This window comes from Archocentrus centrarchus, chromosome 4, assembly GCF_007364275.1.
Source record: "Archocentrus centrarchus isolate MPI-CPG fArcCen1 chromosome 4, fArcCen1, whole genome shotgun sequence".
In the NCBI taxonomy this organism is placed as follows: Eukaryota; Metazoa; Chordata; class Actinopteri; order Cichliformes; family Cichlidae; genus Archocentrus; species Archocentrus centrarchus.
The window spans coordinates 3,349,853-3,605,503 of record NC_044349.1 but is presented as its reverse complement, the minus strand read 5'-3'; the positions used below and the strand labels follow the sequence as shown (position 1 = coordinate 3,605,503).

At 41.7% G+C, this 255,651-nt stretch overlaps 6 protein-coding genes across 10 annotated transcripts; 3 read left to right on the top strand and 3 right to left on the bottom strand.

The window, feature by feature from the left end:
* Window positions 1-17,138: 17,138 nt before the first annotated feature.
* On the top strand, window positions 17,139-31,092 carry hyi (hydroxypyruvate isomerase). Its single transcript, XM_030727687.1, has 8 exons — window positions 17,139-17,435; window positions 19,725-19,836; window positions 26,655-26,769; window positions 28,375-28,453; window positions 28,812-28,861; window positions 28,941-29,010; window positions 30,064-30,198; window positions 30,280-31,092. The coding sequence occupies exons 1-8, from the start codon at window positions 17,237-17,239 to the stop codon at window positions 30,336-30,338; spliced, it is 819 nt and encodes a 272-aa protein (XP_030583547.1). The 5' UTR covers window positions 17,139-17,236; the 3' UTR covers window positions 30,339-31,092.
* A 3,498-nt stretch (window positions 31,093-34,590) lies between these two features.
* On the bottom strand, window positions 34,591-132,980 carry szt2 (SZT2 subunit of KICSTOR complex). Of its 4 annotated transcripts, XM_030726926.1 has the most exons (74): window positions 132,799-132,980; window positions 131,002-131,127; window positions 130,371-130,544; window positions 127,724-127,894; window positions 127,232-127,354; window positions 126,035-126,197; window positions 125,263-125,369; window positions 124,918-125,128; window positions 123,952-124,122; window positions 123,625-123,856; window positions 123,388-123,517; window positions 122,836-122,981; window positions 122,579-122,731; window positions 122,351-122,465; window positions 121,938-122,143; window positions 121,519-121,755; window positions 121,264-121,342; window positions 121,061-121,149; window positions 120,799-120,967; window positions 120,513-120,630; window positions 120,074-120,187; window positions 119,034-119,234; window positions 118,747-118,844; window positions 118,452-118,590; window positions 118,064-118,375; window positions 117,766-117,973; window positions 117,309-117,356; window positions 115,235-115,362; window positions 113,944-114,214; window positions 112,493-112,670; window positions 112,319-112,411; window positions 112,009-112,084; window positions 111,093-111,383; window positions 110,798-110,933; window positions 108,867-109,047; window positions 108,490-108,675; window positions 108,023-108,262; window positions 107,536-107,773; window positions 106,955-107,029; window positions 106,609-106,747; window positions 105,554-105,689; window positions 104,882-105,002; window positions 104,580-104,720; window positions 103,285-103,387; window positions 100,975-101,089; window positions 98,727-98,814; window positions 95,178-95,296; window positions 94,772-94,936; window positions 92,552-92,636; window positions 82,053-82,226; window positions 76,753-76,944; window positions 74,395-74,594; window positions 74,047-74,213; window positions 72,954-73,051; window positions 72,723-72,855; window positions 71,401-71,531; window positions 68,507-68,554; window positions 66,410-66,531; window positions 65,715-65,900; window positions 60,761-61,016; window positions 60,603-60,682; window positions 59,493-59,618; window positions 56,058-56,260; window positions 55,358-55,454; window positions 53,520-53,600; window positions 51,803-51,877; window positions 45,137-45,202; window positions 40,925-41,138; window positions 39,413-39,590; window positions 39,198-39,320; window positions 38,356-38,872; window positions 37,793-37,903; window positions 37,222-37,290; window positions 34,591-37,129 (listed from the first exon to the last, which is right to left on the bottom strand). In XM_030726926.1, the coding sequence occupies exons 1-74, from the start codon at window positions 132,820-132,822 to the stop codon at window positions 36,986-36,988; spliced, it is 11,160 nt and encodes a 3,719-aa protein (XP_030582786.1). In that variant the 5' UTR covers window positions 132,823-132,980; the 3' UTR covers window positions 34,591-36,985. The 4 variants fall into 4 exon arrangements, with proteins under 4 accessions (XP_030582786.1, XP_030582789.1, XP_030582788.1 ...); XM_030726929.1 differs by lacking the exon at window positions 45,137-45,202; XM_030726928.1 differs by lacking the exon at window positions 68,507-68,554.
* A 1,565-nt stretch (window positions 132,981-134,545) lies between these two features.
* ddx10 (DEAD (Asp-Glu-Ala-Asp) box polypeptide 10) lies at window positions 134,546-138,766 on the top strand. The gene is made up of 2 exons (XM_030726577.1): window positions 134,546-135,964; window positions 136,580-138,766. The coding sequence occupies exons 1-2, from the start codon at window positions 134,615-134,617 to the stop codon at window positions 137,765-137,767; spliced, it is 2,538 nt and encodes an 845-aa protein (XP_030582437.1). The 5' UTR covers window positions 134,546-134,614; the 3' UTR covers window positions 137,768-138,766.
* A 1,816-nt stretch (window positions 138,767-140,582) lies between these two features.
* Window positions 140,583-154,212, top strand: LOC115779421 (transcription initiation factor TFIID subunit 4-like). 2 transcript variants are annotated; one of them, XM_030728075.1, is made up of 16 exons: window positions 140,583-140,661; window positions 141,507-141,977; window positions 142,163-142,284; window positions 142,380-142,475; window positions 143,942-144,064; window positions 145,557-145,679; window positions 145,914-146,003; window positions 146,312-146,461; window positions 147,308-147,431; window positions 148,138-148,222; window positions 148,643-148,803; window positions 148,910-149,040; window positions 149,904-150,029; window positions 150,201-150,257; window positions 151,870-151,977; window positions 153,838-154,212. In XM_030728075.1, exons 2-16 carry the CDS (start codon window positions 141,515-141,517, stop codon window positions 153,961-153,963), a joined length of 2,085 nt encoding a protein of 694 aa, XP_030583935.1. In that variant the 5' UTR covers window positions 140,583-140,661; window positions 141,507-141,514; the 3' UTR covers window positions 153,964-154,212. The 2 variants fall into 2 exon arrangements, with proteins under 2 accessions (XP_030583935.1, XP_030583936.1); XM_030728076.1 differs by lacking the exon at window positions 150,201-150,257.
* A 2,702-nt stretch (window positions 154,213-156,914) lies between these two features.
* On the bottom strand, window positions 156,915-171,132 carry LOC115779236 (uncharacterized). Its single transcript, XM_030727781.1, has 5 exons — window positions 169,604-171,132; window positions 163,904-164,100; window positions 163,321-163,465; window positions 162,184-162,489; window positions 156,915-158,758 (listed from the first exon to the last, which is right to left on the bottom strand). The coding sequence occupies exons 1-5, from the start codon at window positions 170,981-170,983 to the stop codon at window positions 158,603-158,605; spliced, it is 2,184 nt and encodes a 727-aa protein (XP_030583641.1). The 5' UTR covers window positions 170,984-171,132; the 3' UTR covers window positions 156,915-158,602.
* Window positions 171,133-190,703: 19,571 nt separating this feature from the next.
* On the bottom strand, window positions 190,704-201,568 carry LOC115778738 (aquaporin-4-like). Its single transcript, XM_030727017.1, has 5 exons — window positions 201,430-201,568; window positions 196,200-196,653; window positions 195,662-195,826; window positions 195,058-195,138; window positions 190,704-191,255 (listed from the first exon to the last, which is right to left on the bottom strand). Exons 1-5 carry the CDS (start codon window positions 201,462-201,464, stop codon window positions 191,013-191,015), a joined length of 978 nt encoding a protein of 325 aa, XP_030582877.1. The 5' UTR covers window positions 201,465-201,568; the 3' UTR covers window positions 190,704-191,012.
* Window positions 201,569-255,651: the final 54,083 nt, after the last annotated feature.

The following is a 255,651-nucleotide window of genomic DNA, read 5'->3' as shown; positions in this document are numbered from 1 at the left end:
TTTATCTTGTCAAAAAGGGCTTTCAGAAGAGATGCATGTCCTGAGATTAAAAAGCTGCCTGGTGTTTTTTTTTTTTTTTAAACTGCATTTGGTATCTGCACATCCGCGGCACATGTGAGCAGAGCAGGCAAACATTTCTGAGCTGGTGTCACAGAGATGACATGAGCAGGAAGTGTGTGACTTTAGGCGTGAGCCCAAGGGAAGCTCAGAGAGGAGTCCTTGAATGCCATCAGCCTTCAGGTGGCAAGAATCTCCTGCAAACAACGATACAGGGTGTCTGCAATGAGAGAAGAAGTTAGAGACATACTCTCCTGGAGTCTGACAGATGATTTCTCTTGAACTTGTAAAAGTTTGATGTGGAAATAAGAAGTGCTTCAACACAGGAATAATAAAAAAATAAAAAAGTCCTCTATCACACTTTTTGCCTTAAAAATATTTTGATTTATTACATCTCTGGTTTTGGCAAAAACCATCAGTTATCATAACTGTCAGTTATGATACTCCAAGTGTCAGATCATAGAAATGGTTTGTACCAGGTGAACAACAAGTGCACAAAAACTGCAGACAGGTTGAGTAACACTGAATAATGAGAACCTGTTTTATTTAGGCCATGTCTTATCCTCTTTAGCAGAGATGAATGAGCAGATCGGAGGAGAATAAGGACAGATAAGCAAATAAAAATGCACCATTTAAAAAAATAACACCAGCAATAATAATGAATGAAGAGAAAATATAGAAGATTTTAAAAAGTTTTGAAGCCATTAATTGAAAAACCATAATCCAGCTAATGTGGCCTAAAGCAAAATCTGACATTGTTTTATTTGGGTCTCAGTTGATCAGATATGAATAAAGCATCCAAAAAAAATATTTTGAAACATGGAGTTATTCAGTTTTTTTTTTTCCTGTGTGTTTCTGTTAAGAGATTCTCTACATCAGACTGGACCATCCAGCCTTCCATCCATTATCTTCTGCTTATCAATGGAGGTTGGAGTAAGTGGCGAGATGTACCCTAGACAGGCCCCCAGTTTATCGCAGACTGGATCCTTGTAGTCAAAAAATTATTATTTTAATCTGAACCTGAACTTGAACTATGCTTGATTTTGTCATTTCTGAAACTAGTATGTAGCTCATACAGGTTCTTTTCACTTTCCCAGTCTATTTGAGGTTTATAGGGACTTTTATTTTTCCAGAGTGTTGCTTTGTTGTTTTTTTGTTTTTTTTTAACTCTCCAGTCACCTTGTGTGCTGCCAACACTTTCCACCAATATTTGCAAGTTGTTCTGTTTTTTGTTTTGTTTTTTGTTTTTGTTTTTTTGTTTTTAATTAAAGTTGCCTTTTGGGTCATCATTCCTGGCTGCCATATTCTGCATCCTGCATTTGGGTTCTTATGTTGACCTTACTATAATGGTTTTGTGTGGACATTTCCCCAGCTTCATAAATAATGAGTATCACAAAGGACTACTAGAGTTATAAATGCACCCAAGGGGGAACTTATAAAGCATTTCAGTGTCAATGATTGTTGGGCAACCTTTATAATGCAATTCTATAAACCAAACCCTGAACAGAAAAACACAGCTGCTTCCCATAGCTCCCAATAATAGGAGTGTGTGGAACTTTAAACTTTATTGTTTTCTTCTGGACACAAACACTCAAATACATCTCTGAGAAACAATAGCTTCCAATGGAAAAGGCTGAATTTGAAGTAAAGAAGCAATTACCAGATATGACCAGGTTCCCTCACTTCTTATCAGAGTTAAAATGAATTGGAGTCCAGTGCTGAAAAAGCATTAAAAACTATTACACTTCTGTGTCTCAGGCACCATGCTGTATTCCAGTCGTGGCAGCCGTCAGTGACCTTTTCACCCAAAATCTGCAAGCTGACAGATACAACAGTGCAGAGGCTGCAGCAGAAACACTGCTGTAAGAACTCTAAGCTGTTGTGCCTCCCTCAAGAACAATAAAAAAGGGTCAGTCCCACTTTGATTACAGTGTGGTTACTTACTCAGTCAGGTAGACGGGTACTCGACAAGTCTGTCAGATACCTTCACACAATCAGTTACAATTCAGGAAGTTCAGCTGAAGGCACAAGCTCATGTGTTTAAAGGTTAAAACACAGCTCAGTGTTTCAGACTCTGATATCCTCATTTTAATTATGTCAAGTAGTTTAAAAAGATACAAATAACCAAGAAAAAAAAGGAAAAGAAAAACCACTGGCTGTAAAGGACAGAGTTCACATACAAGAGGCAAATCAGATACAGGCAGAACCTTAAATGCTTCATCATCATGATTTTAAATTGATCAACAGTTAACTGACAATTCATTTTTTTTGTGTGCATTGTGAAGAAATCCTGAGTAAAAACACTCTTTCAAGCATGAATACAAACTTATGGGACTCGTAGTGACAGTCAGATATGACCGGGAGAACCAGTCTAGTACAGATGTAATGTAGCCACCTAAGACCATCCAACTTTTTCATATTATAATTGTCACAGCAGCATTTTTTTTTTGGTAGAACTCTGTTCATCTATTGCAGCATGAATGTGCACCTGTATATTTGACTGGTCAGCCCCGCCCTTTGCTGCTGATGTCACACCACATTCCTTCTACTTCCCTGTGATTTACAATTGGCTATCGTATGGACAGGCAATGCCCTTTTTCAGAAGACAAGATGGCAACAAATACTCAAATTGAACATTCAAAATGGGACGCCACAAATTAGCAGACGATGTCATCATGGCTACATCCACCTTTGTAATACAGAAAAGGTGCAGATATACAGTAGCTCCACTGAGTGGCCTCCTGTCACCTCTCTGCTGTTACAGCAGATGGGAAGAGTATTATTAAAAGTTGTTTGATACTTTAAGTTTTTGTCTTTGTTTGATCAGAAAAAATGTTTGTACTCTGATTACTTTAATGGGATGCCCCTTTTTTTTTTTTTTTTTTGAACCACCTGGTAAAAACAGTCAGTTCCTTGATTGAGCATAATGTTGGTACTGGAAGGCCACGGTGTGATACTGAGCCCAATCTCAGCACATCAGCTGTTCTCAGTGCCAGCCCACATCAGCTGATGCCTCAGTTGATACCCTTCTCCACATCCTTTTGGCAAATCTCATCCATCTGATCTCAGTTATTTCAGCTACCTATAGTTTTGCTGCCTCTGCAAGCTGCTTTGCAACTCACCTCCTTTTCAAGCTAATACTGCAGTTTTTGACTTAATCGTTGTCGTGTCTGTTGTCAGTGATACCTGCTGTTCTGTGATGGGTGTGTTTTTCCTTCTCTCTTCACCTTTTTTCTGACTAAAATGGATTTGACATTGCTTTCTCATGTATGTTTAATTTTGAAGAACATTTTGAAGAATCATGCTTGTATCTTTGACAATCATTGACAAACACTGGGACAAGGCACAGATTTTTTTATTTGCAGTATACACAATAACACCATGCCTCCGACAGCTCTCTTAATATCAGGCCTTGAACCATTAAACCTACTAAAACAGAGCAGAGGAGATAAGACCCCTAATTCTAGATAACAACATGTCTTTCATGTAGCCTGTCAATAAGTTAGTGTTTGAAGAGTACAGTAAGCAGACATCTTCTAACAGCAGATTATGATAATAAGACAATAACAGATGTTTTGCTTATAGGCTTAGTTCTTTGGTCTTAAAGTTTAAGGCTTAAATCCTTAAAATACTTAAGCTGAAAATAACTAATGAATGATTTCACCTTGCCAATGTATGTTTAGCAGCAAGGGTGCAAGTATTTCATGCAGGGATTATTGCAGTATTCAGGTTTTATAACCACGTTGACACATGTGACAGGCTAATAACACTATTCTAATATCTAGTGCCTGTACCACTGGACAGGGTTGGTGGGGGGTGGGGGTCTCAAATTTGGTGTTGTAGAGACAAACTAATAATAGCTGCAGGTGTGCTGTATGTGCTGTGGATGGAGCACCCCAATGTAGGCTGGAAAGCAAAGATGCACATGTGTACCAAAGCTGGTCAAAATAATTGCTGGTCAAAACAGGTCCACACAGTGGGCACAGGCACTGGCAAAGGCAGACAATATTTTTATTTTTTTAAAGCCTGTCATGTCTGGCAGATTTTGCAACCAGAAATGTGATCTGAATGCACTGCTGTGCCAGACATATTTACTCTTCCAAGATGAGCTCTATAGATTCTCTATAGGCTCCTCTTGTTAATGTTTGTCCTTTTATTTTATTTATTTATTTGTGTTATTTTCCCCACACATATACATGTGTCCTTGTAATCCCAGAGATGACAGGCTGAAAGAGAAGAGAAAAAAAAGAGAAAAAGGAGAAAATAAGAAAAAGGGGATAGTAAATAAACCACAATGGTCCATCAACTGCTACGCTTGTTAAAAAAATAAATAAAAAAATAAAACAACATACAAAAAAAAAAAACCCAATACCTGGAAAAATAAATTTATAAGGAAAAAGCAAAACAGAAATAAAGCATGGCTACACAAACCAACAACCCTGCTATGCCGTGCCTGCAGGAGTAAGTGTGAGTGTCTGTGTCCATGCCATGAAATGTACTCATTAACAAAGGCAGACAATTTTAATAGGAATTAGTCTTTAGCACATTGTGGCCATGGCCACCCCTTGTCTCTGTCACTGAGGTTGTCACATGATTCTTTTGTATAAAAGTTTGATTGTTTAAGGTTTATGCCTCAGTGTTTGCATATTGCCTTCTTTAAATTGAGCCAAATGTCATTTTCAGAGCCAGGTATGACATTATTTAGACCACAGGATACAGATAGACCAGATAATCACTGTCTTCTTTCCATTAGCATGATAGTCACTTTGGCTACATTTTTTCCAGGTTTCATTGTTTTAGGCTTAGCTATGAGATGCACAGAGACAGAGTTACTGTTTGAATAGCATAGGAAGGAGTACATTTCAGCACTGGACAGCTCCCCAGGGCCATGAGGCTGACATATTTGATCTGTTTAAATTAGTACTGAGCTGGGATTCAGAGGCAGGAGGAAACAGCCAGTGTGATTCCTGGAAATAGTCATTGCAGCCCCTGACTAACTTAAACTTAAAATTAAACTTGTATTCTGTTAAAAGTTGACAGAGCATATCAATGTCATGATCCCTGCGTTATCCTTTAGTTTTTATTTAATTTTTATTGTTATTTTTTTTCCTGTGTATTTGTCATATTTTATTTGAAGGTTAGTTTTCTCACGTGTCTCTTTAAGGTTTTGCTTTTGTTTCTTTGCCTCCTTTGTCACATTTGCTCTGTCCGCAGTGTAAATGTATTAGACCACTACCCAACACAAGGTTTATGCCACAGCTGACCTAAATTAACAGTACTGGAAATTAGCAAAATCATTTTTATGCTTTTATAATAGCTAAATCGATCAGTATGTGCAAGCACTTTAATCAAAATTATATTTTTAATGGTAAAATATTGTTATTAGGGCGCCTGGGTGGCTTAGTGGTGAAGCCGCCGACCACATACATATGCCGCGTTGCAGCGTGGGTTTGTGTCCCGACCTATCGCCAATTTGCCCGCGTGTCTTCTTCCCCTGTATCTTTCCCCCATTTCCTGTCTCTCTCCACTGCTAACAAAAGCTGCTGTGGCCAAAAATGCAAAAAATAAAAAATAAAAATTTTATTATCCATGAGGGTTTTTTTTTTTAATTTGTTTTCCAAAAAAGCAGGAAAAATAGTAAAGAACATTAAAATATTTCTTATTTATGTTGCTAAAGTTTCAATCTGTGTGGGGAACTGAGCATTTCTCCTCTCTTCACTCCCTCATGCATTTACTGTATATGCTACTACTGTATGTCAGTAACTACGATTAAACAGCTTGCTTCAGTATAAACTGGGGGCTGCACCAAAGCACAGTAGAAGCTAAATAAGTGTGACTTTTAACAGTGAATCCTGCAAATCTGCTCCAGTAGTTTATTTGAATAATACGGAGCTGGAATGAGCAGACTTTATCCCTTCAAGTTATCCTAGTAGCATGGTTAATATTATTCAGCCTGCAGCTGGGTATACTTGTAAATGTACAGCTTCTAAACTTAGTCCTTGCAAACATAGCTGGCCTCTCTGAAGTTGTCCTTCTCATGCAGGTTCTGTTTTAAAGCAGTTATGTCTCTACAGCGCCTTTGTGTGGGAGTACTTAGAGCCTGTCTGCTGTTTAGGGATCAAAGGCTCTTTGACTCTTAAGAAACTCAGACACAAAGAAAAATGTAGCTTTGCAGCTCATTCCTCAAAATCATGAAGCTTTAAGAATTGGACTGGAACTGATCTGGAGAAAATGTGAGGCTCAGTTCTTGGCTTAAAATACAGAAAATATTCATCACTGTGCTATCAAGCACAAAGGTTCAGAAGACATCATTGCATCATGCACACACGCATGCCATGTACAAGCATAGCAACACACACACACACAAAAATTTAGCAGCCACAGTGGATCATCTGCCTCGATCTCACCCTGTCCTCTTGTGTCACACAAACCCTCTGCCTGTCCTCCACTGCATCCATGAAGCTTCTGTGAGGTCTTCCTCTTTTCCTCCTGCCTGGCAGTTCCATCTTCAACATCCTTTGTCCAGTAAATCCACTATCGCTCCTCTGCAAAAGTCCAAACTATCTCAACCCAACCTCCCTAACTTTGAGTCCAAAGAACCGAGCTGTCCTGATGCACTCATTTCTCATATTGTCCATCCTGGTCACTCCCAGTGAAAAGCTTAACCTCCAGCTCAACTTCCTGTCTTTTTGTCAGTGCCACAGTCTCCAAACGACACATGGTCTCACTACCATCATATAAACCTTCCCTCTCACTCGTGCTGCTTTAATTCTGCCACAAATCACCCCTGACATTCTCTCCAGTGCATACCTCCACCTCTCCAGACTCTCTTCCACCTGCTCCCTCCTCTCACTGCAGCTCACATCTGTAAACATCACAGTCCACAGAGACCCCTGCCTGACCTCATCTATCTGTCCATCACCACTGCAAACAAGGAGCTCAGAGCTGATACCTGATGTAATCTCACCCCCACCTTGAACCCATCTGTCATTCCTATGGCACACTTCACCAGTGGAATGTTGTCCTGATATGTCCAGCCTCACATACTTCTCTGCCACCCCTGAATTTCTCATACAGTACCACAGTTCCTCTCTTGGCACCATGTCATATGCCTTCTCTAGATCCACAAAGACACAGTATAACTTCTGACCTTCTCTGTACTTCTCCATCAACACTGTTAAAGCAAACAGCTGTAGCACTCTAGGCATGAAGCCACACTGCTGCTCACTGATGGTCACCATACCTCCACAGTTATGTCATCTGGGCCAACTGCCTTTCCAGTCTTCACCTTCTTCATAGCGGCCCTGACTTCCTCCTTACTAATTTCCTGATTAATTAACTTTCCTCCATCTGTTCTCTCTCTCTCACTCATTTTCTACATTCATCCTTTATCTCCCTATCTCGTTTTTTTCCTTTGCTAACCTTCCTTTGAATACTTTCCTGTACTTCCTCATTCCACCACCAAGTCTCCTTGTCCTCTTTCCTCTGTCCAGAGGATATACCAAATACCTTCCTAGCAGCTGTACTTTCCCAGTCATCTGGTAACTCTTCCCTACCACCCAGAGCCTGTCTCAACTCCTTTTTGAACTGTGAGCATCATTCATCCTTCATCAACTTCCACCATTTAATCCTTGCCTCTGCCTTGACTCGCTTCCTCTTCTGATGTCCAAACTCATCCTAAAGATTACCATCTGATGCTGCTTAGTTACAGTCTCCTAAAGGTGGTTAGTAAGAGGGTCCTGTTTCCACACAACCTGCACATTGTAATTGATCTCAGAACAGCAAAAGCAGAGCCAGCCACAGCTTGTCTAGCACAAATATCTCTTATAATTTGTCCATCAAAGACCAGAGATTTATCCACAATGCACAAAGAACCAGAAAAAGCTGCTGGACACACACAAACGCCCATAAAATTGAGAGATGCTACATATTTCTGTGGAATCAGAGGCAAGCGAAGTTGAGCCTGCTTCCAGAGACAACAGCCAAACACACCTCCAAGACGGCATTAATTTAAAGTCTGGGTGCAGACAGGCAATGAGAGAAGCTTGTGGGACAGATTGTTCTTTGAGATGAAAGGAGAGGAACTGCCTTCATTTTGTTTTTAATTGACACGTTTTTTCAGATTTGACTGGACAGGCAGTCCTCGTTTGTGGATACAAGCTTGCTAACCAAGCTTGCTTCGATTATCTGGTCTATCTGTATCCTGTGGTCTAAATAATGTCATGCCTGGCTCTGAAAATGACATTTGGCTCAATTTAAAGAAAGCCAATATGCAAATGCTGAGGCAGAAACCTTAAACAATCAAACTTTTATATAAAGTGCATAACTGTAAGGTTGAGAGTTTACAGAAGAAAAGAAGAAAGAAAGAGCTTTATTTGTCACATACATTTACATGCAGTGAAATTCATTCTCTGCATTTAACCCATCACACACATGGAGTATGTAGTACACACAGCACAGCATGGAGCAGGGGGCAGCCAAAGGGCGCCCGGGGAGCAACCTGGGGGGGTGGGCTTGCTCAGGGACCCACAGTGATGCCAGCCCAAGGATTTGAACCAGGGTCCTCTCAGTGACGAACCCTCTTCTTCTCCCCTAGGCCACCACTCCAGAACACTCTACATTGCTAATCTTATTTAATACAAGTTAATTTAATAATTTTTTTAATCCCAGAAAGAGCAACTATATGATAAAGCAAGTTATGCTTTTGGCCACGGTGTTTCAATGAGTGCTCCGAGTCCCTGTAGTTAAAGCCCACTTCCTTTTATTAAAAAGTTTTTGTATTTATACAAAATACCAACTTACTCATAAATTATACTGTACTAAAATATTTACAGCAGGGTTATTCAATTAAAGCTGGTTGAACATAAACAACTGTCATTTTGAGGCACTTGCTGAAAGTATGTGATATTAAAATGACTGACATTTTAAATAGCAGAAGCAGGTGGTTTAAATGGGCCATGCTGAAGACTATATGAATGTGAAACAGGGTAGTGGTTAAAGTGTATACACATGCTGGCAAACACTGCATGAGTAAAAAGATTGTCAGCACTTGAAACCAGCCTCTTGAACAGCATCCTGGGAGCTGATGATAGAGCAATTTTGCTCACATTTTCAAAGACCTTTACTGTGGCAGAAAGCCACATATATACCCTAACAGAGAAATCTTGAAAATAAAACCCCACTGCCACGGACACTCTCACTGTGCAGACCCATAAGAGCTCCTCAATTATCGGCACAAATGATGTCTTATGATCTCAACAAGCAACACTTTGTACTGCAGAGAAAGACTCTCATTCAAGTAAGGTTGTGCTCAGTGCTTTCAAATTCCTCCTCTGCTGTGTGATCCTGCTAGTTTGGAAGAAAAGTCTTTTACAAGAGCATTGTTTCTTTTGACAGACTGGCATTTTCGTTTTTTGCTGTGGGAGTTGTTCACCACAAATGCTTATATCTGTTACTATCTTTGTTTGTAGTGTGTGTGTGTGTGTGTGTGTGTAGGGTGGGGTGGGGGGCTGTTCATGGGATGCTGCATGTGTGCACAGTAACTGTGATTCTTCTGCTTAAATCACACTAACTAGCTTGACATTTAACATAGACTTAAAATTGCCAAACCTTAATATAACAGCTGATCCCCAACTTCTGAAAAATGAAGCCAATGCAGAAGTGCTAAAACCCCCAGAGAAAGTTTAAAGCCTGGTATGAAAAATAGTTTTGGTTTATTTCGCGAATTTTGCACTTTGTTGTGTGAATTTCTAACTCATCTATGTTAAATTGTATGAGGGCTTGAATATGCATAATTAAAGTATGGTCTCCGTGACTGACAGGTGGGCGCTGACAAACGTAGCTCTCTGTGAGGCATCACCTGAGCTAACTGGAGCCAGCCTCCGGAGATTCTTATGTCCAAACAGCAGAAATAAAGTTTACAGCCCAGTTTAAAAAAGAAAAACAGTTTAGGGCTCTGTAGCTAATTTCACTCTGAGGGTAATAATTAACAATTCTGCCTGAAATCAGTCAAAGGTAAATTTTGGTCAGGCAATCTCCTCCTGCACTCTTCATGCACTATTTTGCCAAGAACTCATCCATCTGTGTATTCCTAAGGCTTAAAGCTACTGTATGTGGACTGCTGCCGTAAAGTGTGCCAATACAGGCCACTATAGTCAGTAACGAGGCTACAGTAATTAAAGCCACTGAACTGGTTCTTTCACCCATATTTGTGGTGTTGAAATTAATACGGCATACTGTGTGCAGCCCCTTCAAGATCTCCAACTTTGGCGAGTGAGATTCTAGGGTTTATGATTTTGCTTCTTAACATTAATTAGCAGGTATCTGTGTCTAGCTAGCATTACCCGATAACTAAGCACTCCACTCTGTTGTCCAAATATGGCAGCTTTTGGCTCCAGAAAATCCATTACCGCTTTTTTGGTGGACTTCAAATGATGCACTTAATATATTCCTTAAACAAGCTCTTGACCTTAACCTCAAGGCCCACAGTCTAAATTCAGCATCTTGGAACTTTTAACGCAGCCGACATATTTCTGTAGGTTCTCAACACATTTTGGTCCATGGAGAGCCAACGAGATAGGCACACCTCCATTGCTAACACAGAATGGCACAGCTGAGAAGAGAGGTTGGACACACCTTTTTTTTTTTTTTTTTTTTTACTGGATCTAACAAATAGCCAGAGTATCATTCTATTTTTCACCAACATTACACAGAAAAATCCTCCTAATCACAAGCTAAATATATTCAGAGTCAAAAAAGGGGAGGGAAAAAACTTCACATAAACAAAGAGAAGTGACCTTGACCATTATAAACCATATGTAACCACCCTTTACTTGGCAAACTAGTGTAGAAAGACGTCAGGAAGAGATTATCTGTGACTTGTTACATTCAACTGATTTCAGACTGAAGTATCAATGTGAGTGCTATCTGCACAGGTGTGATATGCAACATTATTGTCATTAATGTTATGATCTTAAGGGGCCATGTGGGGCCCTGGGCGACTCCACATGTAGAGGTTCTGATATTTGTCCTCCACATGCAGCAGCATATCCCTGGTCTTTCATTTAGAGTCTGAACCAGCTGAGGATTCATGTTTTCCAGCACTGGATCTGAAGTCAGACAGATGTTATGCAGCACTGACCAGTGCATTTACTTTTAAATGTCACGGAAAATCAATAAATACAAACTGTGTGCTCAGTTTTGGGTAAACCCATTGACACGATAAAAAAATCTAAAGCTGGAATTAGGATCAATAGCAGCATTAACATTATTAGATACAATGTTTTAGACAAAACATTCTTCAGTAATTGTTCATTAATTGGTTATAAGCTATGCATTGCCCCTGGTCATAAGCACAGTTATTTCTTGCTTTTCAGCTAAAATGAACCACAAATGCTGCTGGCTCCTCCTGGATTCAAGAGCAAGAAAGATGTTTGCAGACAATCACGTTCTTGTTAGAATCTCATCAGATCTGTGGCCGGTCAAAGACACTATTTCACATGCAGTTGTTTCTGAGCTGGTATGAGAAATAATTTCTCACTGTTGCTAACCTCAGTGTGTGACAGAATTTGTGTGTTAGCAGAATATTAATCCTCCTGGGGTGGTATGCTGTTGAGCCTCCAGAGGCACTCAGTGCTTCACCAGCATAACCTGCTTCTGTCAGGATATTTATATTTCAGTTTGGCTTTAGTTACCCTCCTCTAACTAGTGTTTTACATGGATTTGCTGGTACCTGAGAAATAAGTGAAGATTTGCAGCAGGAAAAAAAACTGTATTTCAATGCATATTTTCTTTATCAAGGCTAAATGATGCTCTCTGAGAACATGTTTAATCTTTTAATTCGCATCTTGAATTTGTGCACAAGATTTACCTCAGTGCAAAATCTTATTTATAATTTAAGAAAACATATTAGACAGACTGCATTAAAATTATGAGCCTCAAACTGCAACCTCAGTGCAACAAAACACCTTTCACCAGTGAGCTTTCATTCTTTTATTTCTGATGACAGACTGGACTCTCCTGGGCACCGATGATACCAGTCTCTCACACACGGGGGTTTTGTTGCTCTACTTTCCACTTTGAAAAACACCAAAGGTGTTCCGTCAAACTCAAATCGAATCACGGGTTTCACGTTTCCTTCCTTTAAACAGTCTCGGCTCTTTCAGTGCGTTTATTAAATTATAACGTTCCTCTGCCATCAAGCTCCATGAAGCTAAGAGATCCTTTTTTTTTTTTTTTTTTTATCTATCTATGTTTGGGTCTACAAACTCAAATTTGTACTGCAGCTTTTGCACTCATGCAGCCCCATTCAAGCACATGCTTGTGCTAGTTGTCCATGCTATTTGGTTGTTACATGCTAACGTCATGCAAACTCCACACTATGTGAACATCACTAAAACAGCCACTTCCATGGAAAGTCTGTGTGCCAAGTTTTTAATGTGATGTTATGTACAGGAAGATTCATACGTTTTGGACAGTGACACATTTTTGGAATTTTGCGCCTGTAAACCGCTAAAGTAGATTTTAAAATCAAACAATGGAGATGTGACTGAAGTGCTGACTTTCAGCTTTAATTCAGCTTCAGCAGAAGTATTGCATTAACTGAGCTGTCTCATATGGGGCCACACAGAGTTCCACTGAACAGCTACCAAATGCAAGTTCAACACTTGGAATCAACTCCAGATCTATTCTCTCCTTCATTTGTCATGAAACAACAAGAGAACAGGCCTCACCTGCCCATGAAACTGCTTCTCACTCAGTGGTCCAATTAGTTTTGCATTTCTGAACATCTGGGACTCTGATTGGCTGTAATTCCTGAATAGTTAAAACAGTACTTTTGTTAAACTCCTTGAATTAAAAGGTCAAAGTGGTGAGTAGAGGAAAAATACCAAAAACTGCGACACTGTCCAAAAACCTGTGGACCTAACTGTAAATTGTGCTGGACACCAGTCCATGAAGACAGGCACTGTGCCTTCTGTTATTGGCAGTATGGCTCTTCCATAGACTGTAAATAAAAGATAGACACAGCAACCATGATGTCGCCCACTGGTCAGTGAAGATCCATTCTGAAGCCTCAAGCTGAGCATTTTCATCATTACCTTCGTGGTGTGTTGAAATGGACAAGACAAGCGAGGGTCAGATCTGATTATGAAACAGGGAAACACTACAAACTCATAGCCTACCAAAATTTCCAATCACACAGAAAAACTCCTACGTTACTGTATTTTTTTTTTTTAACTCTAATGGGAACATAATTTACATCATTTACAAAATCCTTTTATATTCAAACTAGCTTGATTTTTTTTTTTATATCTCAGATAACACTGGAAGCTGTTTTCATTTTAAAATTTTGAAGAATTGCTGGTAAACACTGGGAGCATTTAGCAGCTAACAAGAAAAATATTTCCCTGGGGAGCTGGCAGAGACGAGACGAGCTCTAACAAACTAGGACGTGTTGATGTTTTAAAGGATTTGACTTGGCATGGCTGTGATGGGGGAAAAGTATTGATAAAATAAGCAGCCACAGCTCATCGGGAGCTGTACAACAGCCTGGTAGTCATCTGGACTCTCAATGTTTTTCAAGTCAGTTCAAAGCAGTTCTTTCAGTTGCTTGGATTGCTGACATTTGAGAGAATATGAAGTATCTGGTGTTGTATAACAGCGTGCTTTCGTACTTTACCTTCTTTAGTTCGTGACTTGCTTGGTGTAACGGGAAAATTATCCCCTGTGTCAGCGGTGGTTTGTTGGAGTCTTCAGTTGATGCTGGGTCATTAAAATCAAAGCAAGTTGCAACAAAAAAAAAAAAAAAATTGGAATACAGCAGCACAGTTTAAATCATCTGTGCACAAAATATTCTGCCAATAATAAGTATTTGGAAACTCTTTAATACTTTTGATCTAACTAAAATGGGTTTTGCTATGCAGCCTAATAAGAAAGCTAAAATTTTAATACTGCACGCTGTCATTTGCCATCCAGTATTTTGGAGGTGAAAGAATAACATTTTTTTAAGGATGTTTTTGTATAACTATAAATGCAATTTTGCTCCATATTCTTTTAAATCAGAGAATGAGCTTGGTTTGCATTATTGGTAATAAAGTAAATCAGAATCATGTTTCTGCTTCAGAGATAATAAATGACTGAATGATACCTGTAAAGGTAAGCAGCAGAATGAAACAATTCAGGCCTATCAGATATATAAACCATATTTCAAATGGAGATCTGTCTTCAGCAGGATAACCTCCTCTGTCTGTCTCCCCCAAAACCATTTTATGTTCTCTGTTTCTGGTTTGCTCTTTTTTCACGTTTCAGTACAGAGAATGAATGGCAAATGTTTGCAGACAAGTTGGTGTCTTTGACGCAAACTATGAGCAACCGTGGCAGAATGCTAGCAGCCAAAACAATTAGAATTAGGTTTTTGATTTGTAACTCAGGAAACACACATTTTTCCCAGTGACCTGGGGGGGGGTGCCGACCATCTAGGCCTGTGTCACTAAGGAGTAAACAGTCGTGTGGAGACCAGATGAGATATTACATGTGCTAAAATGCAATTTTGAAACCATCAGCTATCATCTGACAACATACATTTTTATTAATTTTTTAAAACGTAACTTCTCACAGAGAAGCCCGTGACCTCTAAACAGTGCGTTTAACCTAGCTGTTGAATGTGTGTTGATACAAAGTCAAACACAAACATTCAAAGATGTGTATTTAATTAATTTGTGTGTTTTCCACCTCTGCTCCAGACTGCTCTTTGCCTCTGTGTGGTTTGGACCAAGGAACTGCAGAAACAGTCCAGGCTCTTTTGGACTCTCTTCCCCTGGAGAATGTGCCAAGTGTGGCATGAAGGAGGGGATTTTGTCTGATGAGTGAAGGATGTGTTTTTTTTAAGCAGTTAGGTAGCAACTACAGTCTCTCAATATAACTACATTTGTTTCCACACTGTTCACTTATTACCATTGGCTAATTTAGTGATGTCAGAAAAGTGGGGTTTTATTTTGGCATCACAAATATTTCTCAGTGCAGACTCAAATATCATGTTTCTGCTTTCTTATCTTGGACATAGCTTGTTCTTCTACCAAGCTCAAATCAGTCAGTTCAGTAATCACAGTTGCAGGCTTGTGCTTATTGCAGCCTATCTATGATTTTTTTTTAAAAAAGTGTAGCATTTAATAGAGCGGGTGTCTGTCTCCTCCACCCAGTCTGGGATCTGGTAGCTGGAGGCTCTGCTTCCTATTCTACATTTAGAAATTCTAGGAACCACAAGTAATTCTGCAAAGTGCTCTGTTGGTTTAATTTGGTACTATGAGGTCTTTAGATGCAATCATTCAGGACCTTGTGGGGAGAGGGGTTTCTGAATTCAATTCTTGATTTACCACATAAAGAAATATGATCTCTCTTTCTAATACTCTCACTGTTGTATTTTGAATCACCTAAGAGGTTTTCAGGGAACTATGAAAAACCTAATATCCACATTATCAAGGACATCTATAATAATAGGGAATTGCAATAATCAAACCTAGAAACACCAAATGCATAGACTAGGTTTTCAGCATCACTCTGACTCAAACTTTGACAGTATTGCACAAGTGAAAGAAGGCAGTCCTATGGACTAATGTTCAAGTTAAAGGACGAGTCCTTGTCAGAACACTATATACTTAAGGTTTGTATCTGTGGCCAGTTATTTACAACTGAGATATCAGATCATGATTGTTTCTGTGCCTTTACAGTCTATTAATATGTTTTTAATGAGAAAGAAAGGTACTGCGAATTGAAGCTAAGATAACCCTAGTTTGTGCCTCTCAGTAGGTGACAGGTCACAGATAAGCACCCGTTCCTCTGAAAGATACTCATCTGCAATGTTTGGAAAACCCAGAAGGTTGATATTGTTACTGGATATCTGGGTTGAGAAAAGAAACATTTTCTGCTCACAGCACAATAAAAAATATATTTGTAACCCCAAAGTGCAACTCTGCTTCAGAACAAAAGCACAGATAACAGCCTGCTGGTATCCTGAGCAGAGATGTAAGTTGAGAATTTAATTTAAAAAGAAATCTTTTGACAATGAAATATTTTCACGTAAGGATAATCTGAATAGCTGTTGTTAGCTAGAAGTTTAAATAAGAGCACAATCTGGGGCTAAACTAGCTGCAAAAGCACAATCTGAAGGTCTCCAATGATACAAACTACAAACACAGCAGCAGGCATCTTTGGATTCATAGCTGATTTGTTAAAGAAATATGCTGGACCAAAACTGCAAAACATAAAGAGGAAAAAAGGACCTAAAAAATAATGCATCATGTATAATTAATAAATAATAATTTGTTATTTCTGTCAGTCTAGCAGTCACTGTGATAGGTAAATCAATGTACAGTTCTGTGATAGATTTTTATGTCAAAGAAATTGCCCAGAAATACATTATGTAGAATTTTATCTGTCTGTTTATAGCTTTTGTTTTCTGATTAGATTTTCAGACTTTTTGGATACCATTAAACAAACAAATAAATAAATGGGTCCACATGGGCCCTGAACCTTAAGATTATGACGTAAGCACATTATTTAAACACATTAGTTAGACAAACACAGTTTTCTTCGAAATATTATTTTGGAGACAGTGTTCATAAAAATAGCTTGGGAAAAAGGATTTTTCCTCTACACACTTAAAATCTTATTCTATAGTTATTGTTTTCTGTATTTTTTCTTTAATTTTTATATTATATTTGTATTACATTTAAAATGTATTATTATAAAAATAAAATAAAATAAAATACTGGATTTTGAAAAGCAAGCCAGGACGCATGCTGCCAGTCACGTGATGACAACAAGTCTTCTCTGAAGTTGTAAGAGGAGCTTCTCCTTTCACATTTTCATAATAAAGCCCTACAAATAATTTTACTAATTTGGTTCGCGTCCAGGTGTTTTTATAAGGTCTAAAAACCTTTTAATATCCATGATTGTGTATTAATATGATGTTATGTATTTCTATTAGACCACTGTAACAGATGTACGTCCTATGTAAATCGCAATTCTTATAACACCGTTTTGTTTTGAAATTTTCACTTTCCTTTTCCGCCATAAATCTGGTGAAATGTAGCTAGCTTAATGTAGCGCTTCACTGTTAGCACGGTGAAAGTTCATCAGGAAGTTTGAACTCACGGTTGTTGGTTTCTGAAGTTTAACCACAATGGCTCCGTTGAAGTTCTGTGCGAATATTTCCTGGCTGTTCACGGAGCTCCCCGACCTCAGCCAGAGAATTTTAGCAGCTGCCGCGGCTGGATTTCGGGCTGTGGAGGCAGCCTGGCCGTACGACTCGGACTTGCAGGAGCTTCAGAGAGTCAGAAAGGCCACAGGGGTGGAAGTCGTCCTCCTCAATACCCCTCCAGGTAGACGCTAGGGTCACACAGCCGGTTTACACTGCAGCTGCTCATTTTAACCACCGATATACTGAAAAGTGGCGTTGAGGGCCAAAGGGGTGTCGCTATTCAATATTCTCAAAGAAATTACTCCAGGGTCGTTCAGAGGAGTGCACAACAAAACCATATCTAATTTGTTTTCTTTTAATGGCAAATGTCCTAAAATAAGAACATCTGAAAAGTAGAAATGCAGATGAAATCCAATACAGGAAGGCCAGTCAAGGATAGTGTAAACTGTTTACCTCTGTCTTTGGAAGTATCACCTGTGTCAGGTAGTTGGCAGCATCGCTGCTCCCCTACCACTGGCAGGTTTTTACAAAACAAAAACCTGCCAGTGGTTTAATAAATCCAGCTAATCAAGGACACAGGTACCATTTATAGTACCACAGTACAGGAAGATGGAGCTTCGATATATTGTAGCTGTTTGTATTGCAGTTTTAGGCTCTGTTTCATTGTTACACCTCTAGTTACTGTATGCTTGCTTTACAGCATCCATCCATCCAGCTTCTTCTGCTTATCCAGTTCAGGGTCCCGGCTGTCATATGACAAGAGGCGGGCTACACCCAGATCGCCAATCTATTGCAACCATCCCTGGCTTTATAGCAGTGAGACATACTGCTTGGCCTTGGGATTTTGTGAACCTTCTGACGAATACAATATTATCCTGTGCAGAAGTTAGATGGTGAGACCGTGCCACACTAAAGGCTGTGTCTGACAGAGAGGTGGTTATCAAAGGGGGAACTGATCACTATCTTGTGTGGAGCAAACCACAATTAACACCAAAAGGAAAAGAAGAGAAGAAAATACTGCCAGTTGATAGTTTGGCATGTGCCACACAGGTCCATAAGTATCCTCTGTACACCACCAATCCTGACTGAAGTGTAGACTTTCAGCTTTAATTTAGTACAAAAGTACTGCATTAACTGGCTTCTGTTGACACGCATGCAGCGGCTCTACTCCGAGGTCCCTCTGGATGTCTTAACTCCTCATCTTATTACTAAGGCTGAGCCTAGCTACAATACAGAGGAAACTCATTTCAGCTGCATGTAATCGCGACTTTTTGGTCATTATTCTGTGATCATAAGGTGAGGCTTGAGATGCAGATAGAATGGTAAATTGAAAGCTTTGCCTTTTGGCTCAGCTCTCTCGTCACCACAACAATCCAGGACATTGCCTGCATTGTCGCTGACGTCACACCAATCTGTGGGTCCAACTCACACTCCACCTTCCTATCACTTGTGAATAGGATTCTTGAACTCGCTTGCTTGACACAGTCTCTCTTCCCCAATCCAGAGGGAGCATTTCACCATTTTTTGGCCTTAGATTTGGAGGCCGCCAGACTTGGAGGTACTGACATTCATGCTGCTGCTGCATATTGAAAGGAGCCAGTTGAGGTGGTTCAGGGATCTGGTTAGGATGCCCTTTGGGTGCCTCCCTTTGGAGGTGTTCCAGGCATGCCCAACTGGGAAGAGACCTTGGGGTAGACCCATAACGCACTGGAGAGAGTATATTTCTCATCTGGCCTGGAAATGCCTCAGGCTCCCCTGGGAGGAACTGGAAAGTGTGGTTGCGGAGAAGGATGTCGGGAAGACCCTGCTTAGTTTGCTGCCACAGCGACCCAACTTTGGATAAGCAGGAGATGATGGATAGACCAATGGGATTGCATTAACTAGAACTATAGTCATTTCTTTTATACATAGCTTGTAAGTCAGTCAAAGGAACTGACATCTGATATGAACAAAGTGTGCAGTTCAATTTTAGTCTGCCATTTGGTGTCCCAGGGAAAACCACTCATTTATAGGAATGTGATTAAATACATGCCATAGCCTGATGTGCATCATCTAAAAATGGTTACTACATTTTGCAGCTACAAAGACCTCAAAAACTCCAAAAGGTCTTTTTGGTAATAATATATGGTGTCAATACAGTATATTGATTAGCATACGGATATATTGGATAGTAATCTGCCAGTGTAAACATATGCAGTTTTTCCTCATTTTCATAGCTCTGACAGTCTGTGGATAGACTCAGGTTTGGTTCTGAAGTCTTCATTTCTTCCTGTGTTTCATTAAAAGTAAATTGTTCAGCATGACCAACATGATCAGCTCAGTTTCACTTGTGAAAGCAGACTAATGAAGACACACCATAAATGCTAACAATGATGTTGCCTTACAGTGGGCATTCAACACAATGCTATAAATTACATTTGAGAGTGATTATGATGGTAGGATTGTGTGTGTTTGTGTGTGCGTGCTGCAGGAGATGTAAAGGCAGGTGATCTTGGTCTTGGAGCAGTTCCTGGAAGAGAATCAGAGTTCAGAGAGGGACTGGATCTAAGTTTGAAGTATGCCAGAGCTTTGGACTGCAAAAGGTGACTCTAAATCTATTTATCCTTAAATCTCCAACCTGAAAATCAAAGAGAAATAAATTATATTATTCATCATGTGTGCAAACTAAAGGAAAAGCAGATACATTTAGATGCACGATACATTTCAGCAACAGTATGTTTAAGCTACAATCCAAGGAGCTACAATAGCCGATGTACCACACTTGGTGCATAAAAACAGCAGCTGCTATGCTCAAAAATAGAGGAAAGACTATGAATCAAAGGTGGCACTGGGACAATGAAAGGCTAAAGTTATGTACACACAGTTTTATAAGAGTAACATAGTGCGGGGCATGTGAGAACGACACCATGTCTTATGTTCCCAAACATGTCTGAGCTAAGCATAGCAAGACAGCAGCAACTCAGCAGTTTTTAGACCCGTGATGTCTAAAAATGAGACTCTTAAACTGTTCTAAAATGAAAAGATGTAAGCCATTTATTAGGTAAAATGAAACAGCTGTTTTGCCATCCAATGGTTAATCAAAGCAGACTCACCCCTATATGTACGAATTACGAGTATCCAGAATTCCTCCCAAATGCAGTTGTTATCAAGGGGAAGAGGACAAAAAAGGTTTTTGTACCATTTTTGGCATTTCAGTGTTAGCTTGAGTTTTCAGACTTGGAGGTTAATGTTTGGTATACTGCTCAAAAACATGAAAGGAACACTTAGAAAACACATCAGACCTCAATGGGGAAAAAATTGTGCTGGATATCGTTTGATGGAAATGAAAATGATCAACCTACAGAGGGCTGAATTCAAAGAAACCCCAAAAATCAAAGTGAGAAATTGATGCGGCAGACTAGTCCATTTTACCAAAATTTTATTGCAGGAGCTCAAAATTTTCCTCAGTAGTTTGTATGTAGTATGTAGTTTCCTGTTCCTCCTTGCACAAAGGAGCAGATCCCAGTCCTGCTGATGGGTTAAGGACCTTCTACGGCCCTGTCCAGTTCTCCTAAAGCAACTGCCTGTCTCCTGGAATCTCCTCCATGATCTGAGACTGTGCTGGGAGACACAGCAAACCTTCTGGCAATGATATGTATTAATGTGCCATCCTGGAGGAGTCTGACTACCCGTGCAGCCTCTGTAGGCTCCAGGTATCACCTCATGCTACCAGTAGTTAGACTGACCCTAGCCAAATGCAAAACTAGTGGGGGGGGGGGCATCAGAAAAGATGGAACGGAAAAAATGTGAGTGGCCTCCACCTGTAAAACCATTCCTGTTTTAAGGGTTGTCTCATTGTTGCACCCTCTAGTTCACCTTGTGAGTTTTTCATGAACACCAAAGCAACTGAAACTGATTAACAACCCCCGCTGCTACTTAACTGACCAGAGCAATATCCCAGAAATGTAACTGACTTGATGCTGTACTCTGATTTCAGTCTTCCTTTATTTCTATGTATTTATTTATTTTTTGAGCAGTGTATTTTGAGACAACCATGTTGCTATTATCATCTCTGGAACTTTATTGATCTTAAATAAATTGTGTCTCAATCTAAATAAAAGCAGTCTTATACATTTTTATTTAGTCACTGCTCAGTTATTGCAAATCTTTATTCCTTTACCTGAGCAAATTATCCCTGGCTTGCCTACAAATGGTCCAGAATGTTGGGTCCCATGTGAATCCAGTTCATTCACTTCCAGAGCTCTCCACAGGGCTTTCAAATTATGCCGGCGCCAGGCGCATTTTCCACCTACTCCACCACTCTGCGCCGTCTACTTTTTATTTTTCCTAAAAAAAAAAATTTGCACCGTCCGCTGTCTCCGTTTCCAGTGCCATGTGGACGCACGTGGCAATATTTACGTTCTTTCAATCTGAGCCATTTGATTGGTTCACTGCTGCCGTCATGGCTTCACTCTCAGTCATAAGGTGCCTGCTACTTTGGCATGCCCCCCTGCTACTCCAAAACAATTTGAAAGCCCTGTCGCCATTAGGGCTGTGCCATGTCATGGCATCCAGGATGTTACTGGTATAAATTTTTTACGTGGTTAAAAAGTGTCATATCGCGATGTTATGGTGACACCATGTCTTATGTTCCCAAACATGTCTGAGAGCGAGAGCAGCACCTCAGCCTCCAATGATGATTTAGTAGCTAAAATTGGAGCCATTTCAACAATGAACAACAAAGCAAAATATGCAAGAAAACGGTTCCTCCTAAAGGTGGAAACAGCAAACGTGTTTCGTCACTTCAGGAAAAAACACACCGAGTACAGCCAAGCTATGAAGACACATGAGGTACGAGGTACTAGCAGTTAAAAAGCTTGACCAAGATGCAACATCTCAGGTAGAAAAAGTATTTTCTACCTGAGATGTTGGTCAAGTTATTTTTGGCTATTTTTACTGTGAAACTGAAGTGTTTTGCAGTTGTACTTGTCACACATAAATGTTTCAGGAAAAACACTACCTAGGCTACTTTTGTGCTTACGTTTGGCTTATGCTGTGTCTCTGTATATGATGCTGTGTCACTACTGTACTGCAATCCTGCTGCTGGCATCTTGAGACAATAGATTCACACTTTGAACTCTGTAGTCTCTCATTGATAAAGGAGGATGGAAAATGTCCTTCATTTTGTTCGCACTAATAAATGCTGCTATCTACAAGCTTTTTTTCCCATCCTTGCATACATATCATTATTGAAAATCTCTTTTTTTGAGACTATGACCCACCCCTACTATCGATGGACAGATGCTTCTCTATTTTAGTGAGCTTTTAAATCCATATGTATCTGGCAGGTCTCTGAGGCTTATGATCCAGTGCTTGTTGGTGGTGCCTCAGTCCAGGCTGAGGACCAGAGGAGACTGTGTGCTTTTGACAGTGTGGCTCTTAAGCTGTAGAACTCGTTTCCATTGGATTTGTGGACCGTGTTACCCACCTGTGCAAGCTTGCTTTTATCTAATTTTATCCATTTATACGCTTTAAGTTGTATGTGTGCATTTTCTTTATATTACATTGTGAAACACTTTGTGTATTTTCATCTTGAAAAGCACTATATAAATAAAATTTACTTTCAGTTCCAAGCCAACCACACTCAAACATTTGTCGGGCCAATATAGTACATAGTGCAGCTAGAGTGAAGTCACTTAGTAAGAGGCATGTCTGCCCACGCAGGGCTACACTATGTCTCATCAACACCAGGCACTATTTATCACATAGTAATACTGTTACATGGAAAAGCGAGTGCTCTTTCGCTTTACAAAGTAGAATATAAAAGCTTGTGTTCTCAGCACCTGAAGAGTATTTACTTTAAATTGCAATATTTGCACAGTAGCTTTCTCCATAAGTCCACAAGACTGTGGAAACTGGAAGATGATGTCCACTCTCATTCTGCCAAAATATCTAAACACTCTGACCACTGTGGTCATCCATCCATCCATCCATCCATCCATCCATCCCTCCACTTATCCAATTCAGGGTTGCAGGGGGGCTGGAGCCTATCCCATCTGCCATAGGGCAAGAGGCAGGGCGCACCCTGTACAGGTCACCAGTCTGTCGCTGGGCTAACACAGACAGACCACCATTCAAACTCACATTCACACCTACGGCCCATTCAGTATCACCAGCTAACCTAACCCCACTCACTCCATGTCTTTTGGTTTTACAAAATATTGAACATTTCATTTTGTTGATCGTTGACACAGACACAAAATTACAGGTACATTTTGCAATTTTAGCAAATCCTTTCACCACCAGGAGCAGAATTTTACCCAGTGGATGTTGGAATATTTTTGGATGTGTCCTGCTTTTGTTTTAGCTTTTATCAAACTTTTTTTTTTTCCTTTGGGCACAGCCCTCATTTCCTCGAGTTCTCCTCGTTTGCCAGGCTGCCACTGTAGATAAAGTGTTTTTAATGGCTTGTGTGATTAAATAAAGATTGCGTTGACTTGTTGCGCCATCTTGCCATACAAATTGGTATTACATGAAAGCAAAACTCAGCCATAGTTCAGCTTCATTTGATATCTCTTCAACACTGTACACAGATGTTTTTGGGCATGGTCACAGCAATTGTTGCTTCGCTTTATGTTGATTTGCTAGTTAATGTTAAAAAGTTGTTAAAATCCTTCTAACAGGAGTTTACAAAATTTTGAAGGTTTAAGTGACTTGCAGCTGTTCAGTCACAGCTTAACTTCTGCTGCTTTTCTGAGCTTTTTCAGAAAATGTGCTGATATGGCTCCTGTAAATGCAGTTATAATTGTTTGTTTTTCTTTTTTCTGTAAGACAGAGATGTCGTTTTGCATGTGTTTATAATGAAGGTAATCACACTTCTTGCATCTGAGGCGACAGATTTACTAACACATGCTTTCTTCAGAAGCCACGAGGATTTAACGAACAGAAGGAGACGCTTTGCATCCAGTGTAAAGCAGCTGTGCACAACAATCACCAAAGTGCAGCGTGTACTCTGTGCTTGGGACTAAAATACCACCAGGAAAAGTGAATTCATTTCATGTAAATGCCAGTGGCGTCAGAGCAATCAATAACTCAGCCTCTCTGCTTTCTCCACTGAGACAAGCTGAGTAATTTACAGGAAATTTCAGCATAACATTCTTGATGACCATTTTGAGCAGGCCGAGCCTCTTAATGGCGGTGCCTACAGCACGAATCTTCTCTGCACAGCAGTGTGTTCATTTCATCACCACCTTTTGGAAAAGCGAGGTTTTATGGAAGTCCACTGAGGTTAGCTGGTGGTCTTCGCGTGTGAAGCAGAGAAGTTAAAGTGGCTTTGTGTTTTTAAGTTTTATTTTTAAATTTTTGATCTCAGTTTAGTTTCCAAAGTTTATTTTTTACTATTTACAGTATTAGTTTTAGTGTTTTTAACAATTATAATATTTTTCTGTCAGTGGTTCATCTGCTTTAACTTGTAAAATCACTAAGTTGTAAAACACAAATAACACCATGTGCTAAAATAAACTAGCAGCTCAAGTTGGGCATAACAATGCTCTATGGTTTTCCTCCAGTGCTGAGTTGCTCCTTTTTTGATGCGTCGAGCTGGAGACAAGAGTTGTACACAAACACTGAGGAGCTTTTTGTCATGTGTGATGAGTGAATGTACTTAAATCAGAGGCCTGTAGTCTGAAGGACAATTTGGGACTTAGCATGTAGTACAAAGGTGATTCACTTCTTACCTTCTTACTTCACTATGATAACTTATACTGCATATCTGAACCAGATCAGAGATCAACATGAATAAAACCACCACCTACTTACTCATAAATCACGTCTCCGAAACATAGCATCACCATTCCAGGACGATAGCTTAGTGGGTGAATGGAGAGCCTGAAATTTCTAGAGGGTGCCTGAAGTCTTTGTTGGATCCTGTTGAGCAAGAAATATAGATCCTCCATTTGTGATTAGTCATATGCTGCAAACTCTGATTCATTAATGTCAATGAGCATGTAACTAACTCGTAATCTACGTCTCTACCCTCACTTATGGTCATGAGCTTTGGGTAGTGACCAAAAGAACAAGATCACGAATACAAGCAGTAGAAATGAGCTTCCTCCAAAGGGTGGCTGGCCTCTCCCTTAGAGATAGGGTGAGGAGTGCAGCCATTCGGGAGGGGGCTCAAAGCAGAGCCGCTGCTCCTCCACATTGAAAGGAGGCAGTTAAGGTGGTTCAGATATCTGATTAGGATGCCTCCTGGGCGCCTCTTGGATGAGGTGTTCCAGGCATGTCCCACTGTGAGGAGGCCCTGGGGCAGACCCAGAACACGCTGGAGAGATTATATCTCTCAGCTGGCCTGGGAGCGCCTTGGGGTCCCCCCGGATGAGCTGGTATAGGTGGCTGGGGAGAGGGAGGTCTGGGCTTCTCTGCTTAGGCTACTGCCCCCGTGACCCAGCCCTGGATAAACGGAAGAAAATAGATGGATGGATGGATGGACGGACAGTATATTATCCCCATTGGTTTGTTGATGCTGAGGATGCTGGGTGGCCTCCTTTGACTGGCTTCATTATTTTGGTTTCAAACTAAACACAACTGGAAAGCTAAACAGGGGAAATACTGGAAATCATTGCTCGTTAGCCTGACGATGGCCAGTTGGGAATATTTTAACACGTTGCCCAATCCTAGTGTAAAGCAATGAGGGTATCTGGGCGCTTAGCCTGTTCACCGTATGGTGCTGGAAAGCAGCTCCAGCTCTACCAGACTCTGCAGCTCCACTTAGTTCTGTGGAGCTTTTCAACGTCTCTCAGCTGGTCTCTTTTTTTTTTTTTTTTTTTAACAGCCAAAATTTTTAATTTCACCCTCACTGATCTTTTGTTTCAAAGCAGCTGGCAACCTATTTGAAAAGCTTGTTTTTCTAGTAATTCTTCTAATTACTATTTTGTTCTCTCACAATATGAGTCAATTGGATTAGATGGTTGTTAAATTAAACAAACTAAACGTGGACCTTTTGGAGATCTTCGTGTGTCACGTTTATTCTCTCAGATGTGCAATCAATCCCCAAAACACTCTGCAGGTAGGGAAGTTTTCTTTTTTTTTTTTACTGAAACCATTTTGATACGGCACAGTGGGGAAGGCACATGTGAATACTAAAATCCATTTAGCCGCTTGAGTTGTAGGGTCCTGGTGGTGTTCATGCAGACTCATTATCACACTGGGAACAGAACAGAGCCATTGTTAGTGACACCTGCTTTGACCAGACAATATGTCTGCTGTGAAAAAAGGTAGATTCAGACCAGTTTAGGACAAGGTCAGTTCCCTTAATATATCTGGCACAAAAGCAGTCTTTATAAATTTATTTTAAAAGCCAGCTTGTAATAGAAGTTCCACTGTGTGCCAGCATGTCACCTTCTCTACATTTCCTTTTCAGGATTCACCTGATGGCTGGGAGGGTTCCTGTGGACTCCGACAGAGCGACGGTTACCAAGGAAATGGAGGCTGTCTTTGTGCAGAACCTGAAATATGCTGCTGATATCCTTTCAAAGGTAAGTGACCTTCTCTGTCTAACATACCCACTACTCTCACATCAGTGCAGTTCATAAATCTTTTATGAATGCAAGGCCCCTTTGGGTATGAAAAAATAATTTAACCCCTCCACTCCAGGAAAGGCAAAGTTTGAGCACAATGAAAGTAAATATGTTTAATTGACTCAGTGGAACCTGCATGGAGGTGGTTTGGTGTCATGGCTGAGGAAGAAGAGCAAAGCACCTCCAACCTAACTGGATCTGCTCCTGTTATTAGTTTCTCCAGAGCTGAAAAGCTACCTCACAGCTAATGTGAGTGGAAAAAGGGTTATTTTTTTTCTTCAGTGCCGTGTCACCCAGTCACTCTGTCCTCTGTAGTCATTTGCTTCTCCACAAACTTCTTCCTGAGAGCCACACCAGCTGCGACATCAATCAGTGACTTTCAAACTCAGCTGCCGTCCCTGTCAACTTCACCGCTTCGCAGCCCTCCACCCTCCTGCATCAGACATCGGCTGCTTTTCGCTGAAATACTCCCGAAAACTGCATGTGCATCCACTTCGATGAGCCCCGACACTGACCTGCAACTCAGCTTCTGACACATTGTGCTCGCTCTAAAAATCATCCAATTATGAAGCATCAAAGGGTTTGAAGCACTTGTGTGCAGTTTCTGGCTGCACTGTGGGTTGCCAGATATGGACAGAAATGGAGCTGAGAGTAATGACCTGTAGACAATGTTTTTAGGCTATACCACAATAGACAGTTTATATCCTATTTCAAAATCTTCATGCTCAATTTATCCCTTTAATACATACAATTGCACCAGTATGAAGATTCTAGCCATTGCAACATGACCTGCAATAAAACATTATTTAATCAATTTTAAGGCTGTCAGCTGCACACAGTGGCTTTTAACAGCTGTTATCTGAATGTAAAGGCACGAGCTGGGGCTGTATGCTGTAATATACATGCTCATATACTGTATACTGTAATTGACTACAGTTTTCTTCTGTTTGTCTACACTGCTAAAATGCTAAATTTTATAGTTTCTGCATTGCCTCATAAAATCATCGTACACATACGGAAAAGACAACAGCTGTGCAGAAATCTTTTTTTTTGGGGGGGGGGGGTATTTTTGCAAACAATGACTCACAAAATGGAATGAAAGGACAGATTATGTTTTTGTTAGCTTGTTCTTCATGTGTTTGCCGGCTGCTGTGCAGTCAGTCGGATCAGCTGCTCCTTTTCCTTTCTGCCACTTACTGAAAGGAGTAAAAGCAAAAATCGGAGCTCCTCTGACAGGAAAGCCAGAACTTGTGCTCGCGGGGCTGTGTTTCAACTCTTCTGTGGAGAGTATTTTAGGTTTTCCCAGAAAGTTGGTAGATTTCTGTGTAACTATTTTTGTTAAGGCTCTAAAAAAGCCTTCTAGCATGTTCTGTATGCCAGTTCTGGGCCGTTTGAGTGGGCCGCAAAAAAAAAAATAATAAATAGGCGCACAACTTGGGTGTGACGAGCCCAGAGGTTTGACCTCCTGACTCTTACCCTGAAGGTTGCTGGTTTGAGTCCCTGTTAAGATACTGGCATCTCTGACAAAAACTAAAGTGGTGCTAATCACAATATTCCTCTTAGGAAGGAATCACTGGATTGATTGAACCGATCAACACTAGGATTACAGACCCCACGTATTTTCTGGAGTCTCCTCATCAGGGTAAGACCACCGACTCCACACAGTCACTCATTAACGACTCTTAGATTAAGACTCTTGAACTGACATCAGGCAACACGGTGATATGTTGCCATTATATTTACAGTACATTTAAGGACGATCATTGAACTTTGTGATTTTTTTTTTTAGATTTTTTTTTTAAACTGTGGCTTCAAATAAGAGTTGAGAGGGAAACTAGAACGACGCAGTTTTGTATCAATGAGTTGACCTGAATGTAGCCAGTGATGTCTTCACAGATACCAGCTAACACTCCTGGTTTCCCCCCAGTTCCTCTCGTATTTGCTTAGACTGCGTAGACTGCTTTGCTTTTTTCTGAGCTGGTCTCTTTTTCTGTCTACAGCATCTGCGATACTGGAGAAGGTTGGAAAGCCAAATCTCAAACTGCAGATGGTGGGTGCCTTGAAAAATTGTTGGGAGGAAAAAAAACAACAACAACAACTCGACTTAACAGCTGTTCAAACTGTTTCAGGACATCTTTCACTGGCAAATAATGGATGGAAACCTGACCCAAAACATTCAGAAGTATATTTCTATCATTGGTGAGTATGCAAATATTCATGCATCTAATAATAATAAAATCAGATCAGTCATACCACTTAAGTACCTCTAATCTGATTCCTTCTAAGGTTAATATCTCCAGAGGCGCCCAGCACGGCTGTCTGTCCTCCTTTTGCCCCTTTTTTAATTTCTGCCTGCCACTCACACTCCTGTCTCCTCTATTGGCCGTATTCTGAAAGTGCTCGAAGTTGTGGGGATGGTGGCGCAGAGTCTGATGTTCCAGGCGATGAAGGGCCATAATGCACAAAAGCTGGATATGTAAGAGGGAACTGACTTGCCCTCCTGATAATATAAAATATGCTGTTCATTCTGCTTTGCTTTTAAAAATCAGCTAGAAAGAAAATGAGGTCCCATCAGGTCGTTTGCTTCATCAGCATCAGATACTGACTGCAGGCTGCTGTAAATGACATTTTAAAACTTGAACCTTGTTATCTGCCGGCGTTCTTCTTTCTTTCTCTCACAGGCGTACTGAAGGTATCCGTGTCTTATCACAGATGCGGCATTAAGAATTTTAATTAAAATCATCTTGTAGACCTAATAATATTGATGAGATATGGACACTGACCTCTGTCAGCTTCGCTCAGGGAGGCTGTGTTACTGGCCATTTTTTTTGGAGATGTCTTTCTAGTCCCTGTTCCCCCTGCAGCATTTTAGATCAACTGATGGCTTTTCAGGAAGCATTTAGGAGAACCGGATAATAAAACCTTACAGTTGTCCAGTGCAGAAGTAACAAATGCACAGACTGTTTGTTTTTTAGCATCACTCTGAAACAGGAGTTTTCTATTTGTGACAATATCACACAGATGAAAGAAGGCGGTCCTATATATTTGTGCCTTTTGAAGGACATATCCTGGCCAAAAAATACTCCTCAGTGTTACTGGAGGTGATTCTGTCCAGAGTAGCTATCTGGTTAGAAACTGGGTTTTACTCTTTATGTTGCCCAGCACAAACTCAGGCTGTTTCACACCACATAAAATTTAGTTTTACGTTTAGTGTGAACGCACCATAAGAGGATGTGCCGTCATGTTTCTCAGGTCACGTTCAGGTTGCTCAGGTTCCCGGCAGAAATGAGCCCGACAGCGACGGGGAGCTCAGTTACAACTACCTGTTCAACACACTGGAAAATCTCGGCTACCAGGGTTATATCGGCTGTGAATACAAGCCGCTGGGTGAGTGTTCTGGTGCTTTCAGGAATGATTGTGAAAATGATTTTGAAAACAGCCTTTATTAATCCTCTCTTTCCACTGCAGGCTCCACAGACGAGGGTCTCGGTTGGATCAAAGAATACTGGACTCGCACAAAGTGCTGAGAGGAGGTGACGGAGCATAAAGCTGTCAGAGTGTTGAGCCTGATGGCACTTACTCTACCTGCAGCAAGCCCCTTTCCATTTAACTTGGGACTTTGCACAGACTCCTGTGTCCTTATATTGCTTTATAAATATGTCGTCCTCTCTAAATCTGCTTCCACACTGTAGAGAGCAGTGAATACAAATTTGTTTTGCCTCATCAGTGCTGGGTTTGTGCCGGTCATGCACATTTTTGTTCCTCGTTCATCAGTGCACTCACTGATTCAGTGTAGCTCTTCTTTAAAATCAAATTCAAGTAATTTTTCCTGCTCTATTTTTCTTGTAACGTCAGGTGGACGGAGCATAAGAGCGGGGAGAGCTGCAAACTGCTTTTTTAAAGCAGTCTGTAAATGATTGTGACCGTTTAGGGAACATCGGTCTGGAGGTGTTTGAGATCAAAAGTGCTTCTTAAGAAAAAAAAAAAATGGAAAAAATAAAGCAGAAGAGCATTGGAGCAAAAAATAAAGAGAATTAACCATTAATATGAATTCAAATAAGGCATTTTTTAAAAATAATTGCAACATAATCTTGATTAATACAGCACCACTTACGAATGCAGGACTTGATGCTTTGGCACTTGAGGATGTGGCCTTCAGGGCTGAGGAATGAAGAAAATACTGAAGTGGATTTTCTTTCTGAGACTTAAAACGGAGAGCTTATAAAAGCAAAAATCAATCTTTCTTCAATGTAAAATAATATTTTCAGAATTTAATAAAATATTTAAACTTTGCAATTTCCCTCAAACTGCAGCAAGTTCCAGGATCTTCTTTTACTTCCAAATAATGAACTGAAAATGAGTTCCTGTATTCCCGCATTTACCTTACCCCACTAAAACAGGTTCATATAGATTTATATCTATATTTTATATATAGAGAGAAAAACAGATTTGTATAACAAGACAAATGTCAGCTACTTGAATCATTTTCCAGTGTTTATAACTTCACCAGCTTATGGGACACCAGCCCATCCCTGTGACTGCTTTGATCATTTGCTCATACCGAGGCTGCTCTGGGTAGCTTTATTTAGCCACTTTGCCTTTGTTAGGTTTTTTTATTTTTTTTTAATGTCCATGTTCAGCTGTGTGAGACTGAGTTAACTATCTGATTGTTACAAACGTCTTTGTGGTGGTCCTCCCCTTAACTGCTTTGAGATGCTAACGTGTAAAAACGCTCTTTCGAGGATGCCGATGTTCACACTTTGGACCGGGAGGACGGATGTTTTGAAAGAGGAATAAGAGAAGCCATCTATGTGCACTGTGGGGGGCCATCATTGAACAGGGTGGCTTATAACACCAGCTGTCAGCCACCTACAAGGTAGTCTTGTGATCTCTTCCCAGCCGCCTCAGCCCCCACTCACACCTTACTTCAGGTGAATAGGTCACATGATAGGGTGGGGCAAGGTCTTACAGTGGTTTCACCCAAAACCCCTGGTGGTAATGACCCACACCTTGCACATGATTAATTGTGGGTCAATGACCACCTCCAAAGGGGACGATCCCCACTCTAGGGTCTGGTCATGTCCAAACCCAGTGGGTGACGTCCCGGTGGTGGTCGTCTCTAATGTGCAGCATACGGATCTGAGTCCGGGGAGTTCTGGGTCTTACGGTTTCTGCTGCACAAACACTTTTAGCCTGGAGTCCTAATTACCTGCAGCACACCAAATCATTTTCTCTTCTGGCTTGCTTCAGCGCCCGGCTCATTAGTGTTCATCTTCCTGACCCTTGTGGTCTGTAGACTTTACACTGAGATGATTTCATCCACAATAGCAGGAGGACTTATGTTGTTGAGGAATACTCATGTAAATTGATCATTCTATTCATTACTGTTTAAAAGTCCATCACACATTTCAGTTATTTATTGATTATTAGCGTAACACATTTATTACTTTCATCTCTTTAAAATCACTGATTTATTCTCCTGCTGTACTGAGGGAGGATTCAACACGTTCACCTGTTACTTTGAATGTGATGTCATCATGTAAACTGAACTGTGGACCTGCTGCTTCGCTCTTCCTGCACTGAAAAGTTGAGGTTTTTTTTTTTCTCACGTGCCAGCCAGTCACATCATGTAGGCTGGCTGCTTGAGCAGTACAGCATCAAAATGAATTAGTAACATGCAGCTAACTCGGCTCAGGCTAAGTGCTAATTGAAGCTCGATCAGGATGCCACGTGAGTGATTTGTTGTCACAATGACAGCTGCACCAGCAGAGACACCCAGCAGTCTTTCTTCACCGGCATTTTTCTGGCAGTTCTCTTCCTGTTTGTTTCACCTCTGAGGAACAAATCTTAGTTTGTTTAGTGGTGTCGTGCTTTTATTTTGTCAGGCTGAATTCAAATCAAACAACAAAAAATATAACCTGCTAAACCACATATATATAAAGCTTTTAAAACTTTTTTTGGGCCTCAGAAAAATATTGACAGGTACCCTGGTCATGGAGCTGGAATAGGTAGGAAACTGAAAAACCATATGTGCAATCTGCACCTCAGTGAAATCATGAAATCATCATTCAGACACCTAAACAAGGATAAAGAGACTAGCAGAAACCAAACCAGGCAGTGTGATGATTTTGATGGCACCCCCGCTCTCAACAAAGTCACCAGAGTCCAAACATAACACAGGATGGTCATAAGAACCCAGGTGGCTGAAATCTACAACAAAGGCCAAGAAGTAGTGGACACCTGCGTGCCAAGGCAGAAACATGCAGGAAGGACTCCAGCGGTGCCTGGGGCCCTCGCCAACACCCAGCAGAGGCAGAGCGCACAACCCGGTCCCTCCCAGGCAGCACAGGCACCCCGCCCGAGAGAGCCAGGCACAGTGCACAGGAAGGGGGGGCCACAAAGCCCAGCCAGCAAGACCCATACGCCCCTTTTTAAATTTATGTATCACAACGAAGGTGCATTTCACACTTAAGCTATGAGATATGGTCAAATGAAAAGCCTCATTCTGTGTCTCGTTCAGGGTTGCCTTCCATGGTGTGCAGAGAACAAACTACTGCTTCTTCTTTCAGCTTCTCACTTTAGGGGGTCTGCCTCCATCTCAACCTCTTCTGTTACACCAACCCTCCGCATGTCTTCCTCCACGAACCTCCTCTGAGATCGTCTCCCCAGCCACAGGGGGGGGGGCACAAGTCAGTGTACTCTTAGCGCTGCCCCAAGCCCTGATGCTTGAGGCTTTTCCCACGTGTACTAATACAGTAACGTCCTGAGACGTCTGAGGGAAAACATCCAGGTGAGTTTGGTTTTGGCTGCACTGATGAAGTCTTTGATAAGTGAGGCAGGTGGCAAACAGATTTTCCTCCCTGTGACTTCATTTCATAAAAATGGAGATCAAGTTAGAGGCTCATATTTTGATACACTGGAGGAGATCCAGTGTTTATCGCAGAGGCTCAAGTGTAAGAGGACAGAACTGCCCAGACTCACATGAGAAGATGGTCCTGAACAGATTGGCCAAATTTAACTCTGGTAAAGTTTTGATTTGCGTTTTCAAACTTTTTTTTTTTAATATAAGCTTTTTCCCCTTTAACCCAGTCTCATTACAAAACCTGAAATAGTCATGAAAAACTGTTTGTGTTCATACATATGCAAATTTGCATTTGTAAGTAATAAAGGTCGCTGGTTTAAATCCAGATGGAGACACAAATCCCCTTTGGGGTTGTGTCAGGAAGGGCGTCCAACGAAAAGAGAGCAGCTGAAAGCAGCTTTGTCTATTTTGCCAGCTGTTGCATTTTAAGCAAATGGAAACCATCTTTTTTCTAAGCCTAACAGCAGCTTTTATTGAGTAAATCTGACCAAGTTGTTAATATCTAACTGTAATCAAGTGACTTTTTTTGGTTTTACTTTGCACATGGACACAAATCAGTTCATAGGGGCGGACGAATGGAAAGTCATGTTTATGGACAAGAATCACTATTTAAAGTTTGTGAATGGCTCCTGCTTAGTTTGGTATTAAATCTTTTACTTCCAGTGTCTCCGGCTCACTCTGCTTCTTTTAAATTGCTCGTTATATTTACATATTGATCATGTGTATGGTCTTTTTTTTTTTGACTGCACATTTAAATGCTCTGGTTCATAAATGACTGATTCACACAATCTAACAAAGGTTGTTAATTTCTGCAGAGTAAATTGTGGAAGATTTCAGCATCTGCAGGTTTGAAGTTTTGGCTGAAGCACGAAGCTGCTCAGTGATGAACAATTCAACACATTCTGACTTATTCGACCGGTTTATTTAACTTTATACATACTGTATAAACTGTTCTGTATATACACAATATACATAATACAGTTAGTGCAGGTTTTATTTTACAGGGCTGACTTGTTACACTTCACATTTTGCATGATGAATAATCCAGTGTTTAATATTCAGTTCTCTGAGTTTCACATCTCTTCAGTTTTTGAGCCTCCAAAAGTTCAAACGTGTTTGGTTTCCTCCTAAGAATGTGTACAACTCCCAGGCTGCTGCGTCTGTGATTAAAGGAGGAGGAACCGCGCTGGCTACAAAGCCTTCTCGCTGTGATGTAACAGTCCCGTGTCAGGGTGGCTTCGTGCCCTCTTTCTAAACTGAGGTATGATTACCAGCCACAGTGTTTGAGACAACACACCACCACCCCGAACATGCTTTGGAAACACTCGGCGCTGATGACATGTGGCATGCTATTATGCAAATCCCCAAAGTTAATATGACCAATTTTCCTGCTTATGAAAGGCAATTTTTGTCACATTTCTCCAAACTGACTCAGGCACTTTCACTGCGTTAACACCAGCCGTGTGTTTCCACACGTCTCCTGATGGAACGATGACGGCGTCACTTCACAGGTTTGGGAATGAAAAAGGGAGAAAATAATAAACAGAGAAAGGCACTTAAGGGCAACGGATGTGGCAGTGGGCTTCAAGTGGAAACAAGTCTGATGCATTTGAAAATTTAACATAAAAGCCTTTCCACTCCACACGCTGACATCTGGACTGTCTCATCTCATTTGATGCAGCATGAAGCTAGCTAAACGCTATCAGAAGGCACGAGATCCAAGACAACTGAGCCGTTAATGAAGCTGCGGTGCTTTCAATTGGTGCAGTGACAGAACCAGAATGCATATCGGTGCTGATTTGAAGATTCTTCTTTGCACACAGCAATGGCGTCCTCACTGTTTCAGACCCATCAGAATGTGTGTCAGAGCACAGGAGCTTCTTCCAGGTCATCCACCTTCAGCCCAGCGCTGTTTGGCTAATGAGAGATCCGAGAGGTGGACGCCTTCTCAGAATTGAGTCCGTAAAATGTTTAGTCCTGGAAGTCATCAGGTACCTCTTTTCTGCTAATGCAGTGGGGTCCATTCTGCCTTTTGAGAACCAAATGAGTAAGGGAACAGCTGAGATCGATGGACGACTCTGGCAGTTTGTCATAGTGAATAGAGAGCTGAGCGGGAAGGTGAAGCAGTCAAACTATGTTCCTACCCTTAATTATGGCCACTAGCTGTGGTTAATGACTAAAAGATCACAAATACACCTCTGCATCAGAAGGAGCCAGTTGGGGTGGTTTGGGTGACCAGGTTGCCTCCTCTTGGTTGAAGTTTTTTGAGCATGTCCAATCAGGAGACCCCACAGCAGATCCAGGACACAGTGAAGCGATTATGACTCTTGGCTGCTTGGGAATGTCTCCTCATCAGCTGTTTTGTGGTGCCGTGCTCACAGGTACCAGTTCTTTTTTAGGGGCTGGAAATACATATAACTGGTTCTAGATTTGGCACCAAGTTGGTTCAGAAAAAAAGGTTAAAGAAACGACATAATCCCTGAAAGCCTCCTGGACTCTGCAGACAGGTGGAGTCCAAATAAGACTGACACAAGGATTTGGACTCAGTAAGTACATCAGTCCAAATCATTTGATGTTAGTTTGATAACACGTGCTGCATATTTAATAAACCAATCAAGCGCTACAAATGACTGGAGGCGTTCATGGTTCCTCCTGGAGCCGGTTAGTGGAAGCAGCCAGTGATGTTGCTCCTGAGTTCCAAGTCTGTGAGCGCTCTCAGATCCAGATGCATCAGTGTCGTTAACCGATGATGCTTAAAGTCATATCCAGTGTCATTAAATACGTAGTGTATAAAGCCACACAGACACTATATGGATTTGGCAACATTTTTTAACCCTCTCTCCTCTGACTGTTTTTGAATCTGGTCAGTTTTCTTTTAGATGACAGTTTGACTTCCCACCTGGCTATGATCGAAGCTCTAAAACGGCCCTTTTTAAATATCATTTTGACCTAAAGAGATAGTTCAACCCAAAAAGTACACCTGGTCTATAACGCTGTTTAGATTATTTTGATTTGAATTTCCCAGCTTTGGCTGTAAAAACGTTTGACTGCTCTTGAAAATAATAGGTTTGATGCTCAAAGCTGTGGTCCTGTTTGCAGGTGAGGCAGCTGACTGTACAGCAGTCACCACACAGACAAAATTGTTCCTTAAATATAAAATATATTTAAATATATGATGCTGCTCTCAGTAAGTAAACTCATCACCACACAGAAAGGTGGAGCAGCCAGAGGGAACTCTTAAACTTAAAAAAAACTTCAAATTTCCCCATTTTTCTCTGTCATTTCCATCAAACATGGATATGAGTTTACGCTCTACAGCAGTCCTGTCCACAGGTTGTAACAGGCGGTGTTGATGACAGACTCCAGGTGATGATACATGGACACCAGCTGAGGCGGAGGGCTGCTGCCAGCCTGCGGCTGCAATGGCAGCGGCTCCCGAAACACGACCTTTAAACTCTGTGGGAGGAAGAAGGGCGGCGGGGGTGTCTGAGTAGTTTGCATGACTTTAATATCGTAATAAAATTATTCAGATGTATGCAATAACTCACTGTTTTTCCAGCTTGGTTGTCCAGAAACACCAGAACGAAGCAGTCGGTAAACTTTTGGTTCAGAACAGCCTGAAGCGTGAAGAAAAACATGGTTGGACATCAGGTTAACTCTCCGGTCAAAACTCCACACGTCTCTTATGAAATGAAACGCTGTGGTAACATGTAAGTACAGTGAGAAACTTTGCACTGATTTTCTTTGTAACGACACAAAAAGGTAAGAAAAGAAAAGGGTTAGAGTCACGTTTTTTTGTGCATTGTTCGATTTTTTTGTTAACATAAAGTGGGGAAAAACTGTAAACAAGAAAAAGAAACTTGACATCTTTATGATCCTAAACGTTAAAGGGAATCCCTTCATTTTGTTGCTGATGTTGGCGGGTCGCGTTTGCTGCTGTTCTGTGAACATTTGTCATGTCAGAACGGAGGGAAACTCTCGGATGCAGTGACCTGCCCAGAGGGGTTTGCAGCTTTGACCTCTTTACCTGTACAATACTGTAACTTTGTGATAATACTTCAGTTACTAAAGTTAAAGCCAGGACAGAAAAAAAAAAACAAAACAAAAGTATTTTCTCACCAAATACTGGATGCCGTTGTCATCGAAGTGTCTGCAGCTCTGAGGGAAGCGACTGAGCAGCACTTTGATCAGACTCTGGTACCAGGCTGGACTCATGGTCAGGAAACAGTCCTGCAGCAACACATTCACACTGCTTTCACAACAATATTCACCAGAAACTTTATCCTGCGTTACCTGCACATTTAATATCAAATATTCCAGCTGCTGATATTTTAAAAGCTGCACCTCCTATTAATGGAATCCTAAAGTCTCCTGATGCAGCGCCGTCTGTTTTCACATTTAATTCCTACCCATTCTCACCTGCTATTAACATGTAATCTGTCTCCAATCATAAAGATGAAACATTACTGTCAACAAAACAAATTTCAAATCCAACAGGAGCCAATTAGGTCGAGGACTTGGTTTTGTATTTACAGGCTGGACATCGTGCTTGTTCATCATCTGTCCTGCTGGCCCTGCCTTGAAACGGTGAATGTCCACTGACTCTTTTAGCACTGATGTTTGCAACAGACAGTCTGGCTTGTAATTTAAACTTGACTTTAAGGTTTAAATTTGAATCTCACCAGCTGTGGGTCGATCTCCCCGACTGATCTGCTCTGCACAGCCTCCAGCAGCTCCTCCAGCTCGCTGAACGACAACTTGGCCAGCTTCAGTTTGTCCAGGGCCACGTGCTCGCCGTGGAACAGCCTCCTCCACAGGTTGTCCCTGCGGCAGTGACCCATGGCCTGTTCCACGCTGGTCTGGATCTGTCTGCGGGCAGCCGCCACCTCATTGTTGAGAAGAGGGAACAGAGGGGAGGCGTAGAGGAGCCCCTGAGCCTCTGGTCCACCCCCTGTCAGAGGGTAAAACTCGTTGACATCGCTTGGGGCCGCGGGTGCTGAAGCTTCAGATGAACTTTCCTCCCAGAGGTCCTGCTCAGAGCCACGTGACCCAGAAGCCTCTGCTCGATCTTGGGAGAGCCGTCCACCCAGCTCACCGGGATCACGGTGGATCTGAGGGAGCTTCTTGAAGCGGCGCATGTCGGCAGTGAGGCGGGGGAATAGCTCTCTCTGACTGGTCATGATCACATAGAAACGCAGCCTATACACAAAGGTTTAAGAAGATTTAGAAAGGACAGTCCCTTCAACAGCAGATGATTCTTAGCTCATCACAGAGACTGTATGCAGGTATCTGATATATTACAGACAGATCTGTGATAAATTGAAGACTGTCTCCAAAACTCAATCCTAACAAAACATAAAAATTTAAGGGTGGCTCAAGAGTTTTGCACTTTCCTGTAAAACACAACAGTTTCTTGTGTGAGAAAGAAAGAGTCTCTTAATTTCCTTTCTATACACAACCTTCTGCAGTCACATGCTTTACTCCAGCCTCACCAAGGACTGCTGATTCTTTTATATCTCCTTACCTCAGCAGATGCCTCTCCCCATCTGACTGCTCCTCAAACGGAGCAGCGTTGTGACACACCACCAGGGACACATCGAAGTCATCATGGTGGGGCAGGCCCTCCAGATCCTTGTAAGAGCCCGAACTGAAGCGAGAGAGAGAAGCCAAAAAAAGGTTGGAGATTATTAGCTTATGTGAGGACAGGCGTTTATCCTGAGGTTAAAGCTGTTGTTTCACCTGTTCCACAGAGCCACCAGGGCGTACTCGTGCAGGTCAGGCATCACCTTCTTGTTGTCAGTGGCAACTGCAGCCTTGGACATGCGAAGCGGCTTCATGCCATACGTGCTGGCGTGGTCAGTGATGTAGTTGTAGAGCTGGTGAGCCGTTATCATCCCCGTGGAGATGGAAAAGCTCCCTGATTTACACAAGGATCACAGACTCTCAGAAAGATAAACACAGTTCTTCCTGTCGACACACACAGCCTGGAAAGCTTTAATGGAAAAAAACAAGGCAAATATCTGTTATCTCGTCAATGATTCAGAGAGGCCCCCTGGCGATGCTCAAACAGAGATGGTACACAGATATTAGAATTGAAGCCCCCGGGATTTAACTCTCCTTCGCTTTCGGTGGCAGCGAAACAATTTCTAACATTTACTCTGAAGATATTTCAAGGACTCTTTTGGCTTGCAGGGACCACCAGAGGGAGCTGGAGAAGATGCTTAACATGAAGTCTCACAAATTCACCTCAGCAGACTCCAGATGAAAGCCTGATGAAGCTTTTGGAGCTGAAGTTGGGATAAATTGGAGGCTTGAGTCAGGAAGGGCATCCAGTGTAAAATCTTTGCCAAATCAACCATGCGGATGTGCATCCGCCACGGCGAGCCGTCGGGTGAAGTTCTGAACCACATTTTACTTCAGAACATGGAAAAAGTTGATTGGGTGCAGCTGTTTTGTCAGCACATCTGCATAGTTTTTGGCCCATGTAAGCTAAGACAGCAGATTTTGTTTGGTTTTCTAATGACCACAATACACATAAAAATTATGCTGCCAAGTCGAAGCGCAAAACTGTTAACGGGAACATTTTCAGATCCAAGTCTTTGTTAACTGAAGCTGGTGGGAAAGACACCGTCCTATGACAGCGTATCGGGGGCCAGAGGGGAAAAATACAAATTAAAATTATAACCTTGCACTTTGTAAGGTTGGATAATCCTAATTATGCCACAAAAATATGGAATACCACACGCACACTAGTGAGGAGGAGCAGCAGTATGGTGATATTATTGTATCCTTGTTTTGCAGTTCCTGATGCACAGAAGCTGTGAGCACGTCCAAATCAGAGTTTGGTTTTGTTTGAATTGGCTCACTGCTCAGTCTGAAATGTTCAAAGTCCCAGATGCTTCTAATAATATGACGACTGTGGACCATTTTCTTATCAAGAGGTAGCAAACAAATACAAAACTGAAGTATGTTTAGCATTTTTTATGACACAGTCGTGTCAGTTTTCCATTTATTTATTTGTTAATTTATTTTCTTTGGTCTGTTTTTGGTGAAATTTACTTATAAAATTGGCGCAGTTTAAAAAATGCTCCTTAAAAATAATGGCAGAAAGAAAAATGTTATCAAATTAGTATCATCATCATTATCACACGGGATTCTGATGTAGTCATCTGATAACAGTTTGCTGCTGATTCTACATGTCCACAACACCTGCAGCCTCATGAAGAAAATAACTCTTTATACCAGAATCACCTTGAAAGACGTGGTTGCGGCCAAACTTGGGAATGTCTGGGTGATGGGAGATGAAGTCGTCCAGGAAGTCGGTGAGCTGGTAGCCTTGCCGCAGAGTCATGTGGCAGCCGACCAGGTACTGGTGAACCACTCGCAGGTGGAAGTCGTAGCTGAAGGAGTGAACGTGCATCGTGTCCCGCACTTTATCACACTCCTCGGTGAAGAGCATGGAGAGCTGCAACAGAAGGTTGGGGAGTCGGTCATCACCAGCACAGAGCGACTCGCTGACACACAGACGGGAAAAAGAAGTCACACCTAGACGATGCAGAGGCTACTCTAACTCCAAACTCAAGTCTGGCCATGTTCATCACATGAATACCTCTGGGAAACCGATAGAATCTGGCAGACAGCACTAACTCTGAATGTCTATCTGTGTGATCTCCATTTATAAAACTGTTTTGCATTTGAAGGGGAATGACCTGCTGTTCCAGCCCCCCACCTCCCTGCTTTGTGCAGTGCACCTTAAGGCCCTCCTGCACTGTGACTCCCATTGCTCCTCGGTAAGAAGCTTTTGTAAGCAACTTTGATATCAATCAGATTCATAATAATATCCTCTTTAATTAAATCCAACATCAAAAGGGAGCTGACAAAAGCAATAATTGCAAATGCAAATGGCTGCAGTGAGAGGCTGTGGTGTGCAGTTAATTACAGCACAATAAGAGTTTACAAGGAGCTCTAATTGCCACTCCTGCTTTTACTTTCATCTGGACCATTTGCCTGGAACGTGTACAAAGAAGCTTCATTATATCAAAGAGGCGAGAAAAAGACTGCACAGCTTTCTGCGGCTAGAGAAGACTTTCATCTCGTGTCACTGTCTGGAACCTTTCCGCACCTTTTCCTGCCTCGACACTTGTCCAGAAACTGGCAAAGGGGGCAGGAGACTTTCATCACCACCCTTCGCCACAGAGATAAGAATGAGGAAGAATATTCTTTTGCACACAGGAATGAAAAGATGAATATTAACTTTTCTCTCCCCGGCGATGTTCCTGCAGTCTGGCAGACAAATTAAGTGTGACCTCCTGGCCTGCTATCTATGGAGCCTGGAAGCCAATGGGACTACACAGCTCTCTTTAGCTCATTGGTAGTATATATCCTCTGTGTGTGTGTGTGTGTGTGTGTGTGTCCTCCTTACTACCACGCTAACATTTATTATTTCCTAACCTGTAATCCCAAATGGTTCGTGTTCTAGTTAATTAAACACCCCGTGTAACTTTGACAAGAACAAATTGCCAGTTTGAGTCGTGGGACTGCAGCTCGTCTCCTGTCAGCGGCACTCGGTGGAAGTGAAATTAATGACGGCGGCTACATTGACGGGAGAAGCTGTAATCACTGAGGTCATACAAGAAGAAGAAAAAGAAGAGAATACAAAGCAAGCTGACTGAAAGAAAGACAAGCAGAGTCACAAGAGGAAAGCTTAAAAATCGTGACGTTCGCTCATATGTCCCTTTGAGGCTGCCCTTCTGCATTTTGTCTCCTGGAGAAAAGACACAGGACATAAAATGTAATTTTGGTAAAAGCATTTTCTGTAGGATTATAATCACAGTATAGTGCAGTGATATGAAACCCAACAGGAGCAAGTAAGCCACAGTTATCCAACTGTGATGCCTATATTAAATCTCGCAAACACGCATACACTCACAGCCACTTTATTAGGTACACCTTGTCCCCTTTTGCTTCTGGCACTCCCTTAATTCTTCATGGCACATTCAACAAAAAGCTGGAAACATTTGTCAGAGATTTTGGTTCATATTGATGTGACAGCATCACACAGGTGCTGCAGATGTGTCGCTGCACATCCATGATATCATTCTGCAGTTAGACCCCGTCCTATTGGATTGGCAGCTGTGGAGAACATGTGATTACAGCAGACTCATCATCATGTTCGAGAAACCAGTTTCAGATGATTTGAGCTTTGCGATATGGCACGTTATCCTGCTGGAGGCCGCCATCAGAAGACGGGTGCATTGTGGTTCTAATGAGATGAACGTGGTCAGCAGCAGTACTCAGGTGGGCTGTGGTATTTAAACGATACTCAAGATGGGCCCAACACGCCGCCAGCACCACGAATGCTGATACGAGGCAGGATGGATCCACGCTTTCACATTGTTTACACCAAATTCTCACCCTATCATCTGAATCTCACAGCAGAAATCGAGACTCATCAGAAAAGGCAATCGGACGACTCTGCCAAGCTTTTATTTTGGTGAGGCTGTCCAAACTGTAGCTTCAGTTTCCTGTTTTTAAGCTGGAAGGAGTAACGCTCACTTTGGTCATCTGCTGCTGCGACCCGTCTGCTTCGAGGTTCGATGTATTGTGCATTCAGAGATGCTCTTCTGCGCACCTTGGCTGTAGTTAGTGGTTATTTGAGTTACTGTTGCCTTCCATCAGAAGCAGTCTGGCCATTCTCCTTCGACTTCTGGCATCAACAAGGCATTTCTGCCCTGAGAGCTGCCGCTCACTGGATATGTTCTCAGGCCATTCTCTGTAAAGTCTAAAGGTGACTGTACACCCAGTAAATTAGCAGCTTCTGAAACACACAAAGCAGCCCATCTGGTGCCAACAGCCATGAATCAAAATCACTTAATTCACCTTTGCTGATACTCAAGACTGAACTTCAGAAGGTCTTCTTGACCATCTCTACATGGCTCAATGTGCTGAGCTGTTGCCATATGACTGACTGATTAGATATTTAGCAAGCAGCCAAATGGGTGTCTCTAATAAAGTGGCTGGTGAGCATATACTTCTGTCCTTATTCCATACTTCCATATTTAAATAAATAAAGTTTTTTTAGTACTGGATTTCTTAACAGAACGGTACACACCAAAATCACATTTACATAGTTTTCTTTGGCTCGTACTGCAGTTTAATCATGAGCATATTTTGGTGTGAGTGTTGCAGTTTTTCTTTACTTGTCATTCATGCTTGCTTTCCCTGGCTGCTCGGTAAGGTTTAGTCACAAAACAATTTGACAAATCATAATATTAATAATGATTAGTAAATATCTTTAACAGCAGCTGTTCCCAAACTTAAGACCGCCACAGCTACAAATTCCAAAAATCTTCTTCAGCTCACCCACAACCTGGATGGCCACACACGCTTTTAAAGAAGCTCCTTTTTTTGGGGTTATTTTCATCTTTTGATTAATAAATCCTGAAGGCTTGTTTTCATTGTTTGTTTCTTTTTTAAATGTAATTATTTAATGATTATTTTAAAAATCTAGATTACAAAACTGAAAATGGAAGAAAAAAATAATTTATTGTAAACAGCTCCTTGTGGCCCCCACCTTAACAGCCCACACTTTGCTACCTACTCTTTTGCTGTAAAATAATAACATTTGTCTAAAAATGTCAGGGAAAAACTATTAAATTACTCACTGATGGTATGTTTTCAACTGTAGATCGTAGCTACCATCACACTGCTAAACTAACATGTAGAGGCCCACGAATTGAGCCCTGGGGGACGCCCGATCATTTCTGTTTACTCAGATATATAGTTATTAACTCAAAGTGGTCACTAACTATTTTAAAGGATTCAAATTAATTAACAGTTGTGAAATTAGACTGAATTTTCTATTTTGATCATCTGTAGCAGCAGAGCAGCAGAAGCAGCAGTTTACATCCCATTTTATTCAATGACTGAGCCTTTACACCCAAACACAGGCCAAGAAAAAAAAGTTCCAACCACCACCCGGCTGCCAAAGGAAGACAGAAGGGAAGAGAAAGGGCAGAAGACAAACAGCGGTTGCACAGAAAATTAGCTACAACACCCACAACACCCAAACCAACAAGCACAAAGACGATAGCCTACTGAAAACCGAGAAGGAAAAGGAAATCATAGAGGTGCTTGGCTCAGACCTGATTCCCAACAAAATCAGGTAGGAATATATCATTTTTATTGCATAATTTAAGTCTTTGAGACCCTGCTTTAAGCTAAAGATGTTTTTTGAAACATTCAAGTTGTAAGTTGCAGCAACAGCAGCTCCCACAGGTATGAAAGTGCACTTCATTTAACACTAAACCCAATCATTCCCACAGAGACAGGTAGATTTGGGGGGGAAAAAAAAAAAAAAAAAAAAGAGAGACCAGGACTGATGATAGCAAGCATAGAGTGGCGAAGAGGGGTGGAGCCTGATTGTAGTGAGACACCCCTCCCTTGAGAATGGCTGGGACATACCGCACAGTCAGATACTGGCGTGGCATCTGGAAACTGCTTGCAACGAAGTTTGGTGAGGAGGCTGCCCTGATGGAGAGATGACATGAGGTGGGACTAGGCAGACACAGAGACACACAGACAGATGGATGGAAAGGAAGACTGAGGATGTACTAAGAGAATAAATAAGACCATTTTCAGACTATAAATATCCACAATGCATACACACTTTAGAACTGAGAGTTTTTTTTCCAATGAGTTTGATGCTCATAGGTCCATGTCAGAAATGCTTGTTGTAGAATGGATACGTTTATAATTTTTAGTGTGGACAGGAACATACAAAATATCTGACTAGCTGGCAGCTTCACTACTAAAGACACGAGGAGGCACCTCGATTAGTCCTCGACTATGGATGATGGGAATTAATAGCAACCCCCCCCCCCCCCCAAAAAAACAGCTCTCATATACATCAATCAGCCACAACATTAAAACCACTAGCCTATGACTGTACAGCTCCAACCATCGCAACATGGAGGCAGCGCAGGACCTTCAGGGACATGCATCTGTGGTCTCTGGGTTCTGTCAGACGCAGATGTCATCTCCATGGATCAGGGTAGTTCCAGCGAATCCCACAGATGCACCGTCAGACTGGGTTAGGGGTGGTTAGAGGCCAGGTCACTGGCTCGTTGTTGTGCACCTCGAGCTGTTCCTGAGGACTTTTAATGATTCAAAAATAATCGAAAATTTCCAAACCCTTTTAATAATATTACCCAATGTGATTACCGTAGCCTGTAAGTGATTTTAATGTTGTGGCTGATCCATTTCTATTTGTACACTTTATGCTTCATTCATTGCGCTAGCTGGTTAGTGAAATGGTGCCATCCTCTATGGCTAAAATTGCCTTATTTATCTACATTTACCCGGGCACTGTCGCAGCAGGAACCCATTAGCTTTCATTTCTGCTGCAGTAAGCTTAATATACTAATGCAACACTTCTTGTTTTATTATAAGTACATTTTATACTGGCAGTGGTAACAAGTGCTAATGAACGAACGAACACTGAAACTTAGCATGTGTGCTGTGTAATTAAACTCGACTGTGTGAGCAGAGGATCACATCATTATGAGAAGTAATATTTGAACAAATTAAAGTGAGACTAACGACGAAAAAAACTACATCCTAAAATGGAAATGATTCCACAATATTGTCTAATATTTCACATTAGACAATTTAATTGATCATGCTAGGGGATAAAGGGGAATTATTATGCTTTTCTTCTTTTCTATGTATATTATTATGATGGTGAACAGGGATTACTGTGAGCCAGAGTTCACAGGGATTGCACACTGGTCCAGATGTTTTTTTTCCTCTTAGATCTGTATAATATTACAGAGAGTGGTCTCCCTAATGCAGTTGTCTCAGGCGCAGAAACCCCACCCACCCGCTGTTCAAATCTTTTTGCGAGCGAGGGGCGTCCAATTAGGAGAAAGATGGCTCAAAGGGAGTGGGACGGGAGCTAAACTGAATTTTTTCAGAAAGAAGATGAACTGAAAGTTTGCACCAAGATTAATGATATTAATAAGGATTATTTTGAACTGCAAATCATGCAAAGCTACACTTATAGAGCCAAAGAACAAAAACATGTAGCTGTTAAAAATGATGTGCTATTCAACAGTGCTTGTAAGCCAAAGCAGTGAGCCAGCATCAACAACCAGTACTCACTCATTCCTTTTATTATCTATATCTGTGCTTTTCCCCTCTCACATGCAACACTGCCATTTATATGCAAATTATATTCTACTGTAAATTGTTTTAAGTTATCAATTAACAAGGATTTAATTACTTTTGTAGCCTATAATGTTTCACCTAGCTTGAAGAGCCACTTCAGTGCGCACTCTTACTAAATACTAACTGCAACTATAACTCCTCTAATATAGAGAATAAACTCAGAGAGATCATTCATTTTAAACACAAAACACAGTGTTTATGCTTAATCTAGTCAATGCTAAGCATTTTTTTTGAGTATTTATGGACATCTATAGCTCACAATAGCTGTAACGAATGCACTCTTTCTTCCTTTCTCGACGCTTAAACCCTTTTGCTTCCCCACTGTGCACAGAGGCACAGTCTCTTTCATCACAGTCAACCTCTCACATCACTTTGTAGACATCCTGACAACACCACCGGGAGGGAAACAAACAGCATGACATCTTTCAAAACATCTTTCTCTGCTTTCGTCACATCAAAGTGCACCGGCCCCCAAAATCTGAAAATGGATCAGTCACAACTGGGAGAGATGTTCACCTAATATAGAACCAGAACAGGGAATGAAGCCGCTGGCACTCGGGATAAGAGTTGAATCTTCAAGGTCTGAAATTCTTCAAAAATCCATAAACACAGACGTGGAAAAAGTGCACCTCCACTTATGCACAGAACAAATAAATCGCAGCTTTATGCACGAGGGAATGTGAGTAAAGTTGTACTTTGCCTGGCAGTACTTCCTGTGAACCATACCATTATCTTTTTCTTGTTACTGGATATGAAATCTGAACACACTGGATGGCCCTGTTTTAGTTGTTCATGGTTTAATAACTTGTCTTTTGTGCAATAAATACTGTGCCGTGGACTTGTTGTGAGTAACAACAAGTACCATGAGATTTATTTTTTTTATAACAGGTGGTCTAATAAACTCTATATGCCAGATTTTCAGCTAATCTCTGGAAATCAGCTTGTTGATGCAAAAATATAATTCTTTGTTTTTGTGACAGGCTGCTAATAAAAAAGTGTTAAACAAAATGTAAAACTGGTTCTTTGCTAAGGTGTCTGTTACATGTAGAAACAATAGGAAGCATCCCTTCAGCTAGATGCCTTTTTTATGTTTGAATGATTCATAGTGTTGAGTGGCTTAACAAAAAAAGACCTTCAGAAAGCCTCCTCGGAAGCAAAATATAAAGAAATGAGGAGAGGGTTAAGATTTTTGCACAGTATTGTATATATTACTTAATGTCTGTTAAAAATCCAGAAATAATGATAAAAGAATGAAATAGCTGCTTAATAATTCAGCTGTTTTCTAAATTTTGTTTCTAAAGCTCGGTAAAGATGCCAGGCTGAATTATTTGTTGAGTACTGTTGCTGTGGTGCTCTGCTTTCTTCTGACTACTGGTGTCTTGGAAGCGTATTACATTGTGCATGACACAATAATATAGTCTATCAATAATCAATCAAACAATGTGGAACTGTTTGTGCTCTAACAGAAGAGGTGAAAGAAACTGGGAGGTGCAACGTAGCAAATAAGCAGCAAAAGTTTTTCTGTTCAGGACTCCACAGATTTTGATTTTTGTCGAGGAAAACGCCGTCAGGAGACCGTGCTGCGGGCGAAAGTCACAAATTCTAAGAAATAGTTCAGCAATGTTGAACCTGCTATAAAATATTTGGCGTACAGATTGATGGCAGTGATTTTGTCCAGCGACTGTTACTCACACATGATCAGAGGAGACCTCCACTGTGAGCGCGGCTGTTTGGACTTATTTTTCCCTTCAGCCAATAAGGGCGAATAAAAAAAAAATCAGCTGGCGTTCTGTAGAGCTGAACAGCGGTTTAATTAACACCCACTTAATTACTAACAGGATTTTAAAAACCTACAATTCACCTTCTCTCTAAAATCAGGCAGCTTTGCATGTGTGTCTCTTCTAAAATCCCTTTTCTCCCTGCAGTAATACATGGCTTGGGTTGCACAGCATGGAACAGTATGGACTGGCAGACCCAATGAAGTCTGAAAAGTGACACAGTGTGAATAACACCCTGGATAGTGAAAGTACTGGAGCAAAGTTATTTTCTTTCCAGATGAACAGTCACTGTTGGACAGTATCAGGATTTCATCTTCACAGGCAGTTACATTCTCAAAGTGTCTGAACGGAAAACAGAGAAAATATACCTATACACCCCGAATGGGTAGAAACAACAAACAAATGTTATATATTTGTTTGGGGATTAAGAAAATGCTAATATATATATATATATATATTTTTTTTAAAAACTCCATTTCTTGTTTGAGTCATTTTCACATTTCCTGGACCTGCTTTTAGTGTCATTCTGTCTGCGTAATATTCATAAATACACACGTTCATATTAAAGATAAGACTACAACTAGGGATTGATTTAACTGATCCTAATGCTGTTATTAGGTCTGATTCTTTATCGATTTCCTCACTGATTACTGATTCACGTTTCATTATCCGAGTCTTAAAAGAAAGAAGAAGAAAAAAACGACTTGCATGTTGCGAGCTCCACTGACAGGAGTTTGATGAGTTATGCAGTCCTTAAATATCAGAAAAATAATATGCCAGCATTGATAAAAGAAATTGATAAGCTTGGAGGAACACATTTGCAGAATTGGAACATTTGGAGCAGTTTCTTGTTTCCTCTCTCTGTGACTGAGCACTTTTTACTTCAGTTTCAGGGTCGAGCATTTCCCAGCCTGAAGGCAGTGTGTCAGCTGAGAAGTGAGTCCAGGAACATGCTTGTCATTTTTTCTCCCCCAAAACCATGGGGTTGGTGCTCCATTATATTGGCCCTCAGGGTGAGACTGAAGTGTCCAGGGGTTAACAATGTCCTTAACTGTTGTGTACCAGTGTGTATTCTGGCACAGAGAGCATTAAAAATGCAGGAATACTTTGGCGAAAGAAACACAATTTTTGCTTACCACTCTGACCACAAAAGTTTACAGATCACTGTTTTTACACACTGGAGGAGATCGAGTACCCGTCACAGAGGCACATGTACAAAAGAACATAATGGGACTTCCACAGAGGGATCTAAAATTAACAGCCAAGTTAAAAATGGTCAGAGGTGCACGAGACGATGATCTTGAGACTGACAAATTAGATATTAGACTATAAAAGTAATTAATTGCTCTACTCTCCTAGAGATACTAGATCACCTTCACTTGGGGTAGCAACTCCTTCCCAGCCCCGAGTGGACACTCCACCCTTTTCCAACTGATGGCTCAACCATGGTTCTGCAGTGGTCCTACACCCAGCCTGCAGACAGCTTTGCAGATTGTTGACTACATGTTGTAGCTGTTTACGGTCACCAGGGGGCAGTGTCACAAACAACCGGTCTGTGGGCTCCCCTTGCTTCTGCTGTTGTTGGTCCTTGGTCCTTTTTGATCTTAGGTGTTTTTCTCCACTTCTCTGGTTGTGGTTCACGCCATAGTTGGCTCGATTTTCTGTTCCAGCCCACTTTCCATCCAATTGGCACACAACCTACAAATAGCATCACCTGCATTATGCAACATGCTGTTGGGTCCTTGGAGGACTGCCAGCAAAAGCAGGCTTGAATTGGTTGCATACCCCTTTTTGTCAGCTCTGCACAGGCAAATACCTACGCAAATGGACACGAACATGGTACCATGAAACACGCATTAAGAGCCACGGCCTCGGACCCTGACACTGGAGCTCATCGCTCAATAAAACCAGCAGAAACACGTCATCTGCAGAAAGCTAAGATATATTCCTGAGACACCCACCAACCCTTAAGTGTGCCTGGAAATTCCATAAAAGTTTTGAAGAGAATCGATGAGGCCTGGCCTGGTGGAGTCCAACAAACCGTGGTTGGGTAGTTGTTCCATGCCTGGTTGCTGCATTGTGGTGTAGTATCTCATACACGATTTCACGCAGGCAGGCGTGTTTAAGTCACACAGTTTCTGATGACATTTCTGACCCAAGAGGACCTTCGCATCTGAGTAGATGCAGAAAATATAACACTGGTGGTTATTCTGACTTAGGCAGAAATTTTAAAATCTGTACCTGCTCCCTATTTATTACTGTGTCTGAAAACCTGCTCACAAGGGATAAACAAACAAAGAAAAGGCAGCAAATTAGATTGAAAGATAAGTCAAGAAATGGGACATTACACACTAGCAATGACCACAGGGCAACAAAGATGTATCCTTGAGAACCATCCCACAGCAATAATATTCAACTGCAGCACCAACAAAAGAAACAAACTAAAACCAAACTTTAGTGAAGAAAAACTAGCATAAAAAACGAGGCGTTTCCAACAGAAAATAATCTCAGTGTAGAAACTGAACACTAAACCTGGTTCACATCTTCACATGAAGCTGCAAATACCATCAGAAGAGTTTATAAGGGACCACATTTTTTAAAAATTATTTTAATTTTATTTTTGCTTTACTGTTAATAGTTGGAAAAATATTTTTATACTCAAACTACAAGGATTTTATTCAGCATTTATCTCAATATTGAAAGACTTTAGATGTAAAGACTTTTAGTAAAAAAAAAAAAAAAAAATCTACATCTTAAAATAGAGTTTCACAAATTGCTTAAAAAAAAAAAAGAAATCAGAAAGATATAAATTTGACTCACCCCAAAACTTCTTCTAAGATCCCAAAAACCAGTGAGCAGCTCAGGAACCCACAGAACAACACGCACAACTCCACAGCCTTCACTAGAGTCCTAAAGTACCCAAACCTTACTGGATCTGCACAGATCCGCACTCCTGCCCTCCCACTTTGAACCTTTAAATGCTTTTGTGTTCTATTTTTGTGTTTCCTTTCCTCCCTTCTCTGTTCTTGTTCACGCTATCTGTCCTTAGAAAACTCCACGAGGAACAGGCAAAGCTCAGCGTTGTGTGTCCACACAGCAGTGCAGATCAGCGTCGAGCATTTACCTGCGAGTTGACTGTCTGGCCCATAGGAATGCGGGAACATTCCAGTGCATACTGCTTCACACAGAAGTAACAGCCCTGGCGGAACAAGACAAAAAAATTGGTTATTTTGTAATAAAGGTAATTAGTTAATAAAGAAATCCATGAGACCGTAAACTGAATTACTGGGAGTACAGTCAGTTTGCCTTTTATCGGGGGAGCTGCAGGCTTGTATGTCAAGACCTTTTCTTTAAAAATAAAATAAAAGACTATTCACACCATCACCTCAAACAACATGCTGAAAGGCCAAAATGATTCATTTCTAATGAAGGATGAAGAAAAAAAAAAGCAAAAGTAAACATATAAGCAAATATTAGAAATAATAATGCTAGCATATCAGACCACACACAGGACAGGGTCAAACCCACAGCACTGTGATAACGACACAGCAAGAGTAATTGCTCTCATTAATAAGTTTTGATAAACACTGTGCCTTACTGCACTTGTCTCAGACCAGCTGTATTCTGTCTTCTAACCTTTGGAAACTACAAAGTAAACTAAAAGCTAAAGTGTGGAAAGCGTGGGATCCACTAGTTACTGAGTTTATCCAACGATGCAGGCAGAGTTTTTTTTCCTTTTCAAGCATGAAAAGATGCCGTGATTTTGTGCTATATAAATAAAACTGAATTGAACTGAACTGACTGTTTGCTCTGCATTTTTACAAGAACATAAAAACAGCTGCTGACTGGCCAGACACTGACTGTCTTTTCACAGCTACAGTTGAACCTTTTTCATCTTCAGGTACAAAACTGAATTCGTCAATGTTGATGTTTTTTGCCCTAAGCACCCAAACACCAGGGGGTATGTAACCAAAGCATTTTTTAGCCAGCTGAAAACACCTAAAACTCAGCTGAGAATGCTTAAGAGCACCCTGGAAGCACAATGTTTTATTATCTGGGACGCTTTGGTTACTATGATACAGGATATCCACAAAAGTAAGGTAATACCTTAGGTATTACCTGACTGACTGCTGCTTAACTGGCAGATGTTTTAGTCTTCATATCAATATTCTAACAGTTTGGGGATTTCATTTGGTACAGGCAGTAAGCAGGTCATTGTTGTTGAACGCATCTACAAGTAGGACGTAGCTGCTGGTCAGGATCATTTGTCCTGGCTCCCTTTCACAGTGATTTGATTGCTGGGTGAAAAGTGACACTAACATATTTTCAGCTTGCTCAGCACCTCTTTTCGCTGCCGCCATTTTTAGCAGGAAACCTGCAGCAAAGGGAAAAAGCCTTTGGTGTGCACGTCCCTTAAATTCTTTTTCATACTTGCAGCGAAGTGCTAGAAATGCTGAGAATATCAGTCAGTCGGTCCACCGCTTTAATCCAACTATGAAAAAATATCTTGAATTTTGCAAACTGCCCCCATCAGCCTTCAATGGGCCTTGTGTTAACAACTAGTTAGACAGTCTGTTTCCACTCATTTCAGTTCAAGATGATCACAGTTTATCTCTTTAAATATTTTATCACTTATCTCTCAGATGGTGGAAAGATTTGTAATCGTTATCTAAGCACATGACCATTCTTAAAAGACAATTTTTCAGATTCCACTTTCATACACATACGCTGATGCCCATCTGCTGTAAAAATCTCTTCAGAGCTGCAAATGTGCTGTAACATGAAAAGAACTGATTCATGCCACCGTGATCACAGCGAATACTGAAGCTGGTGGTTCTTACCTGAAAAGCCAGCTCCATCAACACGATCCCTCCTGGCAGCGCCCTCTGGAGGTGATATGCAGTTGTGGCAGATGCTGCAGTCTGCGAAGGTCAGAACAGTCACGGTTTGCCATTCAGGTGATGGTGTGTACCATATTTCATTGTTTAATCTCTACATAGAGATTTTAGACATCAACCACCTCTTTGAGTAATATACAGAAAATACTACCTTTATCAATACTAAAATTATAATTTATATATTCTTTATTATAACAAAATATTCTTCCTAGAGCAACAACAGCAGAGTTACTATAAAAACTGTAAAATCATATTCCTGATATGATAACAGACTGTTGTTCCTGCTGTGTGGACTGACTGCTGTGCAGGTTTGGAGAGTAAAGGAAGGAACTGGTATAAAAGTGAGGACTGTCATCTCAGCCTAATGGGATTTAGGTCTTATTTATGCACATATGAGCCACTGTGGTGTGGGTCTCCACGCTGTGCACAGAGGCTTTCATGGTCTCTGAAACACCAGGGAGCACACACACAAAGCCGTCTGTGGAGAGGTGGGAAGAACAGCACCAAATGTGGCTGTCTGCTGTGCTGCAGAGCTCCTCAAAGCTGAGGAAGATTATTATTGTGTTTGTGGCTTCTAAATGTGTGGCCACTATTGCTTTCCACAAGTTTGAAGCCATCTGCCCATCTCTCTGATGTTTCACACAAGGCTCATCCAAAGTTTTGTACAGACGTCCATGGGGTGCACGCTTGCACTAGCAGAGCCAACATGCTCGTTGTATCTGATGTCACCTTAAGCACGCCTTCCCTCGTCCCTTCTGGGTTTTTGTTTGATACGACGCACAAGTGTCGGATCAGGTAATTATGAGGTCAGAAGTTCCTGCTGTAGATTACACACTAAATCCTGAACAATAACAGGCTGCCGAGTTTTCATGAACTCCGTGACATCACTGGAGAGGAGGAGCAAGGGGCATAACACATTTTCAATTTTATTCAGTTAGCAGTAGTTCTGTTGAAACAGCAGCGGCATAACGGTGACATAATGAAAAGTTGGCTCGGACAGGATCTGGATAAACGATCCTCAGTGTTACACAGTTTAACTGCATTTAAAATATATTTGCTTATCAAAGGTCACTGTTTTAAAGCACAATATTTACACGCCAGCCATGTGACTTCACTGTTTTCTTACTTTAAAACTAGTCTGATTTTTCACTCCTGTTTAAATTACTAGAAAATGAAGTGCCATACTTCCAGCTATGATACGCTACAATAATAAAACTGTTTTTAGTCTTCATACTAAATCGGATGGCACTCGTGTTTGTTGGGCGCTACTGAGTGAACTTTTTACACGCCACAACTCATTCAAGTTATCAGGAATGAAAAGGTTACCACTGCCTGTATAAACAACAAAAACACTGTTTCTTGACTGCCCTGCAGGAGCACTGCAGTCTTTTTCCATTACTGCATCATTACACACATTCTTTTACCAACACTGGAATCACAGAAAAGAAAAACGAGCAGAAAAATCTAAAATTGTACAACTTTTCACTGCGTGAGGTCTGACCTCAGAAAAGTAAGTCTGCCTTAACATCACTCAGACCATATGATTGTGGAAGGTCTTCAGTCAAATGTGATTTTTGAGAACATGCGCATAAACTGCAACAGTTAATTCAGACGTTACCAAGAAGAGAAAATATATTCCTGTGGGGGTGCTGGACACTTTTAGTTTGTTTTACTGAGCCATTAGAAAGTCATCGGGGGAACTGTTCCAATAACACAGCCTGACTTTATCCCCAAGTTTTGTGTTTGGTGAATAAAAGAGCATTTCCGAGGTGAACACTGACCTTAGGGCTGTCCTCGCTCTTCTGCTTCACATAAGAAAAAGACATCCTGCCTTCCGATGACATCGAGTTCAACATGGCAGCACGAGCACGGGCGATGCTGCAGGACATTGGGGTGGGGGGGTGGAGCGGAGGACAGGGGTCAGTAAAGATCTGATTTAACTTAAAAAAAAAAAAAAAAACCCACAAAGGCTGATGGACTGCCAGCAGCAAATAGCCGAGCCATAAGACACAATTCAAAGTGAGTCATACAGACTGAGCCTAGAAAGTGACAGCAGGCAGGATGGTCAGGCTTCTACCCTGCATACTTCAGACATGGGGCGGTCAAAGGTCAGAGGAGAATTAAAACATATGCAGTGACTAACAGATAAACACCACTCACAACTGAGTGATGTGTACTGCTTTATGGTGAGCTGATTTAAAGTGCACGGGGCTCAGGAACACTTCCAGAATCACTGAGAAGAAGTGTTGAGCTCAGATTAACACATCTGAACTCATTTTAGGTGGCAAGGAGGCACTCAAGACATTCCTGAGGGAACCTTAGCTTGGGAACAGTTGAACAGAAGAGTTTCACACACATTCAGGCTCACACTCAACAGCAAACCACAGAAAAGAGAAAAGAAATTGGCACAGAGAAGCAAAGGAAAGGAAAGGAAAGGAAAGGAAAGGAAAGGAAAGGAAAAGGAAATTGTTGTAGACACACCTGCGAGCTGGAGACTGAGGCCGGACCTGCACCAAAATGAAGCCCATGCTCTGCAGGTATTGGACGTATTGCTGAAGGAAGGTGCTAGAAATCTCCAGCAGCCAGGGTTCTTCCTTCAGTCGGCTGGGCAGCATGTCAGCCGAGTCGGTGCTGTAGCTCCGGTCCCGACCTGATGCCGTGGAATCACTGGAGCGATGCCGTTTCTGACACAGAATTTCAGAAGCATTTATAGTACAGTGCACATCGCTTAAACACACACACCAAAAAGCAGACAGTAGCCACGTTAAAACACAAAACATCAGAAAGATGATTGATAATGAGTGTTTTCATTTTTGAGACTCTACAAAACAGCATCCGTATGTCTGAGGCCTGCTGTGGGAGAATAATCCAAATCCGAATCAATGAAAGCAGCATTTGAACTTTGAGGAAGGCCTTTTTGGCTTGAAAAGCCCATCAACTCCACAGTTAGCAAACACATATTGGCAGGCAGAATGACAGGCTTCACAGGGGGCTGTTGTCAGCTATGACAGGAAGCAGGACCACAGCAGTGTGGCTTAGCTTTGGAAATACTTGTCACGCAGCTTGTTTGGCACAACTCTACAAGAGCAAACTGATCCACGCCCCACTGAAATACCCTTCTGGAGGCTGCTGACAGCAAAAGGATTTACTTCATACGTGCAATATGTCATAATTACCAAAGTATTCTGGGGTTATGATAGGTATCAGATAGTCAACTGGAAGAAGCTCACAACATAAACATAGAAAACTATCAAATGAGACATTTTACAATTTTATGAAAAATATTAGCACCATAAACTCATATTGCAGCAACACAAAAAAAGTTGGGACAGAGGCAACAAAAGTCTAGAAAAGTAAGTAGTGCTGAACAGTTGGAGGAACATTTGAAACTAAATAGGTTAACTGGAAAGAAGTAACATGGCTGGGTATAAAAAGAGCATCTTAGGGAGGCAGAGTTTCTGGGCAGAGGTTCACCAATCTGCATAAACTGCGTCTGACTGTACAGGCCGTTCAGGCAGCACTGCATTAAAAACAGGCATGATGCTGTCATGGAAATCACTGCATGGGCTCAGGAACACTTCCAGAATCTCAGTCTATGGTGCCATCCACAAATGCAGGTTAAAGAAAGAAGCCACATGTGAACATGATCCATAAACACCGCCATCTTCTCTGGACTACAGCTCATTTAAAATGAACTGAGGTGAAATGGAAACCTGTTTTGTGATTAGATAAATCAAAATCTGAAATTCTTGTTCAATATGAATGCTGCCTCCCCCAGACTCAAGAGGAAAAGGCCATCCGGCTTGTTATCAGCTCTCATTCAAAAGCCTGCATCTCTGGTGGTATGGGGGTTGCATCAGTGCATATAGAATTGGCAGCTTGCACATCTGGAAAGGCAACATCAATGCTGAAAGGTATATACAGGTTATAGAGCAACATGTGCTCCCATCCAGACAATATATTTTTTCAGAGAAGGCCTTGAAAATTTTAGCAAGACCAAGTTAAACTACATACTACATCATACATACAACAGCATGGCTTCACTGCAGAAGAATCCAGGTGCTGAACCGGCCAGCCTGCATCTAGACCTTTCACCAATTAAAAACACTTGGCACATGAAACATAAAATACAACAAAGAAGACCCAGAAATCCTAAATCAGACAAAAATAGGACATCATTTATCCTACTATAGATTCCTATATAATAATAGACATCCAAGGTTATTACCTGTCATTGCTATATCTGCCATATGATAGAGGACGGCTTGTATGCCTAAATCTGCTTTGGTATTACCGGGCTGAGAGCACTGATGTATTATTTTGTAGAGAAAGATGCCCTCTAATGGAGAGGAAGGTAAGGCCACACATTATGTTTACCGCTCTCTCCATCTACTTGCATTCAAATAATGTTAAAAATGAAAAAGAATACTAAAAATGCTGTAGTTAAAAACATGATCAGAGTGTGGCACAAAATGATAAAGTACCAGGGGGATACTACTTGTCTTTCACTTTATAATCCAATGAGAAGGAAATGAGTTTAGAGTCGGGCTGCAAAGGGTCTACGGCACGTAGCACGAAAAGTAAGAAAATGTGTGTTTGGTCGATTATTTCTTTGTTGTAACGATGCTTCTTGGCAACAAATTTTACACCGTTGGAAAGCCTGTTTATTTCCCCTTTGATGGCGGCACATTTGTAAGGACAATGCATTTGTGGGTTGAGCAGCAGAGTTGAGTTTGCGGGCTGCACCCATAAAAACTCGGCCAATGCCAAACAGCTTATTCTGGGTTAATAAAAGACTTACTGTTCCAAAACACTGTTACAACAAAGAAATAATCAAACCAAACATAATTTTTGTGCTAAGATTATATAATCATGAATCTAAATTATATCGCGTGTTAGCAAAAGAGTCCTCCAAATCTTCAGGAAAGAAACTGGAAGCACGGAGAGAGGACTCATATGAGAACATCACCAGGAAAGAGTGGAGGAGGGCATGCTCCAAGGCTCATTCAAACACACACCTTTGACTATCACAATCTAACTGTTTGATGCCTACCCATGTACTACCAGAAAATAAAGCCAACAGAGCTTTACCTGATTTGTGCATTAAATGTGGAAATGAAAAGCGTACGCTGTTTCACTGCTTTTGACAGTGTGTTCAAATAAAAACACCGGGAATAAGTGAGAGTTTGCACATAATTTCTATACAAATTCATTCTAACCCTAAACTTTCTATATTAGGTTTGCATCCAGCTAATTATAATATCTCACAGAATCAAAATATGTTTTCAGAAATAAGTTTATTATTTATTTTTATTTTAAATAATTATATTATTTCCAAGAAGTTGCTGCTGTAACGTGGAAAAGCACTACAAGGCCGAATATGAAGGAACGGTTCTCTGCCTTAGTTACCACTGCCAATCAAAAAATAATTACTTATTTTATTATCGAGGGAAACGCTCACTCTGTCGGAGTATTTGGGGCCCTTTCATAATTTATCTACAGAGAATTGATTTGATCTCAGTGTTGGAGATACCTGATAATCTTTGTATAAATGATGCTCCAAAATGTCTTAAGCAACTGTGCACAGTAAATAATACGCTTAAATGGAGAATTTTTAACCCTTTTTTATTCTCTTTTCTTCTTGTTCTCATTATACAGATGTGCAGTGTCATTAGTGGACATTAATTCAATAGAGATTAAATGTAAAGTCAAAAACACAACATTCCTCTCCCCAAAGTCCAGCAACTCATCTCCTCAGTTCCCAGACATTTACGCAGTGCTATTAGAGAAGAGGGGGCGCAACACTATAAACACGACCCTGTCCCAAACCTCTGAGACGTGCTGCTGCCATCAAATTCAAAATGATGATTAGGAATTTTGTAATCTGAACTTTCCTTTTAGTTATGGAAAACATACCTTCACCAGAGGCTGAATAATCTGTTCCTCTTGGATCTGCTTGCGGAAGATGGGGTCAAAGAGGAGAGGGGTGGCACAGTAGTGAACCAGTCTTGACGACTGCTTCAGAGTCTCCAAATCTGCCCCCTGTAGAGTCAACCAAGAGTGAACTTTCAGTACAAGAGATTCACTTTCAAATGATATCCAACAGGTAATTTAGCATTTTTGTAGTGGAGGAAAAATCCACCTAAAACTAAAGGCCAGTGGAAACTGTGCCCAGCCCTGAGAGACCCAGGTCAGGCTCAAGACCTCCTGTTGGATGTGCTTGACTAAGAGTACCGTGTGGGTGACTGCTGAAATATCAAATTTGTGAATTTAATGCCACCATGTAACCTCTCTTGAGATGTCACTGTGAGACGGAAACCTTTTTAATTAGCTCGGATATTCCCCACTTTGAAGCAAGGCGATACAAAATGATTTCCCTGAGGAGCGAGCAGTAATTGAAGCTCCTCAAAGACAGAGCAGTGACACACACACTGCTCCCCCAGGTTTAGTCAAGTGCAATTAGCTTTATCTGAGATTAGGCTGTTTTCACAAGAATTTAATACTCAATTCTGATTTACTGGTGGGATCAAATTTGTTGTTTATGGTTTTAATATGTCCAATATTTAACAGCATTATGAATTTTGTAATTACCCTGTACAAAATTTGGCTTAATACTATAACCACCAGGGGGCAGGTTTTTACCAAAGACTATGATAATATGTGTGCTGCTGTCCTTTAAACTTCTCGTATTTCTTTTTGGCCCAACTCTCATTTTCCTAAGAGATTCTACCTTTTACAGGCTCCCATTGTAGGTTTAAAAAAAAAAAAAAAAGTTAAGGTTACCTTTACTCACTGAACCATCTTGTGGTACAAATTGGTACTACAAGTGCAGCCTGACTCAAGCTCAACTTCACTTGATATCTGGTTAGCACAATACATAGATGTTTTGGACATGGACTCAAAGTTTCTGATATTTTCTTTTAATTATGGAAGATTAACTATTTTAAAACATAGAATGTATAATACGGACTTTTAAACCTTTGTGGACTATGATGAAAAACTGTTGTCTTTAACTTGGACACTTACTGAAATGGGCATGTTGGACTGTGCTGACCTCTGCTGCCAGGTCACAAACAGGTTCTCTATCTTCATCTGTTTCTCCAACTCTGTTAGAATAAACTCAAAGCCATTAATCTTTCAAACTGATGCAGAGTTTAAAAAATAATTTTAGTCAAACTACTCACCTCTCCGCTCAGCAGCTTTGATCTCCAAGAGCTGGCCGCCATGTCGGGCCACCACATCTCCGTCCATCAAGGGTCGAATGGTGCAGACGTCCCTCAGAGCTTCATCAAAGGGAAGCAGTTCAGAGGGGAAGTGGAGGGGAGCCAGACTTCGGCCAGAGCTTCCCAGCCTGCCCTGCTCTTTACTGGCCAGAGGAGGGACTGCGCTACGTAACAACGCATCGGGCTCCATGGCGGGACCAAGGAATGGGTTGGGATCCTGATGAAGGCAGGTGGAAAATATAAGGTAAGTGGGGAAAAAAGGAAAATACTTGACACCATCACCCCACTCATCACTTACATAACCTCTGGATAACCTCAGAAAGCTGCTGCTATTACTGACACCTACAGTGTGTTATGTATTGAGGATTCTCAACACACTTTAACACTCAGATACTACACTTCCCATGTTGAGTCACTGTTGCGATGACTACAGACCAAGAGTGGCCCATCAGAAGCACAGCAGTGGAGACATTTCCATTTTTCTAATCAGATTACACAGTGTATGCAGTCTAATCACTGCACTGTACATTAGTTTTGTCTGGTATTCTTTTTGTTACTGTTGAGAGGAACTTTTGGGTGAGTTTGTTCACCGGAGCAGCTCAGGGCCCAGATGCCCCTAGTGTGGCAGAGCTGGCCGCACCATGCCCACAGGCTGGGGGGGGTCAAACTGTGCACTGGTGCTCCCTCTGCTTCTCATCAGGACCTTGACAGATGAAGTTCTGTTCAGGCAAATTTTCTGCTGCTCTGACTCTGCCTTCTGTCCGCACTCATTAGTAATGCCGCGATGAAGAGCGAGGCCATCGGAGGGAAAGGAAAAGTTTGCTTCTTTCTATTCTTTGAGCTTGTTTTGTTATTGGCCATGGGGAGAAGACTGAAAGGGCATTTGGTGTCATTCTCGGTTGGAAAATGCGGGTCTAATAAGTCCCTACTTCAGTCTGTTTTGCTCACACTGTGCATGACATTTTGCTGTATTTTATTGAACTTCTATTTAAACTCAACAGCAGTACATGATTTATATAAACACCACCGTGACCAGTTTGACCTGCTAGGGGAAGGGAGGCACTCTCTGGTTACTCTACATTATTCTATACTGGAAAAGACATTAGCCAAATGGCTTCTAAATGAGGTTTATGTATTTAAGAAGAAGTACATATACCAATTACACAGCCCTGCTGCTCATATTTGAGCCAAAACAGCAGAACCCCTACAGTCTGTTCACCTGGACGTGTGTTACGGTGCCTGCTGAAAACATGGCTGTGCAAAACAAGCAGATTCGGGTTGGCAACTTTCTCAGGAATCGCTGCTCTGAATAATATGGGTTAATGTGTTAAAGTCGTTTGTCACAAAGAACCCAAAGACAATAAATAAAGCCTGTGGGAATTTTAGGGCACCTTTTTTAGGCCACATTTTTATAAAAGTTAGGACTTCTTGACTGTTGCTCATTTTTCAAGTACCGTCAAAGGCCTATTTAAAGGTAAAGACTTGGTTTTAGAGTTAAAGCTAGAACAAGGTCTTGGCATGGATGTGGCATAGGTGTACATAAATTCCCTGAACAGCTTAAACCCATTAACCTCAGTTTATATATGTTTTTATATATTATATATATATATTATATATATATATATATATATATATATATATATATATATATATATATATATATATATATATATATGGTAGTGCTTGTTAATTTCAACATGTAGATGGGGGAACCCTTAAATTAATGTGATGTCTTTGGTAAGGCGAGTTGGTTTTAATTGATTTTTGGAAATTATTACTTCCGATTAGGAAAAACCTGTGGCTTGATGTCCTTATAATTGGCATCATGTCAACAGGGATGGGAGGGAGAACGCTGCTATTCTAGCAGCAGTCGCTGATGCAGGGAACACTATTACTCTGCTTTCTCTACCTACTTTTTTCCAGATGCTCCAACACAAGCTTTTTCAGTCACAAGCCCAGTTCTCAAGCCATCTGTAGTATACTATCACATATAACACCCCCCCTCCCCCATTTCATCCCACCAGAAAAAAAAAATAGATTGTAAAATCAATCAGTAGCTGTAGAACTGGAGCCTTTTTGCACTGCTGTCCTCAGAGCAGTGAAGCTGATATGACAGCTGATGTGTGATGTGAGAGTGTGAGGGAAGCAGGGATATAAAAAATGCTTTGCAAACAGTTATTTAACAGGCGGCACAGCAGACTGTAGAAACCTACAATCCAAACCCCCTCTATGTGAGAGCTGATCATAAATAATCTAGCAGGATAAATGGAAACTGACAGAGGCTAAATTGCACTGAGGTGGTTAAGTCTTTCATTTTGGAAAACAAGGCCGCTGATGTGACAGGGTTATATTTCCAGGATATGATCCGGACAACATGGGGAGACAGCAAATAGAGAGGGGTAATAATCAAGAAGAATAAAAATGCTTAGTCGTGTGGCTGAGAAATCGTGTTTTGGTTTCTGCTGCCAACACCATCCATTGAATATTGAGCCAAAGCTCCATATTTAATATAGGCTGTCCGGCAGTTTTTGCTGAGACACTCAAAACAGAAAACAAAGCTCAATTGACCAGCAGCAAGCTCTGATAGAGCTGCAAGTGGCATAAATATGGGAGAGAATTCAGTGACAGTGTTCACCTGCCAATATTTATACAGGCTGTCAATTGGAAATCTTTTAAAAATTTATCAATCTGTACAGTACAGCATATCTGCTTACCCACGAGACTCCTACCTAAAAAGCCAATGTGGTAAGATTAACATTTTATGTGCATGCTGCAAAAAGCTTATTTACTGTAATAATCCACAATCCTATGTTAAAATCCCACCTCCTTTTTGTAAGAGGAACCACTTCCTGGTTAGCCAACGAAAAACACCAGCCCCGCAGCGCTTTATAGAATCATATGTATCATAGTACCAGCAGAAAACACTTAAATTACTGTGCAGACAAATCATCGCTGAAACTCAAATACCACGAGAACCACTAACAGCCTGATAGAGGAACAGGTAATGACATCACCAATCATATGGGAGCCACACAAATTCCTCCTCGGGATACAACAGCTGCATGAAGTCTGCTCCGGGATCCGCTGCCTTATGTGGCAGCGTGAATCCAGATGCTACCCTCCCAGGCTGATTCCACCTGAACTAGCAGCCTGTTCTCCTCACCAGCGCCCCACCAGATGCAGGCACAGTGGCAGAAACGGCAGCCATGCTTTTTAGGGACAAGTCTGAGGTGTTACAGCACATCGAAAATAGAGGTCCATGGGGGAGCCTGAAAATGCTGCTAAGGTTTTTCTGATGTGATTTTTATATTTCGCTTCGAAAAAGAAGGAAACTCGTGGTTAGGATTAGTACCCCCAAAACAATTTGTCTGACATTCTTAAGCAGCCTTAGTCTTCCTGGTTTTATAGGAAAAACATCACTGTGTAAAATCCACTGGTGCACACAATAACTGACCAACACAGACCCATCTGTCATTTGAGAACTCTGTTAACACACCGTGTCATTATAGGAAGCACGCAGTGACTGCCAGAGTGCTGATACAACATAAGAACCCTTTGCAGTGATTTCTGACACTCTGGTCATTTGCCGTCACCACATGTGGAGCGATGATAGCTAATGATAGTTAGCTGCCTCCTTTCATTCTGTAATGCAGGACAAGCACAGCACAGAGTCTGAGAGAGCTGCTGGTGACTCAGCAGGTGCTGAAATAGCATGAATAAAAAATGTACCCTGGGTTCCAAATCAAATACTTTCTACTTTCAGCTCATACTGCAGCTTCTCTTAGGAAGTGAGAATTATTGGAGTTGGAACTAATTCCTTTCCCATAATGTTGGGCCTTGAACTTTGACTGCCGTGCTTATATATATGCCACAAAAATGAAGTTAAAATAAAGTATGTGATATGGAACCCAAAAGGAACCTCCAGGGCAGAGGAATTAAGTCAGTGCTTAATGGCCACTTGAGGCTGACTCTGAAAGAGAGTAGGACCCCAAAGCCTTACTTAATAGTAATAAAAAGCATAAGTACAGCATTATACCCCAAACTGTTTTGATCTCTATGCCCTCCTCATGGGACAGAAACTATATTTGGCTTTGACTGACAGATGAGGGCGTACTGAGCTATTAGATAGCTGCTAGGGTAAAACCTTGGCTAGTTTAAGTCACTGAAGGTATGAAGTGATAACATTTAACAGTTTTATGTTGCACTCCAGTCATGTAGTGTGACCTGCCTGCTAAATCATTAATTGCTAATTGTGTGATGGCACACACACACATAGCCGTGAGGCTGCGTTTGTGCACCTCTGAACATTGGTGGAGACAGCATGAAGAGAAAGGAACCTCAGAGACATTATAAGGGAAGGACTTTGGTAACATCTATATACACAAGATGGAGGTCACCAAAATCTATTTGACCTTGTTCACACACACCAAAGAATGATTTAACCTACCTTCATCCATGGGCATGACTGCATGATTGGCAGACCTATAATGCACTCGCAAGGTGATAACTTGCTTCTCTAAATGTGGTAACTTACTATGGTAAAAACCAAGATAGTAATGGACATCTTCTTTTTTAGCGCCATCTCAGCTTCAAAATGTGTGTCCAGCAACCAGCTAAGTCCATCTTTGAAATACAGTTTATGTGTTGAATGGGTGCTTCACTGCTTAAATCCTCTGTGAGTTTCCTGAGATTTACTCTGCATGCAGGCAGGCACCACCTCCTGGTATTTCTGACATCCTACATTTGGTATATTAAATATCTTAAAGAGTTGCAGGGGAAGCCGCTGTGCCTCACAAATAATTAAGAATTAAGTGACCACATGATGCTGATGAGTGATATCACAGTTTTCCTTCCCATACTACTGTTGGCCTGCTTAAAATGCACCACATTAGACACTGTGCCAGAGTGTTTTTACCTGCTTGGAATCCATTTCATGGATGGGTGCATCAGAAAAGCAGTAGTGATGGAAGAGACCCATCTTCTGGTTGAACAGGCAGTGGACGACATGAGCCCTCGCGTTCTGCCACTTTACCAGACGCACCAGCTCGCGGCTCAGGGAGGCGCCCAAGTCCACAGACCAGTTATAGCTGTACAGAGTCACCTGGTGGAGTATTACAAATTTAAACATTCAGAGTATGCTTAATCGATATCACATGCTTTTATTTGTCATCCTGCTTGTCATACACACTAGTAGTTAAAATATTATTAGGATATCTGTGCTACGTTTTTGATGCAGAAATAAACTGTGGTCAGTTTATTTAGCTGAAAAACACTAAATACCTCAACAAGTATAAAGTCTGAAAACTTTTAAAAAAGTTACAAAATTTCTGGGCTAATAACTCGGCTACCATGAGACGTACAAGGAAAACATTTTTCTCCATCTTTTATAAAGTGTTGTTCTAAACACGTCACCATTTATATACATACATGCACTGCTAGAGGTAAACAAGACATTTTTATTTGGTGAAGCACCAACTAATTGGACAGAAATACACTTGAGGAGATGTTCATGTATTTAAAGGCCATTTTAAACGGGAACCTTTGAGTTCTTGCCCTCTGCAGGGGCCTGAGGGATATTTGCAATACAGAGGCTTCCATATGCCAAGTCACCTTTTTGTCCAGGATACCGATGAAGAGGAACCTCTGGCGGGGAGCCAGTCCCGGCCCAACCTGGCTTGGACTGACCGAATCACTCTGCTCCAGAGCATCGAAGCGCTGGAAGCCCTTATGAGCTGGACAGAAAAGAGAGAAACTCAGTGAAACGGCAAAGCAACATGAATCAAAGCCAGACGGCATGCTGTGTTATGTCCTTAACAAAGGCTCCCTACTGACTCTCACGACAATTTCTCTTCTGCTCTTTACTAAACTGTCAGATGGACATAACTGTACTATGACTCCGAGATCAAAATTTCATATACAAATCATTTTACTGGGCAGCAGCTCAGCAGGTTTTTACCAAATTGCCCAGGATGCTTTGAGAGGTTTCCAGGGTTTGGCTGACAAATGGGTAAAAGCTTTACTGTAGTGCTGTTTACTGAAGTCACAGCTTTTGATGGGCAAAAAAAAAAGTGCTGGGCATGATTAGTAGGAGAGAGGAAACGTGGAAAGCGTTTATTTTTTGAAAACGATTTAAAACTTGCTTGTGTTTTTTTGGGGTCATGATATCCTAGTGGAAAGGAAAGAGAAAATGATGAAGTAATCTCATTACCACAGAAAGGTCAAATAAGATTTCTGCTTGAAGATGATTTAAGGTCAACTTACACTCTGAACTAAAAACAAAAACCCATTTTCCTGCAGCTTTATAACTGTTTATAAGTGCAACTACACTGTTTATATATTGTTTAATTTTTTTTTTTTTGGTCAGTGTCTAATACATTAAATTATACTCTATGTATTTTATCCTCCTGGCCACTGTGAAAAAGAAAGTCATCAGGCTGTTTTTGCACTTGACTTTAGCAGGTGGCAGAGGTCCACGCTTAAATGATTTTAGAGGTTTAATTATTTACATGTTAACTCAAAGTATAAATTAGTGATATTCAGGCATTTAGTCTGCAGCTTATTTTTGATTCAGCCCCAAACTTTATTTAACCCAAGGAAATGTGCTGTACACAAAGAAAAATAAAACACATCATAAAATGAACTCATAAAATAACATGAGTGTTATCCTAAATACTGACAAGCTGTGGATTCAATACTGAGCTGATCTGACTGAACTGTAAGCGAGATAGTTTCCAACTCCTGAAGCTGACACGGCACAACCAGCTGATCCTCTCACTACTCTGTAGGTGTTATTACTACACTTAGAAGGTACATTATACGGACAACAGTACTGGTCCACCGACACCTTACACCTACAGGAGCTGCTCAGCCACGGAAACCAATGCCACGAAGCTACCGGCACACAGGTTTTGTGCTGATGTTAATGCCAGCAGAGCTTTGGTGACTGTGCTTCAGCACTCAGTCTGTAACTTTATGCGGTCGGCCACTTTGTGGCTGAGTTGCTGTGGTTCCTAAACCCTTGTAGTCTGCAACAATAGCACTAACAGTTGACTGTGGAATATCTAGGAGAGAAGAAATTTCACAAACTGACTTGCACCGTGCTACAAGCACAACGAGCTCCTCAGAACGACCCATTCTTTCTGCATTGCTAGGCACTGGATTTTATACACCTGTGGCAAAAGACTGGAAACATTTCAATTCAAAGATTAAGAGGTGTGGCCCAATACTTTTGTCCATATAGTGGATATAAAAGCTTCCAATGCAGAAATGTGTTAAGCCTGCATTTTTTTTTTTTAAACAGCTAGCAGGGAGCTACTCCTCGACTCCTTGGGAAAAGAAGTCTGATTGTATAGAAGTTTATAAGTTTATACTTCACCGCTTCATTGATGTACTGACTCAAAAACATGCTTGATGAGTTTTTATGGTTTTAAAACATTTTAAAAGTATTTAAGGATCAGTAAAAATTCAGTTCAACTGCTTTTCATGCCTTGAACATTGATTCACAAAAACTGAGCCCAATGACTTTGTTAAAGCACTGTGAACGGTGTCTGTGTTTAAAAGCTAGTTTTTCACATTTCAGCTACAGTATTTTTAATATAAAACAAAAATAACCAATTAATATATTGACAAAAAGCAGCATTAAAAAAACAAAACAAAAAAAAAAACTATTTGCATCAAAGTTGGTGTTAAGCTGAGAGGCAAACTTACGTGCAAACCTATTTAGCACTGGGGTGTTTTCCTCATCTGAACTGTCTTCTGCAGGTAAACAGAGATGGTACAAACAGCGAGGCAGCATGGACAGTGAAACACAGCTCGACACAAACCGATGTAAGCAAACAAAATAACACGGATATGTTAGAGAGCTGCGAGCATGGACAGAGAAACACAGAATCAAAGAGCAGTGGCAGCAGCGAGGAGAGAGCATGTTCAAAGCGTCAACATAAAAGACTTACACATGGAGCTTTCCCGCTACGCTACTCGTGATGTTAAAACAAGTGTTAGCAACATGCTGTCGACAGGTTTATTCGAGTCTTTACAAACTAATATACAGAACACCTTTATCATCTGCATCAGGGAATCTGGAAACCTTATGATCTGAATATTCTAACTAATGAATTATTTACTATAGTTTATCATTTATTACGCATTTTATTTAATTTTACTAAAAGTAATTATTTTAATCCATCCATCCATCTTCTACTGCTTCTCTGGGACTCTGTGCAGTCCTGTGAAAAACTAAGTACACCCTTACTGCTTCCATATGAATAAGAGTGAGAGTAGCAGTGCTGCTTATGAAATCCACTTAATTGTGAGCACCTCTATAAAAGCAGCAGCTGATCCACAGCATTCAGGTGTGTTAATATAGTGCTATAATCTTCCCAGAAGTAGATGCCCCAACAAACTCATCCCCAGGTCAGATGGTACAATGCTCAGAGAAACGGCAAAAAAACAATGCACTACATTTCAGACTCTACGGGCCTCAGTTAGCATGTTAAATGTTAAAGTTCATGACAGCACAATTAGAAAAAGACTGAACAAGTATGGCTTGACCGAGTAAGGAAGGGCTACCAGGAGACAGCCTATTCTCACTCTGAACAAACCACAAAACCTCTGGAACAAAGTCCTTTGTACCAGTTTTGGTGAAAACAGCACATCAGCACAAACGCCTCATAACAACGGTCAAGCACGGTGGCGGACGGGTGATGATTTTGGGCTTGTTTAGCATCCATAAGTAACTCGAAAATTTCGATTATAAAAAAAATCCTCGACACAAATTTGTTGCTTCGATGCTTCGTTTAAACTCTGCAGCATTCAGGTGTCACCGTGTAAGCAGGGAGTTTCAGCCACATTAGCAGCGTTAAAGTTCTCCGTCAGTGACGGATTTCCACCATTTGGAAAAAACGACCCTTTAACACTGAGTGGCCTCCGCGCCTCCACTGCTCATTATGTGTGTGTGTTGTGGTCCCTACCCCCGTCTGTGTATGTGTGTGTTGTGCTCCCTGGGCTGAGAATTTCAGCCGTTAGCTTCCAGAACAGATCGCTATCACCACAGTTTGCTAGCAGGCATTCAAGTCAGATACCTGAGCTACCTCAAGTGGCTCCTTTCAATATAAAGGAGCAAGTTTTGTCTACTCAGCGCCCCTCCCTGATGGCCGAGCTCCTCACCCCATCTCTAAGAGTGAGACAGGGTGATACTCTCACAGCCACCCTTCAGTGGAAGGTCATTTCCATCACTTGTATTTCCAATCTTACTCTTACCCATAGGTAAGAGTAGAACCGTAGATAGACCAGTAAATTCAGAGGTTCGATTTCACACTCAGCGCTTTCTTACCACTTTGTCCCTCCACTCATGAACACGTCCTCAACATAACTGAACTCATCCACAGAAAGCTCCACAACTCCTCCCCAACTCAGAGCACATGTTCCTTCCTTTTCCTCCTTAGAACCATAACCTCTGATTTGGAGGTGCTCATTGTCATCCCATAATTTTTCAGCTGTTCTAAACTGTGGTGATGTACTCTTTGTGTACTCATATTTGAAAGGCTCTATACGGAATGAAATTTGATTGATTATAATAATGAGAGACAACAGACAAAAGCAGATCAAATGATAATACGTTCATTTGGGCTTTTATTTGGCATGGTTTTACTTCATTGCAGGGTCATTTGTTGCTCATTAGAAGCAGCAAAGCACATAACAGGCTCAGAACCAGGGACTTCTGACAACACGTTTTATGGACTTGCTTTTACGTGATGTCTTTTTCTGTTTCTCATTGTCTTTTATTGTCTGCTTAATGTCTTTCAATTGTTGCTCATCATTTCTTATTATTTGCTTTTATTCTTTTATTGGCATTTATATTGTGTGTTGCATTGTGTAGATTTCTTCTTCTTCTTGGCCACAGCGGCTTTTATCGGTAGTGGAGAGAGACAGGAAATGGGGGAAAGATACAGGGGAAGACACGCGGGCAAATTGGCGACGGGCCGGGAGTCGAACCCGCGCCAACCGCACCGCATACGTATGTGGTTGCCGACTTCACCACTAAGCGTGCCCCCATTGTGTAGATTTCTGTTGTAGCTCTCTCAAAAGACGTGCATATTAGGCTAACTGGTGACTCCAAATTGGCCATAGGTGTGAATATCTCTCTGTGATTGGTGACCTGTCCAGGGTGTACCCTACCTCTCACTTAAAGTCAGCTGGGATGGGATAGGCTATGACCCCAGAATGACCCTAAAGTGGATAAGCAGTTAAGAAAACAGATGGATGAATGGATGACACCAAAATATGTACTATTTTACTTTTACCACTTATGACATTTGTATCAGGGATGCACGAGTCTAAAAATCCTACCCGGTGTTATGTACTCCTGATCAAATATTCTAATTTCCTGTAACAGTATTTTTGAACCCTTCTTAGGACTTTTTATTTTATATATATATAAACTGCAGAAAAAGAAGGAAATAAAAAAGAAGGGCGTTTAAAACACAATCTAGCCGAGGTACTCATGATGCACAGTGTATACTGTATGATTCAGAAGCAGTGCAGAGGGTGAGCACTGAGGCAGTAAGGCGGCTACTGTGAATGAATAGTATTAAAGCAGTTACCTTGCTCAGTGCTGAAGTGCCACTGATGGAAGTTGCGGCCAATGAGAATGAAGCTCCTCACAGCGTCCGGAGGTTGGCTGAGGTTCTGGACAAGAGGAAATGGCACAAAATGGTCTCCAGATGTGGGGCAGCTGCAAAAAGTTTAAGAAACAGAACGGGTTATTGTTACATACAGCATATAATACAACTTCAACACAATACTGCTGAGAGACATTAATGACATGTGATATACGTGTGCACAGTTAGAGGGCTTAAAACGTCTCTGATTTCCCACCAGGAAAGTGCTTAAGTAGATGTATTCTGCTTTTCTTTATTTCCTGTCATATACATCTTGTTACAATAATGAATGGTTATATTAAAAATGACCAAAGTTTTCAAAATTAAGGTCAAGTAATCACGGTGAGCCGAAAGCTCAGGCTTCAGTCCGCTCAAAACACTCAATTTCAGACATTTTTTCCTACTTTTGGATCTTTATGATGTCAATGGGATTGGATATTCCCAATAAGATCATCTTCAGCACATAGATCTGCCTGTGATCACAGAAGCACCACCCACTCCACCTTTAGTTTGTGAGGGGCAACCAATCACAATAAAAGCTGCCTTAAAGGGAGAGGAACTAAAAGGCCTTGTTTCTGACAGAGGATGAAATGGGGGTGGTGAAAAACACCAACTTCAAATCCATGAAGTCAAACTCTGTGTCTCTACAACAGTGTCCATTGATCATATACCTGAAACTTCTAAATTTTGTAGCTGAAATCAAAACAGTTATTTTTGTATCTGTCTGGCATCAATCAGGAGCAAAAAATGACTGAACTGAATTTGTCTGGCTGAGACTGCAGACTTCTTATTCACAGTGTTTTCTAACGAGCAGGCCTCTTGCTAATAAATCTGTGAGAACATTTTGGTCGCTTTCAGGGGTCTGCACTGTCAGAGATGAAAGCAAGTTGAAGTTTGACTTATAACCGATGAAAGTTATTGAAATTTGGGCTGAGTCAAAATCATTTGAAGCATGAGATGGCTGAAAGTAGCTGGAATGCCATTTGATGACTGAGTGGAGAAGGCAGTTGGAATATCAGCTGAAGAGTGAGAGATGAAAGCGAATGAAAGCTGTTGAAATGCCATTTGCATCGGAAGCAACAATCGACATTTGAGCTGAAGCTGAAGAGCCTCAGTTGAGGTATGTTTTTTTTTTTTTTAATGTCAGCGCGCGAACAACAGCAGCTTTTACACAGCTAGGCAAGAAAATAAGCCTTTTATTATTTTTCTCAACAAGAGGAAAATAAAAGTGATGATCACTTATCGAGAAAAACTTGATAACTCACCTCATCTTTCGAAATGTCTTCACTGCTGTATCAGCGGCCAGTGAACTGACCAAATTGACAATCTCTGCCAAGACGGAAGGCAGCAGGAAGTGTGAAGCAATTTTAGTTGTGCACTGCTGAACGGAGGGGCAGCCTGAGAGTAACACACAGAGAGTGAGCGCTCAGAAATATAAACCCACACCTTCTCAAATAACTTTTCACATTCTGGACGCACATAAAGATAAAACTTACCAAGTTTGGCCATGAAAGTCATCCACGCCTGGCAGGTATCTTGGTAGATGGTGTGCAGAGTACCCGCATCTCCCTCCTCAAACTGAGACAGCTGCCTCCTGCACAGTCACAAAACCCCTACACTTCATTAAGGCACATTTTTATAGGTCTCAGAGCAGAGGGAAAAAAACAGCTTTAGTGGTTTACGGCTTGTTGCCTGCCATCAATGATGCAGCGATTTCATGGTCAGGTAAGATTTCGGGCTTTCACAGCTCCAGTTATGATGCTACTAACCGATGGTAACGTAGGGTTTTACACGAGGCATGAGGAGGTTTTCACTTACATTAGAAATATGTTCATATACTGTATATAAAAGATGGGTGGAGTCACCGTGATGCCGCTCATCGGTTAGTGAACTCAAATTGCGATGGGGCACATCTATCTGTGAAACTCACTGGCTAATGACTTGTCAATCACAATTTGTGGATTCAACTTGATAACCAATCTTGCAATTATTAGCTAATATCTGTCTTGTCCAAATATGGTCAGTGTTGGCTCCAATAAAACCAAAAACAACATGGCAGCAGCCAAAAATCTAATAGAGTGGCTTCAAAATGCCAATGAAACCAGTGAGTGATGGCAAGGTGGCTATGTTCATCTTTTATTTGTAATCTATGGCTGTGAATGGCCACTGGACTGCAGCAGCATCCTGTCAGCTCTCCTGCACAGTGCAGACCCAGTTCCTCGAATTTGTACACGGCCATCTTCCAAACCAAACCAGCTGCAAAAGCAGAGAATAATTTAGACTTTTCTTACCTTCCACTCTATATAATGTTTCAGTGCACACGCGTTAGACCAAGGGTTCGCAAAGCATTAATGATCGAGTGCCAATTCAAGGGCCGCACAGGAAAAATGCTGCGTATGTAAATGTGTCATTTCAGAATGGTGACTTTTGTTAATAATAGCCCTCTTGGTGTATCGTGCTATCATATAAAGTGGAAGATGAAATGCACAGCAGTAGTCTACATTCCTTCTTTATTGTCCTGAAGGACTGCATAAGGTTTGAACGTTTTATGATTTCTGCATTATTGTTGCAGTTTGTGTTAAAGCCCACCTCTGGATCTGCTCGAGCTCCACAGCCACAGCCTTGTCCTGGCTCCACTGCTGCTTTACGTTCTCCGTCTTGTGTCTGCGTCGAGCCGCTCGGCCCTCCTCTCCTCTTTCCTGCACAATGTCGTCAGTCGTCTTGGGGCTCCCGAGCTCTGCCGAATCTGGCTTACTCTGATGGTTGGAAAGAAACATGCTTACTTTCATATGTTCTGTGTTGGCTTCAGTCTGATTAAGACATCTGGTCTGTTGCAACTAGATGAAAAGACAGAACGTACTGGGAAATTTACCAAAAAGTAAATGGTTTCATTTTAAAGTATTAAAAAATGGTAAATTAACTTCAGGAGAAACTGACCAGTATGTCCCAGAAGCTGCGGCGAGTGCTTTTGCCAGTAGGTGTGGTGGACTCGGGTGTGCTGGTTTGTGTCATGGGGGTGCCTCCTGCAGCTTGGATTAAGCTGATTGGAGAAGGGTTGGTTTTAAAGGCCCTTGAGCCACTGCGCTGCCTGGGGCTGTCCTTCACTTCTTTCACCTCAGGCAAAGAATTCAGCAGTCCTGAAGGCACATTTTACAATCAAACTTAAAAATTAAAGTCTTACATTTTTCCCAGGGGTCGCTGTCGTGAGTCTCCCCCCGCAAGCATCGTGAAATCCACCATGCTGTTCGCTTTTCTGCCACCAGGTGTCACAAAGGCCACTTCAATTATCCCACATGCAGAGTTGTAGATATTTAGCTAAGGATCTATTATAGCACGTAGTTATCAAAGAGCCTCTGGCTGTGGAGCTTTAAAGCATGAATAATAAATATAATATAAAAAGGATCTGATTTGTTTACTACTGCTCATAAGTCTCAATTAAATCAATTTCCAGACACATTGTTGTCAGTTTTCCCCTTGAAAGAATTTAACTGCTAAATTTACTCCTTTCAAGGGCACCGAATTCATTTGGGTTCTACTACGTTTGATTTCAGCTCAGAACAACAGCCTCATTGTGATTTAGATTGTGATTTAGCCAAGAAGCCCAAAGAACCGTTCTCCTTCTCATCCTTTAGAGTTTTAGCTGCGTTGGGTATAGACTGGCTTAAAGGCTAGCCAGCAGGCTAATAAGCCTAATAAAGGTATACAGCAGCAGAAACACTTTGTTGCACCCTCAGTGAAGTGAGTGATTTCATAATTAACATGATGGGTCATAGTCATAGAGTCTATACTGGCCCAAATATAACATGGACAGAGTAAAGAACACAATACCCTAATTTTATTGGACCTCATCTGTACATACACACTTATTTATTATTAAAGGAGTTACGTAATCCAAACTCAGCAGCAAAAAATGTTAAAATGCTCCAGAAATAGCCCTGCAGCACCAGTTTCAGTGAGTGCTACTGCTTCTCCTCCATATCACCCTCTGATGTTGGGCGAACCAAAAAAAGTGATTATATGCCCGTGGGTTATCTGAAAAACTCTGAAGTGTTGGGTAATTTGTTGTCCTTTGTGACCCAACTGTCTGCGTCTGCTTGTGCCATTATCGACTCAATAGAGGATAACTTGCCAATTTTCTCTCATTATCATCATCAAACCTCTGATCTGTGTCATGATATCAGTGTGGACGGCCACAAACACATGAAGCAGCATGGATATTGGGTTTATCTGGCCAAATACGCCATTACGCAGCAGCAGGTAAACTCCCTTACTGAACATGTACAAAGTCCAACAATACACTCCATGTTTATGACAGCTACAGAAATATCAATTCTGTGACCAAATTTAATTCTTTCCCTCCTCCCTGCAACAGAGAACGTGCCTAATGCAGTCCTCTGCTGCAGGGCCTCTCATCTTAAACCTCACCAAATGTGAATTTGGGAAAGCTACAGTCACTTAGTTGGGTAAGCAGCTGTGACAGACAGTTACTGACTTTCCAGTCTCACATATGAATATACAGCAAAATTAGAGGATCCTCTGGCTATGGGTCAAGGAAGCACGGCTATAGGCTACACCTATACACAAAGTCAGAATCTGTGCAGGGGGAAGAGTAACTCTAAGAGGACTCAACACAATGAAGATATTTTGTCAGCCGAGTCAAACATGCTAAACCTGAAAGCACTGTTTTTGTAAAATATTTATTTCACTGACTTTTCAAGCATAATATTCCATCTGGCTGTAGAACATCTGCTTGTTTTAACAACACTGTTATGAAACGATTATATATTTTTTATAAGTCTAGCACTTAAAGTTTGTGATTTGATTTCATACAGAAAAAAAAAAAAACATTTTGAAAACAGCCTTTATTTATGACTGCACCAATTCAAGGAGGGCCACAGCGCAGCAGGGTTATAAAAAAGTCTTTGGCTGTATTGGATTCATTTGTAAAGCTTGTGCTTCATTTGATTTTTCTGGTGAACAGTGACTGTTTCAGAGCCATTATCACACTCTGAGCTGCAGGAAGTAGACGGAGCCATTTCTCCCTCTTGTTCCTCTTTGCTTTTGTCAAAATAAAACATTAGCAACCATAGCTGTGGGAAAGCAGCGTGTAGTCGGACTGTGTGGGGGCTTTTGTCGATACCATGTCAGAAGTGTGCTGAATTATATTAAACTGTGAAGTGTTTTTTACTGGACTGCTTGGTGCTATATGCTTCATTCCCTTCTACAGCCTGATTGCAAACAGGTACAGACGCAGTAAACAATACGCACAGCATGAAGGTTCAGTAACGAGCTCACCTTTTGCCTCTTCCTTCTGAGCTTTGGTTGCTGGGCAGAGGACCCCGACACAAAGAGGATTTGGCAAGACTCTCAGCTCCATGACAACGTCACACAGCGCGTGACGCAGCGCCCCCTGCAGTTTGTCACTCAACTGTAAGGGACTGATGTTGCCTTGTTCCCAGATGTCAAAGCGCACATATAGCTGTGGTTCTGTTAGAAGACAAGCAGACAGTGAAGTGACTGAAACAGGGAAAAAAGCAGTAAAGAGGAATACCCCACTGACTCAAACCACAACACCCACATTCCTCCACACCAGGCATGACTCAGTCATGCCACTTCCAATATCATTCTTCAATTTATAGGATTAAAAATACATAGGACGTTAAGAAAATGGATGGATGGATAGATATGCCCTTACAGCAGTAAGTATAAGGAAAAGTGGTGCTTAGCTTGTAATGAATGCTAATAAATAAAACTGCAATATTATTTTCCTTTTTCCTTATTTTCCTCATCAGGGGGCAGTGTCAAAAACATATTAAAAAAACTGATAATGAGGGCTACTCTTCATGTTTGTGCTGTGAGTTCTTTAGCTTAACCCTTCTATAAAAGGAGGACATAGCCACTGTGACGTCACCCACTGGTTTACAACTGAGCTCTTTCACCAGTTTATCCTTTTGATACCACGCATGAAGAGCACAGGGCAGCTCTGACTATGAAACTGAGGGACATTGCATACTCAAACTAAAGCATCAGTCACAATGTAGGCCCACCCTAAATCACACCCTTCCTTCTAACCACCAATGAGGACCAGTATTATCAAAATAAACATAATTTTGCATTCAGGAAGACCTGAAAGATCATAAACTAATCAGGAAAGTGTTTACTGAGGTCATGGATCAAGTCAGCAATAGGATTGTTTTCCTGTGGACTTCTATAAAACTGGACCTCTTTTTTTGCAACCAGAGGAGTCATAATATACAACACACATCTTTGTAGTTAAGTGAAATCAAGTGTAAAAACCAATAAAAACTGCAGATGCTCACTGTCCTCTGATTCATGCCACTGTTGTTTCCTCATTTCCTGTTCAAGCCACCTTTTTAACCGTCTGCAGTAATGTGCAAACAGACCAACCTGGGACCATGAGACACATCAAAAACTACAACTTCTCCATTTGTTTCTCTCCAAAACACACAAGTGTTAAGGTCCGGTCTCATTAACGATTACTAACTTTGCACCCTGTGTAGTCTACATTACTGTACCTAATAAGGTGTTGGCTGGAGTGCAAAAAATATGAAGCCTGTTTAGATTATGTAGACACCTACTCTTCCATATGGTACCACAATTTAGAGACACTGTCCCTCATCTTTGAGCCATTTCCTGAAAATAACCAACATTTAAGTTTTCACAGGCAATCAGCCCGTGCTTCTTAGAGATGCGGTCTTAATATCAGGTCAGCTGTCGTAGCACCTCGGACTTGGGTAAAGGCCATTAATCATCTCCACCACAGTGTCAGTTCTCTCACAAGGATCATGATTATTCTGACCATGATATATTGATGTTAAAAACAGCTCATGGGCGTGCACAATTTAAATTACATTGCATTAATGATTAGCCAGTGTGTCCCTCTCTGTCACTCCTACGCAACTCGTCCACTTAATTGCAGAAGGAGATTAAAAAGAAAGGAAGAAACTTGCTCAGCTGGATGATGAACAGTTATATTCATGTTCTTGTTAGAGACATATCATATGAACTCCATGCCCTCTGTTTTCTGCAGCTTCATATATCCATACTGACTAGTTTGTGCAGAATTTACTCAACATGCCATCAAACAATATAGAAAAGCACAGATGGGCATTTGTAACGTAACTGTTGCTGCACAGTTACATTATACATTTAATGAATGAATCCTGCAGCACCGAGGATGACTGTTTTTAATGCCTAAAACCAAACACCTAGATTATTATTTTTTCCCATATTTTCCTTAAACCGACAACATTAACACCAACAACAGAGTGTGACTAACACTTTATATAATAATACGCCCTATGAGATTTTATTTTGATTTATGGCCATGTGCTGCAGTGTCACATTGACAAATTTAGCTTCCAGGAACAGAAATCTCTCCATAATAGTCATATTCATTAACCAGGGAGATTTACTCGTTCCGTTTTAGGGGGATTTCATATTTGGACTCTAAATTTAACGGCTGGACTGTTAACCTCGGCGCAGCTTGACGTTTATGTCTGCAATTAATCCATTTTAAAATTCGTGGTGTTTACACAATTAAATGACTCCTGGGACGTGCTGCAACCTTGTTACATAAACAAATCCAGTGGTGATATGATTCTCAGGAGGGTAAAGAATAATGTGAAAGCCAACGAGCCCAGTCTCTGCTGCAAAATTAATTTGCAAGTCTTAAAGTGAGCTGCACTGATTTCACAGAGCAAATTCAAGTCATGATTAATCTACGCAGCCTATGAAAACGTCTGAGAAGATAACCCTAACCTGAAGATCAGGTCATTATCTCAGTTTGGTTTTGGACAGCAAGATCCCACTGCTACCTAATATTAAAATGTGCACTGAAGCAAATGAAACAGACCACATCTGGAGGTGGTCTGACTCATAAGACGCACTGAGAAAGAAAAAGATCACCCAGTGCCACCTCCTCTTCTGTCTCAAGCTGTAAAGGAAAGTGGAGCTTATATGTACACCAAGATCACTTCAGTACACTTTTGAGAGTTTTATACAATGCTACAAGCAACAAGAGTTTAAACAAACCGCTCACTACCTTCTTTAGTAACATTAGCCTGGCAAGGCTCCCAAAATGCACACCTGAATGAGTCTACATCTTGCACATCAAAGTGGTTCACCATCACTATCAGGCTTATTTACTGTCTGTAGTTCTACTTGCCCAGATTTCCTAGAAAAACAGCATTACAATCTGGAGATGCACACTTTGAGAACTGCGGGCATGGCCCTGGCAAGCAAATAAAAATGAAAGTGAGGATATAACAGTCCCGGCTGCTTGAGCTTTAACCACTTTTCTAATCTGCATCTTTTCACATACAGTATGTACACGGCCGGAGGTTATAACAGCCATTTTACATAACTGAAAGTTTCACAAAGGAGCAAGGTAACTGAATATTTATGCGTTTCTTTTCATCTCTCCTTTGGGTATTTCACTCTGTGGTCAATTTGGGCTTTTTTTTTTTACGAGCAATAAAATTCATTTGTGGGGAACACAAGCAAACACTTTTCACAGCTTTTCATTCTAAATCAGTTCATCTTCCCCAGAGTCCCAGAATCAGCATCACTTTGTTGGTTTTTTTTTTTTTGGTGAACCTTTTTTTTTCTAGCATCAGTTCAATAAAGCTGACATTATGGACCCCACCAAGCACCAAACATCAGTCAGTGTTGTTTTCTGGTGCCTAAATCGTGTTGACCAGCCATAAACCCGTATTTTATTCACAACAGAACATTAAAAGCATATCAAATGCTTGAACAGAGAAAATGTATTATTTTAAGAAAAATATTAGCTCATTTTGAAATTGATGGCAGCAATTCATCTCAAATCTGTTGGGGCAGGGCCATGTGTGCCACTGTGTAGCACACCCTCTTCTTTTAACAACAGTCCATAAACATCTGGGAACTGAGGGGGCCAGCTGATGGACTTTTGGGAGAGGAATGTTGTCCCATTCTTGTCTGATATAGGATTCCAGTTCCTCAACAGTCCTGGGTCTTCTTTGTTGTATTTTTCATTCCATGATGCAAATGTTCTCAGTTGGTCTGGACTGTAGGCAGGCCAGTTCAGCACCCGGACTGATTCCATAAGCCCAAATAGATCCCTGTACTATCAGTGACGTGGGCTTTGAACTGAGCACTGACAACAAGCCAGATGGTTCCTCTCCTCTTTAGAGAGTGCGGTGAGGATGTTTTTCAAAAAGACAGAAATTTGAATTTGTCTGGTCACAGAAGAGTTTTCCACTTTGCCTCAGTTCATTTTAAATGAGCTTTGGCCCAAAGAGGACACCAGTGTTTGTGGATTATGCTCACATATAGTTTCTTTTTTGAATGATAGAGCTTTAACCCACATTTGTGGAGGGCACGGTGTACTGCATTCTCAAACAGTGACTTCTGGGGGTGTTCCTGAGCTCATGGAGGGTTTTCCATGACAGAATCCTGCCTGTTTTTAATGCAGTGCTGCCTGAAGATCACAGGCATCAAGTATTAATGTTCAGCTTTGTCCCTTGCGCACAGAGATTTCTCTTTTGATGACATCGTGTACTGTAGATGATGAGATATTCAAAGTCTTCCCAATTTCATGTTGATAAACATTATTCTGAAACTGTTCTACAATTAGCAGATTGGTGAGCATCTGCCCATCTTTACTTCTGAGAACTCTGCCTCTCTAAGGCTAAGTTCACACTGCAGCCTGAAGTGACCCAAATCCGATTTTTTTCGTCGTCATGCGACCTGTATCCGATCTTTTCATGCCAGTCTGGACAACACAGATCCGATTTTTTTCAAATGCGACCCAGGCCACTTGGATATGTGGTCCCTAAATCCGATACGTATCCGATCTTTTCAAATGCGACCTCTGTGTGTACGGCCAGGTCGCATTTATCCGACCTGCATGTCATTGATACTCGGCAAACGTCACTATTCTGCTTCCCGTTACGCGGATGCGGGAAGGAAAACATGTGACTTCCGCAAACATTGAGCGCGCTCGCTACATGTGATGTTATCGCGTCCTCTACTGCGCATGGGGGACACTTTCAGGTTCGTCTGCTGTTCACACACAGATCACATCCAAGTCGCATATATTTGGAAATGTGAACGACTGCACAAAAAAAAAAAAAAAAAATCAGATTTCACAAAAAAATCGGAATTGGATCACTTCAGGATGCAGTGTGAACGTAGCCTAAGATGCTCTGTTTATACCCAATTGTGTTACTGACCTGTTGCCCATTAACCTAATCAGCTGCAGAATGTTTCTCTAGCTGTTTCTTTCTAGTACCACTTACTTTTACAGCCTTTTGTTGCCCTATCCCAACTTTTTTAAGACGTATTGCTGCTATCACATTCAAAATGAGCTAATATTGGGTTTGTATGACATACCTGGCCATTTTTTAAAAAAATATCTGAATGATATTTTATTTGGTTGTGAAATGTTTGTGATCCAACAGCCATCCAGCATCCACTCTAGGCCCACAGCATAATAAAAACTGAACTGCATTTTTTTTTTAAAAATATAAAAGATATACCTTTAACTAACCCCTGGACCAGAATCAGCCACACCTGCTGAGTGTTGTGCTTACCTGAGCTGCAAATGATGGACTCCACTTTGATGACAGTGGTCAGCTCATTAAAGTGATCTGGGTGAAGGGGGACGGAGCAGTTCTCTGACTTCTGCAGGGCGGGACAGTCCTGAGCTGGAACCTGAAGGGGTCGACCATGAGCATCAACAAAGGAGAGGGCGATGCAGGCGATACCTGAAAAAGCAGAGGAACATGTTCAAATGATCAACAAACTACAGGGCCTTAATCACCAAAGTCTAGATCACTCATTAGTTTTCAATTTATACAGACTCCTCTGTCCATGTTTATTTTAAAGTTTCCTTCATAATTGCACAAAGTTCCTGAATGGAGAAGCAACTTTCACACAGCTTACAGGCTATCAGGCAAACATTTCTGCCTCATTATGGATATTTGAATTCCTTACACGTCACAGTTCTGCACAAGCTTCACCAAAACTATCGCTGCACTAGAGCATCACTTGTGTGAGATGCTGCGTGTCAGATGATCTCAGTGAGCACCACAAGCAGCACCACTCATGTAGTGAGGTTGACATCATGCAACAGGAGTGATGTAGTTGCATTTTAGGCATCAAAATTAGTCTTTCCATTTCAAACGCAAAATGCTTCACAGATTAGTCCATTGTTGATACCATCTTTATCACGTAGATTTCACAAATACAAGTATTTAACAAATAAATACTGTTAAAGTTTATAAAATCTGCTCTACTTTGGGACTGTAGAACCGGAAGAGTATCAGGTCAGAGCAGCTTCTAAAAATACAGGTGGCAAATTAAAGGAAAGATCTGAATCGCTGACCCCAATCTGTCTGTCAATCTCCCGCTCCCTTCTCCTGTCACTCGTGAACAAGACCCCGCAATACTTAAACTCCTCCACCTGGGGCAGCAACTCGTCCCTGAGCCGGAGAGGGCACTCCATCCTTTTCCGGCTGAGAACCATGGCCTCAGACTAAGAGGTGCTGATTCTCATGTCAGCCGTTTCACATTCGGCTGCAAACTGTTCCACCATGAGCTGGAGGCCACCCCCTGATGAAGCCAACAGGACCGCAACATCCACAAAAAGCAGAGATGAGATTCTGAGGCCACCAAGGCAGAAGCCTTCCGCCACTTGGCTACGCCTAGAAATTCTGTCCATAAGGATTATGAACAGAATCAGTGACAAAGGGCAGCCCCGGCAAAGTCCAACAACCACAGGAAGTGAGTCCGACTTATTGCGGGCAATACAGACGAAGCTCTTGCTGTGGATGTACAAGGACTGAATGGCCCGCGACAGTGGGCCAGACACCCCATACTCCCACAGCACCACCCACAGGATATCCCGAGGGATGCGGTCGAATGCCTTCTCCAAGTCCACAAAACAGATGTAGACTGGATGGGCACACTCCCACACACATTCAAATATCCTCGAGAGGTTGAAACGCTGGTCCAGTCTTCCACGACCAGGACAAAACCGTATTGTTACTCTTGAATCTGAGGTTTGACTAACAGACAGACCCTCCTTTCCAGCACCCTGGCATAGACCTTATCGGGGAGGCTGAGGAGTGTGATCCCCCAATAGTGGATAGTGACCACGCTCTCTGGTCCGGTCTTAAAGATGGTGACTGCAACCCCAGGCTGCCAATCCAGCGGCACCGCCCCAGATCTCCATGTGACGTTGCAGAGGCACATCAACCAAGGCAGCCCTACAACATCCAGAGCCTTCAGGAACTCAGGACAAATCTTGTCCACCCCAGGGGCCCTGCCACCAAGGAGTTGTTTAAACACATCAGTGACCTCACCCCCAGTGACGGGTGAGTCGTCCCCAGATTCTGCTTCCGCTACAGAAGGCATGTCAGTCGAATTAAGGAGGTCCTTGAAGTATTCCGGCTATAGCCTGGAGTCAGCAGCGCCTCACCCAGAATATAAACCGTGTGAGTAGAGAACCGCTTTCCTCTCCTGAGTCGCCTGATGGTTTGCCAGAATCACTTCAAGGCCATCCGAAAGTCTTTTTCTATGGCCTCACCGAATTCCTCACCGAGTTTTTGCTTCGGCCATCATCTATAGTACATAATATCATCAAAAGATTCTGAGAATCTGGAGAAATCTCTGTGCAAGGGACAAGGCTGGGCTCATGATTTTTGGGCCCTCGGGCACCACCGCCTTAAAAACAGGCATGATTCTGTCGTTGATATCACTGCGTGGGCTCAGGAACACTTCCAGAAAGCACTGTCTGTGAACACAGTTCACTGTGTTGCCAACAAATGCAGGTTAAAGCTCTGTCATGAAAAGAGAAGCCATATGTGAACATGATCCTGAAAGGCTGCCATCTTCTCTGGCCCAAACTGATTTAAAAGGAACTGAGGCAAAACGGATTATTGTTTTATGATAAATCAAAATCTGAAATTCAGTTCAAAATGGACACTGCCTCCTCTAGACTTAAGAGGAGAGGGACCATCCGGCTTGCACTCATTCAAAAGCCTGCATCTCTGGTGGTATGGGAGTTCATCAGTGCCTATGCACTATCTGGAAAGGCACCATCAATGCTGAAAGGTATATACAGGTTTTAGAGCAACATATGCTCCCATCCAGACAATATCTTTGTCAGGGAAGGCCTTGCATATTTCAGCAAGATGATGCTAAATCGCATAGTGCACCTATTACAACAGCATGGCGTTGTAGTAGAAGAGTCGATGTGCAGAACAGCCCTGCATGCACTCCAGACCTTTTCACTAACTGAAAACATTTGGTGCATTATGAAAGAAAAAATGCAACAAAAACAACCCAGGACTGTTGAGCAGCTAGAATCCTATTATCAGACAAGAACGGGACAATATTCATCTCCCACAAGTCTAGCAACTGGTCTCCTACAGACTGTTGTTAAAAGAAGAGGGCATGCTACACAGTTGTAAACATGGGCATATCCCAACTATTAGGGACACGTTGCTGCCATCAAATTCAAAATGGCCTTAAATTTTTCTTAAAATGGTACATTTCCTCAGTTTAAACATTTTATATGTTTTCTCTTTTGTGAATAAAATATGACTGAGATTTGTAAATTGTTGCATTCTGTTTTTGTTTATATTTTACACAGTGTCCCAACATTTTTGGAATTGGCTATGTAGATACAATACATTTAAATACTTAAGAGCATGTTCTTACATTTCAGGTGCATTTATCGCGGCTATATTGGATTCTTTGGAGCAGATGTCAGTAATCTCAACCAAGAGACATCCTGGCAACACCACATTTCATGCACCTTGAAGGTCCATGCCAAATCAAAAGCCAACTCAAAGATGAATGCAGCATTGTAGTAATAATAATAATAATAATAATAATAATAATAATAATAATAATAATAATAATGTTGCTGAGGGAAGCCTAAATAAAGGCAGGTTGAGCACTACAAAGAAACAACATGGGTGAGCAGAGCAGACAGCAGTGGCAGCAGCACAGGCTTCAGTCAAAACAATCAGCGTGAGTTTTTAAAACAGGTAGGTACCTTTAAACTGAGAAGGTGGGAAGAGTTGCTGAACCAGCTCCAACATGGTACCTGGGTCAACATTAGAAAGACCCAGAGAACAGAGTGCATTAGGGATACAATACAATAACTTTTTAATTCTTATCCAGTTTAACACCAGCAAACTCCATGAGGGGGTAGCAGCTGTTGGGCACCATTTCCTCATACTAATAAACCAGGCCAACTAGGTTTTCCACTTGGATAGGATTTTGCTTGCAGTAATTATAATATTTTCAAGCAAAATACAGTAAGCCAGCTAGCTGTAACTTCACTGCATTAATCTGGTAATGAGTAATTTGCAACAGTGGTTGATAAATTCATTTGAAAATAGCCAGATCAGCCCTGGGAATTAGCCAACTTTATCCACATTATCTTGCGTCATGAAATAGGTTGAAATTCTGCTGTGCTTGTAGCCACACTATCATTAGCTAACATTAGCCTAAAGACAGATGGTTCAGACTCAGATTTGATTCACCAAACCAAACATGCCTGCCCTGAAATGAATGCCATGCTGATCTTGACTGCTCTTTAACGCCAACAGCTAGCTGGCTAAACTTAGCTTGCTTACTTCTGTTGTTACCAATAAAATTCAAAAGTTCAGACTTTGTTTTCTTGTCTTTATGTGAAGTTTGTGATGGAGTCTGTGTTGTTCTCAAAGCTATTTGTTGGCATTGGAGGTTAGTGTCCTCTATTTCTAAGCTACCATTAACTAATATTGCTCACTGCTGGTGCTATTAATGAGTTTCAAAGAAGGTAAAAAGAAGGCAAATGGACTTCTTTAGGTTTGTGACGATGGTTTGCCTCTCATCCAAGAGGCTTCCTCAGTTCTAAAATTTTAGGTTACTTATGCAAGCCCAGTTCTCAGAATAGTATGAGTGAGACGTCACACTATGAGAGGCGACTCCCTGCATAGTCCTCAGGAGCATTTCTCTCATTCTGCCAATCCTGATAGGCAGGTGATTTCAACGACCATGTCGGGCAGAGCAACCCAGCTTGTGCTACTACATAGGCATTATTCAAGATAAGCACCTCTTCTGACTTCGCCCCAGCAAGAAGGGCTGTCTGGTGAGCCATCTCACCCATGCTGCTCTGATAACTGGGGTTATGCAAGTAACCTACAGTTCACATTCCTAGCATTCATTTTGATTTCTCATTATAGGAAATGGAGACTCCTATATTGCCTGACAAGCATATCTCATGCAATCACCAGCAATTGGCAAGTAGCCCTACTATCAAAGTTTAAACTGTTGGGCTACACTTTCCTTATGACTTGGACGACACAGAGCTGCCCGTGTAGGCAAATGTTAGTAATTACAGTGATCTCTTCCCACACATTCAGGTCAGGCCTAGACATCATGACCTCCCATAGCTCTACTTTGTAAGCAGCAAGCATAGAGGAAACATTCAGGGCTCTAACAGCTAAAGCCACCGCTTTGTAGGCCCTTTCAGTTATGGCAGACCATTATCTCCTCCAACAGCTTCAGGAACACTGGGTTAACAGTTTTGCCAACCTGGGGCAATTTCTTCCCCTCATAACGTTATCTGGTGGTCTCCATTACAACACTGGGTACGGAATATTCAGCTTGAACATGACGTTTGCACACATTCTGCATATCCATGCTGGGAGCAGGGAAAGCCAGTCACAGAATTAGGCTTGACAGTCCTCCTCAGCATCAGATATGAGGAGCTCTGAGGTGTTCTCTTCGTCATGTCGTCCTCATAATCCAACTCTAACATCTTCCATTGGCGAACCTGCCATGGCTAGGTCCAGCTGTGAAAAGGAAGTCCGCACACCAAAAGCGCTCCTAAATGGAATTTTAATGCAAAAGCTTTAAGATAAGTCTGAAGAAGGGCAGCTGTGCCTGAACCATCACCTTTTTCAAGGCTTTTGTATTAAAATTCCATTCAGGAGCTCTTTTGGTGTGCGGACTTCCTTTTTGTTTCTGCACCCTTATTGATTTTTTTCAGATGTGTGTCTTCATCGTCTCAGGTCCAGCTGTGAGCCTCAGCTGATGCCAGCATGCAGTTCGGCTTCTGCAATTCCTTCCTTGCTGCTACCATCAATCCCAGCTGTGGGCAAGTAAGGATCTGTTCCTGACAGGCTAGCTTGGCGTGCTAGCCATCGCAGGAGACTCTTCATGGTGAACCGGGCACAGTGCCCACATGAACCAGGGGCTTCGACCACAAACTGGACACGACGGATCAATCTTTGCTAGCTGGAGCGTTAACGATGAGGACAGTGCGTTAGCTGGCTTTCTAGCTTCAGCAGAAAAGGAAAAAGGTGATATAGCTGGTATGCTAAACCACACAAAACAAACCACCTTACCAGAGGGTGGTATAACGCCCTGGTCTTCGGTGAACACTTCAGCTGAGGATGAGACGAGCCCAAAAAAAAAAAAAAAAAGCAGCTTGTGCTCGGGGACGGAGAAGTTGGCTGGCAGGTGCATTCCCACAGTGACGCATCAAAATACATGCTAGTAATAAAAACAACTGTCACAGTCAGGTATTTAACCCCTAGCAGGGGTTGAGGGTCGTTGACCCACTCTTAATCATGTGAGTCATCACATGAGCCAAGGTGTGAAAAAAGGTGTGGGTCATTATCCTGACTGGGAACCAAAGTGTGAAGACATTGTCCCGTTCCACCCTGATGTGAGCTATTGAGGTCACCAGAGGCAGGGGTGTGAGAGGGGACTGGAATGCCTAGGAAGGGATCTCAAGACTACACTGTAGGTAGCTTATGACTGGCAGTTGTTTTAGAACTGGAGAAGGCTCCTGGATAAAAGGGAAAAGGTTTTCATGAACCTACAGAAATCCAGCTGCCTTCTTAAGAGACCATAAACTGGATGACTGAGAACCTACGGAGATATGACCGAAAGAGAAGCAGAGAGGCAAGGCACGAGTAAGCAAAGGAGTGAGCATTCTTTGGATTTTCAAAAAACGATCATGAGTGCCTGCTGGAGGCAATCAAGAATTGTTTGGGAGGTCTAATTTTTAATTTATTTTTTGTATAACTTACTCAAAGATCTGTTTAAATGCCAATACAAAGCATTTAATACATGAAGAAAATTTTATTTAATGTATGTTTGAACTTCACTTTGTGCCAGGCTGAGAATTTCAGCAGTTAGCTACTGTAATGAATCACTATACTAACAGTTACGTGGCCATTAACCCCGTAGGTTCGGTATCTGTTTATCTATCTATAGGCATATATTAAAATAAAAAAGGCCTTTATAAGATGTTTGCTAACATAGTTTGAGTGTTAATAAGACTCCTTAAGTGTTAACTAACTTAGTGACCTTAATAAGACATTATTGATGATTTAGAAGTAGTATAAAAGCAAAGTTAGTTGTTAAACGCAAGAAAAAAATTTTTCTTTAATTTCCCCGATGAGATTTTCCTAAAGGGATTAATAGTTTTATCTAATCTAATCTAAACTAAGTAAAGTGTCAGTCTTAATTAAGCAATCATAAGAGACACAAGGCTCTGATTAGCTTCTTACAGGGTCTATAACATATTAATAGACAGTAAACACATCTGTTATGCTGTCTATGTTACACCTATATACCTGCTAACGCTCATTACAAGCATACCTATGACGTGTTGATAAGGTGAGTGGAATGAAGTTTCACTGAGCTCAACTAAAATCTGAATGCACCTATAGGAGGAGTTTTTCCGTCATAGCTAGTTAGGAAACCGATCCTAATTTAGTCAGTTGGGATTCAGAAGATGAATTACTGAGCAGCTAAGAGTCATTAGAGAACACTTCATGAATTAACAGGCAGGAAATGCAGGTGAGAGCCTGGGTATCTCTCAGTTCGCCACAACACTTTTTAAGCTGTCTAACACTCAGTGGGGATCGAATATCTTCATATAACTTGAGGACCTTGTTCCACGACTGCTAAAACTAATGAGATTCAGTCAGAGCTTCCCTGCACAGCAATTAAAAAGTAGTTAGACAGCAAGTGGAATGAATGTAGGAGCAAAGGACAAACTCTTCACAGCAGCCTTGATGTTTAGATCCGACAGGCGCGCAGAGGTCAATTTAAAGAGAGACTAAAGGAGGCCATCTCCAGAGCTCTCACTGCACTGCAGCTGCAAGCACAGCTGTATTTTAAGCTGGCAGCTGAACTGTTACTTGGTTAAATAAATAAATTTGTCTTATACACAGGCACTGTTTTACCTTTACCAAACTGGTGCATTGTAAATTTATTCCCAAATCAGACTGTCAGCTTCTTGTAGCATCCTGAGGCTTCTGGAGGAGAGCATTCAGCTCAAAAGACCTAGTCGCAATCTACAGGGAAATTTAACACCCTTATCTCACGTTAAATATCTAGTGGAGATAAAACTACAACTAAGTAAAGTCCATTTGATGTACTTCTGCTCTTTAACTTTTGTAACAGAAGGCCTGATTGCATACAATGTATTTGCTTTTGGTTAATATAAGAAATCTACTTTCGCCTGCATGATTCTACAAATGAAAATGAAGCACTGTAACGAAAATCTAAATGTTATCATGACGATGCCAGGGAATGTGTCATAAAAACAGAAATTAGAAATAAGTGCTTTTAATTCAGCAAACTCATCATTTACATTCATAATTAGCTGCCCTTTGGTTGGAGCTGCTGAAGGATAGCAGAGTTATATATCCACTTTCCGCAGCCACATTCTCACAGTGAACCAGGTAACCTTTCAGTTACAAAGCAGCAGCTCTCCCCTTTAACTGACTTCAAATGCCAGTAGGTGACATTAGCATATTGATAAACAAGAAAGTATTGCAATATGAAATGGAACTGATCAGTTCTCGAGGAGAAAGGCATGTAGGGAAAGTTGAAAAACTCTGCCAAACTTCTTCTCAGTCTGAATACAGGAATGCAGCTAAATGAGGCACTGTTAACATGAAGCAGACCAATTTCTACATAAGTGTGAAATTACATTCATGAGTGAATAAACCACACTGTACAAGCTGATAGCTTAGGGCAGCCAGCTGTTAAACGGTACTTGTTTGTGCAGCTCACAACAATCCACACAACGAACAGGACGGCTGAGAAGCTTTCCTGTAACAGGCGGGTCATCGCTGGTTAAAGAGCAAATCAGGTTGCCCATCTTAATGCAAAAGTCTGAAAATAAAAGACACTCTGCAGAAAAAAAACCCCCAAAACAACAAAAACAGCCAGCTGATGGAAGCTGCACCTCAGAAAAATAAATGTGCCGATTCTTATCAAAGAAATTAACAGTGTGTGCACAGTTAAGGGAAGAAGAGTGTGATCGTCTCTGTTATGCCAGAGAGAGAGGAAACTGTCTCCTGAATTTAATGTGGGAGTTATAAATAGGAGAGAAAAAAAAAAGAAAAAAAAAAAAAAAACAGACTGTCAGCAAATTTGATGACATCATACTGGCTCTAAATCAGCAGCTTAACAAAGAAAACTGAGCCAAAAGCTGAGGTTACAGCAAAGTTTCCAAGTCATTATTTTTTTGCAGTAAACAAGGGGAACTTGTCAGAGCTGTGAAGTAGTTTATGAAAATGTATCAGTCTAGAAGAGGTTGAAAGAGGGCATATTCAGCTTGTCTTTATTTTCTCTCACACATACGCTGTCACACGGGTGGATGTCCATATGAAGCATGGATAAAGTTTCAAATAATGAGCACAGTGGGTTGAAAAGTCATCCCTGTGAGCCAAAGCTCAGGCTTCAAATTGCTTTCAGCACTTGGTTTCACACTGCTTTTTCTACTCTTAGACGTCATAAAAGGCTGATATCTGCTGTATAGTCATCTCAGGTAGAGGCCTTACGCTATGAGCACAGAATCCCTACCCACCTGCAGTTCAAACCTTCTGGTTGTAAGGGATAGCCAATCAAAAGACAGGGAAGTTGGCCTTAAAGGGGGAGGAGCTAAAACAGATTGTTTCAGAGAGTGGATGGACCGCACTAAGGCCCAAGAAAGGATGAAGAAGGATTATGTTTAACTGTGAATTATGCAAAGCTGAGTGAGCATGTGTGTGTTTCAGTTCAAGACTAACCTTTTTTGATCCAATAGATTAAACAAAATGTAACGCCTTTTTGTCACAGGTTCGACCAAAGCCTGTATAAGGACAGAGGACATTACAGAAGAATTCTGTAATGTCAAAGCTGGTTTTCCTTAAAGATTCATCATCCGCTTAAAAACAGCTGAACTGGGAAACAAACACCCACAGTTGAGGTTCAAACAGGTTTTAACTTTGTAATAGGCCTATCTTTTCATTATTGCTTTTCTTTGCTTGATATGAATGAGCACAACCTTTCTTCAGTGCTCTGGTGTGAGAAAGCTCATCACTCTGGATTGAACGTTAATAGGGCCATAATGCTGTCAGATTTGGGGCCTGGTAGTAAGGATAACTTCCAGGTTTTTAAACCTTACTTTGAGGCAAAGTCACATTTCTGAAGCGTTTTTTTGTCTCAGTGACAAGTGAAATTAAAATGATGGCTCTCCTCCCATTCTTTTGGACAGGGGCTCAGTCTCACATCTCCTGGAATGAGGTCCCTTTGGTGTTGCCAAGATGACTGCCGGATGCCGAGACTTACTTCCAGAAAAATATTGGCTCCCAGGAATGAACATTAGCAGTGCTTGGGAGGGAACACTGAAAGTGTGTAGATTCCAGGTGCTTTCAGGGTTGGAAAGCAGGTACAACAACCACCTACGTGTAGACTCCTTCATCATTATCAGACAGGACAAGCAAGGTGGCAACAGACAGCCTCAATAAGCTACACAGCTGGCTCTGGTTATGTGTCAAAGATCTTCCCTAACAGTAATGCAGTCCACCTGGATGAGGTTAGGATATAGTTAAGCATTCATAGGTGATAGGTTTGAATTACTATCACTGTGCTGATGACTACCTTTGTAAGATCACACACACACACACACACACACACACACACACACACACACACACACACACACACACACACACACACACACACACACATAACTGAGGCCTGGTGGCATTGGCATGCTGGGCTGGGGAAATGTGATTACCTTTGCCTCCCGTCCCCTGGCCTCCGGGCTTATTGTAGAGGTAGATATCACCGTCAGCCATGTCACTGCTCAAATGAATATAGTGCTGTAGACAGAACAGGGAAGCAAATCAGTCCCTGGAAGCTCAAACCACACAAGTCAGCATTTATTTCATACACCACAATGAGACTTGTCAAAATGATTTTAGTGTCTGCCTCAGTTCTGCAGAGCTAGGAGCCTCCCATATCTAGGATTTATTCATTTTTAATCCCGATCACTTTAAACAGACCTGTTTGTAGTGCACTTGCATGTCAAACTGTCATCTATCAACGCAGGCAGGTATTTCTCAGTTTGCAGGCAGCAGTGACTTATTTACAAGTCAACAAATCATTCAAAGTAGTTGGAGGACACAAAAAAGTCAGACCGGCTGTTTACTCTGGTGTTTAATTAATCATTTTCACCACTGTGGATGCACTGAGCAAGCAGCAGTATTTTATTGGATTATGTGAAGTTAAACTATCAGAAATTATCTCCTGCTGAGTGATTAGAGACTTGCTGAACACGCACACCCCAGATTTTTCTGATTTTTCCTTTACAAAAATCTTGGAAATTAAAACACAGCACACACTGGAGATCACGCCTGAGCAGGTGCACACTATAGGAAGGTTGGCTATTTTACAGTCATTACTGAGCTTTAGATGTTCAGGTAAGCAGTAACAGGACCTGCTTCTCCCTCTTTCTGGTCTCTGAGGCTTCATAAAGAATGTGGTTGTTTTTGCTGAGCTATATATGCTGCTGTATACGTTCCATTTTACACTGAATGTGTTGTATTTTAATGTGTTGTGAGTCTGTTTAGCTGCTGACTTGGGCACAGGTCTCTTATGAAATACATTTTTTAATCTCAATGGGACTTACATTGAGATTAACTATGAATGCAGCTTGGCAGTTACTGTTAGCTGTTAGCCTAGCAGTCTGCCCACTGGACTGAACATGATCACTTCTGGCTCAAAAAAAAAAAAGAACCTAGTAGCAGTTAAACAATTAATGCTTTAAAATCAGTGGGTGATGCTGCAGTGGCTATACCCTTCTTTTACAGTCTAAAATATTATGCCATAATTGTTTGTAATGAAAACACTGTAACCTTAAGCAGTCAAAACGTTCAGTAATACTAAAGAAACAGATGGTGACCACACTTACAAACAAAGTTATTTGGAGGAGAAAGTGAAGTGAAAGGATAAAATACATCAAAACAAGCTTTCTGATGCGACTGCTTCTGTTGTTTTTCACCCCCATCAGACTTTACTGTAGCAATGTCACTGTGTTCCCTGATCTCAGCATTTCATTTGGTGTGTATATACTTATTAAAAGTGACAGAACTGCCAAGAGCCAAAACTACAAAGAAGATCGGTTTCACAGCAGACATCTGACATGTCAGAGGACTTGTGTATTAATGAAGGCTGAATTCCACTTAAGCGACGTTCTGCTTTTGTGCACACTGGTTCACAGTCGTGGCTTACTGAGAAATGTAATGAAAGGAAGCCATCATTAAAAGGTACTTTTTGTAATCACTCTCCACCACGGGGTGGGCGTTTTAACAAAACGCAGTTGCCGACTAAGCAAGAAAATATTTGTGATCCCTGATGAGATCTTCCTAAAGGGATTAATAGTTTTATCTAATCTAATCTAAACTAAGTAAAGTGTCAGTCTTAATTAAGCAGGTGGTCAGCCCTGTGGCCTCACAGAAATTTGATTTTATTTTTTTTCCCCACTTCAGAAATGAATGTGATTTCTTTCTTGGAGTTGGTGGTGATGATAAAGAGCCTGGGTGCTTCAGCCATTCTGTGTGGTCCCATTCATAAGAACACCTGCACTTCCATATTAGTAACAGTGCTTCCTCTGTATCCCATCGGCATTTCCTCTTCATTTCATACTGGATTTCAGGAAAAACTGGTCACTGCACTGACTCACTAAACCATCCTGATGTAGAAATTAGTGTCATAAGAAAGTACAACCTGGCCCTAGCTGAACTTCAGCTGATATCTCTTCGACATGATACACAGATGTTTTGGACAAAAAGTCATAGCAGTTGTTTCTTTACAATTCAAGCACAGGTTAATTTTGGAAGGTTTTTAACTGTTTTTAACATATTCATTTACAATAAGTACCTTAGATTTTCAGGTATGTCTTAAAACATGTGAAGACTAACAAACTGAACACATTCGGTGACATTTTGGATTGTACCTTGAAGTGGTGTGCTGTGTTCATGTCCGTGTACTTGGGCACATGCAGGAAGATGAGGAGGTTCTGCTTGAGGTAGTGAGCAACAGCAGACAGCCAAGGGAGGCAGTACTGGGGGAGGCTGAAGGTCATCACCTCAGTGGCTGGAGATCCTGACGGCTGGATGAACTGACCAGACAACATTTGATGAAGGCTTTTATCTAAAGCAATTTTCAGTAGTCTGAGTGCATACAAGTGCTTTCTGGATTCTCCAGGGAGAACAAAACCCACACGCAGTCAACATTTTACTCATTGCACTGCACAAGTCCATGCACACAGAACTACAGAAGAACAACATGCAAATAAAAAAAATGCATATGGAATAATAAAAGTATTTTTCCCTATAAAAATGAAAAGCAGAGCAGTGTACCTCTACATCAGCTGGGGTCAGCTTACAGTTCCTGACAAGCATGACAGTGATGATGTCCAAGGTGGCTTCATCCAGGCGCTTACGCAGCACCTTCACCAGCTCGTCTGTGATCTCCGGACCTGAACGAGCGGTGAAAAAACAGACCTGTGTCACCCTCAGGCTGCAAACACACACCTTTGGCTGGTGCACTGCACACGGGACTTAAAGTTGGTGATTAAAGTCTTCATAGATCTGTGTGCAGGTGGCAAACCATTCGCCAGGTCCAGAACTTAATAATCCAAAGGATTTGCTTACAAAGAGACTGTCTGGGTGTGCATGAAATTTTCAGACTGCCCTTGTGTGTGTGTGTGTTTTTTTTAAGAGTATATCAAGCTGTGTGAGATTAAATTTGATCTCTGGATATATGCTAATTTTTTGTCTATGCCCTGCTGTAGTTTGTGTTTTATCCTGTTTGCTGTCTGTGGTCTCTCTGTGCTCCTCTGTTACAAACCTAGAAATCCAGTATAAAGGAAGCATGAAGCACTTTGCTTTGAACTGGCTGCATATACACAAATGAAAAAAAGTGAATTAAAAAACGGGGAAAAAATTGTGGTCTTTATTAAAAGATGTTGAGATGGAAAAAAATGCCCACTGTTGTGCTAGAGTGAGGCGTTTTGGATCGATGGGGAGTGGGCTGCTTGTGGTGCCAAGGGCAAAACCAAAGCAAGGGGAAACAGCTTTTAGTTGTAATAAGGCACAATGCCGGAATAATAAACACCATAGTTTTAGGAATGTCTCAACCAAGGAATTTACAAATCCAGACTGAAACATTTTTACTCTTGTGTGCCTTTAGCTAAGTATTTAAAGGGCATCTCTTATTTTCTTTTATATTAATACTTTTCCAATAGTGAATGCTCATATTAAAGATGGCCAAATAATAAGGTCAAATAATACATGTGAACCAAAAGTTCAGGCTTTAGTCTGAACATTCAGTTTCACACATTTTTCTACTCTTGGCTCCGTATGATGTCACAGAGCGAAAACACTCCTAATATGGTCATTTCAGGCGTGTAGCTCGCACATACGATGGCCATGTTTATGATACCATTGTGGCACTCTATATGACAGAAAATACGGAAAGGCATAATATTAGGTCTATTTTAATAAAGCAGCTCTTCTGCTGACAAAAGAAAAATAACAATAACACTTCAAGGAGACTTTAATACAGCGATCCAGTGATACCGCAGAATAAAGATCATTTCAGAGTACGAGTGCAAGAAGCAGAGGAGGATTTTAATGAGTTATGCTTTGAGAACCCACAAAGAGATCCCAGCCTGCCTGCCTGAGACAGCTCAAGATTCCCAGTGCAACAGCCCCATCAACATGTCCACAGGAGCAACAGCAGCTTTCAACAGAAAATCTTTGCACCCAAACTTCTCAGCCTCTTTTCTTGAATATTCTGAGTTTGACTGAAGGCCAGTGGCATCGAAATACAAGAACATACAGAAATTATCTCAAATATAACGATCGCTGGGGGACTGCTTACACAGTGAGACAAAACTAAGATGTACACACAGTAGTAGGTTTTTCTTGCCCTCAACAGTCAATAGTGGCCATGTGTGCAGTGTTATCTCACATCTATGTCAGGAAAAACAAGATTCATCTGTCCCTCTAAATTTGGGAGTCACACTCACCCGGTGCAGAACAGGTAAGTGACAAATGCCCCCGAGTCCCACTCAGTGAGAGGAGAGGAGCAGTGGAGGGTGTTAGCAAAAGTGCAGCTCTGGCAGGTTTCCACCCCCTCATCACCATGCTATCAGTGCAGTGGGGCAGCATCAGTCACCAGCTTGTTCCACTGATGAGCCCCACATGCTGCTGCAGGCCTTCAGTTACATTTACTGCTACACGGCACCAAAAGGCCTCTGCATCTTTGTGCCTGATGATCGTGATGGATAACAACTCATCAGATTTTAGGAGACACGAAAATCTATTAAAAAAAAACATCTGATGCCAATCCATCCAGTTGTCCTTAAGATAATAAAGGGCACTTCATTGTATGTGGGAGTGTTGCGACATATATGCCAAAGCCCTTTATTAGATGGCTCCAGAACAATCTAATACATTGCTGCTAAAATGGAGAGCAAGCACAGTTGACCCTCACGTTGTTCATCGAAACAGTGCAACAATGCAGCCGCCATGTTGTTCAGTAGCTTACTAATGCAGGCCCATCTATGGAGTTAGAGGTCTCTACAACACTGAAAATGATCTTAACTTTTCAGCTAAATTTGTTGTTTTTTTTTTTTACAAATGCTCTGTCTGTATTTATGACACATGATAAGTATACAAGTTTTCAAAGTTGCTTATCTCATATTAACAGTAACTGTGGTAGTTGCATTAAAATAAATAAATTTACTATCACAATTTTGCAGTTGTTTTTTCCCTGTTCTGCTTTAAAAAAAAAATGACTGAAATACATCTTGGGGGGGGGGGGGGGGGCAGAGCAGGCTCACATGTCAAAGTGTCTTTTGGCTAGATACTAAACCCCAAATTGCTCCTGATGCATTTCTCAGTGTGATGGGTAAAAAGCACTTAAAGCACACAAAATAAAGCACTGAATGAGTGTGTGTGTGTGTGTGTGTGTGTGTGTGTGTGTGTGTGTGTGTGTGTGTGTGAGTGTGTGTGAGAGAGAGAGAGAGAGAGAGAGAGAGAGAGAGAGAGAGAGAGAGAGAGAGATGTGAATGTGGTTTGTTGTAAAGAAGTGCTTTAAGTTAATAAAGAGAAAATATTAATACCAGTCCATCCAGCATCTGTGTATCTGTGAGAAGGCCCGAGCTGCAACCAGCTAAACAGGGCAGGCGGGCAGGCAGGGGTTAAACATGGGGGGGGAAATCCCAACCATTGTGATATGATTGGTGTAAGTGCTGAATTGGCAGCGTTACTCATCAGGTGCACTGATTCTGTGGCTTCCTTTGTTTTTGTTTTGTTCATTTTGAATATTGTTGGACTAACACTGTTTGACATTAAACCACATTTTGCAGCCTGCAACAAGAGATACTACTACTACTGCTATGAAAGCCACTTTTAACACACTGCATTCTCTATTATATTGATTGGTTCTGGAATATATATAAAAACCTTTGATGAAACCTACATCTGATTTTTTGGGGTTTTTTTTACTGGCATGTTTTCTGCCCAGTGACCATCAGATAATCTTAGCCCAGCCCAGTCTTAAATCCATCACATGAGCTAAGACTAGCTGATGTGAAAATCAGCTACAGTTGTTACCATTTGGACCTGTTATGCTGCTGCTACCTTTGTTCTTAGGAACAGAGAACAGTTCATCTTACTCCTGGTGTCCAGTGATCTATTATGTGCATAGCTTATCACAAATACACAACAGTGGCATTACATTAAAAGTTTTACAGTTTTACTACTATTTAGGTTTACTGCTGGCAGAATTTCCGAGAACACTCTAAGATGTTCTCGGAAATTCTGACTTCCAACTTCATCTGGAACGCACTATTAAAACTTTAAAATTATTCTCAAGACCCGATATTTCCCAGCTCTTACCTGCACTTCCCACTCCATGAACCAGCAGCAGGATGTGCTTGTCTACTTGTCCAACTGGCCGAGAGCCCTCCAAAGAAGACCTGGAGCCCTGAAAGACACATCAAAGGACTCAAAAACTTGGCAACAGTACTGTGATTTTAAACCTCAATACAGATTACACCGGTATCCTTTAATTCGTGTGTGACAGTGCATCTCTGTGGGAGGTATATGTGCATGAACTTGGCATCAAATGCAATCATGCCTCCTGCCAATGTACCTAAACCCTCCCCCGTGCCTAATATGACTGGTAAACAGTGCGTGTACATGTTCACATTTTGATAGACATCTGTTTTCTCTCTCTGAGCGTGCTGACAAACACTCAGTCCTTCATACTTCACTTCATGTTACCCTTTCTGCCTGCTCCATGGGCACAGGAATATGGTGAGAGGAAGATGAGAATTACTTCTGCCGCGTAATGTAAGTGCATTCCAAAACTGTCCATCAGCCCTTTTTCCAGAGTGAATCTGAGTGAAATATAGCTGGAAACATCTTGCTTTCCTGCCTTATCGACTGCACCCGGTGACTGACAGGCTGTGGTATAATCTCCCATTCAGAACATCAGATAAGCTGCAGAGAACCACCGGACTGAGAATCACAGTCACACAACTAAAACTTTCTGAATCCTCTGACCTTTGGCAACTTTTAGAAGATGTTTGTAAAAAGACTTTTCATGAAAGGCCTTAAATAACCTGTTTTATTAATCCAATTAAGCAACAAACCCTCATATACAGACTATTATTATTTATCTAGAGGAAGTTATTGGAGCTTTTTATGGATGAAGTCTCTTAATTTATTTTGGGCAGCCACCTGACACGCAGTACAGCTTCCGTGGTCCTCCATATTGACTGTCCAAGTCTATGGAAGAGTACAGGAGGGATGAAAACCATTTTACCACATTTGGTGATTTGACACTGAACCTTTCTAGGACTTAATCATCAGAGAGGAAGGTAAGAAGGTCTTTAACCTGCCACCTCCTGGTAAGAAATGAATGAAGTGATACTATTAGCCAGTTTCCCATGCTTGGATTAATGCTACCCCTAAAGTTTGCCATAAAAAGACTTTATCCTAAAAGTAGATTTAATCCATGTTTGGGAAACTAAGCCTGTATCCCTCAGAGAGATTCTGAAACAAATTTCACTAAGAACATCTTAACAGTATGACTGCTGTTATAAAATAGGTCCACTAAACAAACAATAGAAATGTAACATGAAATGACAATCTGATGAAGTTAAAACTAGTAAAAATGTGGAGAAAAAAAAGGGAAAAAACCAAAGAAATAACTGAACTGATGGAGATAAACTGTGCAGCGTGAAAGGTTTGGGACCCCCAGAAAATCTAGCTGAGTTCTTGCAGCAAAAGTCTTGTTTGTTTGATCCGTTTACGGTCCCGGCATGCTTTCAGCACCGGCCCGACACACACTCCACATCTCTCCTGCTGCTGCTTTCTCTCTCCCAAGTTCGTGCCTGTGGGCAAGTTTTGGCACACCTGCCCCTTTAACACCTAATCACCCTGCAGCATTTAAGGACCAGCTCATCCACCCACTCTCTGCTAAAACGTTACAGTAGTCAAAGCAATTCAGGCTCAAACTAGTCACTTATCTGAGGATTTTCCTTGCTAACTAGATTTCCCTCGTGTGCCAGCCAGCAGATTGCCAGCCTCATTCCTGGATCCTTGCCTCTCTCGATACTTACCTACCTGCCCACTCTCCGCCCAACTGTGCAACTCCTCAAACCAACTCAGACTCTGAAGGAACGCCTGAGCACAATCTATTTATTTAAATAACCGTTCTTAATGTTCCAAACTGTACACCTGTATTTGACTTTGCCTATTCTGGTTTAAAATCATAACAGAGTCCTCCCCCTTTTGTAATGAAGTTGTAGTGGAAAGAAATGGTGGAGTAACTGCAGCCATTTGTCACCATCTACAGTTCTGTAGGTATTTTCCAAGTCTTTATAATAGCTCTTTAATCCATCAACAGTCTACAAACATCAAAGCTGATATTGTACTCTAGCTTATGAGTTTCATGTTGCAGGTTGTGACTGTAATAAACTGCTCAAATATCACAGTCTGCAGCTGTGGAAAGAACCACTACAGAGTCTGATCTTCAACAGTGTATGTAGCCATTTGCTTATGAGGCAACAGCATAAATCCCTATGAAAATGTGTTATTGGTTGCAGTCCAATGGGAATAGTCTGATTTGTTCACTTACTATCGGCTCCTCGGACATCAAAGGCTCTTGACTCCTGGCGAGCCCGATGGAGCGATTCATGTGGAGGCCTCCATCCATGTCAGAGTACTTCCCTGTTAGTGACGTTTCACAGAGTCTGGAAAGAGAGCACAAGAAGGCGGCGTGTGAGTTGTTCTTTTTCTGGATGAGCTGGTAATAATCATGCATTTAAGCTGCTTTGAGAACCATCTTTACCTACATGTATATGCTAATACTGTAAGTGTTACACACTCTCTTGTTCCTTCTTGGTCTAATCTATCTGAAAACCACTCTCACTGATGTTAAGCAAGTGCTGGAAATCTGAAACACATTAGAAGTAAATTACAATACTTATTCAGAAAATAAGTCTCCGGGCTCCGTTTCTGGGAAATGTCAATCTGCTGCCACTTTGCTGCTTTAAGTGTAAATAAACTGTTCTAATCAATCACTGTCCAATCAATAAGTACATCTGAATCCTGATCAAAAATAATGTCCAAGCAGGGACTCTGGTGAGGTGTAACATTACATATGGCTGTCCAGTGTATTTATCACAGCACAAATACACATCAGACTTGTTTCCTGTTTTATTCTTAAAATTTAGTATGATGCTTTTTAGCTACATGATTTCTGGGAGATTTCCTGAGCAATAAATGACATCCAACAATTGAGACTCGACTATTTCAAAAAGTGATACCTGTGCTAAGGGCGCACTTGTTAAAACACCACACCCTCCAACCTAAATTCATACTCAGAGACACTGTCGCGGGGTCCATGATAAAGAGACGGCTTGTTTAGGATACATTATTTAAAGCGGGTCCTGAGAAACTGAATACCAAAGATTAAAAGCTAAAGATAGGATAACACAACCAAATTCAATGTGTCATAGTTTCTGAAGGAAACAGTTACTTATGTGCTGATGTTTACAAGCTGATGTTACAATATACTGCAGTATAACAGAGAGGGGGTTTGTAAAGAACCACAGACTGTATATCCATCCATCCATCCTCCCTCTTCCACTTATACTTGTCAGGGTCGCGGGAGTGCTGGAGCCTATCCCAGCTGTCATAGGGCAAGAGGCTGGGTACACCCTGTACAGGTCGCCAGCTTGTCGCAGAGAGGCAGAGCTCACATTCACACATTCACACCGAGGGGCAATTTAGAATCAGCAATTAACCTAACCCCACTAACTGCATGTCTTTGGACTGGGGGAGGAAACCGGAGTACCCGGAAAAACCCCAAGCAAACTCCACACAGAAAGGCCCGGGCCGAGGCGGATTCGAACCCAGACGGACTGTATACACGCCTTTATATAGAGTCTCTGTGTAGACTGTTGAGCCCAATTTAGAAAGTGTTACAATGGATCTTATGCAAATAAAATGAACCTGAGGCCAATCTCAGTAAAGTAAGGTTAAAAGCAGGGCCACAAATATGGATCCTCACACAAAACCATTTTGCAAATGACGTTAAGATGATGTGTTAAATGTAAGTACCAATTGGATGCAATGATTTGTAAGGTAACTATTATATCAAGCAGCAACATGTGGCAAAAAAAGTGGAAGTAGAAGCAAAAACTGTAGTTCCTTAACTGGCCACTCGAGGCTCCCCATAGACGCCTCAGTTAAAGGTGTTTATAGTCTGATACAGAAAATGGTTGGTGGCCAGTAATGCTAATGCCAACAGTGACCTTACTGTATCAAAGGGGATCAAATCTTTTCTTTTCAAATACGTTTAAAAAAAACGTAATTTTAATGACATGTACTCTGTTTTATGAAATATATGGACATGCATAACTCCAAAGTGTTGTGTTTAGCTTTAGCAAATTTTTAGCTAAACACAACAGAGTCAGTAAATTAAGTTTAGTTCACTTACTGACTCTCTGTTTTTACTGTGAAGTGAATGGTGAGCTGGGTAAGCGCTGAGAGGAAATGCTGCCTCCAATCTCACTGCGATGTGGAAGCTCCACCATCTGGCACGAACATCACAAAATTATGTTTACTTGCAATGTCCTGTTTGACAGCAGTTCAATTACCAGGAAGTTTGATTTCTCCTCTACCAGACTGTTGTTGTAAGAACATTTGTGGGTGGATTTTTGCCTCCAGCAGACAAGATGGAAAATGCTCCCCAAATCTCAGGAGTCGAGGAGAGCTGTGTCGCAATAATCCTCACAAAGCCCTTGCATATAAAGGAAAGTTTATATTGCCAACTTTCTTGGAGTATCTGAGGGTGAAATGCTGAAAAATACTTTTCCCCTGTAGAAAAGCAAAGAAGTGACGTAACAGAGAATAACAGAGATTGATTAGGAAGAAGTCTAACCTGAGGTAGAAGACTGATTTCGTGGTACGTTCCTGGTAGACAAACATGTTCTTCCTGTTGACCACACAGAACGCGTTGAGCACAGAGCGCAGCGCCTGGATCGCTGCGACAGGGAGACAAAAATATTGACAAGAATATGATGTTTACAGAATAAATCCATTGATTTTTATGAACATGATGTTCACTCTATCAAAAATAAATGGTCCAACCCTAATAAGCAGATAATTAATCAAAATATGAAAACAAGATCAATGTGACAGCTGTTTTGGAGATTGCTGGAATGTGAACATAAATCAATTACACACTGAGCTACTCTCAAACGCAGCCCACAGCAACAACCAGCAGTGGCTGCTCTGACTCGAGTCACTGTCGGGCAGAGGTCAGTGACCTACTGAGAGGCCACTTGCTTTAACTTCGGTTTCACTGTTATTATTGGCAGGCATTTCATTTTACAGTAAAATAGTTTCTTAACTTCCTACAGTGGATATTTAACTGCAATTATTTTCATTAATAATCAGCAATATCCAGTAATGGCTCACACGGAGCTCAAATGAGCCTAGGGCAGATACGTTGGGTTAATAACAGTCTCTTACTTTTCATTTTGTTTATCTTGGTCCTATTGTCACATGTTATTTTACTATCAAACATATAAAAATGTATTTCCAGCTTCTTCCACATAGTGAGGAATACTCTATTAATTTAACACCGGTATCAGATCAGTGCTCGCTATCAGCAGGTGGGCATCAGTAACATACTGGTACTGGAAAAAGTTGGATCACAACCAAAACATGGCAGTTATCCATGAAACAGAACCGACACCTTATGTAGATATAAAGGACTCAATCAAAAATAATACAGATTCAAAGATTCATAGCTGCAAGTGAACATACAATAATAAAAACGTAAAATATAAAAGACTATCCTACATACTGCTCCCTTGAAGTATATAATTATCTTACGTAGAAGCACTACGGCTGACCTGATGTTTTAAAGTGTCTTGTGTTTTGTCCTTGCTGCCCTACGCTCTCCTTTGGTCTCCATTCTTTCCCCTCACCTCCCAGACGGATGTGGGAGCTTGTTGCCTGTCACTGAGTCTGGTTCTACTGGAGGTCTCTTCCTATTAAACGGGAGTTTTTCATTCCAACTGCTTGCTGATAAGGGATCATTTGATTGTTGGGGTTTACCTTAAAATATCAAGCTCTTGAACTGTGTTGAACTTGCACTGTTGTTGTGAATTGGGGCTATATAAATAAAACTGAACTGAACTGACAGTGTATCTTTAAAGCCACACTCACCCCTGTTGGGTCCCATCTTGAGGCGGGGATGAATGTAGATGATGGTGCTCCAAACCACATCGCAGGCGAAGTGCCCTGGGATGAACTGCATGGTGGCAGCCAGATAATCTCTGGCCTGGTAGCTCTCCTCCGTGCTGTAATCTGTGTGGTTAGAGAAATATGAATATTTACAAATGCAAGTGCAAAGAGCAGACATTACAGTGTGACATCACAGAAGATTTGAAATGATGTATATCCCTAAAAACATTTAAAAAAATAAAAATAAACCACTGTAAAACTATCTGCATCTCTTTCTGACTCACCGTCAGAGGTGTTGAGCCTCGGCCTGTAGTGAGGCTCGCTCTTCCAAATGTCTTCCTCACTCTCAGCCACCAGCAGTTTGTTACAAAGATGGCTGTCGTGCAGGTCCTGGAGCAGCATACGCTGCAAACACAGAGTGGAAACAGTGAAGAGAAAACACAAGCTTCAATCCTCTTAAATGTTATATGCAATCATTTACTAGGAATGAAAATAACATAGCAATTAATATTAAATTTGCTGAGTTTGCTGAAAGAAAAAACTAAGAAAATTACATTCGGACCCATTCGCACTGCCTGCTCTCACCCAAGGCTTGCTGGTTGTGGGAAAGTACATTTAACTGATGCCAATACATGTTTGGTATTTCAAGCCATCAATCAATCAAAACAATCTTTCAAAAACAGCACACGCCTCAGGCTGCAGAAATAATTAATATGGATTGACAGTCAGTTTCTGGGCACAGACAGAAACAGATAAAACTTAAAAAACAAAAAAAACTTTGCAAGACAAACTCAGAAATCGTTGTGTGCGTTATGTTTTTCTAATTCTTTGCCCCATTAATAATGCCATGAAATGATAACGTGCTTTCCTTCCTTCCTGTGACTTTCTCATCAGTATCATGTGCTTTTTGAAAAGAATAATGATGCAGTGTTCTTATCGGGTGCTGTTGTAACTACCTGGTTGACGATTCTGCAGATTTCTCCGATCTTCCTGACCACCATTTGATGCAGCCGTAAGTATTCCGGCAACTCCTGCTCGTCCTCCTTCTTCTCCAGCTCCTCAGCGCTGACTTCTCGTCCCTCACTGAAGCACCTGTTACAAAACAACACATCCAAAGAATGCACAGTCACGATCGAGAGTATGAGAGCGAGCCCGAAACTCTCACTATCGGCAAGGAGAGGTTTCTGCCTGGAAGACGTATAAACTGAAAATAAAGTCTCAAAGAACAGGACACATAATAAAACGAAATTTTACTTTTAACCCTGAAGTATACGCTGCTCTTATGACCAGCCAGAAATGACACCTTCACTGATATCACGAGCCACAAACTCCTATTTAATAGTAATAACTGGAAGTAACCGTACTAAAGTAAATTTATTGGCACTGTGGTGTGAATGTGACCATGTAGGGATAACGGTACATCCAAAATCGTTTCTATTAAGAAGAGAATGCCTGGTTACCAGTCTGGACTTATTAAGGAAGATGATGCAAACCTGTTCACGTGAGTTGCACAGAATTCAAATCTATAAATCACCAAACACAGCAAATATCACATGAATGTGGATTTTCACAGCTCTGGTTCTCAGAGAGTTCTGAAGCAAATCACTGAGAAGCTAATTCTAAAAAATTATTACCATCAGAAAGGAAAAGTGAAGAATGTGTAACTTGTGCAGTGAAAATTGTGTTAGAAATGAATAATACATGTAATATCTGAATACACAAATGTGAAAATGATGCAAAACAGAAACCCGATCTGCCTAATAAGCGTCTCCCTCTGTTCAAGTTTGTTTCATCGTTTCATGTCTAAGAAACCAGGAATAATCGTTAAACCAGGGGCTTCTTTGCTAAAACTTTAAGTTATTTAGATGGATCATTTTTGTTTTCCTCCCTTTCACTCCTGTTACTCGTCTGTACTCCAGATCATGTTTTGTCATTGGTTAATGAAATGAAAAATAGACAGAGCAGTAAATAATTTGAAGATATTAAAAGCCTTTTCGGAGGTTTCTCTGACCTGGAGTGGGAGTAGACAGTCACTCGGTCCTGGTGAATCTTAACAATGAGCCAGAAATCTGGCATAAGTGGTGACTGGCACTCCAGCTCATCCAGGGTGGGGCTCTCGCACTCGGAGTCGCTGCTGCCACCATCATAACCTTTAAATACAGCAAAACAGCATTATGATGTTATCATTTAACATATTTCCACCATTTCTCTGAAGATGCATTGATGTGAATTGTCCATAAGGCAGAGCTGCGAAGCAGAGATTAACCTGAAACTGGAACTGTGTGTTTTGAATGTGGCTGATTTAACACTGCAGGTGTTACCTGCAGAAACAGGCCACAGCTTTGTGCAGCACTTACCCTGCATGTCGGAGTCCAGGCTGCCTTGGCTGGAGACGACGCTCTGCACTCGACTTGGCCTGACTTTGCCGCCAACTGAGGAAAGAAAGTTTTATGACAGTCACAGATCAAAGTCAGAGGAGAAGAGCTACTGTCCAAAGACTACACTACAGTTCTGAAACTAAAACCCTGAAGAGCGCATCGTGCTGCAAAAATCTGTGTTTATGTTTTTATTTATTAAGCTCAATTTTGTATTATATTTAGTTTGTTTTTCTTATTAAGCTTCTTTATTACTTTTTCTACTTAATTGAACTTTTTTCTTTTGTGTAATTTTTTGCCTTACTGAGCTATTTTGTTTTCTCATATTTTATAGAGCTACTCCATCTAATCTATCTTGTTATCAGTTGTGTTTTGGGTGCACATGAATTTCCCTGTGTAAGGTATTTTATAAGTCACTGGACTTGTATGATGATATAAGCCCAATAAAAAATAGTGAATCATTATGTCACAAAACACTGGAGAGCTAAGGATAAGTAAACAGAAATACCTTAATTATATTAGTTACACAGGTAACAGGTACGCAGTGTGACTGTGAGACTCACTGTGGGAGGCTGACTGCACGGACTCAGCCAGGCTGACACTCGATGGTGTCTTCGGGGGTGAGCTGGACTCTGTGCAGCTCTCCGTCTGAAGCTGGGGGGTACCGGGCTGACCTCTGTCCCCCAGCATGCTAACAGCGTCATCTGCTTCCGGCTTCAAGGCTTTGACTGAGTCACCAGCTTCTGCAGTTGTGTCACTGAGAGCGTCAGCAGCAACACTGACGGGCTTCTTGTCCTCGCTCTGCACAGAAGTAAAAACTGGTGTCATTTTGTTTGAAGCGCTGAAAGACAAAGTTCCTGCAGCACTTCGAAGATAAACTCCACTAACAGAAAGTCTTCAAATTTAAAGGGATTTATTTCTGATCACAGATATTTGCTGATGTCAAATAGCTCATAAAAACAAAACTGAATACTTAGAATGGGCAGATAAAGGCTGATGTTAAGTATTTTTCCGCCTCCTCCACACATCACGGTGACAGATGCATCTCACCTCGCCGTCGGCCCAAGCCTCCGCTTCACTCTCACGTGGCGCGGCCTCCACCTGAGCTGCAGCGCGGGGTGTGGTGGTGGTGGTGGTGGTGGTATGGTGTTGTGGGGGAGATGCAGTGCTCTCAGACAGCCTCTTGGTCTCACACATCCTCTGAGGGTGCAGTCTGCTCAGTGACATGTAGTAGAAACCGGCCTGTTCTCCATTCAACACATAGCCAGAGAAAGACATCCTGCGAAACTCCTGCAAGATAAACAGACATCATATTCATATGTCCATTTATACAAAAATAACCAAGAGATAGCTCAGAGTTTTACTTTATACACTTAAATCACGCATGTCTGGTGTGTAGAAGCAGCTCGACTGGAGTGGAGATAAAAAATGACAATGAATGTGTTGGTTGTGGCGTATTCAAAGAAGCATATTATGATCTGATGAATCTGAGTTTTAATTCTGTGTTTTCTTCCTGCCTCTTTGAATTTTTCCAGAGACTGTTCGGGCCCAAAGACAAACTGAAGTGGGACGTCCTCGCAGTGGCAGTGCGGTCGACCGCTGGAGCGTAAAACGTGTTCCGCCACTTTCTGCAGCGTGGCCGAGCTGATGACCCGGGAGTGACGCAGAGCAGAGACGATCTCATCCTCCAGCAGCCAGCGGATCTGAATCACATGGAGAGAAACCATGAAAAAGATCAACGCTGCTGCACGTGTACAGTCGCAGCAAAGCACAAAATATCTGATCAGTGTAGTCTGCAGTGAAAGCAAAGAACTGCTCCTGTGAACTGTGTGACTGCCTTAAAAAACACTGCACATTTGGGAAAAGTGAAGCTGTAACGTGAGTGAAGACTCACCTCATCCATTGTGGCCAGGATTGCTAACTTGTGAGGAAGTGGGAGTTTGGATAAGGGGTCACCAGAGATCCCATTGACACTGCCTCCCCTCAGACCGTCCCAGACGGCCATCAGCTCATCGTCAGAGCGATAGGAGGAGGGCTGTCCAGGTGAACGATTCACACTGCTCTCTGAGGTGTACCTGTACACAGAGAGATCTGATGTGAGGCCGTAATCACGGCGTCATCATTCAGACTAATTCATTTTCTATGTGTCTCATACAAAACACACAAATCCTGCCAAAAGTTTCACTCTGGTGCTGCTATTAATGATCGCTTTCACTCATCTGACTATTATCATCTAAAATAAGCAATTACTGACTGATTACAATGTATTATTTTCTTCAAATTGCTTGTTTTTCCCCACAGAGGGAAGAAACAATGACAACAGGGTGCCAGAATTAATAAAATCTTTTCTGTGAACTTTCAGCTCTTTTTCACTCCGTTCAGCCGACTGACAGTTGTGACTGTAATAAATCAAGAAACAAAACAATGAAATATTACATAGAAAGAAAGATGTTAAAAAACACTAGTTTAAAAATAGTAATAAAAAAATTAATCTAGTGATATTTGAGACAGAAAACATGTCCAGCACATTTGCTCCTGCAGTCCTCAGTGAAATTCAGAGGCAGATAACACAGTTTATGCTTTCCTCAGATTTGTTGGGATCCTTCTACCAGCTGTGAGTTCCAGCTTTTCCATAAATGTTCAATGAGATCCAGACTCACGCTGTGCAGTTTTCTTCTCATGCATTCTTTGTGTTTTTAGATGTGTGTTATGGGTGGTTATACACAGTCACAGGTCAGTAACAGCTCAGGCAGGCAGAACTCTCTGACCCTGCAAAGGATGCTTAGCTGTGTTTTAAAATGAACTTCGATGTCTCACAGATCTGTTCTTTACTTTAAAATGTCACTGTTTCTTTGGTGAATAAAAAGTTAATGATGTACCAAAATGCTAATCCAACCATTCTCTTCCACTTATCCTATTTGGGGTCGGGGGGGGGAGTTTGCTGGAGCCTATCCCAGCTGTCATATGGCAAGACACAGGGCACACCCTGTATAGGTCGCAAGCCCGTCGCAGGGCTAACACAGAACAGACAATCATTCACACTCACACTGATGGGCAATTAAGAATCATCAGTTAACCTAACCCCACTAACTGCATGTCTTTGGACTGTGGGTAGAAACCGGAGAACCCGGAGAAAACCCACACAGACCCGGGGAGAACATGCAAACTCCACACAGAGAGGCCCGGGCCAAAATGGATTCGAACACAGACCTTCTAGCTGTGAGGCAACAGTGCTAACCACCACGCCACCGTGCTGCCCCCAAAACTAACTAATTGACATTCTCCAAGAAGCATTAAATCCATCCATCCATCCATCCATCCATCCATCCATCCATCCATCCATCCATCCATCCATCCATCCATCCATCCTCATGGGATGGCTGGAGCCGATCCCAGCTGTCATAGGCTGCGAGGAGGGGTACATCCTGGACAGGTCACTAGCCTGCAAGGAGGGGTAATGAGCATTTGGACTCATAAAAGTTGACAAACAGCAGTCCACTTTTTCATGTTTGTCTTTCAAAGGTGTGGGCTTATTGGTTCATTTCAGTTGAAGCCACTTTGATTCACGAAAGGAGTGCAGAGTGCAGACAGCCACTTTAACTCTGATTTGAATCAGTCTCTTTAAGGCTGATTTTCCACCAGTTGAACTCTCTTTTCATTCTGTTTCCTGTTTGCAGTCAAATCCAGAGAAGTGAGTGAAATCTGGCCAAAGAGGTTTCAGTAACTGTTTCAAGGCCATTTCAGAAGTTCATTACAGAATAAGCAATAATCTTTCTTTCTTCACCAAACTTGTAAAAATGTGATTGCACTCATGCTTTGACTCACCTGTTATGATGGAAATCAGTCATGGCTTCGATCTCCAGAGGCAGCGTCAGGACAAAAATATCCAGCGTGACTGAAAGTTCGTTCAGATCTACAGACTGAACGGCCTTGGCATTCTCCAGGCAGGAAATGACCTCACCTGCAATCAGAACACTGAAATAAGCTCTGCAACAAACTCAGCAGTCTGAATGATGAAGAGTCGACCCTTTAAAATGTCAACAATGGTGATTTATAGAAGAAATAGAAACACGAGCTGCTGAGACCAACTACATCAACATGGCGTGTCAGCTATACTCACCTAGGCAGGTGGGTAGTGTCTGTATGGGCATGGAGCCATGGCAGCTCTTCATGTTGATGGAGCAGGTAATATGGACAAACAGCGGTGGCATGTCCAGCTGTGGGGCCTCGGTCTCCAGCAGGGAGTCTCCGTCCAGGATGCTGAAGGAGTCCTGGTCCTGGTTTACAGTGTTGGAGTCTGACAGGGACTGGTCTTCACCCTCTCTGTGGGAGCTGGTGCCTGGTTGCTCCTCATACTCCACCACCAAATCTGTGTCGCTCTCCGTCATGATGCAGGAGGCCGGCACATTTTCTGCACAAAGTAGCAAGCAAACTGAAATCCTGACCCTGGTGTTTTGGTGGGACTGGCTTCACTTTAACATCGGCTGAAAACGAACTAATTAAAATAGTCATAAGGATCATAAAATCTTTATGGCTTTAATGACCCACAGGACCCCTGTGTATCTTCCATGCTATGCTTTCTCCCCAGACCACACCCTCGCATCAACCAAGCTGAGTCTTGGTCTTCTCCTGTTGTGCACGGCATTGTCTGCAGCCACAAACAACATCTGGACTTTGTTCTCCCAACTGCACTGCTGAATTCCAGGCAATTAAGGACTCCATAAATGACTCCGTATGAATGGCTGGAATTCCTGAAATTTTTTTTGTTCAACATTTTGAGTTTAAGCCCAAATTCATTACAGAACTATAACTTAAATATGTTTTTGTGTCCGTGTCCAAACATAAAAATGTATATATAAATATAAAAATGTAACGACATCTGTCTGACACCTCAGAAAGAGGTGACATCACTTGCTTGCCCTTCACTGAATAATTCTGACTATCTGTGATCATTTTAAGTGGCTAACAGGTGGCTAACAGGTGTCTATAGCTGCAGAAACCTAACTTAAAGATAAACTTGTCAGAATGGCCTTTACCGTCCTCGGTAGCCGGCTCAGCCTCCGACAGCAGCTCTTCATTTGGCCTTCCTTTGACCTCACCGTCCTCCGACTCCTGTGGAAAAAAAGCACAGTGCCAAGGTTCATGTTCAGACATCATTTATCTCTCTCTTTGGTTTGTGTCTCCACTTTTTAAAAGTTACATATGCATTGTTTTGTTTTTAATCCAAAATGTGATTTATCCAAATCTCTGTGCTGTGTTTAAATAAAACAGCATAATTTCCTTCCCTATTTATGTCTGATATGTTGTGCGATATACAATGATGAAACAAATCGATAGCAAACCCACCTCCTTCTTGGATGATGGTGGAGAGTAGAAGAAGTAGTGCGGATTGGAGGGAACACTTTTGAAATACTGAGACAGGATCTCCATGAATTTATCCTGTTTCAAATGTAAACATCAGTTTAACACTGTTGGCTTACTTTCAGCTTTAAGAGTGTGGGATTAACCTTCAGACACTACCTGTATTATTTTGTGCAGATCTGGGTACACTTCACACTTGGGCTGCGTCTGAAGCAGCGTCAGAGGGAATTCTGGGATCTTTCCCTTCTTAGACTCGTCCTTGATCGGTGGAGATGTAGGCGCAGAGGAATCCAGAATTCCTCTGGGTTCAGCTTCACTGGTGTCCTCCACTTCAATACTGCAGCCCGAAATATCACACAATTAATAATCGTGTCAGATAACAGGAACCTGATTGCAGAATGAGTTTAACACATTAACTGTTATATGGAAGGGAAAGAGGCCAACAGACTGACAGTAATCTAAATTCAAGGGCTGTAAACACAAGCTCACAGTATCAGCTTGCAGGCAAACGTGTTCACAGATTTTATTAATTGAAGGTCAGTCGGCAGCACTGTGTGGTAGCTTTGTTCCTTTGATTTGAATGAGCCATCAGTTACATCACTGCTATCTGTGAATGGTTTACATAAGGTCAAACTTCTTTATTTTTTACTTGCCTTCAGTACTTCAGTAAGGGCAACGTGTCTTGATTGCACAGGACATTTTGCCCATGTCTTGTGCAATCAGCTCCCAGATTGGGTTCAGGAGACACTTTCTCTACTTTTCAGATTACAAACATTTTGGTAAATTAAATTAGGTGACAATAAACCATCTCTTAGTTATGTTGTGTAGCAACATAAATAATAGATGGTTTGCTGGGGGGCTTCCACTGATGCACTGAGCATGGCTTCACCGCTCCCTTCTTTTGCATGTCTTTACCTTTTCCTTACTCTGCCCCGTTGTTTATGTTTTGTCCCATTTGCTGTTCTCTCTTATCCCTCACCCTCCAACCAATTGTTCCTGAAGGCTGCCCCTCCCTGAGTCTGGTTCTACCATCATCCTGTTAAAAGGGAGTTCTTCATCCCCACATTTACCAAGTGCTTGCTCATAGAGGATGGTCTGATTGTTGTTTTTTCCCCCCACAATTTAGTAAAGTCTTTACCTTACAATATAAAGCACCGTGTGAAGTGGCACTAGATAAATACAATTTAAACTGAACTGTAATTATCCGTGTTTTTTTTCCTTTTAATGATCTCTGGATGTTTTATACTTGTTCTATTATTTTCTACATTTTAAATTCTTTTTTAAGACTTTCTCTGAAGAAAAGTGCAAAATAAATAAAGTATGTGTATGTCACACTAACATCAGAACATAAAGAAAAACCCTGTGTTGATGAGTTTCACCCACTCCAACAGCACCATCTGGTGGAAGAAGATGGTCATACCATCATGCCATTATTATTTTCCCTAACACTGCTTGATGGTCTGTTATTCAGACTGTACACTCACACTGAACTTTCTTACACTACACTTTACCATTATAAATGCTGATTATGCCAAATAGAAAATCCTTATGCAGGTTCCTCAAAAACTTTGTAGCATTTAATCTGATTGTGATGACTCCATTAGCTTCACCTGGATGAAGAGGCCACAGCAGCTTTGTCATCTGACTGCTCCTCCTTAGCTTCCCCAATGATGAAGGTGGCAGGGCTCCTCGAAGGTTTCAGATTCCCTCCTCCCCATCCTGGAGCCTTGCCGTGATCTCTGAAGACCCTGATGTGTCCACAAAGCGTTTGCAGGAAGGACGTGATGTCGATCTCCTGCAGCGACTCTTCACAGTAGTCCATCGCCATCAGGATGTCCTGGGAGCTGATGTTGTAGGACTGCTGCAGGCTGCGGTATACACCTGAGGAACATGTGACAAACCAGTCACCGATGGTCATACACATCATAGCCACTGATCTTCAGCTATACTTTAACTGTATTAACTTTGAAGCTGTACACTTTGTTGAAGAGAAATTAATCAGAAACATGTTCCCATGGATCTCAGACTTATTTACAGAGCAAGCATGAACTTCATTTTCAAACTGACAAGACTTTCATGTTGAGGAGCATCACTGGTGCTGGAACCAAGTCTCATCACCAGTGACTATCCAGAGACCAAACAGGAGTCCTCAAAGGAAGACTCGACATCCAAGCCTGAAGGTGGTGCACCAGGTCAAGAGTGCTCAGGGGCACGCCTTTCATTTTTCCCCATCACTCTATGTGAATTCATCCCCTACGGTCAGACTGTCAACACAGAGTTCTACAGAGAAGTCCTGAGGCGTCTGAGAGAGACGATTTATCATTATATCTCACTCCCCAAACTTGCCAGCGCTGACTTTGTGATTCTGTCCTCTCCTGACCTGAAACTAGCTTAACTCTCCCTGTTGGTGTTAGCCACCACTGCTCAGTTGGTGTGTGGGCTGCCCGTGGAGTTTTCCTGTGTGATAACTCATACTATATGGGTTAAAACAGGCTTTTAAAACAGTTTTTTACTTCATTATTGTGAGTTAAGAGCAGACTGAAAAGGGGGGAAAGGGTACCATTAACATACCTGACAAGTGGTGCTGATCATGTTAGTGTTAATATCGCAATATTCCAACCTTGGCTATGACTTTAGATTATTTTTACATAGCCAGGATCAAAATACACATGAAAGTATCTAAATGAAATTATTCAGAAGCCTTGTGTAAGTGCAGTGGGATACTCAGAAGAACACAGCTCTCACAAGTCCTGAATTCTTCCTTCCTTCACCTCATGATGCTTTCCAATAAGGTCAAGGGAAAGTCATTCGGAAAAGTCAGAGGAAGGAAGTTTTTTTGGACCTCTCAATTGTAGCCTAAGTCAACCTTCTTCAGAGTGTGCGCTGATGGAGGCAGGTTACCTTTGACGTAGCTCTGGTGGTAATGCTCCTGCAGCAGGCTGCAGTAGTTGGCCAGCTCCTTGTGTTTGTGAGGCTGAGCCAGGAGGTCGGTCCAAGGGGACGGACTGCTGCGGTCCTGAGACAGAGACCTGCCAAAGGACAACAGCAGGGTAAAAACACTCAGAGGAAGTAAACACACTCCAGTGAGCTACTACAGATGAAGGATCAATTGAACCCACATGGACAAATTTATGTTAATCCATGAAACCACAATTTCACATGTGTAAAAAAACAGTACTGGTTAAAATACAGACGATTAAATTCCTTCTCATATTTCAGAAGCACTTACATTTAAGCTTTAACCCAGATCCACACTACAGTAAAGGCCCAGTCACACAGGCCTAGAGACCAGTTGCCGACACCCTGGCAGCCCCAAATCCTTGCAACCTCCAGCAACCACTAAACAACTGAAATTCAAATTTTCATTCACTACGTGGTTGGCATCAATGAATATGTAATTTTCGCTGGCGATTGGTCGCCAGCTGGTGTCTAGGCCTGTGTGACTGGAGCTCAAGCATCAGTAAAGGAGGCAACAAGCCTGCAAGGGACAGCTGAACCTCCACAGCAAGCATGTGAAGCACTGAATCAGGGGGGTGGATCATTTATTAGGACAAAGGGAGGGAGACATAAAGCAGGGTGAAGAAGAGCCTGATCACCAATGATGTAAGGTGGTTTCGTTCATGTAACAGTGAGAGTTGCTCAAGAAAAGTAAAAGAAAAAAAAAGGTATGAAGCAACAGTTTAACAATATTTAAAGTTATACATTTTAAACAAGATAAGTGACTTTGAATTTAGATTCAAATTACTCATGTAACCATGAAGGATTCAGAACTTAAAAAAGAGGAAAAATAGTCCATATTTCATACACAACAGGCCAGTTCTCCTCTTGCAGTGACACCCAGTGATGTTACATTGTATCCTCTGGATATTAAATTTAGATTGAACAAAAGAGGTCTTTTATTGTTCTTAATAGAGGAAATCTTCCTCTGCATTGACCCCATTCTAAGTGTCTGAAGCAGTGGCCAGCCACTGTGCAATGGCTGGGGATCAACTCCAGAGTCCAAACTTCACCTACTATGTTTTTAATTCTCAACATCATAATAACTTTATGCGTTCCCAAGCATGCCGCTGTCCTGTGATCTCAATTTCATCCTCGGACTCAACAAGAAGCTCCATGCAAACGTCTGTGTACCCTCAGACTGTTCAGAGTGCAGCGTCTGTGTGATACAAGCACCATCAGAGCAGACACTGGAAAACAGAATACCGGTAATTGGAATAATTGCTCATCCTTGTTATGCGCATCTGCAGGCAAACATAATCCCGGCCTAACTGAAGTCTGTTTTAAATATCAGTACAATCCACTATTTTATCAGCACTTCTGAGGGGTATGAATAAACGCTCCCGAGCCATTTTTGACAGCTTCAGGTACACAGATCTTAGTGTTAGGTCAGTGAAATGTGCCATCCAACACTGAATTACTCACACCAGCACAAATGATCTTTTTTTAATAAGAAAAAAAAGCCTATCCCAGCTGTCACAGGCAGGGAACACCCTGTACAGGTCGCCAGCCTGTCGCAGGGTCAACACAGAGAGACAGACAACCATTCACACTCACATTCACACCTATGGGCAATTTATAATTAACCTAAACCCAGTAACTGCATGTCTTTGGACTGTGGCAGGGTATGCGTTAAGGCAGGGCTACAGGTTCAAGATGCTTCCACAACGGCTTCAGACCTGAAAAATGACATTCAACCATTTTAATGCAGAGCTCCAAATAACATGACAGTGACAGATAGAGAAATATGACCCTTTGATCAGTGTCTGTTTGTTTGCAGCAACATGAGCTTGAGGAGGAAGCACAGACAGGCCTGGGGAGGGAGGACGACTTTACGAGCCTACAGTTTTAGAAAAGCCACAATGTCCCGCACTACAGAAGATAAGCGCGTCCCTAAGTTCTCAGAGGCGTCCAGTGCAAGCTGAGCAGCCCCTCGGCAGACAGAGAAGGAGAGCAGACAGACAGGATAGTGTGCTACCTGAACTTCAACTGCTGATACATCTCCCAGGACTCTGCATCTTGAGCTCTATTCTCACCCATGAAGACAACCAGAGACACACATGTTAACAACTGCACTGAAACGTCTGAGAAAAATCCAAGGCTCACAGTGTGTCAGACTGACAAAGCCTAATTACAACATGACTCTTCATTGTGTGATTTTGTCTATCATTTCTACCAGGTACTAAGACCGGTGCATATTCTGCATTGTCTATTCCACACATTTGGCTGACAGTTTCTTGACTGGTTTTTGTATTCTAGGCAAGTACTCTGTGGTCATTAAGCTAGCCAAAGCTACAATAAACAGAATAATTCTATAATAATTATATTTGAACCATTAAATTCTAACTGACAACATGGTAATTTTGCAACAATTTTTTTTAAACAATATTTCAATGCTTGCTTCTTTTTTTCCCCATAGCGAGCGAACTCTGTACCTGAAGAAGATGTCCCTGGGTTGGCGACTAGAGTTTGGGTGAACCAGCTGCTCCTTCAGATTCTCCAGTGAGCAGTTGTAGACGTAAACTGGACACTTCAGCTGGCTGCTGTCACCGGTGCTCTGCTGGGAAAGCTGCCTGCTGAGGCTGATATGGAAGTTTGCCTTGTGTGGTTCAGAGAAGTGGACTCCCTCTTTGTCACCAACATCTGAAAATGTGGGCCAAAAGAAAACTTTGTGTGTAAAATGTTGTAACAGTTAATAAGTGTGATCATACAGCAGTGAGATTTCAGGCTGACCCAAACTTGGTATCCAAGATTCCATGTCCGACCCTCTGCTGTCCCAGCTGTTCTGGTCCAGGGTCTGGGAGTCAGCGGGCCCAGTCTGACCTTCAGATGGAGAAGAGAGCGCAGGGGACCTATTAGTGCTGGAGCTCCGTCGCAGTTTAGAGGACAGACTGAGGCCAGATTCGGACCCCTCAAGGCCACCAGTGGATCCAGACAGGGAGTCTGCCTGAGATTTGTTGCTGGGAGTCAAAGTGTCATCCTCCTGTGTGCTCACATTACTCCGAGGCTCATTCTCCAGCCCCGAGGCCATCAACATCAGAACATCTGCAACAAAAAAAAAAAAAAAAAATCACGAGAATGTGCTAGAACCACATCAGCGCTAACAGAACCGCAGGCTTACCTGTGAAGGTAGCAGGGAGGAAGGTGAGGATTAGGTGCTGGGAGCTGACGTGTTTGGCGTAGCACCTCCACTGTGGCGTAGAGCAGCTCCTCTCCAACAACAGGGGCTCTTCATCCACGAGGTCTGCATTACTGAAACTCTGCCAAACACAGGGAGGAAACACATGTTACAAAAGTAGCACACGACGATGAAGGCCCTGACACAGCTGCCACTGCAGACTTCCACTGTGTAAGTATTTTAATTGTAGCTGTCCTCAGACAGCTGACACAGTTGCTGTTACGATGGATGGGATTACCTGTAAAGTGCTGGTTGACCCCATCACCTCTTTGCTGCTGCCGGTGGTGTAGAATGATGTCATAGTGTCCTGTCTATCTGGAGGCTTCACATACTCCTCTGATAAAGCAGAAGAGACAGAAGCTGATAAATTAGAGGGCACAAAAACTCATCAGGAATCTCCTTTTCATAATTTATTGGATGATTTTTATCCTATATATTTTTTTATAACTGGAAGACAATAACTTGCTTCCACAAAATTCCTTTGGCTAGATTCACCTCTGAAATGAGACAAAGACACACGCTGACCTTTAATAACAGGCAGGGAGAAAGGAGCGACGTGGCCATCTCGTTCTCGCTCCAAGATGTGATGCATGAAGGCCACATGGTCACTTTCAGCTAACAGGATCTCTCTGTCGCTGAGCTCGTTCTCCAGGCTGGTGTGGAAGAGGCTGAGCAGGAGCTCATTGGGCAGGCAGGAGGAGCCATTAATCTCCTCATTCTCCATCGCTGAAAATGCAAAGATACACAAGGGAACATTCTCAGATCACCCCTTTTTTCTTATTTCATTCTAATTCCTGGTAAAAAAAAAGGCACTCTTTTCATGAAAAATATATATGGAGATATGGAGAATGTTATATGGAGAATTTTATGTATCACAACTACTTTCGTACATATTTCAGGGGGTCGGTGCAGTTTGAGCTCGTTAGCAGAGTTGAGACCAGATCCGAGGAGGCAGAGAAATCATTTCATAGAGCGTCTATCTGTGTGTCTGAGGCAAAATAGTTTACCATTTCCACATCACTGTATTTTCACTAACGGTGTGCATTTTGAGCTACGAACATGCTTGTTGCCAAATGCAGTGGTCTGATTGGTCAGATCTGTTTATTTGCATGTGAAAAATCTGAAAAATCAAGCTCGGGAGAAAAAACTCGGTTGGTGTGAACGGCTGCATTAAGAATACACAAGTCCGAAAAATATTTTTAATGGACAAAACATTCGCACAAATTTTAAACACCTGGTGTGAAAAGGCCTTTAGAAGCCATTTCTTTCTTAGTACGCTGTTTCTATAAATCAAAAAAACGTATTGGTGAAGTGGTGCTGTGTCTCTGTGCTGCAGGAGAGGTATGAGAATGAGAAGAGATCAACACACAGAGGGAACGAGATGCAAACTAAGTGACTCGGTACTGACAATCTGGAAGTAATGCTTTATGTAACACATCATCAAGCTCGTCTCATTTGAAAATGCAGTGATACGCAACACGGCATCACCGAACCTTCACAGATATACACTATGCTACTATGTATGAAGTAGTATGAAGGAAACCGTGCAGATGAACCATCTGTACCTGTGCTGAACGTGAGGAAAAAGAGTTCAACCTGCTGGCATTTGGGGAGCAGCTTAATGAGGTTGAACTGGAAAGGAACCATGTGGATGCTCTCCTCAGAGACCAGATGCTCTCCTGCATATGCACATAATGGAAAATCATCCATCATTACACTTTCAAACAGGCAGACAACAGAGAGAAACATTCTTTCATTTAATAGTTAATTTGCTATTTTTCACTCTATAAAACCAGTGAATTACATCCACTGAGCCACTTGAAGACATTAATTGTACAGCATTAGTTTTGTGTTTGACTAAAAGGGCCTCAGCAGCCATCTAAAAATGGAAAACTCAATGGAAATAATCAACAATTTTAAACTGCAGCAGAACAGCAGTGTGACATGACTCCTGCAGTAATTCAAAAAAAAATTAAATGCTAATTTAAAGTTAAATTTAGTTACCTTGTGTATCCTTGAGTCCAGCTGGCAGAGAGCAGACCTGATCCTTATTCTGACAGAGCTGGCTCAAATATTCAAAGGTCATCATGGCAGACATGCAGGCCAAATCCCTTGGGAAGATCTACAGCAACACAGCAGGACCTCTTAAATTAAATCTACTGCTTTTTTATAAGAATTTGTTTTACATATAGACAACAAAAACAGAGCTATTTATGAGCTATTTACACTCTAGCCTCCAGAACCCAGTAAATAAGTGTGTGAAGTAGCCATATAAACCAGTTATTCGTACTGCTTGAGGGATCTCCAGGTACTTAAGGCCCTGAAAGCTGCGGTGCTGGTCTGCGCAGTTCACCACTGTGCCACACTGCGGTTCCACCCAGCATTCAGTCACGAGGTTCAGCTCAGTGTCCAAGTCTACCGCCTCCACCTCGGTGTCATTGTCATCGTCGGTAGAGAAGCTAGAACCCCAAAGAAAATGACGACAAACTGAGCACAAAATATTTCAATTACCAGATCATGTGTTCTATACTGATGGTTACTGCCAGGCTTACCTGTCCTTGGTTGAGGTAGAGTGAGGGGGAAATAGAATATACTGAACAATACAAGAGTGACTCTCTCTGTCCGTGTCTCCTGACATTCCCTGAAGGCACAAATAAAATTCAGTGGAACCCAAAAAAAACAAAAACAAAAAAAAAAAATCAGGATCACAGAGCAAAATCAGGGGGTTGCAGGCGAACACCCTGCTGTTCTTTACCTTCATTGGCAGTTCGATCACCATGTTTATAATGCCCTCGCCACTGGCAGCAAAGTTAAAGCCTTCTGATAGGCGAATCCTGCACAGACATTAGGAGAAATGTTAAAGGGACAGGTCACCCTAAGATCAATGAGCTTTGGCCTTTAGTGCCATTTATTCATCTAGATTTGCGGCTGTGAGTCTCTTAGTTTTAGATAGAGTAGCTGAGATGTGTTCCTTCTCTTAAATATATGCAATTAAATAGAGTGAACTCACTCAGACAGCATGGACAGGATATGAGCAACAGCCTGCATGGCTACAGCTGGTCCCTGGCTGCTCTGCACAGCCCACACCCAGCGCCGGTGCAGGAAGTAACGTGACAGAGAGGCCAGCGTGGAGGAGGCTGTGCGATTGGCTGCCACACTGAGGGGTGCCGCGCTGCTGGAGGGCAGTGGGATGTTCTCCATGTTGAAGATGAAGGGAGTCCTGAAGTCTAGAGGAAGCTTGTCATACCTGCACAGAATCAGGAGTTATTATCCAGGAGGTAATAATCAGGAGTTGTTGGACCGGTTAGTAGCCACAGCAAACTGTGTAACCAGTACTTTTAACTTGTTACACATTTATTAATTAGGGATGTCAAATAAATAAGCGTCAGGTTTATTACACTGTATGACCTTCTTCTGATAAGCGCTAACCTGATAAGCAGCTTTTCCAGAGGCTTACTGAGCACCACCACACAGGGTCTGTCAGAGAGCGCGGGCTTGGGAGCAGGGATGGAGGGGGACTTGGATGGAGAAGGGTGGCCCACAGCCTTCCTCTTGGTCTTGGGTGTCGCCTCTTTGTTCTGAACACGATGAGGGAAGCGAAGCTTCAGGATTTGCTCTCGCAGTTCATCAACGATCTGATTTTTAAAAAAAAAAAGTACAAATGTCACAGAGAGTTACCAAAGTGGTTTTCCTGCATAAATATGGCCTATTACATCCTCATTTTCACACAATTCCTTAAAATAGAAATGGAGAAGGCAATTTATAAAATGAGACAAATATATCATACAAGAGTACTTATTTATGGAGGAAAATAATCCAATACTACATATACGACTCAGTACCTTGTTTCTAACATGGGCTGGTGTACCAATGGGAAAACCCAGACGCAGGACCATGCAGGGTGTCTTTGAGATGACACGGACCAGGTAGAAGGAGGTGGGAGGCTGATCAGAGGAGCTGTTGAGTCAGAGGGAGAAGAAAGAGTGCGCCAGCAGAATCTCACCAGTGTGTGAAAACTTATTTCCAAGTGTAAATAAGCCAATACCAGCCAACGCCTTCTGTCATCTCACCTGTATATGAGTTTTACATATGAGTAACCCTCCACCAGCACAAAGCTGCTGCAGTCCCTGAGCAGGGACGTGAGGGCCGAGTGGGAGATGCGACACTGAATGGTGCTGTAACGTCCGTTGTTTCCAGGCGTGTGCAGATGTTTGGGAACAGGCCTGCGAGGTAGAAATACTGCGGTAACAATGAAAGACTGACAGAGAGAAACAAATATGGCTACTAAGAATTAAGATCAAAAATCATTTAGCTTTATGGTTCTTACATGTCATGCTCGAGGATGATGACGATGCGATGCATGTGTAGCCATCTCTGCCAGAAGTTGGCGTCCATGGAGAGGATGGGCTTCCAGTATGACGCAAACTGGGACTGAGACGAGTCTTTTGATCCACTGTGCTGCAGAGACAGGACCTGGAGAAGGAGAATATAATTTAGTGTTAACTGATAAAGGCAGATTAGCAACGTTTAACTGTTGTTATGGAGCTCTCTGGCACAGAAAAATAACATGTATCAGCATCTGATACACACAATACATGTTAGCAGGTGGCACACAATGACAGTTCATGAGATTCTGCCATCATCTGAATAATAGCTTTCATAATCAGCTGATGTTTCACTGGAATCAATCAGACTTCACTAACACCTCTTCCCACCTAATCTAAAAACAGTTTCAGTCATTTCTGATTCTTCCAGCTTCCACTGTGTAACACTGTAATGTTTCTTTTTTAAACCTAGTACTACCACAGTGTATTAGATTAGAATATCTAAGCCCAAACTTCCCAACTTAGCGGTCAAGCACGATAAAACGAGGACTGACCGGAGTGGTGGAGCCAGGAGGGATGTAAAAGAGGGGAACTCCATTTTTGGTGCTCTCGGGAATCGTGTAATTCTCAGGCACTGAGTTAAATGACTGCAGGTGAACCAACATCTGATCGGTCTGGTTGATGCTGGAAACGACAAACAGCACGTGGAGTTTCGTATCAGCATGTTTACATGGTGGTGGGAATGCACAAAGCCTCTAAATGGAAACCAGACTCCCGTCCTCCTGTCATACCTCTGCAGCGTGTTCCAAAAGCGGCGGATGACGGAGGTGCGGTACGGGCTAGTGATGGGTTTCCTCTGGGTGCAGCTGATATCATGCAGGATGTCATAGCTTCCCTCCATCGTTACCTCCACCCTGGTGGTTCTCTTGGTGGGGTCTAGTGGCCAGGAGGTAGCCGCGAGGTACTCAATGTGCATGTTGTGTTTCCATAAGAGCACCAGCTTCACCTCCAGCTGAGTCCCACCTGATGTAACCAGCAGCTTCAGTCTCAACAAAAAAGCCATTTACTACTTTGCTGAGCTACATCTGAGATGTTTGCAAAGATACACAACTGCTTACCTTTAGTAAGGCTTATCTCTCTAATGGTGTAGCCCTCTCTCAGTCGCACGGACACCACGCTGATTAAATGAGCGTGGACTTCTTTCTCCGTGTGCTTCTTCCTCCTCATAACCAGAGCGGGATTTCCACTGGCCGACACCAGGTGCTCGTTGAATAGTTTGTGCTGGGAAACTACAAAACAGAGAAACAGGTAGTTTGATGACAATTGTGACGATCACAATCATGTTTGAAGCCATTATAGCCTATACTAAATGCTAAAGCACAAGAGGAACAGGAATTAAATGCAGTGGTGCTGGACCCCTTCCAAAATTTCTATATTTATATTTAAATATGACATATAATATAATCAGTTTTCCACATAATGTAGCTAAAGATACCCCAGTTAAGTAAAAGAGACAAAAATATGAGATTAAAAATCATCACAACTGAATTTTTATTGATTTTAAAGTCGTTGTTTGGTTTGTTACAAATGATGGAGTTGTGCTTATGTTAAGTTTAAAATGCAGGAAATCCGAATACATATCTTACAATGTACCCAAAAGAATTCTTTAGTGTAATGTTTAAAATTAATATTATCATTTAGGCGTGCATTCGGTCTGTAAACACGACAGCTCGAAAACTTTTGAATTCATTCTGACAAAAGTTTGTAGGGGTGTAGCTGTTTGTATTGACAGTATATGGGCATATAGGGAATGGTATATGGGGATTCTAAATATGTCACATTTGACCTTTGACCCCACTTTTACATTTCGCCGCTGCCTTTCTTCGACCCCAAAATGCATTATAGCTTTAAAGAAAGTATTGTCAAGAGAAAGAGAATGAGCTGTAGTATAATATTATAAAATATTATAAAATAAGCTCAAGGTATTCAAGGCTTGTCCTGCTGCCTTTGTTCACCTGTTAGAGAAAAAAAAAACAGCTGTACCTCCAAGTACTTCAAAGACTAAGAGTGTGCGCAGCTCTCACCACAGAAATACTCAGAGTTCATGGACTCGGGGGTCTTGAGGAAGGAGTAGGTTAAGAAAGCCTTGTGGTAGGCGTTCATTTCCTGGCTATTTAGGTCCGGTTCAGGACAGCTGGGCAGGTAAGAGCCAAAAGTGGCCAATGAGATGAACTTCATCAGCTCAACGTTGGGGATGTAGCCAAAGCTGCAGTCGTAGGAGTACGCGCCACCAACCTATAAATGCACAAACAGAACTCACATCTCTTCCATTAAGGAGCAAGACTATCGTCACCTCCTCAGATCACAGTTCTTTCATACAAAGCTTGCAGCTTATATTCCGGATATAAAGTTTAGTTTATTGTCTTTACTTGGACAAAGGAGCAGGAGATGGTTCCACTCCTGAGCTGGTTCAGCAGGGTTTCACACATGGCGACATCAGGAACACTCGTCACCCCGTCCGTGATTATAATGATACCTGCAGCACAAAGACAGGTAAGTTCTTAAAGTGAAAACTTCTTCTGAAAAACACTCAACTTTCTATCAGTCTCTATATGACCATCATTAAATTACTGCCATGGTGTAAAAACTTTTCTTTAAAAATCTTTAAAAGTTAGATTCTGGAGAAGAAGGTTGTATATATATATATATGTAAGTATTTTATGTGATTGCATTTACTTGCTGTGCAATTAAATTAAATTAAATTGGAATATCTTGTAAATTAACATGAAGTGCTTCTGTTGTTTAAAAAAAAACAGTAGGCAGAGTTTGCATTTGTATCTCAAGCTCAAGTTTTTATTCTTCACAAAGCTCCACCTGTCACTTTACAGAAGAGGAACTGAGTGCATCAGTGATTTAAACCGCCTCAAAGTGTGAACACTTCCTGTACAAATCATGTCATAAACACTATAAGAAAAAGAAAGATTTTCTTGGTTTGCAGAATAAAGGAAACTACGACATAGTATAAAGTTCCAGATCAGATCAATAAGTTGAGCCATACAGCAGCAAACACCACCAGGTTATGTCTAATGGAGTACTGTCCTGCCAGACGTCAACTGTCATTTCTGAGGACGCTGTTCTCTTGATCTGTGCATCTGTGCATTATAATGGACAGTTAATTAATTAAAGTATAGCTTCACCAACCTGCACTGGAGTTTGGGGGTAGCAGCTGGAGGGCCAGGATGCCCTGGCGTACCATGCTGACGAGCCCCATGTCAGCCGACACCACGGAAATGCCCTGCTTCCTGTGGGGGTGCTCGTCCGAGCTGTTGCTCTGGTCACTTGAGTTTTGTGACGGCTCCAAACACTAAAAAAGCAAAAGAAAAAATAAATACATTTGATGCATAACATAGAAGATCTGATCCCACATTCCTTCCTAAGAAACAGTAAATGGTGACAGCAGGCCGTTATTTAAGAATGTTTTCAGCTTAAAGGTATTTATTGCTTATTCCTGTCTAAAAACAGCTTAAACAGTTTAAAACCTAAAGCTACAGCTATGTTTAAACTCCACTGTGTTGAGAGAGACATCAGCTGAAAAGCTGACCCCGGCCGTGCAAGTTCTTGTTACATTTTGCTGAAGGTAATTACAAAATGTACTCTTCATAGATGGACAAGGAGACAGTAACTGTCTTATCTTAGTGACCCACTGAATGCAGTACAAAGTCTACTCCTGTTTGTTTCCTATCTAATAAGCGTGAACAATGTCAGGAGGGACTGTTGTGTTTGTTAACATGTGAGGAGGGATTATCAGCAGTGTGCAGTGAGGTGGGAGGTGATCGCTTCATTTCATTGACCTGTATAATCACTGGACCCAAGACACCACCAGAAGAGTGAAACATAGCTGCTGCAGGTCTGTTCCTTCTTCCCAGTAAGGCCCATTCACAGAACAGGGTCAAGACGCTTCTATTTGTCTTTACTAACAATGACCTGCTGACACAGCGGTCACGAGTGGATAACATGGGGCTAGTGAACCTGCCAGAGATGGATGAAATATCAGACCTGTGCTCTTGTTTGGAAAAATGGATAATGGAGGTGTTTGTGGTTGAGAGCCAAACTGTTAAGGAAGAGGCGCTCTGAGTCAGACTGAAGAGAGACGCTAATGCCATTAAAGTAAAGCTATTCAGTCTGATAAGGTTCAAGGGTATTCAGTATATTTTTGGGAGGGAAGTTTAGAAAAAGTCTTTGTTTTTACTAGTGAGCAGCAGTGGAACAGTGAAAACTACAGGCATACATACTGATGAGAGGATTCATATTAAAGTGTGTTTACACTTACACTGCATTGCTTTTCTAATCTACAGCATTTTTCCCAGCACAGTGTAATCTCTGCTGGTGTGCACTTGCCTGTTCATGCTGCTGATGCAGGACTTCTGCGATGTTGCTCTCCAAAGCTCTGAGCTGCTGGGAGATTTGTTGCAAGAACTCTTTCAGGTCTGTTTTATCAAGCTGACACCCTTGGACCAAAACCTGCAGGGAATGAGGGGATGAGGACGGTCAGAGAACTGCAGAAACATCTACGGCAGCTTCACATCTCACACAGAAACTAATACAACATGTCTTCAGGTGGTCTGTGGTGGCTGAAATGTGAAGGAGGAGATTAAAGCAGCCCTGTGAAAATCTTGCTATTCCTGACTTTCAGTGGTTTAACTTCTCTGCTTGCTGCAGTGTTGTACAGGTGTACTCCAGGACCCTGTGACATCACTAGTAAGTCTAACATTGTACCCTTCTGACAACAATCCAAACAAATGTGAGGCGGGAAATAAAACACATTCAATCAGAGAGGAACTTTGTTTTGTTTCATTCATTTTTAAGACTGAAGTAAATTACTGTGATCACCTGATGTGAAGTGAGGCCAATAATTGAGGAATACACCAAGATAGTGATGAAGATCTTAGGCTTGAAAAGTTGATCTGTTCCTGGGACTCTGAATGGTTGAGCCAGACCTCTCAGACACAACGACAAGGCACGGAAGACCTCATCAAAAATCATCTCTCCTGTGCTGTCGTCCTGCAGGGCAGAAAACAAAAAACATGTCAAAAATTCTGACATATCATGTACCAGCCGCAGTACCCAGGTGTGAATTGTTCCTTCTCGTGCGCCCCCACTTCAGGCAGCTGTTTCATGCATTTTTCAGAAAGGCTCCCTCTGCAAAAAAAAAAATAATTCATTGACTCAGTGTGGTCTCAGTTCAATGGAATCACTGTTTGAGAGCAAGTCATGCTAAATGTTTTTTTAAGTCCATTAGTAGTGGAGCTGATTGAATCTGCCACGCTTTCTTTACACAGCGTGGCCCCTGAACCTCAGCTGTGCAGGCTGAAGAACCGGCTCAATGGATTTTCACCACATACTGCAAATAAGAGTCCTCCTCTGAAAGTCTCTTAACATTTATGTCAGGGACCAGGCTGATGTAGTGGTTCTCAAGGAGAGCGTGCGGCTTCACAATTAGGCTTTATCCTAACTGTCCTGTCCTGCTGTGAAGACTCAAGCTGAGCTTTTCTGTAGTTGCTGCTTTAGTAGTAACGTTATTGAAAACTGATGTAACAAACACAGGGTTGATGTAACTGTGAAACCAAGGAACATGGCACACTCATGCAGCAGTGACTTCAGACACAAGGCAGGCCCACCCTAAAGCATACAACTGCACCATGTATCCATCCATCCACCCACTTTCTTTCGCTTCAGGGCAGTGGGTGGGCCGGAGTCTATCCTAGCTGTTGTGGGGCGAGAGGCAGGGTACACCATGGATAGGTCATCAATCTGTTGCAGTGATAACACATAGAGATAGACCTCCATTCGCAATCAAATTCACACCTACAGTCAGTTTACCTTAACCCCATGCATGACTTTGGACTGTGGGAGAAAGACATGGAAGCAAAGTTCAAACTCCACACAGGAGTTGGATTTGAAACCAGGAATCTTGCTATGAGACTACAGTGCTAACCACACCATCATAGTGCCCCCCCTCTAACTTGGACCGTCGTCCAAGTACTCCCTCCTGCTCACTGACGGAGACGTCAGAGAGGTTTTTATGCCAGATGTCCTCCCTGAAAACGATCTCTCTCCCCCTCTGGGTCTTGAGTCAGAGCCCTTTCACATGTTAGGCAAATGTGTAAACCACATAAATTCATCAAGAACGTGTTTACTGAGGTTGGAAATCAAGGGAACTATGGTACTACTTTTGGCAACCTAAGGAGTCGCCTCCTGCTGGCCATTTGAATTGTTGCAAGTTTAAGACACTTCCACCAAATTCACTTTTCAGACCCTGAAGAGAAGTCCTCATTTTTTAAATTTTACATATATTTTATATCATATATGGATTTAAGAAATATAAAACAAGTTTAGCAAATGGCAAAAACTCTAAATATCTGCTTAGCCATTTTGCAAACATGGCCTGCATGCTAACAAATAACGAAATAAGGGAAGTCCATCTGTTGATCATCTGTGGTGCCCCACTTGGATGTCTTAACAGAATTGGAAACATGCTGAGAAGTAACTGTATTTGTACTTCTGTTACATAATTACAACAGTACAGTGTGTGGAGGTACAGAATACTCTGTGTAGTCTCATATAAAAAAGGTCAAATGGTCAAGTGAGCACACATTCAGAAGACTGAGGGACTCTGTGACTCACGCTCAGTCAAGCTTCTGTGCTTTCACCAAACTTTAATTGTATCCTTGTGATTGCACCTCATAAAACTTCATTGGATCACTACGGCATGCAGTTTCACATTTTTAGATGACAATCTGTTCAGTCTTCTATGAGACGTTTCAGTCTCCAACACCAACATCCCACTGAGCAACAGTTTAAGTAGGATTTAATTCCAACCATTTTCTAAGCTGAAAGTTGAAGATCCAAAATTTAAATGAGGAGTTTTTTCTATTCCCCATCAAATCAGAGCTGGCAGCAGAAGGAGGACCTTCACAATACTGAGCTTTAATGCAGTGGCAGACTCCTGTAAGTTCATGCTCCTCTGGTCTTTTAATAATCAGAAGCTCTACACTGAGTTTGTCTTTTTTTTTGACTTACCCTGTTACAGCACTGCTGCACTGCACATCAACTATATATGTGTCATAATAAAAAAATGCTTTAATTCCATCTCTAGAGATATTCACATCCAATAACTTGCCCCCAACCCATCCATCAGAGAGAGTGTTAGGTTAAAAAGCGCTTGTGATTTAAATGCTCAAATATATTTACAATTCGAGTTCACAAAAACATAACTGTTCTTTGCTCTTACAACAGCAGATGAATACATTAAAAGCCTTCATGACTACAAATGGACACACAGTGAGACACCAAGGAGCCAAGAAACAGAGGAGATGTACTTGTACTAAGACAAGTAGACGACTGGAGGTAATTGTCCATCATGAATAACTTACAAAGCAAATAAGTGAAACCAACTTAAATAATACATCTAAGCTTGCTCTAAGCACTTTTTAATATTGCTTGAACTTATTCAGGGAGCAGTGTGTTTAAGTCTTACCACAATCCCCGTGGAGGGGCTGAGGTCCAGCTCGATGATGAAGCGGTACCTCCGGGCTAGGAAGGTGGCCCGAGTGGATGGCATCAGTATGCAGGGGTGCGAGGTGGGGGAGAAATCTGGCTGCCATCCTTTAGGTAAAATGCTCAGCAGGTCCAGTTCATTTTCAGAGTGCAGCTATAACAGGAAGTGAAAGTTAAACGTGACTTTCAGCAACCGCATTAAGCGAAGAAATCTCTCACCCCGACACATTTTTAAACCTCAAAGTATTTTTCTTGGCGTGACCCTTTCTGGAATAACTTTGTATTGAACTGCAGTGACTCGTTTCCCTAAAAGGGATGACTGGACAGAAACCATGTCAGTCAAATACCCCCTAAAGTATAACAGAGCAAGAATCATTTCTCATAACTGCACAGGTCAAGGATTCAGGTTTTTGCTTTAATTTGTTGGCTCTCCATCATCCATCTGTGAGTGTCAGCCCACAATTCTTCATTCCCACAGTACAGCAACACACAATCAGCAGTTTAAAAATAACAGGATGCCACTTAGAGCAAGAGTGACAGTCCAAATGTCACTTTTTGATCTTGATGCCGCTGCTGGGCCGAACTACGGACAGAAGAGGGAATTAACTCACCACTTCAGGCTTTGAAGCCGGACAGATGACTTGGTTAAGTTTACCGAGGAACCACGCCAACCGCACATTCCTAGAGATCCGGTAGTCCTCCTTCATGAGCAGGTAGATTTGGTCAGCCTCCTCCACCTTGTGAAACAAAACAAGCACACAGTGCATGAAGTAGGGGGTTGTTCAGTAGTGAGGGGCAGATGAATGAAAAAAAAAGACTTGAATATTATAGTAGTAACACATTTGATTATCTTAGGTATATTATGTGTAACACCTTACTGGGACAGTAAGGTGTTACATGCAGGGAAACCCTTCATCTTTAGCAGCTCCACTGAAACCAGCTCCTCTGATGCAAAACAGCTAAACGTCAACCACAGTAAATATGATCTTTTTGGCCGATTGGCTAATGGGAGTCAACAGGGCCAGCATCAGAGGGTATTAATGTTCAGCCTGTATACTGGTGTATAGATTATGATACTCAGCAGTATATTGATTAAAATTAGCTCCAGTTTCTACATTACTGATATACAAATAGAAGAATGCATGTTGTACATAATTCTAAAAATGACTCATTCTGCAAAATGTAAAGATGCTCTTAATACTTGGCTTCATACTGGGTTATTTGTTTGTTTTTTACTCTTGGCTCTGTATTATGTCATAGTGAGGGCATATCCTAATATGGTCATGTCGAGCACACAGCAGCTGGGAGGAGCTAAATTGACTTATTTCAGATAATGAAAAAAATTGTTGATCTGAACCAAGTATAAGATAAATCACAAAGAAATAAGATAAATAAAGACTATTTTGTACTGTAAATCATGCAAAGCTACACAAGTCTGCTGCTTCTTCAATCCCCCGCCTCCATCTCACCCTGTCCCTAGCACCCTCTTCTGTCACACCAACCCTCTTCATGTCCTCTTTCACTGCATCCATGAATCTTCCCTTTGGGCTTCCTCTTTTCCTCCTGCCCAGCAGCATCTCCAACATCCTTCAAATTCCACTCTCCCTTTTCTCAGCTCTGATTCGCTAACTTTGTCTCCAAACTGCTCAGCCTGAGCTGCTCCTCTGATGTAATCATGCCCATCCTGGTCACTCCCAACAAATATCTTTGCATCTTCAACTCTGCCTCTCCGTCAGTGCTACCGTCTCCGATCCGTCTCACTGCCTTCCTTTTCACTCTTGCTGCTCTCCTTCTGACACTCGTCTCCACCCACTCCTCCCTGCCTGCACTCTCTTCTGTACCTTTCCTCCAGCAGAGTCAAACAATAAAAATATATAGCTGGAAATGAGCAGAATAGATTCCCCATAAGTCACATTAAATATTTTTAAATCTATCTTGTAGCTAGCTGTAATTTTGTCTTTCACGTTAAATTTTCTATGCATTCATTTGTAGGCTAACTATTAAAATCGATATTTGTTTACTGATGAACAAATGCAGATGGGGTTGTTGCTTTTTTTGTTTTGTTTGTTTTAGCATTTAGAGGCTGAAGTAAAGTTTTATTTTATCTGTAATCTGCAGTCATGTAGTCCAGAAAAGTCATCGAAATGAACTTAAATCCCTCTGAATAACGTGACTCGTGTTTACTTCCAGTTTCTCAGTTGCTGCTAGCTTCCTGTGGTCATGTAGCTCTGTAGCTAACACAAGTTTCTGATCGTTTGGAAACGTCACCTCACGGCTCTGACTGTCTGCCGGGGACTTTTTTAAATTCTTGGTTCACTTTAAACCGGACTTTGGTGACTTCTGAGTGTCAGGAGCACGAAGGTAAAATGTGCAGTATTTTTCCCAACCAAAGCTACCCCGAGTGTTACCTCATTGTCCGGTCTCTCTGCCATGCCGTGTTTAGCATAAGAGCTGCAGGGATGTCGGCGAGACTCGGCCGACGAATATCCACTCTGTTTTGTGCAGAATGGTCCGTGTTAATGCTTGTTTATCATCTGCCTTCTCTGCCGATCAGGTGCTCGTAGAGCGGTATCAGCTTCGACATGTTCTTCTTCTTCGTCTTCCTGTTTTCAGGCAGTTGACATCCAAGACTCCCGTCTTACCGCCACCTGCTGGGCTGAAAGTTTCACAAGCTTCGTGAAACGGGACAAACGCCATCACTCTTAAATCTTCTCTGCGGTTTCTCCTGAACATCTCTGCATATCAGAATAGATTTTTGTGATTTTAATAAATGAACAAATTGCAGTGGAATTGCTTCAGCTGCTGTATTTTTTTTGTTGCTTGCTGTCAGTCGGCAGGACCTTATAATTTGATTTAATAATTTGTCTGAGACAAAGAGAGAGGAAAATATCTAATCAGACAGAGGGGAAATTCAAAATCCATCAGAGTGATCAGTTGGTCATCAGCTGTCAGCTGATTTCTGTCAGAATGTCTCTGAAAGAGGCCTAGCACACCTCTCACAAAACTGCTTTTAAAAAGCATTAAAAGCAGGCAAGTCACAAAAGGTTGTTCTATAGACCTGTTTGGTTTTTTGTTCTGTGTTGTTTTGTGTGTGTGTGTGTGTGTGTGTGTGTGTGTGTGTGTGTGTGTGTGTGTGTGTGTGTGTGTGTGTGTGTGTGTGTGTGTGTGTGTGTGTGTGTGTGTGTATGCATGCGTGTCTGTGCGTGTTAAAAATGTTGTCATCGGGGTGAGCAAGGAAAAGAGTTTCTGCTTTTCTGCAAAACCAAAAGTCAAATAATAATAATAACTGTCCATGGGGCAGTCATACGGTGCTCCTCTTACACAAATGTCTACAGATCACAAAGTGTACAACTGCTGGCTTTGAGGGAGGTCTGATTTTGAAAGGATTTGATGGTTAAAAATGATGCATTTAGAAAATTATGGGTCAAAGAAACATCTTTCTGCTTTTCTCATTCTGATAGTTAGTCTCTCAGTTTGTCTGTCTTGAGACAGGCAACCATTCACAGCTACAGTCAGTTTAAACTCACCGGTTAACCTAACCCCATTCATGTCTTTGCACTGTGTGAGGAAGCTGGAGTACCCAGTTGCATGAATGAGGTATTGTTAAGGAATTTGTGGTTGTGCAACAAGAAGAAAATATATTTTACTTCCTCATCCTAAAGTAAAAGAAGTGCACTTCAAAATCTTAAATGAGTTTTACCCAGCAGAAGAAATCTTAACACTGTGGTTTAATTTTGATGTGCATAACTGTGAGAATGACAGCGAAAGCTTGTTCTTCTATCAGTGCACTTTTTCTGGAACAATAAGTGGAGCTGGCTACAGTCCAAGGATGCTGAATTAACACCTTTGATAGTAAAAACAGTCAAGACTGAATTATGCAAAACTCTGAAATTTACACCAAATCGTGTCTTTTTATTCTTCCCTTTTTAACAGAGAACGTTCAGTACAGTCACAATTTCCTTTTATGCTTTATTTTATATTCTTTACGTAAAAATTATTTTAAAAATATTTGTACTTAGACTGCCCCCTAAATAAATTCAAATAAATACATAAACAGTTTGCAGTTCTGCCTGTCAAACTTAGCTCAGGGCAAAGCTTCCCTGCCCCAAAGATTTGGGTCGCGTAATGCCTACGTCATTATACACGCGACGACGGGCTGGCTTCTCCATGCTGTTCAGCGTGTGTGTTTTGAACTCTATCTTGCTGCTCTTTTCGTCTTAAACCATGGAGAAAAAGGGCTCGAATCCCGTTGGAAAGAAACCGAAACCCCCGAAGATGAAAAGCGGCGAAGACCCAGTCAGAAACTTCGAGAAATGGAAGAAAAAATACAACCGGACGAAGAGTCGAGTGAAGCAAGAGAGGGCGCAGAAGAAGAAGCCCGAATGGCAGGTAGAACGGGAGTACATCGACAAGCTGGTGAGCAGGTATGGAGACATCGACGCCAAGGAGGTTGTCAAGTTTTCGGACTTCCCCATATCTAAGAAGACTCTGCTGGGCCTGCAGGAGGCTCAGTACCGGCAGCCTACGGAGATCCAAAGGCAGACCATCGGCTTCGCTCTGCAGGGGAAAGATGTTCTCGGCGCGGCTAAAACTGGCTCCGGTAAGACTTTAGCCTTCCTCATACCGGTCCTGGAGTGTCTGTACCGCCAGCAGTGGAGCGCCATGGACGGCCTCGGTGCCCTCATCATCTCTCCCACCAGAGAGCTCGCCTACCAGACCTTTGAAGTCCTGCGCAAAGTGGGCAAGAACCACGAGTTCTCTGCAGGGCTCATCATCGGCGGGAAAGACCTAAAAATCGAGTCTGAGAGGATCCACCGTACCAACATTGCTATCTGCACCCCGGGCCGGCTGCTTCAGCATATGGATGAAACAGCCACCTTCCACGCCTCCGATCTTCACATGCTGGTCCTGGACGAGGCAGACCGCATCCTGGACATGGGCTTTGCAGACACGCTTAATGCCATTGTGGAGAACCTCCCCAAGTCCCGGCAAACTCTGCTGTTTTCTGCCACGCAGACCAAATCAGTCAAAGACCTGGCCCGGCTCAGTCTCAAAGACCCAGAGTATGTGTGGGTACATGAAAAAGCCAAGTTCAGCACACCAGCCACATTGGAGCAGAGCTACGTTGTGTGTGAGCTCCACCAGAAGGTCAACATGCTCTACTCCTTCATCAGGAGCCATTTGAAGAAGAAGATCATAGTCTTCTTTGCCTGCTGCAAGGAGGTGCAGTACCTGTTCCGAGTTTTCTGCCGCCTCCGGCCTGGCATGCCCATCCTGGCTCTGCATGGCAAACAGCAGCAGATGAAGAGGGTGGAGGTCTACAACGACTTCATCAAGAAGCACAACGCTGTGCTCTTCGCTACCGACATAGCCGCCAGAGGCCTGGACTTCCCTGCCGTCCACTGGGTGCTGCAGTTTGACTGTCCGGAGGATGCTGACACATACATCCACAGGGTGGGCCGGACAGCCAGGTACAAGGAGGGCGGAGAGGCCCTGCTGCTGCTGCTGCCCTCAGAGGAGAAGGGCATGGTGAAGCAGCTGGAGGAGAAGAAGGTTCCCATCAATAAGATCCAAGTGAGACATCATCTACCCACTGCACCCCAATACACACACACACACACACACACACACACACACACACACACACACAATCAGCAGAAAGAACAGAGAGGCAGGACAGTACAAGTAAACACTGACTCATTTTGTATTAAGTAGCTATTTGTTTCAAGTATTTAGACCTTTGTTTAAGTATCCTCTTTGGAGGTGCACCAGGAAGTGCATCCAGTGTAAAATGGATGTGAAAGTACCCATTGTGGTGATCCCTTGTGAACAAGGGAGCAGCTTTAAGTACCTGATTTCTCTATATGCTGCTGAGTAGGTTTGTAGTAATCAGCACTTGGGTGCTTTACTTGTTTACGTCCTATAGAAAGAAATAAGTTACACCTCTCGTTTTATTATTTTGAATTACTCCTAGTAATTGCAAGTTAATGTGGCACTTTTCATATGACCACATATCTGCACAAAACCCTACCAAGTCCTACCAAGGTGTGTATGCATATCAAAGCTCTTTTTTTTGTACTTAGTATTAGTGAAGATCTGACAGGAAAATTGGTGAAACCAACAGATTTAAGTGCGCCATCAAAACATTAGATGACATCTGATTAATTTAATTGTTTTTGCTGATTCCAGGTGAACCCAGACAAACTGCAGAACGTGCAGCAGAAGCTGGAGGCCTTCCTAGCCCAAGAGAAGGAGCAGAAGGAGCGAGCCCAGAGGTGTTTTGTTTCGTACTTGCGCTCCGTGTTTCTGATGAAGAACAAAGAGGTGTTTGACGTCTTTAAGCTCCAGCTTCATGAGTACGCTTTGTCCCTTGGCCTCGCTGTGGCTCCAAGGGTGCGATTCCTAAATAAGGCTCAGGCACAGAAAGTTGAGAAAGAAGTACAAAAAGAAGAGCAGGAAGAAGAATCTGAGGAAGAAGAAGAGCTGAGAAAGTTTAAGGCTCAGCTGAAAGGAGAGGTTCCTCATGAGGAGGGGCAAAGCTCAGAGTCAGATGAGTCCAGTGAGGACGAGGACAGCGGTAATGAAGAAATTATGGATAAGTCCAAGACATTAAACTTAAATGCAGGTGGCAGTGAGGAGGATGATGACCTACGAGACTTGGACCTGCTGACAGTCAAAAGAAAGGATGTTTTTAATCTGACAGCGGACCAGCAGAGTCCAGAAGATCCTGAAAAGGACCCTAAAAAGAAAACCGAAAGGGAGACAAAGTACAAAGAAGCTAAAAAGATCCTCAAAAGAAAATTTCAAGTAAACACCAAAGTGACTTTCAGTGAAGAAGGTGAGGCTGTGCAGCTGTGGCCGCCGGTCCAGCAGGGAGTGACTGCTGAAGAGGAGGGGGAGGATGGGGAGGTTGCGGGAATCGACGTGGAAAAGGCCAAGGAGAGGCTGAAACAAGAGGATCAGTTTGACAAGCAGGAATACAGCCTCAAGGTGAAAGCTAAACACAGAGAGAAGAGGCTGAAGGCGAGGGCCGCCAGGAGGGAGGCAAGCAAGCGGGACAAGAACAAATCCGACGAGGAGGATGAGGTGATGGCGTACCTGGCCAATAGCAGCGAAGACGAGTTTGACCCCAGCACCCTACCAGACCCCGACAAAGTGCACTCTTCGTCTTCATCGTCATCAGAGGACGAGGATGAAACGAGGTCTGCTAAACGGCAGCACAGCAGTGAGGACAGCGAAGTGGAAGAGGAGAAGCATACGACAGGAAAGAGGAAGAAAGTGAGGTGTGAAGATGATGAGCACACAGCTCTGGACACGGGCCTCTCTTTGGCCGAGGATGAGGAGTTAGTCTTACAGCTGCTGGGTGGACGAAGGTAGAGGTGACCATCAGAGGAGAGTTTGGGGACAGAAATGATTAAATCAGTTCTAATAATAAATGAGATGGACTGAAGCTGAGTCCCTGTTTAAGACTCTGTGCTGAATCTAGCCAATGTTTTTCTGTACATTTAAAAAAAAAAAAAAAAAAGTTTGCAAATTAATGTTAAGAACCATAAATTCACATTAACTTCATGAGGACCGATTGAGTTAGATATGACAAGAAAGAACCCACAAAATTGTGTCCATTCCTGACTGGCTTACACATATACATGTCATTTTGTTAAGTCAGCTGTGCACTTCCTTCTGCACAGTTTGGGTATAGTTTGGTAGAAAGAAAGTCGTTCCTACATGAAGGTGCTTCCAAAAAAGGAGTAGCCATGTTATGATTTCTGTAAAGAGGCATCGCTGCAGAGTTTTTAAAATTAATTTTTGACACTTTGAGCACCACAAGTGATATTTAGTTCCATTATTTTCAAGAGAATGTAGCCATCTCCATAGCTGATATCTCCAAAACTGGAGAATTCACACCAAAAATTGTGTAGAAGGCTAAATAACACTCAAGACCAGATGAAAGATATCATAGCAAATCTGATTTCGGGGTGGGCTGCCCCTTTAAAACTTCTCTGGCTGATAAACACCAACATGTTTCAAATCCTGTATTTCCAGTTTGTAATGCAAGCTTTCAGCTCTGTAAGCACACGCGCAGAGAAATGTTCAACTGAGGATTGAAATCAGTGGTTCTGCTGCCCCCTAGGTGGCCTAAATGGTCATTACTGTCCACTGAAGTTAAAACTAGGCACTCGTGTTATTTTGCATTTATAGATAGACTGTGGATAATTTGTAACTTTGCAACGGAAAACCTAACAGGACTGGAGGATGGAAGTAAAGCACATTTTCTGGTGGCACCGGTATGGAAAGTGTGCCCATATTTAGTGCTTCCGCCACATCAGAGGGACTGAATTAATGATCCAACTCTTTCTGACAAAAAATAACTTCATGTCTGAGAACTTTGAAATAAGTGATCATTGAGTTACTCTATTAAAATATTTTATTACTCATTTCTGTTTTGTGTTTATTGGTTTGAACTTAAATTTGAGTAAGGACTTCATGAACACTGTTCTCATGTGTAGAGTAGATTTACAGGATTAGATGCCCAGTAGTTCCTAATGAATTAGACTGATTCACCCGGTCTAAACTCAGCAGTTTCTCTCAGTTCTGACCGGTCACATTGGAAGGGCATGCTCTCCTGATTCTTTCACAAATCGTGCGCATGTGCTTCTTCAAAATATTCAACACTTGACACACTTACAAATTTACCCAAAAGGGGAAAAAACCTATGAGAAAGATTTAGATGACATTTGATTCCATGGCAGTGTATTTCTTTGTGAGCAGAGATTTCCCTGTGATTTTTTTCCTCCACAGCTGCACCCTGCGTGGCAAATCTATGTCCAGTAGGTGGAGCTAGAGTGACTAATTTACTAGCCGAGTAGGCGCTCATCTCATGAATGGTAATGCCATGTTTATACGTGTGTTGGATTGTGAATGAGGGCTGGGTGATGGAGGGCAAGAACGAGAGAGACTTAATTGGAAAAGTGCAAATGCCTTTAAAATAAGTCAGCCTGGTTCAAGTGCATTTCTCACACTAAGCAATTAATGTACTCAAAAACTTTTCATTCTCATTCAAATTTGAAACATTTTCCATTTTTTTACATAGATGAGACAGTTTTCAAATAAACTCTGAGTTTCTACATTTTCAAACATTATTTTTGAACTGCTCTTCTGATGTGGACATGAAACTACACATCTGCGTCATTTTCAAAGAAAAGTGGCACTTAACAGCAAACAAGTATTTGGACTCTTATGTAAAAATCCTATTGAGGTAATAGTGCAAAGGTTTTAACAAAGAAAAGCATCATTATGCCATACTGAGTCTTTAATGTGTGCATCACGTCAATGCTGCAGCTGGAGATGATCTTAATTACATTTATACTGTTCAGTAGCTTTATATGAGTAAATTTACATTTTAAAATGTGCCAAATAGTGACTAGCTTAAGATTTCAAATAAATTATATGGTTACAAAATACAATATTTGCATTCAAAATATAGTGGAGCAGAAAGCAGCGTAACATAGAAATCCTTAAAGTACTGTAATGAGACCAAAGGTTTCCTTTGCCCTTAGCCTATACTTATATTAGTTTGTGAGTGATTGAGACAAGAGGCTTAAGGAGAATTTATCGAGTTCAGTTGCTTTTTGGGGAGTAATATTTAAGTGACACTTTATGGAAGGTGAAGGAACAGAAGGAGACTGGCCATCTTTCCTGTGCTGGATAGAAATCCTTAATCAGAACTGTTTACAACTCATAATTATTTGTCTTGTAAACCTAGATTCTGTTTTGCATGATTTACTAAAAGACTGTACGATAGATGCCTTTTCCTGCTTGTCTCCTCAGCAGGATGTGGGCAAAAAAAGTGAAAGGAGCTCCATCACCTGCTCAAGACCCCCTGAGTGACAGGTGAGCGGAGTATGTAATTGATTTAAAAAATCTGTGTTATTGAATTATTTATAAGAATTTGCATATATATAAATATATGTGCTGGTTTATGTAGATGTTTAGTTTTTCATTTGGTTTTGTTACCCTCAGACTTGGTCCTGACTGAAAACGAGGAGGACAGGCCATGTTATCATGATTATATAATTATGCTTACCACAAAAGATTCAGTGAACGTATGACCTAATACTTTAAAATCATATTTTAATTAAATAAAATTTTTTTTAAATTATCCTGGAGAATTCTCCGGCCCTTGAATGCAACACAGCTATCACAAGTGGGATATCCGGGCTCCGTTTCCCTCCTGAACTTCGCGTGGTGGATGTGACTGATCCTCCGCTCAGGTAACTGTTTTTGCTTTCATTAGCTGTTAGCTGAGTGTAACTTGGATAGGCAAACGTGTAGGATCAAACAAAACTTGTTTTTTTTCCCTTTACTCTTACTTTGGCCCTTTACAGCCGTAGCTTAGCTAGCCTCTGCTGGTACACCGCTGGGAGCCGCTCTAACCTTTTTTTAAAGGGTGTTTTTATGGTTATTTTCATCGACTTTAATGTTTGCGCCTCAAGAAGGAGAGGTGTTTATGACAATAACTTTTAAACCATATGCCCAAATTAAAAAAAACAAAACTTGTATATAGCTGTTTGTCTTGAAGGTGAACATGAGAAAATGGTTTTGTAATTGTTAGCGTCTTAACTTTGCTAGCTGCCACAGCCGCCATCTTCCCCGGGTGGATTTATTGGCTCAAATCAAGTTCAAAGCAGGACGTGGCTCCCAATGAAATGAAAAAATTTTCAGCAAAATTGACTTAAATGATCTTCAGACCAAACCTGTGGAATTAAAATTTTAAGCATTCATCCGTCAGATCCGGCTGAAATATAAAGCCACGGAAATGTCTTAAAATCAAGAGTTTTTACATTTCCGGTGTCCTTGGCTCGGTGTAAATTGTTTTTTGAGTGGGGCTTTGGTTGGGAGACTCAGACATTTTCATATTTGTTCAACATTGTAAAACTGTGCTGGAGAATTATGAAGTTGTGCCTCTAAGTTTCTATATTGGACTCTTTTTTATTTTTAAATCATGATTAAACCAGGGTGACATTTGGTTTAGTTCATACCATGATGTTATTGATTTTTTTTAAAATTCCTGCATTTGTTTTTTGCTATGAAAAAAATAAACTGTTCTTCCATTCAGCTGCAGTTATGGCCACAAATAAAGTGGTTACTGAGGTGGAACCCCGGACAGGAACTGGGGATGGAGACTGTTCTGTTCAAGTCAGGATATTTCAAGTTCCTGCCAAATGTTGTCCCATCACTGCTGTACAGCCTCCGTCAACTGCTGCAGGCATCTCAAATGGTGACTCTGTCTCAGCCCCACCTAAAGTCATCCCCAGTGGCCAGCCTACCACCTCTGCAGTTACAGTGCCAGGGCCTCGTTCCTCATCTCCTTCTGTCATGGTGGTTGCAAACGCAGGAGGAGTTAGTGCCAACACCCAGCAGGTAACAAAACCGGCTCTGAGCCAGGTGGCCTCTGTGAAACAGGTCACAACCAGAGGAAGGACGGTGTTGATAACTGTACCCAGATCAGCAGCTGCACAGCCAGTCACCCCTCGACTGCCACAGGCTGCCTCCCCACAGCTCCCAGCCAATATCCAGATACCTCCAGGTGAGCTGCAGGATCCACTGACTGTAGTCTAGACAGTAATCTGATTACAGATCCTGTTTTTCTATATTCCGAAAGCGCTTTTCCATGATGAAGACAAAAATACACTTTAGCTAGCGCTCTCACCTGGCAAGACAAGTCATCAGTTTATTATGGTAGTAAGTGATTTTGGACTACATTTGTGGCAGGTACGATGCTGATTCGCAGTGACAGCGGGCAGCTGATGCTCGTATCTCACCAAGCTTTGGCTCAGGCTCAGCAGGGACAAAGAAGTGTCAGTGGCCCACCCACCAGGATACTGGCACCACAGGTCTGTGTGTGTGCTGCTAATTTTCATTATATTTTATACAATAATAAATGATGTGTTATTGGTACTGTGGTGTCAGCTGGACGTCTGCTATACAGGTGTCTGCAGCACAAAATAATGAGAATGTAACTGTGATCAAGATGGCAGCCAGTTCCAGCTTTCAGCAAGCGGCACCAGTCCAGAAGACCGCTGTGGTAACGACGCAAGAGTTGGTTTACACCTTATGATCACTGACAGCAGATGATGCAGTGTTACCTGTCATGAGCACAGACTTCATGCACCTCTGCCAGTTACAAATGTAGTTTTATGTATTTTAAATATGCAAGAAAGAAAATACACAAAAATCCATAAAAAAAAAAATTCCTTCTCATTACATGACTTTGACAGAGGCATTTTATTTAATTTCAAGTCAAGCATAAAAAATTTTTTGCTGATGGTGCTTGAACTTATGCAATTGTAATAATAATACTTCATCTTTAATGAATAATGCTAATGAAAGCAGAATAATAACGGAAGGCTTTATTTTGTTCGGATCCCTGTTAGCCGCAGACATCCAGCAGCTATTCTTTATTCATAAACCGTGTAGGGTCAGCTCTGTTACAGTGCACCATTACAGCAGAAATAATAAAACTGCAACATAAGAAATTCCATTGCTAAAGCACACACACTTGAACCCATTTCATTTAATTTATTTATGTATTTTCTGTTTCTGTTAAAACTCTTGGCAGAAAGATATTGTTTTAATAGTTTTACATTTTTTTTTGTTATCTGTCACTCCACTAAATTCCATTCCTTCACATCCCAACACAAAACAGTTCTGTAAATCGATCTAGTTATTTCTACGATAATATAAAATAAGCTCCTGTAGCCTGTCTAGTAGAAAAGTCTCTCTAAAGTGAAAAATACATGTTTATACAATGTAAATAGAATCTTTATTACAGTAATATTTCTGATAAATACAAGCAAAGAATAAAATAATCCATATTTAACAGTTAGCTAGCTGAGACGTTGATGCATCGTTAGCGTTTGCTCTGCATCCAAAACTACACGATAGATAAGCACGATACAAGTGGCTCCACTGTACGCCTTTATTTGAATTCAGTTGTGCCCTTACACCAATAATAAAGATGAAGCAATATCAAAGCATGAATTACCCACCTAAATGATCTTTTTGCTTATTCTTGAGTTAGCATCTTTATATTTTATTGTTATATTTTTCAGTCAAAGATAATTTACTGTATAAGATTATACCCAGGTTGCTTTGATGGACTTGGTCAAAAACTACTCACAATTAATTAAAATGATTTAAACTGGATTATTTTGGAATCTGAGCTGTTTGAACCAAATGTAATGAAATGTATGTGTTCATTATTATGGTTATTTTAAGTCTGGCTGCATCTTTGGATTTCACTCACATTTGGTCATGAACTTTGTTAATTTTGACTACATGTGGATTTATCCAGTTGAAAGTAATGATGGAAAGTTGTTTGACTGCATATTTTTGACATTATGTCACTAAAAGCAGAGCTCACAGCTGAGACACCAGACAGCAAACGGGAGACAGCACAAACTAAAAGACAGACACTTGTTACTGTGATGTTGTTAAGTGTTTTTGCTGTTTGTGGTTTTAATTTTTGGTGATGGTTAACGCTGTGTTCAGGTGATCGGTGTTGCCCCCAAACCAGCTCTAGTCCAGACTGTCAATGTTGTATCTGAGCGAGGCGACCATCCCGACACTCAGGCAGCTGTCATGGAAAAGAAGACAGCACCCATGTTCAGCAAGGTAAATCCAGCCGGGCCCGACTCCGACCTGCACACTCAGTCTGACTCGGCTCAGCAAGAAACCAACAAATAGGCTTTTTTATCCTCCCACGGAAAATAAAGCAGGAGGATCTTGTCATCATACTGTCTGTCCGTCCAGGTGTCTGTCTGAGGTTTTACCTTTCCTCTCTAAACTCCAAAACCACAAGGAGTCGAGCCATGAAATTTGGCATGTGTTGTTTACACTTCAGTGAACAGCTGGCTGTAGCCAGATAGTGAGAAACTGGGGAATCCTGGATTTCTAGGTACAGAGTCAGTCTGTTTACAGTAACATCAGTTCTAGGCTGCAGCCTTATTGATTAGCCTGTGGTGCCAAATTATGATTGGCTGAGCATTGCCTAACATGTTGGTCAGGGATGACTCATGGCCATAAATAGTACAGATTATGACTCATCACTGAGCATTATTAAAGCCATACCCACTGCTCAGCAGGAGTGCTCAAATGTAAACAGCATGGTTGCCTTATGATTGTAGGGAAGTTATATATAATGCTTTGATATCAGTAGATTGTGTAGTATGGGTGGAGTATGTAGTAATATTCCTGTACACATCATGAGTATATGATGCGATACCTTGTAAGTATGCATTAGATCTGGGTTATTGTTATAGATTATATAAACAGAAAGACATTATGTATTATGCACTCTTGTATGAGAGTGCAGTATGTACTTTAACTAATTTGTGCATTGTGGAAATTTTTTGCCTGTTCTAGGATTTGGTTACCAAAAAGTATTTTTAGACATGCCAGAGATAAGCACAGAATATCATTCTCTTATAGCATGCTTAAAATGGTTTTCATTTAATGAGTATTGTTGATATTGAAAACATATTTTTGCTGGAATATGTATTATATCTTTACTAACCCAGGGGTGACTAAAAGTATTTGGGTAAAAGTTCAGGGCAAGGCCTGTAAATTAGGGTAAAGTAGTTTTGCAGAAGGTAATAAGATGCCTGCTGATGGTGTTTCTGTTATGAAATTGGACTGTAATGTTATCCTGACTTCTACATTTATTTTATATTTTCATTAAATGTGGGAGGATATCCGCATCGGTAATGGGACTTATTACTGATACAGTTTAGACTGTTTATAAAATGTAAAGATGAATTTATCGCATCATTAAAGGGGAAATATTCTTGGATGATTCACAGTTTAAAAAAAAAAAATCTTTGTTTATCTTATACCTCTCAGTTCTTCCTCTTTAAATCCTCTAAACAATTTTCTTCTGATTGGCTGCCCTTCGCATAGATTGTTTAAACTAGGAGTGGGAGGGGCTTCATATAAAGGGATATCCCCTCACTAAGGTATTATACAGATCCAAGAGCAGGAAAAAAAATCCTGTCAGCTCATCTTGCAACACCTGATCCAGCAATAACTACTTTTAAATTGTCGGTATCTTTGTGTTGTTTGTGGAAATGTGCAGATGAATTGTGACTGCCTGATATTTCACCAACAGGAGACCCTGGAAAGTGTGAAGAAGTGCAAAAACTTCTTGGTAACACTGATCAAACTGGCCTCCAGTGACTCCAAGTCTGCCAGCATGGCTAACAGCGTTCAAGGACTTATCAGGAGTCTGCTGGTACATCCCTAGAAGACATTTCATTTGTCTTTTTATTTTTAACCTTTTTTAAAACAGTGTTGTTACTAAAGCTAACCAAAAGAGGCTTTGATAAAGCTAGTTAGTAAACCGAGGGTTAAAATTCTCTTATTCTTGTTGTTCTGCACATTTGTAGTTTTGTAATGTCCATTATGTATTTAAATTTTAAATTATCAGCTTATTTATTACTCGAAATCTTTTTTGCTTTACCTGCAGGAAGGGAAACTGGAAGCAAAAGAGTTTACAGAACAGCTCTATGACACGTTGAAGTCGACTCCACAACCCTGCTTAGTGCCTTTTCTCAAGGTACCCCGAAGTTAAACACAGTCCATCAGTTTAATTTAAATAGCGCCAGCTCACAACATTCGCCTCAAAGCGCTTAAACTACTCTTGTTGCTTCCTCATCAAGTCTATGCAAGTCTCCAAATATCTGAAACTGGTTTAAAGATGATATAAAATTTGCATTTCTTCAGGATCTGTTATACCCATTGGTGAAAGGATATGAATCATATTGAGCATAGCTAGACTGCGTTTAGCATGGCCTTCTACTACTTATTGAGCTGATGGGATGGTACATATCTAGTTCTAATGGTCTTTTTTCTCATTGCTATCAGAAAAGTCTTCCTGCAGTGCGTTGCCTCACTGCAGACCCCGAGTTATTCATCCAGCAGGCTTCAGCTTCTACACGCCCCCCCAAATCTCTGTCTCCCAGCGTAAAGCAGTCCAGCACTGAGACAGGAAAAACCCTTCAGAGCAGCCAGCAGGTAAACAAATGCTGTTTGGTTGAATGAAATATTTAAAATTTATTCTGAGACTGTGGTCTTTTTTTTTTTTTATTTTGTGTTTACATGCCCTTAAGTAACTACACACAGCTGGGTGCTATCATTAGGTAAGAATTTGATTTTCCTTGCAGAGTGCTGAATTCTGATTCCTCAATCACACTACGCTTTTTAAAGGAGCGTGCCCCGAGGATCTCATAAAGGCCTCGGGGTCGGTTGCATCAGCCGGTTTTTCTAAGCCTGACTCTGGTTTGACTCACTAGGATTTGTTGGGGAGGGTCACAGAAAACAAAAGTTGTGAAATTCCTTGAAATAAGAAACAAAATCAAGCTGTGCAGTCAGCATAAGAACATACAGTCTATTAAAAAAAAAAAAAAAAGAGTTGCTGAGGAGAAATGGTGCAGTTTTAAAGCCACCAAATATTGACTCGATTTAGGTGTTTTTCTGTTTGCAGGAGTCTGTATGAAATTTATTGACAAAATAAAAGTATTTTTTGTTTACATTAAGCGGCCGAAAGCTTGGCTGTACTGCATAAGTGGATTAACATTAATGAGGTTATTGCACTGCATGTGAACATGTTCTGGTTACTCTGAAGAACTTAAGTACATGTACATTCACAACATGATGCAATCTGAAGTAAGACGCTTGAAACAATAGTAGCTCCACAACATATTAAGGGTTATTTCTATGTTTTTTTTTTTGTTTTTTTTTATTACAAAAATGTGTCTGAGATGTTTGGATGATGTAGAAGCTTAGAGCTGGAGTCATTTTTATTACAGGAGACACATGCAGGATGGAAATGATGACTAATAAGTGCCCTTTAAAATGCAGGTTTTCCAGACTCGAGGAGTGGCTCTGAGATCCGGGATAACGACATTAATTCAGTCCAGAAATTGCATTTCCAAGAAACCCACCATCAAGCACATTTTGGTTCAGTCAGGAAAAAACTTCCCAGGTAAAGTTTGTTAAAAATACAGAGTTGGGATCTGAACCTTGGAGTCAAACTTAAATGTATAATTGATTCCTGATTCAAACCTGCATTAAAACACAATGGAGTCAAAAGTGAAAGCGTAATTCACTGACATGCAGCAGTTTCATTGTAAACAAAGCTTGTCTGCATTTTATGGGGTTCTTTGGGTCCCCCTTTGTTAATACAAATGTTGCAGTGATTCTTACTATTCATAAAATCATAATGCAAATGAAGTGATAAAACAGAGTCACTGTTTTAAAAAAAAAAAAAAAGATCTGCGCTGTTGACTCAGTATTCATGAGTCTTCACGGTAGCTCAGAAGAACTTCAGGAAATGAGGATATCATTCCTTTGGTTGATATCTTGTGTAGAGCCGTGTATGTTTGTTTGTTTCTGCATAATTTTGCCAATGCTGGTCTCTGGGTGGTTAATTCCAAAAATAGCTCCCTTCTTAGCAGGCCAGTTATAAAGTTAGTAAATCCAAACTACCCCCACCCCCCACAGTTGTCACACACCGTCAGTATGCTTCAGTGTGGCCTCATTGTTTCAGCAGACCTAAATGGATTTTTTTAGGCTTTGCACATTCAAACCTGGCATAGTGGAGTTAAATGTACAGACTGTTTTACACCCAGAGACTCGTACACCAACCCCATGCTCCTCTCTCTCTTTATACATTTTGCTTTTTTTTATAGGAGGTTTTTCAGTGAAGCAGTCCTTCACTCACGATCCACCTAATTCTACCAAATTTGCAAGCAGAGACAGTTCTGGCTCTTACAAGTAAGATGGAAAGTTCATGTGTTCAAATGCACATTTGAGACTAGACATTTAGTTGTGGTGGTCAGAATAAGGAGCCAGGGAGTGCCCTATGACAGTAATGACAGAAGGCATATAAAGTAGGGATGTTCCTGGCAACTTTATATCCATCTGTTTATTTTCTGCTTCAAGTGGAACTGTGCTGGTTCACAGGGTTCTCGTTGGTCTTTCTTTCCACCTTTCTTATGTACAAAGTGCCGTCACAGAGAGGGAAAGGGGTGCTGCCCTCTGTGGCAGGTGTCTGCGTAACATCTTGGAGCCACCAATTACCTGGTGTTGCACTTTACTAAAATATTAAGCAACAATTTAACTGCAGCAGGAATGCTTAATCTTCTAGTCGACTAGTCACGCTCATCCCTAGCACAAATATGTGTTGTTTCCTAGAGAAGATGACGACATTAATGATGTCACCTCCATGGCTGGAGTCAACCTGAGAGAGGAGAATGCACAGATCTTGACCACCACAGTTGGCTCTGTGGTGCAGTCATGTCAGGATCAGCTCTTCCTCTCACCTCACCTGGTGCTCAGCAGAATCCTTCACACAGGTACAGGATCCAGGTTAAGACATTATTATGGCATATGGTTTAGGACAAGTCTTTATGACTCCTGTGATGTGATGTTTCTGTCACATTGTCATGCCCCCTCTGTTAGGACAGGCACTGGGAGTAACTGATGTCGGTCCAGAGGTTGTTGCTTTGGTTTCTCATGCTACTCAGGAGTATCTCCGTGGTCTGCTGGAGAAACTCACTGTAATGGCAGAACACCGTAAGGCAACCCTGAAGGTACAGTGAATAAATTAAGATCCAGGTTTGCAAGTACCTGACTGTAACTGACTGCTGGGTTCCTCCATCCATTTCCTACTACTTACATAGATCCCCTGCATACACAATATTGCCACAAGTATTCGTTTGTCTGCCTTCACATCCATATGAACTCGACTAGCATCCATTCTTAATCCAGAGGGTTTAATATGATGTGGGCCCACCCTTTGAAGCTGTAACAGCTTCAACTCTTCTGGGAAGTCTTTCCACAGGTTTAGGAGTGTTTATGGGAATTTCTGACCATTCTTCCAGAAGCACATTTATGAGGTCGGACACTGATGTTGGATGGAGAAGGCCTGGCTCACAGTCTCTGCTCTAATTCATCCCAGTGTTGTTCTGTCGGGTTGAGGTCAGGTCTTTCACTAAGGTTTGTAGAAGCAGTCTGCATGCCGAGGTGCTTGGTTTTAGACACCTGTGGCCATGGAAGTGGTTGGAACACCCGAATTCAATGATTTGGGTGGTTGTGTGAATATTTTTGGCAATATAGTGCATGTGGGGCCAGCACTCTAAACCCCCCCACACCCTGCATGCTATGTACCACATAGCATAGTAAGTCTGAGCCCCTCCCAAATCCCTACGTTAAAAGAACAAAACATTCCTTCAGCTAATCCTGGTGTGAATACGGAGAGAGCAGCAGTAGGAACCTCTCTTCCATTGATACTTAGCACATGCACAAGTAGGATGTGGATGTGTGCTTGGCTAAAATATTATTTTGATTCATTATCATAGACTTTGTGTAAGGAGGAAGCATGACTGACCTGAATTTAAATCTTCTGCAACACGTGGAGGTGTCCTTTGTATTCAACTTGTGTGTTTTTCAACAGCAGGACGTGTGGCACACGCAAGTGAGTGATGTGCGCTCTCAGCTCCGCTTCCTTGAGGAAATCGAGACCTTGCAGAAGAAGAGGAAAGATGAAGAGGAGAGGGAGAGATTACTGCGTTATGCCAAAGTAAGCAAGGCCAGAAAGAGGCTGCACGCTTAAGTGAGACTTAAATGAATGGTTTTCTTTGTTATTAACAAATGCATTTTACAGCTCTACCAAGATTACTGTTTTTATAAAACAATTTAATTTTAATTTCTACATTAAATCCTGGATTACACATCTTTTTTATGATCACAGAGTCGCTCACACACTGAAGATCCAGAGCATCAGCAGCTCAAGCAAAAAGCCAAAGAGGTGCATATGCGTTTCTTCTCTCTCAATCTCAACAGAAGTATTTTCTGGGTCTTAAGCTGCTAAATTTTCTTCAAATTTACTTCATGTGTTTGTGAACAAATGATTTTTGTGAGCTTTTTTTTTTTTTTTTGAAGCCAGAAATGACTTCTTTCTAGATAACATGGAAATGATAAGTTATCAGCTAACACTAGCAAGCTTGGTTAGCTAGCGTCATCCATAGACCGTATATACATATTTGTGGAGCACTTTAGCTTTGCAGAGAGTGGGATTGTTGAATTTTAACCAATGCAGAGGTTGTGGAAATGCCTTGCAGTAGTCAAAAAGTTGACGCATGGTAATGATGCTACACAAAGACAGAATACTGATCAACTGAAAGGGAATGATAGGAGAAGTCACAAAAAACACGATTAAAAATGTACCAATTTGTTGTATATAAAGACGTCTATCTTCGCTGCAGTAATATCTAAGCTAAAGGAATGATGACTGACTTTGAACTAGGTTAGATCTCGATGGTAACCTGGGCTGCAGACCCAACCTGACACGATAACCACAGGGTTAAGCCCAGGAAGTCCTTGCATTCGTGTATCAAACTAATTACGAGCTGCTGTGAAATTAGGGTTTCACTTGTTTTAGTCCATGTTTTGTAAAGCCACTTGATTTTTAGACTTCTTTTTGGACTTTATTCCTGAGTATTAATTTGTGTAACCACAGACATCCAGATGGATCCAACCTGAGCTTTTGTTTATCCAGATTAAGCTCCTAAGATTGTTGTTTGGGAACCCTTCAAGTCCCTGCTACTTTTCCATGCTAATTGTTCATTTAGTAATGTGATAGTGTGTGTAACGTTTCTTGCCGGCAGGGCACGGAGCAGTGCGAGGAAGATGAAAGGCACCGGTAGCACTGTGGCTATTTAAGGAGGCGGAAATGCCACACATGGCTTGTGTAGCTGTGTAGCTCTAAGCCATCACGCCTCCAGAGGCTTCTGCACAGCAATGAAATCTGTTCATTTACATGCCCTGCCTCTGCCACCCCCCCACACACAGACACTCAACCTCTGCACTGCGCACATGCTAGCACTTTGCCAAGTCTGTACCACAGAAGTAGTCAGTAGTATGATGAGTAGGTGCAAATTGGAAAGATTCTCACTCATGAATAAAATGTGTTTATTGACACACGTTTAACAAACTTGGTGGGGATCTGATTATTAAATCTAGATTTTCTACACTGAAATCAGTTAGGCTGGTAATTTCACACAGACAAAATGTCTGGGTCTTGGCAAGCCGTATTATTTTTTGGATATTTCCATTTAAAATGCTCCATTTAAAATACATTGGAAGGATCTGTTTCAGTGACTTGAACTGACGTGAATTAGCAGCTGTGCGACCCGGAGTACGGTGATTAGCTCTGTCGGAGCACCCGTCAAGCAAAGCAACCACGCCTTTAACTTTAATATAATTCAGCTTTTGTGGATATAAATAAGATACTATTGTCATGAAATGAAAACAATAGGATGCCCTTTTAAATTGGAATCAGGAAAATCAATGACATAAACTGAAAGTGTGTGAAAACATAAACGACTCCACTGTTTACGAATCCTTTGTCGTCTTTTCAGTTGAAACAAATAGAGGAAGCTCAGCTGCAGCAAAGAGAGGCCAACCTCACTGCTCTGGCTGCCATCGGGCCTCGCAGGAAGACACCTGTGGATCAGACTGAAAGCCAGGTGGGGTTTTTTTTTTTTTTTTGGTCTGAAGTGACAATTTCAGTTAAATTCTGGATGATCTTTCTCAGGCGATAGCTGAGAAACCTGTGAAACATTACTCACTGCAACTAAAACTATCATATTTTATATGTTAATATACTAGGGGTGGGACTCGATTAAAAAAATTAATCGAGGCTTTGTAATTAATTAATCGAAATTAACGCATTAAAGTCCCGTCCCTATAATATACATAATAATACATAAATAAAAGAGAATGGTGACCTGTTAGCTGTCTCCAAAAAAAAAAACTAAAGAAAAAATATTTTGCACTGATGACAAAGAAAAGACAGAAAAGGCAACACACACTTTTCTTTTTTTTTAGAATTAAGCAGATAAATAAAAATGTAAATCCAAAATTATTTTGCACCTCCGGTGTATAGAAAATAAAGCCTGTTTCATGCTGGATAGAAGGGGTTTGTCTTAAAGATCCTCCTCAGCTGATGAAGACAGGAAATCTGCACCCTACTGCAGTTAGCCTGTGTGAGACTGTTAGTTTAGCTCATTGAGTCTAATTCTTTGTGTGTTTAAGTCGGAGTGCTCCAGGCTGTAGGTTTATAGATGGGGACGCTCTGTTAGCTGCATACTCTTCCCACTGCCTTTGAACTCTGTTACTCAGAGGAGGAAACTGCATGCCGCCTCTGTCTGTTTCCACTCGCTGCTGCAGGGCTTCCTTCACGTCTGTGCAGACTTTACCTCAGCTAGTTCAGCAAACACTGACAGGAAACATGGAGGAGTGATGGTGAGAGCTCTTTGCACAGATGCTCTTTTTCACTCTTTGGCATGCATTAGTGCTCAGATGGCACACAGTAATGTAAGAAACCTTTTCTTCATTTTTAAGTCTTATTTTGACATTGTTTGAAATTATACTGATTTAAGGACCACTGTGATTGCATAAAATGTTTATGTTACAAAAGCAATGAAACATATTAGCTGCCTAATAGGACAGAAACTCTTAAGATCCACTAGCTAAATGTTGTCACAGTTAAAAAATGTGTTTGGGTTTACGTATGTGGTCCTTAGCAGGTTTTAAATTGTCTAAATATAACCCCAGATAAACTATAAAACATATTACTGTGTCATTATTTATTTCACAAAAACTAAGCCAAAAATGCAGAAGTCATGTGAGGGAAAAACTAAGCACAGACGAAACCAAAGTGGAGATGTTTGGCTTTAATCCAGGGAAATGCATAACACAGCATATCAGCACAAACCAAGTGTTAAGCACAGTGGAGGAGTGATTTGGGCTTGTTTTGCAGCCACAGGATCTGGGCACCTTGCAGTTATTAAGTTGACCATAAACTCCTCTGTATAATAGCTGTCCTAGAGTCAAATGTGAGGACATCTGTCTTAGAGCTAAAGCTCGTCCAAAATTGGGTCATAGACCAGGACAATGATCCAAAGCACAGCAGCAAATCTACCCCAGAACAGCTGAAAACAAAAAGAATCAAGGTGTTTCTCTTTACTGTACGCTGTAATCTGAGAAGGATTCAGATTAAACTAAATCAATGGCAGCCAAGTAAACTTTTCACTAAAAAGCAGGAGATACTGTTGGAAGGCCAGAAAACGTAGGAGGTGAACCGTGAGTGACATTATTTGCTCAAACTGCTGCTTTGAAAGTAGAAAATGAACTTTTACTGTCAGAACTTCTGTAGTTTAAGGTGATGTTTGTGTGTTTTGTAACACTAGTTCTGAAACTATCGAATTTGTGTCACAATAAGACGAGCAGGTTCATGTCAGGGTCTTCATTCAGCTGCTGGAAGGGTTACAGAAAAGCATGCTCATATTTAATTTTGTGTGTGTGTGTGTGTGTGCGTGTCTCAGGTGTCTCTGCTGCCCAGACCGGGTGTTCAGAGAGTGACTCGGGTGATCCTGAAGGATCTGCTGCTGTGTATGGAGCAGGATCCCTTCCTGCGTCACTCTCTTAGCCTCTACAAAGCAATGCTCTGATCAGCGTAACTTTGTCCTCCTGCTGGACTTGATCTAAATGAATGTATGTTAGCAAGAGTCCACATTTTGTGATATTCTGTTTGTTGTGCTTTATATCAGGTTAGATATCCTTGTAGTGTTGCTGGATAAGTGATGTTCAGTTTTGGTTTTGCTGTGAACTGATGCTGAAAATTTAAAAAATTTCAGATGCTGAAATATGTAAATGCAAACAGCTGTTTACTGCTGCGTGTTCTGTGAACTGTGAAGTGAGCGTGGAGTTTATCGTTTGTTTCACCATTAAATGGGTTGAATTTGCCGCATCTGTCTTCTTTGTTTTTAGTGTCCTGAGGACTGGACAGGAGAGGTTATGGAGCTTAGCTCAGGAACTTTGTGTTTAATGCTGAGTTTTTAGGGTTATGAAGGCGTTTCACCCACACAATGTCAATCTGTTTCTGGATGATCCCGTGGACCTCAGTGAGTAGTTTGAAGGGGCCGTCTAAAACCTCTTTGAGCACAAATAAGAAATAAGATTCGGACAAACTTTATTCCCTGCTGTTGTTTGGTTGGCTGAAGAATCCACACTGAGGGGCAGGTTAGAATCACCAACAAGCCTAGCAAGATGTTTTCAGACTAGGAGGAAACTGGAGTGTACTGGAACTGCCCGCAAACCTGAGATTTCTAGTTCTGCAAAACTTTAGAAAATTAATGCAACATTAATTTTGTAAAATAGATTCTCCATTAGAATCTGAAAGAAGCATAAACCAGGGTGTGTTCATTAGCTACCCTGTCAGTAAGTCAACAATAGACTCCATATAAAAGATGCATTTTGCCACAGAAGCATCACCCACTGGTTATCTTGTTTTTGAAACCTCCAGCTGAGCATTTTGGCCATTGCCGTTTCCCTTTTGACACTAATGAGGCCATAATTAATAAAATGAACATCATGATATAATAAATAGGACTTGAACCTGGGGACTGAGACCATAAACTCATCAGGATTATTGGATGAAGCAGTAGGGCCATTTTCCCATAGACCTCCATACAATTAAACTTTTTATTGCAACCACAGGAGTCACCCTCTGCTGAATGCAGATTAACGCACTACAGCACTGACTTCACTGTGCAGAAGCTCTTTTTTACATAATCTGTGAAGTCAGCGCGCTGCTATTGTCCAGCACTTAATCCATCCTAGTTTTTTTTTTTTTTTTTTGCATATTCTTACACTGTACAGTCCAGTTCATTGTTTACAGTGTTGGAACTGTGCAGCTGCATGTTTTTGCACATTGAGCAGAGAGGAACACCGTTTTTGATGTTATGATGTGAGGCTATAAATCACAAGATTAAAAAAAAAAAAGATAGATTTCCAGTGTATTTTGGATATAATCTATGTCATGGCCCAATATGAAAATCTTCTGTGGTTCACATAAAGCTTTAATCACAACTCTGATCGAGGGATGTGCTAGACGACTAATCATCGCTATTATCACTAGTCTGTACCAGACGTACTTGTCGGTTAGCCTAATTATTAAGGTTTTAATTGATGCTCAGTGCCGCTAAATGTTTGTACTAAATGTTGTGCAGCCATCTGCCACCAGATGGCGCTGCAGCCCTGACATCGTTATAGAAAAAGGCCATAACACTGTTAATCCTGGCCTGATAGTTTTTTTTTTAGTATTTTTTTTTTTAGGTCTAATATTATTAGTTATTTTTGAAGTTTTACAACGTAACCTGAAGCGCTCCTCCGGAGAAACAGTCATTTCGTTGCGTGCATTTCCGGCTACTCCCCCCAAGTTTGTACAAAGTGAAAAAAATTAGAGGAACAAATGTTTTTAAAAAAATGACCACAGCAAAGACTCGGACCCAAGAGGGAAAAAGTCCCAGCATACGACCGAAAGGTAATTAACACACACAACGCACCTGCACAGGTAGAAACGCGGAAACGACATCGCCCGCTTAGGTAGGTTACGTCATAGCTCTGCAAAGACCCAGCGCTGAAGTCTGAATCAGGGGGAGAGGGAGGTCTGGGCTTCACTGCTCAGGCTGCGGCGCCGCGACCCGGCCCCGGATAAGCGGAAGAAAACGGATCGATGTTTGTACTGTTTTATTATTATTTTAGATTTTAACTTTTGTTGAGATGCTGGCCACGAGCATCGTTCATAATGCGCGGTGCCGCACAGTTAATCAGCATTTAAAGTGCGATTGATTATTGAAGAACGCGATTAATGGTTTCAAATGCCTTTGTTTAGACAGTTTTTGACATTTTCCATCAAACAGTCCTAAAATATAAATTGATATCTGAGTGTTTCTTAGTTTTAAACTAGTTGGTAAGTCTAATTTTCCCCTTGTTTAGTCGACTAAGTAATTAGTCTTCAGGAAACATCCCTACTCTGATCAGGACACTAATATGAAGTTCTTCTCCATTTCCCTGTTGGGGTTGATTATTTATTTATTTTTATTTTTTGACTTCTGGCACCTCCTGCTTCATTTTAGTTTTTTCCTACTACTGAAAAGATAAGACACGGATTTAAAAAAAATAAATAAATAAAAACAGGTCAGAAAATGACGTGTAATTTTAAATCGCATTGCTTTATTTTTATAGTTCTGTTTCAACATTTATTTATAGTATGACTTGATGGCCAACATGTGGCACCATCACAGTCCATGAGGGGCTTGTGGCCCATGCTTTGAGAATCACTGTTCAGGGTCCCCATAAGTCACTTATGGGGACCCTGATTATAGTTGAGGGCAAATGTTTTAGGATATGATTTGGAAGACTATTGCCAACAATAATGTTCATTATAGAAACTAAAAATTCTGGTTTAACTGAACCTGAACTGACATGCAAAACATCCGGCACTGTTATAGCAGGTAATAAAGAGCAACACGTATCCTTGTTAATGTGGCATGTGTCTTTTATTGACTCAGTTACTCTGAAGTATTTGTGTGGTTTCTTACATACTGTAATTGCTGTTTCTTGTAAGTCAGTACTGACTTGAAGCCTCCAGGTACTGCAGAGCAAAGTCATCATAAAAGTGCAAAAAAAACCCTGCAAACCATCTCAATATTTTTACATGATTAGTTCAGCATTTAGGAAACTGTGCTCATTTGCTTTCTTATTGAGATCTGTACATTGATGCCACTCATGTTAATTTTATATTTAACATGTTTGTTCAACATTAAAAGGTTATTTTATACATTAAGACAATATCTTATCTTCTCAGTGTTTCATGAGCACATTTCCCAAAAGTGTGAACTGTCCAATCTGCACAACGTCACATGTGAATGAAGAATCTCACGTTTGCCTCGTCAAAATAAAATTCATGACCGACGTTTGTGCATTCAGCCTTTAAAGATCCTTCAAGTTCATTAATGAAATTATCTTACAGTAATAACGCAAAACAAAAAGTGGCGTATGAATACACAATGCAGGGTTGATTTCTCATCCCACAAAAAACAAATACAAAATACATTCAATTCGTTTGTGTAGATTCTTCTATTTCCTCACAGAATGAAGAGAAATTGTGCTTGTACAGTAAAAATGTTGCATGCTATAAATAAACTTAAAGCTTAAAATTAAATAAAAACCTGGGGTTGTCACAGGGATGCTCTTTTTGCTTTACCAAAAATAAACCTGTCACGTTTGCATCAGGTAGAAGAAACTGATGGTCTCCGCAAGTATTAAATATCAATGCAAAGGTACATGCAAGTAAGATTTACACACTATGTTCAGTGCAACTGTGGATATGTTGCAACATATAGCAACCAGCATCGTCTCCTAGAAAATATTTGATGATTTGTAGCCGCTGATTCATATCTGAAATGCAAACACTGGTTTACAGATTTGATGTGAAGCCTGCATGATTCAGCATCTGTGTTAAAGAAGACGCTGAGCATCCGTTAGCTCTCTGAACGCAGTGGAACCATCTCATATTAAGTTGTTAAACAACAACGACTCCAAACCAAATATGCATGTGTGTCTATAGAGAGAGCCAAAGATGGCATTTAACTGATGCTTTTATCCAATCTAAGCCTGAGATCAGACAGGAAGAATGGGACAAACTTACTCAGAAACCCTGTGGAGACTCACCCAAGAAGACCTGGGGCTGTCTTTGCTACCAAAGGGGAGTTTTTTACAGTCTGTATACCTTTTGTAGACTGGATCCCAGTTTTTGATTCAACAGATCTTCCAAAAATGTCTTACAGCATGTTTTCACCTCATCACTGCAGGTTATTAAAAAATTTCCTCCATTTAAAATGACAATAACATGTAATGAAGGGATTTAAACACTTTCTGAAACCTCTATATACACAGTACTGGTTGGATTTGCCCTACTGTTTATACTCTGGTAGTTTCACCCAGAGTGTTTTTAACCTTAAAGCCAATGAGGACAATTTTGGTAATCACGGAGGGAAAAAAAATTACAGAATCTTGCATCAATGTGATGAAATAAACTGGCGAAAATATGGCCGTGATGCCTTTTAATTCAGGTACTCCCTTCCATTTCACATAAGATCAGACCACGTTTTGCATGATTCACGTCCTGTGATGTCACCTTTTCGCTGCAGAGTGAGGGAGTCTGTATTCATGTTTGCTCACTCTTCTGTTGCCGTTCTCGCGTAACAAAATCTGTCCACATACTTGCACAGAACAAATGTGTATTTAGTGCAGGAGTTCCTGTTTTATTGCTTTGAGGATCAGGGGGTGTCTGCCTCGCACCTCCCTCCGTAGAACGTATTCACTGAATAGGGAGGAATCCACTCCGCCGCCACATGATCCTGTGATAAAGAAACCTTTCTGCTGTAGCCGCTCCAGCACCTGCAGTCACACACAAACCAAATAACAGCAACATGAGTCATGACAAGAAAATCCAGCATTACATTACAGATAATGCCATGCTGGAGTCAAAAATACTGAAGGACAGGACTTGTTCAGCATTTCATGGAGTTTCCACCTTGGCGCTCTTCACTTCACAGGATGCATACCAAAAAAAAGTTATGTGACCTTTATCAAACACTCTGGTATGAGTACTGCACTACCGATGAAAACAAGGTGGCAAGCTGATAGAATACAGATATACCACAGGACAGGGTGGACAGCACACTAGAGCATAAAACCAGCCCCGATACATGATGGAATTTAAATGGAAGGCAGTTATGAAATTTTCCATAGAACACCAGGATTGGCAGGTCCACCAGTGGCACACTGCACATGTGACAGACGTGAAAGGGTCTGGAGCAGCCGTGGAGAACATTATGATGCCTGTAACACTGTTCAGCGTGACCGGCTTTTTGAGCACTGGAGATAATGGTGGTTTTGTCCCCTTAAAACCCCCTTCACACTGTGCTTATTTGATTATTTGGACACAAGTTGACATTTGTGATTCAAGCGATGGCCTTACAAAACTCTGGATTCATGACCAGTTTTAAGCTTTGAGGACCAAAGACAGCCTTGGGAAAAATTATGAAAACTGCAAGAAATTTTCCCAATGAGACTACTGCATTTTTTTTTTTTTAGCCAAATGCACATTAAAACTTGATGTTCATAATGATGGCTAGCTTTATGAACTTCCTAGTAAACACTTGCTATTTGCACTTTTTTTCCTGACTTTACTTTGTCAAACTGATTGTCATGCAGTTAAATCATCGCATTTTTGAGAAGTCAAAGTACTTGACACAAAACAGATGTTTGATTGCTACATGCAGTAAGTATGAATATGAAAGGAGTCATAATAGTGTGTTTTATTTAAAGGTTTTGTCTGTAGTTTTATATTTGTGTTTGTTTTGCAAATAATATCTAAGCTGGTGGCCTCGGGACCCAGGGTCACTCTCCATCTTGTCTCAGAAAAATCCATCAGCCTCTCTGGCCTGAAACAAACTACTTCAGAAGTAGTCCATTAGTTTCCCTCTCTGTGCCTTTCCTCCTGAGGTGAACATGGTGACATTATCTCAGTTTGCCCCTGGGAGTCCTCTGCTCTCTGTTCCGCTGCTCCGTCTTACTGAGAACCCCCCAGAGACAAAGGCAGACAGAAATTCATGTGATGAAATGTGTCACCTGCCTCCACACAGCACAGTTATAAACTGACTGTCAGCATTCACGGAGTGTTGTAATATAAAAACACATTTCCCACCAGCCTTTGATGGATGGTGGAAGGGAGGCATCTGACAAAGAGTCAACAGATAACAGGAGATGGCAAATTTTAGAGTCCCAGATGTCATCTTGACACCTTTAGTTAAACTGCAGTTGGAGATGTGTGCACTGAACACAGCTTTTGGTCACAGTAGAAGTTGTTTGTCTTGGACTCTCCTCCTCAATAAATTTGCTCCAAGAGACAAAACAGATTAGATGGCAGTCAAGGGTGAAGGCCCTGGTGGTCTGACCCCTGGCTATTGGGATATGGAACATCACCTCTCTGGTGGGGAAGGAGCCTGAGCTAGTGTGTGAGGTTGAAAGATGTCGGCTAGATATAGTCGGGCTCACCTCAACCAACGGCCTGAGAACCCGTCTCCTGGAGAGGGGCTGGACTCTGTTCCAGTCTGGAGTTGCCCTCGGTGAGAGGCGGCAGGCTGTGGTGGGTATCCTTGTATCCCCTCGGCTTACTTCCTGTAAGTTGGAGTTTTGACTGGTGGACGATAGGATTGCTTCCCTGCGCCTTCATGCCAGGGAATGGGTCCTGACTGTCATTTGTGCTCATGTGCTGAACAGTTCAGAGTACCCAGCCATCTTGGAGCCGCTGGGTGGGGTGCCCGAGAGTGCTCCATCTGGTGACTCTGTCATCTTAGTGGGAGACTTCATTCACGTGGGCAACGACAGTGAGACCTGGAAGGGTGTAACTGGGAGGAACAGCCGACCTAATCTGAACCAAGTGGTGTTCTGTTATTGGACTTCTGTGCAAACCAGTTTGTCCATAACAAACACAATGTGGGTGGCTGTGGCTCAGGAGGTAGAGCAGATCACCTACTAACTGGAAGGTTGGCAGTTCAATTCCTGGCTGCTCCGTGCTGCATGCCAAAGTATCCTTGAGCAAGATACTGAATGGTAGAATGTGAATGGTATCAGACAGTAAGCACTTAGATACACGTGGAAGTGCTTGTATGAATGGGTGTGAATGGGTATAAGCGCTTTGAGTGCTCAGTTAGAGTAGAAAAGCGCTATATAAGAACTAGTCCATTTACCATGTTTGTCCACAAGATCTTCGACAGAACTTTGACAGCATTCCAAAGGTCGAGGACATTGAGTCCAAATGGACCATACTCCGCACCTCAATTGTTGAGGCTGCTGCTGCTGCTGGAGCTGCAACAAGGTGGTTGATCTCTGTCGTGGTGGTAATCCCTGAACCAGATTGTGGACACCGGAGGTGAAGGGAGCCATCAAGCTGAAGAAGAAGTCCTATCGGACTTGGTCAGGACTTTGGAGGCAACTGACAGGTATTGGCAGGCAAAGTGGAATGTGGCTGGGAGGAGTTCGGTGAGGCAATGGTCTGCCTCAAAGCAATTCTGGCAAACTGTCAGGTGACTCAGGGGGTTAAAAGGTGCTCTATTCACACATATAGTGTGGGTGACTTCAAATAAGGATATAGTTGGGCGGTGGAAGGAATACTTCAAGGACCTCCTTAATACCACTGACACGTCCACTGTAGAGGAAGCAGAGTCTGGGGACGAGGGGGACGACTTGCCCATCACTGGGGGCGAAGTCACAGAGGTAGATAAACAACTTCTTGGTGGCAGGGCCCCTGAGTTCCTTAAGACCCTGGATGTTGTTGGGCTGTCTTGGTTGACGTGCCTCTGGATTGGCAGACTGGGACTCTTCAAGAAGGGAGACTGTAGGGTTTGTGCCAGCTACATGGGGAAATCTTACCCACCTCTTAAGGTTGGCTTTTGACTGAGTATGCTTTATAGACATCAATTTTTATTTACTTTGTTTTAACTAATATTTTTATTGTGTTAATTATAGCTCATGTACCATCTACTAATATTGTCAAATGGAGTTTGCTGAAACGACAGAGCAGTGAGGCTCACAGTCAGCAGCAGCACAGGTCAGCAGATTAAAAATCGACTGGAGCTCACAAAAATTATTTTGTGACTAACCGAGTCATCCGATTATAGAACTCCCCGACCTGCACAATCATCTTTTTAACATCTGAGTCCAAACACACACTGGCAGAAAACATGATCTAGAAAACACACGACAGTGTGATTCTTAATAATCCTGGTGGAAGACTGCACCCAGAGTGTGTTTTGTACCTGAACTGAGGTGAGGTGGCAGTAGCCGTTGAGTGGGAAGCGGAGGACGTGTGTTGGGTCCTGGTTCCAACTGGTGTTCATGGAACTGTAGATGATATCGGTGACCTCAGGGAAAACCTCCTCCATCACTGCCCGGGCGGCGCTCACGCTGATCCTTTCACCGAGCTCCGGGGTCACATGGACCACAACGCACTCACAGTCTCGAGAAACATCCCCGCGCTCCTGCTCAGCCCTCCAGCGCTCAAGCTCGGCCTTTAGAGGAGCCAGCTGGAAGAAAGTGGCCTCTTCATAGAGCAGGGAGTACTCCTGCATACACAGCAGACACAAGACGACATGCTCAGATGCATCAGAACAATCTCAAACAGGCCATAAGAAGCGATCACAGAAATGCACAAATATACACACAGGCAGATGAGCACATAACACCCACCCAAAAATACAATGTTTTTGGCAAGAAAATGTATCAAAGTTTAATGAATGCATTCGCACATAAATGGCTCGTTCAGTAGTTCAGTATTAATAGTGTTCTATAACCTTGGTAGCAGCTGCTCTGCTGCTAACGCACTAATGGAAAGGATTTACTTGAGTGCCTTTCAGTGGAAGGAAGATGCTCATTTTCATTTATTCTACAAACAAATCACATACCTTCTGGTTCATTTGAAAGCTCCTATAAGCAAACAAAAAGTTCATACTCATTGGCTGCAGGCAGTTTTCTGTTTGGGTTGTCATAATTGTGACAAAGAATTAATAAAGAAGAAAGTGAAGAGAATGAATGTCTTTGGCAGCGACTTGCTACCTCCGTCTCGCCTGAAGTCACAGTATGCTGATAACAGGTAATTTCCCTGATGCAAATATTAAGCCACTGTTGCTATAAATTCTGTTTGTTTCCATGCATTAATCAGTTTTGAGATCTTGGAAAACATGCCAAAGACACACATTTGTTTATTTTGCCACACTTTGTTGGTTATTGTTGGAGCTGTTCTCAGAATTTTATGCATATGACAGAAAATATGGAAAAGCAGTAGTCTCAGGACTGTGACAAGCGTTACAGTCTCTGCTCTCATGTTTGTTTTACTGCTTTCACGGTTGAGACGCGCAGCAGCGGTGAACTGTGGAAGTACCTGATCAGGCACTCACTTTGAAGTCATCAGGGAGGAGGAGCTTGGAGGTTCGCAGGAAGTTGAGTATGTACCGGAACATGTCGCCATCCCGATCGATGAAGTAGTGCTGCTTCAGACTGTCCAACACTATGGGCTCCGTTCCATCAAACAGGCGGCCGATTCTGCCCCAAATGAGGAGGAAACAGAGTGTTCTTCATTCAGTATTTATTGTAAAGAGTGGTCAGGAGTGGCCAAAAGATCTTTAAAACAAAATGTATTCCTATATTTTGATTCATTTGTGCCTTTAAGATAGTTTTATACATAACAGACCACCTTTGACCCCTTAAACATAAAGTGTATCACCTCTGCCTCTTAAACTATTCAGATTCAAATTTTATGGACAAATGACTGGCAACCAAAATCTTTTCACAATTCGCCATGCATAGAACCCAGTAAAATTTCCCAAAATTATAGACAAAAATAATCAATTTGTATTTAAATTTATAATTCAATAATAATAATTCAACTAGTAGATATTCAAAAAACAATCAAAAAATAAAGCAGTAGTTTAATTTGTTGATTAAGAGCTTCACAGTTTCTTCACGATGGATGTGTCTCACCTTGACTCGGGGTACCTGGTGAGTGTGGGGAGACTGCTGGTGTACATGTGTCCTCCTACATCAATGTGGACTGGCGCGTTGGTTTTGGTGAGCTGGGCTGGTGCCGGGATGCCGGTGGTGCACAGGGGAGACACTGGAGACCAAGAAGCCAGCTTCTGATTCGACATACTGCTGCTGCTGCCACTGCTATGTCTGTCCTGGGACACAAAGTGCACACTGTGGTGATGGTTACGTGTCTAACAGTATGACACACATAGGTAATTTAACTTTTGTGTGAAAAATACGTTCACATAAAGAGGTTTGACACATTTTATGATTTGTTTCGTAGGTTTGTGTTGGCAGCCTTCCGGCTGGTACTGGTGAGGGTCTGCCTGGGAACAGAAATTCTCATTACTGTGGCAAGTTTGGTTAAGTCAACAAAAAATGTGATGGGACTGCTGTGCCGAGGCTTCGGAGCACGTGTCGAGAAATCCAGGAAGTCTTTTATGAAGCGTGTATTGAGGCTTGCTTCGTTAAGGGCGAGTGACGTCATCGATGACACGTGAAGCCTCGCCCGTTCAGGTAGTGGTTCGAGTGTTGGCGTGATTTATGAAAGCTCAATAGCTCGCTGCAACATTTGTTAGTGTTTGTGTTGGAGGTTCACCAGTTTGCTGTGACACAGAGGAGCTGGTTTCAGTGGAGCGGCAACACGCTGAGCTGATCTTTCCCAGTAAGGTATCACACATAATATGCCTGTTTTTCACCTATATGACAGCTGGGATGGGCTCCAGTACCCGTGACCCTCAACAGGATAAGTGGAAGAGGATGGATGGATGCCTGTAGATAATCAAATGTGTTACTACTATAATATTCACAAGTCTTTTTGTTTTTCATTCCAAGGTGAAGTGTTTGCAACTGGTGTAGCACCTCATCTATGGGTATCATCCAGGCAGAGGTCCAAGCCTATACATACTCACTGTGGGATACTTGTGCACCACTGCTTCCTCAGTATGTGAAAGGATTTTCTCAAACACCAGAGAAGTTATTTCCAAAAAGATTGGATTTGCTGAAACACTGAAATCATGACAAGTTTTTGACATTGATAGACCTCTATTATCATTACCCACAGATTAATCTAAAACAGAGGAATGAATAAATGACACTAAATTAAGTTAAGGTGTTTGTTTCTATTCTCGGCAGAATGGGGAGGAGAACAGATTTTTATCTTAATAAGTAAACATTTGGATTACAAGATTGTTTCTAACCTGCATTTTTTTCCTAAGGAATGTTCCAGCCAAAAGCATCCCCAGGCTTCCTGAGTGCCTTTTAAAGGTTCCAGGTGGGACCAAGTAATTGAAGAGGGGGGCTGAATAGCTATTATCAGTTTTTATTGTAGATTATGGGCGATGGGCCAAGTGGGGAAATATTTTATTTAATAGTTGTTATCTTTGTAGTATTGATGTAATGTTAATAAAGTTGTGGGTTTAGTTTATTAGTTTAGTATGTAACCCCAGAGAATGGTTTGGCTTGGGGGTTCATTAAGATCAGAAACTGTTGGTGGAACCCTGCCCCCCCCACTGCGCTGCATTGTTCTAGTTTGTGTCAATGTTGCTAAATAAACATCTGTTAGGTCGGTATTTTTATCTCCACCTCAAACCTCAGCTGCTGCGGGCCATCCTAACATGGTGCCAGTGTAAAAAAAAAAATGCTCCTCCATGTCCATGTCCATAGGTTATCTTTAAAGTTAATCAATTTTAACATAATTATCACTGCAAATTGCACCAAAATCACGAAGACAATTACAGAACGAAAGCATCGTTCACTGCTTTTGCTTTAGGAAAATCGGCATCATATAGCAATCGACCATATGCCAGGCACAGTTGGGTTGTTGGGGGGGGTATAAGAAACTTGAACACAGATTAAACTGCAGAATTGTATGCATGTTATCATGTGCTCATTTCTTCTCCTTGATATCAAGTTATGTTCAATAATAAATGCATCTATGTGCAGCTCCTGAAAGATGATTTCTGCTTGAAGCTAAACTGGGTCTCACTGATGTTTCTATAACAACCTGCAAACAGGCTGGCAGACCTGACCTGAACAGTTTTGCAGAAGAGCTGATTACTTAGAACAGTGCCTTGCAGGCAGTCTTGGGACTGTCAGGTAACGCCAGGAGCCTGACAGGAAGCAAAGGCTCCTGGCACAAGGACTTCCTGTCAGGAACATAGATAGGACTGTCAGAGCTATTCCTGATTGCCTTGTAGGCTACTTTACAGTGCTAGGTGCCTGGCAGGAAACGAACCATTAAGCTCAGAAAGAAACAACTGGCAACCTGGTAGGAGGCCAGTGCCTGACAGGCTGGGAACACACGTCCTCTGGGCTCTCACTCTGTTCTTCTAGACTGATCTAACATTTTCTTTAATTCTGTTCCAAGTGCTCTCTTCAAACCTGTTCTGCTCTAAATGATTGTGTTCATGTCAGTTTTAATGCTTCAGTTATATCAAACACTGAACAAATGTGGGTCGTCTGCAGGGAGGATGTGCTGTGAGCATTTCTTTCATAAACTATGGGCTGTGTGAATTTGTATATTATAAGTTTATATTATATATATTACAGATAGTAATAATATGAGTAAGTTGAAATTGTGGACTACAGCTAACTATGTAAGGGAAAAAACTTACTAAGTAACCAACAACTGGTACTGCTGAAAAAAAAAAAAGCAACACAAGAATCTATTCTAGTGTATCAGTACTGTACTAAAGAAAAAATAAATCTATAAATATTTTGTGACTCATTTCTGTGTCAAATGGATGCACACATGGGCCAATTTTTACATCTTCTTAGTGCATTTCTAGTATTGGAGTCTCTCCAGCTGTAGCCAATTATGCTGATCATAATTAAACTGCAGTAATTTAGCAGCCACTCCACAAACTGTCAATCCAACCATACCACTTATCTGACCTGAGGGTGAAGGTTGCATCACAGACCTTCTCATTCAGGTTTGTGACGCAGGGGCAGCAGTCTAACAGAGACGTGCAGACCTCCCTCTCTCTACCTGTCAGTGCTTCCAGCTCTCTTAAGGGGGCACTGAGGTGTTTCCAAGCCAGACAAGACAAAATCTTTCCTGGGTCTGTCCAGGGGTCTCCTCACAGAAGAACATACAGGAAGCACCTCACCAAGACAGCATCCAGGAGGCATCCTAGTAGGATTCCCAAACCATCTCCACTGGCTCCTTTTGATGTGGAAGAGCAGTGGCCGATCCAGTCCATCTGCCAATCTCCCACTCCACTCTTCCAACATACGAACAAAACCCAAGACACTCAAACTCCTTTACTTTAGGCAGTAACTCTTTCCTTTCCTCCAAAAACGTTCCACACACTCTAAGTGTTCAGTGTAGCTGCAACTTAAATCTAAATTGCCAGAATCATTCCCTTTTTATTTTATATCTCCATCATGCACTATAGTGTAAGAGTAGTCGTCAAAGCATTTCACTGCTAGTTGTACCCTGTCTGACCATGCATGTGACAAATAAACTTTGATTTGATTTTGTAGTGCACTTCATCACATCCACCATTCTGTGTCCAAATTTTTAGTGTGTCAACTATGTTTTCAATCGCAATACCGTACACAACAGTTTGTAGCTGAGATGGTAAAACATGTTAAGAGTTTTTCTTGTAAAACATTTATAAGATGCAGGTACACAATAGCATTGATTTGGAGCGCGTCTGCTGTCTATTCCTGAGCAGGTAGTTTGAGAACTTTACTGAAATCAGCTGCTGCTGAAAACAACAGTGATGAGAGGTGCGAGACTGTACCTAAACACAGACTGGGGCACAGGAGTACTTGCAAAGTCAGGGGACAAATGTGGGTGGCACTGCTGCTGTGACTGCAGCTACATGCAGCCCAAGTAAACCATTTCCTGTCCTGTTCTAATTCCATCTTGCAACTCACTTTTGGAGCCAAGTGGCCATTAGAGGAACTGCATTTTCTGTCTCGTCTCCCTTGCCTTCATTTTTCAGCCCTGGCGGATGCTGACCTGTTTATACTCATAATTTTAACATTTGTTGGGTGCTTTGCTTGCATCGCATGTACAGATAAATGAAAATCCATATGAATACATATTAGAGTAAACACCAAAAAGGGCAAACAAACAGAGAGCTGAGGCACCGGCGCTCACACGACGCACAGCAGGTACAGACTGTCACATCTGTAAAGTGTCTGTGTGTGTGTCTGATTGTGTGGTGACTGGTGAACGATTAGTCTTTACCCTGCAGCTATGGCACTAATGCACAGTGGATACATTTATCAGCAGGTATAGTTACCCTTGGCAACAGAGGAGCATTCCCAATGACAAATCATCGCTGCGTCTCCTCACATGATCGTGTCACAGGATTATATGGACAACAGGCGAAAGCCTACAGGGCAAAGATTCTGTAATTCTGCATTGTGTTTACATCAGAGCAGCTTCTTGTAATAATAAAAAAAAATAATAACCAGATAGTTTTATTAAATAAAAAAATAAAATGTAAATAAATAATTAAAAGGCCACAATTTTTTTTCCTAATGGTACATAGTGATCATTTTTACTGAAGTGACCAGGCTAAGGTCATTAATAACATTGAATTGGCAAAAAAAAAAAATACAATTAAATTAACAATTAACAACTGTTGTAGGCCTACCAGTCCTAGGGTAGCTCAATTATGGCAAACATCCCAATCACAATTATTTTGGTCAGTACTGAGACCACAATTACTTTAAAATTGTTGACGAATGTTTTTTTTTTTTTTTCTGTAAAGGAAAAAATTTCTTTGGATTTAAAAAAAAAAGACACTGTGGTGAGAATCAGAGGATCTTAACACTCACAAATACAGCCAGTTTCAAAGAATGAAAAAGATGTCTCACTAGTGATAAAAAAAAATACATGTGCATTTTTCCTTTTTTAGCTGACAGTGATATGCACTGGTGATGAAAAAATAATTTATTTTTTACCTCCTTCCAGGTACTAGAGCTGATTTCATCATGCCTGGCATACTTCAATATTCTAATTTAATTATTTCACTGAAAACGTGAGCACAGTTTTGATGTTCTGGTGTCCCTGGTCCACAGCTCAATTAAGGATCCAGATCAGCATTTTCTAGGTTTTTAATGTGCAACCATTTGCACACTAGATGGCTCCACCGTATGTAAACTACGTGATCAAAGATGTTTGACCTTTTATATTCCCACAGAACTACTGCGATATGTCATGTTCACGACTATAAGGAACATGAGGGGTGTAACGGCTTGGCAACTTGAGTTTTTATTTTATTGAAATAAGGCCATGGGACATGCAACAATTTTTAAAAATTGATTATTTATGTATTTACTGTTAGCCTGATCTGATCCCAGTGTGGTCCTCAGTGAAGAAGTTCAAAGCCCCTGATACTGATGTACCTTTTAAAAACATGACAAAGTGTTTGACAGTGGTGGGAAATAAAGTTACAGTTTACTTTAACCCACTAACTAAGAAGTTAAAAAGTTGTTGATAGGTTACAGCCCAAACTAACACACCAATTATTTTATATTTTATTTTATTTTATTTATAAAGCCAACCTTCTCCTAAAGATGGGCGTACTAGCTGGAATAAAAACTCACAACGGCACAGGACAGAGCTCTCACTGACTGGTTGTCGGAGCCTTTAAGCTGCAACAGATGATAACGGATCATCATGTTCCGGGTTACCTCTGTGAGCACAGGGACCGGGGACCGGGCACCGGGCTGTGCGATACGGGACTCCGTGGCTGTCACAGGCACCGACTCACTCAGCTCCGTAGGCGACTCGGCGCGCTTCCCGGGGCGCACACACCGCTTCTTGGCAGAAGGAGCTCCCGGGTCGTCCTCGGTGCTCTCGCTCCTCGCCGCTGATGCTGCCGCTGACGGTGTCGGTGATGTGTTCGGTGTCTCTGCTTGCGTTGTTTGCTGATGATTCAGATCCGCGACCTCGCTGACCCGGCGCAGGTACGGGATCACGAGCTGGAGGTGGGACTGCGCGTGACCGTTGACCGTTTCCGAGGCAACGTAAAGCGTCGTCGGAGGCTTGAAGCTCGCAGCCCCCACGATGCTGTTGAGCGTTGCTATGGAGACGGCGCCGATGCAGTGGTTGGTGTAGGTTTTTGAGAGCTTGGCAGCGCGCGACAACATCTGCATTCTAGTGCCCAACAGGTTCTTGCCGATGGCTTTGTTCTCGTACCAGGTTACGTCGCTCACGCAGCAGTGGTCCCGGGGCCGCTGGAAGAACGCCCTGCACAGAGGGTTCCGTTTGGACACGTACCGGACGAAGCTGGCGTACGGACACTGCTCCGTGCCCGTCTCGTACATCCGCGGCAGTGTGTCCTCGTCTGCGTCCGGGCGCTTCTTGGTCCAGGCGGCGGAGCGGGACTTGTGGTACGGTCCGAGAGCTTTAAAATACACAAACTTTCTTCCGTCCTCATCCACAGCCAGACCGAACGAGTCCTCTTCCAGTTCCCGCTGGTTCTCTCTCCCCCTGGTGCAGAAATACATGCAAGTCTCAAACCAGACTTTATTTAGCAGCCCAAACGGGGTGTCGGTGTTGAACACAGAGGACTCATACAGTTTCCGCAGGTCTGAACGCGTGATGGCTTGTTTCTGCACCACCGGACCGGCGCCTTGCTCCTCCAGCCTCCGTATGACCGCAGCCAGGGTCAGGTTGGCGCTGCGCAGCTCTGGGTCCTTGGTGAGGTCTAAGGTGCGGCAGTAGGGCGGCTCGTTCAGGTACCGGTTCAGAGAGCTCCGGATGCTGATGAGGGAGGACTTGCTATACAACTGTCCACTTTTGGAGCGCGCTTCGGCGTAAAAGGAGCGCAGCACGGCGCACAGCGCATCCTTGTCCAGAGTTTCAAAGTCTGGACTTTGGGCTTTCTCGCTGAGGTACTCCCTGAAGATCCTCACTGCGTACCTGGTGGCCAGGCGGGTGTTCTCGCTCAGCTTGTTCCGCTCTGACCGCTGAAGGTCTCCCTCCGGGTGAGAGTCGCGCCCAGAGGGGATGCTGCTGCCGAGTGGGTCCGCCTCCCCCTCCTCCTCCCTTCGGTCCATACTCCGCATAACGACCGCTTGTGCCTGCGCGGCGGAACCGCTGGAGTCCAGCACTGTGCTCCCTGACTCCCACTCCAGCTCCTCTCCATCTCTGTCGGACTCCTCGTCCTCCTCTTCCCCGGTGATCTGGACCTCCTGGATTTCATCCTCCTCCTCCTCCTCCTCCTCCTCCTCATCCCTGCTCCTCTCGGGGCAGCTCATCTGCTCCTGCTCCGTGTCTCCGCTGCCAGGCATTCTCGCCATATTGCGGTCTGTGAAGCAGTCCTCCGGCAGCGCGCATGCGCTATATTGGACCGCAGCGCTGAAAGCCTTTTGTGTTTAAGTGACCTTCAGCCGTGCACGCGTTTTTTTTTTAAGGTACAGGGAGCGAGCGCAGCGATAGGGTAAATTTGGAGGCGCGCTCCCTGCCAAAAAGGCTGCAGTATTGGACTGAATATCGGACCAGCAGCACGAGCACTGATGTGGAAAATGACAAGACCGCAGTAGTGTCACCCCCCCAGTATCAAATATTTTTGACTTTAAAAGCTGTTTGATACTCAACAGGATGATGACAGGAAGGCAGCCTAGAATAACAGATACAAACAATAACAATAAATATCATGTCGCTTGTTTTATTAGTTACATGCACATGTGGATAGATTAGGTCTTTATGTGTTTGCTGCAGAAATCACACAGTCTAGTTTGTGCCTTTTGAAAAGACATATGTGATGTAGGAGCTAAAGTAAGGTCATAATACAACCATGCAAAACAAGTAAAATGCACATGATTTAGGCTGTTAGAGTTGGCACAGTTATAAAGGAACTCACCTGCAGTCCAATGAAAATCCAATTTATCTTTTATATTATTGCAACAAAATAAATACAGCACATCAAGGTGTATTAGTGTCATCAAAGGTCAGAGCTTCTCATTCTTGCTTTGGACCACCAAGCTAGCGGAATGCAAAAATAAGACAGGGAGGGGGCAATGCACCCACAGGATGCCAGAGTATTTAATCAGAAATAAAGAGTGTAGAAAAGGTTTCTTTGGCACATGACAACTGGAAAAAGTGCACATCAGAATGCCTTTGCAGTCTGAGAATCCCCATCAAGTTCAGTATGTCGGATGACTTTAGGGCTGGATCAGGTGACCCTGAACCCTCCCTTAGTTATGCTGCTATAGGCCTAGGCTGCTGGGGGGTTCCCATAATGCACTTTGTTTCTTTTCATTCACCTCTTTTACTCTTTCCGCTCTGCATTTAATCATTAGTTATTATTAATCTCTGGATCTCTTCCACAGTGTGTCTTTTGTCCTGTCTCTCTCCCCCCTCACAGCAGATGAACCCCCCTCCCTGAGCCTGGTTCTGATGGAGGTTTCTTCCTGTTAAAAGGGAGTTTTTCCTTCCCACTGTCACCAAGTGCTGCTCATAGGGGGTCGTTTTGACTGTTGGGTTTTCTCTGTATTATTGTGGGGTCTTTACCTACAATATAAAGCACCTTGAGGTGTTTGTTGTGTTTTGGTGCTGTATAAATAAAATTGAATTGAATTGAATTTTGATAAATTTATCATTTGTGTGGGAACTTGCATGGCTAAATTTCACCATTTGGCCTACAGAATCTTTACATTGTAATATAATGCAGTTGCCAATACTTGTAGCGTGACGATGGTCAAAACCTAACACCATAAGCTTATCAGTTTTTCTTCTAAAATAAAGATGTATTTTAATCCCTATAAATTCATGAACAAGAAGATTACAGGTTACTGGACTTATAATAAAGTTGCAGTGACTTAAGGGACAGACAGGAGAAGGGGGACGCAACTTTATGAATGCTTTAAACACATTTACCAAGTCTAAACTTCAAGCCAGCTCAAAATCTCCAAATATGCACATGATTTGTTTTAGCTCATGAAAACGAACTAATAAATCATCTTGATCTGAGCATTTCTTGCATATGTGCGCTGGGATTTTGTGTCCTTTTTTCATGAGCAATATTGCTAATTGGTAAGGGACATTAAGAATCTAAAAAGAGAAGCATCTGGAGCTTTCACTCATATCATCATATTCAAGGGTCAATAGAGTTTGCAAACTATAAAGCCTAGGATCAGAAGCTGTGGAGTGGCTACTGTCAAACTCTCAGTCATGATTAAACATTAATTGAACATGTATTCAAAATGACTTGAAACTAATGAGTCCATAAACCCATCAGGAAAGTGTTTAATGAGGTCATAAATGAAGGGGGCGGTAGGATCATTTTCTCATCGAGTTTTATCAAATTTGACTTGTTTTTTAAAAGAGGAGAGTTACCCCCTCCTGGCAGTTAGAAGAATGCAGATGCCCTTTAGCGTGACAGTGGCCTGTTTGTCAGTTTCAGTAAATCAGCTAACCCTGGTGCCGAGGTGAAGTTTGCCTTCTAATGTTGTGAAAAGCTGAATTTTATCTTCTTAAACTGAACCAAGTGGTTTTTGTGCCTAAACAAAAACAGACTCACTGAATATAAAAGACTGAAACCAGTCTTCTGGGTAGAAGTCCTGTGGTTTTTGTGCTGTCTGCATGCTAATGCAGACCTTTTTACTTTTTATTCTTCCCAACTGCAAAATGTTAACCTACATATTCAAAACGAACCCAGTGCATTAAAATATCTGGACCAAGAGCCAAAGGAAACTTTGAAGTCCCCCAACTTAAAAGGACGTGTTAAACTAAAACAATGCATTAGCACTTTAACACGCTCTACTGCATTATTATACATCATTTACACTGACCCAAAATGATTCTGGTAATGCTGCTTTAGTTTGCAGTCATAGTTAACCCAACATTTTACATATCAGTGCTTTGTTTCTTTAGTTGTAGTTTTTCTGGGCTCCCCTCTGGAAGAACAGAAGATTGATCCTTTATGTCTAATACACCCTTTCTGATGCACAGTTATTTTAGCAGTTATTTTAGCAGCTTCTTATTATAGTATCCCATCATGCACTATGCCTGCTCCCAGCTAAGAGCACTGGTTCCTCCCCTGGGCAAACATGACCTTGATATACAGTCTCCACCCCATGTACTGCTCTCATTACTGCTGGGACTACATCAAATTATTATCTCATATTAAACTACAGTGCTTGCTGCTCCTGTGACAGTAACAGTGGTGGTGGTCATAAAATCTTTATTAAACTGTAGTTAAAAAACAAATGGACATTTAATTCCTTTAAATAAGGGGATAAGAAAAATGTCACACAAGATACCTTCAAAATCATTGATTTCCTAATCCCAACACCACAACCTATGAAATAAAGGGAAGGCTCTTTCTGGACTCTAGGGAAAAATATGTATTCCCTCGCTGGGTGGCAAGTTGCTGGCTGTCACCAGGTGAAATCAATCACAAAGAGGGTGATGCACCAAAAACCTCCTTGTGACTGCTTTGATTACTAGCAGAGTTGTCTGTAGTTTGCATGAACGAGACCAATTTATCTGCAAAAACAAGCAAACAAAAAAAACACACACCATTTACTCTTCTACTTGAACTTGAAAAAATGTGATGTAAATTGGAAACTGAGAACACTGGCCTTCAAAATAAAAGTTGTACCATATCGCAGCAATCAACACATTTAAAAAGATACAACTTTTACTTTGAGGGCAAACAGTCGTGCATTTCTGGTTTGAGTCACACTTCTCACAGCCTCAGTACCACTCGACAAAGCAGTTTGTGAACAGTCTCTTAGCCTGTTTGAATTGGGGTTTAGCAATTGATTTCCCAGCTAATGCCAGCAATCGCTTGGGGAATGCTTAGTTTTCCCTAGCGACAGTATGACTGGGGCCTTAATTGTACCTCAAGTCTACAGGTCTACAGCATTCTTGCATGAGGCCATAAAATGTAGCCACATTAGTGTCACTGGCTGAGGCTTCCAAAAATGTTTCATCAGCACCTTTAAACAGCTTCCTCTTATCCAGCACCCCTGCACTGTTTCAATGCAGAAGAAGTAGGGTCTGTGTGAATGGTTGAATGGTGGGAGAAGAGTGACAACAAGAATCAAGAAATCACTTAAATGTATGAAAAAGTGAAGCAGGCTATAACATCTCAAAGTGCAACACATCATGCCACGATCTAAAGAAACTCAAGAACAAATGAGAAACACAGTCACCTGACATCTATCAGCCTGGAAATGGTTACAAAGCCATTTCTAAGGCTGTACGCCACCACTGTGGAACAGGGGTGAACCTTCCCAGGAGCGAGCGGCCTACCAGAATTACTCGAGGAGCTCATCAAAAACTCATCCCGGTGGTCACAATAGAACCCAGAACATCTAAAGAACTGCAGGTCTCACTTGCCTCACTTAAGGTCAGAGTTCATGATTCAACAATTAGAAAGAGTCTGGACAAAAATGGTGTCTGTGGTAGAGCTCCAAGGAGAAAACCACTGCTGATCAAGAAGAACACAAAGGCTCATCTCACATTTGCCAAAAAACATGTTGATGATCCCCAAAACATCAAGGAAAATATTCTGTGGACTGATGAGACAAAAGTTTAACTCTTTTGAAGGTTTGAATCCCATCTGGCATAAAACTAAAACAATATTTCATAGAAAGAACATCATACAAACAGCCAGATATGGAGGTGGTGTGATGGTCTGGGGCTGCTTTGCTGCTTCAGGAGGACCTGCTGTAATTGAACCATGAATTCTGCTCTCTCCCAGAAAATCCTGAAGGAGAAAGTCCGGCATCAGTTTGTGACTTGAAGCTCAAGTGCACTCGGGTTAGGCAGCAGGACAACGATCCAAAACACACCAGCAAGCCCGCCTGTGAATGGCTACGAAACAAAACGAAATGAAGGTTTTGGAGTGGCCTAATCAAAGTCCGGAATTCAACTGCGATGTTTTGGCATGACCTTAAAAAGAAGAGTGGGCCAAACTTCCTCCACAGCAATGTGAAAAAAATCAATGCCAGTTCTCACAACAAGGTTGATTGCAGGTTTTGCTGCCAAGGGCGGCAAAACCTGTTATTATATGTTTAGGGGTCAGTTACTTTTTCACACAGGGGCAGGTAGGTTTGGATAACTTTTTACCCTTAATAAATCATCATTTAAGAACTGCATTTTGTATTTACTTGGGTTATCTTTTTCTGTTATTAAAATTAGTTTAATGCTCTGAAACATGTAAGCATAATAAATATGCAAATAACAAAACAAAAAATCATCAGGAAGGAGGCAAATGCTATCTCACAGCACTGTAAGACTTCCTGATTCGTTATTGCGAAAACACAATTAAATCCCGATTTAAAAATAAACCAAGTTTTTTTTTATTGTTTTACTTTACATATTTTGCATAATTCAGTAAGTTTATTATATTAGGGACAGAAAGGCATGTAACAGCTGCAAGTGGAGAGGGTGGGTATGTTTAACATCTCTGTGCCCAGGGGCCCACTGTCTCATTATCTCTCCCTGTGTTAAAGCAGTTGGATATAAAACAGATGTTTCATTCCTAGATGTAGATGGGTGGGGCAGCATGTAGGAATAGATATGTCTGTTGTAAACATCGTTGTGTAAATGCAGTTGGTGTCCATGCACAACGCAGTCAAATGATTGTTGGCATCGCTGCAAAGCAAGAAGCATTTCACCTGTTTTATCCATTATGTGATATGTAAGCAGTGTTGTAGCCAGATCTGTAGAAGCGACAGCCTCTGCTGCTGCGGCAGTGGTATTTGTCAGTGTGTTTGTGCTCTGGGGCATGTCACCAGGAAGCCGGAGACACTTCACAGGCATGAGGTGCCCCCGCATTTTAATTCTTGTTAGCCAAGCCCGCTTCAGACCTTGCTACTCAATTAGCAATTAGCCAGCCTTTTACATGGAGACCTTTGCTGTGGTGTGTGATTCTGGCCTGATTTGTATGCAGTTTGTGCAGACGCTGATAAGAGCACCCGCAGTACATGTGCAGTTTTTTTTTTTTTTTAATTTCATTTTATGATGATTTGCATGCCAGGACTGCTGCAGGGTGAGGGGAAATAACATGGCCCGTCTTCAAAGGGAGATCTGTACACCAAGCACAGCAAAATGTGTAGGACTGTGCTTTTTTTGTGCAGGCAGGTAATTTGCTCCTTGACTAATCTGCAGAGATAGGGAGAAGTTCAGAAAAAGCACTTACACAAAGAACAAGCTTTAGCTCGGAGGCTTGTCAAACACCTGAAGAAATTAACACCGAGGTGTAATAGCTGGAACAGACAAGCATCAGCACAAACCTCTGAGGTAATGAGAGGATGTGTGTTTGAATATGTCTGCTTTTAACCAGTACACACACACACACACACACACACACACACACACACACACACACACACACACACACACACACACACACACACACACACACACACACACACACACACACACACACGATGTGTGTATATACGAGAGTACATATGTATCCGATGATAATTAATTTGTGGTGTTATAGGAGACATAAGAGTGTGTCTGTGTATTTGTATTGGATGAGGAAGGTAGAGTGTAGGTGGAGGCTGGATGAAGCTAAAATTGATGTATAAATGGCACTGGAAGGTTTTAGCAGCAACATTTTTACACGTTTCCACAATAATCAGGTGGCTCAGTTTTAGTCCAGGCTTCCCTCCATGATGGACAAAATGCCAAACAGCTTTCATTAAACTGGTTATTCGAGTTAGTTCTACTAACCAAGCTTTTAACATTTTTAACATTCAATTCTGATCTTATAATCTTATAGATATATTTTGTAAATTCCTATATGTTAGCTAAGTGACTGGAAACCTCCCGAAATTAACTCTTTATGTCCAAATTTGTGCCTGTGTTGTTTTACAGCGATATTAACTGAAGTTGAACTAGGGCAGGACTGCACTTCCATGTAATCCCATTTTTAACCAGGCAGGTCATTAAGAACACATTTACAGTGTTCTTATTTGCAGCGGCAGCCAGGAAAAGGCAAAGGCTCTCGAGAAAATGGAGGCAGGATTCAAAGAAATATCAAGAAGTTCAAAGAAGAGCAGCACGCATCGAAGCGCCACAACACACCGACTTATAAAACACTAGAAACAGTGCCGAATGTTTTCATTCAAATTTGCATTGGGTGATCAAGACACTCAAGCAAGTGCTGCGAGTAGCTTAAAGGATAATAATTAAAAAAAAAAAAACATGAAACATACTGTTAGGGATTATTTATTTTTACTCAATGAATAAAGGACAAATGTTTAAAGGTAAACTCCAGTAAATTAGTTAATAAACAGTGAATCAACCAAATAATAAACAATTAAATAATACATTAGAAAGAGAACAACTGATCAGAAAGTATTAGACTAACCTCTCTGTTTCAGTGCATCTTATCTTGAGGACCGGCCACAAGGACGTATAATTAAAGCATCAGGAGAGAAGATGTACAAGAATCTGAGGAATCTGAGTCACGAAAAACCAGCTTGAACAAGACTGAGTGACGAAGGTCAACTTGTAGCGCCCAGAGAGTGTTTATGTATAGATAAAAGGCTGTCAGTATAAAAATGTTGTGGTTAGACAGGAACATGGGCTCAGAGAGAGAGAGAGCACACTCTTACTCTGGGTTCCCACATGGCCATGTGTGTAAACTTTCTGATTCTTTAATATATTAAATGACTTACTTTTTTTAATTAAAGTGTTTCAGGTGTCTTCCTTCATAAACAACCTGTTTACCTGTCAAAACCTAACTTCATAGTTTTTAAGTGTCTAATCCTAACACAGTAGTTTTTAATACCTAACCTTAACCAGCTTTTTGGTTGACCTTGTTACAAATGGCACCGCTTGCAACAAAAGAGGGAACTCATGCCAATATATTACATATTAACTGTTTCATTTACAAAAGACAAGGACAGAAAAATGAGTGGTGTGCTGGATATTCTGATGAGTCTCAACAGCCCGTTAGCCCACCTGCCATGTGGAAGGAGAGAGGCCAGGCCAGCTCCTTATATACTCTAGGCCACAATCAGCACTTGATGACCTACAAAGACAAATTGAGGAGGGTCATCACAGGATAAACCTAACCACGCAACCTATTTGTAATTAATAACATACTCATAAATCATTCAAATAGCATGAGACAAAGTGTGATGTGTATGACTTGAACAAAATAATGTTGGGAAACTCATGATGAGGACCATGAAAAAACTGAAAGGTCATTTCTAGCAACCCAAATCAATCGATTAAAAGTTGTGACTGTATCACAAACTGCCCCCCCCCCCCCCCAAAAAAAAACACACACACACACACACACACACACACACACAATTTTAACACCTTTAAAGACTGGCTTGTAAAAATGGAATACCATGAATTAATTTAGTGCCTGTGACATTAGTTTGTATCAGCAACACAATACCAGAGCTCAGCTTCTCATTAAATAACAAACAGATTGGTTGATAGTGATATTTCACACTGTGTCTCCTCATGGTCTGAATAGCTCCAGGTTTGCACATCTATAAGCATATACTGTATCTGCATGCAGAGCAAGCTGGTGCTTTGTCTTAAATGGATGTCTGATATATTATTAATAACCTGACAAACTACTGGGTGGCCTGAGGCAACACATCCAAATATGAGCTGAGCCAAACAGAAAACACACAAACAGTGAAGTGGGGCATAAAGTAGTGCATGCAAGTGTGTTTTTATAACAAATTTTGTCCACATAGGAGGGACTAGTACAAGGTTGTGTAATTGGGAGCGGTTGATCATGGAAGTTTCACCCCCTATTCCAGCACATCTCCAGGGGCAGTGGTGGGCAGTGGCATGTAGGGGACGTCTCGCCGCCACCCCCTGCTTCTTCAGCTACTATCCTTCCTCTGGAGCCACAGCCAAAAACTTGCTTTCTCTGCATCTCCTTCACGGCTTTCCACAGGTTTGAGCCTGTTGCTCCAGTGGTACGAAGTAGCTGTTCAACTGTTTTGGCCTAAAAACCCTGACAACAACCTCCATAGGGTTGTTGTTAATTGAGCCTGGCTTTCCAGTCAGCCTCTTTGCACTCCACTGCCAACTCAGCATATTTGAGATGTTTCCTCTCATGCGCTAATGTCATGTCTTCCTCCCAAGGGATAGTAAGCTTGATGAGGAGGACCCTTTTCTCTGCTGTGAACCATGAGACAATATCTGGCTGAAGAGTGGTTGTTGTAACTCTCTTAAAAAGACTAGAAACTTCCTGAGGTCCACGAATGTTTGCCAGTCTTTACAGGCTGACAGGATGGCATTCCTCCTTTAGTCAGATGCTTGGGTCATACTGCCTGCTTTAACAAAACCCATTAAACAGGTTTTGCTGTCTCTGGCAAATGGTTTGCCATCACCCTTCACCTCTCGAGGAGTTCAGCCAGCTTAGCCAGGACTAGATCATGGCCACCCAAAGCATCCCTGGGACAGTGCCATCTTGCACTTGCTTGCTTCCTGATGGGATGCGCTGGAGACATGCCACTCTGTTCCCACAAAATAGGCAGCCTACTTCGCTATCCATCCATCTGGTAAGATTCTGGGGACATGGAAGGGTGTCGTAGGCAGCCCTTAACATAAAGTTGAGTCTACTATGTATCATCCTCCACATATCTGCCCAGCTGAGACACCTGTTCAAGGTGGCATCCTACCTTGTCCAGGCTCCTCGGCTCCCCTGGGAAATTGCCCTTATGAAAAACCACTCCTCCTCCAGCCTGGAGACTTCATCCACTGCCAATGCTGTTTCTTTCTGGCTTTGGACCAGAATTGTATGTGCAGTCTAAACTGTCCCCATCAGTTCCTGATGTTGGAGGTTTGCACTGGTATCAATGTTGACTTGCACCTTCCACTTCTGGCCTGTGTGGACAGTAACTTTTGCGCTGTTCATGAGTGCGTCAGCAGAGTCCTTCAGTTCCATGGCAAGGTGTGCCTTCTCCTGCTTATACCCCATGGTGATGGACTTCAGTGGTACAGTAGCTCCAGCATGTTCCAGGCAAAGAGGCCCATATCAGAAAAGTAACTGTCCATCCTGCAAATCTCTGAGCTAGGGATGTTGCAGACCTTCAATGGCCACATCACCCATTGGTGCAGAGTGTGCTGGTAGCACCACACATTGAACTTCTCAGCCAAGGGACTGTGATTAGTCTTTGCCAGGTTGTCCACAAACTGGATGTGGCTACTGGATGTGGCTACCTTCCACATCTGTCCATCATACAGAGCTACAGTGTATTACCTCCCCAGATGGCTTTTCAGTAAGCTGTGGATTCTCCTCCTACCGCAACAGTGGTTTTGCCATAAAGCAGTCCTTTGCTTGTTGAGAGACTTCTTGATTTTGCTGCTTTGCTCTTCATTCTTGGCCATGTGAGCAGCTCGTCAAGGTGCTTTAGGAGCCTGGTTGTATATGGGGCCTTCTGCAACATGCTTGTGATGTCATCCATGTGGCTCTTCAGAGGTGGAAGCCTCTTGTCTGACGGTAATGCAACAACCCAAACAAACAGCACATTCTATGACATTTCCATGCTGCAGTTGCTGCCAATCTGTTTAGTAGTCTTCCAGTATGAAGCGCATTTGCAGGTTGCTGAAATACCTGGAGATGATATTTCTGACACAATCTGGGACACATGCATTAACAAGATCCAACCAAATCTCAATCTTTTCTCTCTTTGCGCACTGCTCCTGATCACAGATCGTGGAGGAATGCTGGGATTCTAGCCTTCTGGCAGCCTGTGTCAACGTAGCCATTCTTCATTAGAAAGTTTGCAGGTCTTGTAGTTGAAGGAGAAGAAAATCTTACCATCAACATTCAAAAGAGCAATGGTCCTGAACTGCCAGCAGCCATCACTGAACTGGACCGCTCAACTGTATATGTGCTGTTGTCTGGTTTTATAGCATTTTAATTCAATCATCTGAAAAATCACATAGTTACAGTTAATTGTACCAACAACCATGAAGTATGTGTTGCAGTTTGGTGAGCAAAATTCTAATGTTTCATTTGTGTATGGGATGCACCTTGCTAACCAAGCTTAGAAATATTAGCTGATTACTCTCTCCATCCCTTCACCTAACTATAGAGCAGAGGATGGGGTGCTAATTAAGTACTAATGAAACTGCTCTTGCTCAGCTCCCTGTTAAATTCAGAATTAAATTGATAATCCTTCTCCTTACATGCAAGTCTTGAATGATCAGACCTCATCATATCATAAAGCCCACATAGTGCCATATTAACCCAATAGAGTACTTCACTTTTAGACTGCAGGCTTACTTGTGGTTCCGAGAGCTTCCAAAAGTAGAATGTGGGGCAGAGCCTTCAACTATCAGTCCTTTGGAATCAGTTCCCAGTTTGGATTCAGAAGATAGATACAGGTACTTTTAGGATTACCATCCCTTAGTTATGTTGCTTTAGGTTCAGACTTCTTGGGAACTTCCCATGATGCACTGAGCATTTGTCCACTTTCCATGTTTATATAACTATTGCATACCAATAACGTTTGTTCACTCTCTCCATTTTGTTTTGCCCCGTTCTTCGTGGTCTCTATGCTCATCTTGTCCATTTTTTGCTTTCCTCTTGCCTCCCAGCCAGTCACAGAGAAGGGCAGCCCCCTGTCAGAGGATGGTTGCTCCCACTGTACCTTGTTCTGCCAGTGGTCCATTCTGCTTAAAAGGGAGTTCTTTCTCCCCATGGTTGTGTTAGGGATGTTTTTTTTTTTTACTCGGTGAATAAAGGACAAATGTTTAAAGGTAAACTCCAGTAAATTAATTAATAAACAGTAGATCAACCAAATAATAAACAATTAGAATAGAATAGAATGCCTTTATTGTCATTATACAGGATGTACAATGAGATTGGAGGGCCACTCCTGTTCAGTGCCATGTAACAGAAAATCAAACTCTCTAAAATAAAAATAAAAATATTATAAAAATATTATAATCTAGTATAATCAATATAATCAAGAGATATACAGAAAATAAACAAGGTGTAAAATATACAAAAAAATAGAATGTATAAAAATATATACATACATTGGTGCATCTGTACATTGTAAGAAAAGTAAATATGTGTATACATATAATAATGAAGATGATGAATATTGCACTTGGTGAATGAATATTTCACTAGTGAATGAATACTGGATATTACACAATATAGGAATGTTAGATATTGTTCAGTATGAATAATATAATATTGCACAGAGATGTGGGTGTTGCACAGTTACAGTGGGTGAGTGTGTGAGTTCAGGGTGGTGATTGCTCTGGCAAATAAACTGTTCTTGAGTCTGTTTGTTCTGGCTTTGATGCTCCTGTAGCTCCTGCCAGAGGGCAGCAGGTCAAACAGGTCAAAGCCAGGGTGTGAGCTGTCCTTGATGATGTTGCTGGCTCTGCTGATGCAGCAGGAGGTGTAGATGTCCATCAGGGAGGGGAGAGGGCAGCCAACGATTCTTTGTGCTGTCTTGACTACCCTCTGAAGCCTCACCCTGTCTTCCTCAGTGCAGCTGCCGTACCATACTGTGATACAGTACGTCAGCAGGCTCTCAATGGATGAGCGGTAGAAGTTAAATAATATATTAGACAGGGAGCAATAGATCAGAAAATACTAGACTAACTTCTCTGTTTCAGTGCATCTTATCTTGAGGCTCGGCCACAAGAATGTGCAATTAAAACATCACCAACGTCACCATGTTCTGTCATTAATCTGGACAAGATTTCTCTATGACAAATTAAAACATCAGGAAGATGATGTGCTGCATGACTCCACTGCTGAGGAATCTGGGCCATGAAAAACCAGCTTGAACAAGACTGAATGACGAAGTCAACTCGTAGCACCCAGAGATTATGTTTAGATAAGTATAAAAATGTTGTGGTTAGACAGGAACACGGGCTCAGAGAGAGAGAGCACACACAGGCCTGCTGTCTCCTCCGAGTCCCCGCATATGCACGTGTGATTTTTCTGATTCTTTAATATATTAAAGGTCTTACTTTTTTAATTAAATTGTTTCAGGTGCCTTCCTTCATAAACAACCTGTTTAGCTGTCAGTTGCCAAGTGTTGCTCATAGGGGTTCATCTGGTCATTGAGGTTCTCCCTCTAGCATTGCAGGGTCTACATCTGACTGTTGTTGTTCAAATAAAATTAAAAATGATATGGTTACTTCTTACCCAACAAGAAAAAAAAAAAAAAAAAAATCATACAACCAAAAAGAAAATCAAGATGTCTGAAAGTTCACAAACCAGTGGGAGGTGTCGCAATGACCGTGCCCATCTTTATACAGTTAAAATAGTTTCACCAGGAGAATCAAAGACTTCTCAACTTTTTAGACATAATTTGCATTAGTAACTAGGAATACTTATGAGCAACAACCAAGACGTTTCAATAATATGTGATGTGTTTTGTTGCAGCCAGTCTCTAAAAATAATAACAGTTAAAATAAAGATAAAATAAATGCACACAAGTCTCTGAGGCAGGATCAGTTTGGTGCTTTATTTCTGAGATTACTCAAAACTCTGCATCTCTCTTCTGGTTATTGCAGTTTTAATGAGACTGTTTTATTCATTCTCTCCAATTAATTTAAATTAAGTGACAAGGATTTAATTTTTTACATAAATAGCCAAGAGAGAATAGAGGCTCTGCTGGAGCTCTGATACAGTCTCTCTCTCTCTCTCTCTCTCTCTCTCTCACATGCATGCACACACACACACACACAGACAGACACACATGCACACACGCACACACACACACACACACACACAGACAGACACACACGCACACACACACAGACAGACACACACGCACACACACGCAGACACACACACACACACACACACACACACACACACACACACACACACACAAAACACGCAGACAGACACAGACGCAGACAGACACAGACACATGCAGACAGACACAGACGCAGACAGACACACACACACACACGCAGACAGACACAGACACACACACACACACGCAGACAGACACAGACACACACACACACACACACACACAGACACACACACACACACACACACGCACACACACACACACACACACACACACACACACAAAACACACACACACACACACACACACACACACACACACAAAACACACGCACACACACACACGAAACACATGCAGACACACACACACACACGAAACACATGCAGACACACACACACACACAAAACACATGCAGACACACAACACACACACACACAAAACACATGCAGACACACACACACACACAAAACACATGCAGACACACACACGCAGAGAGCGTAGAACGTAGGGAGCTTTTTCAGTCAGGCAGTGGGGACCTCTACTGGTCGACAGAAGCACCTACAGCCATGTGGATTTCCTCCATTACACTGTACACATCCTTCATTTTAATTAATAATCATTTTTATTATTATGAAACTGATTACACCCACATCCTGTAGGTCATTTCCTCTGGTCTGAGTTGGGGAGCCTCATTTTAGTAAAGTCAGGCAGAATCACAACACAGTTTGCAGTGGTGTGTCAATTTCGTTTTTGATTATTACAAAAATTTAGTAAGGACTAATCTGAGTTATTCTTTTAATAGGTTAGCAAGAGAAATTTATGTTTTGCATTCTTTCTTTCCTTTTTTGTATGGATGTACCTTTGAGCTGTTTATGCTGTGAACAAAGAGCGTTTATAAAAGTCAGACGTAGACACTGCAATGCCATTTCACTTTTTGGATGTGAGGAGCGACTGTGAAACTGAAGGACACTGCAAACTCATATTGCAGTAACTTGTCAACCACAAGATAGCTCTTAGCATCAATATACTGCATGTATATTTTATATATAGTGTAGTATATATTTTGGGGTGTGAATAAATTTAATTCAGGTTAAATTGGCAAACAGATTCCAGGCTACTGAGGCGGACTATTGTGACACAGAACGTCACCTCTCTGGTGGAGAATGAGCCTGAGCTAATGCATGAGACTGAGAGATATCAGCTAGATATACGTGTAGTCGGGCTCACCTCAATGCACGGCCTGGGCTCTGGAACCAGTCTCGGGGGGTTGACTATGTTCCACTCTGGAGTTGTCCCTGGTGAGAGGCGGTGGGCTGGAGTGAGTATCCTCATATCCCCTCATCTTGCTGTCTGTTCATCAGAGTTTTCACCAGTGGACAAGAGGGTTGCATCTCTGCACCTTAAGGGAACAGGTCCTGACTGTTTGTGCATATGTGCCAAATGACAGTTCAGACTACCCAGCATTCTTAGAGTCACTGGGTGGGGTGCTCAAGGATGCTCCATCTGGTGACTCAGTCGTTATACTGGGAGACTACAACGCTCAACATGGGCAACGCAACGACAATGAGAATACCATATTCAAACATAAGGATGTCCATAAGTGCACGTGGCACCAGGACACCCTATAGGTCGCAGGTAGATGATTGATTTTGTAACCATCATCAAGTCTGCGGCTGTATGTTCTGGACACTCAGGTAAAGAGAGGAGCTGAGCTTTCAGCTGATCACTAACTGGTGGTGAGTTGGACCAGGTGGTGGGAGAAGATGTTGGACAGATCGGGTGCACCTAAAAGTATATTGAGGGTGTGCTGGGAATGCCTGGCAATGGCCCCAGTCTGCGAGATCTTTAACTCCCATCTCTGGCAGAACTTCAACAGGATTCCAACGGAGGCTGAGGACATTGAGTCAGAATGGACCATGTTCCGCACCTCCATTGTTGATGCTATTGCACGGCACTGTGGCTGCAACGTGGTTGGTGCCTGATGTGGTGGTAATCCCCAAACTAGATGGTGGACACCGGCGGTGAAGGGAGCCATCAAGCTGAAGAAGGAGCACTATCAGAACTGGTTAACCTATGGGACTTCGGAGGCAGCTGATGAGTACTGGCAGGCCAAATGGAATACAGCTTGGACAGTGGCTGAGGCAAAAACTTGGAGGTGGGAGTTCAGTGAGGCCATGGAAAAAGACTTTCAGACTGCCTCAGAACAATTCTGGCAAACCGTCAGGTGACTCAGGAGGGGAACAAGGTGCTCTACTCACACAGTGTATAGAGCAGGTCAGGTGGTGCTGACTTCCACTGATAGTCAGGTTGTGGAAGGAATACTTCCAGGACCCCCTTAATGCCACTGACATGTCTTCTGTAGAGAAAGTAGAGTCTGGGTCTGAGTCATCTGATCATCCAGCAATCACCATTTTTCAAGGTATTCAGATTGAACAGATATCTCAGTATAAATATTTAGGATTTATAATTCATGATGCGCTTACTTTTGCACCGCATATTCAGCAATTTGTTAGAAGAACAAAACTAAAGTTGGGTTTTTATTTTAAAAATCAAGCTTTGCAGCTCTTTCAAGGCAAAAAAGCAACTTGTTGCAGCTAATTTTATGTCAGTACTTGATTATGATGTTTTGTACATGCATGCATCTTCTCAGTGGTTACAATCACTGGACTCTGTGCAGGCCAGTCAAGTTCTTCTACACCAAACTGGCTCATTCATGTTTTTATGGAGCTGCTCTGTGCACTGGTGTGCACACCAGTTCACAGATTCTTACTTCAGACATATATGGAAAACTCTGTTTATTTTTCAAATATATGGATTGTAATATTATTTTTAGGATGTATTATAAATTATTTTTTAGTTAACCAAAAGTCTGCATTGTTGGTTTGATAGCTCTTGCATTTTGGCTCAAACAAGATTTCATATCAGGCTGTTATTCATTCTGTAATATTAATTAGTGATACATGAATTAAAAACTAATATTTATTTAATAGCCTACGGGATAAAATGCGTAAATCTACACAGCAGTGCTTGCTGCTGTTGTTACCAACAGAGGGCGACGTTACACCTGTTTGCCATGTAAGCCGGTGACAATGTCAATATGAGCGCCGAAGAGGTGATCATCTTTTTGCATGCCAGTATTATACTTAAATAGTCTCTGCTGGTCACAGACTATTTTTCTGAGATTTACTGTGAGATCTTTGAGAAGTACAATCTTTTAAAACTGGCTTCACTCACATCAGCACAGCTGAGAACACCAACAACTCAGAGATAAAAATTTAAAGGCAAACTTAATCTGTTTCAAGCCTCAAGGCCAAAATTTACACATCTCAGTTTTTCATTGATCTTGCAGTTTGCTCAGTAATGAGTGCTACAGTCTCACAGGGCCATAAGAGGCTTTAGTGGTATGTTAACAGCTCATTTTTTTCATGCATGGCTGCATGAGGCCACCGTGCAGCCCAACTGGTTGTGTTCAGTGCTGCTTAGTAAATCCAACTCATTTTCCTGACATAAAGGGAGGGGGGGGGGGGGGGCAGTATCCCTTTAAGTCTATTCATGTGTCCAACCATACTGTGGGTCCCACACATCTGACTAATCTAAAAGAGACTTTTCATGGGTTATATGACTTTTCTTCCAGAGAAAATGATCTCTATGCCAATGGTGATAAAAACAAAAAATCTACAAATAACATTAACACATACCAGTAAAATGCAAGGACAACAGATGAATGCAGGAGAAAATCATTAATCTGGTGATTTAGCTCACAGAGTGGTAAAACAAACATTTTAATTCCAGCTAATAATTTTACTCCTAAGTGTCCTCTCAGTGCTGCTGTTTATTTCTAAGGTGCACATTAGAGCTCTGAAACGGCTTAACAAGCTGCACATATGAAACGTATTCTCCCAGCAGAGAATCTAAAACATGCTGCAAATAAAAGAATCCGTGAAAACGCGATATTTCCAGCTCATTTTAAACTGACACTGTGACACAGGCCCCTGAGCTTCCTGCAACAGCGCGAGAGAAATTACCGTAATAACCCTATGTTGGCTGTGAAGTGCAACTTCTCAGCTTTCAGAAACCATATGGTTTTTTCCAAGGGAACTAACTGTCGTGTAATTACGTGGGCAAAGTGCGCTCGCCCAATCATCTCAGCAGCTGGGAGTTACAAGCTGTTTAAAGGGCTTGTGGACAGCTGGCTATTAAAGGGTTTCAGAGTAAAGATTAAATATAAAAATAGAGTTCAAACATCAGTTTAGTCCACATACAAATTTGATACGAGGTCAGCACGTACAGTGTTGGTGTCCTGTTTTACAATCACATATAAATGATTACAGAACAATACAACTGTTGTAAAATTTTGCTGCCAACAGAAAAACCCAAAACCAAAGAACACAGCTGCGTCTAAGACTTTAAGATTCTTACTGATGCTCATCAGAGAAACACAAAGACTGAAAAACTTCAGACCAGGGATCTTCAAATCCAGGCCTCGAGGCCCAGTGACCTGCAGGCTTTAGATGTGTCCTTGATCCAACACACCTGAATCAAATGGTTGAATTACCTCCTCAGTATGCAGTCAAATTCTCCAGCTAATGACTTCTGTATTTGACTCAGGTGTGTTGAAGCAGAGACACATCTAAAAGGTGCAGGACACCAGACCTCGAGGCCTGGATTTGAGGATCCCTGCTTTAGACCTTCCTGTTCACCTTGCAGAGATCCGAGGGATCTTCCAGGAATGGTGACGCTATTTACCGGAGAACTGATTGGTCAGGGGGAGGTGATTTCATACCTGTTGACCTCTAATTTGTAACCTAACCTGCTCACAGCATAGGTTCCCATACCCCAGTAAAAACTGCGCCACCTTCATAGTACTAAAAACCCAGTTACCTGGATAAGCCAAAATCCTGCTTTGTAGTATCGGCCCAGTGAGAAAGCTTATTCACAAGTGGGAAACATAAAAGAATGCTGCCAGTCATCCCAGAAGTGGACTTCCCAAAATATTCATCCAAGGTCAGACTACAAATTGCTCAGAGAAATAAAAAAAAAATCTGTGTTACATCTCTAACGTTCATGACAGTATAATTAGAAAATTAGAAAATCAGTTTCACCTGTTGTTAATCTCATTAACATCAAAGCAGCTGAAACTGATTAACGACCCTCTCTGCTACTGACCAGATCAATATCCCAGAAGTTTAATTGACTCCGATTAAAAAGCGTTCCTTTAATTTTTTCAGCAGTGCATTTTTATTAGAGACATCCCAGTACCATGAACCACTTTAGGGCATCTTCTATTTTGATATCAGGCATAAAGCTAGCAGCAGCCTCCTGAGTAGTCTCTGCACCCCCGCCTTCAACTGAACTGCAGACAAATTCTGTACAGCAGGATTAACGTGAAGTGGAGCTTTACATATTTTTTGTTGAATAAACTATTAAATAAGCACATTTCTTTTTGCTGTTCTTCACCTCTGCCTGAGCACACCGTTTCTCTGTTTCAAAGGGGATCAAAAGTTCAAGTATGTTTTCATGGCATGCAGGTTTTTCCTCCTTTTTGTCTTCTGTGGTTAGAAATTGATGAGACTCCACAGGGTGCCCTCTCCTCTGTTGAACTTGATACTTTAAAAGCAGACTGCAACCCCCCTCCGATGGTGTGAGCACAACAAAAAGATCAGTGAATAAATTAAGATGGCCTCTTGAGGTTATGAAAACTTAATGTTGTACCCTAACAAGTATTGTTAGCTGCTTACATCATAAAACACCAGAGTGGGCGTGCTGTGAGCGCTGACTTTTAAGCATGTCAGTGTTTTCTGGCAGAAAGTCAGCATAAATGATGTTCAGATGGAAGAAAACAGAATCAGAGAGATGAAATCACTCGTTAAGATGTTTTGTTTTCAGGGAGCTCAACATTAATTTTATAATGCATCCCTATTTTCAGGAGTATGACTGAGGGTGGGACAAGTTTGCTTCATTGTTGCCGTTTGTCTTTCACTTTCTCTTCCTCAGGTCTGTTTTCCTCTGTTGGAACAGTGCCACAGATTTCACCCTTGTTGTTCCTCAGATGTGACACTTCCCCTGAAAAGAAACTCTAAATACATATTACATGAGCACAAGCACACACTTTTCAGCAGTTTCTTTTTATTTATCTACTTCATTTTTTATGAAAACCTTGCAGCCCTTTGCTTAAACTTTGCAAATGTGATCTTTTTGGTTGCCAAAGAAGAAGGCCCCCGTCTTGAAATGTTCGGTCTTCCTTCTATAACTGTTACCATTTTAATGTGCCTGTCTACAGGAGGATAGTCTCCTTCAGAGCAGACTGCTGTGCAGCAGCCTGGGCACCGGTGCTTCCTTTCCTTTCTAGTCAAACAGAGGACAACACCTCCTCAGATACCTCCCTTTCCCTCCTCTCAGCTCTTTCAACATCCATGACAGTGAAGAGAGGCTCCTGGGCTGTGCCTGAGTCCTGCCGTTGTTTAGTAGCAGTGAAGGGTGCCTTGACGAAAGTCTCAGAGAAACGTTTCTTCAACTCTGGGTCTGGGCAGAACAAGTATTCATACAGGGCTGCAGCCAGAGTCCCACCCATCGATGGACCCACCCAGTACACCTAGCACACAAACACACAGGAAACACACGGAACATGGGTGATGCTGAGTCTGCACAAATAACGACAAACATTTATCAATTATCAAGGTTAGATTTGAAAGGAATTCACATATTTTAACACGGACCTCAATATCATTCTGGAAGAAAAGTCAGGATTAGCAAATTTATTAGGATTCATCTCCTAGGCACACTAGAAAATTTTATAGAAATACATCCAACAGTTGTTGAGATTCACTCACTTCATATCAGTTCAATTAAATTTTATTTATATAGCACCAAATCCCAACAAACAGTCTGCTCAAGGTGGTTTATATTGTGAGGTAAGGACCCTACAGTAACTACAGAGAAAACCCAACAGTCAAAAAGACCCCCTATGAGCAGCACTTGGTGACAGTGGGAAGGAAAAACTCCCTTTTAACAGGAAGAAACCTCCAGCAGAACCAGGCTCAGGGAGGGGGGGGTCATCTGCTGTGACCAGCTGGGGCTGAGGGGAGAGAAAAGACATGCTGTGGAAGAGAGCCAGAGATTAATAATAACTAATGATTAAGTGCAGAGTGGGGTATAAACAGAGTGAGCTGGTTCCACAGAAGAGGGGCCTGAAAGCTGAAGGCTCTGCCTCCCATTCTACTCTTAAGGATCCTAGGAACCACAAGTAAGCCAGCAGTCTGAGAGCAAAGTGATCTGTTGGGGTGATACACACACACACACACACACACACACACACACACACACACACACACACACACACACACACACACACACACACACACAAAATAAAACTTAGTGTATGTGAATCCCTGTGGTGTGCTTCTCCATAACAGCCTGAATAACAGCCCCCCCAAAAAAACTGGGCCTACAGAGATTTGCCACACAGAGGAAAACATTAAAAATAAATAACAAGACTTCAGTTTTTCTGACAAGCCAATGAATGATGGTCTCAAACCACATCTAAGAAAATCCTGGAGGCTGCCAGTGCTACCCCTCAGCCGCCTGTCAGTAGAATCTTTAGGTGGCATAAATCCTCTGGAACCACAAGTTCTAGAACACATAATTAGCCGGCCTTGGTAGATCTGAATGGGATGCATAAGAGCCTTAGTCACTTTCAAATGGCAAAGTAAGAACCAGGAATAAGAAATGCTAAAATCATAATAAATATAAACCACTGAGAATACTGTGACTTTCTGTAATTGGCATTATTATGGCAAGAACTATCTCGTCCAAGACTTTTAGTAGATGCATCTGTGGTATCAATTCGAAAATCCCAGGTGACCTCGTTATCGAGTTCTCACATTCACAAAGCTGAAAGTTGGCCGCCCGCCCAGCGGGGTGACGAGAATGCCCCATCAGCCTTTTTAGGCTGAGGGGTAAAGATTGTCTGGCAGTCTGTCATCGCCCTCCACTGAGCCGGGCCACTAATGTAACTGAAGATAGAGACAGAAAAACATCAGCACACAAAGACAAAAAAGGACTCCAGTTTCATGGCGGTAAAGTGCTGTTAACAGCTGATAGCACCGTCATCTTAACTGAAGGTGTTTATTCTGGTCCAGAGTGCGAACAGCACGTCTACACCTTTTAGTTATGTGACAGAAAAGTGGTGCACACATCTCGTCTTGGTTATCGTCTCTGCTGTGGGAGAGGTGCTGGACTGGCAGGCAGTGTTTGTAGGGCCTTTGATGGATGAGACATTTAAACTGATAAAAAGCTATGCCACAAATAAAACACAAAGTACATAAAATATCCATTTAGCTACAGTGTTATTTGTTAGAAATGACCTTACAGGATAACAAGGGTGCACATGAGGATAAAAATACTTTTGTATTTAAAAGCTTTAAATGTTAGAATTCCTAACTTCTCATTGAAGTTGGGAGTTTTCTCTGCTCACATTTTTCATGCAGTTTTGGCTGATGTATCCTGCAGTGCCATGACACAGAAATATAATGATCAATCAATAATTAATCCAGCCTAGCTCCGATTTTTCATGAAGGTGGAAACAGATCAAAAAAACCCCACTAATGACTGTGCAGTGAACTCATTTCCAAACTTCTGGCTCAGGAGCTCCAAGCTAACATTATACTGACTGTATGCAGCACCAGCCTCCATTGCTGAACTTACACTTTCCAGATTGTGCGTCTCATTGTGCGTTGTACGGTTAGGTTGTTTGTATGAGCGTCTGAACAAAAATTTCCTGTTCCTACACGCTAGCGTGGCCTGGTGGTGCAGCGGGAATCATGGTCTGTTTGAATCTTCTGGTGGGAAGTTTGCAGAGATACTGGGGAGGGAAAGAGGGCATTTACTTTTACACAAAACACATAAAGGCAAAAAGATGTCTTTTTAAAAAGCTTTTCAGATTTCCTTTTTAAAGCACATCTCAGCGTAGTTTAGACATCTGGTAAAGGAAGCGCTTCAGTATATTTTGGCGGGTAGAATTTGATTGTGTTATCCTTTGCAAACTGTGGCATCTTTTGGCTCCTTGAGTGTTTTCCTCCTGCATTTTATGATTTTTATGACTGTTTTATTGTTGTAGATTTATCACTTTAATCACTTTGGTTTCATTCTCATAATTTTACAATTTTTAAATTGATAATAGTAAGCATTGGAAACCAGACTCTAGAGGGGACGTGACCTATCTGTACCAAAATGCACACCTCTGCTTTGCTCATAAAGTACAGTCACTGAAATGTCTGAAGGTAAAACAGCAGTGACATCCAAGACAGCATCTTCCATGTTCGCGATGCCATTCCCGCAGCAGCAGGTACACAGATATAAGTGCGAAGGCAGAGGAAATGAAAGAGACGGAGAAAGTGTCTCCCCGTGAAATGAGACAGTGCTGTGTGAAAATGATGAGAAGCAGAAAGAATATCAAAGCTGTACAAAGGAGAGAGACCACAACAATCTCCAAGATCAAAATCTAAACAAGCAATGACTTCAAAGCTGAGAGAACACACAAAGACCCAGAATACTAACGAGGCGTCAGGATAGCAGCGCAGCAGAGATTCATTTCAAAGTTTCTGTGCTTATTGTTGAAAAGAGCTCAGAGATAATCCTTCTTTGTTGTTGGAGGAAAAAAACTTTCCAAACAAAAAGCTGACACTGGACACATTTGGTACAAAACGCCACATTACATCCAAAAATAATTTAAATCATCCACCAGAATCAGCTGACAGATGAGTGTTACATCAGACCTGCAATAACTGACTCTGGTTTCCATCTGGGGGGGGGGGGGGGGGGGGGGGGGGGGGGGGCAGCAAAAACAAGTCTGACACGAAACTGACACCTTTGAGGTAGATGTAGAGCAAGTTCAACATTCACTTATCATAGCATAATCAATCAGGCTAAGCACTCACACAAAGGTGGTTATGAGCTTCAGCGGCAGCATTCAAAGCATGTGACTGATCACAAACACGGACACGTCTACCGGTGGCAGGGGGCGTATTTTACAAACGAAGACCAAATTATAATATTAGCAAAATGTGAAGATATAAAACAAACAGCTGGGTCTTTTTCATCATTTCTCATGACTCATGAACTGGACCGTGACACTAGCTAAATGTTAGCTGTGTTATTCAGCTGTGTGGTGCTTTGCAGATAGTGTAAAACAGCACACCTGCTGCTGGAAAAGATGCTACGAGAGCACTGCGATGTGGTCCAGACCCTTAGTTAACTAAAACTCCCTACAAAGCTCCATAAAGCTGAGGACAGCTGCAGATTCCTTCTGAATTTATCACTACAACTGTTTTCTTTGCACAGCTATAGATACCACGACTCTGCATATTGATAATGAATATGAATCAAAATGTTGTTACCCAGTGATTCTCCCAGGACCATGTGACCACGGCCGGGCCGAAGGATCGAGCAGGGTTCATGCTGGCTCCAGTGTAGGGAATCTAAGGAAACAATCACAACCACCATCACAGGAACATGACAGATGGATATTCACAAATAAAACAAGACTTCAGCAGTTGAACTAGAAAAAGCATTTCCTGAAGAAAATAAGGCAATTGGACTCATTTTTAGGTGCCTGGAGATGTTTCACCTCTCCACTAGGGGTCACTGTATTCCAACCACAACTCTTCAGGCTTTGTGACAATACTCAACAACCATCCATCTAAGCAACTGAATGAGGAAGTGAAATGAAGCTCATACCAGCAAAACTGCAAAGATCTCGGTGCTTTCAGCTTTCACTGTGTTCTAGTGTAACTGAAAGATTTGCCACTTCGTAACAGTGCCAATAAAAAGCTGCTGATGGCTACAGTGACAACTGAATTTTTCTCAAGTCTAGATAAAGCACAAGGCGCAAATCACCACAGCATGTTAAAAGACAGCAGCCTCATCCAGTGCACTAGGTGCTTTTACTAGGAACCAAGTCATCACTCATAGTAACAACTGCATGGGTGTTAGGGTACTTACAGCAAACAGGTGACCAACACAAACGGACAGGCCAATAGCCAAAGAAGATGAACCGTTGAGATCACTGCGTTTGTGGTCACAGGTGGCAAAGATGGTGAAGATCAGCTGAAAGGTGATGAAGAGTTCTACAACCAGGGCAGTGCCCACAGAAAGACTTTTATTCACCTGTGTGAGTGAAACAACACTGTTAATTTTAAGAAAACCAGAGAGTAATGTGTAATGGGCTGCTTTTTTTTTGAGTAACCACCCCAACACTGCTGACATATGATCTGGATAAGCACAATTAGCATATAACGACATGCAGATGACATTACAGTCTGAATACAGTGCAATCCATTTAACCATTCAGACAGAGCTAATCAGCTGGAGCCAATCTGTGCGATCAGGCTGGTCTTTACTTTTGAGAAGGTAAATCATTCTGAAAAGTTACACATTTGTTATCAGAGAGGAATTCAGAAGGTGACCTCGAACAGCTGATAATAATCACTTAAAAAAAATAGATATACATTTAAAGACCCGCTTGTCATTCTGCTCTTACCTCAGTGACTCCCATGCCACCCCTGACAGAGGCTGGGGTGATGCCATAGAGTATAGCAGCCCCAACTATGGCTCCTACACACTGGGCCAGAAGGTAAAAGACTGCTTTAGCCAGGCTCAGCTTTCTGGTCACAACCATAGCTGCTGTGACTGCTGGGTTGATATGAGCACCGCTAATATGGCCGAAACACTGCACCATGGTGGCAATAGTCAGGCCAAAGCAGAGAGAGATGAGCACAAGGTCAGGGGGGTGGGGATTCTCCTTAACAGAGCCCCAGCTGACAGTTGAGCCGAGCCCAAGCAGGACGAAGAGCAGCATGGCAAAGAACTCGGCCCCCACACAGCGCCAGAACTCCTTAGTCCAGATGCCCTTAAAGGCAGTCATGGCTTTGTCTCGAGTGCAGCACGATGGAGGCCAGAACCGAGAGTGTGGTGTACAGGGAAAGCAACACCTCCTGGAAGGGAGCACAGTGAGAGAAAACATAGTATGAGAAGGATTATGGCCTTTTAATGGGGAAATAAACACAAGGATAACATAAAACTGTTGGTTTCAATAAGCACAATCTTCTGTGTTAAATAAGTGCAGATCAACTGGACTTGAACCGATGATTCATTTAGTGAAATGAAATTCACTTTCTTCTACACTCCTATACAACATACAGATTACAAAACAAACTAAAGCTAAGGGTATAGCACAGGACGTACTGTAGAAGAGAAGCACAGAACCACTGGAGCTCTAAAGTAACCAGTGCGTTGGTGACCTAATGTTCTGGACAAGTTTTACACAACAAGTTAAAGCAGATGAACACCTACAGTCATGCAACAAGAGCAAAGCACACTTTCTTATTCACTGCAGATTAAACAAGCACAAGGCATTCAGGCTGAGTTGGTCAGTGAATTACACTTTTATCATTATATAGTATCAATAGAATATCCAGTACCAATCAAAAGTCTGGACACACCTTCTCATTCAATGTTTTTCTTTTTTCTCCTACATTGTAAATAAATACTGAGGTCATCTGGACTATGGAGAAACACATAAGGAATCATGTAGTAAACTTGAAAGTGTTAAACAAACCAAAATACGTTAGATTCTTCAAAGTAGGCACCTTTAATTTTGCTCTTCATGAGATAGTCACCTGAGATGGTTTTCCAACGGTCTTAAAGGAGTTCCCAGAGGTGCTGAGCACTTGTTGGCTGCTTTGCTTTCACTCTGCAGTCCAACTCATCCCAAACCATCTCAGTTCATTTTAGATCACGTGATTGTGGAGGCCAGGTCATCTGACGCAGCACTCCATCACCCTCTTTTTTGGTCAAATAGCCCTTACATTAGCCTGGAGGTGTGTTTGGGGTCATTGTCCTGTTGAAAATCAAATGATGGTCCCACTGAGCTCAAACCAGATGGGATGGCATGTTGCTGCAGGATGCTGCGGTAGTCATGCTGGTTAAGTGTGCCTTGGATTTTGAATAAATCTCCAACAGTGTCACCAGCAAAGCACCCCCATACCATCACACTTCCTCCTCCATCCTTCACACTGGGAACTACACATGTAGGAACCATCTGCTCACCTTTGCCGTGTCTTACAAAGACATGACATTTGTAATATTAGAAAAAAAGAAAAAAAAACGTGACGTTTGGAACCAAAAATCTCATATTTGGACTCTTCAGACCAAAGGACAGATTTCCACTGGTCTAATGTCCATTCCTTGTGTTCCTTGGCCCGAGCCATTCTCTTCCTCTTGGTTCTTCCTTAGAAGTGGCTTCTTTGCAGCAATTTGACCATAAAATCCAGATTGAAGCAGTCTTCTCTGAACAGTTGATGTTGAGATGTGTGTTTCTTGAATCATTTAGGTGGACTCTTATCCTGGGTGCTGTTAACCTGTGGTTTCTGAGGCTGGTAACTCTGATGAACCGATCCTGTGCATCAGAGGGACCTCTTGGTCTTCCTTTCCTGGGGCGGTCCTGATGAGAACCAGATTCATCATAACGTTTGACGGTCTTTGTGACTGCACTTGAGGATACTTTCAAAGTTCTTGAAATTTTTCAGATTGACTGCCCTTCATTTCTTAAAGTGATGATGGACTGTTTTCCTTTACTTAGTTGAGTCGTTCTTCCCATAATATGAATTAGAACGTTACTCAAATAAGACTATTCACTTTATAACAACTCTACCTGTTCACAACACAACTGATGGTCTCAAACACATTAAGAGGGCAAGAAATTCAGAAAAATGAACTCTCGACAGGCACAGCTGTTACCTGAAGGCCATTCCAGGCGACTGTCTCATAAAGCTGGCTGAGAAAATGCCAAGATGTCCAAAACTGTCATCTAAACAAGAGGTGCCTAATTTGAAGAATCTAAAATATAAAAAATTCTGGGGTTTTTTTTGTTTACTAAATAATTTCATATGCATTTCTTCATAGTTTGATGACTTTAGTGTTAATCTACAATGCAGACACTTTTTAAATGATGAAAAACCACTGAATTAGAAGTTGTCTCCTGACTTTTGACTGGTGCTGTGCAAGGATATAAAAAGCTATTACATCATATCCTTCCACACTTCTTTTCTTATATGGTTGGAAAGACTCCATTGTGGACTGTCATCCCACCTATGCTGTTTCTTAGCTGAGCTTTGATCATGCTTTTAATCATCAGGCGTGGCATGTGGAGGTGGCTATTCTAGTTTCTGAAAATTGAATGTTTTTAGCATGTTGGATGTTTTGAATCTTAATTATAAAAACACTAATAACAATACTTACTAAACTGCCTCATTTAAACTGGATTTTAACTTTGTGAGATGATGCTTGCAGGTAGCCAATAATGCATATCCCACTGAATAAGCCTTATGAAGGCCCAGTCTATACTGTGCTTTAATGGTGCACACCAGATTAACAAAATAATGTTTTTTTTTTTTAATTAGTTACAGGGAGAAAATTACACAGTGGTGCTTTGAGCCTTCGGATGCCTTTAGGGTCTGGACCAGTGTGGAGAATTGGCCACTCTGCACAGTTGGTAGCCTAACCTCAATTCTATTTTTAGCCTGGTTTTCAAATGCCTTTTAAATTGCTATAGTTTTCCGATTGATTGCATTTGTATTTGTATTGTGCACCACACAAGGACCCTTCCATATTTATTATATTTGTGCTTAATTACATTATGATAGATGATCACAAATTACAAACTAATGCATACAAAATGCACTGGGTGAGACAAATGACGGGTCAGTGACTCTCTTTGGAGGGTTAATCCAACCCTGAAGATAATTAAAAAAGATAAAAAGCACGGAGAACAATCCAAATGTCTCATTAGCTACTCTAATTGGTTTCAACCTAGATGTTCATGAATTTATTTTAATGAATCACATACTTTGACACCAAATCATTATTTGATTTGGGAGATAAATTAATGAAGTCAAGGTGATATATGTCAAACACTGCAATTTTACTTTAACACATGGTTTATGTATATAAATTTCATAACAACTGATCTGCCTCTAAGATCTGTCTCTTTCACCAAGAGCCTCAAACTCATCTGATTGTGGACCACAGTGGATTCTTTGTCCCTCTGATGTATCTGAGAACAATGTGACACCATCCTGTCCAAGAATTTCATACAGTACAATAACTGTGTGGGCCCCTTTTTGCTTTTGTGGTGTACGCACAAAAACAACACTACTGTCATACTTTTTAAGATTTATTTGGAATCAGAGTACAGCATATGTTATATATGTTATGTATTTTTCTGCGTAACTACTGTGTAACTACATTAATATAGGCCACAACATAAATGTAACATCAGAGTTCATATAAAACCAGGGCTTTTATTTTAATTACAAGATGTGATAAGTAAAAATAAATTAATTAATACAAAATCAATATATAAAGTAAAGGTAACAGGGGCTGTGTATCCCATAATAACAGTAGAAGCAGTAGAAGCAGTAGAAGCAGAGTAGAACAGGTCATCATGGACATTGCAAAAAAGGCACAAGGCTGCGATCACCCATCCCAAACAGAGGGCGACACAGACCATGTAGGAGACCTCTAGTGGTTGTGTGAAGAACTGCATGCCAAATCTCAGGCGGTAAATAAAGCGTAGCACTTAAGCTTTCTAAAGTGTCCATTAGATTGTAAAAGGGTTTATTTTAAATGTCCTGAACCTAAACAAGTTCTTTGGTGACAAAACTGGCCAGTGCAATAAATCAGAATAAAATTCATGAAGTAACCAATATTAAGCCTATGGAAGAGAAATAGTTCTTATTATGCTGTTTCCAAATTGGTGCATTGTGACCAGAGCCTGCACTACTGGATGGCACACAGATGGTTGCAAATTTATGTCACCCAGACCCAAGATGCGAAAATCACAACACTAATATCAGTCATGGTTTTTACTTTTATTATCATGAAAACAAACAGCCAGGGCTTAAATTAGTACATAATAAAAGACAAAGTTTCTTTTTTCTTCAAACTACAAATAAATTCTTGATTTCTGAAGTCAGTAACCTTTGCTTTTTAGTATTAATGGGATATATATATATATATATATATATATATATATATATATATATATATATATATATATATATATATATATATATATATATATATATATATATATATATCTCAATCAATTTATACGAAATAATAATGAAAAAAATTACGTAAACTAGAAAATACCATTTTATTTACATAAATCCCTGCAGGATTATTCATTATTTTTTATTTGGAGCTAGAACAGAGACTTAATCACCTTAAAGTAAGCACATAAATCCTATTTCCATTAAAATTTTCTTTTACATATAGAAGTTTCTCATCGTAACTCTGACTACAAAAAGTTACAGCCTTCTCCTTTAAAACAACCACACAACCATCCATCTTCATATTTACTTTAAACTCCTCTAATAAATTATATTGATCCATTATTCTCAACAGCAGCAGCAATAATAATTCTTTTTTTTTTTTTTAGCGGACGCAATTTAATAACCAGTATAAGGAATTTATAAAACATGATTAAAATAAGCATGCAAACTAACGTGATTATAACAATAATTTAAGCCTTAACTCCCACAAAATTAAAAATATATTTTAAAACGACCTCTGTTGAAAGCAAGTGTCAAATTTCTATTTTGCGGCGATGCAGCAGTTTGCTCTGCATAATATATCCTGAAAGATAAAAGCTAAATTTTTCCTACCGTTTCGCTTTAGCTCCTGTGCGTCTTTACGCGCGTACTCACCTCAGACGTTCCAGAGCCCCGCCGCTCTCCGTCATGACTCCACCAGCCCGGATGGAGGATTCTGGCTTTTATAGCGGGGCTCTGTGCGTGAACGCACAGCTTGTGTTAGTGATTAGGGTCTAGTTTAGCCTAGTCTGACCTCAGCAGTGGCAGAAAAATGAGATGACTGGAGTTAGCAGGGGCGTTTCCATATTTTTTCAGTGGGGTGGCATAGGAGGCGTGGGGAGGCGGGGGGGACGGGGGGGGGGGCGGGGGGGGGGGGGGGGGGGGGGGGGGGGGGGGGGTGAAATCAGGCCTGTGCTCTCACTGTGCAGATTTTTTACATGAGAAGTACACTGTCCAAGAGCCTAGAGTCTTAGATAAAAATCATAATCCGACTTAAATACAACAGTAAGCAAGTTTTAGCACCAAAATATACTTAACATACCTAACATACCTAAAATGAAAGTACTTACAGTATGCACAGTCATATGCATTTTATTACTGGATCATAATTATTGCTCATTAATTCTTATATCACTTGGAAACTGAGTTGCAGCTGGAGATGAACTTTATTACATATTCATCTATAATAATACAACGAAATCTGCAAAATAATAAAAAACTAAAGCTTTTATAGAAATAATAAAGAGCACCAAGTTCATTATTTTCATCCAAAATAAAGCGCAGTAGAGGTAGAAAGTAGAATCACATAAAATATGTAAATAAAAAACATGTACATTAACACCATACTTCAGTAAATGTACTTATACCTGTTGGTCCCGTTCATGCTCTTGTTCTATTTACTGTAAATAAACTGATGTGAGTTTTATGCTGCATAATGAGCAGCAGCATGTACGATGAGAAAGAGCATGCAATTCCAGCACGCATTAACAGTTTTGTATTTTAAAAGGCAGAATGTCCTGAACGCCCAACCAAAAACATAAAGATGAGGTCGGTCCCCTGAGATTTGAACATTTTATTCTAACAGAGCAGGCAGACTGAAGGTAGAGCCTGGAGACGGTAAACAGAAATTCATAACTCATGTTTTTTTTTTCTCATTTTGGAAATATGGGTAAGATCAGACATGTTTTATTAATGCTTTTGAGTCATCCCTCATTACTCAGCACTCTCTCAGCATTTTGATATTGCTTACTTCATGCAATTTCAAATTCTAAATAGAAACAGAACAAAACAAAATTCAGTTTTCAGACTCCTGGCTTCTCTAAGCTGATATTCTGCACAGTTACCAATAGATTTCTACTAAACACAACAGATTGTATGGCAGCAAGTCTGCTCTGCATGTTGTCAGTATTATTATCTGTGAGAGACCCCCCCCCCACCTCCCTCCATCATTGCTACTGGATAAATACTGACACACTGCTGAAACACAAAGCTGCTACTGTTTATGCTTCTTCAAGCAAGCTGACAGAGGAACCCTCCTCCTTCTCATCACACACAAACAAACAGCCACGCTGTCGCTTATATAAGTATTACACAAGATCTGTCTACACATATACAATACAGGCAGAATGTGTAAGCTGAAGAGAAAAAAGCAACAACTTGCTGACAAAGGGCCACAGTCCAAAACTAAAAAGAGGGTTATGTAACACGTTTAGTGGCAGAGACAGTAGCAGCATCCTTTTCTTACGGTTTGGTGTGAGTTAAAATTTAATAAAAGTGGATTGGTTTTGACAAAACTGTGAAATTCACTTTGCTGTTTTGAATTACAGCGCGCTGTCTTTTTTACTGCAGCCGGATGGTGGCAGTATTATCTCAAAGTTACAAAACCTCTGTGGTAACAGTGCCAACATCCTGCCTGAACACAGGCACAGCGATACATAAACTTGTCTGTTTGGCATATTGTTACTGTAACCTGCTCATTCTGCTGCTGCTTACAGGTTCAGTTCGGAGCAGCATTTTCTTTTATATTGGAAGCAATCGTTTAATAGTAGGACACACATCAGACAGCATGAAGGACATGACAGTAAAAGTTTTGGTTCGCAGGCCAAATTTTTTCAGCTGCAGTATTGCCACTAAAAAAGAAAAAGATTTTCCATGTTTGTTATTGTTGCTCCTACAGTGGTGTGTTACAGCAATATGACTGCAATACAAATCCTTATTTAATAGAAGTGGAAGGCATTTAAAATAGTACCAGAAAATGAACTTTTGGATTTCAATTTCAGTTTCAATTAACTAGATTCATGACAGTCTGACTAAACTGAGCCTGGAAACTACAATTACATGCAGCTGGTCTTTAACAGCTAAAATGTAAACCCTACAGACTGTATATAAATGATGGATGTAGCCACCCTGGTGTCGCCGATCGGTTTCCGGACTCCACATTTTGAAGCCTCACTCTAAGTATTTTGGCCTCCTATTTTGCACCAGTCTGTAAACATGGGCATCTCTGCTGTAAAGCTGGACATGAATCAACATAATGAAGAAATGCAGTACAGTTTATTTCATTTATTTTCTACCAAAATGAAATGTTTTCCTGATATTTGGGTGGGTGACTTGGTTAGGTGTAGATTAAGTTATAATTTGATACAAAAAAAAAAAAGTTCACATAATATTTAGCATGTGAACCCATACAGTACATAACTGGTCAACAAAGATGCTGACTCTGACCATAATTTAGTTACGTTAACTAATGTAAGTAAACACATTTACTGATACACTGTACCTCTGCACAATTTTGTCTTATTTTACGTGCATGATTTTACCTGAGAATCACGATTAACTGTTTATCTTCCTTTTTCTTTCTCACGCCTGGCCCCTCGAAAGTGTCTGTGCTCATTTAGTTACCTGTGAACAGGTGAGAAGACATGCAAAACAGGTTACCTGGTGCCTCTAAATTAGGCATGACAAAAACTAGTTGCGTGTCTCCGTATGTAACCTGTGATTGACTTGTGACCTTTCCAAGCCGCACCTGTTTGTCTTAGTCTGTTTCTTATTTTCATCCCTATTTGAATTCCTCTCTTTACTTCTTGACAGCCACCGGGATTTCCTTCTGTCTGGCAAAAATGTAAAACTGCATTTTTTTCCTGCATCTGGCTGATGTGTGTCACTTTTCTTGTCTCAGTATTTTGGCAGAAATGTGAAATGCACGGTCCTTATCTTACGGGAACGGTCTTAAAGCTTCGCTGTGGTTTCTTTGACCTTTAGATATGAAACAAATTTTTTTTTATGAGCACATTTGTTTTGCACCAGGATGCATTCTTCTACAGGTGGGATCAGCACAGAAACATATGCTGCAATATTCAAAGTCAAACAAATTTGCTTAAAAGGAATGTACAAACCAGGAATTTAAATTAAGGAAACTGTCTGTCAAACGTCAGGTAGGTAACGCTGAAAGAAAATACAAATTTTGTGTGTTTGCAAGAAGACTTCACAGGGCAGGTGAGGGTCAAAGCGTCGATCAGAGGAACACTCAGGGCAAATCTGGTTTAACACAGGCTGCACACATGCTGGTTAAATCAGGCTTTCAAAAAGCAAGGCTTCTTTGCTAAAGTTTGCATGCTACTGTGGAAAGTCTGAACATCTGCAATGCACATGCTGGAAAACAGAAGACAATATGTTAGACAGTTTTAATTTTTTTTAAGGGAATACCATGGAAGAGCTTCCAGTCTTGAGGAATCCACCAAGCTGATAAACAAGCAGCACTATTCAAACGGTTTGTCCTTAAACTCAAAAGTAGTTTTATAAGAGAGACCGGGCACACCGTGGACAGGTCACCCGTCTGTCACAGACAACCGCTCACACCTATGGGCAATTTAGAATCACTAATGAACCTAAACCCACTGCATGTCTTTGGACTGTGGGAGGAAACTGGAGAAAAGCCTCACAAACACAGGGAGAACATGCAAACTCCACACAGAAAGCCCCCAAACTAGATTTGAAACCAGTGCCTTGTGGCTGAGAGGCAACAGTGCTAACCATCACACCGCTGTGCTGCTCTGGTTGTTTTCCAGATATAGAAAATCAAGCCTGTGACAGAAAGCTATGGGTCTTTTGGAACGAGAGCAGATGAGTAACATGAAGTATAAAAAGCAAAAAAAGTCCATATAGGAAGTAAAATGTAGCGGTATCCCCTCAAGTTTGCATTCTGGTGGCTTGGTGTCAAGAAAATAATCGATCCATAAATACAAATAAGACCAAGGAGATGATTATAGATCCAAGGAGGAGGATGCAGCAGTGCACTCCCATGGAGGTGGAGAGGGTGAAAACCTATAAACTCCTCAGGACATACATCAGTGAGGAGCTTACCTGGTCTCACAACACCCAGCAAAGACTGTGTTTCCTCAGGTTCAGGAAATTTGGCATGTCAACCACAAACCTCAGTCATGTTTACAGATTTGTGCTTGATAGTGCCATTACTGCCACAATCACGGTGTGGTATGGAAGCTGTATTGTTTAGGGCAGGAAAGCGCTCCAGCGTGCGATAAACGCTGCACAGTACATCTCAGGAACATCACTAAAGAACATTTATATCAACAGGGTTATCAGCAGGGCCCACAATATCATCAGAGATGGTACACACCCACAACAGGACCTGTTCACACTGCTGCGGTCAGGCAGACGCTGCAAGAGTCTGAAATCGAGGACTGAAAGCCTCTCAAACAGCCTCTACCCACAGGCCATCAGACTCCTGAATAAAACAATCAACACGGCCCCTTCGCCACCTCATAACAACTACTGAGGTGGGAGACTGTTGCTGCAACATTATTATCTTATTATCTGCTATCACACTGATCTGTACAGAACTGTTTTGCAAACTTGCACAAGCACGAATCAAAACTCTGGTCTCTTTAACTCATTTATTATTTGTACATTCAGATCTTTTAGTTCCTCTGTAAAACTCTTGGATACTTATTTTATTTTCATCTTAAGAAAAATTTTATTTTACATTATTTATCACATCAGACTTTTTTTTAATGACTGCTGTGTGAAAGGAGACTGAGCTGTGCTTATTTACATGTGCATGTGACAATAGAACTACTCCTACCTTATTTTGTAATAAGACTCTGCTCATCTTTTCCTTTTATTCTGTACTTTTATTTTGAAACCTTAGGGTTGGACATGCACATATACTGCAGCTTTGAGGTCTGAAAAGCGAAGCCAAGGCATAATTTTAATGACCAGCAGGGGGCGACTCCTCTGGTTGTACAGTGTGTATATGTATATATGGGTAATTTTTCCATATTTTTTATATATATATATATATATATATATATATATATATATATATATATAATATGGAAAAATTACCCTTGCTATTGTGCTGTCACTGGCAGCATCCCTTGATTTCACAGTCAGATCCGCCCCTCACCCCTCATGCTCTTTTTCAAAGCACCACGATGGCAATGACAAAGACCAAAGCCAAATTTAAAGCTTCTAAACAACCTTTAAGCTGTTGTGCTTCGTCAGAGTGTCTGTGTTCATCTGCAACATAGAGTTTTAAAGATGGGACCCATCTCTTCTGGATTACGATGCTCCTCTCCACAGGGAACAAGCAAGAAGCATCTGATATAAACATTATCTAAATAATAAAGGTTTTACCAATCTTATATACCCTTCCTCGACCTGAAGAATCTTCAGCAAGACCAGAAGTCACATCTTACTCTTTTGTTGTTTATGATCCATCTGTTTCACTCTTCAGCTTAAACATAATTTTATGAAGCTCTTTCAGGACTCATTTAGTTCAGCAGAGGGCAGTAAAACACTAAAAAAGGACATAAATGCAATAAAGAGGCCTTGGTATTATGTTCTCTCTCTCTCTCTCTTACATTGTGTCTCACTTACTTTCAAACTCAGCAATGGTAATTACAATCTCCTTCTTTATCAGTGATTTTCTGGAGAAAAAAAAATCTTTTCCGCTATACTGAGGCAATTATTTCTCTGTCTCTCCCTCACACACTCTGAGTCTCTTTCTCTCTCTCTCTCTCACACACACACACACACACACACACACACACACACACACAGATTCTTGTCAGCTTCACGGACCATGGGGGTTTCTGTTCTTGCCTGTGATTGGCTGATTGATTCTGACATTTCCACGGCCTGATCATTTCCTCCTCTCCTGAATATGAATGTGTGCAAATGTCTCCTTGGGAATATGGGTTTTTCCTCTGTGTGTGCTGGCGTGTGTCTGTGTGTACATATGTGAATGCATATGTGCGCACATGTGCTCAGATATACTTACATGGGCATTGGAATTGGATGCTTTCTACAAAATTTAAAGTACATATACAATATACAGATTTTTTTGTACACAAACAGAGTAAATATGATTATTGTACAGCTGAAATTATACCTGTTAGTTCTGTCATGGTGACAGATGGATGATGATGGTCTCTGGTTCCTAAGAAATGCATATAAATAAAGCTGCACATGTTTAGGGACTTGGCGGATGTCAAATATTAGACACAAAAGGTATAATGATATTTTACTTTTTTAGTCTTACTGGTAGCGGGACTTACAGGGACTTACAGAGAGTACAGGGTCATTAAAATCAGAGTTAACCCCTTTAAAGCATGGATGACAACTGCCTGTACCTTTGGCTCGAGGGATCTCTTTGTTTGTTTTGTGGCCTGGCCTCCAAATTCCCAAGATCCCAGTCCAATTGCTGGAAATGAGCTGTAACAAGTGTGATTCGCAGAACCCCAACCCTACAACCCACAGTAACCAAAGCATTCGTTGCAGACTCTTTGGAGTTAAGGGGCATCCACACAGGGAGAGACAAGCAGCCACGTGGCAATCAGGCTCCATGAAATTTCAAATCAATTCAGTCACATGTTGAAATAACTTTGAGACTCGCAACTGAAGCGAGTACCAGTGGGAGCAATTAATACCACCGATGACCGAATGGCTGGGTGGATGTAACTTTTGAAACTGCAGGACAACCTGAGAGGTCAAATGTCCACGTCTCCAACAGGTAGATGGTTTTCATGCCAACTCACCTGAACGACATATTTCACACGGGCCTGTGTGGGGTCTAAAAGTGAGTAAAATGAGATGCAGATAAGTCTGAATACACTGTACACTGGATAGAAATACTGAATTCATCCCAAAAGCTGGAAAATTCCAGAAGCTTAAATCAAAAGAGATTTAGTTAAATTTAGACTGAATGCTGTCAACTTCCAAACCTATGCATGCTATTCTGAATGAATAAGTGAATTCACATTATTAAAAACAGCTGCATGAAGTACTTGCACGATGAAGGACCACGGATTAAAGATCCAGAGTGGCGCTCTGATTTCACAGGTCGTTTCATGAGTACACAATTGACCATGCTTGATTTCAGAATTCATGCACTGCAGCAATCATTTCAATTCAAGACATTATTTTTACAGCTTTAGTCTGAGATCAGGGACACACTGTCCATTTACTTAACTTTTAAACACAAAAGAAATGCTTTCAGCTATTCAAGAACGGAGCACAGCATTGGTATGGACTTTTTTTTGATTATGTTTAACAAAATCATGGAGAGTGAGAGGATGCTTGAGGAACAGAAACAAAGTGCATTAATACATCTTTTAAGAATAAGGGAAATGTGCAGAGCTGTAGCAGCTACAAAGATACCATGAAGATATGGAAAAGAGTAGCTTGGTTAAGAAGACAGGTGATAATCAGTGAGCAGTAGTATGGTTTCATGCCAAGACAGAACACTGCAGACAGATGCAATGTTTGCTTTGAGAGTGTTGATGGAGAAGCACAGAGAAGGTCAGAAGGAGCTGCACGGTCTTTATGGATCTAGAGAAAGCATGTGATAGGGTACCAAGAGAGGAACTGTGGTGCTGCATGAAGATGTCAAGAGTGGCAGTGTGTGAGGGTGGTGCAGAACATATATGAGGACAGCAAGATGAGGTGGTGGTGAGATTGGTTCAATGTGGGGGCTGGATTACATCATGTCAGGCAGGAGTCTTCATGGACTATAATGTTTGCAGATGACTTTGTGATCTGACTGACAGTAGGGAGCAGGTGGAAGAGAGCCTGGAGAGGTGGAGGGAGGGAAGGGAAATGAAAGAATACATGTGTGTGAATGAGAGGGAAACAAGTGTGAGAGTGAAGCTGCAAGGAGTAGAGGTAGTGACGGTAGATATACCAGGGGTCAACCATCCAGAGCCATGGATGGTGCACAAGAAAAGTGAAGAAGAAAGTGCAGGCAGGGTGGAGTAGGTGGAGACGAGCATCAGGGGTGATTTGTGACAGAAGGATGGAGCGAGAGTGAAAGATGGTAGTGAGACCTGCTTTGATGGTTTGGAGACACTGACAAAAAGACAGGAGGCAAAGCTGGAGGTGGCAGAGTTGAAGATACTAAGATTTTCAGCAGCAACAAGATCAGGAAGGTGGATACAAGGAGGTTCATGGATGTAGTGGAGGTTGGTGTGGCAGAAGAGGATGCTAGGATGGGGTGAGATGAAGGCAGATGATCCTCTTTGGTGACCCCTAAAGGGAGCAGCTGTTTACTTTTTTTAATATATTTATCAGCAGATATTCCTGAACTCTGTGAAGGGCACTGTGGCGTTTAGTTTGGCTGTGCACAAATCTCCTTAATAGGCTAATATTTGGTACACAGGAACCATTCAGTATGCACTGCAATAAAAAAGATCTCCAATTCAGGTATTAAATACCTTCTATATGTGTAGTTTTTAATGTTCCTCCATAGCAGCAAGCACCTTTAACAGAACTGCATATTAGTATGGCTCGGACGGGTTTCTCTAATTTGTAAGGGTGAGCTTGTTAGTGTACCACTCATCTGTCTTGTGCTGACAAAATGAAAATGATTACAGAGGGAGTCTGGAGGATCTGTGAGTTTCCCCTGAGTTAGCAATCAATAGATGAAATCTTGCAGTCACATACAAATTTGCTGTTTTAAAACTACTTTCTGTTCATCATCATCATGCATCATCAGACTTTGCACCAAAACAATCTATACCTTCTGTGAAACAAATGATGAAAATCAGTAAAACTTTGAGAGTTTGTGCTGCGCCGCATTGACCGCCGTGTGTTTCACGGCATGATTTGCAAAACTGTTCAGTAACCCGGTCTCGCTTTGAACACTGATGTAGCTAATCTATCACAGAGACTAAGCAGCAACTCTGTGCAGGATCAGCTGTGACACTCCCAGAGGACCTCAACAGTGCTACACTGATCAAACCCAAAAAGCTACCCTGGGGAGCAGCAGAACACAGTATCACTGGTAAGGTTGCACTAACTCACTGAAATAAATAAGTTTTCAGTCTGCATCAAGTTGTGAATCTGGGAGATGGAATAAGAAAGATGGACGTCATGCTGATATGGGGAAACATCATAAGCCTCGTTTAAATGCTAGTCACATTTTGCATGGTTGCTAAAAGCTTATAGTGTACAGATTGGCATTTCTAACACTGTTTTTTCCTCTAGTGTAAACACACCGATTCATACACTGCTTATTCTGTATACAGTGCTTTTTAGCCAAATTTACTAGCAAGTACCCTCAATAACTAGAGGAGTTAATTGAATATGACAGTAGAAATATTAACTTTATAATAATAATATTAATCTTAAGCTTTCACCTGCTGCTTTCACAGCTGTATGTGAGGACCACAGGCTGGAGCTCGAGCCCGTCGGCCTGTGATGACAGATGAATGTCAGCAGATTGTTTTCAATCTAAATTTCTTACGTATAATATACAATAAACAGTGGATAACAGCATGTGGTAAATTTCAGGCATTTGGTACTTTGATCCAAAATGTAACAAATTGTATTTATTTATTTTTTTTTGTCATGCACAAATTTTAGGTGTTTTGTGTCTTGTGGCAGTACCTGGTAAGGCTTCAGTCAGCAGGTCTAAAATACTATACATTACCACATGTATAGTACAGACAGTGTACGCCGAAGAAGAGAAGAGTCCATCCATCCAAAATCCATCCCATGTTGCTCACATAGGAATCTATATTCTGTTAAAGTGGTTGCATTAAAAAGAAAAAAAAATTAAAAATGCTTCATATTCCATTTCTAAAATAGCCCACGCACATCTGACTCACCACAGTTAATCGGTTCTTCCAGAGTTCACTGGAAATTGTGTATCCTATTAAGATTTATTGGGGCCAACCATCAAACAAAGGAAACATAAACAGGAACAAAGAGAAAGAGAGAAAAAAAAAACAAAGCAGCAATTTAGAAACTCACAGTAAATGACATATGAGAAAATTCATAAGGTTCAGCCCCTTATTCATTTGCACATAGACCGTTTGAATGTCGCTGGTGGAGGATTTGTTGTGGATCTCCAGTCAGCTTTATGAAAATGTCAGGTGTCTGGAGCAAACAAATGGAATGTCAGGTGTCTGTTTGACTGGCATCGGCCCATAAAACATACACTCAACCTTCAGCTTGTTTTGCTGCATAAATGATAAAAGGAGAGTCTGCTCTATGCTGTGTATATTTTTCATATTCTGTGCCGCCGATCACCCTTAGAGCGCAGGAACAAATCAAAAAGTGCAGCAGCTTGAGAAAAACTTTCCAAAATAGTTAAAGGAACTGACAGCAATAAAAAAAATTGCTCTCAAAACGGAAAATGGAAAAACACATTAATATTTTATCAGAGATCATTATTGGACTGCAGGATTGAATGGCATGGGTTCAGCTACATGCAAACTTTGAATGAGACGTATTCCAACGCTGCGTCCTTTTATCACACTGAAAAAAAAATAACAGTTCACACACGGCAAAACTCATATTTTCTGATTTATCTTATTTATAGTGTAGTGATGTTTTGAGCACACCTGCACTTCACCTCACAGTGAAACAAAGGAGGCGCCATCTTAAGTCACCCGTGATAGGTCACATGACATGACCCGAGGCAATAATATCCAATCAGAACCATGTCTAATGAGGACAAAGAATTGATAAATAATGTACAAATTGAACATATTGTCTTGGCATGAGTCTCAAAAGAAACAATGAAAACAAATATTAAGGGCTTGACTTTGTCTTCTCTGTAATCACTTAAATTACCCCCAAACACAAAGCAACAGCTTTTCAGCGAGCACACTCATGAGCTACTGCCAAGCGGCTTCCTCGAGTATTACAGCGCACACCGTGACATCCCAAAAAATACTTAGGAATGGCTCAAAAACACAACACTGAGCCCAAGTCTTGGATGCAGCCTTCAACCTTGTTAGATCCCCATCTGATCAAGTGTCACCAGAACAACCATAATCCACAGTGGTGGCCCAAATCACCAACCCACAGCAAACTGACCCCCCCTCCCCGAAATTCCATGTGACACAGCAATGTTAGATGGGTGTCATTACCAGCTCGCACACCTGGATGCTTCTTCAGGACGCAGACGACATGGAAGTGGGAAAAAATAAACAACAACAAAAACAACACTTCCTCTGGCGGCACTTGAGGGTGCTTAAAAACCCTAAACTCCTAATTTAAAAACATCCATCTTATTAAAAATTGTGCTTGCAGCCTTATACTAAAAGCAATTTTGTTCACTGTGGATTGTTTCACATCTTTTTATTACTTCATTTGGATACTGGACACATTTAACGTTATGGGCAAGTCTGCTTTGATTGACAAATGTGTTGACAGAGGCAGCTGCAGCTGGACCTCACATCCTCCAACATGAATCATTGAAGTGAAACTCTCAACCCTGTTTGCAGGAGTTTGGTGTCCCGCTGTGCGGCACAACATCCAAGAAGTTTGTGCTTCAGTTTCAGTGAGTGAAATTCCACCATTTCATTAGTCTCTTATTTAGCAGCAATTAGAGGGTATCTGTGCACATTGATCCTGTGCAGTGTATGGATGCAGCTAGTTTATCGACCTTTCTAGTGTTAGCTGATAACTCAGCACTCTAACCTCTCATCCAAACACGGTCAGTTACAGCCACCCAAAATGTTAACATTAAAGCTTTGAAATGCAGGCTCCATAAATAAATGAATAAAGCAGCCAAGGTGAAGTCTTTCATAAGCAGTCTGCTGCTGGGAGTCACATTTGAATCCAGTGCATGCCTGTAAGTGTCACTTTTCATCATGCAGGGTTAATATTGTGAAGGGATAAACTTTAAACCCAAAACACAATCTTTTCCTAAATCTAATCAAGAGGCTTTGATGCTCAAACATAAACGAGTTTCGAAGCAAATGAGCGAAAGTAACAGTGAATAAAAACTGAAACAAAATGCAAAACACAAAAACTCCCATATGGGACGCAACCTGCTGTTTCCTGGTTGACAAACTTATGATTCATGTCACCATCTCTGTTTTGTCGGGTTGTTAAATGTTTTCAAAACTGACATTTATGCCGGGGCCTTTTGTGTATCTGTTCATTCTGTTAATTAGGAACTTCATTGTAGATTCAACAAGTTCAAAGGACTGACAGACTGGTTTAAATAACTCACAAAGGAGGAAGCTGAATACAAAACATAATTATTTGTGGCTCTGGGACAGAATCTGTGCACCTGAAGGCCAAACATTTTATTTTTCTTTTTGGAAAAACTTTTTAGTAAGCCTGGTGTCCAAATGAGATGTGCATAATTTTGATTTTTTAATGGCTTCCATCAACTAAAGTCATCCCAGGAATCATATTTTACAGCATAGCTGTGAATGAAAAATAAATGTAACTTGGCTGTGGTGAGCGTTGATTTCCCAGTTATGTTGCTGCATGTTTGTCCTGCACATACTGTACCTCTCTACAGTTCACACGCTGCTAATAACATTAAAGGTAACTGTTAATTACAAGTTCTGTTCAGTGTGCTAAAATCTCAGAGTAATCACTGAGATCTGAAAACACATTTGCACAGTGAAAAATTTGCACAGGGGGAAAAAAAAACATGCCATGAATCAAGACAAATATGAAGAAAAAGATTTTGACAACAAAGGAAATCACTCTCTTAATATGAATCAATACATTCACTCTTTTTTCTCTCTTCCACACGAATTTAGATCAGATTAAACTTTATTAATCCCTTTAAGAGGGTTCTGTCAGGGAAATTAAAGATGCTAACCAAGGTGGATTGATTCTGTCCTGTCTGATCAGCTGATCTTGTTTTTTTTTTAGAGCCATGTCTGCAATCTGGGAACCCATTGGTTAATAATCTGATCACTTAATCTCTTGGAGCAACCACAGACTGCATATGGAAATAGCGGTTTCTGGATGCAATACCATAGAAGAAGGTCTGGGTTCTTCCAAATATATATCTGATTACAAATAAAGGTAAAGAAATCTCTTTTAAAATGATCCATAAAATCTATCCAGCTAAAACCTATATTAAAAATAGAATCAAGAAAGATATAGATATTAAGTGTAGCTTCTGTGATATGTGTCCCGAAACTGTTGTTCACCTGTTTTGGTGTTGCCCAACTCTGGCTACTTGATAAACTTTCTATTGTTAGTGTCAAAATATCAGATTCATTGTTGCAAATACTCTGGAAGCAAACCATGCTTTACTGCTTTTCATAATGAGGTGCACAATTAAAGACTGATAAACAAAAGGCAGTTAAAACTAGTGAGAAATGTATGGCTTTGAATGTTTTATGACCCCTGACCCCCCAGCATTCTGTTTTCGTTCCTTTACCCAGTGCAGCTCTTTCTTTGTACTGTTATATGCAGAATTATTCTATACTGATATGTGATGATGTTATATGCTGTTTTTGTTCTGTAAACCACTGCAAAGAATGCAGATTTAAGACACTTTCGCATCCACTGCACATTTCACACTATGTGCAAAACTATGTTCATATACAGTCTGCTGTACATGCAGTTTACAGACTGCAGCACAGTCATGGATTTTTGGGGAAATTCCAAGAATGCTAGAAACTGGATATTCAATTGAAGACTATGCATTCAATTGAAAACCCCAAAAAGCTAATATAAAGATGACTGTCAAATGTTAACTGTTTTACAGATTCTGCATATTCACATGTAAATATGCTCATAGAAATTACTTTGTTGCTACATTTGAGTTATTGATTTTGGTTTGTTACATTTTGACCATCTTCCCTATAAATAATTTTAACATACTGTAATACTTACATACGTATCCTGTAATTGTGCTTTTGGAAATGGGAACTATAGCTATCTATGCATCTGTGGCAGATGGATAAGCGTTGGTATTGTTCATTCTCAACCCTTTGAGCTTCACTGTTTCCCCTGAGAATACTTTGCCAACATACCTCAAATCTTTAATATTCACCAGCTCATCAAAGAGCTGTTTATAAAATCAGTTAGCCCTGCAGGCCCTGGCCTCGGGCTGGAGGAGACTTTCCAGCACTTCATACACACATTTAATGCCATTCATCTTCCAAACTGCAGCGGGATTTCAACTCTCCACACTCAGGCTTCGAGTCATAAAGAGGTAAAAAAGAAGACCCATGAAAAAAGGATTGTGAGAATTGTAGTCCCAAAGCTCTATACCACCATAAAAACACTGTCTGAATGATGCCTGTGCTCACAGAAAATGCATGTGATCTTTCTGTCATGTACCTATATGCTGCCATGCATTTACTCCTCTCGCCTTCCTTCGCTGTCTCTGTTTGTTCTTGTAAAAAATGTCACTGCGCTCTTCAACAGCAGCTAAAGTCAGTGATATGATCCTGTCATATGCAAAAAAAGGAGTGAACAGATGAATACCATCAAACAGCCGGTAGCATACAAAGGGCTCACAGAGCCTCAGCGTTCCCTACATCCCTGCAAGCCAGACTCCCAAGAACCTGGACAGGAAGAAACAAGCATGCCATGCTAGGTAACCACACAGCCAGCAAGGTGGATATGGACCGTTGTTTTGGATGATGCTGGCATGTAATGCAGACACATTACAGAATGCAGAGTTCAAAGGTCGTGGTAATTTTCTGTACTTGCCAGCAGGCTGATTTACAGAGGCTCCTGGTGTTCTTGTACATCTTTAGATTGAACTCAGTTAGTTCCCAGCCTGCTTTGTTTGCAATAACAGCCACATATTTGAGCTCCAGATGACACTTCAGCCAGAGACGGTGGATTGTGTGCCTTTAGGATTGCACTGGGAGATCTGAGGAACCTATAGTCTTGAGCGAGTCAGTGGTGCAGACACAGCACTGAGAAGTGTGACAATTCTAATGGAAATGTGTGAACTTTTTTTCAGTGCTTTAGTCACAAGAACATAAACTCATCAGGAGATATTTTCTCAGGTTACAGACATGGTTATTTTACCCATATGTCTGTACAATCAGACTTTTTTCCCCTTTTCAATCAGAATCTGGCCATTACAAAGAAAACAGATTTAAGGCACATTATTTCCACTTTGCAGACCTTAAACCTACTTCCAACATCACTTTAGTTAAACACTGCAGAACCTCAGCAGACACCTGCCATGCTTAGTTATATGTTAAAAAAAAAGTCACTGAAATCAAGAAAATGACTTCAGCACAGGTACCAAAATCAAACAATTCTGCCTGTGTGTCTGCTGTTTAATAAATGGGGACATATGAAAAAACATGGAAGTTTACATGTTATGTATGCAACTTTGCCAAACATACGTCATAGGGCTAGAGCCCATTGAGAAGTTGACGTACCTGATGGGTAGCACGATTGGATCTGCAGCTCTCCTCCCTCTGGGGTCTACTGCAAATCACCAGCACAACAAACATATACAGCTGTCTCAACAAACTTAGCGCACTGATATATACCAGTTCTTTGGCTCCCATTTGCACCAAAGTGTAAAAGGAGCCATTACACTTACCTGAAGGTTTGTTAGCAAAACCAATTAGCTCTATTTTAAGTACAAGGAAACACAGTCAATTTAAAATCAAAGCATTGGCTCTGTTATTACTGTGATCCCCGCTTTAGAAGAGTGGGGAGGTAATGACTGCTGGAGTCCTTTGGGGAAAAGGCTCCGCTCAGTGGTGTGTCCGAGAATGATGTTGTGAACTACCTCGGGATTAAAGCCACCAATTCCCAGAACACAGGGCTGGTTTTGTGATTGCCTTGGAAGGAAATCCCAAAGCAATTAACTTTTTATGATGACTGACATATTAGGGGAGAGGTGAGAGATAAGGTGTGGGGGTTACAAACAGACAAAGAGAGGGAGAAACATATATAAGGCATGATCGGTCTTTTCCAATCCACAGACCTCACAACTCTGTGTGTCTAAACGTGTATGCGTATCAAGAAGCCTCGTGGTCTGTAAAGCCTGCCATTATTTGTGAGGGTCAAAGATAAAGATTGATAAATTGAGAAATTTCCTCTTTGGCTGATTGCTCTATCCTCCATCTGTTTATTAGCAACATGCTAATGCAGTGCCTTCGTTAATGTCTTGCACTCAACAGCTCCCTACCCTTGTGTTGTGCTCTTCCTTTTCTACAGTTTTGAGTCTTTTTATAATATCTAGTAAATAAAGGCAAATAACAGTAATAATTACAAAGAAAAAAAATTATCACATCTCCCATGCATCCCAAGTACTCACATCTTGACCTGGAGTGGTGGCCTAGGGGAGAAGAAGAGGGTTCATGACTGAGAGGACCCTGGTTCAAATCCTCGGGCTGGCATCACTGTGGGTCCCTGAGCAAGCCCACCCCCCCAGGTTGCTCCCCGGGCGCCCTTTGGCTGCCCCCTGCTCCATGCTGTGCTGTGTGTACTACATACTCCATGTGTGTGATGGGTTAAATGCAGAGAATGAATTTCACTGCATGTATATGTATGTGACAAATAAAGCTCTTTCTTTTTCTTTTCTTTTCTTCTTTTTGGACTAGTTTATTAAGTGTTGCCCATAATTTATGCAAAACTTCAGCTAGTTTTATGTTCTTGATAAAAAAATATTGATTTATAATTATCTTTCTAATGTGAACTTTGCCGTGTGACAACACTGATGTCATTTTCCCCCAGAAAAACCAGCCCTTTGTCATCCCTGAGGCATCAATTAGTCAAAGCCGCTGGCGTAGCTCATTTAAGGTGTCCTTTGGCGTCTGTGCCCTGATGCACCGGGTTGTGACATCAGTGAGAGGGATCTGGTCCTCCTCACTCATCATTTGTCAGTGAGCAGGGCTAATGCTTCTTTTCCTTAAAGGTCTGCTGGACAAAAAAACTTGCGACTTATGCTACCACTACCAATGCAACGCCCTGATGCTGACTATGGGTTCATGGCCGGTGAGTTAAGGCACCAATGCTACAGGACACTGAAGGCAGGGGACGTCTGACAAAGCAGCATTACATTACTGTACGTGATCCTGACTCTTTGGCCCCTCTAATTCTAACCATGGTAGCATTGCTATGACAACACAGTTTAATGAGGAGGGCGCTCACCCCCTCCCCTCTATAGCCACACCCTAACGTGATGTAAATATAGTTCACTGAAAGCAAAGAACTTATTAACCATTTGCTGCAGTCCCAAAGGACAATGTGAGAAATTTTAAACTATAATTATCGCATTTGTGAATGCCGCCAGGTTCTCATTTTGTAGTCCTCATTCTTCGTGTGCATTATAAAAACAATTACCACAGTCTTTAAATTGTGTGATGGTTGCAATCTCTCCTGAACCATCACACTTCTTTATTCTTAACTCTAAAGAGAGAGACAGAGAAGCAGCACGGCAAACACTTTGTGTGAAGTATTCATTCAGGAAATGAAGGTCCTGCTGAGTCTCTGTCTGCAAAATGATTTTCTTCTACAGTCCTCCACAATCAAATATTAAAAAAAAAAAGAGAGAAGTGTGAAGTGCCAGCCACAGAAGCCCATTATCTGCCCATATTAAGGTAAGATTATCGGTCCTCCCACAGACTTGGCTCAGCTGATCAATACTATTGCCTGGGGAAGCAGCATTTAGTAAAAAGTCATGGAAATGGCCTTTGATCTTATCGGCTGGGAATATACTCAGTTTTATAGATAACTGACATTCTGCCATTGTTGAGGGAGCAGACGCTGGGTGCAGTTTTCCTGCTGGTTGATTTATTGTCAAAAATGAAGCATTTTCCATGTTGGTTAACATAACAGCATTAAAAAACAAACAAAAAAAAAAAAAACAGATTTACAGCTGGTACAAAAATGTTGTTTGGGTCCTTGGATGGCTTCGGCCTCCATAACAACTGTGTGGCGGGTGGAGAAAGTTGGAGGTCTGGTTGTCTGCTAGGCTTCATCTTTGCTAATTAAAGTCACTGAACTGGATCTCACAACTTTGCTTCTGGTTTTTGTGGCTTTATCTGATAAACAATACGACTTGCCATGAGATATGAACCATCAAGGAAATTTGTGCTTCATTTTTAGTCAGTGAAATAAAAGCATTTATCTGTATGTTACTTATGCATTTATTGTTGTGCACTGCACCAGTACAGTTTATGGATACAGCTTGCTAGCATTAGTTGAGTACTCACCCTCTCACTCCTGTGTCTAAAAAATATCTGATTTACAGCACTGTGCAAAAGTCTTGAGGCACCCATTTCTTATGTTTCACTTCCAAGCATCCAGACTTCAGTGTAATTTTTTTAAAGTTGTCTTGACTGATAGTTCTCAGTTTCTGAAGGACTTTCAGAGTTTTTCTTTGGACACTGGCTGCATTTTCATTCATTTTCAGTCTAGTCCCTGTACCTGATCATTTTCAGATTGTTTTTTGTTTGCCAAACTCATTCAATCCTTAAAAATCACCTAACTTCAAGGGGCAAACCAGTGGTGTGTGTACACACAACACAACACTTAGTAAAGAGCAAATTTCAAATTGTATCTTCAGGTACTTTATTACAAAAATGTTACAGAAGTCTGGAGAATGTTTCCTGAAGACTAGTTAAAGAAATTACATCAAATCTTGCCTAAGAGAGTTCAGGCTGTGTTGCAGAATATATACCAAATACTAGAAATGTGCTCTGTTTTTGCCTCCTATACATGTTTGCACGCGTTTCAATAAATCACTTCACCGAATTCCCATATTCCTAGAAATATATACAGAGACTTTTGCGCAGTACTGTATTAACTTTAGTGAGGCTCAGTGTAACAATCATTTATTACAATTTCGATGAACAAAAAAATTCTGGCCTGTCAAAAATGATAAAACTTTCATATATCCAAATTGTTTGAATTTGATACTCAGGTATAAACTATTACTGATGATGATTCATTGTCTTTTTATATTTTAAATTAAAATACAGATTTGAGAGTGCTGTTAGGGAACATAAACTGAATAAAATATATCCAGACCATATGTGCCATTATCTGTTCATGTGGATCTATATTTTTAAATAAAAAATAAAATAAAATATTTTTACAGTTTTTTAAAAGCCAATAAAATAAATTTCTACTCTTTGTGATCTAGTAATTCATGATGGAGTATGACAACATTAGGTTTTATCTGCTGCATCGTAGTATCGGCACATAGAAAATTTTGGGGTGGGCGAGTGCCCTTCTGTTTTTTTTGTATTGCGTTGACGCACACTGTCGTGCAGCTGTTGGCAAATACGTTGGCAAAAAAAGATGTGCTTGGTCTAAATCAATGCTGCATGAATGCCACGACTCAAAGTTTTCCCGAGATTTTAACAAAATGATTGTTATTCGCTTCAGTGGCTGATTGGTATGTATGGAAAGCCGAGAGAAACAGGAAACACTGTTGACAAACACATTCACAGGAGCTAATTTTACATAACGGTTTCTGCACAAAACAGAATTTGTAATCTACAACAGCCTGCTTCACAACGGGATGCATAGTTCCTTTTGATAACACTGGCATACTGTGGAGAGCCACAGTCAGTCAGTCCTCACTTCAGGCAGATAAAACAAGTTGCAGCACATTTCAAATGTGCTTGTGCTATCCCAAAATAGTCAGTGCTCTTCCCTAAAGTCACTCAGCACACATGACAAATAAAACTTTGCTACAGGGTCTCTTAGCATCTGCATTGTACTTTGGTTCCACTGCACAGTGTAACTGGTAACATGGTAACCTCGGGTTTCAAAAGTATTCAGGGTGCACCAGGCTGAGTGTATTTCAGTCAGCTGTCTGCTGTTACTTAGTCTGGTCTGATATCAGATATCACCTAACGTCTAAATAGAGACTCAGGCAAGATTAATGTACTAAAGGTAAACTGTGAAAATGACAGCTTTTTAAGCAGCTTAATGTAGCTGTTGATGTCACTGATTGCTGAAAAAGGACTATATGGGTAACCGCATCTGCAGAGTCCATAGACCTGTTTATAGATGACACATTTGCTGGTGACACTGCAAACACTTTACAAAATTGATCACAATCAGGGGCCAGACTTGAGAGCGGCAGGTGTGAATGTACTGGCTCAGTGTTATTGTTGAACTACAGAAAACATTTATTCAGAAACAGGCTTGCGATGAAAAATATGACAGCAATGATCTAATCACAAATCATTACTTGAACTATGCAGTACAGGCACTGAATAGTTCAAGCCTTAAATGGACAAACAGAACATTTTTTCAGCTTCTGCAAACTTTTATGTTTGCATCAGCAAATAAAATTCAGACATTGTGTATCTCCTTCAAAAATCTGATGATATATGTTCTGAGAGTGTGCCGAGATGTGGACGAAAGGCAGTTACAAGATGCAGAACCAGAATGAACTAATGAAGCTGTTAGAAAACAGAAAGCTGGGTCAGACAAACCATTAATCCAAGAAAATAAAAAGACACGGAGCACTAGAGATGAACAGGAGTACAAACAGTCACACTGACCAAAGACAGAAGGAGAGACACAACTACAGGGCTGTAAATATGTAGTGAAATAAATACATTTAATTCAATTTTATTTATATAGCGGCAAATTACAACAACAGTTGCTTCAGTGCGCTTTATAATAATTGGGATAATTGGGAATAGGTGGAACCAATGAAGCAGACAGTCAGAAAGGAGGGAAAAGAACAACAGCAGGAAGTAAACAATTTGAAAAGAAAAATCTGTCAAAATAAAACAGGAAATAACTCACCAACTATAGATAAATAACTCAGGCAATCAGAGATGGGAGGAGGAAACAAGGGAATCAGAAACAAAACAAAAATGTCTAATAAAAAACAATAAACATTACTGTGACATGCAATGCAATATATTTATAATATGTAAGTAAACATTAAATATATCTTGCACTTATTTTAACAGATATATATTGCTTTACATGTCTATCAATAAAGTTATGCCCTGGCTGCAATAAACTGAAATCATATTTGTCGGTTGGTGAGGAAAGTGCTAATGGCAATTCAGAGTCCTCCATTAGTCACATTATGAGACGAGAAGAAGGGTTAATTTACTGGAATGTACTGTTTACCCAAATGGTTTAGAGGGAAAGGAAAAAAAAGGAGGCCAAATTGTAACAATCTACTCAAAAACTATTTCAAAGTTAAATGCAAAGCAGCGTAATTGTGTGATAAAGTGCTTAAAATCCAGTGACCAACAATGAGGCAGTTTTAACTGTGAAATGTAACAGAATGAAATGCAATTATTGTACCCCAATTATCTCTGTGCAATAGCCACACAGAGCAGGACAGAGATGCTGCTGATGCTACGGATTGAGATCCAGGCCAGGCTGAACATATTCTAATGCATCGGCTAAAAGAAATCCCATTAAATACCAATCATTGATTGCTGTATTTAGCCAGGCTCTGAGCATGAAGTGTGAATATTACAACTTATTTGCTCCTTGAGGTGACTGTTGTTGTGATTTGGTCAAATTCCTAAATGGAGCAAACGCTAAGGACAGTAAATATTTAAGTATTCAGCAGAACAAAAAAGATGAGTGGTACAGCCCTAAAATATACACTAAAATATGCTCTCAGTAGGTGTACAAATGTACTGTGAGTTCAAGATGGAGGTAGCCACCATAACGTCACACACTGGTGATGTCATTTTAACCGGTGCCATCTTGTTTTATTCTTTCTGTTATGAATGTAGCTTGCTAACCATGCTTGCTTGCTAGCATGCATGTTTAGCAAGCTGCATGCTAGCTGATAAATTAGGACTCCACCCTCTAATGGAAAATGCAGTTTTTTGCATTTTCCACTGGATTAATTTTTATGTATTTTGTTAGAACCAATAAAACGTGGCTGTTAAGATATTTATAGCATGAGTGCTATCGTGCAATGCAGTTCTGCACCTCAAGTAATGTAATTTATGAACTTGGGTTCTGCTAGGTTTTGGTACCAGCTGCTCAGCCTTTATCATGTGACCCGTTGTTAGCAGGTATGTAGTGATTTGGTTCTGAGGCACCTGATAAATTGTTTCCGTCCCAGCATGGAGATGTCAAGGGGTTTTGATGCTGTGCTCAGTTAATTGGCTGATTATTCCCACACCACTGGTAATTAGTGTTTCAGTATAATGTAACTGATCCAGTGTGGGGGTTTTCTGAGCAGGATGAGTGTGATTTACTGTCAGCTTTTGATTCCAGGTCTCTTAACCCCCCACAGCATATCTCCCAGGAGGGAAACATGGCTGAGATTTCCGGTGTTTTAATTATATCATTAAAAGTTAGCAGCAAGGGGCGGGGGAGACCTCTCCTTCAGATTCTTCTTAAGGACAAATACTGCTCATTCTATTAGGACATATATAATTCATTTACAGACACTTTAGCAGACTGGTTCATTGGGATGATATGAGAGAGCTCTCCATATAAAACTTGAGACCATTAATGTTGTTCTCAGCAGGCAAAGAAGACAGTATGCTCATTCAGTATCCTTAGCATCCAGGTAGGAGTTGAGGAGATAGTATTACAGTGTGCAAAAGCTTTGTGCTTAGATAACATTAATACCATGGGGTGAGAGCCGGGGTTCGCCCTGGACAGGTTGCCAGTCTGTCGCAGGGTTAACACAGAGAGACAGAAAAGCATTCACTCTCATATTCACAACTATGGGCAATTTAGAATCACCAATTAACCTAACCCCACAAAGTGCATGTCTTTGGACTGTGGGAGGAAGCCGGAGTACCCGGAGAGAACCAGGCAATTACATGCAATTAGATTGCATGTAATTGCCAGCTTGAACCCATTCAATTGTAGACTAATATCAGACTGATAGCAAACATGGCGAGAACATGCAAACTCCTCTTGCTGTGAGGCAACAGCGCTAACCACCACACCACTGTGCTGCCTGAAATTTTATTAAATAAATTAAAATACTCTGGGAATACTATGAACAAGAGGGCTGATCTCATGCAGCACCATCCTGCGATATAGTTAGCCAAGCAAACTTACAACTTGTGGTTAAATAGTTGCCCAGAGCTTGTGGGTGTTGCACATTCATGACCACTTTTGATTGCACAGGTCGCCTGAGAGGAGGCAACTTTGCTGCAAACTGTCTGTGTCTGACTTGGACCGACTGCAAGCACTCTCACAGAGACTGTCGAAGGTTTGCAAATGATTGCTGTCTATTTTTTAAATGCAGAAAGACTGCCAGCATGTTGCCATCAGTCTGAATGAATCTTTGTCAGTGAGCACAACTGGAGGGGACTGACTCAACAGGCTGCCAGCTGATTGAATTCTGGTTATATTCCTGTAGAAGGTTCCTGAGCACAAATGTAGTGAAATTATTTGCTGTATTATTAGACACAGATTGCATGTAATTGCCAGTTTGATCACATTCAATTGTAGACTGATAGGAGGCTGACTCCATCTTATGGCAACATTTATGACATGTTTTAGTGGGAAAAAAAAAAAAAAACCTACTGACAAACTTTAACTTTGAGGACATAATTGCAGTTGAAAAAAGGTTACAAATTGGAATCAGCGGTGCTTCATTGGAAACGCTGAATACTCGGTGTGCTATTGCCGATTCTGTGAGAGATGTGTTACAGGCCTCGCCTTTAGCCTTTCCACTTTAATCTGTTCAGATGTGTCGTCCTTTCTGTCTTGTCTATGTCTGTCTGTTCTTACGTTTTTGTGTGTGTATGCATACGTGATGTGTTTTACCCCCGATTATTCATTCATTTTATTTTTTTATTTAAAATTTTTTTTGTATTTTTCCTTTCTCATATTCTGTTCTAGGACCCTAGGACCTATGTCTTAGATATATTTTGAGCTTATAAAAACAATGCTATATGATGGTGGTTTTGTCCATCCATCCATCCATCCATCCATCCATCCATCCACTTCCACTTGTCCGTGGCCCGGTCTTGGGGGCAGCAGCCTAAGCAGAGAAGCCCAGACCTCCCTCTCCCCAGCCACCTCCTCCAGCTCATCCGGGGGGACCCCAAGGTGTTCCCAGGCCAGCCGAGAGATATAATCTCTCCAGCATGTCCTGGATCTGCCCTGGGGCCTCCTCCCAGTAGGACATGCCCGGAACACCTCACCCAAGAGGCACCCAGGAGGCATCCTAGTCAGATGTCCTAATCACCTCAACTGGCTCCTTTCGATGTGGAGGAGCAGCAGCTCTACTTTGAGCCCCTCCCAAATGGCTGCGCTCCTCACCCTATCTCTAAGGGAGAGGCCATAGATTAACTCCCTCTTCACCACGACAGACTGGTGCAACATCTGCATCACTGCAGACACAGCCCCGATCTGTCTGTCGATCTCCCGCTCCCTTCTCCCGTCACTCATAAACAAGACCCTGAGATGCTTAAACTCCTCCACCTGGGGCAGCAATTCGTCTCTGAGCTGGAGTGGGCACTCCACCCTTTTCAGGCTGAGGACTATGGCCTCAGACTTAGAGATGCTAATTCTCACGCCAGCCCCATCACACTCGCCCACTGCGACCTGGAGGCCACCACCTGATGAAGCCAACAGGACCGCATCATCTGCAAAGAGCAGAGATGAGATACTGAGGCCACCAAAGCGGAAGCCTTCCGCGACATGGCTACGCCTAGAAATTCTGTCCATAAAAATTATGAACAGAATCGTTGACAAATTGTATTGCCGGCAATACGGACAAAGCTGTCACTGCAGTTGTACAGAGACTGAATGGCCTGCAATAACGGGCCAGACACCCCATACTCCCGCAGCACCCTTCACAGGTTACCCCGAGGGATGTGGTTGAATGCGGGGGGGCCTGTACTATGAATCAAGTTCAACATCAACACACCTACAAGGTCTACTCCTTATACGACTTCACTTACCCTATCATATCTGGAGTATGGGCCAGACATCCCATACTCTCGCAGCATTGTGGTTTTGTGTTTTGTTTATTTCAGACTCCTCCAATTATGGTACATATCATCACTGGATGACCCTGAACACTGCCCATATGTGTCATATATCACTTTTCCATGTTTGACTAACAAACTCCTGCAGGGATAATCAACCACAGAATCAAAGAAAAGTCTTCTAACTTCTGAATTCTTCACCCAGATGTGCCCATATTTATTTGAGTCAGGCACACAGACCTGGATGATGAATAAAACTGACATCTGGACAGTGTTGCCTCTCGGGGCTGTGAAAGTAAAATAACAAATATTGCTTGATACAAATTGCTTCTACTCAAAAACACACGGTTCAGTTTTTGATGAATAAGAACAACATATTATTTGTCAAAATAGCATGACATTACTTACATAACTATAATTCTGTAAAAAATTTCCCTCTTAAATAAATTATCGCTCAATATAATAAATTGAATTTCTTAAGAATGATCAGTCTCACCAGAGCTCAAGAATCAAGAATGCCTTTATTAGTCCCACAAATGGGGAAATTGCAGTTAACAGAACATCCATCCAAAACAAGCATAAACATAACACAGACAGGGGGGACAGATGTCTGAGGTCATGCAGCCGTTTCTCTGAACTTTTGTTTCTAGAAGCACTTGAAGGACAAAAAGCTTTTATTGTCAAAGTCCTGCACTGTTCTGCTTTTGGCCTCCTAACTCTCTGAGCCTAGGTTGGGTTGGGCAGATAGGGGCCCGCCTCATCCTCATCACCATTTCATCCTTTGACACATATATACACAATACACATATTTTACAGTCTACATAAATAGAACAACAATTACAGCCTTTATTGTGGAGGTATCATAGTGTCACACTTGATATATATTTTTTATAAGGTTAAATATCGCTTTATATGGAAAGTATGCTTTTCATACATTCATATTTTTATTTTTCCCAATCGCACAACATACAACCATCAGACCTGTATGTGCGGTGGCTGTGTTGAACGTCGCAGCCTCTAAAGGTGTCTGGTGTAGCTTTAGACTTTTATTCTCACTATTGATTAAACTATTGATCAGCCTGTTTTGTCTGGTTTTTCCGCCGTTTTCTCATCAACATATACACTCCTCTTTCAGTTTCACCAGTAAACACACTGAACACAAGGACGCCACACCTGAATTGACCGAAGCATGCATACAAGCTCCCCGTTTCCATCAGAAATGTAGGATACAAACAGATCAATGTGGTTGGTGACCTCCATTACATCGACCGTGGAAAGAGTGCGCAACTTCTCCAACCTTGAACACGTGTTCTGCTCCGGGTGTGGTTTTTTATCGTCTTCCATACATAGTGATATTTGACTCTTTGACTCCGTGGCTGTGTGTGCTTTTTCTTAATGCTGTTTCTCTGCTAACTCTGCTGATGAAGACCAGGGTTAGCAGAGAATTTCTGAATAGAAAGAACCTTAACACCTTCACTCACTTGCTATAGTTATATGTTGTACTGCAATATTCATTTTCTGACATATATAAAAAGCTTATGTAGGCAGAAGATGAATTTCTTTTCACCAAGATTCCTGTATCTTGATCAAAGGGGATAAATTGTATATATAAAAGATGAACAGAGCCATCATGATGTCAGCCACTGGTTTTTGGCTCAGCATCTTGAAGCTTTAACATCAGTAAGTCAGCAGCTGCCACGTTAGGTTTTTGGATCCAAAAAAAGAGAATAAATGAAAGACTAATAAAATACTAGATTTTTACTCAGCAAACCTGAAGAACATACTTCATGGACACACTGTACCTTATAGCAAGCCGCATTATTTCTCAAATAATTCCAATACGAATGCTCGGAAAGGAACCAACACCGCAAACACAAAGCTGGATGCAGCTCCCTGGTCTGAAAAGTAATAAAATGTCAGCGAACACTTTTCTGATGAGTTTATGGCCTCATCCTCAAGTTTCTGACTACGATGTGTATTTTGTAAATTAAGGCCTTGATTATTTCACAAAACAGTGATAAAGCAGGGTGTGCATTAGGCATAACTTGTGATTGACAAGTCTTTACTACATGATCAGGTCTGCTGTAAAGCCTGGTCTCAAAAATGTAAGATTGGCTCTGGCAACACCGTTCATCTTTGCTAACCAACAGGTGACATTATGCTGTCCATCTTTCATATATAGTACAGTCTTTCTTTGCACTGCACAGCCAACTTGGACCACTATGAAATGCCATTGTGTATGTGTTACAGTGGTTAAACCTCTGAGCTGTTGTCCTGACAAAATTAAAATGTGCAGCATCCTGGAACTTTAAAAAAAATTGTACAGAAATAGCATAACCACTGTCAGTCGGGGGGTCTTTTATTTTGAAATTTGACCAGATTCTCTGTGTGTTTGCCGTGCCTGACTTCCTGACCTCCAGTGTCAACTCCGGAGCCAGAACGCAGTTACAGTAACAACTGACTCTTATTTCCTGTTCTTGACATATGATAAGACTGACTGCCAGATTAGTTAAAGCAGGTCTATTTGTTTTATAAGAACATCACCTTGACACAACACCAGTGATAGTTTAAACTTGGTTTACCAGTTACTTGTTAACATGTTGAATGAGAACTATTCCAGGTCACAACCCCATTAACCCTCACACCTTTCACTTTATATGCTATGTACGCATCTTCATGAATTTTTCATGTGTTTTAAATTGAACATATAATTGAGCTCCTTATTTTGTGTTAAATGTGATTATACAGAAACTGAAATACCCTGAAAATCCAAATATATCAAATCACTGGCCTGAATTTGACTTCATCATTTAAGCAACTTTTTAGTTTGAGAATGTCACACACATTTCCTAAAGTTGTACATCCTGTTAGACTATCATAAAAAAAAAAAAACCCACACATCATCACTTTGACAAATACAGGCAGCCAGCAGTGCACATAATTAGACTAGAGGCAGAATATTATCTTGTTTCTGCTGGAGCAGCCAACACTATCTGCTTTATTTCATTTGTTTTTGTGTAATGCAATTTTGTGGATTTTTTTGCCTTATCTTATTCTATTTTGATTCTTTTTATACATTTAAATTGTTCCCATTGTTCTGTTTTCTTTTTCCCTGATACAACAGAGCCCACGCAGTGCCAGATGTTCTTGTAATCTGCTTTATCTGACAGACGTCGAGCAGCACGCTGACGAACACGTCAGCTGAAGCACTCGCACTTCTTATTCTGCTGCCTTACATTTTCTTTATAGTGTCACACAGAAGTGTGCACAGTACCTGCAAAGTGTTTCTTGCAAACAATTTGCAGATAGTCTGACTTAGTAACCCAAATTTAATTTAGTCAGCTGTCCTAAGGTGGCATTAAGGTAATTTGCAGGACACTTGCATCCAATTGCTGAATGTGTGAGAGAAATTTAGCAGGGCCATGCTTTCTCCCAATACTCGGTGTATAGTAATGGTGTCCGTACGTGACAGTTTATTTGTGTTAATGGAGAGAAAATGAGAACACCTGTAAAAATTGCAGTCAGTCTCAGTGGCAGTGGATATGACAGCTGGCTATTTGGATCCTGCCTCTGCTGCTTTTTCTTCTGTCAGCCTCCGACATCTCCAAGTTCTCCTCAAATAGCCCCAAGTCTCTGCTGGAGGAGCTGAACCTGGAAACAGTCTCTGCCCTTCACGCTCCACTAGTTAACGTCTGACATTTCTGTGGTAAAAAAAAAAAAAAGGCTTTTTGGGAGCATTGATCTGAGGGAAAGGCCTGGTGGTTGAGAAAAGAGGAAAATCGATGAGCTCTACAGAGAGGAGGAGCAGGTACATATGTATGCTAGAGCTTCCCCACAACAAAAGACCAGTGTAGGAAAAGAGAGCTTAGTGACTCCCAATCAGCTGAAAATCACACGCTGCAGGCTGCGTCAGCAGCTCCCACTGAGAGTAAATTGTCTGTGCTGCTATTTCTGTGGGGTTTCTGCACTGTTGGTAATACTCAGGTGCACTGTCTCTCTCTGCATCTCTGTCTCTCACACACACACACACACACATGCTTACATACAGTACTGACAGATAAGACACATTTCTTTACTTGAGGCAGTTCCTTTGATCTGCAATGGTTAATTAAGCTAATTTAAACGCAGTACTGAGAAGGACGAGGGTGCATTTTCTCCAGTTTGGTTCTTTAAATACGAGCTCTGTCCTCAGCAACACTGAGGTTATTAACTGATAAATGAGCCGGGTCTCAGTTCAGCTTCTGATTTCCTGATTTCAGCTACGTCACGTGGATTATTCTGCTCTCTTGTTGACCCTATTCCACACTTCGATCCTTTATTCCACAGCTCTCCTGGACCAGGTTTGTTATGTTCATTACAGCAACACTGAATTCACAGCAGCTTTGTCATTTTCAGCCTTTTACTTTACACAGAAGCTTAAATTCCTGAGAGACATCTGGAATGCATCATGTTTGGTTCATAAAGAAAGATATATGTTACCCAATTACTTTTTAATGTTATACTCGTAACTATTTTTATTTCAGTCTTTAGTGCTAATGTTTAAAATGATTAGGTGTTTACAGTAGGGTCTCACAGACTCAGACTGCATTAATAAACTTGCTGACACCATCCCACCCCTCACATAGCATCTTTAGCATCTTTGTCTCACATCTGTCCCTCAGCTCTTTCAGCTCTTTCAGCTCTTTCAACTTGAAAACCTCTGACAGAAAAATCCTGGAATGTAAAGCTGAAAAAGCAGATTCAGATCTCTGAAAGAACTGTTTCAAATCTTTGAAGCCACACACTTGAAAACAGAGATGCAGTTATTTCCTCCTTTTCAAAGCTAAAGTTTTACATTTTGACACTGGATAGTACCCCAACCTTACAGCCATGCATGGGTGTAGATTTCAGAGGGGGACACAGGAGACAGTTTTCAGAATGTCCCTAAGTGGCTTTTTTTTTTTTAATGTTTTTAAAGTTTTAGAACTTTCAGAAATCTCGTTGAATCAAATCTGGCCTGATATCACACAAAGCTGTCGCTGTGTTACTCTGACTGTCACTGTGTGGACTCAGGCAAACACAACAACGAACAAAACAATAAACAATGCTCATATGTGTGCAAATGAATGTGTGGGTTTGTCCAAACCTTTAACTGGTATTGTACATGAAAGCAGTACAGGATCTCAGACCCACCCACACACACACACACACACACACACACACACACACACACACGAAATCAGTGTCAAAGCAGCCATTTTCACTCTTTTATTTAGCTGCTGTAAGAGTATCTTTATAAAATGGACATAATTTATTTTTTAAGTCAAGTATGATTTTGGTTTTAATACGTAGCCATGGCAAATTTTGATAAATTAGCTCTCCAGTTGAGAAATTATTTTTGCTGAGAGGTTTCAGATCATGTTCATGTCTGTGGTGAATATGAATCTGTAGCAGTTGGCTAATACTGAAAACAAGAGGAAGCAACCGAGTTAGTTCAGTCCACGTGTAACACAAACCACCGACCAGAACCTCCAAAGCTCCTTTACTGGAGGACCAGTTTTCAGGCAACCAACAAAGACGCCGGGAAATTATGTAACCAAGTTTGGCGAGAATATTTCCGGAGTAATCTTCCAAAATCCCAGTTTGAGATTTTGGGAAATATTACTCCCCAAAGATGATTTTTTTTTTCACGCCAGTGTGAAAATAATCTCCAAAGTACAAATGCATACAACATATTTAATGAGATAATATCTCATTTGCATAACATCTCGGAAAACTTGCAATACAAGAAATAAATCTTTTAATATAGGCAAAGTAGAAAATCACAATTTACACATCTAAACTCCACCGTCATGTATTTCTGGTTCATGTTTGTTTTTATCTGTAATTTGGGAGTTTTACCAACATCTGACGTGTTCATAATTTCAGTTTGAGCTGAAGCTACAAAAACAAACAAAACAAAACCTTCAACCCTTCTGATGACTAATGGCCGACTGAAATTTGAATACTTTTCTGTCACTGATTTAATTCCAATAAAATATTTCACTGTAAGAACTGTACACTCCAAAGGAAAGCTATACCGGCACACACTCTGAAAACTTGCAAAACAAATATATTGTGTGTGTGTGTGTGTGTGTGTGTGTGTGTGTGTGTGTGTGTGTGTGTGTGTGTGTGTGTGTGTGTGTGTGTGTGTGTTCTTTTTCTCACGGTGCATTGGCCCCGGCCAACACTTTGCTCGGGTTCACACCAAACTGGAAACAAAATGCTGTCGGGGTTTTGTTTTCTTGCAGGCAGACGGGGGTGAGGTGAAAGTGTTGTACAGGTGCTGCAGTTCAGTAGTCTGTGAAAGGCTGGAGTGAAATGCCTGCAGCACAAGAGTGGGTCAGTTTTTCTGTAGAGTTTAGTGTGTTTTGGGGGAATTTTGTTACTTTCACAGTTGTAGGAGGATTTGCAATAATACAGTATAATGTCATATTTTCATAATTATTCTGAAAATTATTGTTCATTGTTATTCATCATATTTTTGATATACACTGATGAGAAATTACACTAAAACCCACTTGTCTCGTGTTATGTAGGGCCCTCTTATGCCACAAATATCTGGTCCAGTATCCAGTATCTGGCATGTCATGCCGTGGATACTGGACCTCTAGAGGAGTCCTCCGGTGTTTGGCACTGGGCTGTAATCATCAAATCCATTGGGTCCTATCGGTTACAGGGTCCTAGTGCATCTTGCAGATGGCTGATGGGTCGTTTCATAGCGGTTTATAGTCCCGAGTTCTCCTTGACTTTGGGAACTGCTTGGCTGGTGGAGGCTGCTGCTTTTGGGAGTGCTGTAGCAATAGTGGGGAGTGCTTAGTCTGCAACAGTGTTTAGGTGGGTGGTACCAAGCAGCCACCTTCAGGGCTGAAAAATGAAATCAATGGAAAGCTCCCCAGTGTTTCATCATTCTTAAAGGTAAAGCAGATACTGTAAATGGATGGCACTATTATCTGTATGTTCAGAACACTCCAAAAATGATGCTATGGAAGAAAGCTGAAGTACAGCAACAACTGAAGTGCTAAAAACTGCAGTTCCTCTAATGGCAACATGAGACTGGATCCAAAAGTGAGTCCATCATGTTCAAATGCCCAAGATCAAAGTTGAAATAAACATGTCTAGCCTTGTACAAAAATGGTTTTGGTCTCCATGGCTAATCACCTCTTAACTGTACAGGGGTGAGATTCTTTGTACTCGTTAAGCTTAAAATTAGGCGTGCAGCCAGGTGTGCCTTCTGCCTGTCCAAGAGCCGTGCGCTCCTGTTGTGAAGAGTGAAATTCTACTATTTTCTTAGTTTTTACTTGGCACTAATTAACAGATACCTTGCTAATCTAACTATCTAGCTTTAGTTAATATTTAAGCACACCATCCTTTCATGATCGCGTGGCTCCAGAAGACCCACAAAACAGCAGCAAAAAAAAAAAAAGAGCCATCATTAAGGCTTCAAAATGTGGAGTTAACGTGTGGAGTGATTGGGAGGCTGCATCCATCTCTAACGTATAATGTATAGGTGTGGTAACAGCCACATGAATGCCACTTTACTTGTTGGTGATTTTAATGGGCGGATGAATTAAGCCATTATTATGTTGTGGGGGCCTGTATTAGGTTGTCATTACACATGACATGATCCTAAATAAGTGTCCTGATCCGGCAGCGTGTCAGTGCCATGGTTAACACAATATCTGTGTTTCCTTCCAGCGAGAAGGTCATGGGTTCAAATCCAGGCCAGGTCCTTTGTGGTTTAAGTTTGCATGTACTTACAGGTCTCACAATCCAAATCAATCATGGGTCAGGTTTCTAAATTTGCTGTAGGTGAAAACGTACCCCACCCAATGACCACGGGGACACATTCCAGCCCCCCCGCAACCCTGAAACAGATAAATGAAAGAAAATGGATGGATGGAGACACAGAAATCTAACAACAGCATAATACTCCTGATTTCTGGGTTTCTTTCTGAAACTAAAAAAGTGATCAGGAGGCTGAATCTAATCTCAGCTGAACTAAGAGGAAAAGTTTGTTTGCAGTCTTCAGGGCAAAACTACGTCATTGTTAAAAACGTGGAAGATATCCATGCACAGAGCATATTCTTTCACACTCATACAGAGAGAAAAACATGAACTGCCACCACTATAACAATAAAATCTATGCTATAAAAGCACAATGTCTCATTAGAGTCAGGAGCATGGAGCATCGCAGGAAGTATGGAATCAATGAGGCTACATCACATCCATCACAACTCAACCACATCTTATTTTTAATAAATGAACAAACCAGCAGTCAATACACCACCCATTGATTTATTTTCTTTTTTGAAATCGTTGTTTGGAGTACTAATTCAAAAGAAACAAAACAAAAAAAAACAAATGTGTGTGTGTGTGTGTGTGTGTGTGTGTGTGTGTGTGTGTGTATGTGTAGGTGTGTGTGTGTGTGTGTGTGTGTGTGTGTGTGTGTGTGTGTGTGTGTGTGTGTGTGTGTGGAGTAAAGAAAGCAGAGCAGAGCACTAATAACAGGGAATATAATTATTGGAAGCAGGCCTGATAAGGAAGAGGTGAAGCCTTTCGCTGCAGACTTGCTGGTGGGACTGAATAATAAATGAAAAGCAGAGATGAAAGGGACTGTAGGTCGCCCCCTGCATGCTGACACCCTCCCAGCATCTTCTGAGTAGAACAAGTACATTCTGGGGGAATAAACAGGTTATTTAAAGATAAACAAATATGGACGCTTCCCCCAGGAGAGCATGAAATTGTGTGACGTGCTACAGGAGCAGGAGAGAGAGAGGGAACAAGGGTGAGGAGAAAATGATAGAAAGACCTGGAAAAAATGGGAAAATTCTTATACCAAATATATTCTCAACAGTGAAAAGACAAAGCATGCTTGGCCCATCTCCATTAACAGGAACAATAGAGTCATTTACTGTCTGCTGTGGTACCTATTTTTACCAGAGAGGTATGTGCCTCTTCATCTCCAGGAATTGATCATCATCAATCAGAGTGAAGGCAAAGGCTCCCCAGTGACCTCATCAGTGTTCCACAACTCCTAAAGGAGCCGTCTAAACTTTAGAAAATTAATTTTCATCTGCATGCTCAGTATGGAGGCAAAGGAAGCAAAAACAAAGTGCTGAAACTGCAGTTTATCTAGTGGCCGTTTGAGGCTGAAATGAGTCAGCCCTGACAGACTCCCATGTTCTTTATTTTTGTCACTCATTTTATTTGAATTTTTTAAAGCCTAAAAGTACGCATTATTAGGGGTGTGGTTGTTTTGAGTGAGATGTGGATTCTGACAGTTTGTTCACCTTCACCTCAGACCATTTGAACCACTGAACTTGAGCTCACTCCCAGATCATGGTGAGAGTCTGTCAGTCCCAGCTCGTCATTTTTCAGTATGATTGTGTTATTTGTTAAATTTTACTGTCTAAACCTTAAGTACTTTAGTGAACCTAACCACTGAGTGAAAGTGAAAGTAAAACAGAAGTGGAGACCGAAGGGTCTGAACAGGATGCAAACCAAAGGCTCCTGGTTGATAAACCAGCAGTTAATGCCACTAATTCCTTATTAATGTTTTAAGTCTGCAAGACTGTCATCTCACTTCTGCCAAATACTAGGGTATCAAGAGCTGCCTCCAAAGGACCTTTTTGTATGTAACAATGACAATCAGAAGGTCTTTGAAAAAACAGCAGTCTCATCCCAGGGTGGTGTTAGTGCTGTCTGGAGCATCTTCAATGCACGTATCTGAAATACTATTTTCTGTGTGGTTCATTTTACTGACAGCCTGGACAGTGCTTCATTTTTACGAGTGAAATTCTGCTAATCCTCTACGACACAAATTTTATGATTTTTTTTTTTTTTGAGTAAAAAATCTTTTACCCTACTTTTTGAGAGAGCAGGGGTCCTTGTTTTTAAAAATTTCATATATGCATTTAATCGTTTAATTCGGCAACCAATTAACTGTGTGTGTGTGTGTGTGTGTGTGTGTGTGTGTGCGTGTGCGCGCGTGTGTGCGTGTGCGCGCGTGTGTGCGTGTGGTGGGGTTAGGCCTACAACTGCACATACAGACTATGTGTTATGTCTGAATGTTATTCTGTTCTGTTATTTGACTTTTGGAGTACACACACACACACACACACACACACACACACACACACACACACACACACACACAAAATGATGATCATCATCACTTACATACACACACACTATTTCTAACCCACACACATCACATATATCTGACCCTTTACTGACCCCTGATCTCCTCACTGTTTGTCCTTTCAGGAGGTCTCCTCTCACTCACTGCCCTCACTGAACGACTGACCTTAATGGTCCAATCACATTCTTTCCTTTCCTCCCATAACTACATAGTACAAGTACATGTTAGCGCACGGTTTGAATACTTATATATCCCACCGCTCAGTGCTCTCAAGACATTAACACAGTGGTTCTCCCTCTGATTCAAATAACTGAGTATGAAATGCTGCAGCTGCCTGATAACAAGATAATCATTTGAATCAAGTGTTTTGGAGCAGGGACGAATCTAAAAACCTAAAACAGGTGATCACGAGGAACAGTTTAGATGCACTGTTTTGCCACTACTGCCCTAAGAAAACTGCATTATGTTGCCCTGTGCTTTAATATTCACATATTAAAGCACATTCACATATTTTTAAAAAATATCCAAATATGGTCATTTTAAGCTATGATGCTTCAAAAAAGTGGTTGATTATATCCATGTTCTACAGTATGAGTGAGAGCAGAGCTCAGGAGAACATCTCAGAGAAAAAAAAGGCACATTTGACTAACAAAACTAACACCAAACTGATTTTTACTTCATCCACCTTGTTTCTCACATTTGGCCAGTGGATTCGAAGTTTCTCTTTTCAGCAGGTGACTCACTGAGTGTGTGTACGTGTGTGTTGTGCTACAGATGTGCAGACAAACATAACCTTAAGCCTTAAGTCCAAGAACCCGACTGTCAAATCTGTGGAATCTGGGGAAAGGAGGAGACTGGCATCTGTATTTCACTTCATCCTCGGGGATTTGACGAACTCCTACCACTCCTCCAGAGAAATGAGAACAGCCGTCTTTCTCTCATTTACTTTTCTGTTCCCACTGAAACAGAGTGACGGTGATGGCCACAGAGGCAAACAGCAACAAGGAGAGACTCTTGTGCCATCTCTGCCTACGTAACAACCGTCAGACTTTCGCCAGCACTGTGGGGTACTGAGAGCACCCATGAACCGCCTTGGGGCTTTGTCTATTCCTGCCCTCGTACTTTTAAAAACCACATGCACACCTCAACCAAATGTGCCATTTTCACAGCTGTTAATCACTTGGCTTCCCTGCATGTCTTTCAGTGTAATTACCTTGTAACCCAATCTTTTCTCTCCTGTGAGGTGTGCAGTTTTCTCCAGGTCTTAGCAACAGTAAAACAGCATATGCAGGATAATCGTCTATGGAGGAAAATATTGGATTTCTAGTTACTCGAGGGGTTTGCCTTTTCAAAATAGGTGCCATCAGAATGGCTGCATTAAGTGCCACACTGTTTTTGAATCCCATAATCACAAGCAATCTTAAATAGTGGCGGGTTTTTATGTTTCCTAAGATTGTACGATTGGTGTCTTAAAGTTTCTAGTAGAACAAAATGAAACTAGAGACATTTCCTCACTTAGATGTGGGAGTATTCATTACTTTCAGGTGGCTGAGCTACAGAAAGTGATGTAAGACGAGTGCATTGTTGTAGAATATGAATAATTTATTATACTTCTTAGTGTTCGTAAGCTTTTTTTTATGTCTTTCAAAGATGAGGTCAATGTGGGAAATAACACCCAGGTTCTTAGAAACACCACCTCATTCTTATTCACTGGGTGTCAAAAACTGCTGTTTTGGTCAAACTGGTGCTTATCCTGCAAACACTGACTTGCTGACAGAGGACCAATGATAAAACTGGTTTTGTCAGATTTCAACTGCAAAAAAGTTTCTGTGACATTCAGTATCTCACATCCACTAAGTAACTCTGCAGAGTGTCCAAGTCTGAAGAGGTTTTGACAGAGATATAACGATGTGTCACTGGTGGAACAATGAAATGAGATGTCAGGGTGACAACGAATGTAACTTAATGGTAGCTTATACACTCAGAACACAACTGGTCCAGGAAGTGATGCTTGAGGACTCCAGGATTTTTCACCGATGGCATGGTTCCATCAGGTTGATTGTGTCCATGCTGCAGTTGCTCGAAGAGTTTTGGTGCTGGACCATAGCCCCGTTGATCAAAATCCTTAACAGTTTTAAGTTCGGTTAATCTTCTTGGGCATGTCCGCACACACTCCAGCACAGCTTCTATTTTTAAATCACTCTCTGGAAGTCTTGTTCAGACCGCTTGCACTGTGCACTGTGTGATTTCACCACAGACTCCAAACTTATGCAGAGAGCAAGAGTCAGCTCCTGTTTCAACGTGACCTTAATTTTGTGTGAAGGATCATTGCTCACGATGAGAGCTGGGTCTCTGGCTTTGACTGAATGGTTCAAGAGTCCAAGCCCGAAAGCAACACATCAGGTTAGGATGGAGAACAAGAGCATGCTCTTTTTTTCCTCCTACCATTCTAACATTCTGGACTTTGAATTGGTCCCCCAGGATGAAACTGTCAAGAAGAAAATACAAGTAGTGCAAACTCGAACAATGGCTAGAATAATTCAAGAAAGAAATAACAAGACGATCTGGTAGGAAACAAAGGGAAACAGAGGGGGAGATATACTGATATGACTGATGGGATAATTGTACACAGGTAATATTCATCTGCACAGGGCAGGTAGGCTGGAAATTAAACAAAGACATCACCTACAGCGAGAAAGAGGGTGAGCGATTTCAGAATAAAATCAGGAAATGCCGAAACTAAAAAAGGTTACCATTAAGAGAATGGATTGTGGTTTTTTTGGGACCTTAATTTATTATAATTTAAACTTAAACCCTGTGTTTAAGTGTTAGTGTATGCAGGAAGTCTCCCTTTTAGAAATAAATGAAATAGGAAAAAATGAGCAGGACCTTAAAAATAATCTCTCTTTAGAATAAAATTAATCAAAAATATTCCTCCTTTTGAACATTTGCATTCATATTTTCTTGCAAACTGGAAATCTGTTCTGGAAGGAAACCTGGTGTTCATTTTTGGGATATTCAAAAACATCCAGCGTTGCTGATTTTAATTTGTTTTTCGGGCGGGAGGTAGAGATCGGTGATATGAGCCTCGTTCCTCTCTGACATTTTCTCTGCATGTGTTGATGCATCTGACAAGCAGTTGAGGAGGGAAGGAGATGCACATGCGCAGTTGAGATTCTATATTAGATAAGCCCGTTTTTTAACAACTGTCAGTTAAAACACCACGGTACACCTGAAACCGGCATCCCACTGCAACCCTGCTGCTCACATATAGCCTGGTCTGTACATCCCTTATTAACAACACTGTTCTCTGAACCTTCAGGAGAAATTAACCTTGATGACGCTAAGGTAAGGAAATAAGGCCTGAGTAAGTAAACACAGCCATGCAGAGGGATACTTCCCATTTGCAATAATCTGCCTTTGTTAAGGCACTTTCAACGTCAAGAGAAACAAATATGTCTTTGAACTGTAACTAGTCTGTGAGCACATATACTAAATTGCAGACTTATAGCTTAGCGAGGGATCAATAGCAATCAAATCTTTATTCAGTCCAATATGGGAGGGTGGCTATAACGGTCTTTTAAGGGTGTGTTTCTAACTCTGGAATGAAACTCCTATCAAATTTATTTCTCTAGTCTCAAATAGACATCTTTAATAAAATTATGCTCCTGCCAAACCCACAGACCTACAGGCCTGCAAGGAAGAGAGCCATGTCTCGTTTGTTACCACCTTATGGTTCGAGTTTTGTTATTGGGATTCAACTTGTGGGAAATATACAGACAAGGATAGAATTGATATGCCAAAAAATTCAGGTCATGGTTGAGCTTTGGCATAGAGCTGAGTAGCATCTACTCTAGGTAGAGAGGGATGTAACAACCCTGTTATCACTGCAAAGTGTGCAAGAAAGCCACCAAGCTAAAGCCTCCATACACCCATCGTGCCATTTTTTGATGTTTTTTTTGTAAACAATATTCATAATGTAGTATAAATTAAATAGTAGTCAACAGAAAGGTGGTAGGGAGTCGTTGGCTGGAAATTAAATATCGCACCATGCTGGTACTGAAACGTACTGTAAATTCAGCACGCATGTACATTTCCTGTGAGAGGCAAAGCGTGAAATGGACATGGTGGCTGGGCGGCTCTATTACTCACTTTGCTGTGAGACTGGGTCGGATGTAGAGACAAAGGGGTGGTGGAAGGCGCCATCTCCCTTTTGGTAAAATGTATTCAGATAATTGGGAAAACAGTTCGTTTCTGTCAGCCAGTGTTGGTTCTGTGCAATGAAAGTCATATTGTGGACAAATAATTCCCAAATACTTAAGAACTCCACAGACTTCCACATTCATAGGAAAGACATGCTCACACACACACAGACATGTTTGGCCATCGTAATGAGGACATTCATTGACAACTCAGTCTTTGTCAGTCTGATGGTCGAACTGGTTTTCACAAAGATAGCTGGAAAGGTACGGTACTGTTTGCCCACTATATGTCTGTTTATTTTCTGTGTTTATCTAATGTTTGTCTTTGGTTTCCTTAACTTGACTTCAATCACTCACACATGTTGTTTGGATGAGACATTTGGATGCTGGAAACTGTCATCTTTACAAAACAGTAACTGTATGATTGCCTCCATTGGATACAATTAATGGACATCTGTAAATTATAGCTACAACAATGACTTAGGCTCTGCACTGGTGGGATTAATATGACCCGGAATGGTTCTGTGTAGAATGGCTCTGGCATGGATGTTTCAGTGCTGATAAGTTCACCTGAGGGCCTAGAAAGAAAACACAGACACTTGCTAGAATGAGTGAGAGGGGCATGCATCCACTCTCTCTCTCTCACACACACACACACACACACACACACACACACACACACACACACACACACACACACACACACACACACACACACACACACACACACACAGGTTGTCTCATTGATTCGCTAGACAGTGTGTTATGTGGAGTGTGACCTTTCCGAGCGTTCCCACTGATGGAATGAAAGGTACTGAAACACCCACAACGCAGTAGGACCCCTCAGGAGAAATGTCAGTAATTAGCACTGGGTGCTGGTAGAGGTAACAGGCCAGATAGCTCCACAGACACAAGAGAGAGGACTGAGAGGAACAGGCAACTTATTCTACAAGGTACCTAGTGTCACATATCTGGATTAAAGAATTCCATGATATTTCAAAATTTAATCTGGAGGGTGTCATCTTATGTAAGTGTTCTCTGTCTCTGAATTTTACAGTGACATGTGGTAATTGCACATTGCAGTGTTTCTGATCACTTTCTTATTTGTACAAATTGGATAGCTCTCAGCTTCTTTTTCCATAGCAACTGTCAGTCCAAGCAGCTATTGTCCAGACATAATGAGGTAAGAGCCCAAAAATAACCAGAATCTGAAGTGGGAGCTTGAATGTACTTGGCAAATTTCATGTAAGTGTATTGTACCTTTCAGTTTGAGGCTTCTTTTGTGCAAAGCTGAGATCTGAACATCTTTAAAACATGTTCCTAAAATGTAAGTCAATCCTTTGGGGTTGACTTACATTGGACTTGCAGAAGGCATATCACTGTGTCCCTCAGGGTGTCTTGTCAAGGATGATTTGGGAATATGGGATATCAGGCCTTGCGTTAGAGGCTATTCTGTCAATGTACAACCATCCTGAGAGCTTGGTTATTGCCAACAATAAATGAGACCCAGTGACGCAAAAAGGGGGTATGTACTATATGCAATGCATAGGGGCGCCGCCCAAGAGGGGGGCGCCAAAACGATGTAGGAAAATATTTCTCTAGTTGCAATTTCTGTATTTAACAGCTGTGCAAATTACATGATCAATAACAGAGGCGCAGCGCTGATTAGGCACCCCTGCGCTCCTTCACCTCCCCTTTAAACCTTTACCTCTTATAAAGTTCCCTGTCTTTGTTTCGGTGTTTATGACGCGTTCTGTCTTCAGATCTTTGCTGCGCACCGTTTCCTGCTGTGTGACGCAGTGATGCACTGTCAGCTTACCTGTGCAGGTCTCCCTCTTTCTTCATCATCTGTCCCACCAATCCGCTCTTTTCCCCGCATCGCAAGTGAGGAAAAGAGACAGATGGTTTACCTTCAATGTCAGCGTTCAGATCTTTTGCCTCCCACCTGTTTGGAAAATCCCTGTTTTCCACTTTTCCTTTGGTCATTTTTGGGGAGTCAGGCAGCTTAAATGTCACTGTAAAAAATGCTGACCAATGTTTTATCCACTGATCACTGATCAATCGGCAATACGGAAAACGGGTTAGCGCACAGTTCTTGGCCTACCGGCAGCTGTTGCAGTGCATTGTGGGATTTGTAGTATAAGTGGTGGGAGCACATTTACCCGCAGGCAATTAATAATAGCTATATGAAATCACCAATTAGATGTGGGCCGGAAGTGGCCCGCAGGGCTTGAGTCTGACACGTGACATAGAGAAAAACTGCAGTACAGCAGTTAAAATGTGCAGATGAATTGTTAGTACGGAAAATTATTTCTTATCTGATTACTTGATTAATTGATGGAATAATCGATACAATACTCAATTAATAGAATAATCAATAGTTGCAGCCCCACTTGTATTCAGAAAGCCATAGTCAAACAGTTTTCAGCACCAGTGGAGCTGTGAAAGGCCTTCAAGAAAAATGACATGCGCCTGAGAAATGTAACTACAGGTTCACGAAGACTGTGATTAGGCTTTAGATGTACTTTCTGGTTACATGTGTAGGCCGCTTCACTCAATTAACAAGCGGGAGCAGCTTTTAGCGGTTAGCATTAGCTTGCTAATTAATATTACTGAAAAAAAATTTCTGGCTAAAACCCTGGTGTGTGTATGCACGTGGGGCGGGTTGGGTTGGGAGGGGGGGCGCCGGGGGAGGGGGGCACCTAAAAATGTGTCCGCATACACCTCAGAAAGTATATAGCTGCGCCCCTGATGAGACCCATTGGGTGTTGGACCCTGCTAGAACTGCAGCCAAGTGGCAGAGAATTTCTGGTTTGGAGGATCTTGTCAGGATGCAGGGGTTTTGTTGTGGTGGTTTGTTCTCTCTCTCTCTCTTCCTTTCCAGGGGGCAGGTCTGGCTGTGTCTTGCTATGTTGAGGCGGAGCCTGAGGTCGGAGCTGGATAATCCTGCACACCTGTTGTGCAGTGATTAGCCCTGTATTTAAGGTCCAGGTGTTACCCTCGGTCTCCGCCAGAGTGTCATTCTACCACAGTGGTAACGACCTCCAGCCAAATCACAAGGTTCATAGTGTTTACTGCCCGTCAGGTGTTCATGTCTCTGTGTGTCTCTAGGAAGCTTCGATTTACGTCAGCCTGCCTGCCCTCCTGGATCCGCTCGTCAGCCACCACATACCGGCTACCTTCCACACATACTCCTAATTGCCTGCCCTCCCCACGGACCATCCAAACCCCTGCTGCCCTTACGTGCCACCCCGGCAGGGCTTCTTAAATCCCGGAATCAAGTAAGACAGTCTTTTTGTTTGGAACTTTCAATTCACTTCCCGTTTTCAAAGAATTCACACCCAGTTGTCTCCTCTGCCTAGAGAGAATTCCCTTTTCCCCTGGTGTCCTGTGAAAGCTGCCAGCCACCTGTCACCACGCCAGATTCATCTGCAAGTTCCCAGTGCTAAACATATCTCTAACACTGTTTCCAATAAATCATTTGTAAAGCACTCACGCCACCTCGTCCGCCTCTGCTCTTGGGTCCACTTAGTAATTCAGACCGCTAGTTGTGACAGTACACTCTGGCCAAATATGGACCCAGCAGACCCGGTTAAGTCAGCCTTACCTAAGCAGGGGGCTAGGCTCAGCGAGCACGAGCAAGCGTTAAGGTTCCTAAGTGAACAGCAACAGGACGTGAAGCAGCGTCAGGATGAGATTCTCAAATTAATTCAAGCTCTTAATGACAAACTGCCAACCCCTCCTCAGGTTTCTACACACACACACACACGCTGTGGAAACAACCACGGGAGCAGCTGCTCTAACATCACCTGCTCCTGTTCCTTCAGGCGGATTAGCGGAGCCCCCTGGTTTCATGCGGGTTGTTTCGCCCCCTCCCGAGTCCTTCTGTGGTGATCCGAATCAGGTAAAGGGGTTTTTGATGCAATGTTCACTAGCCCTAGCTCATTCTCCAAGCACTTTTCCCAACGATGCTATGAAGCTATCGTATTTTGTTAGTTTATTGAGGGGCAAGGCATTGATCTGGGCCGAGGCCTTTTTTGTCCATCGTGACATTACAACGTATCCTTATGAGGATTTCCTAGGAGAGTTCAAGAGAACGTTCGCGCATCCTGTGGCTGAGGGAAGTTCTGCGCGATGATTGTTGAGGCTAAGACAAGGTAACAAGAGTGTGGCCGACTTTATAATAGATTTCCGAACCATAGCCGCAGAAACAGGGTGGTCCGATAGCGCTTTGCAAGGTATATTTTTTGAGGCATTGAACGATAAGATGAAGGACCAAATGTTGGCTCAAGATGAGCCCACGTCCTTTGAAGCATTAGCTACATTAGCACTTAGGATAGACAACCGGCTCCGTGAATGGAGCAGCCCCAGAAACTACGTTTCCCAGCACCCTTTGGGTGCTTGGGACTCACTGCTTTCGCAAAACCCGTCCTTTCCGGTAAAGACTCCCGGGGAGGGTGATGGTCCCTCAGTCCGTGAGCCTCCACCGGAACCGATGCAAATCGGCAGAGCCAGACTGTCCCCAGAGGAACGTCAGAGGCGTCTCGCAGCCCGTGCATGTTTTTACTGCGGACGGGACGGGCATTTTGTAGCTAACTGCCCGGCCCAGTTAAAAGGCAGGGCTCACCAGTAAAGACGGGGTTGCTGGTGGGCGGGACGCAATCGATCGATTTACCCCGAGTCATGTTACCTATCACTCTCTCGGTAGACACACGGAGTGCCCCCTTGCTAGCGTTAATCTATTCTGGGGCTGAGCAATGCCTTTTGGATGCAGAATTAGCCAGGAGTTTAAACATATCCATGTTCCCTCTCATCCAGCCCATTCCCACCTCTGCTCTTAATGGGAAATTGCTAGCCACCATTACACACCAGACTGCGCCCGTTTGCTTAACCGTCTCCGGCAACCATCAGGAACAGGCACGTTTTTTCATCTTTTTTGGCCCCTGACACACCTGTGGTTTTGGGATGTTCCTGGCTCAAGACTCACAATCCCCATATAAATTGGGCAGAAAATAGGGTGGAGGCGTGGAGCACCTTCTGTGCTGCTAATTGCTTGACGTCTGCAGTACCTCAAGGGGGGGGACAGGGGCTCCACTAAGCGAGAGTACACTCCGGACTTATCAGGGGTACCCACTGAGTATCATGACCTGCATCTGGTTTTTTGCAAGGACAGAGCACTCTCTCTACCCCCTCATAGGCCTTACGACTGCGCGATCGATCTTCTTCCTGGAGCCCCGCTACCCAGCAGTCACTTGTACAACATATCTGGGCCGGAGAGGAAAGCCATGGAGGACTATATCAAAGACTCATTAACAGCAGGTATCATACGGCCATCTGTTTCTCCCGTGGGAGCAGGTTTGTTTTTTGTTTCCAAGAAAGACAAGTCGCTTAGGCAGTGCATTGATTTTAGGGGGCTTATCCAAATAACTGTTAGGAACAAATATCCTTTGCCTTTGATAAGCTCCATATTTGAACCAATCCAGGGTGCAACCATTTTCTCTAAACTCGATCTCAGAAACGCTTATCACCTAGTGCGCATCCGTGAGGGAGATGAATGGAAGACTGCGTTTAACACCCCACTGGGGCATTTTGAATACCTTGTGATGCCGTTTGGGCTCACTAATGCTCCAGCAGTGTTCCAGGCTCTGATAAATGACGTTCTCCGAGACTTCCTGAACATGTTTGTGTTTGTCTACTTGGATGATATATTGATTTTCTCTAAGTCTAGGACTGAACACCTTGGGCATGTCCGGAGTGTCCTCCAAAGACTCATGGAGAACCGTCTGTTTGTCAAGGCGGAAAAATGTGTGTTTCATGTGACCTCAATCTCTTTTCTGGGATATATCTTCGAAGGGGGGCAGGTGAAGACGGACCCCGCAAAGATCCGGGCAGTGGCTGAATGGGAGACTCCAACTTCAAGGAAGCACCTGCAACAATTCCTAGGATTTGCCAACTTTTACCGTCAGTTCATAAGAAACTACAGTCAGGTAGCTGCACCACTCACTCAACTTACCTCCATTAAAAAGAAAAAAAAAAACAAAAAAAAACATTCTTTTGGACACAGGGAGCAGAAGCTGCATTTTCTCGACTAAAAAGACTATTTGTTTCAGCTCCTATATTGATACACCCTAACACTGACCTACAATTTGTGGTCGAAGTGGACGCCTCTGATTCTGGGGTGGGCGCTGTGTTGTCCCAGCGGTCCGGCCCCGGAGAGAAGTTACGGCCTTGTGCATTCTTCTCTCGACGTTTGAGTCCTGCGGAGCGGAATTATGATGTTGGTGATCGAGAACTGTTGGGCATTAAACTGGCACTCGAGGAGTGGCACCATTGGTTAGAGGGGGCTAAGATGCCGTTTTTGATCTGGACAGACCATAAGAATCTTGTCTATCTACAACAAGCAAAGAGACTTAATGCACGTCCGGCCTGTTGGTCGTTGTTTTTTGCCCGCTTTAACTTTCACATCTCTTATCGCCCAGGTTCTAAGAACACCAAGGCCGACGCTTTGTCTCGACAGTTCTCCTCCATTGACGACTGTTCCAGACCGGAACGAATCCTTCCTACCTCCTGCATGGTTGGTGGGCTCACTTGGGAACTTGAAGACACCCTGCAGCAAGCTCTGCGTCGAGAACCTGACCCTGGAACTGGACCTCCCAGTCGGCAGTACGTTCCAACCTCAGCACACTCTGCGGTCATACACTGGGGTCACGCAGCACGATTCTCCTGTCATCCAGGGGTGAGTAGGACTCTGTCTCTCCTGAAACGGTACTTTTGGTGGCCCTCCATGTACCAGGATATTAAAGAATATGTGTCTGCCTGCTCAGTGTGTGCTCGCAATAAACACAACAATCAACCCCCCTCAGGGTTACTGCAGCCTCTTACCGTTCCGACTCGACCTTGGTCTCACATAGCTTTGGACTTTGTTACTGGTCTACCCGTTTCCAATGGCAATTCGGTCATCCTCTCTATAATCGATAGGTTTTCCATAGCTGCACACTTTATCGCTCTGCCCAAATTACCCTCGGCTTCTGAAACTACTAAGATCCTCATTGAACATCGGGATCCATGGGATCCCGATGGAGATCCTCTCAGATAGGGGTCCACAGTTCATTTCCCAGGTCTGGAGGACCTTCTGCACTGCCCTAGGGGCCAAAGTTAACCTTAGCTCTGGTTACCACCCCCAGACCAACGGTCAAACGGAGCGGTTGAATCAGGAATTAGAGGCCACTGTTCGTTGTGTTACTTCCAGCAACCCCTCCTCGTGGAGCACACACTTGCCTTGGGTGGAATACGCCCACAATAGCTTAACTTCTTCTGCAACCAAGCTGTCGAGAACTGGAGAACTGTCGAGACAAAGACAAAGGAACTGGTGGTGGACTTGAGGAAAGACAAGGCACCTGTGGCCCCTATGTCCATCGGAGGGGTCAGTGTGGACACCGTTGAGGACTACAAATATCTGGGAGTACACATTGACAACAAACTGGACTGGGCTAAGAACACTGATGCCCTATACAGGAAGGGCCAAAGTCGCCTCTATTTTCTGAGACGCCCGAGGTCCTTCAACATCTGCCGGACTATGCTCAGGATCTTCTATGAGTCTGTGGTGGCGAGGGCCATCCTCTATGCTGTTGCATGCTGGGGCAGCAGACTGAGGGCGGCAGACGCCAACAGACTCAATAAACTGATCCACAAAGCCAGTGATGTGGTGGGAGTGGAGCTGGATTCGCTTATGGCAGTGTCGGAGAGGAGGATGCTGTCTAAGCTGCAGGCCATTATGAACAATGGCTCCCACCCACTCTACAACACAGTGATGGGACACAGGAGCACATTCAGTGCAAGACTCATCCCACCAAAATGCACCAGAGTGCCACAGGAGGTCATTTCTACCTGTGGCCATCAGACTCTATAACTCCTCCCTTAATAGGTGACATTGTGGTTCATCAGTGTCATTCACTTATCAGTATTCAATTGTACATAAAATTGTTTAAATTTCCATATACATTGTACATACACTATATACATTGTACATTGTACATACACTTATACATTGTACAAAAAAGGACTGTGCATATATATATAATGACACCTATTTAAAAATTTTTGCACTCACAATTTTCATATGTGTATAGATTTAGATGTGTATATAGTCAAAATATCTCTTTAGTCTTTATACTTTTATGCCTTTAGTGTATGTTATTGTGTTTTAGGTTTACTCGTTTAAATGAAACGGTTGCAGCTGTAACAATAGTAATTTCCCTTTGGGATCAATAAAGTATTCTGATTCTGATTCTGATTCTCCTTTTGAGGCATCCCTAGGATTTCAGCCCCCGTTATTCCCTGAGTTAGAGGAGGACTTGGCGGTTCCATCTGTTCAGCACCATCTGGAAAGGAGTAGGTGCATCTGGGAACAAACCCGGAGAGTTCTTCTTCGCACTCAAGAACGAACCCGCCGGTATGCAGATCGCCATTGGATACCGGCGCCTCAGTATGCGCCGGAACAACGGGTTTGGCTATCCGCTAAGGACATTCCGTTGCATTCATTATCTAGGAAATTGGCCCCTCGTTTCACTGGCCCCTATGAGATCAGCGCTGTGATCAGCCCTACAGTTGTGCGGCTGAAGTTGCCTTCCTCATTCCGGGTTCACCCGGTCTTTCATGTCTCTCTGATAAAGCCTGTATGTTCCAGCGCTCTGTGCCCTCCGGCTGTTCCCCCGCCGCCCGCCCGGCTCGTGGATGGTCATCCTGCCTTTTCGGTCCATCGTATTGTGGATGCCCGGTGGCGCGGACGTGGTTGGCAGTATCTGGTGGACTGGGAGGGGTACGGTCCGGAGGAGCGCTCTTGGGTTTCGCAGTCCCTCATCCTGGACCCTTCCCTGGTTCGGGATTTCCACGCCTCTTGCCGGGGTGTTGGTCCTGGTCGGCCGCCTGGGGGTGTCCGTTGAGGGGGAGGGGGGGGGGGGGGGGTACTGTCAGGATGCAGGGGTTTTGTTGTGGTGGTTTGTTCTCTCGCTCTCGCTCTCTCTCTCTCTCTCTCTCTCTCTCTCTCTCTCTCTCTCTCTCTCTCTCTCTCTCTCTCTCTCTCTCTCTCTCTCTCTCTCTCTCTCTCTCTCTCTTCCTTTCCAGGGGGCAGGTCTGGCTGTGTCTTGCTATGTTGAGGCGGAGCCTGAGGTCGGAGCTGGATAATCCTGCACACCTGTTGTGCAGTGATTAGCCCTGTATTTAAGGTCCAGGTGTTACCCTCGGTCTCCGCCAGAGTGTCATTCTACCACAGTGGTAACGACCTCCAGCCAAATCACAAGGTTCATAGTGTTTACTGCCCGTCAGGTGTTCATGTCTCTGTGTGTCTCTAGGAAGCTTCGATTTACGTCAGCCTGCCTGCCCTCCTGGATCCGCTCGTCAGCCACCACATACCGGCTACCTTCCATACATACTCCTAATTGCCTGCCCTCCCCACGGACCATCCAAACCCCTGCTGCCCTTACGTGCCATCCCGGCAGGGCTTCTCAAATCCCGGAATCAAGTAAGACAGTCTCTTTCATTTGGAACTTTCAATTCACTTCCCGTTTTCAAAGAATTCACACCCAGTTGTCTCCTCTGCCTAGAGAGAATTCCCTTTTCCCCTGGTGTCCTGTGAAAGCCACCAGCCACCTGTCACCATGCCGGATTCATCTGCAAGTTCCCAGTGCTAAACATATCTCTAACGCTGTTTCCAATAAATCATTTGTAAAGCACTCACGCCACCTCATCCGCCTCTGCTCTTGGGTCCACTTAGTAATTCAGACCGCTAGTTGTGACAGATCTTCCAAGTCTGTAGCCATCTCAGCTGGAAAAAGTTATAGTGCACAGTCTAGGTTGGGGAGAAGCAGCTGCCCCAAGTGGGGAAGATCAAGTATCCCAGTGTCTTGTTCATGAATGGGGGGAGAGATTAACAAATGGATGCAGTGATGCAGATGCCCTCTCCTATGACCATGAGGTGTTGGTAGTGACCAAAATAATAATGTGTAGAGGTGGAAAAAGTATGGAATTTTTTACTTAAGCAGAAGTATAGATACTTGTGTTAAAAATACTCCAGTAAAAGTTGAAGTACTGATTCACCTACTTTACCCAAAAGTGAAAAAGTACAGGCTCTGAAATGCACCCAGAGTAGTTCTTTGAAGGACATTTCTACCAGTTATTTTTGTGCAAAGCTAACTGAACCTTGTACTATATTAATATAATAATAAAATGAATAATAACAAAAATAACATGGGGATGCAAACTTTTTTCTTACTTTGCCTCCACACCTAAACAGAAAAATTACTAAGTCAGGTGTTGATGTGAGATTCAGCAGGTGAGGGGGAACCCTAATATTGGTTGTAGTGGCTCAGTGTGAGGAAAATAATCATAACTCACAATAATTTCTATTGAGAGCTCCAGTAGATTTTCTTTGTGTGCAGGCTGTGATCAGCTGACCTGCTGCTGCTCCTCTGAGGTTTACTGCTCTTGTGGATTTACACTACTGAGTTCAACAAGATGTAAGCAGATGTCTGTGTAGGTTCTCAGTCATCCATCATCCAAGTCATAGTATCTCTGGAGCTTGGAAAAAAAAGGCAACTGGACTTCTTTTTGTTTCTTGAAGACATCTCACCTCTCATCTGAAAGGCTTCTTCAGTTCTCAACTAAATGGTGGAGAGACCCAGGTATTTAAACCCCTGTGGGCGTAGTCCCCTGGAGGTGGTTATGACCCTCTATTGTTCATGTGTGTAATCTTATGTGCCAAGGTGTGAAAGGAGGTGTGAGTCATTACAATCGGTGGTTTCAGATGTAACCAATATAGGACTTCGCTCTACTGTTTCATGTGGCCTATTGAGATCACTGGAACAAAAGTGTGAGTGGGGGTTGTGACGTCTGGGAGCTCAGGACAGCACCGTAAGCCGGGGAAAGTTGGTGACGTAATCCACCTCCTCTGTTCAATGACAGTTGTTCACAGTGGACATAGATGCTTTTTTTACTCCTCTTTCAAACTATCTGTCTTCCCTGTCCAAAATGTGAACATTGGCATCCTCAAAAGAGTGACCTTTGACCTTCAGATGCAGATGTACAGCTGATTCTTGTCCTGTCGAGGTGGCTCTTCTATGTTGTGCCATTCGTTTGTGAAGAGGCTATTTGGTTCCTCCAATGTAGAGGTCCGAGAACTCTTCACTGCACTGGACAGCAGACACTACACATTGCTGATCTTTGGGAGGTTTGTACTTGGGATGAACCAGTTTTTGCCTTAGGATGTGACTTGGTTTGAAGGATACAAACCACCAGTGGTTTGAGAACTGAAGATGCCTTTCGGATGAGAAGTGAAACGTCCAGTCCAGTTGCCTTTTTCAAGCTCCAGAGACATGTAAGCAGATGTTTTACAAACTACCTTGGCTGATTTCCATCCTCCTACCTGACCATCAGCACCGGCTTCATATTTCTGCTGAGCGGGGTTAGCAGCACTACTGTTTTCAGTTTTGGTTTCCATTAGTTCAGTTTTCCAGAACCAGATTAGGGGAGAAGCCTGAATCTGATGGCCCATTACGTGGTTGCTGATGGTCTTCTTCCTCTTTTGTTTGTTTTAGCTGAGGCTCCCGTTTCTTTTTGTTTCTGCTTGTCTTTTGTGAGTAAGAATATTCACATTGTTAAAAACTTGTTGAATGGCAGTAGCATTGTGGCATCTCATACGTTAGGTTCTTTTGAGCCATTAATTCAGGGACTGCAACAGGGGCTATGATTAGTAATAAAGCAAGATGGCTGATATGATGGAGAGTGTGTGTACAGGAGACCAGGTGGAAGGAAGACAAGGCTTCACGCATGTATTCAAACTGTTCTACCATGGATTAGATAGGAAGAGAAATGGAGTAGCGGTAATCTTGAAGGAAGAGTATGTAAACAGTATTGTGGTGATGAAGAGTATGTCAGAAGGGATCATGAGTTTGAAGCTGGAAATCAAATCAAATGTTGAAGGTTGGATGTCAGAAGAGAGAGAGGAATTCTTGATGAAGTGGTAGAAAGCATCTCCGGGGGAAGAGATTGGTGATTAAGCAGACTTCAATGGACATGTAGGTGAAGGGAACAGAGGTGACGAGGAGGGGTTAGATAGGTATGATGTTAAGGAGAGAAATGGTTAGCACACATTTCAAGAATAGGGATGAACACTGCATGATACATTGGGTGATATACAGTAAGAGTGAAGGAAGGTGCACACAGGTGTAGGCTACTACATCTTGTGCAGACGGTGCAATCTGAGTGAGATAGGAGATTGCAAGGTGATGTCAGGAAAGAATGTGGCTAGGCAGCATTGGACGGTATTCTGTAGGATGACCTTTGAAATCAAGCCAGTGAAGGCAGAGGCAAGGATTAAATGGTGGAAGCTATGGAGATGATGAAGAGCGGAAAGGCAGTAGCCAGGAAAGAGCACTACAGATGCTTTGATAGTGTTGATGGAGAAGTGCAAAGAAGGTCAGAAGAAGTTGTACTGTGACTTTGTGGATCTAGAGAAAGCATATGGTAGGGTACCAAGAGAGGAACTTTGGTACTGTGTGGGGACGTAAGGAGTGACAGAGGACAGTGGTGAGGTGTGCAGTAGGTGGGGTGTTTAAGGTGGAGGGGTGGGATTACGTCAGGGAGTCTCTGTGGACCATGATGTTCACAGATGACACTGTGATCTGAGAGAGCCTGGAGAGGTGGAGGTACGTGGTGTGGATTGTCAACATATAGAAAGTACCATACAAAGAGTTAAAATGTCATGTCACATTTGACCTCATGATTTTAATGCTATATAGAGCTATTTAACAATATGTTCCTTACTTCCATTGTTTGTATTGACAGCATTTAGGAAATTATACTGGTATATGGGGAGTCTAAATATCACATTACTGTATAATCTGCACCCAAAAATCATGTGACATTTGACCTCTGATCTCACTTTTAAATTTCCCATCTGCCTTTCTTTCAAGCTGACCCTAAAATGTGTTTTATCTTCAAAGAAAGGCTTGTCAAGAGTAAGAGAATGAGCTGCCTGGTTAGTTAGAAATATACTGCAGTATAATATACAATAAGCTCAAGTCATTCATATCCAGATATTCACAAATCAATAGCTATTATTCATTACCTATTCTTACATAATGTTTATGCAATCAAAGTAAACTTCTGCCACGCTGCCCTTCTTTGATTTTTACTGCACTACAAACTTCTTAAAGTACATTTAAAAAGAATAAAGGAAAAAAAGAATACTACAAAATAAAATACTATTCCCTTAAAAGTAAATACAGCCGAGAGAATGAGCGGCCTTGGTGAAGGTTTGTGCTCTGTGAGTGCTTCTTGTTTATCAGATAATTCCATTAAAAATGGTACGAAAGCCACCGAGACTGCAAACATGATTCAGAGGTTCAGTTCAGCGACTTAAATTAGAGAAGATGTAGCCTAGCAAATAGCCATGTGGCTACAGCGGCCTGTTTTGAAGCTTCTGACTTTAAGCCTAAACAAAATCCAACATGGATAAAAAAATAAATAAAAAAATAAAAGAATCCACCAACTGTCCAGTTATGAAGGGGAAGCTAGCTAAAAGAGGCCCAAACCATTTTTTGTTCCAGGTTATAACCAGGTAATTTTCATCGGTAAAGCTGAGAATTTTAACAAGGGAATTAAGTACTAATTAAGGGGATTAAGTCACTTTTGAAGATAGTTTCAAGTGGCCACTAAAGAAACTGCATTTTTTTTTTTTTTTACACTTGACATTTTTCAGCCCCAGAGGTTCCTGTCAGACTGAAATAAAGCCTATAAAAATGTTTAAATTGTTAATCCAGCTTTCCCACATTATAATAAAACTTCACAAGAGAATCCTAAAAATAAGTTATATACATACTTAAATGACATACTGTTAAATAACAATAAGCAAAATTGAGGTCTGTTTGGTCTTTCATTTGCTCCATAATGGCCCCTCCCACTCGCTTGTCCACTCCAACTTCCAACGAGGAAAAAAAAAAAAAAACACATCTGCTAATGTGTTTTAAAGAAACGCTGCTCCCTGGGCTCAATAGAATTTGCTATTTCAAAACTTAAAACTATTTTAAACTGTTGGAAATTAAAAGGAGAAACGCTCTCTCTACCCACAATCACTCTGGAAAATCACAGAACAATTTACTGCCTTTCTCCACTCATCACAAATCCATCAGGGCTGTCCATTCCCCCAAATCCTTCTCTTAACATTTTCATCCAAATCACCAGGTTACCAGAGCAACAGCTGCACAGAGCATCTTCTTTTAAATAATCTGACCAAAGTGCTGCAGTGGAGCTCCAGCAGGCATCCATCAAAGGTCTGTCTGTGTCTCAATTATGACTGTTTTGAACGACTGTTCTTGAAATATTAGTAGTTAAATTTTAAACCAAATTAATTTGTGGTTTAATTAGTCAGTAGTGTGCATGTTATGTCAGTAGGAGAAGGAGTAAGCGGCCAAAATAAATGTACAAAGGCTTGTACTAAAACCTGAGTAAGAAGACTGGTTTGTCAATAAAGTGGAATAATTCATTATTTGCCACATGTGAAAAATTTGAGAATAAGTGGAAGTGATTAACTGAAGGGCCTAATTAATGAGTTAGTCCGGTCCTGTGGCAAAACCTGAAATAGTTATGAAAATTGCATGTGAATATGGACACAGATTGTCTGGTTAACACTGAATCTAATGTAGTTCAACAGCACAACTGAAAAAAAAAAAATGGAGCTTTGAAAAAAGTAGCAACTGTTACACTTATATAACTAAAACATGATCTTTTTCCAAGCATGACCAAGTTTATTTTTGGTGCCAAAATCCAACTAAGCACTCGGAGAGTTCAAACTTCCACC

Excerpts from the sequence above, each read along its gene's own strand:
- LOC115779421 (XM_030728075.1), top strand. The coding sequence starts at position 141,515 with ATGGCCACAAATAAAGTGGTTACTGAGGTGGAACCCCGGACAGGAACT. Across the intron at positions 148,804-148,909 it reads CAGCAGAATCCTTCACACAG|GACAGGCACTGGGAGTAACT; the intron begins GTACAGGATCCA and ends CCCCTCTGTTAG. Across the intron at positions 149,041-149,903 it reads ACCGTAAGGCAACCCTGAAG|CAGGACGTGTGGCACACGCA; the intron begins GTACAGTGAATA and ends GTTTTTCAACAG.
- hyi (XM_030727687.1), top strand. The coding sequence starts at position 17,237 with ATGGCTCCGTTGAAGTTCTGTGCGAATATTTCCTGGCTGTTCACGGAG. Across the intron at positions 19,837-26,654 it reads AGAGCTTTGGACTGCAAAAG|GATTCACCTGATGGCTGGGA; the intron begins GTGACTCTAAAT and ends TTTCCTTTTCAG. Across the intron at positions 26,770-28,374 it reads CTGCTGATATCCTTTCAAAG|GAAGGAATCACTGGATTGAT; the intron begins GTAAGTGACCTT and ends TATTCCTCTTAG.
- szt2 (XM_030726926.1), bottom strand. The coding sequence starts at position 132,822 with ATGGCAGAGAGACCGGACAATGAG. Across the intron at positions 120,631-120,798 it reads ACCTGGAGATCCCTCAAGCA|ATCTTCCCAAGGGATTTGGC; the intron begins GTACGAATAACT and ends GTGTTGCTGTAG. Across the intron at positions 107,030-107,535 it reads CGTGCAGTCAGCCTCCCACA|TTGGCGGCAAAGTCAGGCCA; the intron begins GTGAGTCTCACA and ends TTCTTTCCTCAG.
- ddx10 (XM_030726577.1), top strand. The coding sequence starts at position 134,615 with ATGGAGAAAAAGGGCTCGAATCCCGTTGGAAAGAAACCGAAACCCCCG. Across the intron at positions 135,965-136,579 it reads TTCCCATCAATAAGATCCAA|GTGAACCCAGACAAACTGCA; the intron begins GTGAGACATCAT and ends TGCTGATTCCAG.
- LOC115778738 (XM_030727017.1), bottom strand. The coding sequence starts at position 201,464 with ATGACGGAGAGCGGCGGGGCTCTGGAACGTCTGAG. Across the intron at positions 196,654-201,429 it reads GGGGCTCTGGAACGTCTGAG|GAGGTGTTGCTTTCCCTGTA; the intron begins GTGAGTACGCGC and ends GCTCCCTTCCAG. Across the intron at positions 195,139-195,661 it reads GTGTTGGTCACCTGTTTGCT|ATTCCCTACACTGGAGCCAG; the intron begins GTAAGTACCCTA and ends TTGTTTCCTTAG.
- LOC115779236 (XM_030727781.1), bottom strand. The coding sequence starts at position 170,983 with ATGCGGAGTATGGACCGAAGGGAGGAGGAGGGGGAGGCGGACCCACTC. Across the intron at positions 164,101-169,603 it reads CGGTCCCTGTGCTCACAGAG|GACAGACATAGCAGTGGCAG; the intron begins GTAACCCGGAAC and ends TTTGTGTCCCAG. Across the intron at positions 162,490-163,320 it reads TCCTCCCTGATGACTTCAAA|GAGTACTCCCTGCTCTATGA; the intron begins GTGAGTGCCTGA and ends CTGTGTATGCAG.